The sequence below is a fragment of the Podarcis tiliguerta genome (assembly GCF_965153285.1).
Source record: "Podarcis tiliguerta genome assembly, chromosome: 2".
In the NCBI taxonomy this organism is placed as follows: domain Eukaryota; kingdom Metazoa; phylum Chordata; class Lepidosauria; order Squamata; family Lacertidae; genus Podarcis; species Podarcis tiliguerta.
Genome location: NC_139535.1, coordinates 10,557,342 through 10,838,132, shown reverse-complemented (window position 1 = coordinate 10,838,132; position 280,791 = coordinate 10,557,342). Strand labels below are relative to the sequence as shown.

The 280,791-nt window shown below is 46.8% G+C and overlaps 13 protein-coding genes, 2 long non-coding RNA genes and 1 pseudogene across 39 annotated transcripts; 10 read left to right on the top strand and 6 right to left on the bottom strand.

Annotated features, from left to right (window-relative positions):
- Window positions 1-53,459: 53,459 nt before the first annotated feature.
- Window positions 53,460-63,407, bottom strand: LOC310670321 (uncharacterized protein). The gene is made up of 4 exons (XM_083425491.1): window positions 63,091-63,407; window positions 59,677-60,689; window positions 58,761-58,869; window positions 53,460-57,759 (listed from the first exon to the last, which is right to left on the bottom strand). The coding sequence occupies exons 2-4, from the start codon at window positions 60,478-60,480 to the stop codon at window positions 56,741-56,743; spliced, it is 1,932 nt and encodes a 643-aa protein (XP_083281617.1). The 5' UTR covers window positions 60,481-60,689; window positions 63,091-63,407; the 3' UTR covers window positions 53,460-56,740.
- Window positions 63,408-63,668: 261 nt separating this feature from the next.
- LOC310670287 (uncharacterized protein) lies at window positions 63,669-71,507 on the top strand. Its single transcript, XM_083425381.1, has 5 exons — window positions 63,669-63,844; window positions 64,547-65,053; window positions 66,828-67,585; window positions 67,903-67,987; window positions 69,454-71,507. Exons 2-5 carry the CDS (start codon window positions 64,558-64,560, stop codon window positions 70,143-70,145), a joined length of 2,031 nt encoding a protein of 676 aa, XP_083281507.1. The 5' UTR covers window positions 63,669-63,844; window positions 64,547-64,557; the 3' UTR covers window positions 70,146-71,507.
- Window positions 71,508-72,021: 514 nt separating this feature from the next.
- On the bottom strand, window positions 72,022-79,659 carry LOC310670901 (zinc finger protein RFP-like). Of its 3 annotated transcripts, XR_014507642.1 has the most exons (5): window positions 78,634-79,473; window positions 77,269-77,291; window positions 75,794-75,912; window positions 72,491-72,667; window positions 72,022-72,178 (listed from the first exon to the last, which is right to left on the bottom strand). XR_014507642.1 is itself a non-coding variant. In XM_083426750.1 (4 exons), the coding sequence occupies exons 1-4, from the start codon at window positions 79,039-79,041 to the stop codon at window positions 72,558-72,560; spliced, it is 660 nt and encodes a 219-aa protein (XP_083282876.1). In that variant the 5' UTR covers window positions 79,042-79,659; the 3' UTR covers window positions 72,022-72,557. The 3 variants fall into 3 exon arrangements, 2 of the variants coding, with proteins under 2 accessions (XP_083282876.1, XP_083282877.1); XM_083426750.1 differs by having other exon boundaries at window positions 72,022-72,667; window positions 78,634-79,659; XM_083426751.1 differs by lacking the exons at window positions 72,022-72,178; window positions 72,491-72,667 and adding an exon at window positions 75,086-75,248 and having other exon boundaries at window positions 75,662-75,912; window positions 78,634-79,477.
- A 706-nt stretch (window positions 79,660-80,365) lies between these two features.
- On the bottom strand, window positions 80,366-100,435 carry LOC310670604 (tripartite motif-containing protein 10-like). Its single transcript, XM_083426183.1, has 7 exons — window positions 100,017-100,435; window positions 98,937-99,032; window positions 98,546-98,776; window positions 95,320-95,342; window positions 94,639-94,757; window positions 93,444-93,476; window positions 80,366-82,346 (listed from the first exon to the last, which is right to left on the bottom strand). The coding sequence occupies exons 1-7, from the start codon at window positions 100,416-100,418 to the stop codon at window positions 81,829-81,831; spliced, it is 1,422 nt and encodes a 473-aa protein (XP_083282309.1). The 5' UTR covers window positions 100,419-100,435; the 3' UTR covers window positions 80,366-81,828.
- A 4,830-nt stretch (window positions 100,436-105,265) lies between these two features.
- On the top strand, window positions 105,266-125,439 carry LOC310670165 (uncharacterized protein). Of its 4 annotated transcripts, none has more exons than XM_083424963.1 (9): window positions 105,266-105,764; window positions 106,267-106,352; window positions 106,454-106,583; window positions 107,715-107,828; window positions 111,258-111,944; window positions 114,834-115,445; window positions 119,053-119,277; window positions 121,417-121,596; window positions 122,293-125,439. In XM_083424963.1, exons 1-9 carry the CDS (start codon window positions 105,281-105,283, stop codon window positions 122,304-122,306), a joined length of 2,532 nt encoding a protein of 843 aa, XP_083281089.1. In that variant the 5' UTR covers window positions 105,266-105,280; the 3' UTR covers window positions 122,307-125,439. The 4 variants fall into 4 exon arrangements, with proteins under 4 accessions (XP_083281089.1, XP_083281088.1, XP_083281091.1 ...); XM_083424965.1 differs by having other exon boundaries at window positions 105,390-105,838; XM_083424962.1 differs by lacking the exon at window positions 122,293-125,439 and having other exon boundaries at window positions 121,417-122,281.
- A 3,629-nt stretch (window positions 125,440-129,068) lies between these two features.
- On the bottom strand, window positions 129,069-139,055 carry LOC310670390 (uncharacterized protein). The gene is made up of 4 exons (XM_083425655.1): window positions 138,919-139,055; window positions 135,515-136,694; window positions 133,872-134,127; window positions 129,069-131,397 (listed from the first exon to the last, which is right to left on the bottom strand). The coding sequence occupies exons 2-4, from the start codon at window positions 136,310-136,312 to the stop codon at window positions 130,715-130,717; spliced, it is 1,737 nt and encodes a 578-aa protein (XP_083281781.1). The 5' UTR covers window positions 136,313-136,694; window positions 138,919-139,055; the 3' UTR covers window positions 129,069-130,714.
- A 7,567-nt stretch (window positions 139,056-146,622) lies between these two features.
- LOC310670569 (tripartite motif-containing protein 10-like) lies at window positions 146,623-159,079 on the top strand. Of its 5 annotated transcripts, XM_083426121.1 has the most exons (10): window positions 146,623-147,770; window positions 147,912-148,198; window positions 148,898-149,119; window positions 150,112-150,601; window positions 151,073-151,168; window positions 151,484-151,714; window positions 152,614-152,636; window positions 153,396-153,514; window positions 153,623-153,682; window positions 157,943-159,079. In XM_083426121.1, the coding sequence occupies exons 4-10, from the start codon at window positions 150,188-150,190 to the stop codon at window positions 158,461-158,463; spliced, it is 1,464 nt and encodes a 487-aa protein (XP_083282247.1). In that variant the 5' UTR covers window positions 146,623-147,770; window positions 147,912-148,198; window positions 148,898-149,119; window positions 150,112-150,187; the 3' UTR covers window positions 158,464-159,079. The 5 variants fall into 5 exon arrangements, with proteins under 5 accessions (XP_083282247.1, XP_083282249.1, XP_083282246.1 ...); XM_083426123.1 differs by lacking the exon at window positions 147,912-148,198 and having other exon boundaries at window positions 153,623-153,652; XM_083426120.1 differs by lacking the exon at window positions 147,912-148,198.
- On the top strand, window positions 156,596-157,572 carry LOC310671177. Its single transcript, XR_014507865.1, has 3 exons — window positions 156,596-156,807; window positions 156,961-157,245; window positions 157,491-157,572. It is a non-coding gene; the product is annotated as an uncharacterized lncRNA (long non-coding RNA).
- A 1,695-nt stretch (window positions 159,080-160,774) lies between the features above and the next one.
- LOC310671074 lies at window positions 160,775-162,166 on the bottom strand. The gene is made up of 2 exons (XR_014507749.1): window positions 161,733-162,166; window positions 160,775-161,700 (listed from the first exon to the last, which is right to left on the bottom strand). It is a non-coding gene; the product is annotated as an uncharacterized lncRNA (long non-coding RNA).
- A 9-nt stretch (window positions 162,167-162,175) lies between these two features.
- Window positions 162,176-185,573, top strand: LOC310670515 (tripartite motif-containing protein 10-like). Of its 3 annotated transcripts, none has more exons than XM_083425983.1 (8): window positions 162,176-163,783; window positions 177,841-178,331; window positions 178,832-178,927; window positions 179,464-179,694; window positions 181,444-181,466; window positions 182,158-182,276; window positions 182,393-182,422; window positions 182,855-185,573. In XM_083425983.1, exons 2-8 carry the CDS (start codon window positions 177,930-177,932, stop codon window positions 183,373-183,375), a joined length of 1,422 nt encoding a protein of 473 aa, XP_083282109.1. In that variant the 5' UTR covers window positions 162,176-163,783; window positions 177,841-177,929; the 3' UTR covers window positions 183,376-185,573. The 3 variants fall into 3 exon arrangements, with proteins under 3 accessions (XP_083282109.1, XP_083282108.1, XP_083282107.1); XM_083425982.1 differs by lacking the exon at window positions 162,176-163,783 and adding an exon at window positions 175,936-176,446; XM_083425981.1 differs by lacking the exon at window positions 162,176-163,783 and having other exon boundaries at window positions 177,461-178,331.
- LOC310670542 (E3 ubiquitin-protein ligase TRIM11-like) lies at window positions 164,515-174,523 on the top strand (annotated as a pseudogene). The gene is made up of 7 exons (XR_014515469.1): window positions 164,515-164,951; window positions 165,410-165,505; window positions 165,971-166,201; window positions 167,370-167,392; window positions 170,293-170,411; window positions 170,551-170,580; window positions 172,645-174,523. The product of XR_014515469.1 is annotated as an E3 ubiquitin-protein ligase TRIM11-like (transcript).
- A 3,507-nt stretch (window positions 185,574-189,080) lies between the features above and the next one.
- LOC310670496 (E3 ubiquitin-protein ligase TRIM11-like) lies at window positions 189,081-203,852 on the top strand. Of its 3 annotated transcripts, XR_014507585.1 has the most exons (9): window positions 190,953-191,534; window positions 191,955-192,050; window positions 192,632-192,882; window positions 194,203-194,321; window positions 196,500-196,532; window positions 197,314-197,445; window positions 198,828-200,236; window positions 200,459-200,986; window positions 203,741-203,852. XR_014507585.1 is itself a non-coding variant. In XM_083425943.1 (8 exons), exons 1-8 carry the CDS (start codon window positions 189,174-189,176, stop codon window positions 199,343-199,345), a joined length of 1,554 nt encoding a protein of 517 aa, XP_083282069.1. In that variant the 5' UTR covers window positions 189,081-189,173; the 3' UTR covers window positions 199,346-199,999. The 3 variants fall into 3 exon arrangements, 2 of the variants coding, with proteins under 2 accessions (XP_083282069.1, XP_083282068.1); XM_083425943.1 differs by lacking the exons at window positions 190,953-191,534; window positions 200,459-200,986; window positions 203,741-203,852 and adding exons at window positions 189,081-189,575; window positions 193,372-193,394 and having other exon boundaries at window positions 192,632-192,862; window positions 198,828-199,999; XM_083425942.1 differs by lacking the exons at window positions 200,459-200,986; window positions 203,741-203,852 and adding an exon at window positions 193,372-193,394 and having other exon boundaries at window positions 190,958-191,534; window positions 192,632-192,862; window positions 198,828-199,999.
- A 923-nt stretch (window positions 203,853-204,775) lies between these two features.
- Window positions 204,776-213,388, bottom strand: LOC310670415 (zinc finger and SCAN domain-containing protein 21-like). Of its 6 annotated transcripts, none has more exons than XM_083425744.1 (5): window positions 213,147-213,388; window positions 208,814-208,896; window positions 206,611-207,353; window positions 206,269-206,371; window positions 204,776-205,647 (listed from the first exon to the last, which is right to left on the bottom strand). In XM_083425744.1, exons 1-5 carry the CDS (start codon window positions 213,221-213,223, stop codon window positions 204,950-204,952), a joined length of 1,704 nt encoding a protein of 567 aa, XP_083281870.1. In that variant the 5' UTR covers window positions 213,224-213,388; the 3' UTR covers window positions 204,776-204,949. The 6 variants fall into 6 exon arrangements, with proteins under 6 accessions (XP_083281870.1, XP_083281871.1, XP_083281872.1 ...); XM_083425745.1 differs by having other exon boundaries at window positions 206,611-207,350; window positions 213,147-213,387; XM_083425746.1 differs by lacking the exon at window positions 213,147-213,388 and adding an exon at window positions 209,317-209,663 and having other exon boundaries at window positions 208,814-208,893.
- On the top strand, window positions 210,567-224,881 carry LOC310670269 (uncharacterized protein). The gene is made up of 6 exons (XM_083425338.1): window positions 210,567-210,682; window positions 211,009-211,090; window positions 216,201-217,279; window positions 218,339-218,480; window positions 220,154-221,326; window positions 223,577-224,881. The coding sequence occupies exons 3-5, from the start codon at window positions 216,503-216,505 to the stop codon at window positions 221,323-221,325; spliced, it is 2,091 nt and encodes a 696-aa protein (XP_083281464.1). The 5' UTR covers window positions 210,567-210,682; window positions 211,009-211,090; window positions 216,201-216,502; the 3' UTR covers window position 221,326; window positions 223,577-224,881.
- Window positions 224,882-226,283: 1,402 nt separating this feature from the next.
- Window positions 226,284-271,977, top strand: LOC310670137 (uncharacterized protein). Of its 6 annotated transcripts, none has more exons than XM_083424872.1 (4): window positions 226,284-226,723; window positions 260,429-260,809; window positions 264,323-264,473; window positions 266,988-271,977. In XM_083424872.1, the coding sequence occupies exons 1-4, from the start codon at window positions 226,562-226,564 to the stop codon at window positions 269,156-269,158; spliced, it is 2,865 nt and encodes a 954-aa protein (XP_083280998.1). In that variant the 5' UTR covers window positions 226,284-226,561; the 3' UTR covers window positions 269,159-271,977. The 6 variants fall into 6 exon arrangements, with proteins under 6 accessions (XP_083280998.1, XP_083280997.1, XP_083281002.1 ...); XM_083424871.1 differs by having other exon boundaries at window positions 226,285-226,723; window positions 264,287-264,473; XM_083424874.1 differs by lacking the exons at window positions 260,429-260,809; window positions 264,323-264,473; window positions 266,988-271,977 and adding exons at window positions 228,504-228,881; window positions 232,139-232,325; window positions 234,219-235,752 and having other exon boundaries at window positions 226,292-226,723.
- Window positions 249,228-252,895, top strand: LOC310672836 (uncharacterized protein; the record flags this gene model as incomplete). Its single annotated transcript, XM_083430492.1, has 3 exons — window positions 249,228-249,705; window positions 250,058-250,704; window positions 252,878-252,895. Exons 2-3 carry the CDS (start codon window positions 250,114-250,116, stop codon window positions 252,893-252,895), a joined length of 609 nt encoding a protein of 202 aa, XP_083286618.1. The 5' UTR covers window positions 249,228-249,705; window positions 250,058-250,113.
- Window positions 271,978-280,791: the final 8,814 nt, after the last annotated feature.

Sequence of the window (280,791 nt, the reverse complement as noted above, 5' to 3'; positions counted from 1 at the left end):
AGTCGTCACACAGCAGAGTATAGCAGAGTATATAAACAACTCGGAGAGCAGCTCTGTATAATATCTTCTTTATTCTATCTACAACTATTATACAACTATATACAGAGCTAAATGAGGTCTAAGCATAAATGAATGCTGAATCGCACTGAGTGTCTGCAGCTGCTCTTAGCAGCACACAATCTTATCTAAACACACAATCTCTAACACTCAGTCTCTCTCTCCCTGACTGACCGACTCACTGACTGACTCTTTGATGTGGTGCTGGAGCAGAATAAGTAGAGAGCAGAACACGCCTCCTCCTCTCTGCAGAATCAGCAGACTCCTCAGGAGATTCTTGTGTATGGGAGGGGTGAAATCTCCTCATCCAGTTCTGGGCACCTCAATTTAAGAAGGGTGTTGACAAGCTGGAACGTGTGCAGAGGAGGGCAACCAAGATGGTCAAGGGTCTGGAAACAAAGTCTTACGACTTTGCCTGGAGAAGAGGAGGCTGAGAGGAGATATGATAAGCATCTTCAAATATCTCAAGGGCTGTCACATTGAAGATGGCGCAAGCTCATTTTCTCCTGCTCTGGAGGGTAGGACTCAAACCAATGACTTCATGTTACAAGAAAGGAGATTCCGACTAAACATCAGGAGGACTTTTCTCATGCTAAGAGCTGTTTGACAGAGGAACAGACTCCCTTGGAAGCTGGTGGACTCTCCTTCCTTGGAGGTTTTTAAATGGCGGCTGGATGGCCATCTGTCACGTTTAGCTCTGGATTCCTGCATTGTAGGGAGTTGGACTACCCTTGGGATACCTCCCAACTATGACTTTATGATTCCATGAAATGCTTCATGTAAGGAAACAATTCTCGGTTTCTGCTGCAATGGAACCCATGAGTTCTGGTGTCCAGTTCCCCATGGCTCCCCTCTAACCCATACAGACCCCGGATGTCCTTCCAGAGAAGCTCGTTGCTGCTCTAATGTTTCATTCTCCCCTTCCAAGATCATCCCCCTTTCTCTCTCTCTCTCTCTCCCGCTTCCCCTTCTTCGTTTTCATCCTCTCCCTTTCGTCGTGGACGAGGCTCCAGCTGGACCCCAGACAACTGGGCCCGAGTCGCTTTCTCCTGCTCCAGATCCCAGGAATATACAACGGGAGCTGAGCTCATGGATAAAAATACGTCCAGGAGTCTCTGGAGAAAAGAAAGAGCAAGAAAACAAGAGTGTGAGAAAGGGAAAGTTCAAGCTCAGGCTGGGACTCAAAGGAGGGTCAGGGATTAAGAGAGGTTGGAGAATGGGGGGTTTGATCAGATGTGGGGGGTGGTTAGACAACACGGGGGGGGGGGGGGCTGTGCTTAGCTTCCAGGTGCCAGTGTGAGAATATATGGTAGTAGTATCCCTTGTCCCTGTGAACTCTTGTCTACTAACCTCCGGTGTGTGAAGCCTCACTGTTGTTCTACAGGAAAAGCACTTTGAGCATGCCCAGAGGCATACTTTTCTCTGTTTTTTCCTTACACATTCACCCCCCCTTTTTTTATATATATGAAGAATCTTGGCTCAAGCCTGGGACAGCAGATGGAAAACCAGCAAGGTGACATTTTCCTCACTGACACCATCCAAAGTGTCACCTCTGTGTTTTCTGTTTGTTCAAGGAACTGTTCCTTAATAGCCAGGGGAGGTTGTTGTGGTTCAAATGTTGTACCGGGAAAACCCGGCTTCAAAACCCTCTCTTCAGCTGTGTACACATGGCCTCCAGCCAAAGAATTATGGGAGCTGCAGTTTACCCTTCAGAGAGCTACAATTCCCTGCCCTCTCAACAAACTACAGTTCCCAGGATTCTCTGGGGGAAGTCATGGGTTTTAAGTAAGCTGTGTGCACATGGAGATCATCAAGTGATATTGGGGGCCAGTCACCACCTCTCAGCGTAACCTACCTCACAGGGCTCCTGTGAGGATGAAATGGTGGGAAAGTGGACTACCAATCTAATAAGTAAACAGTTGAAAGAGATGGCCGTCCTAACTCCAGCCAGGATGCCAAGAAGCACAGGGCAGCAGACCTGCTCTGTCTATAAAGCAATGACGGAGGACCGTCGTCAGAGCAAGCTACTTCTGCATGTGTGTGGGGGACCCCGCGATCGAAATGTCACCAGACAAGGCCTGCACGTTTCCAAGCCCATTTCCATGGCAACCCAAAGGCCACGAGCCAGTGTGGAAGGAAGGCCGTCTTCTGTTTGTCCAGACGGCTGTTGCCGGGTGACCTTTTTCTCCCTCCCTCCCTCCCTCCCTCTTTCTCTCTCTCTCATCGTCAGCTTGTTGGAAGCCCAGGCATGTCCCTGTGGGAGTCTTGTCTTTGGATTCCTTGACCCAGAAAGCAGTGGAGAGGCTCATGTTTTACTGGTTTCGGCCTGGCCCGGGTGCGCAATCTGGGGTTTCTCTCTCGCGCGTCCATTCTCTCCCCTTTGAGGGGGACACCCGCACAGCAAGAGAACGGTGCTGGAGCCAGCCTTCCTGGCTTCTTGTCCTGGGAGCTGTCAAAGGATGAGCCTAACCAGGGGTAGTCAATAATCGGAGGAGCCAGGAACATCATAAACCCATGACTGCAGACCAGGGTAGTCGCCATCCTTGCTCTGGCCTCGTCCCAAGGGACCAGAGGGCGGGGAGGGGGAGATCCGTGTATCTGCATCCATGCACCGTGAACGGAGAGCCGTTCAAATGTGGGAGGGGCTCCCTCTGTAGGTCAGACTTGCAAGCCGACAGCCCAAAGTTGCTCTTTCACAAGCCGAAGTTTCAAGGCAGTGGGTTGCAAAACGTTTTTGTGGCGGTGATGGTTTTGTAGATTGATTAGTCCCTCTTATATCTCACACACACCCGAGCAAAGAATCCTGGGAACTGTAGTTCAGGGTGCTGAGAGTTGTTAGGGAGACCCCCCCCCTCACAGAGCTACATTTCCATTGGTTATTAAACTATGGTACTTTGGGAATTGTAGCTCTGTGAGGGGGCATGGCAGGGTCTCCTAACAACTCTTGAGACCCTTGACGAACTACAGTTCCCAGGATTCTTTGGGAGAAGCCATGGTTGTTGAAGTGCTATAATAGTGTTTTAAATGTATTGCATAAAATTTCCATGGGAATGTAGCATTTCTTCTACAGGCTTATGGGCTTCCTCAGAAGTTTCTCAGGGGGTCCTTTAGTGAGAAGCTTGGTAGGAACATAGGATGCAGCCTTCGATACACACTTACATCCATCCAAAAATTACCTCTGGGAATTTTTGCTCTGTGGTGGGTGTAGGGGTCTCCTAGCAACCCTTGACAACCCTTAATCAACTACAGTTCCCAGAATTCTTTGGGAAAAGTTGTGACTGTTTACAGTGCAACGGTACTGTTTTAAATGTATTGTGTGGATGGACCCGTTAAGGTTAAAGGGCCTGGTTTACTTACATCCGTTCATTTCAATGGGTGACCCTCATTGTTGCCATTGCAATAATGTCTGTGCCACAGAATTGTCTCCAGAAAGGATCCCCCAAGTAATGCTTGGTGAGCATACACAGTATATACATATGGGTTCATGGGGGCAGGTGTACAGATATGTGAGGAGATCTGGTTGATGCCAGCCCGCCCACCCAAGGAAGATGCAGTACAGTGGTACCTCGCAAGACGAATGCCTCGGAAGACAAAAAACTCGCAAGACGAAAGAGTTTTTCGTTTTCTGAGTTGCTTCGCAAGACGGATTTCCCTATGGGCTTGCTTTGCAAGACGAAACGTCTTGCGCCTTTTTTTTTAAAAACCGGCAATGCATTCCTATGGGAAACCGTCAATACACAGCAGTGCTTCGCAAGACGAAAAAACTCGCAGAACGAAAAAACTTGCAGAACGAATTAATTTCATCTTGCGAGGCACCACTGTATTCTGGCCAGTGTTTGGACTGTACCACACTAAGCCTCCCATAGTTGGCAGGTCCAGTGAGGAACAAAACATAACCCACAAACCTGAAGTCTGACCACCTCTGAGCCAGAGGGAGTGCAAAGGTGGGATCCAACCATCTTTTTACCCTCTTCTTCAGCGAAAAAAGCCAAAAAAGCTCCCAGAGCAGCTTACACAAGATTGATGTGTTATAGAAGGCTTAACACACAAAGAAAGAGGGGTGAGGAGGGAGGAGGAAAACAAGCAAACCAAGGCACGGATTGCATGTTAATTCCAGGATCAGTTAGCATGGAAATGGGTGAGAGAGAGCTAAAACCACCAGCAGCTGATCTCTCAGCAGAGTGGATGGAGTGGCCCTGCTTCTCCCAATTCTCCCTCACTACATCCTAGTGGAACAGCTTCTGCCCGAGGAGCCCAGTGGACATGGTCTCTTGGAAGAGCCAATTTTGCCTTGGAAAAGAAGAAAAAGACAGCAAAGCCCTTGAGAACGTGCCAAGTCTTCCCCCTTTGGCAATGAATAATAACCACAGCCCACTTCAAAACTTTCTGGATGATTTGTTTGCATGGTTTTTAATTGCTGCTACTGTTCAGGCTTATTCACGATTTAAACTATTTTAGTGTGGGATTCCCTCCCACCCCAGTGTTCATGTGCTTCTTATGTTGTAAGTCACCTTGTGTTGTAAGTACGAGTTTTCTTCAGAAAGGTGACTAATATGCTTAACAATCTACTTTATTAGGTGCCAGGTGATGACAATTTTATCCTTCGGGCTTTCAGTGGATAATATTTGTTCTTTTATTGCTGCTGATTGTTTTATGGCTGGTCTTATCTCTCTTTCATTGAACTTTCATTTGCTTGCTTAAAAACAAACAAACTTGTTGTCTAGCTCTTACCTGCTTGTTCTTTAACTGTTGTCGATTCTTTGGAAATTTCTCTCTGTGTTTTTGAAGACACACACACATATATATATAAACACATACACACAGTCGTACCTTGGAGGTCGAACAGAATCCATTTCGGAAGTCTATTTGACTTCCGAAATGTTCAGAAACCAAAGTGCGGCTTCTGGTTGGCTGCAGGAACCTCCTGCAGCCAATCGGGAGCCACAGAAGCTTCATCGGACATCCAGCTTCCAAAAGAACGTTTGAAAGCTGGAAAATCACTTCCGATTTTCAATCGTTCAGGAGCTGGAACGTTAGACTCCCAAGGCGTTTGGGAGCCGAGGTACGACTGTATGTAAAACGCCTCTCTTTCCGCTTTTTTATCAAGAACAGAAGCAAAGTTGCTCCCAACCAGAAAAATAAAACAATAAAAAGGCAAAGCAATTCAACAGCACTCAAACAAAATCCATTTGAACAACTCCAGCAACTAAAACAAATATCCTAGCCAACAGCTTCCAGGAAAATAAAATACAGTTAGCCTGCAATCCTATACAGTGGTACCTCGGGTTAAGTACTTAATTCGTTCCGGAGGTCCGTTCTTAACCTGAAACTGTTCTTAAGCTGAAGCACCACTTTAGCAAATGGGGCCTCCTGCTGCTGCAGCGCCGCCGGAGCACGATTTCTGTTCTCATCCTGAAGCAAAGTTCTTAACCTGAAGCACTATTTCTGGGTTAGCAGAGTCTATAACCTGAAGAGCATGTAACCCAAGGGAAGGGGTATAGGGAAGGGTTTTTTTTTAATGTATAGGGAAGGGGTTTTTTTTTATAAAAAATGGACAGTCAATTAACAGGGAAACATATGAGCACTTCACAGGCAAATCAGAATGAACACCCTCGTGCAAATTGGGTAGTTTCACCTCCAAGCCCGAAATGCATCCGATCTCTTCCCTGACCCTTGGATTGGCTGAACGTTCTAACAGACGCTTGAAGAGTCGGCAGTTCTGGGTTTTCGAGAGAAGAAAGTGTTTGGAAACATGGCAGCTGAAAACAATGCAGAACGGGCTCATTGAAAAAACAGCTCAGCCTCCCGTTTGCTAGAAGCTGCCTGCTTTTTTCATCAGGGCTCAAATTGGGGAGAAATCCATGACTTTCATTACTGAAATCGAGGCCACTGTGGAAGAAGCCAAGGTTGAAAACTGTAGAACTGTGCAGCTTGGGGGGGGGGGGAGGAGAACCCAAACACATTAATAGCAATAGTAATAATGCGTCCTTCTAGGGGTGCAGGAATAAAACCGCTAGCGCATTTGCAAAATTAAGCAGGAGCTGGAATAGGTTTCAAATTAGATGGGGGACCACGTGTTGAGATTCCTGCATTGCCGGGGGTTGGACTAGATGGCCCTCAGGGTCCCTTCCAACTCTAAAATTCGGTGATTTTATGATCCCACATTATTATACCAAAGAAGGATCCTTCTCTTTCTCCTCCAGGCCTGGCTTCATTCCCTTCCCCAAGTAATCATACATATTGTTTTCTTCTTCTTCTTATTATTATTAAAGATTTTCTTGATTTACAAAAGTGTGTGCAATGTCTCTCTCTCTTGTATATTCCCCCCCCCCCCATGTAACATTTTTACAAGTCAGTTTCATTTGTTGAGACATTGGGAAGAAAAGGGGGAATGAGGTGGAGGGGGGGGAGATGAGTGGGGATGGGGTCGGGTGGCGATGTTTCTATTTTACTTACTATATGTAGGGTTTGGTGTCAGCGTTGCTTGTGCAGGTTCTCTGCTGTTCACTTGTGTTCCTTTGGTGGTGAGACAGGTTGGGGTTGGCCTAGGGCATAGCTAATAATAATAATAATAATAATAATAATAATAATAATAATAATAATAATTTTTTATACCCCGCCCATCTGGCTGAGTTTCCCCAGCCACTCTGGGCGGCTTCCAATCAAGTGTTAAAAACAATACAGCATTAAATATTAAAAACTTCCCTAAACAGGGCTGCCTTCAGATGTCTTTTAAAAAGAAGATAGCTGCTTATTTCCTTCACATTTGAAGGGAGGGCGTTCCACAGGGCGGGCGCCACTACCGAGAAGGCCCTCTGCCTGGTTCCCTGTAACCTCACTTCTTGCAACAAGCATGCTCCCTCTTCCTGTGACAAGCATGCTCCCTCTTCCTGTGACAGTCCTTGAGATATTTGAAGTTGGCTATCCTATCTCCCCTTGGTCTCCTCTTTTCCAGGCTAAACATACCCAGCTCCTTCAACCATTCCTCATCAGGCTTGGTTTCCAGACCCTGGGTCATCTTGGCCACCATCCTCTGCACACCTTCCACAACCAACTCTTCTTCCAGGCCTCGAAAGAGCAATGGTGGGGGAAGGGGGTGTATTTTAACCACAACACTCATTAATTCCAGATTATTTTATTGCTAGAACTTACTGGCTTTTCTCTGAAAGGTTTCCCCTGTTTCATTTTCTAACATGTCTGATCCCTGTACCAAGGAATCCCAAAGATTGACCTCAGCAAATAGAAGGGATGGAGGCATGTTTTTGTTTTGTTTTTTTAAGAAAAAGTCTTGAGCTGAGGAATTCAGTCTCACAACAATGTTTGGCCTTTTGCAAACTTCACAAACATTTGGCCACACCCACAAGTTTGCCACCATAAATTGCGTGAGGCATGTGAAACTAACCCCTCCCCCCCGCAATGTTGATCTGCATAATTTATTCTGACTGCAACATTTTTTGCAAGTATCGCCAAAAAGTAGGGAAAGGGCAGTGATGGAGGAGAGGAATTGATTCTGGAGGGAGGAGAAGGGGTTTGATTTGTAGACTGAAGAGGCTATTTGTGCTTTCTGCTCTGTGCCTGTTTGCGCTGCTCCAGCCTTGCCTACATAGTGCCTGTCCCCTTAAACATACCCATATATCTTGAGATATCAAGATTGGATAGGCAGCCTGCCTTATATTCTGAAGAGAGGAGAGGCACAGAGGTTTTTTCTGTGAATGATTGCGGCAATGGCTGGTGTGGGTGCCTTTCTGCCCATTGATAGAGGAGACAATGGGTGGGGTGGGGTTGGACCTGCATAATTCTGCAGTCCTGTCCCATGGCATCTGCAGGAAGAAGGCTAATTTCTCTCACCCAAAAACTGAGAATAGTGTCTGTAGATTTCCCCTTTCACATATCAGGTTATACCAAGGTTATACAGTCGTACCTCAGAAGAAGAAGAAGAAGAAGAAGAAGAAGAAGAAGAAGAAGAAGAAGAAGAGTTTGGATTTGATATCCCGCCTTTCACTCCCTTTAAGGAGTCTCAAAGCGGCTCACAATCTCCTTTCCCTTCCTCCCCCACAACAAACACTCTGTGAGGTGAGCGGGGCTGAGAGACTTCAGAGAAGTGTGACTGGCCCAAGGTCACCCAGCAGCTGCATGTGGAGGAGCGGAGACGCGAACCCGGTTCACCAGATTACGAGTCTACCACTCTTAACCACTACACCACACTGGCTCTTCCATTCTGGAAGTCTGTTCGACTTCCCAAAAGTTCGGAAACCAAGGTGGAAGCTCCTGCAGACAATCGGAAGCTGCAGAAGCCATACCAGACTTTCAGGTTCAAAAGAACTTTCACAAACTGGAACACTCACTTTGCGGTGTTCGGGAGCCAAAACGTTCGACTCGCAAGGCGTTCGACTTCTGAGGTACGACTGTAAACTAAATTCAATCTTTTTTTTAAAAAAAGATACCTGGGAATCTGGGGGTTGCCGTTTATCCAGCTGCCCCCCCCCCGATGAATGCTATCATCATCCAATTTGTGCGATGTCATGCCCCCTGATGGCAGCCATTTTGTGACCGGCACCCACGACTCATCCTCAAAATACAAAATGTGTCCCCTGGCCTGAAAATATCAACCCCTACTTTCCAGCATCTGCCATTTCAAAGGTGGTTTCTGCATTAGAGGGAACTTGCGTGCGCTTCTGAGGTAAATATTTCAAATCTCCTCGGGATCTGAGGTGGGGGCGGCTTTCTGCTGCTGTTCAACTGCTTTGGAACCCACTTGCCTGAGCTGTTCATTCGTTTAAGAGGACATGTAGTCATGCTATGATCCGTCACCCGGACACCGTCAGGGGTTCCCACTCACCATCCCACTCGCAATCAAACTTTTTTTCTAAACTTCGCTGTTCTGCCCCCCCCCCCCGAAAGCTTTACGTAATAAAAGTTACATAACAACAAACATGTAAGGTGATTGCCAACTTAGTTTTGCTTTGCTTCCCCACTGAAATCATCAGACCTAAGAATCAGAGAATCAGGGAATTATAGAATGGAAGGGACCCTGAGGGAGGAATACAGTGGTACCTCGGGTTAAGAACTTAATTCGTTCTGGAGGTCTGTTCTTAACCTGAAACTGTTCTTAACCTGAAGCACCACTTTAGCTAATGGGGCCTCCTGCTGCTGCCACGCCGCCGGAGCACGATTTCTGTTCTCATCCTGAAGCAAAGATCTTAACCTGAAGCACTATTTCTGGGTTAGCGGAGTTTGTAACCTGAAGCGTATGTAACCTGAGGTATCACTGTATCAACTAAAGCACCCAAGACAGATGCAACCTTTGCTCCTGAGGAAGGAGTGTCCGCCACCTCCCGAGGGAGCCCTTTTCTTCATGATGTTTAGTTGGAGTCTCCTTCCTTGTAACTTGAAGCCCTTGGTTCAAGTCCTACCCTCCAGAGCAGGAGAAAACAAGCTTGCTCCCTCCTCCATGTGGCAGCCCTTGAGATATTTGAAGACAGCTATCGTATCTCCTCTCAGTCTTCTCTTTTCCAGGCTAAACACCCCCAGCTCCTTCAAACGCTCCTCATAACGCTTGGTTCCCTGGCGCTTGCTCATCTTGGTTGCCCTCCTCTGCACACATTTCAGCTTGACAATGCCAAAGTTAGTTCACAGCTATGAATTTCAGTGGGTTTACTTTGAGTATAGCTGATACAGGATGCAAACCACAACATATAATACAGCCATCATCTTTAAAATCAAAACAATATATTATTATGCTCCTTCAGGTCCACACTCATCAATTAATAATAATAATAATAATAATAATAATAATAATACCCCGTCCATCTGGCTGGATTTCCCCAGCCACTCTGGGCAGCTTCCAGCACATATATCAAATCTATAATAAAACATTTTAAGCGGGTCAGTATTACAATTAATCAAATATATTCATGAATTTAGTATCAACAGGTCATATGAATCATTTATTCTCTCAGAGACGAAAAGACCTTGGATAATTCCAAATTAAACTTCAGCTTCATACAACCCTGTCTTTCCCATTTGCTCTTTTTTCCGGTCTCTCATCTCTTAATTTCACTAATTTCGTAAGTTTTGCCGTTGTACCACACCCTTGCTGAACCATGGGGATTTGAGCAGGCCGCCATTTCACGGTGAGCAACGTTTTGGCTGCTCTTAATACATTTGCCAACTAAAGGGAGACAATTTCGTGGAACCTCATTTCTCAGACATCGATCAATACTTGTCTGGGATTTCATGGCTCTTCAACTTTCAGGAGGATACACTTGTCAACACATAAAGCTGCAGACTGAATCAGACCCATGGCCCATTTCATCCAGTGCTGTAGTATAAAAATAGTAAGCCAATAGAGACTATTGGGGCCGGCTCTATCATTAGGTAGAATCAGGCAGCTTCCTTAGGCAGTGGATGTTGAAGATAAGGCAGGGCATACAATATATTGGGGGATTGAGCTATATGTGCCACACTAGCCTGCTGACTACATTTTGGGGAGGGGGGAGGCGTGCGCACTGGATGTTGTCACATCACCACTGTTGGAATAATGTTCCATTTTTATCCATTTATTCACTACTACCACCCATGCAACCAAGTTTACATAATAAAACACAAACCATACTTCATAATACCAAAAAATAAATGAAAACCAAGAGAAAGCAAATAGCATCTGTCAGTCTGGTTTGCTTCTGTATGTGGAAAGGAAGGAACACCATCTTGTCTTTTGTCTCAGGCAGCAAAATGTGTTGGACCAGACAAGCACAGCACGTCATAAGCAGAAAGCAGACTTGGGGCCCAACTCAACATGTTAGTTGCGCAGACACAATTAACCTGCACTCCTTTGGTTGCACAAATAGCAGCCAATGGGAAGCTTGAACAGCCTTGGGACCCTGGGGTGTGTTTGTGGGCGTAAGGGCAATGTAGGTTGGTGCAGTGCAAATGCAACAGCAGGGATACTGGAATGGCTCTGCCAGTGCATCTGCACCATGCCAACTGTGGAAAATCTGCAATCAAAATGACAGCTATGTTTACTAAATATAAAGGGGTTAAGACTCCTGTATTCTTAGAGAAGACAAATCTCTGCAACATAATATTCTCTATTTCCTGCAGCAGGAAATAGGACAAAGGATCTTAATCTTTTCTCCTTCCTCCTTGCCTCAATCTCTCACTTCTTTCAACCCAGCGATGTGAGTAGACATACATGCCTGGGCTCTGCTCAGAGCCCAGACTCCATTTTCAAAACTAATTTTGTATTTTGTAACCAAAAAGCATTTTAACCTGAATACTACATAGAAGAATTTTCTGCCTGCATTGAAATGTAAGTAAACCTTTAAATTTTTGCTAAAACATGTGGTCTTTGCTAAAACCCAGCCTGAGGGACCGAGTGTTGTTGTTGTTGTCACAGATAAAAGGTGTAATTACCTAATTCCAAGTTTCTAGTAAGCTGCCAACGCGCATGTGTTTTTACTCTGCTAAAAGGGCTTCACTGTCTGTTTACTCTCATATTTCTCCCAACACACACGGCATAGGAGGATTAAATTTTAATTTACAGATTTAATCTTCAATCCAGCCTCCCTGCCATCGCATCCCTCCCTCCTGGTAAGCAGTAGAAAATCACCTGCTGAGAGGTCAGATCCGTGCCTCTGCCCCGCCATATCATCTGCTCCAACAACTGGTCAAGCAAGGGGCATTATCACAATCCAAGGACAGAGTCCAGCCAGGCAAAAGCAGTTAGGAAGGGCACAGAGGGGTGTGGCCTGAGAATAAGGGTTGTGGCTTGGGGAGGAGGAGTTTCCTGGGAAGGGATCTGAGAGCCAGAGAGAGAGGCCTGCAGGGCCACATCCAGTCCTTGGACCCAAGGTTCTTCACCACTCCATCTCATGGAAGCAGACTAGGCACGTGGATTAGGCACATGTGGCTGCCTGAGCCCATTTGACAAAGCAGCTGAAGGCCACCCAGGAGACAGAAGCTTCAGCTCTCAGAGTTTCCTGGCCATGGGCTGGCGAACGACTAAGCCTCTTCTGGAAGAGAAGTTTCTCTTGCCACCTCCGCCCTGGGGATCTCTGATGAAAACAACACAGAATTAGATCACAGGGGAAATATCCCTGGCTGGCCAGTGGTAGAAACTTCGCAGCCTGGCAGAGGAAGGTGCTGATGGCAAGGTAAAGAAAGCTCTGCACCCTGCGCATGGAAAGAACAGAGCCCGGAGGTTGGCATTTTCCTCACGGGTTGGGAACATCCAGAGCATCTGAAGGGACAAAAGCACAAGCCACGCCACTGATCTGTCAAGCCCAGAATTTATGGGACGGCCATAGCTCAGTGGCCAGGGCCTCCAGTTTGCATGCAAAGGGTCCCAGAGTCAACCTCTTATGCCGAGTGATGCCATTGGTCCATCTAGTTCAGTACTGTCCACACCGATTGGAGGGCCACTGCCAATCGGTGTGGACAGTACTGAACTAGATGGACCAATGGCATCACTTGGAATAAGGCAGCCTGCTAACTTCCATAAGTCGCAACAGGGCGTATCTTTTGCGAGCTGAAGGTGTGCATAACCCACAAAGGAGAATGCCCATTGGTGGTGTATTTATGCCAGTGTGGTGTATTTATTTATTTATTACATAAATATACCACCTTTGCCTTCCAAGGAGCTCAAAGTGGTATGTGTGGTTCTCGTCCTCCCCAGTTCATCCTCACAACAACTCTGTGAGGTGGTTGTTGTTGTTGTTTAGTCGTTTAGTCGTGTCCAACTCTTCGTGACCCCATGGACCTGAGCACGCCAGGCACGTGTTTGGTCAAACTCATGCTGGTAGCTTCAAGAACACTGTCCAACCATCTTGTCCGCTGTCGTCCCCTTCTCCTTGTGCCCTCAATCTTTCCCATCAGGGTCTTTTCCAGGGAGTCTTCTCCTCTCATGAGGTGGCCAAAGTACTGGAGCCTCAGCTTCACGATCCGTCCTTCCAGTGATCACTCAGGGCTGATTTCCTTAAGAATGGATAGGTTTGGTCTTCTTGCAGTCCATGGGACTCTCAAGAGTCTCCTCCAGCACCACAATTCAAAAGCATCAATTCTTCGGCGATCAGCCTTCTTTATGGTCCAGCTTTCACTTCCATACATCACTACTGGGAAAACCATAGCTTTAACTATACGGACCTTTGTTGGCAAGGTGATGTCTCTGCTTTTTAAGATGCTATCTAGGTTTGTCTATGAGGTAGAATAGGCTAAGAGATTATGACTTGCCCAAAGTCACCTATTGAGCATCATGGCCATGTGGGGATTCGAACCCTGGTCTTCCAGGTCATAGTCCAACACTAAGTATTATGGCACACTGGCTCTCTGCTTAGAGTATTTGACTAGGACCTGGGAAACCAGAGTTTGAATCCCCACTCAGCCCTGAGGCTCACTGAGTGACCCTGGGCCAGTCACTTCCTCTCAGCCCAACCGCCTTTGAAATTTGCACTTCTCTGAATTTTGTGACCCAGTTCTCCAGCCAAGTTATGTGTAGAAAAATGCACATGCTAGAGTTATAAGTTTGCATAAATGTGAAAGTGTTAGTGAAAATAATGTACCAAAACACATATTTGGGGAAACTGCTTTGCAAAAACGTGTGTTATTAGGGGGTGGGAATGCACTAAAATTCTGATTAATTTTCCTGAGGGCTTTTTCCCCCTTCCAAAAATATTTGCATGTTGATTTTGAAATGCGGAGGACCGAATTTATGACTGGAAAAATGAAAACATGGGAGAAACCGAAATTGGCAGGTTCACCCATCTCTCTCTACCTACGAGGAACGATAGAAGAAGCTGGCTACGTTTAGCCTTTAGGAGAGACAGTTGGGCAGAGGCATGATAATGGTCTCCAAGTATCTGAAGGAACGTCATGAAGAAGCCCTCTTCTCTGTTGCTCCAGAGGGCAGGGCGAGAACCAACAAGTGGGAGCAGGAGGGAAGTCGATTTCAGCTAAAGCAGGGATCAGGAGAGGACCGAATCCAGGCAACAGGCCAAATCCTTATCTCTACACAGTTCCACAGGCCATGTTTTGCAGGTGAGCAACTGCGCCCATCTGTCAATCACCTGGTGCTATATAATAGTATCAGGTGACCTGCTTTAGCCTGGGAGGCGAATCTGAATTCAGCTTCACTCTCCTTGCAGCCGCTCAGAACATACATAAAACAGAATGTCCTGTGTTTGTGTGTTTGTGCATGAAGGGTGTGTTTGCTTGTGAAGTATGTGCTGGCATTCTAGGACTGGGGCATTCTTGGAAAAGTCATCCCTCTACCCCAGAAAGACGAAAGCAGGAAGGCCTCGTTTTTATCCCATCATGAAATTGGACTGAAACTTCTTGTGTCTTGAGCCAGCACTGCTCCAAAATGCTTCAGGTGTCCTTTCTATGGCGCATTTGCGATTATTTGTACTCAATATGATATTAGGGCAGTGACACATTATTCCGCTTTCACTGCCAAAGTTTTGGGGCGGACATACTGCTTCGTCTCCGATCAGTGAGTATCCAAAAACTTCCCATGGAAATCCTGCAACTTTTTATACCGAGGGAACAGTCTTCCTCTGGAGGTTGTGGCCTCTCCTTCCTTGCAGGTTCTTAAGCAGAGATTGGGTGGCCATTTGTCATGAACTCTTTAGCTGGGATCCCTGCATTGCTGAACTATTTTTAGCACCTGCTTAAACATTCTTAGTGAGGCAAGCCTATACAGACATGAAGAATGTCTGGCATGTGATTTTAATGATCTTTTGAATGTTTTTGCATACCTGTTTTTAACTGTCATTCATATATATATAGAGAGAGAGAGAGAGAGAGAGAGAAAGCTGCTAAGAGGCGTTATTATAGTCAAGTGGGTACCGTATTTTTCGCCCTATAGGACACACTTTCCCCCCTCCAAAAATGAAGGGGAAATGTGTGTGCGTCCTATGGGGCGAATGCAGGCTTTCACTGAAGCCTGGAGAGCGAGAGGGGTCGGTGCGCACCGACCCCTATCGCTCTCCAGGCTTCAGGAAGCTATCCGCAAGCCGTGGGAGAGCTGCGCAACTTCGCGCAACTCTCCCACGGCTTGCAGAGAGCTGCCTGCACCCAGAAGCCTGGGGCACACTGAGCTCAGCACGCCCCAGGCTTCGGGCTTCGCGCAGCTCTCCGCAAGCCTTGGGAGAACTGCGTGAAGTCGCGCAGCTCTCCCATGGCTTGCAGATAGCAGCCTGTTCTGGGGGCTGGGGTCGGGGGAAGCTCGGGCTTCCCCCGCCCCAGCCCCATGCCTGGGGGGGATTTTTTTCTTTATTTCTCCCCAAAAAACTAGGTGCGCCCTATGGGCCGGTGCGACTTTTGGGGCGAAAAATACAGTATATGGGTTGTATTCAACTAGCTGTTACTCGGAGTAGACCCATTGAAATTAATGGCTCTAAGTTATGTTTATCTATCTTGATGGGTTTACTAGGAGTAGGATTTCCACTGCATACAACCCTATACATTTTGTTAAATAGCCTCGGCCCAGTATACCTGAAGGAGCATCTCCATCCTCATTGTTCAGCCCACACACTGAGGTCCAGCGCCGAGAGCCTTCTGGCGGTTCCCTCCCTGCGAGTAGTGAGGTTACAGGCAACCAGGCAGAGGGCTTTCGCGGTAGTGGCACCTGTCCTGTGGAACGCCCTCCCATCAGATGTCAAGGAAATAAACAACTATTTGACTTTTAGAAGACCCTGATCATCTGAGGGCAGTGGAACTACCCAGGGTGCTTCCTCTGTCAATCTTAACACCTGAAAAGTTGTGCAGGGAAAGAGGTGGTCTTTCAGGTAGAAGCATGGGATCAAAAAAGTGGTTATATGAATTCTAAAGGAATGAATTCTGGCTGCTATATTTTGGACCAACTGAAGTTTCTGAGTCGTCTTCAAGGGCAGCCCCAGGTAAAAGCATGTTGCAGTAATCCAGTTGGGAAGTTACCAGAGCATGGAGTACAGCGGCCAAGTCACTTCTTTCCACAAAGGGCTGTAGGTGATGAGCATGAGGGAGTTAGGACAGTGCACCCCGTGGCCACCTGAACCTCCAGAGACTGTGTTAGATCCAGGAGCACCCCTCAAACGGGAGGCCTGTTCCTTCAAGAGGAGGCCTGAGAACTCGAGTCGGGACATAGAACACCTCTGTCTTTTAGGATTCAGCTTCAGCGCTGACAAGGGAAAGAGACGGAAAAGACCCACCAGTCTATGTTGTTGTTGTTTAGTCGTTTAGTCGCGTCCGACTCTTCATGGCCCCCTGGACCAGAGCACGCCAGGCACTCCTGTCTTCCACTGCCTCCTGCAGTTTGGTCAGACTCATGCTGGTAGCTTCGAGAACACTGCCCAACCATCTCGTCCTCTGTCATCCCCTTCTCCTTGTGCCCTCCATCTTTCCCAACATCAGGGTCTTTTCCAGGGAGTCTTCTCTTCTCATGAGGTGGCCAAAGTATTGGAGTCTCAGCTTCACGATCTGTCCTTCCAATGAGCACTCAGGACTGATTTCCTTCAGAATGGATCGGTTTGATCTTCTTGCAGCCCATGGGACTCTCAAGAGTCTCCTCCAGCACCATAATTCAAAAGCATCAATTCTTTGGCAATCAGTCTTCTTTATGGTCCAGCTCTCACTTCCATACATCACTACTGGGAAAACTATAGCTTTTACTATACGGACCTATGGGGGACCCAGAAGTGAGGAGGACAAAACGTTTCTGCATTGCAGGGAATTGGAGGAGATGACCGTTTGGTTCTCTTCCAACTCTGCAGTTCTATGAAAACTTGCATAAATGAAGCATAGCCTGGTAGCTGGTTGTACACACTGTGACAAAGGGTGTGGAGAACTCAGAAGCCATGCATTACAAAGTCTCCTTTTTTAAAACACGCACACCCCACCCTCTCAATTTGATTCCCGTTCCATAAAGCCAGGAGTCTTGGCTTCCTCCTATCTGACACCCGTCTCCGTCCGCCCCGCTACTTCTGCAACTCTGGACGCCGTTGCCATTTCTTTCAATGCCAAGAGCTTTGCCGGGAAACAAGGACTTTGAGTTTGTTTTGCTGCAAAAGGGAAGGAAAGATGATAGGAAGGAAGGAAAAGCTCTCTCCCCCCCCCAGCCACACCGCTTGCATTTGTTTACCAACCAGCCCGTCGGTTGCCGGGGCAACCAAACATCTGCATCGAGACGCCAGATGCTGCCGCATCCAGATGCCATAGCGATGGGATGAGGCAATGCGCAGAAAGGCTCTCTAAGTTAATGGTGATTTAATGAGCAGCGCATGAAAAGGAAAGGGAGGAGAGGAGAAGGGGGAAGAAGATGAAGGGGAAGCAGAGGCGCTGAACATCCACAGATCATGCCTCCATCACCCTTTCTCACTCAGGTATCAGGTTTTCCCCCTTCCTCCGGATTCCTCTGGTGTGTGTGATGTTCCCAACATCCATGAGTTTTTCTTCTAGGTTTAGGATGTAAGCACAAGTGATGCTAACTGAACATCTTGTTACAAAATTCATTATCAATCTCGGCATGTTGTACACTGAAAGAAAATTATATGGAAATGATGTACCTGTGGCATTTGACTCCCAGTAAGTTAGCAAAAATGTATAAGACAAGTACAAATATCTGCTGGCAATGTAAAGAAAAAGAAGGCAACTTCTACCATAGAATCATAGAATCATAGAGTTGGAAGAGACCACAAGGGCCATCGAGTCCAACCCCCTGCCAAGCAGGAAACACCATCAGAGCACTCCTGACATATGGTTATCAAGCCTCTGCTTAAAGACCTCCAAAGAAGGAGACTCCACCACACTCCTTGGCAGCAAATTCCTAATGTTTAGGTGGAATCTTCTTTCTTGTAGTTTGGATCCATTGCTCCATGTCTGCTTCTCTGGAGCAGCAGAAAACAACCTTTCTCCCTCCTCTATGTGACATCCTTTTATATATTGGAACATGGCTATCATATCACCCCTTAACCTCCTCTTCTCCAGGCTAAACATGCCCAGCTCCCTTAGCCGTTCCTCATAAGGCATCGTTTCCAGGCCTTTGACCATTTTGGTTGCCCTCCTCTGGACATGTTCCAGTTTGTCAGTGTCCTTCTTGGACATGCAAGGTAATACAGTCATACCTCTTGTTACGTTCAGTTCAGGTTACGTCTTTTCAGGTTGCGTCCCGCGGTGACCCAGAAATACCGAAAAGGGTTACTTGCATTGTGTGTTGGGTGGGGGGGTTGTGGCCATCACCTCCCCCTCCCCTTGAAGGGTATTCCATGAAAGGAATCCAGCAGTCGTGGTTCCTGTCCAATGCCTTGGTGGTGGCTAGGGCCGTGGCTCGACCCCCAGTGACTCTAGGGGAAAGCTTCCAGTTGATTTGCATCAACAACACCCCCTACAGGTGGTTAACCCCTGCGTGGCTCCCGGCAGAGCGGGCAGGAGTCAAGTATAGTCTGTTCGATCCAATGCCTAAGCCAGGGGTCAGCAAACCTTTTCAGCCGTGGCCTTCCACTGTCCCTCAGACCTCGGTTCTTCAAAAAGTCCCTAAATCTTTCAGCACCCATCAATGGGTTTGTTGGGGGGGGGCAATTAAAATAGCATGAATTCATTGGTGGTGGTGGTGATTGCCAACAACTCAGAGCTATTTATTTTATTTTTCATTCATTTATTTTAATCCATTTGTATCTTCTCTTTTCATCATTCAGTAACGGAGATAAGCATTCCCTCCCTCTCTGAGGATTTAGATTCAGGGGTCAGCAAACTTTTTCAGCAGAGGGCTGGTCCACTGTCCCTCAGACCTTGTGGGGGGCCGGACTATATTTTGAAAAAAATGAATGAATTCCTGTGCCCCACAAATAACCCAGAGATGCATTTTAAATAAAAGCACACATTCTACTCATTTAAAAACACGCTGATTCCCGAACTGTCCACGAGCCGGATTGAGAAGGCGATTGAGCCGGATCCGGTCCCCAGGCCTTAGTTTGCCTACCCATGTCCTAAGCCAATCCCACTCACATTCTGCAACCAATAAAGTTGTGGCCTTTTTTAGCCCATTAACCTAAATACTTGTGTCCATGTGTCTTATTTTATCTCCAAGCAGGGGTGGGGCCTCGACTCACAACTGGCATTCAGAGGCATATAGTGCCTCTGAGATTGGAGGAGCGTAGAATTTGTGGTTAGTTCCACCACCCACAGAAATGCACGGAATGGCAGCATGGAAGAGAGATTTTTTTCTGCTGTAGCCCCTAAATTGCGAGACTCCCTCCTCACAGAGGTGTGTCACTGCCATCATTATTCAGCATCTGCCGAATGCTGGATCCACACCTCTTAACCCCGGCCTTTGACATGTTAAGGAATTTTTGTGGGTCCCACCTCTTCTGTTTTGTTTAACCTAATACCGTGCTGCTGTAAACTGTTTTGACTTTTTAACTTCTTTTTAATTGCATGATTATATTATTGTAACTTGCCCAGGGACCTCCCAAGTAAACAGACAAAGTGATTAATTAGAAAGTCACGAAGAAGAGAGCAGGCTTTTGAATTCCCCAGATCTTCTTCAAAACAGTAAGAATAAGAAAGGGGAAGGGGGGATAAAGTGGGGAAGCAGAACACAATGGGGAAGCCTTTGTCTGCAGAGCTGGGCGGTGTTCAGGAAAAATGGGTCTGCTTTTGAATTTATTTATTTTTACTAGAATCATAGAGTTGGAAGGGTCCCAAGGTGCATCTAGTCCAACCCCCTTCAAAGACTCTGTGATTCTATTCTATAAAGCTTTGAGGTCACCAACCAGAGCCAGATGCAACATGATCCCACCAGTAGGCTTCTCTGCACTTAGGCGTCACACACATAAACATTGCATCCTATATTCCTTTTATTTACTTTTTGTTTTAAAGAATTTAAATACTGCTTAACTGCAATAACCATTAGGCTATTTACAAAGATACAATGCAAAAAAACTAATTATCAGTTAAAAGTGTATGATGCCTGCTGGAATAATATTAATAATAATAATAATAATATTAATATTTAGTGTTGGCTCAGGGGGGAAATATAGAAAGGAGAATTCCTGGATGCCAAGATCCAAGTTTGGTGCAATTACTCTTTCACGAGAGAACTCCAGCAGAGATTTAAAATCACAAAATGTGCTACAAAGTAGAGCATGAAAATATAGGCTGTTAGACCTTTAAAATATGACCTTCCAAGTTCCTTTCCAAGTTTCCCTCTTCTTCTAGCACAGAAAAAGAGCACACATTTGTGGAGTTATTTTTTTTTACTTACAAACTCTCCAATGGTCAGATTCATGTGCCTTTCCATACATCTGTCAGAAAAGTTGCGCAAGCAGTAAAACTTAGTTTAGTTACAAAGTGGTGAAAGTTCCTAAGTTATTGGTATAGGAACATGGGCGTAGCCAAGGAGGGGCAGGGGGCCAGCTGCCCCCCAAATCAAGTAAATCAGTACATACTTAACTAACTGAGGTTCTCCCCCCCCCAAAAAAAAAAACCCCAAAAGCCATAAAGCCTGGGTACGCCCATGTATAGGAACTCAAGAGCGGCTTGTGAGAACCATGTGGTTCAAACGTTGAGCTTCCCAGGTAGACTGGAGAACAAAGCCTTGATTACCTTGTTTCTCCCAAGGTGAGGGAAGGTGGACTTAGCTAAGCCTGGCAGGACAAATTACTCTATGGTATTAACCAATTCATGCATTGGTTAATGCATGTTGGTTATATGAAGTTGGTTATATCGTATTTACTAGATGCCAGAAATTCAGTAGGGAGAGGGCCTATCTGGAGGGAGTTCCATAAAATTGGCCCCACAGTACAGTGGTACCTCGGGTTAAGTACTTAATTCGTTCCGGAGGTCCGTTCATAACCTGAAGCACCACTTTAGCTAATGGACCTTCTGCTGCTGCCGTGCCACCGCTGCGTGATTTCTGTTCTCATCCTGAAGCAAAGTTCTTAACCTGAGGTATTATTTTTGGGTTAGCGGAGTCTGTAACCTGAAGCGTATATAACCTGAAGCGTCTGTAACCCGAGGTACCACTGTACTAAATGCACAGCTCCTGGTGGGTACAACCATGCACCCAATTCATTGGGGACCATTGACTTCCCCTAGGGGTAGAGCTCCTTTCAACAATCCCGCTCCCTAAAAAACTGAGTTGATGGGCATTTCCATTCAAATGGTACACATGCATCATGTTTTGTGATTATGTGGGGTGGGGCTTACCTGCCTCCCCCCATATTTTGCCTGAAGACCCCAGTGATCAGGCATGGCTATAAGGGATTCAACAGTCATTTTGCCAAGGCAATTTCCCTTAATAAAAAGCATCATTTTGTATGTTATTTTCACTAACATATGCATTTTAGGCACACTGCCCTTGTATATGCATTTTTGTACATAGTAATTCGCTGGAGGGCTGCACTGTAAATTTGGAGAAGTGTAAAAGGATGGCTTTGGTTTGCATATCACCCCCAAATATGCTGTATTTTTGTTTGAAGGAGGTAATGAATTATACTAGGAAATGATCCCAGATATTCTGTTTCCATTGTCATGAACACACACTTGAAAACATTACCCTTTTTTAGAAACAGTTGGAATGTGTGCCAATCTCATTGCCTTTCTGGGATATCTCAGTTGATAGAGCATGAAATTCTTAATCTCAAGGTTGTGGGTTCAAGCCCCACATTGGGCAAAAAGATTCCTGCATTGCAAGGGGTTGGACTAGATGACCCCCTATAATTAAATAATTCTATGATCATTTCAGAGGGATGTGGGTGATGCTGTGGGTTAAACCACAGAGCCTAAGACTTGCCAATCAGAAGGTCGGCAGTTCGAATCCCCACAATGGGGTGAGCTCCCGTTGCTCGGTCCCTGCTCCTGCCAACCTAGCAGTTCAAAAGCACGCCAGCGCAAGTAGATAAATAGGTACCGCTCCAGCGGGAAGGCAAACGGCGTTTCCGCGCGCTGCTCTGGTTCGCCAGAAGCGGCTTAGTCATGCTGGCCACATGACCCGGAAGCTGTACGCCGGCTCCCTCGGCCAATAAAGCGAGATGAACGCCACAACCCGAGAGTCGGCCATGACTGGACCTAATGGTCAGGGGTCCCTTTACCTTTACCTTTATGATCATTTCAGAAAGTGCAAATTAGGCAAGCTCACTTTTAAATGCAAACTGAACCCCCACCCTTCCTATAATCAGTCCAGCCATTTGTTTTTAGATCCAGAACTGATCTCACAGACTTTCCACCCAGAAATCCACTCCTGGTTTCCCCCCAAACTTTCTTTGTTTCAGCCACCTAATTTAGAAAGGGCAATGGCAATGGAGGCCTTTTCCTTCTTGCTACTGTTAATCTTTTTGTCCTACAAGTACTTCAACTCACCCTGGTGCTCAGCCAGCAGATCCTGATCTGCCTTCTGCCCACTCCTTGTCATCCTCAGATCCTAATGGTCTGATGATGGAGTGCAAGAAGCATCATGCGGACAGACTTAATTTGAGCAACTTGAGCAGCTTGGTGCAAATCAGGTGTCAGGACACACTGTGAGACTGGACTACTGGGATGGAAGAAACAGCAACGGCTGTTCCTCAACTTTTTTTGTATGTTGAAAATATAAACACTTGCACTTGCTCGGATGTGCTTCCAGCACTTAGCTGTGGAACACAACGGTCCCTTGGGAGACAGAGATCACAGAGGAAGAGAAACATAGTCGTAGTACCATCCCACTTTAAAACAGACGGCTTCCCCCAAAGAATCCTGGGAAGTATATAGCCATACCTTGGTTCTCGAATGGAAACTGTTCCGGAAGTCCGTTCGACTTCCAAAAACGTTCAGAAACCAAGGCACAGCTTGCGATTGGCTGCAGAAGCTTCCTACACTACAGTGGTACCTCAGGTTAAGAACTTAATTCGTTCTGGAGGTCCATTCTTAACCTGAAACTGTTCTTAACCTGAGGTACCATTTTAGCTAATGGGGCCTTCCACTGCTGCCGCACGATTTCTGTTCTCATCCTGAAGCAAAGTTCTTAACCCGAGGTACTATTTTTGGATTAGCGGAGTCTGAAACCTGAAGCGTCTGTAACCTGAAGCATCTGTAACCTGAGGTACCACTGTAATTGGAAGTTGCAGAAGCCACATCAGACGTTTGGCTTCCAAAAAACGTTCACAAACTGGAACACTCACTTCCAGGTTTGCGGTGTTTGGGAGCCAAAACATTCGAGTCCCAAGGCATTTGAGAACCAAGGTATGACTGTATAGTTCCCAGGATTCTTTGGGGGAAGCCATCTGTTTTAAAGTGGGATGGGTTTGTTATGGGTGCTGAGAGTTGTTAGGAGACCCCCCTATTCCCCCTCACAGGGCTACAATTCTCGTTGTTTAACAGTCAGTCCCTATCCCAGGAAACTCTGGGAATTGCAGCATTGTGAGGGAAGCAGGGATCTCCTAACAAATTCTTGGCACACTTAACAAACAACAGGTCCCAGAATTATAGGCCACAACTATTTAAAGTGGTATGATACTGCCTTAAATGGATAGTTCATGTGGGACCTAAGTTAGACTGCATCCTAGGTAAAGAGCCTACAGAAATCAACTTGTGTAGCGTTCTGCTGAAATCTCTGCTCCAATTTCCACCCATGGAAGAAGCTGCTGTTTTTCGGCCTCATTTGCACGGCACTTTCAAATCCCTTTATGATTCCAGCGGGTGCACATTAAGGGTAGGCGAGAAAGCTGCTTGGTTCAGTTCACTTTTGAAAGCGAATCCATTTCATTTCCTATTTCGGAAACAATACACAAACCAAAACATAGCCATCCCACAAATATTCAGACTCCTCTGAATTTCACAGCACAGCTCTCCAGCAATAGGCTTTCCCCAACATGAAGCAACACAGGTTTTCAGCAAAGCCATTAAACAAGCGATTAGCTCCAAATCCTTGCTGGCAACAAAACCCTTTATTTAAAACCCAAGTGAAAAAAAGGAAAAAAGTAACATCTCAAGTCAGTTCACTGATCACGTCAAGACCTTGTTTCCTCCAGAGTTTTTTCATCACTGCCCAAGGCCAAGATCAGGTCACAGTAGCCAACCAGATGCCTGTGGGAAGGAAGACTGGAAGCAGGATCTGAGACACAAGCCCTCTCCCCTCCTGCGGTTTCTAGCAGCTGGTATTCTGAAATATTACTGCCTCTGGCCATGGAGTCCACAAGGTGATGCAGCAGCAAAAAAAGCTAATGCTATTCTAGGCCGCATCAACAGAACTGTAGTATTCTGATCAAGGGAAGTAATGCTACCACTCTATTCCACCTCGGACAGACCACATTTGGAATACTGCGTCCAATTCTGGGCACCACAATTTAAGGATGTCGACAAAGCTGAAAGGTGTGCAGAGGAGGGCGACCAAGATGGTCAAGGGTCTGGAAACCAAATCTTTTTATACCCTACCCATCTAACTGGGTTGCCCCAGCCATTCTGGGCTGCTTCCAACGTGTATAAAAACACAACAAAACATTAGAAAACTTCCCCATACAGGACTGCCTTCAGATGTCTTCTAAAGTCTGTATAGTTATTTCTCCCCTTAGATCAGGGCTCTCATAACTCCATACCCTCCAACATTCCTCCGATGAAAATAGGGGCATCCTAGGGACACGGGTGGTGCTGTGGTCTAAACCACTGAGCCTAGCGCTTGCTGATCGGAAGGTTGGCAGTTCGAATCCCCGCAACGGGGTGAGCTCCTGTTGCTTGACCCCAGCTCCTGCCAACCTAGCAGTTCGAAAGCGCGTCAAAGTGCAAGTAGATAAATAGGTACCGCTCCGACGGGAAGGTAAACGGTGTTTCCGTGCGCTGCTCTGGTTTCGCCAGACGCGGCTTAGTTATGCTGGCCACATGACCCGGAAAAACTGTCTGCGGACAAACGTCGGCTCCCTCGGACAGTAAAGCCAGATGAGCGCTGCAACCCCAGAGTCGTTCGTGACTGGACTTAACTGTCAGGGGTCCTTTACCTTTTTTTAAAAAAAGGAAAAGTAGGACATTCCAGGATCAAATCAGAACCATAGCTGTCAACGTTTCCCCTTTTTAAAGGGAAATTCCCTTATTCCGAATAGGATTCCTCACAAGAAAAGGGAAAAGTTGACAGCTATGAATTCAGAACCCAAGGTCGCTTCTGTAAATCTGGGACTGTCCCTGGAAAATAGGAGCACATGTAGGGCCTGGGAAGGTGGGCATGGTGGTGGTGGGGCGCATGGGACCAAAGTTTATGTAGATCCAAAATGACATAAGAAGAGCCTGCTGGATTGGGCAAGGGCCCACCTAGTCCCGCCTCCTGTTCTCACAGTAGCCAACCCGATGTCTGTGGGAAACGAACCATCATGATCTGAGCACAAGAGCTCTCTGCCCTCCTGTGGCTTCAGGAATTCAGATGCATTACACCTCGACCATGGAGGCAGAGCGCAGCCATCATGGCTAGTATCCCTCTCCTCCACGAATTTGTCCAATACTCTTTTAAAGTCATCACTGCCTCCTGAGGAAGTGAATTCCACAGTGTAGCTTTGTCTAGTCTTTGCTTTCACTTGTCCTGAACTGAGCTTCCTTGGGCGTCCACTACTTCTAGTGTCATGAGAGAGGGAGAACAACTTTTTCCTTCTGTCCCCTTTCTCGGTAAAGGTAAAGGGGCCCCTGACCATTAGGTCCAGTCGTGACCGACTCTGGGGTTGCGACACTCATCTCGCTTTATTGGCCAAGGGAGCCGGAGTACAGCTTCCGGGTCATGTGGCCAGCATGACTGAGCCACTTCTGGCGAACCAGAGCAGCGCACGGAAACGCCGTTTACCTTCCCACCGGAGCGGTACCTATTTATCTACTTGCACTTTGACGTGCTTTCGAACTGCTAGGTTGGCAGGAGCTGGGACCAAGCAACAGGAGCTCACTCCATCGCCGGGATTCGAACTGCCGACCTTCTGATCAGCAAGTCCTAGATTCTGTGGTTTAAGCCACAGCGCCACCCGCATCCCTTTCTCGGTACCATGTCTAATTTTGTGAAGCAAGGACTCAGGTAGTTCATGGTTCAGCTTCTTCTCAGCCAGTGTGGTGTAGTGGTTAAGAGCGGTGGACTCGTAATCTGGGGAACCGGGTTCGCGTCTCCGCTCCTCCACATGCAGCTGCTGGGTGACCTTGGGCCAGTCACACTTCTTTGAAGTCTCTCAGCCCCACTCACCTCACAGAGTGTTTGTTGTGGGGAAGAAAGGGAAAGGAGAATGTTAGCCGCTTTGAGACCCCTTTGGGTAGTGATAAAGCGGGATATCAAATCCAAACTCCTCCTCCTCCTCCTCTTCTTCTTCTTCGGTAACCCCTGTGGGACAGCAGCTCTCTCTGAGGACGCATTTCTCCGCACCCCCACCCCTGGATGTCAATTCCGTTCTCTCCCTCTCCGTTCCCGATCCAGGTGAATCTGGGTCAGGGCTTGTGACTCAGAACAGAGAACAGGGAATGGGAAACAAAAACATTGCAATAAAAACCCGGGCCTCGCCCAGAGTTGCAGTGTGTGGCCGTGAGGGTTGGACGACTCTCTGGCAGAAGGTGCCTACCCCCATGGCAAACTCAAAGAGAGAGGGAGAGGGAGAGAGGGGTGTCTGGGGGATGGAGGGAAGAGGCTGAGCATTTCATTTCGGGTTTTTTTCCATTGTCTTGTCCAGGGTGTTTGTATTTTCGGGGAAAGAAGGATGTCTGGAGGAGGAGGTGAGGAGAAGACAGTGTCGTGCGAAAGGTCTCTGGGGACATGTTACTCACTCACTGCAGGAAAAGGAGGCAAGGCCAGCGCAAGGAATGTGGGGTGGCGGCACTTTGGGGGAGTCCTGCAGAATGGACGGACTCCCCCACCTCCCTGCCAGCGAGGAAGGCGACTTTTCAGAAGTCAAGAGATCAAAATAAACATTCTCGGTCGCCTCGCTGGCTGAAACCGGAGCAAGGAGGCCATGCTCCAGCTGTTTGCCTTGCCAGCGTCAGCTCGCCAGATGCCTCCGGGAAGGAATCTCACAAGTGTGGCACGCAAAGGGGGCCTCTCCTCTCGTTGTTTATTCCCTCAACACATATCAGTTAGGGAGGTATGTTTCTGAGAGGCAAGGCTGTAGGGGGAGAGGCATCAAAGAGAAAGGGGAGAAGAGAGGAGATAGGAAGGTGAGCTGTATTCAAACTTAGTCCTGCTTGCCACAGACAAGTCACGTTTATTCCAACGGGGTGCGACTGATTTTGGATCCGACCCAGCTTAAAAGCTTTTAGAGCTAGCCATTACTGGCCTCGGAAAATGAGAGAGAGAGATTTATGTGTGTGATGCATTCAGGAGCTAAAAATATATGATGTTAAGTCTGCTTTATGCATAGGTACCCTCCCTCATTACAGCTCATTGGGTCTCAATGAGTAAAAAAAAAGTGTGGCTGTAGGAACAGGCAGGGGGAGGAATCCCCTCACAAAGCCACACTCTCACACACCGCCCTGAGTTTCATCCTGCGCATGGCTTTTCCTCAGAACTAGTGAGTCGTTTTCCTCTGCACATTTCCTCCTCTCATGCTTTTATGATATAACAAGCATCGGGGGGATCTGCACACTTTGTGGTTTTGGGTTTTTGTTTGAGGACTATGCTGTGGGAAAGTGAGTTTTTCTTATTTTGATGCATATTGTTTTCAAATAACAACTGCCACCTGTACTTCTGGAGACCCCGGAGCTGTATCAGCGCAAAGGCCTATCTGTTCTCACAGTGGCCAACCGGGTACATTGAAGCGAAGCCCCCAAGCATTGCACAAAAGCCATAGATTTCTCCTATTCATGTTCCCCGCTGAGTGGTCACTCAGAGAGGCACCTTGCCAAAATGGAAGACATGAGAGAGATATATCAATAGATATCGGGGGAAATATAAAAATCATTGTATGGGGGGTCGGAAAAATTGGGGGAAGGCCCCCTGAACAGCCCCGTGAGGATGGAGCATACTCAGTGGCCGTGGAATGCTGAATACTGCAGGGAGGGAAGGAAATGGAACGCTCTTTGGGAGGGGTAATGGAATGGTGTTTTGCGGAGGTGGGCATGGCTGGCTGACAGGAGCACTCCAGGCTACAATGTTTTGTCACGTTGTTTCCTTCTGAAGGAAAGGTGTGTCGCTCTCAGCTGCAGAATTTGAGGGATTCCTCTATCTCTGCCAAGGTTTGGGAGGTTGTGTTGTTGTTGTTGTTGTTGTTGTTGCTATTGCAGCTTGTGCAACAGTCAAGAGTTCCTAACACATCATACCCTCCAACACCTTGAAGGCAAAAACCCGGGCACCATCTTCCTGGGCACCATCTTCCCTTTCTTTTCTTGTGGGAGAGCGGCGGCCATTTTGGGTGCTGTGACCTTACGAGACTTCACACCGCAACCCATCCCCCCTCCCAAAGCTTTCCTAGGCTTTTTTGAGGGGGCGGGGAATCGCGACACAAAATTGCATGCCCCAAATGGCTGCTGTTCTCTTGCGAGAAAAAGCAGGATGTCCCTTTTTCCCCCCAGGGCACTTGTAGGTATAATAATAATAATAATAATAATAATAATAATAATAATTTATTTTTTATACCCCGCCCATCTTGCTGGGCTTCCCCAGCCACTCTGGGCGGCTTCCAACAAAATATTAAAATGCCGTAATGCATCAAACATTAAAGGCTTCCCTAAACAGGGCTGCCTTCAGATGTCTTCTAAAAGTCTGGTAGTAGTTGTTCTCTTTGACATCTGGGGGGAGGGCATTCCACAGGGCAGGTGCCACTACCGAGAAGGCCCTCTGGCTGGTTCCCTGTAACTTGACTTTTCGCAGTGAGGGAACCACCAGAAGGCCCTCGGTGCTGGACCTCAGTGTCCAGGTAGAACAATGGGGGTGGAGATGCTCCTTCAGATATACTGGACCGAGGCCGTTTAGGGCTTTAAAGGTCAGCACCAACATTTTGAATTGTGCTTGGAAACGTACTGGGAGCCAATGTAGGTCTTTCAAGTCCGGTGTTATGTGGTCTCGGCGGCCGCTCCCAAGTAATGACATGTAGGTTATAGAATCAAGGCCAAACAATTTGGGATGCCACCATTTGGGGGGGAAGTTGGGGAAGGGATGTAACTCAATGGTGGAGCATCTGTTTTTCATGTAGGAAGCTCCAGGTTCCATCTCCAGCATCTTGGCCTAGAAGAAAGGCCTGTGCTTGAAACCCTGTAGAGCTGCTGGCCGTACACGCAGACAGTAATAGGCTAGGTGCACCAATTGTCTGACCCAATATAAGGCAGTTTCCTATATCCCTCAAACGGGGGAGTCATATTTCAGATGCATCTCGACTCATAATTTGGCTCCCAATGATGTTTTCACAGAGATGGGTCCAGCCACCAGCTACTGGCCAGGCAATTATTAACCAAGCTGGTCCGTGCTGAATCCCTGAGCGCTTCCAGACCTAATTGTTTTGCTATTTGGCAGGGATCAAGCCAGCTGGAGGAAGGGGGTTCCTACGGACAGACTGTGACTTTGCACTGTGAGTATTCTGAACTGTGCGGTGGGGTGTGCAAGGTCCTGTAAACATCAGACTCTTCCAACTTTGAAGCTCAGATGAGCACTTCATTCCACTTGTTGTCTGGTGTCAGGGTTTCGGCCCCCCACCTTTTGGGGTGTTGCTGCTACGGAGCACACCAGGCTTCCTCAGTCACGTTGACTCATTGGATTTTGTCCGGAGCGAAAACGTGACCAGTTCCAAACATAGGAAGCTGCCTTGTGATGAATCAGGCCATTGGCTCATCTAGCTCCAATTGGCAGCTGCTCTCAGGGGTTTCAGACAGGAGTTTCCCCAAGCCCCACCTTGGGAGGTGGTGGACTCTCCTTCCTTGGAGGTTTTCAAGCAGGGGTTGGGTGGCCATCTGTCATGGATGCTTTAGGTGAGATTCCCACATTGCAGGGGGTTGGACTAGATGACCCTCAGGGACCCTATGGAGCTCCTCATAGGTTCGTTGCTGGTGAATTAGGGGTGGCTCCAGCCTTGATGCTGCCCATCCACAGCAGCTGGTCAACAGACTCAGCAAGCACACAGTTCACCTGGTGTCCTCCTTACTGTGTTTCATATTTTTATTCACATTACAGTACTTATTTGTGTGTTTGTGTGTGTGTTGTACATAAATTATACCTATAGATCTGTACGATAGCTCAGTTGGTAGAGCATAAGACTATCTCAGGGTCATGGGTTCATATATAAAAACATAATAAAACATTAAATATAAAAAAAGAAACTTCCCCATACAGGGCAGCCTTCAGGTGTCTTCTAAATTTGTATACAGTGGTACCTCGGGTCACATAAGCTTCAGGTTACAGACACTTCAGGTTACAAACTCCGCTAACCCAGAAATAGTACCTTGGGTTAAGAACTTTGCTTCAGGCTGAGAACAGAAATCGTGCTCCAGCGGCACGGCGGCAGTGGGAGGCCCCATCAGCTAAAGTGGTGCTTCAGGTTAAGAACAGTTTCAGGTTAAGAATGGACCTCCGGAACGAATTAAGTACTTAACCCAAGGTACCACTATAGTTACATATCTCCTTGGTTTGGGGGAGGTCACACAACTCCACACCCTCCAACATTTGTCTGATGAAAAGAGGGATATCCTAAGGAAAAATGGAACATTTCGGGATCAAATCAGAAACCAGGACTGTCCCTGGAAAATAGGTAGACTTGGAGGGTCTGCCACATTTAGGGCCTGGTCTTGAGGCTCCTTATTCCTGGTCGGCCAGGCCCTCAGCCACCCAAAGTCCTAAGTACGTATCTCAGGCTGGTCCTCCAATGCTCTTCCTTCAGCTTCTGTTTGGGCCCCATCTTCCCCCAGAGGAGATGTTAGCGTTGCCTCCCTGTAGTGGGGGAGAGATGGCCTTGGAAGAACGGGCTGTACTGTCTGAGTCTTTCTACTGTGACTCTCGGCAGAGATCATCCGTCAGGCGAGAGAGGCCTGGTGGTGAGGAGGAGTGGTGGGGCCTTCGTTGTGAGTCAATCTTTGGCTCGGTGCCTCGTGCTCATTCCTCCCTTGTTTGTTGTTTCTCTAACAACGCAGACAAATTCCGTGTGCTCCAAAATTGCGTCGCAACAAAAATTAAGGAAGAATTCAAAAGAGGATTCCCGAGTTCTTTGGTAATTGGAAAACGGACAGGGTGGGGCGGGAGATGAGGAACAAGAGCTCACCGGAAAGCAATCTGGATTGGGGGCCTGTGTTGCTGTTGCAACCTTTTTATAAAATAAAAAATAAACTTTGTTTCTGACAAGGAACTCTTGCCTTCTGCAGATGCAAGCCACAGCCAGAAATTCAACAGGTGTAGTGTTGCCCACCCGCCTTGTTCTGATGAAAGCGTTCCCTGTTGACTTTCTGCCGACAGAATACATGCAATTGCCCTGCCGCTGGGGCTGGAGCAGAAAGGTTACAGCAGGAACAGCCGGCCCTCTGACCCGAAACGAGATTTATGGTTGCAACACAGCTTTGCGAAAACAAAGCGACACGAACCGCCAGTTAATAAATTTTATTTGCAGATCAGAGAATGTTCTCCAGCCATCCGAGGAATCAGAATTTGGCACAGATGTGCTCCAGTACAGCTGCACCAGCAGCAGCGGACCTAATTATCTCTCTATATAAAAGTTGATTGCTAACATCCAGTCCCACGCTCCCGACATTCCGTCACACTTCGGTGTGACCAATAAACAGCACCCAGAATGGGCCTCTGTGCAGGTTGCGGCAGGTTTGAGTCTTATGGACCAGGGGCACCAACATGAGGGGGAAAGGTTTCGCCGCTACACCCTAGTGATATCCCTGAATGCACTGAATTATTTTCTACCGTATAAAGACTACCATTCATTCCTTTGGGGGTAATAGGGTCCCTGTTATGAGTTGCCCCATGGACCATATAGTAGCTCAAGCAGATGGAGAGGGGGGTTCAATTCAGGTTGGAAATATACCATGAGGAGAAAGAAACATAGCGTGGAAGATTGTGCCAAGACCACAATCCTAATCGGAGGCTCCACAGCTGCATTTGCCCTTAAAAAATCCCCCACGGGTGATCTGACAATCACGTCTGAATTGGCTCTTGGTCACCCTAAAGTGTGACGGAATGTTGGGAGACGGAACGGAATGTTAGCAGCTAACCCTTGCCTGGAGAAATGATGAGGCCCATTGCCGCCACAGCTGTACCGAAGCATCCCTATGCCAAAGTCTTGGTTTCTTGGATAACAAGAGAACGTTGTCCAATCAATGTATGCTCACGCTGAAAATTTAGCCTATGAAACAGCCCACGGACCTTACTCACACCTGATTAGCTGGTGATTCGGAAGTCTTTTTTTAAAAAAATTGCCTTCGCTTGTGTGAACATGCCTCATGCTGGCCCATTGGCTTAGAGAGCACCTGGATGCAGGTTTTTTAAAATGAAACATCATGGATGAATTTCTGGCCTTGCCGCACAGTTCATCCCCAGGTCAAGCTGCCCAGGGAGGCTACTAAATCTCCTTCCTGGGGCCCCTGCTGTCAAGGCAAGAGTGAAAAGCCCCTGTCAGCGGGATGCTTTAGGCACAGAATATCCTGACTCTGAACAGAACCCGTCGATACTTCCGCTATTAATGTCAATGCCCTCTTGGAATCGTAGGGTTGTGTTCAACTAAGTCCTGCTCAGGCGAGATGCGTTGAAGTTAATGAACCTAAGTCGTTTCCACTCACATCTGTGGGTCTGATTTGAGTAGGACTAGCGTTAGATGCAACACATAAAAGTTGGAGGGGCCTTGAAGGTCATTTGTTTTATTTATTAAGGGCCTATCAGCAGGAGCCCTAGGCAAGAACTTTCCAACAAGAACATATGAAGACCCTGTTGGAGCAGGCCAAAGGTCCATCTCCTCCAGCGTCCTTTTCTCATAGCGGCCAACCAGATGCCCTCCTGAAGTTCATATCAACTGGTTTTCCAATTATTGCTGCCTCCAACTGAGAAGTCAGTCTAGGGCCTTCGGAGACCAGGATTCTAGTCACCATTTAAGCCATGAAGCTCCCTGGGAGACCTTGGGCTGGTCACTCACTCTCAGCCTAACCTACCTCACTGGGTTGTTGAGAGGATAGAAGAAGAAGTTTGGATTTGGATTTGATATCCCGCTTTATCATTACCGGGAGGAGTTTCAAAGTGGCTAACATTCTCCTTTCCCTTCCTCCCCCACAACAAACACTCTGTGAGGTGAGTGGGGCTGAGAGACTTCAGAGAAGTGTGACAGGCCTAAGGTCACCCAGCAGCTGCATGTGGAGGAGCAGGGAAGCGAACCCGGTTCACCAGATTACAAGACTACCGCTCTTAACCACTACACCACACTGGCTTCTAAAAGCTTTTGAAGCTCCCGAACGATCGACCAGGAGGGAGAGAACATACCAGTTGGGCATGTGTCTCTACCAGAGTCCTTCACGAGTGTGCACTATGTACACCATTTTGAGCTCTTGGGAGGAAAGGCGGGATATAAATCCAATAAAAATAAATGTGTCATATATACATTTATATGTATGCTTTGCCACAGTATGCAGTTTTAAGTGCATTACTCGGCTGGCGAACTGCATTGTGAAATTCAAGGGAGCACGGATTTTGCAAGATGGCTGCATTTTGCTTCACGTACTGTTTCAGAAAGTGTGGATTTGGAAAGTTCACTTTTAAATGCAAACAGAAGCAAATCCCCACCCCTCCTTCTCTGGAGATGCCACTGGGGGCTGCTCTCCCATAGTTTCCATTAGAAATTATTCTGAGAATCAGCATTCAGTGCTCGGTAATAAAGAACGAGGGCGAAAAAGAATGCTCTAATGGCTCAGTTGAACACCATCCATGTTTCAAAAGCTCTTCAAGTAACGACTTTCCCATCTTGCGTTGGCCTCTCTATCTTGCGTCCTTTCCCAAATTTCTCTCCAGATTCCTTTAATATCATAACCAGTCAGTGGCTGCTGTCCTAAGCGCACTTACTAAGGAGTAAGCTTCGTGGATTTCAGTGGGACTTCCTTCGAAGGATTGCGCTTCTCTCCGGTTGCCTCCAGCTGCATCCATTTCCGTTTGCAGAAGGCTCCTCCAACCTGAGGCAGCTTCTGCAGGTGGAATGGGGAGGAAGGCGCTTTGTGCTGGTTCCCTGGGACCACAAATCCACCATCTGCTTCAGGCAAACGGTATAGCCCTTCAGAGCAGTGTAGGTGGTGGTGAGGGAAGCGGCGGAAGTGGGAAATTCAATCCAGGTCTCGTCCAAAGGCAAACTCACCTCACTTGCACAGGAACTGAATCACCGCCAACTTTTGAAAGCCATGCTTCTCTGAATTGTGTAGCGCAGCTCTCCGGCCAAGCAATGTATGTGAACATGCATATACAGCGGTATCTCAGGTTAAGAACTTAATTCGTTCTGGAGGTCCGTTCTTAACCTGAAACTGTTCTTAACCTGAGGTACCACTTTAGCTAATGGGGCCTCCCGCTGCCACCATGCGATTTCTGTTCTCATCCTGAAGCAAAGTTCTTAACCCGAGGTACTATTTCTGGGGTAGCGGAGTCTGTAACCTGAAGCGTCTGTAACCTGAGGTGCCACTGTACAAGCGTGAAGTGTGCAGAAATAGGTACACATGGCTGAGAGCAATGTTAAAGAGAGTCCTATATGGGGAAACTGCTTTGCAAAAAATGCATACGTTACGGGGAAAGAGCGTGCAAAAACATGTAGGGGGAATTCACACCAAAATGCTGATGAATGAGGGAATTTTTTTATTTTAAAAAATGCAAACTGATGTGGAAATGTGGTTAACTGAAGACTGAAAAAAAAATGAGAAATGGGGAGAATCAAGACTCACATATTCACCCTTCCCTGGTAGTGATGGGGGAGCTGTATGAGGAGGAGACAATTTGCAATTACCACTTCCGATAGGAAAATAAGAAAGGCCCAATTGGATGAGGCCAAAGGCCCACCTGGTCCAGCATCTTGTTCTCACAGTGGCCAACCAAATGCTTGTGGGATGCAAGCAGGATCCGAGCGCACGAGCTCTCTCCCCTCTTGTGCTTTCCAGCAAATGGCATTCAGAAGCATTGCGGCCTCCGACCGTGGAGGCAGAACATCGCCATTATGGCTAGTAGCCATTGATAGCCCTCTCCTCCATGTAATTGTCCAGTCCTCTTTTAAAGCCATCCAAGTTGGTGGCCTCCTGTGGGAGGGAGTTCCTCAGTCTAACTCTGCTCTGTGTGAAGAAGAACTGTCCCGAATCTTTCAACATTCAGCTTCTGAATGCCAAATAGCTTTAGTGTTATGGGAAAGGGAGGGAAACATAGAATTGTAGAGGTGGTAGGGACCACGAGGGTCATTTAGACCAACCCCCCGCAATGCAGGAATCTTTGGCCCAACATGGGGCTCGAACCCACAACCCTGAGATTAAGAGTCTCCTGCTCTACCGACTGAGCTGTCCCAGCTGCCATATCTCTGTCCACTCTCTCCATGACATACATTATTTTATAAACTTCTATCATGATACTTCTTCCTCACCTTTTCCCGAAACTAAAAGTCCCAAGCAACTTCTAGCTCAGTATCCAGGAATCGGCAGGCGAAGCTTTTCACAGCATTGTGACAGACATGAACTGCGTATCTAGCTGTTGCTAAAGCTAGCGTGACAGATTTGGAGACCTTTTACTGCCGCAAGGAGGGCAAGGGCAGGGTGTGTGCCTCTGTGTTCCGGAATCTTCTGTTTCGCGGACCTATTGGCAGCTGCAAAGATAGTCTGCACCAGACACTGGAAGCTAAATACAACCCCAGATTGGAGAGAATGTCTGGGGTGAAGTATGGAACATCGCAGAAAGGGAAGCCCTGACATTTATTAGATATACTAGGGTTATAGAATTTATTGGGTTTACAGAAAATTGGTCCAAGTTTGTTGATTGCTGGAATAGTTCTTATGGTCTGATTCTCAACATGTGGTAAATCTGAGGTGGGGGGGGGGGTTTGGCAGTTCTCGTTATAGGGGATAAGATGCATGTGCCCCCCTGCTTCAGATCCATTTTTGTCCTGAGATTCCGGAACTGGGGGAGATTGTGAAGGGAATGATTCAAATTATCTGTTGCTGTTGATTCACCCTTCATCCTAGCATCCCAGGACGGGTTACAATACAGTGGTACCTTGGGTTAAGAACTTAATTTGTTCTGGAGGTCTGTTCTTAACCTGAAACTGTTCTTAACCTGAAGCACCACTTTAGCTAATGGGGCCTCCTGCTTGCCGCCGCACCGCCGGAGCACGATTTCTGTTCTCACCCTGAAGCGAAGTTCTTCACCTGAGGTACTATTTCTGGATTAGTGGAGTCTGTAACCTGAAGCGTCAGTAACCCGAGGTACCAGTGTATTAAACCACAATATTAAAAAAAACTGTTTAAAGCAACTTACAATCGCAAAAATAAGGTGCATCTCAAAAATATACACCTCAGGTGTCAAAAGCAAAGGTAAAAAGGTGTGTCTTCAGCATCTCCCAGAAGTTGTATAATGAAGGTGCCAGATTCACCTCTGTGGGGAAGGAGTTCCACAACTTAGGGGCTGCCACAGAGAAGGCCCTGCCCAAGGTCGCCACCCCCTGAGTATCTGAGGGAAGAGAAATGTCCAATCTTGGCACCCGAAAGGGTCTGCAGGGAAGTAGCTGGTCTTTCCGCTACGTATGTGTATATGTTTAATTTTAATTCAACTCTATTGGTCCCCCCCTTTATTTCTTTGTGCTCCCCTCCAACTCTGCAATTCTATGATTCTAAGAAGAATTATAATTTAAAGGGGAGGTTCCCCTTTAGATGCAAATGGAACCACATTCCTCCTCCTTTCCCAGGACAATGTCTATCTTCCTTCCTTCACCCCTTTAGACAAAATCCACTGGTTCCTCCTCACTTCAGCCAACATCCATAAAGTGTTGTTTGCAGGGCACACCCAGGTTTCAGCACTGAAAGATTCCCCAAAGCGTGTCTGGGTTGCATGTGAGAACTGTTGACTTGCAAACTGCACACTTCAGGGCAAGCATTAAATCAGCATTTCTAGTAGCATGGCTTGATAACATAAGGAGAAACTTCCAGACTATATATATATATATATGGATTGGTTTTTGTTATTTACTGAAGTTCTCACCCTGGGCCAGCAGGGGGATACTGTAGATAATTTTCACTCAGGTCCACATATGCAAATAATGGATTGAAAGTGACATTCAGTGATTGGATAGTTACAGAAAGTTGTTAGAGTTGCGTTGTAGTGGAGCTCTATATAAGCAGGCTGGCTGAACCCTTCAGTTCAGTTCTGTTCTGGCCTGTGAATAAACAAGAGCTGTTTGAAGAATTGCTGTGTCGTCTGATATGTTCACCCACAACCTAACATTTTCATAGATGTATAATAAAAGGTTCCAGCATTTGACAGTTATGAACAATGTCATGAATCCCAGTTACATAAGATCCTGTTTAGAAACATGGCTGCCTTTTAATATAATATCTTGACTAAAGCAAAGCAATACTGACATTCCGGGCCTGGAAGGTTTGGTATATTATGCCAACTATATAATAATATTTATTATGAAGTTGGCATAATATGTCTGCTTTTGTCTCTCCCTGGCTATGACATTCTTGGCATCTGGCTTTGATGAGCTGTGCTCCCTAAATTGGACTTCTTATTGTACAAGACAGCTTCTGTCCCTTTTCCTGTGTGCTCAGTGCCTTCAAATTGGGTAACTATTTCTTCAGAGGCATCAAAATAACTGCAGTTTGGAATGTTTCGGTCTATCATCTTGATTCAAAATGGCATCCGACGTCATCCAAACACAGTCCGAAACATGAACCTCGCTCTTGGGAACTGACACACCCAACGATATCTTCAGAGGCATCCAAATCAATGCACTTTGGAACGTTTCGGTCGGCCATCTGTATTCAAAATGGTGTTCGATGGCATTGAAACAGAGATAAAAACTGGGTCCTCCATCTTGGGGACAGTAACACCTAACTGGACAGATGGATAATCCAATTGGCACAATATATAATAGTGTTCTGCCTGGACACTGAGGTCCAGTGCAGAGGACCTTTTGGCGGTTCCCTCACTATGAGAAGCCAAGTTACAGGAAACCAGGCAGAGGGCCTTTTCGGTAGTGGCACCCACCCTGTGGAACGCCCTCCCGCCAGATGTCAAAGAGAAAAATAACTACCAAACTTTTAGAAGACATCTGAAGGCAGCCCTGTTTAGGGAAGCTTTTAAGATTCAGTAGGTTATTGTATTTTAGTGTTCTGTTGGAAGCCGCCCAGAGTGGATGGGGAAACCCAGCCAGATGGCGGGGTATAAATATATTATTATTATTATTATTATTATTATTATTAATATTAAAGAAAAAGATGGGTTAAATCCCACCTCCAGCACAGCAGTCCCGAGCTGATTGGTCTCCCTCATCCTCCCACCTTCCCAGTGGCTTCTATTAACTTTTTTTAAAGATTTTTTTTTTTTTGTAGGACATTTACATCTTGCCAGAGGCCCTTTGCCCTTTATCAGGGAGATTGATGAAAGCACCCGATAACCCTCAACAAACTTGACTAATGCATCTCTCTTCTTTTTTTCAAGAGCCATCCGAGCTAGTAACGTCACCACATCTTGTCAGAGTTAATTCCACCCGTTAATTACGCATCGCATGAAAAAGAATTTCCTCTTGTCCATCCTAAACAATCTGTTGCCAAAGAATTTTCGCTGGCCGGCGGCATCACGTTCTGGTCTTACTAGAGAAGGAGCAAGTTTTTTGTTGCTGCTTTTTTAAAAACGCTCTCTCTCTTCACTCTCTCCACACTGTTCCTAATTCAGTAAACATTGTTCATGTTCATTATCTCATTAGTCATCTCTCTCCCCCCCCCATCCCTCTTTTTTGCTGAGCTAAAAAAGTTGCAGCTTCCTTGCTCATCCAGAAGATGGTCAGCGTCGGGATAAAGACTGGGGCAGATTTTGCCACTCGGCAAAATGGGTGGGAGGGCACCCCCAAAAGCAGTGGGGCTGGCTTACCAAAATGTGAACAGAGTAATACTGCACAGGGCCATCGAGAGGGGAATCGGTCTAAAATTACCTAACTGCACCAATAAAGGTACTCCCATCGCCTCGATCACGTTGCTGTAGCTGCTCCAACGTAATGATATCATTTTGGACCTGGGGAGACCAGAACTGCACAGACTGTTCTCAGTGCGGCCACATGATAGCTTTACGTAACAACAGCCTGATGAGGTCTGCTGTGCGATTTGTTTAAGTCCCTTTCGCTAAGAATTGCCCTTTTTCCACAGATCACAGCACGCTGAGCTGAATTTTCCACTGTGACATTCACAGACACACACCCCAAGATTGCAGCCAGTTTGGATTAACACCTGTGAAGTTGAGATGTTCTTTTTTTATTATTTTTTATGCTTTTGTCCCAATGGGAATCCCTCCTCACTTGTTTACAACTGAACCTCTTCTGTTATTCTGCTGGTGGTTAGTCCAATTTGGAGAGATCTCTGAGGGAGCTTTTTTTTTTGCAGTCTGCTTTGGGGATTTCAGGATCCAGAATACTTACTTGCGTGTTGTTCTTAAAATCTGGCTACCTTTTTGCTCATCCTGGAGTCAAAATACTTTGTGACCAAGTTAAATAGCACCAGGCCATTTCAAAATCCCAGGCTGATGCTACAATCTACTTCTCCGTATTTAAAGTTTTTAAACCTAAAAAGCCAATGTGTTGCAGTGGTCAGAGTCTCAGTACCAGCACTGGGTAGATCTGGGTTCAAATACCCACTTGGCTGAGCCAGCCTTTCTCTCAAACTAACCTACCTCACAGGGTTGTGGTGAGGATAAAAAGAAAGTGAGGAAGGAAAACCACATATGCTGCCTTTGGTTGCTTGAAGGAAAGGCAAGATAGCAATGTCTTTAATAATAACAAAAACAGATGCCTTACTGGACATCTGTGATCAGAATTCCTGACTTTTACTCCCCAAAAAAGCAGCCACAGGAAATCAAATTTTGACAAAGGCAGTGGGAGAATGAGGAACATAGTTTGTTCAACATAAGGTGTAGCAAGGTACCTTATACTGTGTCTGATCAATGGGCCATCTATGTACTGTCAACACTGACTGACAGCAACAACTTGCCAAGGTTTCAGACAGTGTGTGATTTCAACTGCAGCTTTGCAATTTCGTTTTCTAAAAATGCTAATCACAGCAGCTGAGAGCTGACAATTATCAAGGCTGCGGCCAGCTTTACCTTCCCTGATTCCCTGAAATCTTTCTTCTCCAGGTGCTGTGTGCATCAGGAATAAATTCCTCATTGCCACCTTTGCACAATGCCATCCTCAGCCTTGCTCTGTATCAGCCTTTCTTAACCTTGGGTCCCCAGATATTGTTGGACTACAACTCCAATCATCCCTAGCTAGCAGGACCAGTGCTCAAGGATTATGGGAGTTTGGAGTCCAACAGCATCTGGAGGGCCACATGTTCCCTGCTCTGAATCTGCCAAGTGGCAGGGCCGGCCCTGTACCCAGCCTAGCTCTGATACTGGAAGCCAGCCAGGCTGGGCAAAACACTTTAAAGGATCAGAGTGCAGTGAGATGAGATGAGGGAGGAGTGATTTCAGTGTTACCCCCAACATACTTTGTGTTTAGTTTAAATGTTAACCCCACCTACACTTCATAGCCAAACCCACAGCCGGCACCTGACGTGGACCTCAAAATGGCACCCCCACCAGCAAAAGGCGGGGGTCAGTGAAGATCTACAACAGGAACAAGCTGAGAAGATAGATTGACAACAGAATGTGCTGCCTTGGTGGGCCCTGCTGCCTGAGGGTCACCTTGCCTCATGGATAGGCCGGCCCTGACCAGACCACTGGCACTTGCTTAGCAAGCACACATGAGCCTTCAGGTTGCTTCGAGAGGGCCTGTTTATTGAACATTCAACCCAATTTGTTTACACAAAGTTTGTGGGTCAGTTAGGTGACGTTGCATCAAGCGAGTGTTATCCTAGACTTTCCAGGGCACTTTATCATCACTTTCCTTATCACAAAAGAGTCTGAATTGGGTTTTGTGGGTAGGGTTGTTCCACAAGAGTGTCAAATCAAACTGAATGAAACTGAATGTTGGAAGATTCCAGAAAAATAAGAGAAAGTACACAGTCCAAACTGACAGGAGGCAGTGAGGGCCACCAACTTGGATGGCTTTCAAAGAGGTTAGGACAAATTCAGGGAGAAGTTTGTCAATGGCTACTAACCATGACAGCTATGATCTGCCTCCACAATCAGAGACAGAGATGCTGAAAACCTCAACAGGCGAGAGGCCTCTTGTGCTCAAATCTTCCTTGTGGGCTTCCCACAGCCATCTTGTTGGCCACCGTGAGATGCTGGACTAAATGAGCCACTGGCCTCATCCAGCGGGCTCTTCTTACGTTCTTAACTGAGCAACTTGGATTTGCTGGCATGTGATCAAATCCCACCTGTAAATCATAGAGTTGTAGAAATAGAAGGGGCCACAAGAGTCATCTAGTCCAACCCCCTATAATATAGGAGGAGTCTTTTGTCCAATGTGAGGCCTGAACCTATGACCCTCAGATTAATAGTCTCATGCTTTACCGACTGAGCTATCAGAGATGATGTGCCTCATTTTTCTGTGATCAATTTTTTAAAATAATAAATCTTGGTTTTTGACACCCACAAAGGAAATGATGGTTGTTTTCCTCCTGTGCCCCCAGATGACCCCCCAAAGGACTGCAATAGGAGTGGGGGCTTGCAAAGACACCCTGTTTTGTGTGTGTGTTCTGGAAAACAATACAAAGGAAGACACAGGTGCTGAACCATTCAGTCTGATGTGATGAAGCTGAGGTCATTGCAAACTTTGCCCACCCACCCCCCTTTCAGATCCTGGGAGATTTCTACTTCTTCCCCCCAACTCCCCACTTTATTTACACACTCCTTTCCAGCACAGAATTCTTTGTTTTCATTTAAAAAGCCATAAATTCAAGAGAGTGCTGACTGGAACGGGGAGGCTGGAGTGCCTGGGTGGAGGACTGACGCCAATCACATCGGGGAATAAACAAGACAAACTCCCACAATCCTCTTCGCCCTCCCGGCCTCACTCCCGTTTACACTTTGCCCATTCAAAGGATTAATCAATCCACTTAACATCACCTCATGGAGACCAGCTGCATCTTCTAAGCGAACCGGCCTGGACAGGAAGCCTTGTAGGATGCGGAATGAAATTATTTAATGAACTCACTTGCTGTTATTCATCACTAAACAATCCCCTCTCACACACTGCAAAATTCGGAGAACTGTGACTTCCCTTCCAATGTTTCTCTCTAAGAGGAATTCCGGTTTCTTGCTACCCCTCCCCAAATTTACCACTTCCACCTCCTCCCTCAAGTCCTTTCCCCTACATCTAACATAAGTACAGTGGTACCTCTGGTTAAGAACTTAATTCGTTCTGGAGGTCCGTTCTTAACCTGAAAGTGTTCTTAACCTGAGGTACCACTTTAGCTAATGGGGCCTCCCGCTGCTGCAATGCGATTTCTGTCCTCATCCTGAAGCAAAGTTCTTAACCCGAGGTACTATTTCTGGGTTGGAGGAATCTGTAACCTGAAGCATCTGTAACCTGAAGCATCTGTAACCCGAGGTACCACTGTATCTAATTATCTTTATCCATCAGAGGCAAGTCACGGTCCCTCTTGTCTCCATTTTGGCCTTGGGGAGAATGCCTTATTCAAATGTTGTTATTGTGAGTTGGAATCATAGAGCTGGAATCGCAGAGTTGGAAGGGACTTTGCTCAGTGCTGGCTCAGCAATGCAGGATGCAGCTTATTGGCTTTATGTTATATTATCTACTTCTTGATTTTGTGTTGTGTTATCTGCTTCAAATACTTTTATGTACTAATAAAAGCAAGATAGGCACGGTGTTTTCGTGTGTGTGACGATACTCACTGCTACGGAGTACCAACACCTCTTTTTCGCTACCGATGGCTACCATTTTGTGCTGGCATCCACATCACTTTTGTCCTGGGTAGCATGGTGCTGATAACACCAAGGTTGCAGGTTCAAGCCCCATATGGGACAGCTCCATATTCCTGCATTGAAAAGGATCGGACTAGATGATCCTCGACAATTCTATGATCAAAATATGAGTACCAATTTGTTGGTATCCATCTGTCTTGGGAGACAATGGAGGAGTTCACCTTTTGGGGTGAAGCCCAACAGTTGGAAGGCTACAACTCCTGCTGTGGCTGTAGAAACCGATACGGGAGAGACATGTTTTGTTGCAGCTGGAGTAGAGGAAGGCCTATGGTTGTGCTGCGTCTTTCTGCTCTCTGTGCTCCTGTGCGGTCATTTCACCTCTGGTCCCTGCTATGGACACACAACTTGACTGTCTACAGGTGCTTCAGTTGTCTGTAATGGATTCCCACATGACAGGGTTGGCTTTGCCAGCATTCATGTAGCATTTGCAGACCTTTTTGTAATGGAGAGTTGATCTGCCAACTGGCTGTGGGCCTGAAGCCAGCTCTCCTTTTTTTAAAAAATAAATAAATTATTAGCCGACCAATCAAATCAATCAAATCACACCACATAAATTCCGAATTACAAAGCCGAATTTTAAATTTTTGTTGAGGGGACCCATATTTCAAGTTCCGAGGGGGGATTCCGATCATCTTCTTGCTACTGCGTTAATATCCAAATCATTCCAAATAATGTTCATAATTCTATCCAGTCTTATCTTGCTATTTCCACATCTCATCTTGTTCGTATATATTTTTTCTTTTTTTCTTTATGATCTCCTTAAGCAGATAAACACCAATTATAATCCTGTGCGAATTTTTACGTTCATCCAATCCTCATAACAAGATGGTTTCCATATATCATCGCTTTCATAAATAATATCGCTCTTTCCATCATTGATTTCGCAGATCTGTCGCTCTTAAGTCCCTCTGAGGAGTCTCACCCATAATATAAAAACAGCTCTGTTCCTCCTCCCAGACTTTAAGTCCTCCGAAGGCAGCTCTCCTTGGGGACCCTGCCATCTTCCATTCTGTGGACATGGTCAAGCCAGCGTAGATGTTGCTGAGACAGGAGTGCGAAAATGCTGGCACCAGCACTCAATTTTTAAAACAACAACAGAAAAACCAAAAGAAGACACTGGCAATATGTATATCGGGGGAAAATATAAAGTTGACCAAACTGTCTCTGAAGTGTCTCTGTCTTGTTTGTGTGTATATAGATGCCCTTCCACAGAGAGGGAACTCTTAAGAGTTTTCTGGCACCTTAAAGTCCCACCTTGGGATTGGTTGAGAGAAAAGCAATGACAAACCTAGACAGCATCTTAAAAAGCAGAGACATCACCTTGCCGACGACTGGTTTTCCCAGTCGTGATGTATGGAAGTGAGAGCTGGACCATAAAGAAGGCTCATCACCAAAGAATTGATGCTTTTGAATTATGGTGCTGGAGGAGACTCTTGAGAGTCCCATGAACTGCAAGATCAAACCTCTCCATTCTGAACGAAATCATCCCTGAATGCTCACTGGAAGGACAGATCCTGAAGCTGAGGCTCCAGTACTTTGGCCACCTCATGAGACGAGAAGACTCACTAGAAGAGACCCTGATGTTGGGAAAGATGGAGGGCACAAGGAGAAGGGGACGACAGAGGACGAGATGGTTGGACAGTGTTCTCGAAGCTACCAGCATGAGTTTGACCAAACTGCAGGAGGCAGTGGGAGACAGGAGTGCCTGGCGTGCTCTGGTCCATGGAGTCACGAAGAGTCGGACACGACTGAAACAACAACATTGGGACTGGTAGGTCAGAAGGCAAGGAGACTGACAGTAGGTGGCACCATAGCCAATGAGAGGCAGAACCAACTAATTCTAGTTTTGTCCTCTTCCTCAGGTATTCCATAAGACTTTAGCCAAACCTCTGCCATTATCGTTTTCCTGCAGCTTTCCTCTGTTTCCTCCATCCCTGCTTTGCTCTGACTTCTGCCATTGTTTTAAGCCACCACTATCCCCCTCGGAGTCTCTCCCGACCACTGCTGAATTAATGGAAATCCAGGGTTGTGATTCAGCACTACAAATCCTCCAGTGGGGGCTACATGGTGAGATTCTTAATTTTTTTTAAAAAAAATTCTTTATAGAGAGAAAAATAATAAAAAATGCAAGCTAAAGGGGTTGTATTCGATTAGGCCCTTACTCAAAAGTAGACTCGTTAAAATGGATGTGCCTAAGTTACTCATTTCTATTAACTTCAATGGGTCTACTCTGAGTAAGACTAGCATTGGAGACAACATAGCATACCCAGCTCTTTCAACTCTTTCTCATAAAACTTGGTTTTCATCCTCTTGATCACCTACTTTTGGACAACCTCCAGTTTCTCCATTCATGCATCTTCAGGCGCCTATGCATATTTGCATCTTTGGATGTCATATTTGATGGTGTTCAACTAAATTTTACTCATTGTAGACCCCTTGAACCTAAAGAACACAACAAAGTTATATCAATCAAATCAAAAGTTAAGAATGGAGCGGAAGTATTTAGAAGATTATATGTCATATTGTTCTAAATATTGTTCTAAATATTGTTCTAAAAATGACATGTTAATAGGCTTAGAATAAAAAATGTAGGCAATAACAAAACAAACAAAGAAAGAAAGATCAGAATTTAACAAAAATAATTTATTATACAATGCAAGGGAGGAAAGGTAGAAAGAAATATACAGAAGTCGAATTGCTGTGGAGGGAAGTAGAGTAGAGAAGTAGTGTAGGGAAGTAGAGGGTGGGTGATGGGTTTTATAATTAAGTGTATCATTATGCAACTGCTGTAATTTAGATATTATATTTTATGTGAGGGAATCATTGGGAATTTTAGTTATTATGTATATGTGTTAAGTTTCAATAAAGATCTTTGAAATTTTTTTTTAAAAAAAGTTAGGGCCATTAATTCAAATGGGTCTACTCTGAAGTAAACCTTAGTTTAACACCAACTGCTGTTTTCACCATCCTCGGTTTCAGTCAGGAGACATTCCTGGTTCTCCCTGGACCTGGGACCTCCTTCAGTTCTTCTCAAATCATTCCTCCAACATCTCCTTAAGAGGGCGGGGGGGGGAGTTCTCTCGTTTGTCTGCTTTCTTTGGACAGCATGGTCTTTCTTGCAAAGCATCACTCTAGGAGTCAAGGGGTGAGAGGGAGAGAGGGGGAGAGAGAGAAAGAGAGAGAGAGTGTGTCCCCGGCATGCAGCCCTCAGTTCGTCTGTCTCCTTCTCCGGCCATCTCCATCCCCTGTCCGTCCTGGGCCTCACATCTGGATCCCATCGTCTCCTGCACAGCTGCAGAGATTCACGGCCCACATCTGCTTCCAATCCCAGCACAGAGCATGACTTCACCAGTGGCGGTGCTGGAGGTGGCTCCTCAGGCTTGCTGAGTCACTGCCGACAACCATCCCACCTGAATCCCCGTCGCTGCGCAGCCCTCACACCAAGTGTGTCTAGATGCGGGTTTGAGACTAAGAGGAATCGGCGCCATCTGCTTTCAACTACCCAGGCTGCAGACACCTGAAGCCCATTTAAAAACACTTAAAGCAATGCCCCACAGAGAATCCTGGGAACTGCAGTTTGTTAAGGGTGCTGGGAATATCCAGTTTGTCTTTTTGTTTTTGCAATGTACATAATATATCTTGTTGTTATTCTGTTTTGTTTTCTATTTATTGTTTCTTCTTCTTATCTTACTATGTGCACTTGTTAGTTTGTACTTTTTATTTATTTATTTTAAAAGGTTCTGGTAATTGTAATTGTAGCTCTGCAGGGAGTAAACTATAGTTTCCAGGATTTCAAGTCCATCCAAAGGCGACTATGGGGTTGTGGCGCTCATCTCGCTTTCAGGCTGAGGGAGCCGGTGTTTGTCTGCAGACAGCTTTCTGGGTCATGTGGCCAGCAGGACTAAACCGCTTCTGGCACAACAAAACACTGTGACGGAAACCAGAGCGCATGGAAACGCGTTTACTTTTCTGCTGCAGAATGCTACCTATTTATCTACTTGCCCTGGTGTGCTTTCAAACTGCTGGGTTGGCAGAAGCTGTGGGAACATGTGAGGCAAGTCAGTGCCTTCTTAAACATGTTTAGCTTTTTTGAGAAACCATTTCCTAGCCCTGTTGATTTATTTCTGCCCTTTAGCTAAAAAGATTATCAGAGTCACTTATTGCTAACCCATGGCTAGGGCCCGCAAAGCCATAAAGTGAACCCTCCTCTAAGAAATGTCCTATTTCTTGGAAGCTGCTCAAAATGGCAAAATCATGCCGAAACCTTGCTGTAAGGGGAGCAGAGCCTTCTCTGTGGTGATGTGCCAAAAGACTTCATGGATTCCCTCCCACAGATGGATAAAGGCCCATCTAGACCAAAATCCATACCCTCTAACATTTCTTCAATGAAAATAGGGACGTCCTAAGGAAAAGCAGGACGTTCCAGAAACCGGGATGACTTCTGTAAATCCAGGACTGTCCCTGGAAAATCCTGTTTACACAGTGATGTCCTGCAAGCAGGACCTGAACTCAGCAGTGAGGTTGACTTCTAGGGTGCAGCCAGGGCTGAGGGTGGCCTTTCCTGGATCCAGGCCTGGTGTGACTTATACCCACCAGAGGGGTAAAGAAGAACCGGGAGCTTAGGAAGTAGCACAAGCAAAAACCCTTGGCTCCTCTGAGCAATCAAGGTGCCCAGGAATTTATAGCAGCCTCGGCCAATCCAGAGGCCTCCAGCTGCCTGCCAATCAAAGGAACTGAGTCTCAGCCAATCCGAAGTGAAGGTCTTCAGCTGCCTGCTTATCTGAGGAGCTGAGTCTCAGCCAATCCAGAGGCCTGAAAGAGCCTGAACGTTCAAAGAAGTTGATGTTCACGTCCAAGTTTCATCCTTTGCCAAGTTCTGAGGTCTGACCACAGATCGCTTCACTGGCCTTTGCAGTTCTGACGTGCCAAGTCCCTGGTTCTAGACTAGCTTTGCATCTCCTGATGAATATATTTGGTCTGTGCCAATGGTAGCAGCTGCCTGATTTAGTCAGGAACTCTATTCTTGTAACTTGAAGCCACTGGTTCGAGTCCTACCCTCTAGAGCAGAAGAAAGCAAGCTTGCTCCATCTTCCATGCAACGCTCTGTCTCGGGAGACAATGGAGGAGTGTGCCTTTGGGAGTGAGGTCAAGCTGTTGGAAGTTGCAGCACCTGTTGTGGCCGTAGAGTCCAATGCAGGAGAGACATGTTTTGTTGCAGCTGGGGCAGGTGAAGGCGTCCAGCTGTGCTGCTGCAGATGCACCAGGGTGTTTCTTCTCTCTGCACCAGTGGCATAGCGTGGGTTGTCAGCACCCGGGGCAAGGCAAGTAATTTGCGCCCCCTAACCTGGGGCAAGGCAAGTAATTTGCGCCCCTCCCCCCCCCGCTGCACTGTCCCTCCCCCAGATAGTCCCTCGCTCTCTCTCCGCACCGCACCGCACGCCTGGCACCCTCCCCTCCACAGTGGGCGGCGACCCGGCGGCTCGGATCGGATTTGCACAGCCAGCACTGCAGTGAGAGAGAGTGAGTGAGCCAGGTAGGGGCAGAGAGCTGCGAGTGCGAGCGCGCCCCCCCCCCCAGATGTTGCGCCCGGTGCGGCCGGCCCCCCTGCACCCCCCATGCTACGCCACTGCTCTGCGCTCCTCCCAACGATCATTCCTCCTCCGGTCACTGCTATGGATGTACAACCTGACTGCCTGTCTCCTGGCACTGCGATTGTCTGCAAGGGATTCCTACACAGCAAGGTTGATGTTGCCAGCCTTCATGGTAAAGACCATATTTCCTGTCAGTCTCCTCTTTTCCAAGCTAACATACCCAGTTCCCTCAACCATTCCATGTAAGGCTGCCCTCCTCTGCACATGTTCCAGCTTAGCTTTTTGAAAATGGGGGGTACTCAAGGGTAGGCAGTACTGGCACCTTGTTTGTTTTGTTTTTGTTAAAAAGTGTAACACTTACTGTAACAACTTCATGGTGAGTTAAGAGCAGTGGACTTGTAATCTGGTGAACTGGGTTCGCTTCCCTGCTCCTCCACATGCAGCTGCTGGGTGACCTTGGGCCAGTCACACTTCTCTGAAGTTTCTCAGCTCCACTCACCTCACAGAGCGTTTTTGTGGGGGAGGACTGGAAAGGAGATTGTTAGCCACTTTGAGACTCCTTAGGGATAAAGCGGAATATCAAATCCAAACTCTTCTTCTTCTATTTTTCTATAGAGAAAAAAGCACTGTCAATATCCTTCTTAAATTGTGGTGCCCGGAACAGAACACAGTATTGCAGGTGTGGTCTGACCAAGGCAGAACAGATTGGGACTATGACTTCCTTTGATCTGGACACTAGACTTCTGTTGATGCAACCTAGAATAGTATTAGCTTTCTTTGCTGCTGCATCACACTTTAGAACAGACATTGCCAACATGATGTCCTCTAGATGCTTTGAACTACAGTTTTTATGGCTGTTTCCCCACGTCAGGAAGGCTGGAGAGTTGGTGAGAGTTGTTAAGAACATAAAAAAATCCCCATTGTAGTTCTCAAATCCTGTTCTCACAGTGGCCAACCAGTTGCCTCTTCTTCGAAGTCCACAACGAGGTACCCCACCTGCAATTCCCATCTACTGGTATTCAGAGTGAGGGAGAACATAGCCAGCAAGGCAAGTAGCGCCTGATGGGCTTAACAAGCCCTATATGTAATATCCCTTGTGTTTCTGTCTTTGTGTCTGCGGGTGTCATTTGGGCAAAACGTCTTGCAGCCGAAATCTCAAAGGGCGGAGACGAGATCCCCTTAGCAGACGAATCCAGAACAGCTCTCTGTTTTCCGTAAACAAGCTTGTTATCTCCCTTTCCACATAATTGATGTGGGCTGCACAAGCTAAAATCTGACACTAATGAATACAAACTGACCTGACTGTTTTTGGAAGGCGTATTGAATTCTGGAACCAAGAAGGCACGCAAACGAAGCTGGAACGAATCGGCGCTTTACCTCTTCAAAGACCTCAAGGGCAGCGAGACTCTTGCATGGGCTGCACCATCGTAGTTTTATAGCTCTGAGAGTTTAGGGCTGGACAAATAGTGGTGCTTGATGATGATGATGATGATGATGATGATGATGTTAAAAGTGGGTTTCTAGTCCGTATGAGTGGACACGTGAAATCTCTCCATTCAGAGTGGAGGTCAGTTTTGCCTTATGACTGCAGTTCTGTGCTGAGGGGAAATGCTTCAAGTGCAGGATTTCTGTCTACACAAACTGGCAAGTTTTCCGGGATCCCTGGCCGAAAGGTCTTTCACAGCTCTGATAATGGAGTTTCCCAGCCCCCACCCCCTGGGAGCATGCTGTTGAACTAAAGTCCTTCATGCTGGCTTCCAAGAGAAATCTGTCTAGCCGCTGTGGAAATTAGATATCTAAACCAGATAAGAACAGAAGACTCTCCAATGAGGAAAATTTGCAGCATTTGGGACTTTGGGGCTTAGAGGGGAAAAGCAAGTAAGAACCAAAAAGGTAGACGTTTATAAATAATAATAATACAGTGGTACCTCTGGATGCGAGTGGGATCCGTTCCGGAGCCCCATTCGCATCCTGAAGCGAACATAATCCGCATCTGCGCATGCGCAGGTCGCAATTCACCGCTTCCGCGCATGCTCGTGACATCATTTTGAGCGTCTGCGCATGTGCAAGCGGCGAAACCCAGAAGTAACACGTTCCATTACTTCCGGGTCGCCGTGGAGCACAACCTGAAAATGCTCAACCCAAAGCATATTAACCCAAGGTATGACTGTATAGTAGGGACGCGGGTGGCACTGTGGGTTAAACCACAGAACCTAGGGCTTGCCGATCAGAAGGTCGGTGGTTCAAATCCCTGCAACGGAGTGAGCTCCCGTTGCTCGGTCCCTGCTCCTGCCAACCTAGTAGTTCGAAAGCACGTCAAAGCGCAAGTAGATAAATAGGTACTGCTCCGGCGGGAAGGTAAACGGAGTTTCCGTGTGTTGCTCTTGCTTAGTCATGCTGGCCACATGACCCGGAAGCTGTACACTGGCTCCCTCGGCCAATAAAGCGAGATGAGCGCCACAACCCCAGAGTCAGCCACGACTGGACCTAATGGTCAGGGGTACCTTTACCTTTACCTTTATGACTGTATAATAATTATTTATTATTTAGTTTCCCCAGTTACTCTTGGCGGCTCCCAATCGAGTGTTAAAAACAATACAGCATTCTGCACGGCATGAAGAAAGTGGATAGAGAAATATTTTTTTCTCCTTCTCTCTTAATGCCAGAAGTTGTGGATGTCCGGAGAAGCTACTTGCTGGGAGATTTAGGACAGATCAAAGGAAGTGCTTCTTTACGCAGTGCCTGACTAAACTTTTGAATTTGTTCCCACGAGAGGGAGTGATGGTCACCAGACTAGACTGCTTTTTAAAAGGATTAGACAGATTCGTGGAGGAGGGGGCTATCAATGGCTACCAACCGTGATGGCTCAGCCTCCATAGCAATGCTTCGGAAGTACAGTTCCTGGAAGCTGCCAGAAGGGGGAGTGATATTGTGCTCAGGTCCGGTTTGCCATCTTCCCATAGGCCTCTGGTTGGCCACGGCGAGAAGAGGATGCTGGGACTAGATAGGCCTTTGGTCTGACCTAGCAAGGCTGTTTTTAGGTCTTTTATGGTGATGATTGTAGTTGAGTGATATATTGACTCTCAGTATGTTTCCGAGCACAGTTCAAAGTGTTGGTGCTGACCTTTAAAGCCCTAAACGGCCTCGGCTCAGTATACCTGAAGGAGCGTCTCCACCCCCCATCGTTCTACCTGGACATTGAGGTCTAGCTCTGAGGGCCTTCTGGTGGTTCCCTCAAAGCAAAGCTACAGGGAACCAGGCAAAGGGCCTTCTCGGTAGTGGCACCGGCCCTGTGGAACGCCCTCCCATCAGATGTCAAAGAAATAAACAACTATCTGACATTTAGAAGACATCTGAAGGCAGCCCTATTCAGGGAAGTTTTTAATGTGTGACATTTTAATGTATTTTTAATCTTCGTTGAAAGCTGTCCAGAGTGGCTGGGGAAACCCAGCCAGATGGGCGGGGTACAAGTAAATTATTATTGTTTTTGTTGTTGTTAATAAATAAATAAAATAAAATAAAATAAAATAAATAAAATAAATAAAATAAAATAATAAAATAAAATAAAATAAAACTAGGGGGCCATGCTTGCTAACCATGCCTACCCCTCACAGCTCACCCAAACCTTGCTAACCACCCCCCTCACAGCTCACCCAAACCTCCCCACCCTCTCCCTTCAGAGTTTGTCCTACAGCCTCCCATCACAGCTCGCTTCAAGCCTCACCCCCTTTTGAAGGAAGGGGGAGGCAAATCATTCCCTGAAGGGCCTTCCCCCCACCTCCACTGAACCTCACTGCAGTTGCATTTAACAGAGTAGGAAGGCGCTTCAGAGCAAGGTTCACCTATTGGTGGCCATGCAAATTGCAGCATGACAACAGCCTTGCTTTTGTATGCATATAGGAAGATATGAAATAAATTTATCCCCCCCCCCATTTTCATTAGCCTGCAAGGCTGTGCCAGACCAGTCACAGCTTCAACACGCCTGGGATTTAGTCTTCAACTCTGGTCAGGAACTGGCTAAGAATTTCCGCCACAGTTATGATTTCATATGAATCAGAGCAGAATCATATCCTTTGAGTGGGTTTCATTCAAGACCGCCACTCATTCAAGACTGTCATTCATTGTCGGTAAATCAGGCTAAGGAAGCAGCTTCCTGCTGCCATCTTCTGATCAAGCTCAGTATTGCACCCAGTAAGGACTCCTCACTGAACGTAAGATCATAATAATAAAATAATAATAATAAATTTTTATTTATACCCCACCCTTCCCAGTTCAGGAAACCGGGCTCAGGGCAGCTAACAACAAATTTAAAACACTGCTGGATCAGGCAAGGAATTGTCTAAAAGAGAATCCTGTTCTCACAGTGATGAACCACGGGAACAAAGGAAATCCAACAGCTGGCATAATTTATATGTATATATAGTAACACTGATTCTAGTCTTTGGGCAATCAAAATGATGGATATGATGAAGCTAGTAGCCATTGATGGCTTAAGGGAAGCCCTTCGGAGGAGGAGCAAATCTCAGGGAAACTCTCAATCTGTGTTCTGCATGTGTTTTGCGACTGCCAAAGTGTGCAGTTAAGTGTGAAATTCACTTAAATAGGAATCGCGACTTTTGATTTTTTTTAAGCTGGTTTCTAACCCTCATGTGCTCAAAGAACATCAGCTACACTAGCCAAAGTTGTGTAAGTCAGAGCTGGAGGGGGGCGGATAGTTGTGGGAGGAGGACTGAGAAAGATATCAAATACTTGGCAGAAACCGTGCTTTAAAAAACAAGCAAATGTGCGCAGGCCTGCAGAATTTGGGAAAAAATAAAAGGTTGATATGACAACAGCTCAAGTACAGGATGCCTCGATTTTTATTTTATTTTCAAAACACACACAAAAAGTATACACAATCCCGGACTTCAGCCAGGGGTGCTCTCTACGGAGTCCAGCGTTGCGGGAGAATACAAAACTCCCTTCTCACCTTGGGGAAGCAATCTTTCAAGGTCAACTTCTTAGAGGCAAACTAAGGCCCAGGGCCTGGATCTGGCCCAATCGCCTTCTAAATCCGGCCCGCGGATGGTCCGGGAATCAGTTTGTTTTTACATGAGTAGAATGTGTCCTTTTATTTAAAATGGTTATTTGTAGGGCATAGGAATTCATTCATTTCCCCCCCTTCAAAATATAGTCTGGCCTCCCACCCAGAAGGTCTGAGGGACAGTGGACCGGCCCCCTGCTGAAAAAGTTTGCTGACCCCTGTCTTAGAGCAAATCCGCACCACGAGCTTAAAGCACACCCAACGCACATTTAAAGCACCTGATGTCCCCCTGCCAAAGAATCTCAGGAAGCGTAGTTTGTTAAGGGTCCTGGCAATTGCAGCTCCATGAAAGAGAAACAGCCAACTCAGTCCTCCTGCCTTCTTCAAGCTCATTCCAGCTGTGGCCACCCTCTGACAGCTTGTGAGAAATGAAACCCACCACAAGCACCCTGTGACCATGTGGCATTTTCACCTCTGACGGTGTCTCACTGAGTCCATGGTCCCAAATATGAGCTGGTCTGCTGGTTTCCCAAGGTAGGCTATTGCACCCCTCCAACAATCCATCGGGATGCCAAACAGGAAAGTGGGCTCAGGTGCTGCCTGCAAAGTCCTTTGTCACAAAGGTCTGTGCAGCAGGGTCAGGGATAGCTCAGTCGTTAGAGCCAGAGACTCTTAATCTCAGGGTTGTGGGTTCAAGCCCCACGTTGGGCAAAAGATTCCAGCATTGCTGGGGGTTGGACTAGATGATCCTAGTGGTCCCTTCCAGCTCCACAATTCTGTGACACCTGGTGCCTCATCACAGATCCATCTTTGGAAGCAAAACCAGCTCACGGCTGGAGTGATCTTGCCAGCCTGGGAAGACACAGGTTCTGAAAAGCCAAGAGGGCTCTCTCCACCACCTCGACTGAGTGTGGCAGCCGTGAATGGGAAACTAAACCTCCCAGGATGCTTTGGGGGGAAGTCATGTGCTTTGAATGTAGACTGAACATGCCCAAAATGTGCAGAGGGGACCTGCTCTTCAAACCAGGATTTCCACTCGCTTTCCACATGTGTGGCAATGCTTAGGCCATATATCCCTCGTAACAGCAGTAACGTTACAGCGGCAGCATGTGGAAAGTTGAGTGGGCCTCCGCAATGCCACGTAGGGGGTTCCCAAGCACCTCTAACCATTTCCCCTCCCCTCCTTCTCAGGTTTGAGGTACGCACACACAGACACCTCCACGGTTGGCTATTTACGAGTGCAATTTCTGGAATGTTGTGGGCGGTATCAATACAGAGCAGGGGCAGGCAGCTTCTTTTAGCTCAAGGGCCACATCGCCTTGTGGGGCACCTGCCAGGGGCCAGGGGCGGGTGAGGCCAGAGGTGAAAGTGAGCAAAGCAACTGCTCTGATTCATACAATAGGCTACGGGCAATGGGTCAATGGACACACCACAGCGCCCCCTGCAGGCCGCTCCCTGCTGCCAGTGGAAGGGAGGGCAAATTTAGCTCTAAGCACAGCAATGTTCTCAAGGATGGATTTTGTCCCAAAGGGACAGATGGCAGTGAAATACTTACAAAGGAGGAAGGTGGGGTCAGTTCTACGGTGTGGCCTGAACCTGCCCAATTCCCCCTGCGCCCCCAGCCATGGAGAATCAACCTTAACTTTCTCAATCCCATCCTAAGGAAGCCCTGTTGGATCAGAACAAAAACCCATCAAGCCCGAAAATTTTCTCTGCAATGAAGCCAACCAGCTGCCTCTGGGTGGCCCCCATGGGTGGGATGTGAAGCAAAGGCTGCCCCCTGATGGCTCCTCCCACCCACCAGGAAACCGGTCCTACACTACGCCTGAACCCAGAAGCTTCATAAAGCTATGAAGACAAATTGCCACTAATGGACCTACCCTTTGTGAACTCGTCTGGCCGCCGCTTAATAACAAAAATGAGTGCTTTTTGTTTCTTGGTCAGGCAGGGGGAACCACGGGGAGCCCTCGGACTCTCTATAAATTGCACCCCGTCTTCCCAGGCCACAACGCTCCTGGCCCTGCCTCTCTCCCCTGCCTAGAGTGTTTTCATGGTCCTCAACCTCCACTATAACGCCTGTTTCCTCGATGGAGGACACAGAAGGATGGAGCACTTTAGAATGTTCAAAGTGGCCTGCATTCCGAGAATCCTTACAAACAACCCTCTAAGGTGGACTGCTGTATCTTAGGGTAGTTTAATCTGGGCTGTGGATTGTTTATGATTCTTTTGCTGCCAGGAAAGAGGTATTTCCCCCCCCCCCCCATATCTTTTATTACTTATTGATTTAACTTTTTAACATATTGTCTTGTTTGTAAGCCACCCAGAGTAGCTGGGTTGAGTAGCTGCGTTTTTGTTTTTATTTTAAAGACGATTTGTGGGTTAAGCAACACTCTCCTCTCAAAATATCTGAACCACTTTGCTGCCCATCTTAATCCAGGATTCCACTTGCCAAATAAGACCACCTAGATCAGCCTTTCCCAACTTAGGGCTCTCCAGCTGTTTTGGACTACAACTCCCATCAGCCCCTGCCAGCATTGGGAGGATGGGAGTTGTCAAAACAGCTGGAGAGCATCAAGCTTCGGGGGTCGTGGACTGATCTAGCTACTTACCATTAACCTAACGAACATGGTAGGAATCAAACAGTTTTATCCTGTTGCCTTGTGCCAGGCAGATGGTTCGAAGATATACTGCCCCTGCAGCTGGAGTTTCTATCTAGCTATTGCATTGCTAAACCGCAGCTAGGGGCACGTTTCGCTAAAAGGAGGCCCATCTGTGTTCATGGGGAAGCAGCCTATGACAAGCTTCTTTGCTCCTCTGTTCTGCACTAGCCATCACACCGCTTCTAAAACTAACCACCGATATAAGCCTGAAATCTCGCTTCCGTTCCCCCTTACTATCCTATTCTCAGCCTACTTCTATTTTCCCAAAAACCACCAGTACTAATCCTAGACCCTCCTCTATCCTCGCTTCCCGCCTGCATTGCGCAGGCCCTCCCGATTCCAAACACCTTAGGGACCAGCACCCTTTCTACGAGTGCTGAGATGGACCTGTGTGACCAGCAAAGGCTAAATCATAAAGGGACAGGGCAAGAGGCACCAGTCACAGAAGTGATACCCGGCCAGAGAGGTTGCTGGGCCCCTGCTCAGCAGCCTCCCAAGAATTCCCCACGCTGTAGCTCTCAGCAGAGTGGATTCTCTGATGTGTGGTGAGGGAGGAATGAGTGCTGAAGCTCCTCCCACACTCGTTGCAGATGTAAGGGGTGTATATCGAGTGCGTTCTCATGTGTCTCGTGAGCTTTGAGCTGGAAATGAACCTTTTCCCGCACTCGGTGCATCCGTACGGCCTCTCGCCAGTGTGGACTCTCTGGTGCGTGTTCCGGGTCGACAAGTGGCTGAAGCTTTTCCCACAGACGTTGCACAGGTAGGGCTTCTCGCCCGTGTGGATCCTCTGGTGTTTGCTGAGGTTCGAGCTGTAGCTGAAGCTCTTCCCGCACTCGGGGCAGCTGTAGGGCTTCTCGCCCGTGTGGACCCTCAAGTGTTTGGTGAGGTCCGAGTTCTGCTGGAAGCACTTCCCGCAGTCCGGGCAGCCGTAGCCATATGGCATCTCTTCCATGTGGATCCTCTGGTGGGTGACCAGGCCTCGGTGCTGGCTGAAGCAGGCCCCGCACTCAGAGCACACGTAGGGCATCTCACCGGTGTGGGTTCTCTGGTGGATGAGAAGGTTTGAGCGCTGAGCAAAGCACTTCCCGCACTCAGGGCACTGGTGCGGCTTCTCGCCCGAGTGGATTCTCTGGTGCTTGAGAAGGTTCGAGCTCTGGCGGAAGCACTTCCCGCACTGGGGGCAAGGGTACGGCTTCTCGCCTGTGTGGATTCTCCGGTGGATGGTGAGGCTGGAGCGCTGAGTGAAGTGCTTCCCGCAATCCGGGCACTGGTGGGGACTCTCTGCCGCGTGGACTCGCTGGTGTTTAATGAGGGCTGGGTTTTGGTGGAAACCTTTCCTGCCCTCGGGACTCTGGAAGTGCCTTTCCCCCGGGCGGGCTCTGCTAGGAGTCTTCAGTCCATTTTCTGTGCTCCGGTTTCCTCTCCTCTCCACGTAGTCACTGCTGGAGCTACCTTTGTCTAAAAGAAAGGGGGGGGGGGGAGAAGAGACCTCACGTTTCCTAATGAACTTGTGTCTCCCAATATGGGGGCAGAGATCCCGAAAAAGCTGGCTAATTTGTTTATGTACGCGACAACATCAGCTAGAACTTCGTATGAGGAAGGATTACCAACTAAGGAGGAAAGGCTTATGAAACTGATGGGCTATGCTGAAATGGCGAAATTCACTGCCAAACGAAGAGGGAATAATGACGAAGTGTTTAAGGAGGATTGGAGACCACTGATAGATCTCCTATCAAAATATCACCAATATATGAAGTCGTGGTCAGGGTTTGAAATATAAAAGCTTCAACGATAGCAGGGTTTGGATAATTAAAATATCTGTGTTATAAAACAGCTAATAAAAAGGAATAAACAACAAACACCAGGAAAGTAAAGAAGAAACTTTGTATGTTTTTTAGAAAATGTATATATGATAAATGCTTTGAAATATTGTTCGAGACTTAATAAAAATGATATATACTTGTGTCTCCCAAGATGCTGAAGAGAAAGAAACCCTTTTCACATGAGCTGATAGTTTCTCAGAGGGCAGAATGAACAGGCCCAGCAATCATGTTCCAACCCCAAATCCCAACTAGACTGCTTTACTATAGTCTAGTTTTCAAAGAAGTAGACCTCTGTCTGAGCTGTATCATTTCGATTGCACAGGAAGCCTCGTCTCATATACCAGAGATGAGGAACCTAGAGCCTTCCAGTTGTTCTATTGCTCCCATAATCCTGACTGTTGGCCATGCTTGCTAGGGCTGATGGGAGTTGTAGTTCCGCAATGGGGTGGAGCCTTGGCCTTCCTGGGCCCAGCCAAAATCCGTGGCTGTTTCTTGTCAGTCCTCTCATGGAAAGAAAGGGCTTGGGTGGGCGAGCATCATAGCTACCGCGAACCGCTCACACTCCCAAGACGGAAGTAGCCAGGCCCTAAGAAACACACAATAAACTCTGACGCCTAGAAGGCAGCAAATCCTTACCCAGTGCTCTGGCTTCCTCTTGCTTCACCTCTCTGCACAGCCGCTTCAGTCCGGGGCCCATGGGAGATGGCTTTGCCTCCGGACGATTCACAGCTGGGGCTTCCAGTGCCTGCAACAGCAGTTAGTACGAAACAGGGGAAGAAATTAGTTTGGCTTGCTTCTCAATGCAAACCTACATCATTTGCACTTCCTAACTTAATACACAAACCAGAACACAGATCTCATTAAGAAGATGGTGATTCAGGCCAATGGCCCATTTAGTCCAGCATCCTGTTCCCGCAGGTGATGGGAAGCCTATAAACAGGACCAGAGGACCAAAGCATTCTCCCTAACTACCAACCCCAGCAGGTGGCATTCAGAGGCATATTGCCCCTGGCAGTGGAGGGAGAACACAGCCGTCGTGGCAAAGTAGCCAATGATAGCCCTCCCCTCAATGAATTTTTCTAATCCTCTTTTAAAGCCGTCCAGATTGCTGGTCATCACTGCTTCCGGTGGGAACAAATTCCATATTTCAACTATGTGATAATAATAATAATAATAATAATAATAATAATAATAATAATAATAATAATAATTTTATTTATATCCCGGCCTCCCCAGCCGAAGCTGGGCTCAGAGCAGCTAGCAACAATAAAAGTAACACAGTTTACATAAAATCACAATCAGTTAATTGAAATGCATTCTAAAATCAGTTCAAGAAACATGAAATCCCTGGTATTTGCAGATACTCATGTGGCTTTAAATTACATTTGTCCGCACGCAAATAAGTGGTGCAGGTAGGAAACCACACACAAAGCTCAAGGAATTTGGTTTCTGAGAGCCATCTCTGTGCAGCGCTTTTGTAAAATGTTGAGCTCCGAGGAGACCACGGAAGCTCCTGCCGCAAGCTACTTGGAACAAGATTAAGAGAAGTCACCTGTTTTTCCTTCCTCTCGGCCTCTCGCCGCCTCAGCAGGAATGCCTCGGCCAGCGGCACTGCTTGGGCACAGGTCTCCGGGTCGTGCTCCCTCACCCAGCTCTGGATTTCCTGGGGCAGGAGGGTGAGGAACTGCTCGAGAACCAGGAGGTCCAAGATCTGCTCCTTGGTGTGCTTCTCCGGCTTCAGCCAACTGCGGCACAGCTCCCGGAGCTGGCCGCACACCTCCCGGGGACCCTTGGCCTCGTGGTAGCGGAACTGCCGGAAGCGCTGGCGCTGCGTCTCCATGCGGATGGCGTCCACCTTCAAAATGGCCGCCTTGACTTTGCCGTACTCTCCTCGGTCCTGCAGGCTGAGGTTGCTGTAGGCCTCTTTGGCCTCCCGGCTCAGGACGGGCAGCAGGCGGGCCAGCCACTCCCGTCGAGGCAAGTGGCAGGTCCCAGCTAGCCGCTCGAAGGAGGCGAAGAAGGCCTTGTTGTCCCCCCATGGCGCAGCTTCCTCTGTCACCGGTGGGTTGCCCCATCCCAAGTGAGAGGACTGCATGGCTCGGAGGAACTCTTGCCACTGGGCTTCCCAGCATTCGGGCAAACCCTCATCGGGCTCCTGTTTCACTTGCAGCGGGGCGGCCCAGTCAAGGAACTCTCTGATGGTCCCAACCTGAAGGACACGAGGAGATTTCCCCGCTTTTTCTGCTCCCTCGGCTGGTTTGGGGCCTGCTGGGTCACGTTCCTCCATTTTGACACTGGAAGGCGCTGGCGTGGCCTGGCACCTGCCAGCCGGTGCAGACCCTTTCTTGGTTGCCATTTCCTCTCAGAGAAAAGAGTGGAGCTCAGGACTTGCAGACACCCTCTCCCCGAGAACTTGTTGGAATCTTCCGGATTCCTCTTTGCTGCTCTCACAGCCCTGCTCTGCGATTTGGTCAAAAGAAGAGGTCGTTTTCCATAGAAGTGGGGATTTTGTGTTTTTAAACAAGTGGTACGTCACACAACATACTTATGCAGTGAAACTTCTCTCTGAGAGGGGAAAAAACAAGCACAGACTGTGAGAAACATAACTTACTACCTATTAATGGCCAAATTGAATTCAATGGGATTTACTCCCTGTAAGCAGGCGCACGATTGGAACCTAAACTGAAGCTGGCTGTAAGTAAGTAAGTAAGTAAGTAACTAGACTTTATTTGCATAGCCGACAGGCCATAGCATCAAAGGACAAACACCAACAGGAATACATTACAGATATAGTTAAAATCTTGTGACCTATTAAAACCCTAGGTAAATTAATAATCTCAGTACTTAAAACTTGGCAGAAGTAATAAAATAATAATAATAAAACATAATGATAATAATCATAAAAACCTAGGCGAGGAATCCGGGTGACGACACTGATATCATCCAGATACCAGCTCTCAGTCTCATTGCTCTCTCGATAAATTTGGCAACCTTCTCTGTTGTCGAGCTGTTCTGGTCGGCTAGAAGTGAGAACAATTTGGCTTCGCAAGAGCGGCCCGGGATGGCAGATAGGAGCGGCGTAATGGTCTCGTCCCTGAGATCTTTATATAGGGAGCAAGACAAGAGAACGTGTGACACCGTCTCTACATAGCCAGCTCCACAGGGGCAGAGCCGGTTCTCAAATGGAATTTTTTGATATCTACCTTCAAGAACAGCTGACGGTAACATATTTAGTCTGGCCAGTGTAAAGGCCCGCCTAAGTTTTGGAATGGTTAAGGTAGACAAATAAGGTGCCCGAAAATCAAAATGGGAGGGGGGCAGATAAGCGTACCAAGCACTAAATTTCTTAATATAGGCTAGATTATTCTGCTGCTCAATATCCTTCATGCGCTGATCAATAATGGTTTTTGCCTTGGGGAGACCCATTTTCAGAAGATGCTGTGCTTGTAGGCCACATGTAAGTAGTTTTTGATGCACTACTTTGGACCACTGACTTCTATGAGCATCTCGTGCTACTAGAGGTAATAGTCCGGATGGGTTGAAGCTGGCTGTTACTGTTTTACTGCTGGTTTTAACTGTATTTTGCTAATGTTATTTATTTATTCATTCATTCATTTATTAACTGCCCTTTACCCTAAGGTCTTGTGGCAGGTTTCGGTATCAGAACACAATATCAGTTTTTAACATTAACATTAACTTAACATCATAAAAATAAATTGTAAATGAAGTTAGAGCTTTGGGGTGATGACAGTTTGGATGCAGAGTTGAAGGAGCGTCTCCACCCCCATCATTCAGCCCTTCTGGCGGTTCCCTCACTGCCAAAAGTGAAGTTACAGGGAACCAGGCAGAGGGCCTTCTCAGTAGTGGTGCCTGCCCTGTGGAACACTCTCCCATCAGATGTCAAGGAAATAAACAACTTTCTGACTTTTAGAAGACATCTGATGGCAGCCCTGTTTACGGAAGTTTTAATGACTGATGTTTTAATGTATTTTTAATATTTTGTTGGAAGCCACCCAGAGTGGGAAACCCAGCCAAATGGGCAGGGCATAAATAAATTATTATTATTATTAATATTAATATTATTATTATGTGGGAAGCAACAACGAATTGCTGCCATGTAGCAGCAAACACAGGATCTGTTAATAAATGGCCTGGGTAAATATAGACATTTTTAGCTGGCACCAAAAACCCACAAAGATTTCTCGCTGCTCAAGTCTCTGCATTGAGAACGCCATTTCTCGTGTCACCACATATTTAGTTTTATCATTGGGGGTGGCATCCCCAGCATTTCTTAGCAAGCGGGTAAGTTAGTCAGGGAGAAGGCACTTTGGGGTATGGGTGGCCTGTGGCAATCCCAGATGCCGGTGGACTACAAATCCCATCATTCTTGGCACTGGCCATATTGACAGGAGTCTGAATCCAACAACAGGCTCACCCTCTCCGATCTGGGTCCCACGCTGCTGCTCCGAGCTTTGTAGGTTAATATGCAAGTGCCTTGGACCTGGGCTTGTGTGCATGCCCACTTGTCTGATCTGCAGGCTACAAAAGGAGGGGGAAAGCAAACAAGCAACGTATACACACAGAGAGAAAGGGCCCGTTTATTCAGCAGCGCCGGGCCTTGCCCTGCTGCACCCCTTTCGATCCGCAGCAAACCAGCAGGTGATCCGCGCCGATCTCCACGCCGGCTAAACAGCAGCTCCTGCGGGCTTAATTCCTGCAGGTCAGCGCCGCCATTTAAAGGCAAACGCCTATAGGGAAGGCGATGTGAAGATCTGACAGTTCTGGACTCATTGGTCGCTTTCTTCTCTGGAAATCAGCCCTTTTGCAAACCACTTGTTCCCGGGCTGAACTTGATGGTTGCAAAGAAATGAGATTTCAGATTGCATCCTCCCTCCAAGTCGTTGTTTCTGCTCTTTGAAAAGCAGCAACAAATCCACCCCACCCCCCTTTGAAATTATTTACTCACCTTTCCTCCAAATGCACCGACCTCCCCCAACAATACTACTCCTGGGAAATCCCAAAGCCAATTTTTTTCTTTTTCTTTCTCCCTAGGGTAGCTAGAACAGAACAGGAAGGTGCGTCCAGTATTTAAATCCCCCCAAAAAAACTCTCTCCAAGAGTCCTGGGCCTCTCTAGGCAATGGGGGAGTCGCTAGATTTAACCCTTGGAGCGCCTCGCCCGAGAGACAAGAGACGGAGGAGGAGGAGAAAAACCAAGGAGAGCAACTTCTTTTTCCAGGTTTGCGACAAGTAAAACAAAACAGCACAACGCAATTTTATCCTTCCTGCACAAAAGCAGGCCCTGAGGCTACAATCCTTATAGTATATAATATTATATTATATAATATTAACAATAACAAGAATAGTAACAAGAATATGCCATTTTTAAAAAAAAAAACAGAACAAGGATATTTTATTTAACAAGGATAAATAAAACAAGTTGAAAAGCATTAGGGTGAGGGCATTTGCCCCTTAGTGGCTCCTCGCTTTGTTAGGCGTGGGGTTAAAGCGGTTAAATGGACTGAGCTGAGATTCCTAGAGGGACCCCGATTTATTTATCGGCGCTCCCTTCCTTTTCCTGCCGCTGCTTCTCTATGGCTGGATAATAATAATTAATAATAATAATAAGGAGAAGCAGCCTTTTGCATGGTCTAAACTTGGGTGGATCTCTGGGATCTCCTGCAAGGGAGAAGCTGCAGCAGAGACAGAGGCTGGAAAGAGGTGAGTGGTTGCAGGGGGGTGAAAGAAAGGGAAGAGATCAGAGGAAAGAGGAAAGATCTGGTGCTTTGCAGGGCAGAAGGCAGACGTCCCCAAGCACGCGCTCTGGGTTAGGGGGTGGTGGGTGGGTGAAATCTGTGGCCCTTCAGATGTTGGGCTCCCAGCTCCCATCAGCCCCCAGTCAGCGCAGGCAACATAGCTAGGGAGGATGGGGGCTGTAGCCCAGCACCATCTAGAGATCCCAGCTTCCCCCATGTCTGCCCCTAACTCGAAGTTTGTCTGTCCAGCTGGCCCCCCAAGGCCTGCCCCTCTGCCTAGCCCCGGGAAGAGCTGTGGCTGGGTGGAAAGGGCATCTGCTTGGCATTCAGAAGGTCATAGGTTCAGTCCCCAAGGGCAACTCCAGACTGACCAATTCACTTGTACATAAAAGGGCAGTTGTTGCATTTAACTCTTATTGCAGAGAATTTAGACCATCAAAACGCAGAAAGAATCTTGTGTGTTGCGGGGTTTACTTTAGGTTTCCCGTGGTCGTCAAGAGGCTTTAAAGGGAGTCCAAAAACGGTTAGAATAAAAAAAAACAAAAAACTCAGGAGGTTAAAGATTGGGAAAAGGCTTACTTTAGCTTTGAGGGGTTTTTTTTCTTTTAAAAAATCATAAAGCGGTGTATAAATTTTATGAAATGTGTTTCTCATATATTTCCCATAGTTCATTAAATAATGCCAAGACAGAGCACGCTTCCTATTTCTGAGGTGACCCCTTTGCTTGTTGAAGAAAGGGAAGCAATAGTGCAGGAGAATGGAAAAATTTCTGGAAGAAACCACATGGTTTGGAGAAGACTTAGTGAGAAACTTGCAAAGAAGAAAATCAACATTTCTGCATACAATCTGTACCTAGCTGTCCTCAGGGGTCGCTATGAGGTCTACCAGACCTTGGGAATTTGTACGGAACCTGTTGCTTCTGACCGGGGAAATCATGAGCATTCATCAACTTTATCCTCTGATGAGTTCAGAGACCACAATATGGATGGAAGCACTGAGGAAAGCGAGGAGGAGGAGGAGGAGTACTTTTTGTGCAATCAAAAAATTGTTGATGAAACTCTGGACAGAAAGAAATCCACAGTCACATTTTCTACAGAGGAATGGGCTGAGATTTCACCAGAAGATTTGACATACAGGAGCAGGAGAGAGAACTCCATTCGAACCTACAATATAGGTATGGACTCACAAGCTAAATATTCATGTGTGGTCTCATTTGGAATTGCCGTGTAAGGTAAGATGTAGGGGAGGTAAGGTCTCTGTGTCAGACCGGGCACAACAATATTTGAAAGCGACAGGAGAATGCTCGTTTTGCAAGTCACAATTAATCGGATGCATTAAATCAATGCCTCCAGCAGAAGGCCCAGTAGTAATGCAACGTTCTTACAAGGGGCGCTTCAATGATAAGCATCAACCAAACCTGAAAAGAAAACTGTCTGGAGTTGCAAGATATATATATAAAATAATAATTGTCCAGTAGCACCCTAGAGACCAACTAAGTTTGTTCTGGGTATAAGCTTTTGTGTGCATGCACACAAAAACGTATACTTGGAACAAACTTAGTTGGTCTCTAAGGTGCTACTGGAAATTTTTTATATATATTTTTTTATATATATATTTCGACTTCATCAGACCAACACAGCTACCTACCTGAATCTGGAGTTGCAAGAGAGAGAGAGCTTTTTTAAAAAGGCAAATGAAAATATGTCAGCAACTGCTCTTTGTCACCAGTATTCAGATGCCAGTATGACATTTGGTGATCCTGAACCTAGTCATCTGCCTGCAGGTAATGTCTTGCAGGTAGCAAAGTGCAAAGCTCTGAAGGGAACTCACCTGCAAGATTATTTTTTTTGCGAGGTTTTTGCTGCAAAACTTTTACCAAAGTTTGGTGCCAGTTTGGAGTGAATCGGACAAGGCTGGGTTTTTGGCATAGCTGTCAACCGTCCCTTATTTGGCGGGAAAGTCCCTTATCCCAGCGCTGTGTCCCGCTGCTGTCCCTTATTGATGCTGTCCCTTAAATTCCCTGGGTTTCAAAGGAAGCAGCTCCTCTCCCTCCCTCGCTCCTGGCCAGGGAGGAGGGAGGCTCCAACTGCGTTGCTTGGCTGTGTTGCTCACCCAATAAGGAGCCTAAGAACGACTGGGGGGCGGAGCTTGCATGCCTTGTGCTGATGAAATCGGCTGCGTTGCCTGGGCACTTGCCTTTGCTCAGCGCTTCCCAGCGGAGAGGTGACGGTGGTTTTCCTTGCTGCATCCCCTTTGTTGGGTTGCTGCGCTGTGGGAACCACTGCTTGAGGCTTTGTTTGGCTGCTGGCTGGGCTTTCTGCCTTTGGCTTGGAGGGGCTCAGAAGTTGAACATACCCGTGCTTGGAAAATCCCTTATTTTGACAGCTGATCCCTTATTTTCGAGGCTGATCCCTTATTTTCGAGGCTGCTGGTCCCTTATTTTCAAATCCGTAAATTGACAGCTATGGTTTTTGGTGACTCCATGACCCCCAGGTTTGAGTGTCAATTGCTCCATTTGTGGGGCACTGCAAAATGTGGGGGGTTGCTGCAAAACATTTGCCAAGACAAACCCCATTTTGAAATATCAGTTACTCCATGGGGCGCTGCAAAATGCGGGGTTTTCACTGCAAAATGACATTGACACCAGTTTTGAGGGGATCCCAGATTTTGGTGTTTGTAGTTAATGCAGCTGAAAAGACTGACACTTGGAGGGGCTGTGGTGTGAAAGTGATTGGAGATGTTTTTTACCTGTAACTGTTTTTAGAATGCATCCCTGTGAATGTGTTTGCTGTCCTGGCTCCTTGTAGAGGAAGGGTGGGATATCAGTTCAAACAAAATAAATCGATAATAATTTGGGTTCCTTCAACGAAAGTGATGGGCAGTAGATTCAGGACAGGTCAGAAGCAAGGACTACTTCACACACTCCCTTTTTGTTTGCTTGCTTTCAGAACTTGAGAAGAAATTTTCAGAACCAAGCAAAATGGAAGAACTGGGCTTAGCGGGCCCTGAGGCCAAAGAAGAATTGGAGGCAGGAGGACAAGATCTTTGTGTTGTTCAGGTTGGGACCGTCCAGGAGCTTCTGACCAGGACAGCCCCACCACAAATTAAAAAGGAACCAGATGAGGCGCTTCAACAGCACTGGGAGACCCAGTGGCAGGAGTTCCTGAGGAGGATGCCGTCTCCTCAGTCGGAATGGGGGCAGCAAAGCCCACGTCTGTCTCAGCTCTGGTCAAAGGATGATGCTGAGGACTTCCAGGCCTCTGTCAAGGCCATTATGGATACCATCTGGTGGCCTGGAGGGGAGCGCATGGCCCAACCCTTGCCAGGCCTACTCAGAGAGTCCAATGAGGCCAGTCAAAGGCTGGATCCTTCTGTGAAAGTGAAGGAAGAGGTTCTGGATGAGGAAGACACCGCCAGTTTGGAGTTGCGTTGCTGGCGCTTCCGGCGGTTTGGCTACAAGGAGGCTGGGGGCCCCCGAGAGGGCTTGAGCCGACTCCGTGAACTTTGCCACCGGTGGCTGGCACCAGATGCACACACCAAAGAGCAGATTCTGGATCTGGTGATCTTGGAGCAGTTCCTGGCCATCCTGCCTCCGGAAATGCAGAGCTGGGTGAGAGAACGGGGCCCCGAGACCTGCGCCCGAGCGGTGGCTCTGGCAGAGGATTTCTTGCTGAGGCTGCGTGAGGTCAAGGTGCCGGGACGAAAGGTGAGGGTACTCAGTGTGGCTAAATTGCCAGGAGTTCTGTTCCTCCATCTCAATAGACCCCTTTATATCTTGGTCTTCTAGAGAGGTAAAGCCAGAGAGGAGAGGCAGACTGGAGCTGTCCCCAGGTTGTTGGCCTTCACTGGTAGCCAGGGAAGCTGGTGTCCCTGCCGCACCTTTTCCCCTTCAATTCAGGCTCTGTCGTCTCTCCCCTTAAGAAAAAGTGCAAGCAAAAGGGGGAGAGGAGCTTGCCCTCAAAGGAAATGGCTCCCCAGGTTTCCAAGTAGTGGCATCACAAAACCATTCATTTCTTGTTCCAGGTACAGGGGCCTTTGGACGAGGCGGCTGTGGAGTCCAATGCCAAGGAGTCGCCTTTGCCTATGGAGGTCAAGCCAGAGGAGGATGGTGAGGCCAGCTTGCTGGGTAAAGGTTTATTACCGTATTGGCCTGAATATAAGCCACACCCGAATATAAGCTGTACCTTTAAAATTCAAGGGAGGGAGAGGAAAAAAGACAACACCCGAGTATAAGCCGCTCTCTTAAAATTCTGCAGGCACTCACACCTATTCCGTTTTACAGTATGTCTGTTTCAGCAGCAATATCGTAAAAGCCCATTTTTGTAAGGTTGCGAATTTAAGCCGGTCACGGCTTTCACGGTCAGAATTTGGAAAAAAAGTGAGGCTTATATTCAGGCCAATACGGTAATTGTCAATGTAATTATTTTAAGCATTTGTACCTTGGGATGCACTGGGAATTGGTTTCCAGAACAGCTTACAGATCGTCACTGCCCTCATAGTCTAAAATACATGCTATGTTTTATTTATATATTTGTAGGAATATTTCTAAACCAGCAACCAAAAAAAAAAAAAAAATGACTACTATTATGATGATGTGTAATATAAATGTTAAAGCATCATAAAATTATAAAACCAGACAATTATTCATACACTGATTTGGGGCCAAAGATTCCCAAGTCATGAATGTTACATTAATACACAAGTAAGATACAGTAAAAGTATAATAAATCAGTCAAAACAATATAACATAACAAAAATACTTGAGATGAAAGGGAAAAGGGGCAGAAGCACAGGGCTAGGTTTTTGTTCTTACAGCTATGTTTCTTATAGCTACCAGGTTGGATAAAAACAGTTCAGGATTCCTAATGGAATGACTGCAGTTAGGTAGCAATTAAGAACGGGAAAACATTTTTTTTTCTATTTCCGCTGTATTTGTCGTATGCGGTGCCCTTTCTGTTCTGCTACAGTTTGCCTCCTGCCAAAAACTACATTATTTGTCTCACTTCCCTCTGTGCTGAAATTACATATATTACATAAATTAGGTTGCCATTAATGTTATAAATTAGGTTGCCATTAATGTTATAGGGACACGGGTGGCGCTGTGGGTAAAAGCCTCAGTGCCTAGGGCTTGCCAATTGAAAGGTTGGCGGTTCGAATCCCTGCAGCGGGGTGCGCTCCCGTTGCTCGGTCCCAGCGTCTGCCAACCTAGCAGTTCGAAAGCACTCCTGGGTGCAAGTAGATAAATAGGGACCGCTTACTAGCGGGAAGGTAAATGGCGTTTCCGTGTGCGGCTCTGGCTCGCCAGAGCAGCGATGTCACGCTGGCCACGTGACCCGGAAGTGTCTCCGGACAGCGCTGGCCCCCGGCCTCTTGAGTGAGATGGGTGCACAACCCTAGAGTCTGTCAAGACTGGCCCGTACGGGCAGGGGTACCTTTACCTTTTAATGTTATTCCACCCTGTTCGTTTCAGTGCAAAGGAAACACAATACATATGGGCAAAACCACATCATTGATTATTTAGAATTATAGAACTGTAGAGGGTATATGACTCGTGTCCTTAATTCTCTGTTCCAGAAGCTGATGGGCACATTTGGATGGACTTTGGCTTGGAAAGACCCAAGAAAGTTGATGGGATGCCATTGACAGGAGCCCAAGGGGATCTGGAGGAGCTAGAAGAGGCACCAGGGAGACAGATGTGCCCCTCAGAACAGCCAGAGGAGACAGAAGGCCGAGCTTTCCCGTATAACAAAGGTTTCAATTGCTGTCCCTCCCCAAAGGGCCTTTTGAAAGTTGTGGGAGAGAAAACAGGCAGCAGGAGCGAGAAAAGCTGCCCTCCGAGAGCGGACCTTCCCAAGAAAGCCCAGAAGATGTATGAATGCGCCTACTGCGGCAAAATCTGCAACAACAGCGCTCACCTGGTGATTCACGAGAGAATCCACACAGGCGAGAAGCCGCATAAATGCTCCGAGTGCGGGAAAAGCTTCACCCAGAAAGGAAACCTTACCACACACAAGAGAATCCACATGGGGGAGAAGCCCCACGAGTGCCGGGACTGCGGGAAAAGCTTCAGCCGGAGGCAGCAGCTCGTGAGGCATGAGAGGATCCACTCGGGAGAGAAGCCCTACAGATGCGCCGTCTGCGGGAAAAGCTTCTGCCGGAAGGACTCTCTCATCACCCACAACGGGACCCATGTGCGGGAGAAGTCCTTTGAGTGCTCTGACTTTGGGGAAGGCTTCCCTTCTAATGCTGGACTTCAAAAAACATAATATATTCATGCACACCAGGTCATAGACATGTTCATAATGGGGGATTTGACTGGACATCCATGACTGGAGTGTCAGGCTGGGACTGGGGTGACACTCTGCCTGGTCTACCTCGTAGGGTTGGTGTGAGGCTCAAATGGGCAGTGGTGGAACACTGTGTGCTGCCCTAAGCTCCTTAGAGCAACCTCCCCAAACCTGCTGCCCTACGGATATTTTTTGGGACTGCAACTCCCCAGGTCAGGAAGGGGGGGTGCTTTAATGAGATGGGGGAAAACCCTGCTAGATTGGGCCAAAGACATCCCTGTTCTCACAGGGGCGAAACTTAGGGAAAGCGTTCCTTTTAGGCGGTGGGGGGCTGGGAGCCCTCAAGCTCCCGGGTGCAAGAGTGCTGTCTCCCCACTTGTGATTCCCAGTAATTGCGTATACAGCAGCATACTGCCTCCAAAATACTTCAGTTGTTGCTAATAGCCATGAATAGGCCGCTAATGGAATTGCCTAACCTTCTTCTTTAAACAAATTGTTTTTATTAAATATTTTTGGGTTACATAAGTACATACATCGCCTCTGAAGAAGAGAAGAAGAAGAGTTTGGATTTGATATCCCGCTTTATCACTACCCGAAGGAGTCTCAAAGCGGCTAACATTCTCCTTTCCCTTCCTCCCCCACAACAAACACTCTGTGAGGTGAGTGGGGCTGAGAGACTTCAAAGAAGTGTGACTGGCCCAAGGTCACCCAGCAGCTGCATGTGGTGGAGAGGAGACGCAAACTCGATTCCCCAGATTACGAGACTACCACTCTTAACCACTACACCACACTGGCTCTCTGCGTTCAGATCATAAAGTCCTTTCTACAGATCAGTTATATTTGATGTGAGACGTTAAATGTTAAAGCCATCCTGGTTGGTGGCCATCACTGCCTTTTGTGGGATTGGGAATGTGTGTAGCAACTGCCCAGCTGTACAAAGGTAAAATTCACATCTGTTGCTCTGTCCACTTTTTCCTCTGGCCCTGACCCAGAACAGAACGCTGCCCTCAGTCAGCAAAGAGTCCCCCATCCCTGCTCCAGCTATATTATAATTTTATTATTATTATTATTACTTTTCAGACACACACACACTTCAGATATATACATTTAACTGATTTTACAATCATTTTGAAATTTCAAAACTTGACTTCCTTCCCCCACTTTCTGCGGCTCCTTAAATGTATTTTTAATATCTTCTGCATATCCAAATTAACTTCAATTTGTTCACTTATTCATCTTCTTTAAATGTATACTCTTATGAAGCTGCAGGTTATTACAATAATCCTGCCAATGTTTTTATCTGTAAATATTCAATAAACCATTTCCATTCTTTTGTAAAAAGATTGTTATCTTGATTTCTTATTCTTCGGGTAAGTTTCACCATTTCAGCATATTCCATAAGTTTTTGTATCCATTCTTCCTTTGCTGGAACTTCTTCTTTTAATTTTTGGACAAGTAACATTTTTGCCACTGTAGTCACATACATGACAAGTTTTAGGTAGTTCTGTCCCTATAATACCCAAGAGAAAAGCTTTGGGGGGAGGTATTTAAAAAACTCTGCTTCGGCTCTTTGTAAACATGTTTTTATGGGAGCTCCCAAAGCGGTCAATATTCACAACCCCACCCACCACCCCGTCCGGGTTGACAGGACTGTGCAGGGAATAAATAAAAACCTAGGTGTTAAAAGTGGGTTGAAAAAGGCTGAGGGGTGGGAAAGGATGTGACGAGGAAAATTTTACTTAGGAACTTTGAGCCTCAGAAATAAAAGGCCTGAGCATGTACAGAGGGCACCTCCCTTTTCAACAAGGAACCTCTATGTTTCATAAGATTATTCCACAACACAACAGTAGTCCCCTTTTTATTCACTTTTTTTTTTGTATGTTATGATTCTTGGTGGCTAGTGATGAATAAATATGTTGGTTATATACTGATATTTCTCGGCTCCAGCTCCCAACCAGGCCCGTGAGGCAGATTTGTTTTTCTCAGGAGATCCTAAGGTGGGTTTCATTTCTCTGAAGAAAAAAGAAAGGGAAGAGTGTCTGTCCAGAGAAGGAGGCTCCTGAGAACGTGTAGAGATGGGCTCCTGTGTCAGCCTCGAAAAAAGATACCTCCCTCCCTTCATAGTTCAGAGCCACTCGGATCTTCCTGGGCTCCCCACTCAGGGGCAGAAGAGAGTAGTCAGGGGGGTTGCAGGCCCTGTACTCTCCTTCCCATCTCCCCACAGCCCAGATCCCTCCCTCAGGACTTAAGGGGAAGTAGTTCTTCCTCCTCACAGACTTCCTAGCAACCCCCACAGCCCATCCTTCCTCACTTGCCCCAACAACCTCCCAGAAATGTCTGCCTGCTGTGAATCCTTCACATCCCATCACAGAAGGACGGTGGCCGAATCTCTCAGGATTGCTGGGCAAGTCTTGCAGTTTGGCTCCATATCTCACACTTTGAAGATCCTCTGACAAGATGAGAATGAGATGGGCTGTGTCTGGATCCAGAGTGACTGTTTGCTGTTGGGGAGAAGGTGAGGAAATGAGAAGAGAGTCAGAATCGGGCGAGAGTCAGAGGCAGAGGTCTTGATCCAAGGAAACACCTCAGGGTCTTTGGGTTGATCCACACTTGTCTTTTGCCCTACACTTTCTAGGCACAATCCTGCATTTTAAAGCTGTGGATCTAAACACTCATCCACCACTACTTTCCCCAGGAAAACCTGCTGTTTAAGGATGAGTCAGAACAAATGGCAATTTGGGAAGATTGCCATTTGCTCCAATTCAGCGGTGAAAAGTGAGTTTTTGCAGGGAAAGCACCTGGGCAAAAAGAAAGAAAGTGCTCAGACCTATGCCTATAAACAAAGCACAAAAGGAAGTCTGGATGAGCCCATTCATGCATTGATGTCAGGATTGGGACACTCCCCTCCTTCTCAAGACGTAATATCTTCTTTGTTCAGTGTTTTGAAGCAGGTTTATTTTTTATGCCCCCCTGTCAATCCAGGCACCCTTCACAAAAAGCAAAACCACCCAGAAAAATGTTGATGAAGCTTTTGTATATAGTGAAGCAGAGTGGGAATGGATGGGGGCAAGAGAGGAGATTTCCCAGGCAGCTCATACAGAAATACTGAGGAAGAGGTAGTGACAGGGGTGGAATTAAATACAGTTAAGATTTAAAGGTGCCTTTATTTGTCACAATCACCATTTCTTCCTAAAGCCAACACCGCCATCAGTGCCTTAGTCTGACCGTGCATATGGGGCATTAGTATTTGGATAGGGGTAGCTTGACTGAGAAGAGGGCTAGTAAACAGAGCTGCAGGTGCAGTGACTGGTGAGAGATTGCTAGAAGAAACAGAACAAAGAGAGCATGCATCTTTTGAATTAACATAGGTTGCTTGTTTGGAGGCCTGCTTGCATTTTCATGCCGTGCATGTGTTATGTAGGATTCAGAATGCAGCAGTCTGATTGGTCGTAGAACAATAGAATCCAGAATGCAGCAGTCTGATTGGTCCTAGAAAAATAGGATCCAAAGTGCAGCAGTCTGATTGGTCCGCAGGAGCCACCCAATCCAACTCCGGGTGGAAGTGAATCTGCAACCTGATTGGCCTACAGGAGAACCCCAGAATTAGCCCATCACGTGGGGCCCATTGTGTAAATCATGTATATAAAGCAGACATTTCGGGGAAACTTCCATTCCTCACTACTCTGAGCTGAATAAAGAGCATGAAATCCACACTCGACTCCGAGTATATTTCAGCATGATCTCAGGTGGATGGGCTGCTGCTGAAAGGAAGAGAGGCCGGAGGAGGAAGCAAGCAACTGACTCTGTTAGGAGTGGAGTTAACAGGCCTCAGGTCTACATGGCTGTCCTCAGTCTCTGGGACCTCGCAACCAGCAGCTTGTGAACAGGGCTAACAAACAAGGGCATTTGCAAGGGACCCAGAGGGCTGTGTCACAGTTTATGTAGATGCAAAAGATATGAATGGTGAGGGAGCTGCTACTGCAAAACCTGAGGCATTTTTGTTTTCCTGCCTGAGCATGTAGGAAGCTACACCTGCAACAAGGGGAAGTTGTTGGTTGATGATTAAAATTTCTACATTGCCCTTCGTCTGAGGACCACAGGGTGGTTTACAATACAGTCATACCTCCGGTAACAGACGCTTCAGGTTGCATGTTTTTGGGTTACAGACGCACCAAAACCTAGAAGTACTGGAATGGGTTATTTCTGGGTTTCGGCACTCGCACATGCGCAGATGTGCCAAATCGCAACCCGAGCGTGCGCAGACACGTGTGCAGGTTGCGGACGCTGCGGGTTGCGAACGTGCCTCCCGCACGGATCACGTTCGCAACCCGCAGCATCCACACAAAACTACATAACAAGGTAACAAACAAAAGCAATAGCCTGCCCACCCCCTCTTAGTTCAAGAGACCGTCAAAGGCCTGGGAGGAGAGGAATGTTTTTAACTGGTGCCTAAAGATATGTAGGGATGTGGGTGGTGCTGTGGGTTAAACCACAGAGCCTAGGGCTTGCTGATCAGAAGGTCGGCGGTTCGAATCCCCACGACGGGGTGAGCTTCCCTGCTCCTGCCAACCTAGCAGTTCAAAAGCATGTCAGAGTGCAAGTAGATAAATAGGTACCACTCCGGCGGGAAGGTAAACGGCGTTTCCGTGTGCTGCTCTGGTTTGCCAGAAGCAGCTTAGTCATGCTGGCCACATAACCCAGAAGCTGTACGCCAGCTCCCTTGGCCAATAAAGTGAGATGAGCGCCGCAACCCCAGAGTCGGTCACGACTGGACCTAATGGTCAGGGACCCCTTTAAAGATATGCAAGGAAGGTGCCAAGCGAGCCTCTCTGGGGAGAGCATGGTTGCCTGGCTGGAAGAGAAGGTGCAACAGCTTTGTCCACCTTTCTTTACAAGAAAGGAGATTCTGACTAAACATCAGGAAGAACTTTCTGAGGGTAAGAGCTGTTTGACAGTGGAAAGGCCTCCCTTGGGAGGTGGTAGACTCTCCTTCCTTGGAGGTTTATAAGCAGAGGTTGGATGGCCATCTGCCATGCATGTTTTAGTTGAGATTCCTACATTGCGGGGGCTTGAACTAGATGACTCTCAGGGCCCCTTCCAACTCTACAATTCTATGATTCTATCTGTTATGTACTGAGTTGAATAGGATCCAAACTGCAGCAGTCTGATTGGTCCTAGAACAATAGGATCCAAAAGGCAGCAGTCTGATTGGTCCTAGAACAATAGGATTCAGAATGCAGCAGTCTGATTGGTCCTAGAACAATGCAGCAGTATGATTGGTTGGCAGGAACCACCCAATCATGCTCCAGATAGAAGTGAATCCACAGCCTGATTGGCTTACAGTAGAATTCCGGAATTAGCCAATCATGTGCAGCCCATTGTGTAAATAATGTATATAAAGCAGATACTTTGAGGGGACTGGCATTCATTCCTCCTCACCACTATGAGCTGAATAAAGAGCATGAAATCACTTTGCGACTCTGAGTATATTTCACTATCCATATTTCAAAGGTAATTCTGCTGGTGCTACCGCTGTCTGTGGCAAGAACCAATTGAAGTCAATAAGACTTCATGGTTTCGACTTATACAATGTCCACCATAAAACCCTTGCGGCCATACTTCATTACCTTTGAACTGATCCATGTTAACATCTAGAACGGGATATACAACATAGTATTCCAAGGCCCTGCTCCTTGGCTCTGGTGGGAGAGCCAGTGGATTCTCAGATGTCTCCATTTTCTCACCGCTGTTTGGAAAAACCAAAGGTAACCCACTCAAATCCAAAGTACAACAAAATAAAGGAATTGATAGGAGGAAGGAAACTTTAGAAAGCCGAGAGGGAGGGGGAGGCAAGCACAGAGGGATGGAGGCACAGAGGGGAGGAGATTCCTCCTTACGATGGACTCCAACACCAGACATCTGAAGGCCAAATCAGCAACCCCAGGTCTCTGAGCCTCTTCACTTACATCTCCTCAAATGTAGAAATAGAATCAGTCATGCCAAGAGTTCCATTGCAGGGAACAATGGAGAAGAAACTAATGGGCATCCCCTAGGACCCCACACCCACAGAGACTCTGGCATGTCCCCCAAATAGGAGTCCTGTTCTCTCTCCCGCACAATAGCCTTTAGTGAAAGAGGTACAGCAGGTTCTCAGTGCAGGGACAGAGGCAGCAAGGTGTGTCCTGAGAGCAGAGGAAGTGGGGTGGCTACTTCTCTGCCTGCTCTTCAGTCAGGGGCCTTTCCCAATACGCCTGTGACACATTAGGAGAAGGTGACCTGGTGAGACGGACAGGCGGTCCAGCCAACAATAAGTCAGCCTTGCCACTGCTGAGGGGCTGGTCAGGAAGATGGGAACTAGCACTTCCTGCCCAAGGACACAGCTATGCTCTGGCTGTCTCCGCCCTCTTCCATTTGGATGCCAAAATCCATCTTTGCCTTGATTATACCTTAGGTATATCCAGTGCTTTTTTCTGGGGGATGCAGAGGGATGCATACCAGCCTAAACATTTTGTGAATCTAAGTTTGACCTCATTGAGGGGCAGTATTTCAATATGAGTAGGAAAAGGAGACTGGGAATATCTATTTGTACAGATGTTTGGAACTATCCTAGATTAAAAGAATACAGTGGTACCTCAGGTTACATATGCTTCAGGTTACAAACGCTTCAGGTTAAGAACTTTGCTTCAGGATGAGAACATAAATCGTGCTCCGGCGGCGCAGCAGCAATGGGAGGCCCCATTAGCTAAAGTGGTGCTTCAGGTTAAAAACAGTTTCAGGTTAAGAAAGGACCTCCGGAACGAATTAAGTACTTAACCTGAGGTACCACAGTATGATGTACAAGAGGCAGAGAAGATTATCCAGCCATGCACACGGGGGGGGGGGGGTGTAGGGAGTGATCTGGCCCCAGTCTTTGCATAGAGAATTGGGTTGCTGCAAGATGAAAAGAGGGGGCCTTATGTTTACCTGTGAAATGCTGTTGGGTGTGGATGTCTGCTGTCTCTCCCCCAGGAGCCACCGGAGGACCAGGCTACATGTACTGGGGTCCTGGACCATTCCTGGCCTTGTGGAGCGATGCTAATACAAATGAACAGGATCCACTTACCTCTGCAAGGTGCCTCTCACATCCTAGAGGAGGGAAAGAGAGAAAGAAGGGAATTCACTGCGTACCACAGGCTCCAGTATGAAGACCGCTCAGACCCTGGAATGGATGCATTCTTGACAGTCACCCTAGCCCACACCAGGGTCCGGGATAGGGATGGGTGAACCAGTCAGTTTTAATTTCTGTCAGTTTCCTTCAGTTCCCCACATTTCCATATCAGTTTAATTTTAACAGAGAACTAAAAAAAAACAACAAACCAAAACGCAATTGGCATTATGTTTATGTAAAATATGCAGGGATTTACGTTATGCAAAATGCACCATGGAAAGAGAAGGGAAGCTAGCCCTGTTTAGGGAAGATTTTAATGTTTGACCTTTTATTGTGTTTTTAATATCCTGTTGGAAGCCAGAGTGGCTGGGGAAACCCAGCCAGATGGGTGGGGTACAAATGAAATGAAATGAATATTTTAAGGTTATTTAAATAAATATTCTAAAATGTAAAACAGAAAATTTAATTAAAAGTATAAGAAAAAATAAAATAAAATAAATTAGCATTATTACATGAATTTCTCATACATGTTTGTATGCCATTCTGCATAACATTCACATCCAATTCTGTGTGCAAAAAACTTAACTTCAGCACACTTTTCATTGTGCAGTTCACACATAACTAGACCTGCAGGTTAGTCCTTCTAGGGCACTGTCCCAAATAGCCACCCCCAAATTTCAGCCCATTACCCCTTACCATTTCAGAGAAAGTTTGCTATGGCACCATGGAAGAGAAAGAATTCAACTCACCCACCTGCCACTCAACAGCCCCCAGGCATCTCCTCAGCTGCTAATTGCTTCATTAAACAACATGTAAGCGGTACCCATAAAGGTAAAGGTAAAGGTACCCCTATCCGTACGGGCCAGTCTTGACAGACTCTAGGGTTGTGCGCCCATCTCACTCAAGAGGCCGGGGGGCAGCGCTGTCCGGAGACACTTCCGGGTCACGTGGCCAGCATGACAAGCTGCATCTGGCGAGCCAGAGCCACACACGGAAACGCCGTTTACCTTCCCGCTAGTAAGCGGTCCCTATTTATCTACTTGCACCCGGGAGTGCTTTCGAACTGCTAGGTTGGCAGGCTCTGGGACCGAACAACGGGAGCGCACCCCGCCGCGGGGATTCGAACCGCCGACCTTCCGATCGGCAAGCCCTAGGTGCTGAGGCTTTTACCCACAGCGCCACCTGCGTCCCCAAGCGGTACCCATACAATTAGCCTAATTTGCACTGGATAATGACTCGCTGGGTGAAACTGCAGAAAATGTCCCAAGAAAAATCCACAGCTATTCATTGCCCTTTTAAGATTTCAGAGTGATTTCCTACCTTAAACTGCCTGGAAGCCTCCTCCAGAGGGACCACTTTGTGGTTTTCATGCTCCCTGGACCTGTCGCACACCACACAGATGGGGGTTTGGTCCTCCTTGCAGAAGAGCTTCAGGGGCTCCTGGTGCTTCTCACACACTCCCCTCCTCCCCTCTTGAAGGCTGAGCTTCTTGGTTATTTCTACAAAGTTAGCCAGTTTCCGATTGGGGGCGAGACTCCTTGGCTGAACTGCATTTCTGCGCTGAGGGCAGGAAGGCTGTGAGCCCACGACCCCAGAGTACCGGCTCAAGCAGCCTTGGCAGAAATCGTGCCCACACGCAGTGGTCACTGGATCCTTGAAGAAATCCAGGCAGATGGGACAGGTGGCTTCAGCACAGAGATCCCGGACGGGACCCCCAGAACCAGCCATGGCTCTGCCTCACAGTGAAGGCACAGCTGACTTTCGCCTTCTCAGTTTTCAGCTTCTGGGAGTTTCCCTGCCTGCAAATGACTCAGCATCTCAGAACTGACCCGATTGGCTGTTGCTGTTTATATCCTGGCAGGCCTGCACAGCTGCTTAGCATTGTCTCAAGCAGCCTTGATTGTTTTGCATTGCTTTTAATGCCTGTGTACACTTTCAGTGTGCTGCCTTGAGGGGGTGATGTGTAAATCATTTTATGAATGAATATGAGAACGGAAATCATTGACATTGTAGGGGAGCAGCTTCTGCTTCAAGAAAGAAGAGCTTAACGGTGACTGCCTTCTTCTCCTGGCATAGACATCTTATGTCCCCTGCTCTGCTCTGGGATCTGATCTGGCTGGGAGCTGGCTTCAGACACCAGGCCCACTGGCAGACTTCCTCTGTGTTACAAAGATACAGCGGTACCTCGGGTTATGTACTTAATTCGTTCCGGAAGTCCGTTCTTAACCTGAAACTGTTCTTAACCTGAAGCACCACTTTAGCAAATGGGGCCTCCCGCTGCCGCCACTGCACCGCCGGAGCAAGATTTCTGTTTTCATCCTGAAGCAAGGTTCTTAACCCGAGGTACTATTTCTGGGTTAGCAGAGTCTGGGTTAGGAGAGCCAGTGTGGTGTAGTGGTTAAGAGTGATAGACTCGTAATCTGGTGAACCGGGTTCGCTTCCCCGCTCCTCCACATGCAGCTGCTGGTTGACCTTGGGCCAGTCACACTTCTTTGAAGTCTCTCAGCCCCACTCACCTCACAGAGTGTTTGTTGTGGGGGAGGAAGGGAAAGGAGAATGTTAGCTGCTTTGAGACTCCTTCGGGTAGTGATAAAGCGGGTACTATTTCTGGGTTAGTGGAGTCTGTAACCTGAAGCGTATGTAACCCGAGGTACCACTGTATCTGCAAACATGACATGAAGGCTGGCAACATTAACCCCTGGAGGGACGCCAACCGAGTCCCCAGAAGGAGCACGCTCCGGAGAGGCCGCTGGCGCAAAGGGAGAGCGTGAGCGGGATTCTCCTGTTGCGATTCCCCCCTTCTCCTTTCCTGTATTGGTCTCCACAGGTACAGCAGGCACTGTAACCTTCTGAGTTTGACTTAAGCCCCAAAGGCTCACTCATCCATTGTCTCCCTAGACAGATTGGGGCCAGCTTCGAATATACTAAAATAGTAGGTAGAATGGGTTTTTCTTTTTCTTTTTTGACTATGATCCTCAGCCCACATTCACCCAGAGTCAGAGCTCTCAGCAATCATCCCACTCCAACACAAAGTGCAAACACTCCCAGGATATATACATATTCCTTTTATTGTGTAATTGCGATGATCTCTCTCTGGGAACTCATGCAATCCCAGTTTCAAGACCATTTCTGCCTACAAATATTTGCAGTGGTCATAACTTCTTAATTTCTTATCAGTCCATGTCCTGTTGCTTCCTTCAAAAATCCCATAAATGTTCATGCTAGAAATGCTCTGTTGTGATTTTCTATTTGATCCCCTTTTGTTTCATTGCAGCCCAGGAGTGCCCTTCCAAATGGCAACAGGGAAACATTCTGGAAATATTGCAGAATAGCTACTGAAGCACAGTGGATGTGTGGATAATCCAGCATCAATCCATGACTAAGGCACTATGATTGCATCAATGACACATTGCAGCACACACCCACAAAAAGTTGAGAGGCTCCTCAACATCCTGCAATGGAGGTTTAGGAGCTTTTCTTTAATACTGCTTCTTTTTTCCAACTTGCATATACCTCTCAAAAAACCAAAATTTGAAATCCATAAAATATAAAAAATATGATGGAAAATAATACAAAAGCTGTTCCCTCAAAAAACAAAAACTAATGTAAAACCTTAATGACAGCATAATATCATGAACAATTAAAAGAGCATCAAAAACCAGCAACAGAGAAAACAATATATTTTTAAAAATTAAAGTATATTAAACTAGTTACTAAAAGCCAGGGGGTGGGGGAGATCCTGCCGATTTTGAAATAAATGTCATTGGGGGTACATCCCATAACCAAGTTGGGGACCACAACAAAGTCTCCATGTGCCTTACATAGGGCACTCATAGCCAAGTTGCTGGACTACAACTCCCATCATCTCTGACTCCTGACCATGCTGGTAGGGGCTGATGGGAGTTGTAGTCCAACATCATCCAGGACACACCATGTTGGCTACCCCTGATGCAGAGAATCCAATTGTTAATACAAAAGATTAATGAAGCAATCCCAAAAACAATGAGCCAGAGGCCTCACAGAATTCAGAGATACTTATGTCTGAGGAAGTATAGAGGTGGTGAGGATAAAATTTGCAGGGGGGAGGGGTTAAGTTGGTGCTTTAGTTGGAAGGAAATGCAAACAATATGTGTGATGTAACAACTTAAAATGAGCTTTAGTAGCAAAAGTGGGAAGGGACTGCTTTCTAGGAATACGTGTGTATTTGAACAGTTGGTGTAGGCAAGCAATGAAAGGCAGGTTAAAATTGGTAGAGGCTGAACCTTTTTGATGAACAGATTGTTAATTGACACGGTTAAAGTGTTATGGTCTGTTAAGGACTCAGCTGCAGAGGAAATTATGGGAATTAGAAGGAAAGAGAAAATCCCAAGTTTTGTTTCTTTTCTTATTTCTGCTGATTGTGACTCCTCTCAAAAGTTCTTTGCAAAGAGATCAAAACTGGCAAATGTTTTCATCTCAGTCATTCTGGTGTGGAGAGAAACTCCCAACTGGGCCTGAGAGGCAGATTTCGTCTCCTCAGGAGATCCTGAGGTGGGTTTGATATCCCCCCAGATAAAAGAAGGGGAGGAGGGTCTCTCCGGAGAACGAGGCTCCTGAGAATGTGTGGAGTTCGGCTCCTGAGTCAGCATCAGAAAAAGACACAGTTCCCCCTTCATAGTCCAGAGTTACCCGGATCCTCTTGGGCTCCTCACTCAGGGGCAGAGGAGAGGAATCAAGGGAAGTGTAAACTGTGTACTCAGCAATATCCATCCCCACAGCCCAGATCCCTCTCTCAGGGCTTAAGGGGAAGAAGTCCTTTCTCTCCACAGACTTCCTGGCAACCCCCAGAGCCCACCATTTCCCACTTTCCACATTGACTTCCCAGAAATGGCTGCCTGCTGTGAATCCCTCACGTCCCAACACACAAGGCCGACAACTGAATCTCTCAGGATTATCAGGCAGGGCTTGAGGTTTGTCTCCCCATCTCACGCTTTTCCGATTCCTGGACAGGATGAGCTTGGGATAGGCTGTGTCTAGATCCAGAATGACATTTGCTGTTGAGGAATAAATGAGGAAAAGAGGAGAAAGGCAGAATCAGCTGAGAGACAGAGACTGACATCCTGACCTAAGAAACACCCAGAAGAACCAGATTTCCTCTCTGATAAATGGGTCTTCCTCACATTTCATTCAGCATTGGGACACTCCCCTCTTTCTCCCAGATGCACCTCAAAATATATACCTTCCCCGTGGGTTTTTAAATAATGTTTTTTGTTCCTTTTCCCTCAACGTATTATTTCCCTGCCCACCCCCACCCCTGCATTCCAGTCACCCTTCAAGAAGCCTGAAAATATTCCCTCAGCTCTTCTATGAAGTAAAGGAGAGAAGGTATAGATGGGGGCAAGAGGAGAAAAAGGGTGCTCCTTTGAATCTCTCTGTGTGAATTGCCCAGAGGCTTACACTCAAATCAGAGAGAAGAAATCAATGTAGGCAACCTAACAAATGTCCTTCCCTTACAAACCTCCAGCATTGTTTTCTTACAACAATGATACCACTACACAAACATTTGTTGGCCTAAAGGAGGCTAAAGGCTATCTAACTAAGAGTTAAAAGATTTAGACTTTGGCAACAATGATCCTAAAACTCCTTTAATATCCTGAAAACACACCTGTATTTTTATATTTAAGCATCTTGAAATAAGCTATGCAGAAACTGAACTTGGCAGTTTTACCACCTCAAGGACAAGTTGACTGTAGTGAGAGCCTACTGGCTAGTGCCTATGCCATCCCTCACATACAGGATGTTTATATTACTGTGTTCCGATATGTAGGGTTGTTATCCTTCTGTTCTTTCTCTTTGCTGTGTGATGCTGAAGAGGGAGGGAGCTGAAATGGGACGCTCCGAGTGTTTATATGTAAATAAAGTAGTTTAGCCAAAATGTTGTGCTGCTGTGTCTGTCACGCTGAACTGGTGCTGCCCAACTCTGCTGAGAGCTAAGAAGTGTGCTGACACCCTAAAGGGGTTAGCCGCTGAGATGTTTGGGCTGGAGAAGAAGTACAAATCTCCCAAACGATCTGCCAGGAGGGAGAGAACACACCAGCCAGGTGTGCATCTCTGCTGGTCTTCTACTCTTGAGTAGGCCTCCTGAACATCAGTTCCAGGTCCAGGGATTGGTGCCACAGGGCACCACAGGCACAGTGCCAGCAGAAGAACCGGGTAGTGTTTTTTTGTCCCGGTAAAAGGCTCCGGTAAAGGCTGGCAGAATGAAGCCATCTCCGGAAGGAAGAAACACAGAGAAACTGTGAGTAAAATAGCCTCTGTCTAAAAGCAAATATAATTGATTTATTAATCCTTTAAATCGTTCTCCAAATCCTAATCTTCTATAATCATTTTTAATACTGGCCATTCTACACAGTCAAATGTCTTAAAGATATCCAGTACTAGTATACCAGTTTTCGATTTATTTCTTCTTATTATACCTATTTTATTCAACACTCTAATAATAATAATAATAATAATAATAATAATAATATCTTTATTGTCATTGCCCCCTTCGGGGACAACGAAATTACTTGACTGCTCCATAAAAACACTAATTAAACAGTACAGTATAATACAGCAAGGGAGATTAGATGACTTTCAAAGTCCGGGCTTCCCATTCAGGGCCGAGATCGCTCTGGAGAAGAAGCTGTTCTTAAGATGGCTCGTTCTTGTCTTCATCGTCCTGTATCTCCGTCCCGACGGCAAGAGCTCGAAGAGACAGTGACCAGGATGCGATGGATCTTTTACTATGTCCAGTGCCTTCCTATGGCACCTTGTGGCATAAATCTGCTCTAAGGTGGAGAGTGGGCAGCCAACAATGCTCTCTGCTGCCTTAACAACCCTGCACAACCCCATCCTATCCTGGATAGTACAGCTTCCATACCACACACATAAGCCATAAGTGAGCACGCTCTCAATGGCACAGTGATAGAAGGCAAGCAGCAGTTTCTGCAGCAGTTTCTTTCTCTACCTATTAAACTAGACATCTGTCTTCCTGCTAGTAAGCCACATTGGTTTTATTTAAATATTTATACATAAAATTGTTCGTCCTTTTGGCCATTATTGCAGTCTACATTATATTATATTATATTATATTATATTATATTATATTATATTATATTATATTATATTATATTATATTATATTATATTATATTATATTATATTTTATATTAATTTATATTTTATTTGATCCACGTTGAGGGTGGAGGGGGTGGGTCACCAAGAGATGATGAGGTTCCACATCACCAAGTTAGCCACCTATCCCCTAGTCCTGGGAATGACGTGGTTCATGAAACATGACCCAGTAGTAGCGTGGGGGCAACGTTCCTTAACGTTTTCTTCGGCCTACTGCTAAGCAAACTGTTTAGGGCTGGAAGCACCTAGAGAGGTGGGAGCCAAGGGGGCGGTGATAGGAGGGAAACACATGGGAGAAGAAAGTTCCATATCCCTGCAGTATAGGGCCTATAGGGACCTGTTCTGTGAGAAAGAGGCAGATAGGTTACCCCCCCCGACCCTATGACTGCAAAATAGACCTGGTGCCAGGGGGCCGAGATACCCACCTGCCGTCTACTCCATGTCAGAAGCGGAATTAGCTGAACTGAGGGAGTTTTTGCAGAAGAATTTGGAGCGGGGGTTTATCCGGCCGACTAAGGCCGCAGTCAATACCCTTTGCTGCAGACTGGAGATTTGCTGGAGAGGTTGAGGTCAGCGAAAATTGTCACCAAGTTGCACTTGAGGGGAGCCTACAATTTGATACGTGTGAGGCAAGGCAATGAGTGGAAGACGGCCTTCAGTACCAGACCTTTGCATACCTAGTGATGCTGTTTGGATTACAATTGGCCACTGCCACCTTCCAGGCCTTCATCAATCACGTACTGGCAGACCTTTTAGACAAATCGGTTTTGTCTTATCTTCATGATCTCTTGATCTACTCAGAGAGCCCTGAAGAGCACATACAACACATGACGGAGGTGTTGCAATGACTGAGGGCGCACAGACTATATGCAAGGTTGGAGAAATGCCAGTTCCACGTGAGAGAAGTGGAGTTTGGGGATATTGCGTGTCGCCGGACATGGATCGGGCAAAGGTAGCAGCGGTGTTAGAGTGGCAGAAGTCTAAGACCAAGAAGGACTTACAAAGGTTCTTTGTCAACCATGAGTTCAAGCTGCATGGGTTGCCGTTGTGGGTGATTTCAGACAGAGGAACACAGTTTACCTCACAGTTTTTGTGGAAGCTGATGCAGCTTATAGAGGTAGAAGTGTGCCTGACCTCAGTGAGATACCCACAAACCAAAGGGGAGTCAGAGAGACCAATGCTACTTTGCAGCAATACCTTTGTTGCTATGTGACCTGCCTGCAAGAAAACTAGGTGGACAAATTGGGACTAGCAGAGTTTGCGTATAATAATGCAGTGCATACGTCCACCCAACAAACACCATTTCTGGCCAACTATGCAAGACATCCGAGAGCGTTTCCGGAGCCGTGGAGCCCTCTATTGGTGCCATCAGTGGAACAGCTCGTGGGAGAGATGTAGGCATTACAACAATTACTGAGAGCCTTGAAGCAGCTAAAATAGCGTACAAGAGAAGTGCAGATGAGCATAAGCGGCAGGGGGAGGAGATCAAGGTGGGAGATAAGGTGTGGTTGTCCGCAAAGGACTTACCAACGAAGGGGAGGTGTAAGAAGTTAGAGGCAAGGTGGTTGGGGCCTGTGATGGCCTGGGATTCCGATTCGGAGGATGAAACAGAGGAATCCCGGCCTGCACAGGAGTCCCCGCCTCCAGGGCCGGCTGAACTGGGGCCAGGCCTAGATGCTGAAGAGCCTGCACCTGTGGCAGTGCATCAGGAGCTGGCCCCAGGTGAAGCCCTTCTGGCCCCAGAGAGGCTTGACGACGCAGTGGCCACAGGTGAGCCTCCTCCAGGGCCCAGTAACCCTTCGGCCTCTCCTGATCTGCAGAGGTTTAGAGCAGAGAGGCGAAGGGAACTGGTTGCCCCCAGGAGGAGTGCTCGCCTTAAGGCCAGAGGAGGCGGGGCTCCTGGGGGCCGGGACCGCCCCTGGCCTTAGAAGAGGATAAAAGCCCAGTCAGCCCGGCCCCAGGTTGCGGGAGCAACGTCGTTGTTGGCTTCGGACCTTCCTGCGTTCTTGATCCCTGCTCGGCCTCCTGTTCCTGACTATCCGGTACTCCTGTTCCCTGCTCGGCCTCCTGTTCCCGACCATCCGGTGTTCCTGTTCCCTGCACAGCCTCCTGTTCCAGCGTTCCTGTTCACCGCCCGGCACTCTGCCTCGGACCTTGCCCCTCTTCGTGCGGACTTTGCTACACCCAAGGTACCTTACCCCCGGGACCAGCACAGTTTGCTCCCGCCACCTCCCGCACTCCCCCTTCGTCGGGGTGCGTTCGGGAAGAGCCAGAGGCCATGGCTGAACAGGCGGCTGCACTGGTGGCTTTGGCCCAGGAGAACCAGGCCTTGTCTCACACCGTGCAGCAGCTCAGTGACGCGGTTGAGGCACTTCAGCAACGCTTGGAAGCCCTACCGGCTTCTGGGGCCGACGCCCCGGCTCCGGGCAAGTACCCAGTGGCTTTGCCTGAGAAATTTGATGGAGCCCCGGCCAGCTTTCCCATGTTCCTGGCCCAGGCCAAACTGTATATTCAGGGGCGAGCCCGGAACTTTCCTGACGACCGTACCAAGGTGCACTTTTTGATTAGCTTGTTAAAGGACCAGGCGGCCAAGTGGGCGTTGCCGCTACTCAGGCAAGACTCCCCCTTGCTGGCAGACTATACGGGGTTTTGCAATCGTTTGGAGGCCGCGTTCGGCAACCCCCAGAAAGAGAGTCAAGCCAACCGGGCGATTCGGCATTTGAAACAGGGCAAGTCCACGGTGGCCACATATACCACGGAGTTCCGGCTGTTGGCACAGGACTTGACCTGGAATGACTCGGCACTGCGGGACCAGTATCTCGAAGGGCTTTCGGACGAGGTACTGGACCAGTTGGCCACAATGGAACGCCCCACCACGCTGGACACTCTCATTCAACGGAGTCTACAAATAGGCGACCGGTTGGAGGATCGTCGTCAGGCCCGGGGTCGCCGACACTTCCAGTTCACGGCACCAGCTTTTTCCGGCAGCCCCACGGTCACAACTGATTTAACGGAGGAGCCTATGCAGCTCGGGGCAGTGCGGCCACGCCTTTCCCCCGCAGAGAAGGCGCGGCGTCGGGATGGAAATCTCTGTCTTTACTGTGGCGGAAGTGGACACTTCGCTCGGTCCTGCCCTGAGAAACGCCAGCCGCAGGGAAACCGCCAACCCCAGTAGCTGATGGCCCTAGCTACCGGGGGTCCCAAACCGTACAGAATGGGCCCGCACCAATGGACTTGCAACATCTTATGGTTTCGGTACGTTTATACCCTCCAGGTGGGCCCTGGATCCTCACCCATGCTTTGGTAGATTCAGGGGCAACCCGCTCCTATATGGACGCTGCTTTTGCCGCCCATCATCAGGTGCCACTTCGGAACAAGCCAGTACCGGTCCAGGTGGAAGCGATTGACGGACGACTTCTGCGTTCAGGTGCCGTTACTCAGGAGACCCAGCCTCTGGTCCTGTGTCTCCAGCAGCACCGGGAGTTGCGAACTTTGGACATTGCCTCTATGCCCCGCTTCCCCCTGGTGCTCGGGATGGACTGGCTGGAGGCCCACAACGTTCAGATTGACTGGGTCAAACGGACCGTGCACTTCCCAGACCCATGTTCCCATGCTCAATCCGGAACGCTGGCGGCCGCGCCCTCAGAGGAGGCAGCACCCACGCTCCCAGCCGTGTACCAGGACTACCAGGACGTGTTCGAGGAACGGGGGGCAGACCAGCTGCCGCCGCATCGGCCTTTTGACTGCGGCATAGACCTCCAACCCGGAGCGCCTTTACCAGTGAGTCGCTTATATTCCCTAACAGAGCCAGAGCGTGAGGCTTTGCAGGACTTCTTGCGCAAGAACCTGGAGCGTGGGTTCATTAGGCCTTCCACCTCGCCCACCGCGGCGCCGGTGCTTTTTGTTAAGAAGAAATGTGGGGAACTCCGCCCTTGCCATGATTACCGAGCCCTGAACAAAATTACCGTCCCAGACCGGTACCCCTTGCCCCTTATCTCGGAGCTGCTGGAGCGGGTGCAAGGGGCACAGGTGTTCACCAAGCTGGACCTCCGGGGGGCCTACAACTTGATTCGGATCCGAGCCGGGGATGAGTGGAAGACAGCGTTTGGGACCCGGTACGGGCAGTTCGAATATTTGGTTATGCCTTTCGGTTTGTGCAACGCGCCTGCTGTGTTTCAACGCTACATCAACCACGTGTTTCAGGACCTGTTAGACAAGTACGTGGTGGTGTATTTGGATGACATACTGATTTACTCCCGTGACCCGGCTCGCCATGAGGGACATGTCCGGACCGTGCTGCAGCGCTTGCGTGAGCACCGTTTGTACGCAAAGCTCAGCAAGTGCGAGTTCCATCAGCGGACTGTGGACTTCCTTGGTCACCGGCTCTCTCCAGATGGGGTGCAAATGGACCCGGGGAAGGTGACAGCGGTTCAAGAATGGGCGGCACCCCGGAACCGCAAGGACCTACAGCGTTTCCTGGGGTTCGCCAATTACTACCGGACCTTCATCGCTGATTATGCTCATCGCACCACCCCGTTGACCCGGCTACTGCGCCCAAAGACGCCGTTTTCCTGGGACAAGGAGGCAGAGGAGGCGTTTCAGGGGTTGAAGGCCTGTTTCCAGAGGGCACCAATCTTACAACATCCTGACCCCTCTCGACCCTTTGTGGTGGAGACCGACGCTTCCAGTACGGCTCTCGGTGCCGTCTTGTCTCAACAGATTGGTCCTGAAGCGCCACTCTTACCCTGTGCCTTCTATTCCCGCCAGCTCCTACCAGCGGAGCGTAACTATACTGTGTGGGAGCGGGAACTACTGGCCATCAAGGTAGCCTTTGAGGTCTGGCGCCACCATCTTGAGGGGGCACGACATCCGGTGGAGGTGAGAACCGACCACCGGAACCTGGAGTACCTCCAGACCACCCGCAAGCTGAACCAAAGACAGATCCGGTGGGCGTTGTTCTTTTCCCGGTTCCAGTTCCGGATCCGCTACATCCCTAGCTCTCAGAATCAGAAGGCGGATGCCCTGTCCCGGAAACCTGACGACAACGCAGACACGGTACAGCAAGCAGAACCCACCACGATCCTACCTCCGGCTGCATTCCTGGCCACCCAGGAGGCGCAGCCACTGCAGGTTCGGGTGCGGGAACAGCAGCGGGTCGACGCTTGGGCCCAGGAACGACTCCGGGAGCTGGCTGAAGGGTCCAGCCCACAGTATCCGGGGCTGGTCCTGCATCAGGGCCTTCTGCTGCACCACGGTCGTTTGTACATCCCGCCAGGGCCACTACGGCTGGAGGTTCTCCGGATGGCCCATGATGCCCCAGCAGCGGGGCACTTTGGACGGTATCGGACCACCCATCTGGTCAGTCGAGAGTTTTGGTGGCCCCGCCTGAAGGCTGACGTGGCTCGCTACGTTGCTGGTTGTGATGTCTGCCGGCGCGCCAAGGGACCTACCGGGCGACCCCCCGGCCTACTTCAGCCATTGCCAGTTCCACCGCACCCTTGGCACACGGTTTCGTTGGACTTTGTAGTGGACTTACCCTCGTCTCGTGGCTGTACCTGCCTTCTGGTTTTCTCCGACCATTTCACCAAGATGGTGCACTGCGCTCCCTGTCCATCTGTACCCACAGCCAAGGAAACTGCTCAGCTGTACCTTCAGCATGTCTTCCGCCTGCATGGCCTACCTGAGCGCGTGGTGTCCGACCGGGGCGTTCAGTTCACATCCCGGTTCTGGCAAGCACTACACCGGACCCTCGGGACGGAGGTCTGCCTCTCGTCAGCCTACCACCCACAGACCGATGGCCAGACGGAACGGGCGAACGCGGTGCTGGAGCAGTACCTCCGGTGTTACTGCAGCTACCAGCAGGATGACTGGGTCGACCACCTGGCATTGGCGGAGTTCGCCTACAATAACGCGGTGAATGCGTCCACCCAGCAGACCCCGTTCCAGGCCAGTTATGGTTATCATCCACGGCTGTTTCCAGAGGTGCTGCCGACATCCGCAGTCCCGGCGGTGACGGAGTGGCTTCAAGAGCTCCAGTCCCAGCAACAGCTTTTGGTGGAGCAACTGCACCAGGCCAAGGAAGCGTACAAGGCCCAGGCCGACCGCCACCGCCAGGTGGGGCCGGAACTTCGCGTCGGTGACCTGGTTTGGCTCTCCACTCGCCACCTCCACCCCTCTCGACCTTCGCGGAAGTTGGACGCCCGCTTCACCGGCCCGTTCCCTATCGTAGACCAAGTCTCTCCTGTGGCATTTCGTCTCCGGTTACCCGCAACCCTGAAGGTTCACCCGGTCTTCCACAGGTCCCTTTTGAGTCCGGTGGCCCCACCCGACGAGTTCCACCCGAACCGTCCCCGTCCGCAGCCAGTGTTGGTTCGGGGAGAGCCTGAGTACGAGGTGGAACGCATCCTGGACTCCCGATACCGCAGGGGGAAGCTGCAGTATCTCATTGACTGGAAGGGGTACGGACCGGAGGACCGTTCCTGGGAACCAGCGGCCAACGTCCACGCACCTGCCTGCCTCCGAGAGTTCCATGCGACGTACCCCGGCAAGCCGGGTCCGGACCCTCGGTTGAGGGGGGGGCCTGGGAGGGGGGATGGTGTGATGGCCTGGGATTCCGATTCGGAGGATGAAACAGAGGAATCCCGGCCTGCACAGGAGTCCCCGCCTCCAGGGCCGGCTGAACTGGGGCCAGGCCTAGATGCTGAAGAGCCTGCACCTGTGGCAGTGCATCAGGAGCTGGCCCCAGGTGAAGCCCTTCTGGCCCCAGAGAGGCTTGACGACGCAGTGGCCACAGGTGAGCCTCCTCCAGGGCCCAGTAACCCTTCGGCCTCTCCTGATCTGCAGAGGTTTAGAGCAGAGAGGCGAAGGGAACTGGTTGCCCCCAGGAGGAGTGCTCGCCTTAAGGCCAGAGGAGGCGGGGCTCCTGGGGGCCGGGACCGCCCCTGGCCTTAGAAGAGGATAAAAGCCCAGTCAGCCCGGCCCCAGGTTGCGGGAGCAACGTCGTTGTTGGCTTCGGACCTTCCTGCGTTCTTGATCCCTGCTCGGCCTCCTGTTCCTGACTATCCGGTACTCCTGTTCCCTGCTCGGCCTCCTGTTCCCGACCATCCGGTGTTCCTGTTCCCTGCACAGCCTCCTGTTCCAGCGTTCCTGTTCACCGCCCGGCACTCTGCCTCGGACCTTGCCCCTCTTCGTGCGGACTTTGCTACACCCAAGGTACCTTACCCCCGGGACCAGCACAGGGCCATTTGAAGTGATCCGAGCAGGTAAATCCTGTATTGTTCATACTTAAACTGCCAACCACAATAAAGTTATATCCTGTGTTTCATAGGGCTCTCCTGTCACCATACGTGCCTGCACACCACTACCAGGAACCAAAGCAGCCCCCCCCCTCTTCCAGTTATGGTGGAAGATCAGGAGGAGTTTGAGGTCCAAGAGATTTTGGATTCAAGGTTGTGTAGAAGAGAGTTGCAGTATTTAGTGTCCTGGAAAGGCTGTGGCCCAGAGGAAAACTCCTGGGTAAGAAGCCCAGATTTGCATGCCCTAGACTTGCAGAGGCAGTTTCACCATAGGTACCCCCACAAACCCAAGCCCAGAGGGTGGAGGGAAGGGGCTGAGATCAGCAAAGAAGCAGCTGAGGAGAGTGAGGTATGCTGGGAACCTGAACCGAGAGAGCCCTCCATGGCAGGCTGTGAGGCAGAGGAGGAGGAGGAAGGGGGGCTTAGAGGAGGAGGTGGTGTCAGCTCCGTGCTGCCCGTGACTCCACTGCCAGAGACTGAGAACGCATGGAGGCAGGGAGACAAGATTAGGCTGGAATGCGAGACGGGGAAGGAGCAGCCAAGCTGCAGTAAAAACCTGGCCTCTGAGAACAAAGAGTAGGAAGGGGGGGAGCCCAAGGGGGGAAACACAGACTGTCAGTTTCAGCTCTGACTCAGAGACAGGGACACCGGAAATAGCTGATCCAAAAAATCATAGGTTCGAGAGAGTCCGTGAGAGGCGGGAAAGAGAAAAAGAGAAAGTGGGGGTTTTGTTGTTGGAAAAGGAAGGGGTGGAGCTCAGACTTGGCAACAGCAAACTTGGGGGAACACGCCAAGGACTGAGCTTCACAATGCTTTATGTGTTTGAGCAATAAATCTGAGTTAATTACTACCAGAGTGTCTCACATCTGTGGGAGAGAACCCCAAGACATTACAGTTGAGTTATTTGCTCCGAAATTTCAAATATCTTACTGTTCTGGAAATTAGTCCCTCCCCCCCCCCCCCTTCTGCTATTTAAATGCAAGAGGTCAGATCATTTCTAATTGTCCATTTTTGTCTTCACAAGCCTTTTGCTTAGAATTCTTTTCCGGCTGATAAGCTTGGTGTCCAGCCCAAAATTAAGGAGTTGTGTTTATTTTTTCACTATTCCAGATTACATTCATACTTGAAAAGTTTCTGTATTCTTCACTTCATAATACTTGTTTTTCAGAGTGAGAAATCCATATTTTAAAATATTTTCTCTCCGTTTCTGCTGCTTAATCCATGACCAGCAGCCCCCGCCCCCCGTGGTTTTTTTTTTACTTCCTGGGTGGGGAATTATTTTGAAAAAAACAAGTGGAAGCTAGCAGCTCTCTGTGCACATGCCCTGCTGGTACTAAATCAGCATGATTAGAATCAGCCAATTAGAAGATAGCCACAAATGCAGCAGGGAACACCTACTGGTATGAATGGGAAAGACTGAAGTTGCTCTCTTCATAGATATATTCAGTTATTTGTGGGTGAGGACTATGCATCTAATTAGAACAGAGCCAATTAACAGTCAAATCATGCTCAGATGTGGGCAAAACCAAAGGATCCAGCAAAAGCAAAAGGAGAACGATAAGACTGATTTCAAGTACTCCTCCCTCTCTTAGAATAACACCAAGGAAAGGACAGAGCATTTAATCCCAATGAAATACCAGCTCCCAAGTCGTGCTTGAATTTGGTCCATCACAAAAGTTACCTTTCTGAGGATTTCTTCTAAATGACAGAACATCTGAGGAAGCAAAGAGAGATAAAGACTGAGAGCTAGACTTTTATACCTCAAATAATTTTGTGACAACCTTTTCACTAAATGACATAATATCAATTGTTTCTTTATTTCAAGTAAAATGTTAAGATATAGAACCAACAATTGCACATAAGAAAACTGTATGAAAAGATAAAAATAAAAAAATGTTAAACTGAGAAATGACAGAAACACTGCAATATCAACGTATTAAAAGGATCCAAGGGAGAGCTGTCTACAACCTTAACAGCTGCCCCAGGTAAACGGATGAAAAATCAATTATTGAAGTCAGAATTGTTAACCATAATGACAAATTAAACTTGCAGAGGAAGAATTTGCCTGACCAAACAATTAAAATTCTTTCAGATTCTTAACAAACATTTTGGTAGAAGCAAAAATGGGGCAGAAATTAAATTTATTTTGCATTCACGCTTTCTGAAACAATATGGGAACTGAAGCACAGCAATCCTTCAACACACACTTATCTCAATTTTCCTATGCAGTTCTCCAACCGACTGATATATTAGGGGAATCTCTGCATAAAGCTGAATATGTTAGTGAGTCACCCACAAAACAGAATTCTCTTACTGAAAACTGCTTGAATAATTGTGTACATTAGCCAAATATCTGTTTCTTAGGAGAAATTTGCTGATGAAATACGCTGATGATTTTAGTGAGCATTAAACCACCACCGCCCCAGAAACTGCTGTAGAAATATAAATGTCAAGAGAGGCTGGTGAATTTTCAAGAAGATTTAAAAAAACAAAACACCACAAGAACACCCAGGAGATCATGATGGTTGCAGCACTAGGTATGTCAGCTGCTGGTGGGAGTCTGAGGAAGAAGAGAGAACTTAGGAGATAACTCCACAGGTGGGAAACAAGCTCGAGCTGGGAGTGGAATAACTCTGTGTTTGTTAAGAGCCTTTCTAATGCCCTTCGGGATGGGAAAACACAAGAGGAGTATAAAGATAAAAAATGAAAAAGAGGTTCAGTACAACTGTGAACTGAACACTGGAACAAAAATAAATCCTGACTTTGCTCGTATTGCAGTTTGTGGCAAGAGTAAATAAAATACAGTAAGAGCCTGGCATGTTCAACTTTCGGACTAATATATTGTCCAGTGTAAAATCCTTGCAGCTGCTCATTACCTTTGATTTCCTCCATCTCAACATACAGAATGGGATTTTTAATGCAGAAATTTGAGATCTGGCTCTTCAACTTTGATAGGAAACCCATTGGATTTTTAAATGTCTCCCTTAGCTGACACCTGATGGGGAAAATAAACATTGACCCAATCAATTGCAGAATTTCTGAGTGCAGCAAAAGAAAGCAATTGAGAGAAGGAAAGCTGAGAGAGACACACAGAGGAATGGAGGCACAGAGGGGAGATGATTCCTCCTTACTAGGGACTCCAGAGCCAGACATCTGAGGGCCAAAGGAGCAGCCCCAGATCTCTGAATCTCCTCAGTTAAATCTACTCAAATGGAAAAATAAAATCAAGTGATACCATCCTGCTTCAGAGCTTTTTTTTTGGCTGCATTACCTACAACATGCAAGAAAAATGTGGAGGAGAAAAAGATGATTGCTACTGTTGACAAAAGTGAAATGTTCCTTCTAGCCTCTTACCATGAACCTGTGTGACACCTTGAAGTTACGTATTGCAGCTGGGATATGTTCAGGAGCACAACACACACCTCAGCTCCTGCTCCCTTGTTGGAACCTTTCGCCACATCCTAAGAGCCTGTAGGAGCAGGTTTTATTTCCTGTCCTCCTGGACCTTTCCCAGTTTCACAGAGTGATATTAATGGAAATGAGCAGGATTCACTTACCTCTGCAAGGTGCTTCTCACATCCTAGAAAGGAAAAGAGGAAAAGAAGAATGGGATTCACTGCCTACCACAGGCTGTATAATGAATACCCATCAGACCCTGTAAGGGATGCCCTCTGATCCTCTTAACTGAGTTAAGATTAAAAAAGGATGTGTACAAAAAATGGAAAAGGGGGGAAACCACCAAAGAGGAATTCAAACAAATAGCCAGCACGTGTAGACACAAAGTCAGAAAAGCTAAAGCACAGAATGAACTCAGGCTTGCTAGAGAGGTTAAAAGCAACAAAAAAGGCTTCTATGGGTATGTTCGTAGCAAAAGGAAGAACAAAGAAACAGTGGGGTCACTCAGAGGAGAAGATGGTGAAATGCAAACAGGGGACACAGAAAGGGCTGAACTCCTCAATGCCTTCTTTACCTCAGTCTTCTCCGATAAAGAAAACAATGCCCGACCTGAAGAATTTGGAGCAAATGATTCAGTAGAGAAAACACAGCCCAGAATAACTAAGGAGATAGTACAAGAATACTTGGCTAGTTTAGATGTATTCAAGTCTCCAGGGCCAGATGAACTGCATCCAAGAGTATTAAAAGAACTGGCAGATGTGATCTCAGAACCACTGGCAGTCATCTTTGAGAATTCCTGGAGAACAGGCGAAGTCCCGGCAGACTGGAGGAGGGCAAATGTTGTCCCTATTTTCAAAAAGGGGAAAAGAGAGGACCCAAATAATTACCGCCCAGTCAGTCTAACATCAATACCAGGGAAGATTCTGGAGCAGATCATTAAGCAAACAATCTGTGAGCACCTAGAAAGGAATGCTGTGATCACCAATAGTCAGCATGGATTTCTGAAAAATAAGTCATGTCAGACTAACCTGATCTCATTTTTTGACAGAATTACAAGCCTGGTAGATGAAGGGAACGCAGTGGATGTAGTCTACCTTGATTTCAGCAAGGCATTTGACAAGGTGCCCCATGATATTCTTGTAAAGAAGCTGGTAAAATGCGGTCTTGACTATGCTACCACTCAGTGGATTTGTAACTGGCTGACTGACCGGACCCAAAGGGTGCTCATCAATGGTTCCTCTTCATCCTGGAGAAGAGTGACTAGTGGGGTGCCACAGGGTTCTGTCTTGGGCCCGGTCTTATTCAACATCTTTATCAACGACTTGGATGATGGACTCAAGGGCATCCTGATCAAATTTGCAGATGACACCAAACTGGGAGGGGTGGCTAACACCCCAGAAGACAGGATCACACTTCAAAACGACCTTGACAGATTAGAGAACTGGGCCAAAACAAACAAGATGAATTTTAACAGGGAGAAATGTCAAGTATTGCACTTGGGCAAAAAAAATGAGAGGCACAAATGCAAGATGGGTGACACCTGGCTTGAGAGCAGTACATGTGAAAAGGATCTAGGAGTCTTGGTTGACCACAAACTTAACATGAGCCAACAGTGTGACGCGGCAGCTAAAAAAGCCAATGCAATTCTGGGCTGCATCAATAGGAGTATAGCATCTAGATCAAGGGAAGTTATAGTGCCACTGTATTCTGCTCTGGTCAGACCTCACCTGGAGTACTGTGTCCAGTTCTGGGCACCACAGTTCAAGAAGGACACTGACAAACTAGAACGTGTACAGAGGAGGGCAACCAAAATGGTCAAAGGCCTGGAAACAATGCCTTATGAGGATCGGCTAAGGGAGCTGGGCATGTTTAGCCTGGAGAAGAGGAGGTTAAGGGGTGATATGATAGCCATGTTCAAATATATAAAAGGATGTCACATAGAGGAGGGAGAAAGGTTGTTTTCTGCTGCTCCAGAGAAGCGGACACGGAGCAATGGATACAAACTACAAGAAAGAAGATTCCACCTAAACATTAGGAAGAACTTCCTGACAGTAAGAGCTGTTCGACAGTGGAATTTGCTGCCAAGGAGTGTGGTGGAGTCTCCTTCTTTGGAGGTCTTTAAGCAGAGGCTTGATAACCATATGTCAGGAGTGCTCTGATGGTGTTTCCTGCTTGGCAGGGGGTTGGACTCGATGACCCTTGTGGTCTCTTCCAACTCTATGATTCTATGATTCTATGATTCTATGATTCTCTTGAGTGAGTCTGCCTAACAAACTCCAAAGTTTTGGATAGGGATGGATGAATCTAAACATTTCAATTTATCTCAGTTTATATCTTTCTGATCTTGTTCAGTTCACCAGATTAGTTTCTGATTATTTTTTAAAACCTGATGAAAATTCATGGGATCTTCTCTGTTTTTCCAAGGTATCCATAGTATATTGGCCACAGGAGAATTTATGAATAATTGTTCCAACTGAAAGAGTTTCATTTCCAATTTCTGAGATCTCTTTAAATTTAACCACGTGAGCTGGGCAGATTCATACTATTTAGCTAAATTAGGTACTGCCAGTCCTCCTTTCTGCATAGGAATCTGCATTGGAACTCTCTCAGGTGTTTCCTTTGCCAAATAAAATTGCCAAATAAAGTGCTGGTTTTGACCTATAGAGCCTTGAATGGCTCAGGGCCACAATACCTCAAGGACCGCTTCTTTCCATATGAACCCACCCAGAACCTGAGATCATCTTCAGAGGCCCTTATTCATGTGTCCCCTCCATAGGAGGTCCAGAGAGTGGCCACATGAGAATGGGCCTTTTCTGCAGTGGCTCCCTATTTGTGGAATGCTCTCCTCATTATGCACCTTTAGGCGCCAGGCAAAAACATTCTTCTTTGCTGATTGTCATCCAATGACCTTTGAAAATGCGTTTTTTGAGGGGTTATTGAGTTGTCTCTGTTTTTATTTGGGTTATGTATTCTGTGCTTTTATATTTTTTATTTATATTTTTATTTTAAACAATATTTATATTTTTGTGTTTTTATATTTTTATATATTGTAATTTTATCCTGTGAACCACCCTGAGACCTCCAGGTATAGGGAGGTATATAAATTTAATAAATAAACAAATAGTTGCCCAAGCATCTTTTTTCCCCCTCTGGAGCTTTCCCTGCAAAAATCTGCTCTTTAAAGCTGATTCAAAGCAAATGGCAATCCACAGAAGAACTGAATTGCCATTTGTTGCACTCAGCTTTAAAGAGTGAGTTTTTGTGGGGAATTTCTGTGGGGGGGGGGGGAGAAAAGAGCACTTTGGCACAGCCTGGAAAGAGCGAGACAAAAGGTCAGTGTATTTAAACTCAGAGAGGCACTTTGGGCTATTCCTGCCGCCGTCTCACCTGCAGGAGTTCACTCGCTGGCTGCTGACTCTTCTCCTCCATCTCCCGGATGCTCCTTTCAAGGGAGGAGAGTTCCTCTGAGAGTCTAGCCAGGTGCTCCTCCCTTCTTCTTGTGATTTCCTTCTCCATCTCTTCTATCTCATTCAGGAGAAGCTTTTCTCGTTCTTCCAGAAATTGGTGCAGTTGTCTGAACCTCTCCAGTGTATTCCTCTTCTCAGTTTCTATTAATTTCTGCAAGAACCAGGAAGAAAGAGGAAAAGAGGAAGCAATAGTGTTTTGAAAGACCTTCATTAACAATTTTATGTTAAATTGTTAAATTGTCAGCAATGGGGCTACATCATGACTTGGTCCTTCAAGTACTTCTCCCCTTTGGAGTAACAGTGACACTTACAAGCAGTTTGTTGCTTTCCTTTCCCATGTTTGCTTCGTAAGCCAGAATTTTCTCTCTCTCTTTCCTTAGATGCCCCAGGCGCCAACAGATGATTGTCTAAAGAGGAAACAAAATCTAAGATTTGATTAGAGCTGTAGGCCCTAATTAATATTATGCTTACTTCTAGTTGTTGTTGTTTAGTCATTTAGTCGTGTCCGACTCTTCGTGACCCCATGGACCAGAGCACGCCAGGCACTCCTGTCTTCCACTGTCTCCCGCAGTTTGGTCAAACTCATGCTGGTAGCTTCGAGAACACTGTCCAACCATCTCATCCTCTGTTGTCCCCTTCTCCTTGTGCCCTCCATCTTTCCCAACATCACGGTCTTTTCTAGGGAGTCTTCTCTTCTCATGAGGTGGCCAAAGTATTGGAGCCTCAGCTTCAGGATCTGTCCTTCCAGGGAGCACTCAGGGCTGATTTCCTTCAGAATGGAGAGGTTTGATCTTCTTGCAGTCCATGGGACTTTCAAGAGTCTCCTCTAGCACCATAATTCAAAAGCATCAATTCTTCTAGTACCTGGGCCCTACTGTTCAATTTTTGATTAATAATTGCTCTGGGAGTTTCTAGGGTTTTTTTTATGTACACTAAAAAAAATCTTCGAAGCTACCAGCATGAGTTTGACCAAACTGCAGGAGGCAATGGAAGACAGAAGTGCCTGGCATGCTCTGGTCCATGGGGTCACGAAGAGTCGGACACGACTAAATGACTAAACAACAACAAAAATCTAAAGCATGAGAACTTCCATTTCTTTATTTTTACTACAGTTCATCATTATGATTACATTACACAGGAACCCTTTGACATAAATGCAGAAAAACAGTGCTTTTAAAAACAAAAACACATTTTAAAAAGTTGCTTTGTAAGCAGAACAAAGTTTTTGTTCTGTTTCGGATAGCACAGAAATGAGGCCCAATTTTTGATTCTCATGACTGTACAGATTAGCAATTTATGATATTTGCTTTACAGCAACATTGAGAGCATATTATATACACCGAGAGAGAGATGAAAGGATTGTGTTAGCAAGTGTCAAAATGACTTCCTACCTTGTATTCCTGGACAGCCTCTTCCTTGAGAACCACAGTGTGCGATTTATGTTCTGCAGATTGCTGACAAACCAAACACACCAATTCTTCATCTACTTTGCAGAACAGGTCAAGTCTTTTTTTGTGCTTCTCACATAGTTCCTTTCCCTCGAGTTTGATTAATTCTGCTAAATCTGCCAGCTGACAATTGCGATGAAAACTCCTTTTTCGGATCTTGTACGTGCAGACGGGACACTTGCAGTCCCCCATGCAGATTTCATCCCGTACCTCACAGTGCTTCGTGATGCAGCCCAGGCAGAAGTTGTGGCCGCAATCCAAAGTCACGGGGTCTGTCAGGAAGTCCTTGCAGATGGGGCACAAGACTGCCGCTCCTACATCCATGGTTGGTGGGGCTGAGGCCATGGCGGATCAAGAGTGTGTGCCTTTGTTGAGATGAGAGGTGACTGTATGTGCCCACTTCACCAATTTGATCCACGGAATTGGCACTTTTACAGGTACCACGTAATACCTGCCCTGCAATTGCAAGAACTGAACCATTTAGTATGGCATCTTGTGAGAACAGGACGCTAGATTTGGCAGGCCTCTCTCTGACACAGCAGGCCTCTTTTATGTTCTTATGTAAAGAGAGTTTTAAACACAGAAATAAAGTTTTGAAAAGTTATTCACCTAGCACTAGAAAGGCACTAATGTACACACCAGAGTACATTTTTCTGAGAGCCTCTCAGAAAAAACGGTCAGGGCGATGCCTGCCTCTGTGGAGGAAGTGGTTTTCCTCCCTGTTGGACGGAGAGAGAAAGGACAGGCCCCACTTAAAAAGGCACAGGCTCCTGGCAGCAGGAGACAAATTACCGTATTTTTCGCCCTATAGGACGCACTTTTCCCCCTCCAAAAATGAAGGGGAAATCTGGGTGCGTCCTATGGGGCGAATGCAGGCTTTCGCTGAAGCTTGGAGAGCGAGAGGGGTCGGTGCGCACAGACCCCTCTCGCTCTCCAGGCTTCAGGAAGACATCCTCAGCCTAGGCAGCCCTGTGGGAGAATGGCTGTCTGAAAACACAGATTGGTGGCTGGTTGCAAAAATGTCCCCAGCCCCAACTGGCCTCTTCTTAGGGACAGGGGGCTGGACTGGTCAACATGGTGGGGCTTCCTCCTAGTCACTTCTGCCTGCTCTGTCTTCCTCACACTTCGTGACAAAATATGGCTTTCTATGTTACAGATGTAGCCACAAGCAGAGGTTTGGTGTGTGTCCCCCCCCCCCCCCGCCAACTGCTGCTGGGTGAGCTGCATTTCTGTCCACCCACTTCCTTTCCCCAGGCTTGCAAAAACACCACCCATTTCCTCTCCCTCTTAGCTTCCCCTCCCTGAAGACTGGACATCTGCTCTTAAAAACTGGGGGGGGGGGGGCGGCAAACAAGCACTCTTCAAGTTTACCTGGCCAAGCTTTTTTTTTTGAAATCACATTTAAGTTTTGCAAAAACCCAGCCCTCTTTTCCTAGCTGAAAGCTCCCCTTTTGCAAAGAGAAATAGGAAACCCCCGTTAATCCTTGGTCCGTCTGAGTTTCTGCTTCGCTCCTTTTCTGCAGGGGGAAAAGGGCAGGGGGCTTTTGCTGGGGCTGCCAAGGGCGAGGCTGATCCGGTTCAGTTCAGTTCACGAGTGGACTTACCTACCAGGCAGGCAGTGGCGTAGTGTGGGTTGTCAGCACCCGGGGCAAGGCAAGTACCGGTAATTTGCGCCCCCTAACCCGTGGATTTGCGCCCCCTAACCCTAACCCCCAGATGTTGTGCCCAGTGTGGCCGGGCCCCCTGCACCCCCCACGCTACGCCACTGCAGGCAGGAGCCTCCACCGCCAGCTCGTCGCGAAGGAGAGGAAGTGAGCCAAGTCGCTTTCGATTTCGGGAGTTGTTTATCTTCTCCCCCGTTTCTTTGCTCCCTCCCAGTCCGGAAATCGAGGGAAAGCAACACATTTCCCTGCCAAGAAAAGCTGCGAGTTTCTCTCCATACCAAGTTGTTGACTGTGGGAAGATGGAGCCGGGCAAGGTGGGCCTTTGCTTTGACCCACCTGCAGTGGCGTAGCTAAGGCTTTTACTGCCCAGGGCAGTCAATGAGTTCGCCGCCCCTCTTGCTATGTGGGAGCCCTATCAATCTGACACGGTCCTCCCCTCCCCTCCAATTGTTCTTCCCTTCTCTCCCCCCCCCCCCCACCACTTCCCAAGGGTTGGGAAGGAGCTCAATTCCAGTCACCTCACATTCCACCTCTTCTTTGCTTTACTTGATGCCTCATCATGTTTTTTTGTTTCTCTTGCTTCAACCACAGACAGAGCTCAAGCACCTATTCCTGCCTGGAAAAAGCACCCAAGAATAGTGCAAAGCAGGAGCAATGAGGGAGGATGTAACCTCTCATACCTGCATGCTGCTTCTGTGAACATAAGTACATAAGTACAGTGCTCAAGTACAGTGGATTTAGGTGGTGTCATAGGTGCCTGCCCTGTGTCTGCAACAAGCCCCGTTGGGTCTTTTCGCAGTCCTCTGCAGGTGTAGTAATAACAACAACAACAACAATTTATTATTTATACCCCGCCCATCTGGCTAGGTTTCCCCAGCCACTCTGGGCGGCTTCCAACAGAATATTAAAATACAATAGTCTTTTAAACATTAAAAGCTTCCCTAAACAGGGCTGCCTTCAGATGTCTTCTAAAAGTCTGGTACAGTGGTACCTTGGGTTACAGACGCTTCAGGTTACAGACTCCGCTAACCCAGAAATTGTACCTCAGGGTGAGAACAGAAATTGCGCAGTGGTGGCAGTGGGAGGCCCCATTAGCTAAAGTGGTGCTTCAGGTTAAGAACGGACCTCCGGAACAAATTAAGTTCTTAACCCGAGGTACCACTATAGTTGTTTTTCTCTTTGACATCTGGTGGGAGGGCCCTTCCACAGGGCAGGTGCCACTACCGAGAAGGCTGGTTCCCTGTAACTTGGCTTCTCGCAGTGAGGGAACCGCCAGAAGGCCCTCGGCACTGGACCTCAGTGTCTGGACAGAACGATGGGGGTGGAGATGCTCCTTCAGGTATACTGGACCGAGGGCATTTAGGGCTTTAAAGGTCAGCACCAACACTTTGAATTGTGCTTGGAAACGTACTGGGAGCCAATGCAGGTCTTTCAAGACCGGTGCTATGTGGTCTCGGTGGCCGCTCCCAGTAATTGAAACATGGGGTTCGTAGTTGACACCCTGAAATCCAGCAGCCTGTGAACAAACTCTTGGATATCAAACCAAGAAACACCAGGACTGGTTTGATGAGAATGACATTGAGATTGAGCACATGATTGACAAGAAAAGGAAGGCCTTTCAGATCTGCAAAGAGATAAAAACTGTGCCACTAAGAAAAAAACCTATGCCCAATGCTAAGGCTGAGGTTCAAAGAACCAGAGAACTAAATAAACACCTGGTGGATAAATAAACTCAAGAGATCCAGCACTTAGCTGACACTCATGATGCACAGTTTCTTTAAAGCCACAAAGACTTGCACCAACAAGTACAAAATAGCCCCTCTGCAGCACCACAAATCCAACTCAATGGTGTAACGTTGGGAAATGCCAGTCACTTCTCCTACCTGGGCAGTTATCTTTCCACAAGGGCCAACATTGATGCCAAAATCCAGCATCGCCGGAGCTCTGCAAGTACAGCTTTCTCCCAATTGAAGTGCAGAGTGTTTGAGGACCGGGACATTCATAGGGAAACCAAAATGCTTGTTTACAAAGCTATTGTCCTACCAACCTTACTGTATGCTTGTGAAACATGGATCACTTATAAACGCCATTTCCAGCTCCTTGAAAGATTCCATCAATGGTGTCTCCGAATTTTTTTTACACATCACTTGGAAAGACAGGCGAACTAATACAGTGTAATGGAAGAAGCAAAGGTAACCAGTGCTGAAGCAATGATTCTTCAACATCAACTTTGTTGGACTGGTCATGTTGTGCGGATGCCTGATGATCGTCTTCCAAAGCAACTCCTCTATTCCGAACTTAAAAATGGAAAGTGTAATGCTGGTGGTCAACAAAAGAGGTTTAAAGACTATCTCAAGGCAAATTTTTAAAAATGTAGTATAAACACTGACAATTGGGAAACACTTGCCTGCGAGAGCTCCAATTGGAGAACAGCCTTTACCAAAGGTGTCATGGGCTTTGAAAACACTCGAAATCAGGAAGCAAAGGAGAAACGTGCTAAAAGGAAGGCACGCTTGGCAAATCCACACAGTGATCAACTCCCGCCCAGAAACCAATGTCCCCACTGTGGAAGGACGTGAGGGTCCAGAATTGGCCTCCACAGTCACTAACGGTCTCACTGTTAAAACTGTGTTTATGGAAGACAATCTTACTCAGCTACAAGTGATCGCCAAAGAAGAAGTAGTATATGGTCTCAGAGGCCACTCCCAGTAATTGAAACACGGGGTTCGTAGTTAACACCCCAAAATCCAACAGTGTCCAGGTCACTTCAAACCAGCAATGAATGGTTTTGCAATGAAAACCCAGCATTTTACATCACCCACAAACTGACGAGTAACAATATATATTCCTTTTTAAAAAAGAAAAAGGTGTAGGCTGGGGAGGGCAAGCAGTCACAGAATGGTGACTATTGTGGAATGTGGGGGTTACAGAAACCCAGTGGGGCAGGAATGAATGCAGTGGTCTAGTGAATGGGGATCATTTCACGCTGCAACATTTTGTTGCAGGTGCCCATGATAACAGGAACATTAACAGAAAGCAGATTGACTGTGCGGGGTGGGCAGGAAACAGAAAACTGGGGAGAGGGGGTGTGCAATGGAGTATCTTGAGAAAAGGGTATGGCTGGCTGGGGCATCTTGGGAAAGGGTATAGCTGGCTGGCACCCATAACAGGAGCATGCTCAGAAAGTTTGGGGCCCCTTCCAAATCTGTGCCAAAGGTTTACAGTGAAAACCTCGAGTTTTGCAGCGCCCCACAAACTGAGTACTGTAATTGAAACACGGGGCTTTTTAAAAAAATGGTTTGGGGCAGGGAGGACAAGTAGTCACAGAAAGGTGACGATTGTGGAGGGAGGACAGAAACCTAGTGGGCCGGGAATGAAATGCAGTGGCCTGGTGAACGGGGATCGTTTCACGCTGCAACATTTTGTTGCAGGTGCCCATAATAACAGGAGGATTATCAGAAAGCAGATTGACTGTGCGGAGTAGGACGGAAAACAGAAACTGGGGGGAAAGGGGTATGCAATGGAGTATCTTGAGAAAAGGGCATGGCCGGTTGCAACCCTGAGCAGCGGCACCCTCCCTGCACTGCAACACTTTGCTGCCGCTCCGCTGCTCCCGCTTGCTCTCCCAGGCGCAGGCAGCCGTGCGATCCGAGGTCTCTCCGGCGCCTTCCCGTGCGCGCGTCCCACCGCCAGGCGGCTCTGCTCCGGCGCCTCGCCGAGGCTCCGCTCTTCCCTCTTCCCGTCTCCGCCGGGCGCCTCGGCGGCGGTGGGCAGAGCTTCCTGGAGCAGCCGCGGCGAGATCCGGTCAGCGGCGTCTATGGAGATGGAGAGCTGGGGCTCCCGGGCGCCGGGGCTGCAGCCCGCCTAGGCGGAGGGAGGCCGGCCGAGTCCCCGGGAGGAGCGCGCTCCAGAGAGGCCGCTTGCGCAAGGGGGAGCGGGCTGCGCTGGCGGGATTCTCCCGTTGCGATTCTTCCCTTCTCTTTTCCCTTCCTCCCCTCTCCTTGCAAAAGGCGGCGGAGCCCCGCAGGTACTGGCCCCAAGCCTAGTTTAATGCGTCTGCAGCAGGAGAGCGAGCCAGCCTGCAAAAGGCGACCGTCCCGGGTATGTGGGGCTGGAGAAACGAATTTGGAGGATGGGGGGAAGAGCAGGCGGGCGGAGGAAAAGTTTGCGCGCCTGTCATGTAGGGCGCGATTCATGTGAAGGGTTCTTTCCCCCTTGTGGCCTTCCAGAAAGTGATGTTTGGCGCAGTGAAATAAGGTGGGTGGGGAAAGGAAATGTAAAAGATGCTGAGTTTAGAATATTTGGAGAGGGCTGAGTATGCGGGATGGGGCCGAAAGCAAAGCCCTGCTAGTGTTTCTTTTTTAAAACAAAAAATGGTTGCAGTAGTAAAGAGAGGGGGGAATTATAGCCTTGCAAGGGTCTTCTGGTCCAACCCCCTGCAAGGCATGAATGACAACTAAAGGAATCCCTGGCGGGTGGCTGTCCGAACCAAGCCACCCCTTCTGACATCCCCCTTTTCTCCCTGACAGATTTTGGCAAAATGATGTGTGTGTTTGTCTTTGGGACATTTCCTCCTCCTGGGGGAAGAGAGATGGTTGCCACGGAGCCAGTACAGGTAGAGAATGGAATTGGGGTGTGTGTGTGTGGTGGGACACAACAGCACTTTTGTAGTTTAAAAATATAAAAAAGAAAGATCCAACACACCTTTTCTTACAGGCACCGCCATTCTCCTTCGAAGAAGTGGCCGTGTATTTCACAGAAGAGGAATGGGCTCTCCTGGATGCAGAGCAAAGGGACCTTTACTGGGATGTCATGCAAGAGAATTATGAGAATGTGGCGTCTTTGGGTAAGGAACTGCAGGGGGTGTCCAGTTGCACCAGGAAGAGGTCCTTATTGGGCTATTTTTGGGGGGGGAATCGCTTCTCGGCCTTTTGGCTAAGATCAAGTGTAGTATTTTTGGGGGGGAAGACTTCCCCCTTAGTTTTTTATTGTACTTCAGCAGACCTTGGGTTTCCCCCAGTGTGTAATAACCTCTTCCCCCTCTTAGTTCTTCATAGCCCCATTTTGGTTCTAATCCATAGCTGTCAATGTTTCCCTTTTTTAAAGGGAAATCCCCTTATTCCGGATAGGATTCCTTGCAAGAAAAGGGAAAAGTTGACAGCTATGTTCTAATCTTACATTGCTCCAGCATAGTGTAAGAGAGCTCTTCCTCTGTTCTTAGCCGAGTCCTCCCATTAGCTCAGTGTACACTTTGCACATGGAAGGTTTCCACTTCATTTCTGCTTGCGTCTAGGACACCTCCGTCTTGAGACCTTGCAATGTCACACCCTTGGCAAGAACTTGGGTGACATCTAATTCAGTCCTAAATCTTCAATGCTCACAGCCATGGTTCATCAGAAAGGTTCTCTTCCCGCCCTGCCAACTCCCCATGCAATGCTGATTACGGTTTACAATCTTGCTTTTTCAAAATGCAAACGTTTTGAAATATTCATAAATGCCAGAAGAAGCGTGCTTTTGAAAAGGCACTTCCAGTTCTTGCAACACACCAGATGTGTTGGGTCTGTAATCCTGTGTCAGGCTGCAGCTTAAATGCTCCTCCATGCAGTTAAAAACAAATAACTAGTACATTAAAGAGAAGGGTCTGAGTCTCTGATTCTCGCCAGTATTTTTGTTGTTGGTCTGGTGCAACCAAACCACGTTTCCAGCAGGCATTCGGGAACTTTTGTTTGTTTGCTTGTAAAAAAGAGTGCCTTGGCACAGCTAGCCAGAGTTGGCATTGCAACCAGCTGAGACCCTTTGCCCGGTATCCAGCCCTGCTCTTCTGCTCCATGTTCTTATTAGTGTTTTCCTGCAGTAAAAACTGAGCAAAACTTGTCGCACGAAACGTTCTGAAATGTGCCAATGTTCCTAGTAGTTGCAACCTGATATCCATTTAATGGGAGCTTTTGATTTCCCCTCTTTTTTTGGGACGATGGAGCCATTCCAATTCCTAAACCCGAGTTGATCTCCCGGCTGGAACGAGGGCAAGAGCCATGGATCTCCAACCCCCAGGCTGCGGAGGACAAGAAGGTCTCCATCGGCTCCTGCCAAGGTGAGAGAGGAGGTTCCCAGTGGCATTGCAAATGGGTGCCCTTTCCATGAGGAAGACCTTGTCTTTGGGTGCTTCCAGCTGAACTATGACAATGCGGGCGGCAAATAGTATTTCCTTCATGGAATACTGGGAGCATAACACCTCTCTGCCTGTCTCAGTCCTGGTATTGTTACCAAAATGATGGGGAATCAGATTCAGGTAGGCAGTGATATCGGGAATAAGTATGTCAAGGTAAAGAAACTGTTTAGAGATAGGGCATGAGTGGATGAAGAATCAGGTAAAAGGCTTATGTCCTTCCCATCAAGTTCCACCCTGCCAAATCCCACACCAGAGGGAACAGATTGTTGGAAGCACATGGGAGCATGTAGTTCTGCCCTCATTGTGCTGGAACTGCTGTGAGTAGTAGCAGTAGCAATAGTAGCATATTACTACTACCAGTAGTATAAAATTTAGGCACCTGCCTTGAAGAGTACTGACCTCATGCTGGAACCACCACTACTAATATTACAGTGGTACCTTGGTTTTTGAACGTAATCCGTTCTGGAAGACCATTCGTCTTCTGAAACGTTTGACAACCGAGGCTCAATGGACAGTCTGCAGCATCCATTGAGAAAATGGAGAAATGCGCCTCAGAAGCTCTTTCGACTTCTGAGGCACGTTCGAAAACAGAAGCAATTACTTCCGAGTTTTCGGTGTTCGAAAGCCGAAACATTCTGCTTCCAAGATGCTCAAAAACCAAGTTTCCACTTTAGCATTACTATTATTATTATTATTACTAGTAGTAATATAAAAAGTAGGCTCCTACCCTAAAAGAGTAGTTCTGCTTTCATTGTGCTGGAACTTCTACTATGTGTATTATTAGTAGTAACAATAGTAGTATAAAATGTAGGCCCCTCCGTTGAGTAGTTTTGCTCTCATTATGTTGGAACCACAGTTACTACAAATATTAGTAGTAGTAGTAATGACAATAGTAATATATTGCCAGTAGTAGTTTAAAATGTATAGTTATGGCCTCTTTATGCTAGAAGTACTAATTCCAGTAGTAGCAGTAGTAGTACTAAGCTAGTACTTGTAGGAGGATAAAACAGGTCCCTGCCTGGGGTTGGTTACAACCTTCAAAAAAGGGGTCCCGACAGGGTCAGCCAAACACATTTTGCTGCCTGAGGCAAAAATAGCAATTTTCTCACCAGCCACCCTTGGACAAGGTGTGTGGCTGGTCATGCCATATATTGGCAACTAAAGCAGAAAACCCCGCAAGTGCCCCTCCTTCTGCTTTACAATATTACAATATTAACTTCGTCAGGAAAACCCCAAATCAGCTGCCTGGGGTGACTGCCTCACTCTCCCTAATGGTTGGGCCGTTTGGGGAATAGAAGTGTATGTGCATGCCTTGGGTTATTGTTTTTTTATGGCCCCACTTCCCAAAACAGCAGGCTTGTTGGTAGTTTCGCCTTACAGTTTCCTAAGAGGGGAAAAAGCCACCTTCACAAAAAGGGGTGGAAAAACACAACTGGGCCTTTGAGGCTTCCAGTTGATGCCACCCAAAGCGTGCCTAGAATGGTTATTTCAGGGTGCCCAGAGCAACTTGGAGGAAACTATACAAAAGGCTTCTCTATGAATACCAGTGTGATTTATAATGGATGCAATTGGAAAAGCGGTCCTGGCATCAATTTTCATGCAAATGACAATAGGGCAGTAGGTGAAAAGCAGACCCCATTGAAATGCATGAGCTGCCCCAGCAGACTCCTCAGTTGGGGATTATGTAAATCGGGAAGAGGTGGAGCTGCATTGATTTGCATGCCAGGCACAATTCCTCCATGTTTCCTTAAGAAGGACTGAGGGTAGGTTTTATGCATTGCCTGAGATTTAGAATTTTGCATATATATCTAATGCATGGAGAGGCAGTGTGGTGTAGGGGATAGAGCAGGATTTCTCAAACTTCTGCTAGCAATGGGACATCACTCCCCCCCCCCCCCACAAACTAAACTGGAGGCACGTTTCATTCCTGCAACTGAAAAAGCGGTATTTCTACAGCTTAAAATAAAAAACATCAGAGCAAGGACTCGTTCAGAGATACAACACCTTCCTCTGTACTGGGAGTGACACACACATTCTCTCTCCAAGTGCAACCTGAATGTAGAGATGCAAAAGAATTCCATTTACACTAATTTAGGAGACCCTTCAGAAATTTATTGCTCATTCAGAGATGCAACAGCCAACCTCCTTTTAAGGTGCTGTGTCTCTGCACCGGCACAGCAAAATGCTCTCTTCATCCCTGATGCTGAGAAAGCAAGGTGCACACTTAAAAGAGGCCAAATAAGAAGGAAGCGGGTGGCGCTGTGGGTAAAAGCCTCAGCGCCTAGGGCTTGCCGATCGAAAGGTCGGTGGTTCGAATCCCCGTGGCGGGGTGCGCTCCCGTTGTTCGGTCCCAGCGCCTGCCAACCTAGCAGTTCGAAAGCACTCTTGGGTGCAAGTAGATAAATAGGGACCGCTTACTAGCGGGAAGGTAAACGGTGTTTCCGTGTGCGGCTCTGGCTCGCCAGAGCAGCGATGTCACGCTGGCCACGTGACCCGGAAGTGTCTCCGGACAGCGCTGGCCCCCGACCTCTTGAGTGAGATGGGCGCACAACCCTAGAGTCTGTCAAGACTGGCCCGTATGGGCAGGGGTACCTTTACCTTTACCTTTAAGTGCCGAGAAAGGGCTCATTTAGAGATGCAACAGGTGACCCCTTTTAGAGCGGGTAATCGTGCTGTTTTTGTATATCAGGAGTGCTTGAAACGTCTGATGAATGAATATAGCAGAACTGCTCACAGCACTGAGGGTAGTTAGGAAGTGGGCAAGTCCAGAGAGGGATAGCTCAGTCGGTAGAGCATGAGAATCTTAAGCTCAGGGTTGTGGGTTCGAGCCCCACATTAATAATAATAATAATAATAATAATAATAATAATAATATTTTACTATTTATACCCCGCCCATCTGGCTGGGTCTCCCCAGCCACCCTGGGCGGCTTCCAACAAAGTATTAAAATACAGTGGTCTGTTAAACATTAAAAGCTTCCCTAAACAAGGCTGCCTTCAGATGTCTTCTAAAAGTCTGGTAGTTGTTTTTCTCTTTGACATCTGCTGGGAGGGTGTTCCACAGGGCGGGTGCCACTACCAAGAAGGCCCTGTGCCTGCTTCCCTGTAACTTGGCTTCTTGCAGTTAGGGAACTGCCAGAAGGCCCTTGGAGCTGGACCTCAGTGTCTTGGCAGAACTATGGGGGTGGAGACGCTCCTTCAGGTACATTGGGCAAAAGATTCCTGCATTGCAGGGGCTGGGATGAGATGATCCTTGCGGTCCTTCTATGATTATGTCAGTCAGGCACAGACACACTCTTCCAGCCTTTGCCTTGCATTCTCCCTTCAGACCACTTTCTTCTCTCCCTCTCAGCGAACGATGTTTATTTGAATTCTCCCGCCATCCCGGCGAGCGAGGTGATCGTGCGGGAGATCAAAGAAGAGGTTCCCGAACGAGAAATCTTGGACCGAGCGGAGCCCCAGTGGACTTTGTTGGGCTCTCCTCCGGGGCTCGACCCCCTGAACTCGGAGAGCCGCTGCGGGCTGCAGAGGCCGTGGGAGATGCCTCCGGGGACAGTGTGGCGGGAGCCGTCGCGGCACCTGCGGGCGGCGAGTTCGAAGCGCAGCATGTTCCACGTGGGGCGCAAGAAGCTGATGTGCCCCGAGTGCGACCGGTGGTTCCACTGCAAGTCCGAGTTCCTGCTGCACTGGAGGACCCACACGGGCGAGAAGCCCTACGAATGCCTGGCGTGTGGCAAGCGCTTTATCCAGAGCTCCCACCTCAGTGCCCACCGGCGCATCCACACGGGGGAGAAGCCCTACGAGTGCCCCAAGTGCGGGCGCAGCTTCAACCGCCGCTCCACCCTCACTGAGCACCTGCGCATCCACACCGGAGAGAAGCCTTACAAGTGCCTGCAGTGCGGAGAGAGCTTCCGATGGAGGCCGTACCTCACCAAGCACCAGAGGGTTCACGTGGGCGGTGCTGTCTACAAAGGCCTGAGCGATGGGGAAGCCATGTTTGAGAGCCCGCCCCCTGAGGAGCAGCAGGGAGGCCTCCCAGGTGAGCGCCGTCTTCGTCACACAAATATTGCAAATTAGACTGCAGCGTTGTCTAGCCCATGCATTGACGGAACAGCGGCAGATTTGTTTTCCTTCGTTTTGCTGGTAAAATCCGGATTCTACAGCTGAGATTCCTACATTGCAGGGGGTTTGGGCTAGATCATGGGTAGGCAAACTAAGGCCCGGGGGCCGGATGCGGCCCAATTGCCTTCTCAATCCGGCCCACGGACGGTCCAGGAATCAGTGTGTTTTTACATGAGTAGTAAAGGTAAAGGTTAAGGTACCCCTGAGCATTAGGTCCAGTCGCGGGTGACTCTGGGGTTGTGGCACTCATCTTGCTCTATAGGCTGAGGGAGCTGGCGCTTGTCTGCAGACAGCTTCCAGGTCATGTGGCCAGCATGACTAAGCTGCTTCTGGCGAACCAGAGCAGCGCACGGAAACACCGTTTACCTTCCGGCCGGAGCAGTACCTATTTATCTACTTGCAATTTGACGTGCTTACGAACTGCTAGGTGGGCAGGAGCTGGGACCGAACAACAGGAGCTGGGACCGAACAACAGGGGATTCAAACTGCCAACCTTCTGATTGGCAAGCCCTAGGCTCTGTGGTTTAGACCGCAGTGCCACCCGCATCCCACATGAGTAGAATGTGTGCTTTTATTTAAAATACATCTCTGGGTTATTTGTGGGGCATAGGAATTTGTTCATTCCCCCCCCCCCCCCAAATATAGTCCAGCCCTCCACAAGGTCTGAGGGACCGTGGACCGGCCCCCTGCTGAAAACGTTTGCTGACCCCTGGGCTAGGTGATCCTTGGAGCCGCTTCTAACACTACGGTTCTGCGATTCTGTGAGTGTGAGCGATTAAACAGCCAGCAGCAGCAGAGTGCGCCCAGCAATGTGTTGTGGCATTTGCCAATTTGGGATCTTAAAAAATATGGGAGGGTGTGTGTGTGTTATGTGCAGAACGGATTTGGGTAGTGGAAGGTTGTAACTGATTGGCTATGGAGCAGCTATGACAGCATATACATTGATTGAAATTGCAATGAGAAAAAGAGGATCGACCCGAAATACATACTTCCTTTCCTGGAAGGAGGAGTGTATGTGTGCTTGCCTAGGTAAACCTCTGACTTTGCATGGCTGGGAGGGCACCTGTAGTACAATTCAAAGGTAAGAGTTGCAGTCAAATGCTCTGTTGCTCAGCATGCTGGAAGGTTTGTTTTTGGTTGCTCTTTCCAGCGTCGTGCCGGGAATGTAATTCCTGAAAAAATAGGCAGTCCCAGTGGCCATTTCTGCGTGCTCCCTGCCCACTCTTGCGCAGAATTGATGTATGCAAATTAAAACATTTGTGCAAATGTCATGCATTGATGGGTTCTGATAAATGTGCTGGATTAGATTCATCTTGGACTCCAGCTCTCTTTTGAATAAGCAGAAACGGTCCTGAGTTCATTCACTGAGATTGTGCTGCCCATCCAAATTGCTGAACCCTGCAGTGTTAAGAAAGAAACAATAGAGAAAGACGGTGTAGACTCCGAACTTTTTATTGCTTAGAATATTTATAAACTTGGTCTTCTCTCCGAAGGGCTTTCAGGCAGATTATATTCTCTGAATCAGTTCATAACAATAGGGCATCATTCCAATGTCCTGGTTGTGGGTGCTATTAACTTTGTAACCCAAACGGCGTAAGAACACGATAAGATGACCCACAGGCTAGAGGTTCTCCACCTCTGCTCTAGGTAGACCAATATGTAGGGTTTGCAGAAATTCGTTCTTCTAACCTGCCCACGTCCATGCTTTTTAAGACTATAAATAGGCAGGCTAGGGGTGGGTCTACACAGGGGGTGGGGAAACCCTGCTATAAATAAGTCAGAAATTAAATTGAAAAAAGAGAAAAAATGCTATGGAAAATCACAAAGAAATTTATTTTGCATTTTAGTGCCATCTGATGTTGCATATTTATAACACATTAAAATAGCTTTTTCTTTACTAATGTAGCTGAGTCCTAGGACAATGTGGGGGCGGGGAGAGTCTTTTCAGGACTTTATTATTATTATTATTATTAGTAGTAGTAGTAGTAGTAGTAGTACTATTACTACCACTACTACTATTTTATTTTATTTATATGCCACCCATCTGCCTGGGTTGCCCCAGACACAATGAGCAGCTTCCAGCAAAATATAAAAACACAATAAAACATCAAACATCAAGAACTTCCATATACAGGGCTGCCTACAGATGACTCTGAAAGTCAGAATTGTTTATTTCCTTGACATCTGATGGGAGGGTGTTCCACAGGGCGGGCGCCACTACCAAGAAGGCCCTCTGCCTGGTTCCCTGTAATCTCACTTCTTGCAGTGAGGAAAACAGCAGAAGACCCTCGGAGCTGGACCTCAGTGTCCAGGCTGAACAATGGGGGTGAACCAATATGCTCCTTTAAGTATACAGGGGGGACACGGGTGGCACTGTGGGTTAAACCACAGAGCCTAGGACTTGCCGATCAGAAGCTTGGCGGTTTGAATCCCCGTGACGGGGTGAGCTCCCGTTGCTCGGTCCCTGCTCCTGCCAACCTAGCAGTTCGAAAGCACCTCAAAGTGCAAGTAGATAAATAGGTACTGCTCCGGCGGGAAGGTAAACAGCGTTCCGTGTGCGGCATTGGTTGGCCAGAAGTGGCTCAGTCATGCTGGCCACATGACCTGGAAGCTGTACGCCGGCTCCCTTGGCCAATAAAGCGAGATGAGCACCGCAACCCCAGAGTCGGCCATGACTGGACTGGACTAGTCAGGCATTACCTGCTGAGGCCGTTTAAGGCTTTAAAGGTCAACAAAAATACTTTGAAAATATGGAAACATACTTGGGATTCTCTTTCTCTGACTTGCCTTTTCCTCTGCCCTCCAGAAGATGATGCTGTGGGGAGTGCGAACGTGGAGGCCTTTCCCCAGCACCCTGCCTCTGAGGAGGGGGCAGAACAGCATGGCGGGGCCGGCCTTAACCCGGAAACGGAAGGCCAGCCGCCCGAGAGGCCTATAAAGACTGAAGTGGAAGGGAACGAGGTCATGGACGTCAGCCAGATCAAGATCGTTCAGGTGGAGAAGAAGCACGTTTGCCACGAGTGCGGCAAGGCCTTCCAGTACAAGTTCGAGCTGGTGAAGCACCACCGGACGCACACGGGGGAGAAGCCCTTCGAATGCCTGGCGTGCGGCAAGAGGTTCTTCCAGAGCACCCACCTCAACGCCCACCTGCGCATCCACACGGGGGAAAAGCCCTACGAGTGCCCCAAATGCGGGCGCAGCTTCAACCGCCGCTCCACCCTCACTGAGCACCTGCGCATCCACACCGGGGAGAAGCCTTACAAGTGCCTCCAGTGCGGAGAGAGCTTCCGATGGAGGCCGTACCTCACCAAGCACCAGAGGGTCCACTCGGGGGACAACGCCTACAAGTATTTTGACGGCGGGGAGAGCCTCTACGACAGCTCGGCCTTCTCCGAGCACCAGGAGGAGATCCACCCAGGTGCGGAATCCGGTGCCGTGAAGAGGAGAGGCCTCTGCCGGATCAGGCCCAAGTCCCGCCCCGGCTCTGTGCTCCCTCCTCGCACCAGCCAATCGAGCTCATCTTCTTTTATTTAAATGTTCAGGAGTGTGCCTCTTCATCAGATGTGTAACACAGCAGCAGGCAACATTCTATGGCAGTAATAATGCCAACCAGAAGATTGATAGCTCAGTTGGTAGAGCATGAGACTCTTAATCTCAAGGTCGTGGGTTCAAGCCCCACATTGGACAAAAGGTTCCTGTATTGCAGGGTGGGGGACTAGATCAGTGTTTCTCAACCAGGGGCCATTTGACCCCCTGGGGGCCCCCAGGATATTCCAAGAGTAGTAGAGTAGTTTGGACTTGATAGCCCGCTTTATCACTACCGTTAGGAGTCTCAAAGCGGCTAACAATCTCCTTTCCCTTCCTCCCCCACAACAAACACTCTGTGAGGTGAGTGGGGCTGAGAGACTTCAGAGAAGTGTGACTCGCCCAAGGTCACCCAGCAGCTCCATGTGGAGGAGCAGGGAAGCGAACTCGGTTCACCAGATTACGCTGCTCTTAACCACTACACCACACTGGCTCACCAAGGGGGCCACAGGTGAAAAATGCATAAATGGGGGGGAACAGCAAAAGGTTAGGGAGCCACAGAGGGAAGTGAGAAGTGAAGGGCTGTGTGTGTGTGTATTTATATTGATTGGCTGGCTATCCACTTGACCAATCCCAAAGAGGGTGCCCACCAGGGCCTGGTGCTCCTTTTTGCCATGTGTGTTTTCTGAGTAGACCTTGGTTTTTTTCCTGCGGGAGAGGGTGATCACTGAGGCTCCCGTTTTGATCTAGACCCCCCTGGTAAGGTAAGTGCAGTGATGGGGTGGCAATTGGTAGGGCTGGGCCAGCCAGAACTGCTTGTTGCTGCCGCTGGTGCAATCCAAAGTGGCAGCCTGGGCCTGACTCTGCAATCCAAGGTGGCAGCCTGGGCCTGACGCTGCACGGTGCTATCCAGGGCCTACTGCAGCCTTTCTCAACCTGTGGGTCCCCAGATGTTGTTGAACTACAACTCCCATCACCCCTAGCTAGCAAGGCCAGAGCTCAGGGATGATGGGAGTTGTAGTCCAACAACATCTAGGAACCTACCGGTTAAGAACCGCTGGCGTAGTGGATCAGGGCCTTTGGGTGTTGCCAAGGGGCGCAGGGCCTGTCAGCAGCATCAGCCTGGCTCTGCAAGGCGCAAGGTGAAATCCACCCTAGCCAAGTGGCGTCGTCTGGTGCTGCTGACTTGCATCTCGTAAATAACTGTCTGTTCAGAAGAAAGCCGCACTGCATTCAGAGGGCCTTACTGCTAGGTAAGGGTGTGGGGGCCTATAGTGTTTTATTTAGAACAGCCAGGGTTCCTCCAGAGGAAAACGGCTTTTTGCAGTCAGTTAGGACCACTTTGGGAAGCGGGTGGCGCTGTGGGTTAAAGCCTCAGTGCCTAGGACTTGCCGATCGAAAGGTCGGCGGTTCGAATCCCCGCGGCGGGGTGTGCTCCCATCGTTCGGTCCCAGCGCCTGCCAACCTAGCAGTTCGAAAGCACCCCTGGGTGCAAGTAGATAAATAGGGACCGCTTACTAGCGGGAAGGTAAACGGCGTTCTGTGTGCTGCGCTGGCTCGCCAGATGCAGCTTGTCACGCTGGCCACGTGACCCGGAAGTGTCTTCGGACAGCGCTGGCTCCCAGCCTATAGAGTGAGATGAGCGCACAACCCTAGAGTCTGGCAAGACTGGCCCGTACGGGCAGGGGTACCTTTACCTTTACCTTTAGGACCACTTGCTTTTTAAAATTCTCCCATGTATACAGAACTCCCTGTGCGCCTTTTGTAAGTTTCCCCTCTGTGCCAAATAACGGGGGTCAAATAAGTGGTGTTACTTTTTATAACACAGTACATGGAAGATGGATCTCCCTCAGGATGTTTTGGACTCTCTTTCCTTGGAAGTTTCTAAGCAGAAACTGGATGGCCATCTGTCATGGATGCTTTAGCTGAGATTCCTACAGTTGCACTAGTGACTAGAAAGATGACTCTTGGCGTCTCTTCCAGCTCTATGATGATACGTTTTTCTGCTTCAACAATATTTCATTATGTTCCCATTATTGTATGCAATTGTATTTTGTATAAATTAAAATATATATAATTAAACATGTTATATTTACAAACCATTTAAATAGCTACCTTTTTACTAGTAGGAGAGGGGCCATGGACATAGCCAGGATTTTTGTTAGGCAGAACCACATATTTGTATTGATTTCTACTTATTGGGGGGGGGGGCAGCTGCCCCCTCCCCACCCAGGCTATGCCCAAGGGAGGATCCCAGGAAGGAACCAAGAAAAGAGGGAGGCCACGTTCGGAAAAAGGTTGAGAAACACTGACCTGGGTGACCCTCGTGGTCCTTTCCAGCTGTATGATTCTGTGATTCTATGCTCAACTTTTTAGTAAAAAGGGGAAATTGTCAATATTTATTTATGTATTTATTAACTGACACAAGATTTTTTTTTAATAAAAACTAAGTAAAAACTAAGTAAAGCCTATATATATATATCACTATATATATATATCACTGTATATATATATATATACAGTGGTGCCCCGCAAGACGAATGCCTCGCAAGACGGAAAATCCACTAGATGAAAGGGTTTTCCGTTTTTCGATGTGCTTTGCAGGACGAATTTCCCTATGGGCTTGCTTCGCAAGACGAAAATGTCTTGCGAGTCTTGAGATTTTTTTTCGCTCCCCACCCCCTTTTTCTAATCCGCTAAACCGCTAATAGCCTTTTAGCAGCTAATCCGCTAATCCCTTAAGCCTTTAATAGCCGCTAATAGCCGCTAAACCGCTAATAGCGCTAATCCGCTAAGCTGCTAATAGGGTTGCTTCGCAAGACGAAAAAACCGCTAGACGAAGAGACTCGCAGAACGAATTAATTTCGTCTTGTGAGGCACCACTGTGTGTGTGTGTGTGTGTGTGTGTGTGTGTATACACACATATATACATATATATATAAACTTCTGGTGTCTAGGGGAAGCCCACAAACAGGGCCGTACATGGTTTCAGCTGTCGATAATTGTAGTGAAAAATGCTGGATCAAACCAGCAGCCCATCCTGGTTCGTCATTCTGTTCTCACAGGGATGAATCAGATACTTATGGGAAGCCTGAGAGCGATTCCTAGGAACTGCCTTCAACATGGGGTATAGAACGTCCCTGTTGATAGCCTCCTTCTCCACGAATTTGCCCAGTCCTCTTTTAAAGCTGGTAGCTATCACTACCTCTTGTGGGAGTGAATTCATACTAATAACAACAACAACAACAACAACAACAACAATATGGTGATGGTGATGCTACCCATCTGACTGGGATTTAACAATGCGCTGTTGCGTGGAAGAAGTACCGTACTTTAGTTTGTCTTTCCCAAATCAAACACTTCTCTCTCTTGACCTGCTTCCGGAGGGTTCCTCATTCCCTGTTTCCGGTCTCATTCCAACTGCGCTACAACTGAAGCTGCAGCAGCCTAACTCCTTCATGTTCTCATGTAACTCTCTCGTTTCTTCTTCTCCCAACTAGAATATTTGGTTTCTCCGCCCGACTCCATCTCCCGCATGGCACCTCGAGGAGAGCCGTGGGTGCAAGGCCCCCAGCGCTCTGAGGGGAGGCAGAGTCACAGAAGTGGCTCCGAAGGCGAAGGGGCAGCGGAGCCATTGCGAGGGCAGTCCGAGGGGGAAGGCGAAGGCGTGGACTCTCCGAGGAGCCTCGCTGCCCCTCACGACAGGGCAGGAGCCAGCGACTCGTGTAGGTTTGCTCTCTGCTCCCTCAGATTTCCCTAGTTCACTTTGCCTACTGTCTTTTCTGATACCCTTCTAAATGCGTTGCGTTTTAGGGGGGATTATTGGTTTGTTTTGTTCTTATTTTTATTATGTATTTTGTGGGAGGGGGGCTACATTGTATTTTATGTTGTGGACTGCCCTGAGATCTACGGATGAAAGGCAGTGAAAGAAAGAAAGAAAGAAAGAAAGAAAGAAAGAAAGAAAGAAAGAAAGAAAGAAAGAAAGAAAGAAAGTCATACCTCGGGTTACAGATGCTTCAGGTTGTGTTTTTTCGGGTTACAGACCTGCCGAAACCCAGAAGTACCGGAACGGGTTATTTTCGGGTTTTGGCGGTCACACATGCACAGAAGCACTAAATCGTGCTTTGCACAGAAGCGCCAAATCGCAACTCGTGCGTGCGCAGACGTGCCGCTGCGGGTTGCAAATGTGCATCCCGCACGGATTACGTTCACAACCTGAGCATCCACTGTATTATTATTATTATTATTATTATTATTATTATTATTAATCGTGGCACTTCAAATGTAGGGTGTAAATGTAGCCTAAAGTAACTACTACTACTACTACTTTAGGCCACATTCACACCCTACATTTGAAGTGCCACGATGCCACTTTAAACAGCCATGGCTTCCCTCAGAGAATTCTGGGAGCTGTAGTTTGTTATGGATACTGGGCCCGACAGTTCCCAGATTTCCCTGTGAAGAGAGGTGGATTGTTGGGGGGGTTTTTTGAAATCGTTTTTATTTGATTTTACAAGTGTGAAGTTATAACAATACCAAATACATATCCGTATAAAGAGATTTATCTGAATCTCAAGACTTCCCACCATACCCTCCCTGAGTCCTATAATCAACATTTTCAACTGCATATAATCTATATTTTGTATCTGTCCATATTATCCATAGTGTTTGTTACATTACAAGTGTTATTAGATTCCTGCTAAAGTTTTCATCTGCTTACAGTGGTCTAAGAGAGATGGGTTGTTAAACCCCTCTGGGAATTGTAGCCCGGTGAGGGGTGAATGGTGGGGTGGGTGTGTCTCCTAACAACTCTCAGCACCTTTAGCAAGCTACACCTCCCATAATTCTTTGGGGGAAGCCATGACAGTTCAACATGGTCTCGTGGCGCTTCAAAGGTGTGGTGTGAAAGTCGCCTCAGACTGGAGCCTGGGGTTTAACATGAGTGAGAGCTGCCTCACATGATACCTCAGGTAGAAGAGCTGCACACAGCTGCCATCCAATAAAACAAGGGTGGGACACCTAATCCATCCTGAGGGCCGCATTTCCTTCTGGGCAGCCTCCTGAGGGCCGCATGCTAAAAGTAGGTCGGGCCAGAGGCAAAAGTGGGTGGAGCAACAAATGTAGATTTTGCCTCTGTACATTAAGTTAGCGCTGTACAATTTTACCTTTGCACACCCCTCGGGATGCTCTCCTCAGGCAAACAAAGAGGCATTAAGAGGCTTCAGGGATACAATCCAGCCAGGCAAAAAATACTCTGTGTGTGTAGGGGGGGTGAGTGAGGGGTGTAGCCTGGAGAGAGGAGTGTGGCATGGGCCACATAGTGAGGTTTAGTGGGCCAGAGTTGGCCCCACACCTGAGGTCCCCCATCCCCTGCTATAAAATTACAGCAGGAGTGAGGAACCTCCAGCCCATGGGTTTAATTCGGCCCCACAGGCAGTGCTATTTTTCTAGTGGGGGGGTGGAGAGCCGATAACTCACCCTCCTTCTCTCAGAATGGGCGAGTTCCGGCAAGTTCCGGCTGAAAAGAAGCCCTGCCCTCAGGACTTTCCATTTGGCCCACCAGGCCGCTTTGGCCAAGCCACACCCAACCTCCCCTATACAGTGGTACCTCAGGTTACATATGCTTCAGGTTACATACACTTCCGGTTACAGACTCCGCTAACCCAGAAATAGTACCTCGGGTTAAGAACTTTGCTTCAGGATGAGAACAGAAATCGTGCCGTGGCGGCAGCGGGAGGCCCCATTAACTAAAGTGGTGCTTCAGGTTAAGAACAGATTCAGGTTAAGTACGAACCTCCGGAATGAATTAAGTTCTTAACCCGAGGTACCACTGTAATATTAATAACTGTCGTTATTTTTGCAAGGCGATAGTATGACAACTGAACACCCAGAGGAGGAAACCCAGCAAAGAGGCCTTGAGCTAGAAGTCAACGATGTGTCGCCAGACAGATCCGAAGGAAACGTTTCCCTGAAGTCTCGAGCCGTCTCTGATAGTAGTGGGCATGGGTCGTTGGAACAGCTAACAGCAGAGTGGGATGAATCTGGTCAGTATGGAGGAGGCATCCTGAGCAATTTGGCCTTGTCAAGTTCCTAGCCCTTAAGCTTACAAAAAAGAGGGAGAGGTTTGTAGGTCCACCGTGTTGTAGCTTCTTTGGGCGTGCTGGCTGGGGAGGGATTTGGGGTACGTTTGGCCTCAAGAAGACTGAGAGGTGAGGTGATCGCCATCTTCAGATGTATGAATCGGCTGTCACATTGGAGACAGAGCAAGCTTTTCCCCCTGCTACTCTAGACTGGTGGAACCCAAACCAATGTATTAAAATTACAAGAAAGTAGATTGCGACTAAACATTAGGAAGAGCTTTCTGATGGCCATGTTATCAAGGATCCTTTAGGGGGTTGGACTAGATGATCCTTGGGATCCTTGGGATCCCTTCCAGCTAAATGATTCTTTGATTCTAAGCAGGAATATCTCCCAACCCTCTCTGAAGGTGCTGGAGATTGAACTTGGATGCTCTACCACATTCTTGGTGGGAGATGAATTCTAATAGTATCCATAGGGCCACAGGCTCCTCTTATCCCTTCTCTAGATCAACAGTCCAAAAGCAGATTGCAGGTTTCCAGGTTCCACAGAACTCCCATTGAGGCAGCACTGAAAGATAGTATAAGTCCAGGGAAAGATAACCTGCCCTTTCTTATCCCGTCATAGTTCTGCTTTTCTTTCTTTCTTTGTTTTCTCCACAGATAGTTTAAAATAAAATCCTTCCAACCCCGGCCTCATCCTTGAATGATGAAACTGTTGGAATGCGGAATGAGCCTGCGTTTGTCTACTGGTGGGATCTCCAAGTAAACTGTTCTGTCCAGCAGCAAAAAGAGACACCCAGAGTTTAGTGCGTCTTGCAAACAATTTCTTTTGGAAAGACTTGAAGACACAGAAGCATTCTTAGCTCTCCCCCGCTCCCCTCCTCCAGTGTTAACCAGACACTTGCATAGCTAACATGTACGGATTGCGGGGAAGGGTGGGGTTCTTTAACTGAAATATTAACATTTGTCTTTTATTTTATTTTGTATGGGTTAATTCATGCGCATGTTTTGTGTTGTCACCCAGGAATACGCTAATGTTATGATCTGCCATCTGGGGAAGGTCATCGTTATGAGGTCAGTGATTTAGATTTCACAAGTGTGAACATTTTTAAGGCTGAGATTATATGCATTTCACAATTGCACTTGCACAAGGACACAAGCTGGTGCCAGGACACTGCGTTCCGGCATTCCTGAGAAACGGGGGCTTTTCTAGTCCTTAAGCCTGTAAGGATGGAGTTTTTGAATCTGAAAATCTAGAGCACTGAATAGAGTTGCGAGCGGTTAGGAGGCAGGGTTTCGGTGTCCTGTGAAACTAACAGTGTAAGCAGAAACAATTATGCAAAAGAGGCAAATATGTATATATAAATATGCAAATGACTTTTCATTTGCATGCCATGTCCAGGTCAAAGCTACTTTTGCTGCAGAACATTGATTTAATTAAGGGCAAAAAATATACATCCTGACTATGGGAAGCCAGTCAAGGTCATAAAGTCTTGTTCCAAGTCTGTGACACATTTGTCACATCATCCTTTCCCCCTCCTTTTTTGCAGACAAAACCCTGATTCTCACAGGCTCACAGTCACGTTTCACGGTAAACTCATGTGTCATGTGACTTTTCTCTTTTTGAGTGTGGAATTGTCAACATTTCTTTTGTGTGGATGTGCTCCCCCATGTGGCCGGAACTGAGAATCCCTACTCGCTGGAGGACCATTGCTTTTCACTAATTTCTCTGCAGAGTGGACATTCTCTGATGCCACCTCACGGCACATTCTAGAAGAAATGTTTGCCAACTAGAATTGATCACTTTGTGGTGAATTTACCCTCTCAAAAGTGAATGAGCAGGTGTGAGTATCGGGCCCAGGGTACTTTGCAGCAGCAGACGAAGTGTAATTATTATTATTTTTTATTGGGGGGGGGAACCCTAACACTGAATAATATAACTCAGCGACAGTTATGAGGGGCTAACATTTTATTGATTTTTGTGTTTTTATTGTTAGCTGTGTGTGTGCTTTAGACCTGGTTTATAAATAAGTCAGGACTGTATTCAACTAAGTCCTGCCCGGAGAAGACCCACTGAAATTAATTCATCTAAGTTAGTCATGTCTGTTGGCTTCAGTGGGTCCTGCTCAGATTAGCATTGAGGCCACCCTTAATGTGTGACTTCCTTCATTTCTAAGCTGGCCCACAAAAAATGCTGTCTTTTCAGAGTCTGTGGTCTGGATCCTGCATTAACTTGGAATTGATGACAGACTTTTTGCAGCAGGATTGTCAGTTGGTACAGTTCTGCAGTTCTGGATCCCAGCCTTTGCACTGTAAAGAGTTACGTATATTCTTTTATTACTGTTGCTGTTAATTCCTTCTTAACGATGCCCGCTTCGTTTTGGAAGACTGACTTCCCCCGCCTGCCCAGTTCTGGCAGTTTTTGGTGTTCAAAACAGCACAGGGAGGTGACCAGTTGCTTAATTTTAATTTTAAACTGTAGGGCAATTTTCCATACAGAGTGGTGCATTTTTTAAAATTTAAAAAACAGTAATAGAATAGAAGGGTAAAATGCAGGATAGAATGATGAGAGGCATGGTGTTAGAAGCAGCTTGAGAGATACCTCTTTGATTCTCAGGGAGCTGCTCCGTAGCAATTCATCTCTTCCCAGGGAACTGTGTCTGTGTGAGGAGTCTCCTTAACAACTCTCAGCACCCTTAACAAACTACAGTTCCCGGTATTCTTTGTGGGGTGGAAACCACGACTGCTTAAAGTGGTGTGGTGCTGTCTTAAATTTATAAATGGGGCATTATTTAATTGGCAGCCGTGCAGACCACCAGCCATGGGGCTCAATACCCTCCTTGTTTGAGTTCAGAAGCAGGCCGCAGTAGTAGTAGTAGTAGTAGTAGTAGTAGTAGTAATTTTTATTATTATTTATACCCCACCCATGTGACTGGGTTGCCTTGGCCACTCTGTGCAGCTTCCAACAGAATATAAAAGCACAAGTGATGTCATTGGTCTGGTTAGCTCAGTATTGTCTATTCTGATTGGCTGCAGCTCTCCAATGTTTCTAATTGGGGGAGGGGATGTTCTTCAGAATTGCATTCTAATACTATTTTTAACTTTTCGACGTACCAGGGAGTGAAACTGGGACCTTCTGCACGCAAAGGAAGCTCTCTACCACTGAGGGTGCTAGCAGTCGCGTGCAGCCTTGATGCACATGTGTGAATCCATTTTGTTTCCAGTGGGGACCTAAATGCACTAATCTTTTTTCTTCTTCTCTGGATCGTATACACAAAGCTGCTGCTTTTCACTTTTCTTTTTAAGCTTACAAAGATTCCCCAGTACATTAAGAGGATTTTATTTTAAAAATTGGGAAAGGGGTTGGCATGTACGGGAAAAACCGTACCGGAAAAACTCATCGTTTGAAAAACACAGCTGACCTGCAAAATGTAGCAATAAGGCATGCAGCCTAGGAACACTGGGCCCAGTTCATACATCGTCTCGCTTTAGTCCCATCGAGATCACCTTGACTTCCAAGTTAGATACGAATAACTTCAGCCCCGTTGATTTCAATAGAAGTTAACTATACACATCTACTCAGAAGTATGGCCCATAGTTTTCAAAGTGTCTTTAACCACAGCACTCACCTGTGTTTTCAAGCTGACAGGAGATGCATTCATTTGACAATGTGATAATCAGATTTTCTTTTTCTTTGCATAACTCCGTTTACTTCTGCTTTAATAATAATAATAATAAAGTTTCCACTTTCCTTTCCCTGCGTTACTTACTTTTAAGGAATGACATGCATAAAAATTGAGAACGGTGTCTTTGACTTCTCCTTTCTTAAGTATGAGGAGGAAGAATAGGCCTTACTGTTCTGAGCCAGGTATGCTGGTACCCTTGCAAGCAATTCCTGTGAAAATGCTCCCGCCTGTCAAGTGTTTTTAGCCAATGAGTGAAGAGTGATTTAGACAGCAGGTGGCAGGAATCCCCGGGGTTCCTCAACGACTCCTGATTTCACACACACACCCTTCAATGCACTTTTCCTGCTTTTTTATTTCCTAGGCGGAAATTACCGTATTTTTTGCTCTATAAGACTCACTTTTTCCCTGCTAAAAAGTAAGGGGAAATGTGTGTGCGTCTTATGGAGCGAATGCAGGCTGTGCAGCTATCCCAGAAGCCAGAACAGCAAGAGGGATTGCTGCTTTCACTGCGCAGCAATCCCTCTTGCTGTTTTGGCTTCTGAGATTCAGAATAATTTTTTTCTTGTTTTCCTCCTCCAAAAACTAGGTGCGTCTTATGGTCTGGTGCGTCTTATAGAGCGAAAAATACGGTAAGCACGTCCTTTTTTCACACTGAAAGGCAATTATGAGGAGAAAAAGGGATGTGTTTGTGTGTGAGTGAGAGAGCTAGAGCGAGTAGGGGAAGGCCAGAGAAAGGGCTGGCAGTGAGAGGGTGGCCTTTTGGTTCTGGCTGCACCCAGCATTAGCTTGCATGCCCCAACTGATCACCCATGGAAGAATGCATCCCTCACACCCAGAGAAAGGCTTCCCATCTCTGACCCAATTGACTAGCGAGGGAGTGCCTGGGGATGAGGTTCTGCTTTGAATCGATGTGATTTTGAAAGTGCCACCATCAAGGGGGCTTTTTTGGTGGTGAGAGAAGAGGGCTGAACAAGACAAAGCAAGGCCACACAGAAAAATTACAAACTTTATTGAATAGTTTCAAAACTTGTGACGCGGGGGAGAAGGTGGAATTCATCTGAGAAACCCCAATGCAATTCTGGGCTGCATCAATAGGAGTATAGCATCTAGATCAAGGGAAGTAATAGTGCCACTGTATTCTGCTCTGGTCAGACCTCACCTGGAGTACTGTGTCCAGTTCTGGGCACCACAGTTCAAGAAGGACACTGACAAACTGGAACGTGTCCAGAGGAGGGCAACCAAAATGGTCAAAGGCCTGGAAACGATGCCTTATGAGGAATGGCTAAGGGAGCTGGGCATGTTTAGCCTGGAGAAGAGGAGGTTAAGGGCTGATATGATAGCCATGTTCAAATATATAAAAGGATGTCACATAGAGGAGGGAGAAAGGTGGTTTTCTGCTGCTCCAGAGAAGCGGACACGGAGCAATGGATCCAAACTACAAGAAAGAAGATTCCACCTAAACATTAGGAAGAACTTCCTGACAGTAAGAGCTGTTCGACAGTGGAATTTGCTGCCAAGGCGTGTGGTGGAGTCTCCTTCTTTGGAGGTCTTTAAGCAGAGGCTTGACAACCATATGTCAGGAGTGCTCTGATGGTGTTTCCTGCTTGGCAGGGGGTTGGACCCGATGGCCCTTGTGGTCTCTTCCAACTCTATGATTCTATGAATTGGAAAGCCTGCCAAAATGACCCTGGGCATCTTTGGAGACTAACAATGCTGCGTTAATGACGCTTTTGTTTTTCAAAGAGGGGAGTGGATGGGGGGGGGGGGGGACGGAGAAGTCAAATAGCCCAGAAGTAACTCTGTTGCTTTGGATCAATCCTAATATAGATATGGAGCCCCTTTGGAAGTTGATTTCTCCTGAATCGGGGATGGGGAACCTGTGGTACTCCAGACCTTATTGGTCTGTGATCTCTGCCCATTGGCCATGCTGGCTGGGGCTTATGGGAACTGGAGCCCAGCAACAGGAAGAGGGCCAGAGATTCCCCACCCCTGCTCTGAACGAGCAAAACAAATTGCCCGTCACTGAGAGGACAGCTAAGGAGACCCTGACAGGGAACCACTGCAGGGGATTATGGGAAATGCTCTAGGCATTAGCAATTGGCAGATTTGCACACAGCAAGGCATGGCCTATGCTGGTGGGCCTCACCAGCTGCTCTTTTTGAGGGGAAAGGCTGGGTTCTTGCTGAGGAGGGAAAGCCTGTGTCTGGGCTACGCATCTTCAGCAGGATCAGGGAACCTGTGGACCTTCTCCAGATGTCATCAGCCCCAGCCAGCCCCAACCCATCGGTGGGAATTGGGCCCATAGCAACTTCAGGCCACCATTTCCTCTATCTCCACCATACATTTTCAGTAATAGTTAGCTGGCAATCGATACTTTTTAAATTTCTGTGTGTGGGGGTTTTGTTTATTGCATATAGATAATTGTTGTAGTTTTTTTTTTTTTTTTTTACGGAACTACAGTATGCAAATATTGTTATAAATAAATCTTCCCTAGCCTGGAGATCTGGGCATCATCAGGAGAGGATCAGGTTAAAGGAGGATGGCAAACATGAAAAACTAGCATCTTTTTGGGTGGGGATCTAGGCTGGAGGCCTTTCCTTCTCACCAGCTACTTTTCAACGTGCAGGGACTGTGTGTGTGTGTGTGTGTGTGTGTGTGTGTGCGTGTGCGTGCATATTGTTACACAAGCAGTCTGAAGTGGAACAGCTCTTGAAGTCTTTAAGGGGAGCAAAGACCAGCTGCAACATCTCTGCTCCAAATGATAGTCTGCTCCTGGGTTCAGCGTGGCTGGGAATGATCTGGCTGATAACTGGTTTCTCATCCTACCTTGTCTGGCGTTACTTCCTGCTAAGCTTCAAAGGTAGACAGAGAGTGTCATTAGGATGCATGACAGGGCTGGAGTCCAGGTGCTTTGGACTCCAACTCCCATCAGCCCCCGGCAGCGTGCCAATTGCTCAGGAATGATGGGAGTTGGAGTCCAACATTTATAATTTTTGTTTTCACCCAACAGCATGTGGGTGTTCTGACATGGAGAGAACTCATGCCTGTGGACTGTTTTCACTGTCTGATTTCCCCATCTGCATTTTGAAGCTGAAAAGATTTGTGGCTTTTAGCGCAAATGGAAAACAGCTTTGGAGATGGGGATCCCTCTGCCCTCCAGGTGTTGCTGGACTCTAGTTCCCGTCAGCCTCTGGCAGCACAACCTATGCTCGAAGATGATGGGAGCTGGAGTCCAGCAACATCGAGAGGCCTTCAGGTTTCCTAAAGGTAAACGGGCCAGTCTTGACAGACTCTAGGGTTGTGCGCCCATCTCACTCAAAGAGGCCAAGGGCCAGCGCTGTCCGAAGACACTTCCGGGTCACGTGGCCAGCGTGAGATTGCTGCTCTGGCGAGCCAGAGCCGCACACGGAAACGCCGTTTACCTTCCCGCTAGTAAGCGGTCCCTATTTATCTACTTGCACCCAGGGGTGCTTTCGAACTGCTAGGTTGGCCCGCGCTGGGACCGAACAGCGGGAGCGCACCCCGCCACAGGGATTTGAACCGCCGACCTTTCGATCGGCAAGCCCTAGGCACTGAGGCTTTAACCCACAGCGACACCCGTGTCCCAAGTTTCCTACTCCTACTCCGCGTAGGAATACTTCCTATTCTTACTCCGCGTCAGGTTTCCTACTCCTGCTCTTAATCTTTTGCCAAACCCAAGCCAACCCAAGCCAACCCCGGCAATCCCACCCTCAAAGCTTGCCCTGACCCTCCGCCACACCATTCCTTTATTCCTTCCCACTTGAAAAGCTCAGAATACATTTACAAATAAATACACGTTTTGCAAGCTGGATAGGTTAACAGAGTTCATTTAAAAACAGTACTTATTTTAAAAAATCCATCAAAACTGAACGGCGTGGTCCAGGAGGGCTCCCAAATGACATGTCTCAAGTGCCAGTCTTGGCGGGGAGGGGGGGACCTCCCGGGTTCTTAAAAGGCAGATTGTCTCAAAAAAGCTGTTGCTGCTTCTGGAGAAGGAAAGGCTGGTTTTGACATCTTCGGTACATTTCAGTAAGGAAGCCAGCCTGGCTTGGGGAAAACCGAGCTGCGCTTGAATCTAGAATTGCAAAAAAAAAAGGAGGGGAAACTGGCCTGGGTGCTGGGAGCTGTTGTTGATTGGCATCCGTCTGTCTCAGAAGACAATGGAGGAGCACTAGTCTAGCAACATGGGGGGGGGTCCCCAAAAGTCCCCCCAGCCATGAGCTAATGGCTGCATCTCAAGCAGGAGGGTCAGTTAAAAGTTAGGTGGAGAGGTCAGTGTGGTGCAAAAGCATCGGCAGAAGCCCCCAATGGGCTCCACTGGTGCATTTGCAGCACATCAACTTCTTTGCCTTCTTTCTCTCCACCTCCTCCCAGTAAGCAGCAGCAACCCACCTTGCAGGGAAGCTGGTGTAGCAGCTCCACCCAGCGTGTCGCTTTTTACGACGTCAATTAAAGTATTAGAGCTTGGAACAAACAAAAAATACCTCACTACTTATGCTCAGCCTCGGTTTTTCCCATCTGTAAAATGGGTATAATGCTGACTTTCCTCATGGGATAGCACCGATGACAAGCCCAGTAGAGATTGTACAATGTTCTTCTCTGCTGCATTGCTCTCTTTTTAAAATCTTTTGTTGGCTTCTGGTTTAAAATACTCTCTTTTTGAATTACGGGTACATCATTTCATAATAAATACTGTTGTAACTTTGTGGCTTGATTAGCCACTACGGACAGCTAGTATAGGGGTATTAAAAACATTTTATAATAAATATCATATAATAAATAAAACGCTGATAAGAAATTGACGTATCGACTGGGCCACTTTGAAGGTTTTGGCACAAGACTCTGCTTCAGTGGAACAGCTCTTGCCCTTGGCCTTCCTTTAAATTATTATTTTAATATTTAATAGCATTTCTCCACCTCTTAAAATTTTATAAAAATCTAAGCAATAGAGATTGACTTGCTAAGTACAACCAAGTCAACGTTGCATGTGTTTATGGGGCTCTTGCATTTGCAAAGCACCCCTCCGCAACCACTTTTGCGAGGTAGACTGGTTATTCCCATTTTACAGAAAGGCAGATTCGACTTGCCTCAACGGGTCCACTGGTCCACTCACCCAGGTCTCCTGGATCAAAACTCACCTCTTTATCTGTTGGAACGGCACAGGCTCTGAACCCTACAGCTCTCACTGGCTACCAGTATGCAACCTGACCATGCAGCTTTTTGCCTTTTTTTTTTTTTTTGCATAGATAGACGGGCTGTCCTGTTAAAACCAGGGTAAGTGGGAGGTGGATGGGAAAAGAGCAGGGTTCTGGCAGCCCTGCCCATTGAGAAAACCCCATCAAAATCCAAATGAAAACTACAAGAGGGCAGTTTTGTCATTCCCACATCTTCCTTTTCGTCCCTCTGCTCGGCCGCGTGTCTAGCGTACGCGACGCGGTGTCAGAAGTGGATGGCGTGGGCGAGTCTGGAGCGGCATCCTCCCGTGGTCCGTCCGTAGGAGGGGGTTCTGGGATGGGGTTGCAAATGCCCCCTGGGGTGGCCAGAGGAGGCACCGGGCACGGAACGGCTGGGCCTGCCACGGGCTCTGAAGGCATGCCGGGCACGTGACCGGGCGGTAGAGGGGTCCCAGCTTCCGGCGGGCCCCAAGGTGGGTTGCTATTCCCCTGGTACGAGCTGTACCCAAGGGACGCTCCTTGCGATGGAGACCTCTGGCCGGCGAACACTGCCGCGATGGCCGCCATGGTGGCCGTTTGCCTCCCCAGGAACTCGCCCAGGTCGTTGTGGGAGCGCTCAATGGCGTTGACCATCAGCTGGGCCGTGGCCCTGTCCTGGCGCCTCTCCTGCTTCCTGTGCTGCCTCTCCTCTTGCCTGGCCCTGTCAAAGGCCTTCAGGTCCTGGCGGTGCAAGCCGCGCATGGCGTCCAAAAGCATGGAAGGGGCCCTCGAAGCCGACTCCACCAGCTGCATGCTGGTCTCAAGGCGTTGCTTCCGGTTCCGCATCCGCCGGTTCCGCATCCGCTCCGCGTTCGTGAGGGGCCTCCGGAACTCTTGAATGGGGCCTGCATAGGTTGGGGGACACACAAAAACACAAAGTAGATTCCCTGTTTGGGACACGTGTTTAATAATAATAATAGTAGTAATAGTAAAAAAAAATTAAAAACACGAGAAAAGATCAAACATTAAAAACTTCCCTAAACAGGGCTGCCTTCAAATGTCTTCTAAAAGTCAGATAGTTGTTTATTTCCTTGACATCTGATGGGAGGGTGTTCTAAAGGACGGGAGCCACTACTGAGAAGGCATGTCCAAAGTCCGTTTTGGGGGCCTAATCTAGCCCACTGGTCGGTTTAATCCGGCCCCTGTGGCAGTTTATTTCCTGGAGTAAAAACCGGGGGGGGGAGGAACCTCAACAATTTGTCAACAACTTTGGTCAGCCCCTTGGTTGGCCCTCACGCATGTTCACTTCATCAAATCTGGCCCTCTTTGAAAAAAGTTTGGACACCCCTGTGTAGCTTCACTTCTCGCAGTGAGGGAACTGGCAGAAGGCCCTCGGAGCTGGACCTCAGTGTCCGGGCTGAGCGATGAGGGTGGAGATGCTCCTTCAGGTGTACAACACCTAAGCCACTATGCCTCTGGCTCTCCACCCCACGAAGGCACCGTTCTCTTGACAACAATGCAAAATAGGCCCAGACCGTTGAGAAAAAGAAGTGTAGGCCTCAGAAGCTCCATACCTGCCTTTCTTTGCAGGAATCTCTGGATTGGTTCCTAATCTGGCCTTCTAACTGGGAGCTGCAATATAAAAGCTCTCTGTATCCCAGGTCCTCATCCATTCAGAGATTTTGACGGCAAATTCAGGAGGAGTTCCTCTGCCAGAGCCTGCTTCTCTTGGCTTTACCTCCCTTGTAGTGTGGGACACTTCTCTGGATACCGACTGCGGCTGTTAACTTGAGCAACATGGAATTTTTGTTTTGCCCACCTGAACTGACACAAAAGCGGGATTCCACCAGTCCCCCCCCCCTCCCAGCCCCAAAACTCGAGGCCACACATTATTAGCACTACTGTTGTTGTATTAGTCCCTTCACTCTAAGGTCCCAGGGCAAATAAGACACAATACTCAAACAGTTTAAAACAACTGAAAGAAATAAGGTGGGTACAAAAAATAGACATATCAAGCTTCAAAAGCTTGAATTGGAATTACAGCAAATAACATATAGACCAGGCATAGGTAACCTTTGGCCCTCCCGATGTTTTGGACTACAGTTCCCATCATCCCTGACCACTGGTCCTGCTAGCTAGGGATCATGGGAGTTGTAGGCCAAAACATATGGCGGGCCGAAGGTGGCCTATGCCCGATATAGACAGTTGTATAGTTATGCCAAGTGAGAGAGGAGCTCCAGGTTTATGCTGTCTATGACTAAAGTTTGCAGCGTCTGGGACCTTTTAGTTTAGAGAAAAGACAAGAGGTGACAGGACACAAGTTTGTTGAAAAAGTCGATTTGGGGGATTCAAGTACTTCACATAGTGCATAGTAGAACTAGGGATCTTGGTCCTCCAGGAGGCAGTGAAGGCCCCCAACATGTCAGGAGTGCTCTGATGGTGTTTCCTGCTTGGCAGGGTGTTGGACTCGATGGCCCTTGTGGTCTCTTCCAACTCTATGATTCTATGATTCTATGAAATGTCTTTAAAGAAGGATTATACATGTGGCGTTTGCCCTCCTAGGTGTGTGACATCATACTGGGTTCATAAGGAAAGGGTTAACTAATTGTAAAATGACTAACCAATGGGAACCCAAGGGGAGGAGTTGGAGTTAGAGTTAGGGTGGTTGAGAAGACAGTCTGGAGTTAGAAGAGACAGGATAAGTCTGTGGCTTGGGCTAGTCTGATGTGTGTGAGAAAGAATTTGTTAAGAGGAGTCAAGTCAAACAGATGAGATACTCAGTCAGAAGTTATTAGGAAGGTATAGGCCGGTAAAGAAACTAAAGTTAAGATACTGACAGGAATTTTATCTGACAAACCATCAACTTGTTAATGTTTATAAAATGAACTTGTTTATTTGGTTCGATTTTAACAACTGTCTGGACTCAGTGTTTTACCTGAGAGTAACGGGTTGGTGGCAGCGGGGAAGTGAGCACAGTGGCGGCACAGGGATCAATAGACCGTTAAACGTCCTGTGTGAACGCCGCAATACCCAATCAAGGAGGGAAAAGCTATCAAAGGCTACTAGCGCTCACAATCGGAAGCAGCATGCTTCTGAATGCTGGAAACCCCAGGAAGCAGAGTGCTGTTGTGTTCAGGTCCCACCTGGAAGGTTTCCTGCAGGCATCTGGTTGGCCACTGTGAGAAGAGGAGGCTGGACTTGATCCAGCAGAGATCTTCTTATGCTCAAAACAGATCCAACAACCTGTAGACTCCCCCCTTCTCCAGAGACAGAGGTCTGATTCATGCCATAGACCTTGATGGACCAGAGACGCCTTAGACTGGGCTCCCACAAAGTGTTCAAAATAAACTCCGGTGTAGCTGCCTCGGACAATCCTTACCATACGGCCTGAGACTCCTGCCTCCTTCAGGCACAGGTTCCCGGCAGATCAGCGTTCTCCCGGCATTGGGCGGTGCTCTGTCCGGCACAATAGGATTTGGAGCCTGCGGTCCGATGGCAGGAAACGCCACCGGCTGGGCCAGGGGCGGGTACTGCATTGGCAGCGCCACTGTGGGGTAGTGTACCTGTTGCGCCACAGAGGGGTACTGCTGCGGCATGGGGGTGTTCACCACCACCTCATCAAAGGTCCATAGAGCCTGGAAAGAGCAAAGAGGAAAGATCAGGCCAGGGAGGGACTGGCAATACTGCTTGGAAGAAACTCTGTGCCGCAAAACGACTCTCCATTCAAACCAGACCAGACCAACATTACATACATGTTTATAGTTTTCATTCTACCAATGTCAAATTGTATTTTAGCGATGCGTTTTTCTCTTTTTATATACAGTCGTACCTTGGTTCTCAAACTTAATCCGTTCCTGAAACCGTTCGAAAACCAAGGTGCGGCTTCTGATTGGCTGCAGGAGCTTCCTGCGGTGAAGTGGAAGCCACGTTGGACGTTCGGCTTCCGAAAAACATTTGCAAACCGGAACACTTACTTCCTGGTTTGCAGTGTTCGGGAGCCAAAACGTACGAGTACCAAGGCGTTCGAGAACCAAGGTACGGCTGTGTATAATTTTTATTAAATATTTCTGTTTTACATTTTAGAATATTCATTTAAACAACCTTAAAATATCAACGACTTTCCTTCTTCTCTTTCCATGGTTCATTTTGCATACTGCAAATCCCTGCATATTTTACATGAACTAAACCATTCAGTATTCCAATATCACATCCGTCAAAACTTATTTACACTGTTGAATTTATCTCAATGCTGCCAATGTTTTCAAATGTACACAATTTCTCCCTATATATTCAATAAACATTTTCCGATCTTCTTTAAACATAATGTTCTTCTTGTTCTCTTATTCTATATGTTAAATCTGCAAGTTGCCATTCTTTTTTAGTTGGGACCTCACCTGTTTACCTGTTTTTGTTTTTATCTGTTAGCTGCCTTGAACCCCCTTCAGGGGATAAGGCAGGGTATAAATAGATAGATAGATAGATAGACAGACAATAACTTTGATAAGACATTCCGCCCTGTTGAATTGGACAAAAGGTATTTCTAGTTTGGATTCCTGTTCCCCAAAGGAGCAAACAAACTTTTGGAAACCTCTGCTGAAAGAACCCACCACTGTTTTCCATCCCCCAGCAACTAGCATTCAAAGGTACACTTCGTCTGAGCATGGAGGCTCCACAGCTGTCATCAGCAGTATACACACACACACTTCATGGTTTTCCTAAATGCTTTCATTAAAGGTGGTCCTGTTTCTTACATGATTTCACAACCGTACAAACACACACAAAGTTTGCAGTCTGTTAGGGCTATTTACACATTACGTTCAGTGAGTGTACAACCAGTGTACAGAAACTGAACATACACTATTCCTATGTAATCTTCAACGAGTGTACAGTCTGTGCATCATTCCTCCAGGATTTCCTTCTGGTCTAGCGTTTTGTTTTCACAGGATGGGGTTTGGAAAATAAGTTGTCTCTTCTTTCCCAGCCCCCATTTTATTAGAGACACTTAAAAACAATAATAATTACCTGCTGTTCTTTTCTCTGGGCTTCTCGCTGCCTCATCAGGAAGTCTTCCGACAAGGCGACGGCTTGGGCGCAGGTTTCTGGGCTGTGCTCCCGGACCCAGTTCTGGATTTCCTGGGGCAGGACTGTCAGGAACTGCTCCACGACCACGGCCTCCAGGATCTGCTCCTTGCTGTGCCTCTCGGGCCTCAGCCACTGGTGGCAGAGCTCCTGCAGCTGCCGGCAGACTTCCCGGGGCCCCTCGGCCTCCTGGTAGCGGTGGCGCCGGAAGCGCTGGCGCCGCACCTCCATGCTGACCGTGTCATCACCGGGCGTCTCCTCCTTCACGCTCCCGTAGCCCCTTCTCTCTCGGTGCCCGGAGCCGCCGTAGACTGGCTGGGCTTCCCGGCTGAGGCCCGGCAGGCTCTGGGCTACCCACCCTCCGGGGGGCCACTGGCTCGGGTTGGCAGCTGCCTCATAGGAGGTCTGGAATGAATTGGTGTCCCACTGCAAGGGCTTGTGCAATGGTGGGTTCCGCCACCCTGGCTGGGGATAGGGCACTGCCTTGGGGAACTCCTGCCTCTGGGCCTCCCAGTGCTGCTGCAAACTCTCGTCCGGCTCCTGCTTCACCTGCTGAGGAGCTTCGCCGGCCAAAAACTCCCGCATGGAGCCAACCGGAAGGAAGCGGGAAGCTGCCCCTCCCCCTAGTTCGTGACCAGATGGGTCTTGCGCCTCCATTTTCATCGCTGGCTGCATTCCTGGTTCTGGAGCACCCTGGAACTGCAGGTGGAGGGCAGCCGTTTCCCCTCTTCCCGTAGCCATATTGTGTCAACCCGCAGGGGAAATTCCTGTCTCGCGTCGGAGGCCCGTGGGCCAAATCTGGCCACCCGAGGGATACCCTATTGCCTCTCCCCAAAGGCAAAAGCAGAGGTAAAGGAGGGGAGCGGACAGACTTCCAGGGAGAAGAAAGGGGGCTTGTCCTGTTGGGGGTGGGTGGGGGTGCCTGCCCACCCCCAATTCCTCAGAGCAGGTTTTCTGGTAAAACTAGCCGCCAAATGGAAGCTTAAGTCCGCAGCAGAGATGGGGAAATCATCTGGCAGGAGGAGGATGCTGTTCTGTTAGTGTCGCAAGGCGAATGACCCAATCCAAGCAGGGTCTTCAGGGCAAGATACAGGAGTTGGAAATGCCTTCTTGTGCTCTGCACCTGCAGGAGGAAGGGGAATAAAGATGCTTTTGAATTATGGTGCTGGAGGAGACTCTTGAGAGTCCCATGGACTGCAAGAAGATCAAACCTATCCATTCTGAAGGAAATCGGCCCTGAGTGCTCACTGGAAGGACAGATCGTGAAGCTGAGGCTCCAATACTTTGGCCACCTCATGAGAAGAGAAGAATCCCTGGAAAAGACCCTGATGTTGGGAAAGATGTAGGGCACAAGGAGAAGGGGACGACAGAGGACGAGATGGTTGGACAGTGTTTTCGAAGCTACCAGCATGAGTTTGACCAAACTGCGGGAGACAGTGGAAGACAGGAGTGCCTGGCGTGCTCTGGTCCATGGGGTCATGAAGAGTCGGACATGACTAAACAACTAAACTCCTCACAGAAGGCCTGACTGCAAGCCCAGAGAAGTGACTTAACTAGAAACACAGCAGGCAGACTCACAGATGATGCCATTCCGCTACGTAGGGACTAAATGAGTAACTCTGTAATTTGAAAGAGATGCTTGTTCCCGGGTTCTGTACAACTGTGTCTCTGATGCTGGGTGAACCTCCACTGTGCTCAAGTTAATAGGAATGGTCAGGGGGCAGGATCCCATCCTCCAGGAATCCTCGCCTTAGCTGTTTAGGGCTCTAAGAAGTCGCACCCAACACTTCGATCAGGGATTGGAGACAGACCTGAAGGCCAGTCTAGCTACAATAGCAATAGAGTTATTTGCTCCAAAGTTCATGAGTGTTGCACCAAGGGGGGGAATTAAAGGCGGGGATGGGGGTTAGACCAGGCAGCATGGGCCCTGCAAACCACCCAAGGATTCCAGTTGCCAGCACCCAGCTCTGCCAAGTCCAGAGACGTGTTCCACATTTTTTTGGGGGGGGGGGAACTGTCTTCACCTTCACAGCCCATGAAACACACTTTCTGCACAGCTGGGAGTCCTAAATCAGGACAGACACAGAGGCTGTCCGCAAGGAAGTGGAACGAGAGGCGACAGGAAAAAGGTGTGCTCAAAGATTGTGTGAATGAACACAAGAGGACTGTGGCAGGAAGCAGATGGATGGTATGCATGGAGGGCAAGGGCCAACACGCTGGATTATGTGGGAACGCAGAAAGTTGCCTTACACAGAAGCAGGTCTCCAGGGTTTCAGGCAGGGACCTCCCCCCCCCCCCCCGAGATGGTTTTGCTCCAGTCAGAGGCAATAATGCATCTGAATACCAGTTGCTGGAAGGTGTGTGTGTAGGGGGGGGGGTGCTCCTGTGTTCAGGTCCTGATCAATGCAGGTTTCCCCACAGGCCAGCCACGGTGAGACTAGGGTGCTGGACTAGATGGGCCACTGGCCTGATCCAGCAGAGCCCTCCTTATGTTTGTATATTCTTAGATCCCAGGGACTGAACCCATGGCCTTCTGGAGGCAGAACAGATGTCCCACCACTCAGCTGTGCTCCTTGGATAACATATGGGGACTGAAGGAAGTGTCAAGGGGTGTGAGCGGAGAGACAGAAGCCTGAGGTGAGAGGGAGCGAAATCTGCAGACCAACTTTCTGCAAAAAAAACCTAGCAAAGAGCTGCCAGGTGTCAGTGAATCTTCCTGCTTATTCTCTGGCTGAGGGCCCCAACCTCCTTTCAATATTTTGATACTTGCACGCAGGGGTTGGGGTAGGGGGCTGTGGCGGTTTGACAGGAGTGCTGGACAGCTCCTTTAGAGCCACACAAACCCTGCCTGCAGCTGCACAGCTCTTAGCCCCCATCCGCTGCACATAATCTCATACAGTAGTTATGTGGCATCTCTAACGATTTCTATGCAACTGACAGGCGATGCAAAGAAAGGAAAGAGGGACGAGGAGGGCAAAGAAAACGCAAGCTAAAACCTAATTTAAAAATTGGGCAGCGGCGGTGCCCTTCCTTTGTTCCCAGGATTATGTCATTCTCTCTCTGTTTCCCCCGCCCCCCCGTCCTTGCAGAGTCTTCACTCCCCCCACATCCATCCCCTCTCGGCTCGGCTCTTGAATTGGGTGGAGAAGCAGCACAGAGCCCCTCCTGCCCCACTTGATCTGGGTGAAAGGGTTTGTTGGGGGGGTGGGGAGCTGTCTCTTTGGGGGGGGCTATATTCTTGCCCCCTCCTCCTGTCTCCTCCATCCCTCGCTCTCCCCCCCTCCCCTGCTCATCTCCTCCCTCTTTCCACCCTCCCCCACCCCGCCCCGCAGATCATCTCGACCCACCTCTCGCCGGCTGCAGACTCCGGATCCTTCCGCAGCCCCCCAGGCGCCCGAGTTTTAGATGCAGCCCGAGAGGCTGCTGCTGCCGCTGCTTCCCACCCAAGCCAAGAGGAAAGCACAGGAAGAGGAAACTCGCCCGACCTCGCACTTCCGGGTTTGTCTAGGCGCAGGGGGCGCCGCTCGTTTTAACCCTTCAGACGGGAAGCGAAGGAAAAAAGGAGGGAGCAGCGTCTTTCGCTGCGACCTGTGAGTGAGTGGATTTCTCAAGGGCCAAAGGCTTTGTTCTGCATAGTCAGGGCCTTATTTATTTATATAAATAAGCTTGTTCCCCTTCAAAGTTGGGACTTTATTGTCCCAACAGGCTTTTGCGAACTGTTTTTAAGGAAAGGGTTGGTGCTGTGATGTTTTTGATGGTACTTATCTGTATGTTTTAACAGATTATTTGCAATGTTTAATTGATTTTTAGGGTTGTTCCCCCCCCCCCCCACGTTTTTAGCTGTTTCTGTTTTATCTATGAGCCACCTTGAGTCTCATCAGGGAAAAAGTCAGGGAATAATAATGATGATGATTATACTGTAATGATATTTAGAACCTACCCCAATCCTGTGGTTGTAATTCTCCCCCTGCCCATTTCTAATTTTTTTTTTTTAAAAAAAGATTGTGACCTGCCCAGAGACCTTAAGGTGAAAAGTGTGCAATAAATCAAAACAACAAGGATTGCTTTATTTCATTTTGACATGGTGGAACCCTGAAATTGCATGAGATCCTGTTCTGCATGTCCACTGCAGTGCACCTCTGTAAGAAATAAGCCTCATTGCTCAGAGGCTTCGGAAACACTGTTGTCATGAATAGAAATCTAGTTATTGATTATAAAATGCAAATAAGGGCAGTGGATCTGCTGTTTGGGATGCTTTCAATCAAGGAAACACGTGTTGTGACAGAGCACCCTGCATTGGTTAAATGCATAGAATCTCCTGCCTGGAGGATGAAGGGAGGAAGTAATTTTAGAATTTAAGACAGTAAAAGGTAAAGGTACCCCTGCCCATACAGGCCAGTCTTGACAGACTCTAGGGTTGTGCGCCCATCTCACTCAAAGAGGCCGGGGGCCAGCGCTTTCCGGAGACACTTCCGGGTCACGTGGCCAGCATGACATCGCTGCTCTGGCGAGCCAGAGCCGCACACGGAAACGCCGTTTACCTTCCCGCTAGTAAGCGGTCCTTATTTATCTACTTGCACCCAAGAGTGCTTTCGAACTGCTAGGTTGGCAGGAGCTGGGACCGAACAACGGGAGCACACCCCGCCGCGGGGATTCGAACCGCCAACCTTACGGCAAGCCCTAGGCACTGAGGCTTTTACCCACAGCGCCACCCGCGTCCCTGGTTTAAGACAGTAAGACTGCCTTTATTTCCTGCCCACCCGCACTTATTGGTGGGAAAGCCCATCTATTGGATAATGCACTTGGAGACTGCTGCAAAGTACTGTCTAAAAATTATGTTATTCATAACAGGTCTCTAATGCCCACTTTCCATCTCAGGCAATTAGCCATTAATTCTTTTGTCATTTATTAGTTTTATGTAAAAAACAAAACATAACCATAGGGGAAAAATAATTTGATAAGAAAATAAGTTATAGTGAGAGTTGTTGTTGTTTAGTCATGTCCGACTCTTTGTGACCCCATGGACCAGAGCATGCCAGGCACTCCTGTCTTCCACTGCCTCCCGCAGTTTGGTCAGACTCATGCTGGTAGCTTCGAGAACACTGTCCAACCATCTCGTCCTCTGTCGTCCCCTTCTCCTTGTGCCCTCCATCTTTCCCAACATCAGGGGCTTTTCCAGGGAGTCTTCCCTTATCATGAGGTGGCCAAAGTATTGGAGCCTCAGCTTCACGATCTGTCCTTCCAGTGAGCACTCAGGGCTGATTTTCTTCAGAATGGAGAGGTTTGATCTTCTTGCAGTCCATGGGACTCTCAAGAGTCTCCTCCAGCACCATAATTCAAAAGCATCAATTCTTTGGTGATCAGCCTTCTGTATGGTCCAGCTCTCACTTCCATACATCACAACTGGGAAAACCATAGCTTTAACTACATGGACCTTTGTCGGCAAGGTGATGTCTCTGCTTTTTAAGATGCTGTCTTGGTTTGTCATTGCTTTTCTCCCCAGAAGCAGGCATCTTTTAATTTTGTGACTGCTGTCACCATCTGCAGTGTTCATGAAGTCCAAGAAAGTAAAATCTCTCACTGCCTCCATTTCTTCCCCTTCTATTTGCCAGGAGGTGATGGGACCAGTGGCCATGATCTTAGTTTTTTTGAGGTTGAACTTCAGACCATATTTTGCGCTCTCCTCTTTCACCATCATTAAAAGGTTCTTTAATTCCTCCTCGCTTTCTGCCATCAAGGTTGTGTCATCTGCATATCTGAGATTGTTGATATTTCTTCCGGCAATCTTAATTCCGGCTTGGGATTCATCCAGCCCAGCCTTTCGCATGATGAATTCTGCATATAAGTTAAATAAGCAGGGAGACAATACAGCCTTCTCGTACCTCTTTCCCAATTTTGAACCAGTCAGTTGTTCCATATCCAGTTCTAACTGTAGCTTCTTGTCCCGCATAGAGACAGTTGAGAAATCTCTATGCGGGACAAGAAGCTACAGTTAGAACTGTATATGGAACAACTGATTGGTTCACCCATATTAGTGTACCTATTGATTTTAATATGTTTGCTCTTAGTAGGACAAACATTGGATATAACTGTTCAGTTTACACACTGTGTATATCTGTCCCCGGTTCTTAAAAGTTTTGAAACGAGGAGCAGCTACTTCTGAGCAAATCAGTTGTTTACGTCCTGCCCCACACAATGTGCTTTCTGAACAGGCTCCAGTTATGGGCACCTGTAACAAAACGTTGCAGCATGAAATGATCCCTGTTCACCAGGCTACTGCATTTCATTCCTGCCCCACTGATTTTCTGTCCTCCTCCCACCCTCCACAATCATCACCATTCTCCTCCTAAGTGAGGAGCCCATGAGGATCCTGGTGACTCTGGACTATGAAGGAGGATGTTTGTCTTTCTCTGATGCTTACTCAGGAGCCGAACTCTACACGTTCTCAGAAGACTCATTCTCTGGAGAGACCCTCCTCCCTCTCATTTGGCTGCAGGGAGAAAAAGCCCCCCTCAGGATCTCCTGGGGAGACTAAATCTGCCTCACAAGCCCAGCTGAAGTTTCTCTCCACACCAGAATGACTGAGATGAAAACATTTGCCAGTTTTGACCTTTTTGCAGAGACCTTTCGAGAGGAGTCACAATCAGCAGAAATAAGAAAGGGAACAAAACCCGGGATTTTCTCTTTCCTTCCCTTTCCCAGAATTTCCCCTGCATCTGAGTCCTTAACAGACCATAATACTTTAACCGTGTCAATTAACAATTTGTTCATCAAAAGGGTTCAGCCTCCACTAACTTTGACCAGCTTTTCATTACTCACCAACTTGTTAAAATACACATGTATTCCTAGAAAACAATCCCTTCCCACTTTTGCAACTAACGCTCATTGCCTTGTGGACCTCAGGTGGGAAGGAAATGCAAAGAATATCTGTGATGCACCAGCTTAACCCCACCCATGCAAATTTATCCTCACCACCTCTACACTTCCCCCGACATAAGTATCTCTGAATTCAGCAAAGCCTCTGGCTCATTGTTTTTGAGATTGCTTCATAAATCTTTTGTATTAACAATTGGATTCTCTGTATCGGGGTAGCCGACATGGTGTCCTGGATGATGTTGGACTACAGTTGGAGGATGGATGGCGGCTAATGGATTGAAGTTGAATCCTGAGAAGACAGAAGTACTGTTTTGGGGGGACAGGGGGCGGGCTGGTGTGGGGGACTCCCTGGTCCTGAATGGGGTAACTGTGCCCCTGAAGGACCAGGTGCGCAGCCTGGGAGTCATTTTGGACTCACAGCTGTCCATGGAGGCGCAGGTCAATTCTGTATCCAGGGCAGCTGTCTACCAACTCCATCTGGTACGCAGGCTGAGACCCTACCTGCCCGCGGACTGTCTCGCCAGAGTGGTGCATGCTCTAGTTATCTCCCGCTTGGACTACTGAAATGCGCTCTACGTGGGGCTACCTTTGAAGGTGACTCGGAAACTACAACTAATCCAGAATGCGGCAGCTAGACTGGTGACTGGGGGAGACCACATAACACTGGTATTGAAAGACCTACATTGGCTCCCAGTAAGTTTCCGAGCACAATTCAAAGTGCTGGTGTTGACCTTTAAAGCCCTAAACGGCCTCGGCCCAGTATACCTGAAGGAGCGTCTCCACTCCCATCGTTCTGTCCGGATGCTGAGGCTCTCCTTGCAAAACTTTGGCACAGATTTGGAGGGGATCCCAAATTTGGGGGTTCGTAGTTAATTTTCAGGAAGCCCGCTCCAACGAAGAGCAGCTCCGCCTGAGCAAACAAGTTGAACAAAAACATTGTAGCTAGCTGTGGTGGCAATATGGTTCGGGGGGTAATCTCCCACATTAAAATCCTCAGCAATTATTATTGGGGGGGGGTGTTCATATTTTTACTATTTTAAATATGGCAATCCTAGCCGGTAGGCACCCACTACTGCCAGCTTGTCTTTGATGTGCTAAAACTGCCAAGTTCAGTTTCTGCACAGCTTGTTTCAAGATGCTTAAATATAAAAATGCAGTTGTGTTTTCAGGTCATTAAAGGAGCTTTAAGATCACCACTGCCAGAGTCAAAATCTTATAAATCTTAGTCAAATAACCTTTTGCCTGCTTTAGGACAGCAAATGTGTGTGTAGTGGTATCATGGTTGTAAGAAAACAATGCAAGGGAAGGACATTTATTAGGTCGCCTACATTGATTTCTTCCGTCTGATATCAACGTAATCCTCTGAAAACCCCAAAAGGCAATTAACACAGAGAGATTCAAAGGAGGACCATTTTTCTCCTCTTGCCCCCTCCATCCTTCTTCCCCTTCACTGCATAGAAGAGCTGAGGGAATATTTTCTGGATTGTTTTGCTTCTTGACTGGATTGAAAGGAGGGACACAATAAAATACACTGAGTAAAAAGGAACAAAAAAAATTTTTTTAAGCCCACAGGGAAGGTAATTTTTTCTGAGTCTGGGAGAAAGAGGGGAGGGTCCCAATCCTGAATGAAACATGAGGAAGCCCCATCTGTCTGTGAGGAAATTTGGTTCTTCTGGGTGTTATTTTGGAACAGGGTGACCGTTTCTTTCTCTCAGCTGATTCTGCCTCTCTTCTCTTTCCCTCATCTTCTCCCCAACAGCAAATGTCACTCTGGATCCAGACTCATCCTGTCCGAGGATCAGAAAAGCGTGAGAAAGAGAGACAAACCTCAAGCCCTGTGTGACAATCCTGAGAGATTCAATGACCAGCCTTGTGTATTGGGATGTGAGGGATTCACAGCAGGCAGAGATTTCTGGGAAGTCAGTGTGGGAAATGAGGGAGAATGGTGGACTGTAGGGATTGCCAGGAAGTCTGTGAAGAGAAAGGGCTGCTTCTCTTTAAGCCCTGAGGGAGGGGTCTGGGTTGTGGGGAAGTGGAGAGGTGAGTACAAGGCCTTCAACTCCCGTCATTCCTCTCTATCACTGAGTGAGGAGCCCAAGAGGATCCGAGTGACTCTGGACTATGAAGGGGGATGTGTGTCTTTTTCTGACGCTGACTCAGGAGCCAAACTCTACACGTTCTCAGGAGCCTCGTTCTCTGGGGAGACCCTCCTCCCTTACTTTTTTCTGTGGGGATCTGAAACCCACCTCAGGATCTCTAGTTAAGAGCAAAATTGACATCTTTGCAGGTGCCCTGTGAGAGGAGTCATTCCAGTCACACTCGGAGGAAACAATGAAACAAAATCTGGAATTTTCTTTTCCCTCCGCTTTCCCAGAATTCCCTATGCAGTGGTGTCCTTCCAGAGAGGGAAACACTTTAACCGTCCCAGTAAACAACCTATTCCTCAAAAGGATTCACCCACCACCCCCTGCAATCCTGGTTCTGTTGTTTACCTTCCTCTCATGACAAGACCTCCAACAGTTGTTAAAATGCCCACATAATTGTATTAATAGATTACTGGAGAACAATCCCTCCACCCATGTTTGCAACTAAAGCTCATAGCCTTGTGGATCTCAGGCAGGAAGGAAATAAGAAAACTGACTGTGAAGCCCCAACTTCCAACCCTTTGCAAATGCAGCCTTCCCACCTCCACACTTCCTCAGAGAGAAATCTCACTGAATCCAGAGATGATGGTTATGTCTGCCCTATATAATTTATATGACATCATTCCTGTGGTCCCCACAGTAAATGTGGGATGCTCCTTCATAGAGGCAATGGCAATGGGGAAGTGGGTGGGTAGGGTGTGCCAGGGCAGGGCGCACTGCACAAAGCCTCTCCGCCACCTCCCCCTCAGCAGTAGGGCGGCTGAGGGAGAGGCAGTGGGCAGATGCAAGCCCCACACTGCCATTTTAGGCAGTGCAGAGCCTGCAGGCACCCAAGCCACCACGTCACTCACAGGAGAGACATGTGGCTTGGGCACGCTGCAGGCCCCGCAGTAAGTGCCGGCCCCCGTGATGTGGTGCTCAGTGCCAGCCATGTTTCATTGCGTTTGTTGTGAGCTGAAAAAAGTTTCATGGGCCCATTTTTATTTTGTTTTATTTTTGCCATTTTGTCACCCCCCTCACCCACCACACACCCCCTTCCTACACCACTGCACAGAGAGTCTTTTCAGTATCGCCTGCATCTTCTCTCCCTCCCCCCGCCCTGGCTTTTAATAAGTATGGTTTAATATACTTGAATTCTTATAACTATTTTGTTTTCCTTCTTGTTGGTTTTTAGGGCTGTATTGATTGTGTTGATTTTTATGGTTTAACATTATTGTGGCGTTGATGTTGGTGCAGCTTTTCTATTGTAGATTTTTAACCAGTTATATTTGAATTTGTTAACAGCCCAGAGGTATTTGGGAGGTATATGAAAGCCAAAAAAATGAAATTGTATTAAAGAAAAGCTCCCACATCTCCCTTGCAGGCTGTTGAGGGGCCCCTTCAGACTGGAGGACTTTTGCCAGTGTGCTCACTGGAAGGACAGATCCTGAAACAGATACTTTGGCCACCTCAACAGAAGAGAAGACTCCCTGGAAAAGACCCTGATGTTGGGAAAGATGGAGGGCACAAGGAGAAGGGGACGACAGAGGACAAAATGGTTGGACAGTGTTCTCGAAGCTACCAGCATGAGTTTGACCAAACTGCGGGAGGCAGGAGTGCCTGGCGTGCTCTGGTCCATGGGGTCACGAAGAGTCGGACATGACTAAATGACTAAACAACAAAACATTGCAAGATGCCATTGATGCAATAATAGTGCATTAGTCATGGATTGATGCTGGACCATCTATGCAGCTACTTTAGTAGCTATTCTGTGATAGAGTTAATATGAAGACTGCAAACCTTTGTGGCCACAATTGGTATCGAAACTGGGATTGTATAGACAGTAGCATCATGCACAGAAATCACAAATACACAATAAAGGGAATATGTATAAATCCTGGGAGTGTTTGCATTCTGTGCTGGAGAGAGATGATTGCAGAGAGCTCCAACTGGGTGAATGTGGGCTGAGGCTGTAGAGCATCATAGTAAAAAAATAAAAAGAAAAACCCCCATTCTACCCATATATATTTAAGAAATATATATATTAAAGAAATTGGACATTTTTGAACTACTTCTGAAGGAAATCAGCAAAAACGACTTTGCCAACATGGGCTGCCATACATCTGGATTTTTTCAGATATCTCAACAATTTTCGCCTTGACACTGCTCCTGGCCGCAATATTCCAGATATGCCTGGAAATTCCGGACGTATGGCAGTCCTACCTAAGGGTTACATTTGTCCTTTTTTGGGGAGGGGGGTGTCCCTCTCTGGGTGGTGATGTGTATTACTTCACTTATTTTAAAATCTGGCAAATGTTTCTGGGCCCTCTTGCTCCTTCTGCCAAGTGGGGCCATGGACTGAGGGCTCATCCACCCTCCTGCTTGTTCCATGCATAGAAAAATAGGAGAAAACAGGTCCCATGCCTAGAAAGCACAGGTCTGAAAGGTTTTCAGTTTCTCCTGTGCTTTCTAGGCATGGGTCAAAGCAGTTTTTTGTTTGCCCCACTGCTTTCCCCAGGAAAACCCACTGAATTAGGAACAAATGTCAATCCTCAGAAAAACCAATTGATCTTTTCCCTGATTCAGCTACAAACAGCAAGCAGAAGTGTGGGTGACCCCCAAGTGGGTCCCTGGGGTCGGGTCTGCCCCAAAGTGCTTCCCTGATGGCACAACGGATAGGAGGAGTCGTCAAGGATCCAAAGTGGAAAGTAAATAGAATTCTTTATCTGCATCCTGAATAAAATGGGTGTGGCGGAACACTCAGACAAAGTTCAAAGCTATCACTTATTAACCAATCCATGGCAAATTTATGATAGCTAATAAAATGACCTGTTCAGAAGAAACATGGATTTGTTTTATACAGTTATAAATATATGCCAAATGCCTGGTTTTTTCTTTTCATTATTGAAAAAGAGCAGTTTATGTTTGGAGTGAGATGAGGTGATGAGCAAATGGTTGTTCTGTTAGGAGGAGAGAAGATGGAGGGGGAGAAGGAAGCTGAGCTCTCCCCGCAGAAGAAAAGAACAGTTACAAGTTGTCGTCACAGCTGTACAAAGTGCACAGCCTTTGCCCCTCCACAAGGAAAGGGCAAGGAGACAGGAGCAGGGACAGCTGGGAAGAAGAAGGAAAGGTAACCCCAGAAGATCTTCTTCTTGATCAAGTACACCACCTCCCTGCCCACAGGAGAAGCTAGTCTAGGGGTGAGTATCTGACAACCAAACCCCACTGTATGTTCCCAGGCTGCCCTTCGCCAAAGCAATTCTATTTTCATTCTATTCCAAGTAATGTGCATAGAGGAGCCTTTTAACCGTTCCTCTTCCTTGCCTTCCCCTACCATTCAGATGAAGGTCAATCACCTATGAGAATGCTGTTAGCTCTGGGAGAGGAGCTGCCATGGGTGTCAATGGAGGTGTTGGCTGGGCACCCAAAGGTGGGCTTGGAGCCCTGCAATGGCTTCTGTCCTTGTCTGTCACCTTGGTGCCATTCCTGGGCCACTTGATGAAGCGCCAGGAGAGTGGACCTGCACATGAACATGAGATTGTGTCCCACTGAATGCTTATTTCATGGAGCTACATTATTCTTTCTGCTGGATAGTGAATACATGAAGCAGGCAAACATTTCTGAAAAGGTGACCTGTTTTGCTTTAAATGGGCAATTTTAAGGATGAAGATTTGTGGTGATAAGTTAAATTCTTCAGTGGAGCTCTTTTTTATTTGACAGCCTTCTTTTAATTTTAATTTTAACAGCTCAATATATTTCATCATTTTTTATATATTTTCCTTTGTAATGGCTTTGGCTACAGATTTTTTATTTTTTTCATAAAATACTGTCTAATTGTGGAAGAACCCAAAGCAGTTTACAAAAAAGATAAAAACAATTCAATTATCACTTTAAAAAATGTAAAACTATAATTTAAAACATACAAACCATTTAAACTGCAGTAGAACAGACTAAAACAAATGAAAACTCATTGAAACTTCCTAATCATCTGGGTTGTCTTGTCTAAATAAGAATGTTGTGCTGAAATGAAGACTGTGAAGGTGCCTGCTTGATATCAACAGGAAGGGAGATCCAAAGGGTTGCTGCCACCATGCTAAATGATTGAGTTCTGACAGATGCAGTGCAGGTATTATGTGGCACCTGTAAAAGTGCCAATTCCTCTGACTGAAGCAGTCAAGTGGGCACATACGGGGTAAAGTGATCTTGTAGGTAAATGATGAATGAGTGTGCAAACTGATTTTTTGTTTGGGTTTTATAGTTGAGTTTCAGAGTGGGGCTGTTATACGAAAATTTGGGGTTGACTTTTACAGCCCATCTCTCCATCAAGGGACCAAGGGTCCCTTAAGTCCATTATCAGTCAGAGAAGAATGAGGAGAGGGAAGAACCAGTTGAGGAAAGCAAAGAAAATATTTGTTTTCTGCTGCAGCAGAGTTCCCCCCCGCAACCGCCTTGCAAGGAAGTGAGGGGACCCAGAACTAAGGTGTAAGAACTTTCGAACACTTTAGAAATTGTCTAGACCTTACAAGGGCCACCCAAAGTCATCATACAGGTACCAAGCATTTTGTGTGTGTTTGATTGGCATGTGAACGTGCACACACTGTTTTTGGCCCAGAATGGGGACGGACTTGCATGCACTCTGCCAACATTGGGGGGGGGGGTGACGTGGACTGGGAGTTCCCTGTGCAAACAACACAGAAAATGGTTTTACTTGTGAAATATACTCGGAGTTGAGAGTGGATTTCATGCTCTTTATTCAGCTCATAGTGATGAGAAGGAATGGAAGTTCCCCCAGAATGTCTGCTTTATATACATTCTTTACACAATGGGCCCCACGTGATTGGCTAATTCCGGGATTCTCCTGTAGGCCAATCAGGTCGCAGATTCACTTCCACCTGGAGCTGGACTGGGTGGCTCCTGTGGACCAATCAGACTGCTGCATTCTGGAGCCTATTGTTCTAGGACCAATCAGACTGCTGCATTTTGAATCCTTTTCAACTCAGTACATAACAACTTGTAAATCAGACCATACTCAGAATATTATGTTTGTCCAACATGTTTATAAATCTGCCACTCAGATGCTAAATGTTTTTCCGGGGCTTGCCAGAGCATCCTTTGGAAATGGTGAAGACATTGGTGCCACAGTTTAATGACACAGACTGGCCCCTTTTCAATTACAGTGATTTGCAAGTATAAAGCTTTGCCAGGCTGTGGAAGAATGATTTTACCAAGAAGTTCACTCTACCTACATGGAGGGGTCCCACACTTCAACTGGAATCTAAAGACAGCCTCACTCTTGCTCTGTGAACTGTCTAAATTTTTTACACTCAAATAGAATTTCTAGTTTTTCTGGGAATATTTATTCTTTGAAGGCCGAAGGATTGGTTTTCTGTGGTGAGTGTGTGCCTATTATCTGCACATACCTTAAAATTTGTATAACAGGGCCAATTGTGGAGGATACGTTTCATAAGAAAGTGAAATGCAGAGTTAGTTTTACTGGAAGGATGTGAAAACGATTAATACTGAATAGTTTTTACCTTACAGGCATTTTCCCCACTCTCAAGTTCATTCACATCCTGCTACCTCTCATCTCAACAAAGCCACAGACTCTTCCTCTATCATGGCCTCATCCTCATCCACAGATGTGGGAGAAGAAGCCACATGCCCCATCTGCATGGAGTATCTGACAGACCCTGTGACCTTGGACTGTGGTCACAACTTCTGCCGGGACTGCTTGGTAAAGTATTTTGACACATGGGAACCAATGCAGGTGGGGGACTTGGAGTGTCCCGTCTGCAAAGCCCGGATGCAGAGAGGGAGTTTCCGCCCCAATTGGCAGCTGGCCAATATAGTGGAAAAAATTAAACTCCTGCCACCAAATAAAGAGGAAAAGGATCTGTGTAAGAAACACGAGGAAAAACTCCACTTGTTCTGCAAAGAAGATGAAGAATTGGTGTGTTGGGTTTGTGAGCGATCCCCAGAACATAAATCGCACACTATGGTTCTCAAGAAAGAGGTTGCCCGGGAATACAAGGTAGGAAGTCATTTTGACACTTGCTAACACAACGCTTTCACATCTTTCTGTGTCTATGTGTACAGAATATGCTGTCAATGTGGCTATAAAGCAAACATAATAAATTACTAATCTGTGCCTTAATGTGGATAAAAAATTGGGCCTAGTCTCTGTGCTTTTCAAAAAGAAACACTTTGTTCTGCTTCAAAGGCAACTTTTTAAAATGTGATTTTGTTTTTTAAAGGACATTTTTTTTTGCACTTGTGCCAAAGGGTTCCTGTGTAATGTAATAATAATAATGCTGGTTAATAAGAGTAATAGAATGAAAGTTCTCAAGCGATCCTTGAATTTTAAACGTACAGCAAAAAAACCCTAGAAGCTCCCAGAGCAATTATCAGATAGAAATCTAATAGTGAGGGGCCACAAAAATTAAATATATGTAAAATACCACTCCCAGTCCTTATCCAAGCTGATATTTTGTTTTCTCTTTAGACACTCATCTGTGATCGCCTGGAGCATTTGAAGAGAGAGAGAGAGAAAATTCTGGCTTATGAAGCAAAAATAGGAGAAGAAAGCAACAGCCTGCTTGTAAGTGTCACAATTACTACTAAGAGATCCAAGTATACTTGAAGGACCAAGGCTGGATCTATACTGATATGGAAAACACTATAAAAAACGCTATTAAAAAAAATAGTTCTCAGTGCAATTTCTCATTGGAACAGATCACAACTCTATAGGGGCCCCCTGGTGTCACATGTTTGTAAGGCATATATTAGTGCAGTGTAGTTGAGTCCCAAGTCATGATGTAGCCCTATCCCTTAGGGATTTGCCATAACATTGTTAAGGAAGGTCTTTCTGAAGACTCTGGCCTCTTCTTTTCCTCTTTCTTCCTGCCTCTTGAAGAAATTAACAGAAACTGAGAGGCAGAATACACTGGAGAGGTTCAAACAACTGCACCAGTTTCTGGAAGAACAAGAAAAGTGTCTGCTGAATGAAATAGAAGAGATGGAGAAGGAGATCACAAGAAGAAGGGAGGAGCACCTGGCTAGACTCTCAGAGGAACTCTCCTCTCTTGAAAGGAGCATCCGGGAGATGGAGGAGAAGAGTCAGCAGCCAGCGAGTGAACTCCTGCAGGTGAGACTGTGGCAGGAACAGCCCAAAGTTCCCCTCTAATGGTTTAACCACACTTACCTTTTGCTGCACTTTTTCCTGGCACAGGTCAGTGCTTTCCCAGTCCCTACCCAAGGTTTCTCCCCCTCCCCACTGCCCCCACAAAATTCCTCTTTAAAGCTGAAGCACAACCAATGGCAAATTGGGCTTTCTGTGCATTGCTGTTTGGCCCGGTTCAGCTTTAAGGAGCAGGTTCTGACAGGGAAAGCTCCGTAGGAGGAACAGAGGGAATTCTCAGACATGGAGCTTTACAGGGTGGACCATGTTGGACCAAAGGGGGGGGGGGACAGAGAAGGAGGTCAGGTAGAAGGGACTGCTGTCAAATGGGGCACAGAATTGGGGCTTGCATTTCTTAGCAGGAGTGTAGCGTTAGGAGGGCCAGAGGGACCTTAGCCCCAGGCACATGATTTTGAGCCAGGCATCCCACACAGGGATCTCACCCTGCCTGTTGGCAGGGGTCTTGTCACTATGCCCCTGGCCCCCTCACGGAATGGCAGTGTTGGGGGGAAGCGCTAGCCAAGGGCTGCATCAGAAACCTGATATGGAAAGGTGGGGTAAGTTAAGATCATCTTGGTTAGATGTTCTTTGAGAGCCAGTGTGGTGTAGTGGTTAAGAGCGGTAGTCTCATAATCCAGTGAGCCGGGTTCACGTCTCTGCTCCTCCACCTGCAGCTGCTGGGTGACCTTGGGCCAGTCACACTTCTCTGAAGTCTCTCAGCCCCACTCACCTCACAGAGTGTTTGTTGTGGGGGAGGAAGGGAAAGGAGAATGTTAGCCGCTTTGAGACTCCTTAGGGTAGTGATAAAGCAGGATATCAAATCCAAATAGTGAATTCTATTCTGAGTTTCCTCTTTCCCCTTCTAGGATATTAGAAGAACTTTGCAGAGGTAAGGGGATCCTGCTCATCTCCATTAATATCACTCCCTGAAACTTCACAGGTAAACGGGGAAAGAATATAATATAAAGTGGAATAGAAATGAAATGAATAATATGATAATACTTCACAGTATCTATATTTGCCACACCAACAGCAAACTCTGAGATGGCTGCCCCACTCAGTCCCACACAGACACCTGTCCCATTGACCATCTATGATACTATTCCACAGAGTTACCTGTCACCTGTGGGGCTAAAAACGGGGAGCAGGAGTTGGGGTGTCTACCATGTTCCTGAACATATCCCAGCTGCAATATGTAACTTCAAGGTGTCACTAGGGTTCATGATAAGAGGATGATGTTGTTTAGTCGTGTCTGACTCTTCGTGACCCCATGGACCAGAGCAGGCCAGGATAGAAGGAACACTTCACTTTTGTCAACATCATCAACCATCTTTATCTCCTGCAAATATTTCTTGCAAGTTGTAGGCAATGGAAAAACTCTGAGCGGGGTGATATCACTTGATTTCATTTTATTTCTCCATTTCAGTAGATGTAAGTGAAGAGATTCAGACAAAGGACTGCTCCTTTGGCCCTCAGTTGTCTGGCTTTGGAGTCCCTAGTAAGGAGGAATCTTCCCCCCTCTGTGACTCCATTCCTCTGTCTCTCCCTCTTGGCTTTCTACAGTTTCTTTCCTCCTCTCAATTCCTTTCTTTTGCTGCACTCAGAAATTCTGGATTTGAAATGGGTTAACATGTATTTTTCCCATCAGGTGTGAGCAAAGGGGGACATCTGAAAATCCACTGACTTTCTCAATAGAATTGGAGAGGAAGATCTCAAAATTCAGGGCTGCAAATCCCATTTTATATGTTGGAATGGAGAAAATAAAAGGTAATGAATGTCTGCAGGGATTTTATTAGTCCAAAATATGTTACAAAATGAACTTCTTTGAGTTATAAAAGTCTATTTCTCAAACTTTATATCTCTTTGCTTCTTCAGATGCTCTGTTATCCGGACTGCTTCAGAAAGGTAAATTTGGGGTGAAGGACCAAATTCAAGGTGGGGCAGGGGACTGGTATTTCAATGGGATTGTGATCTGTCCTGCCCTTTGTGTTATTCTAAGAGAGGGAGAAGTTGTACCTGCATATAATATTTTGGATTGAGGCGGGAAAACTTTGTGCTCCAAGAGGGTTAGTGTGTTTGCAGCCTAATTCTTCTCCTTCCCCCTTTGCTTTTACTGGATTCTTTGATCTTCTCCACATTAAACAAGATTGAACTGTTAATTGGCACTTTTGCTTTATTCTAATTAAACGAGTAGTCCACACACCCAAAACACTATATTTCTTTGAATGTAATGTGCACCGTTATGGTGAAAATACATTGCAAAAATTAGGGTGCCCATCACATTTGATTGCACATTTACATTCACCCGCAAATACTTTTTTTGGTTTCAAGGTATTGAAAATTGAGGTGCGCATTAGATTTGATAGCGCAGTACATTCACGTAAATATGGTACCTGAATTTATCTATGAGGAGCAACTTCAGTCTTCTCCATTCATCCAGGAGGTTTTCCCTGTTGCATTTCCCCCCCGTCTAATTTGTTGGTTTTAATCGTGCTGATTATTTACCAACAGGGTAATTGCACACAGAGCTGCCCGCTTCTATGTTTTAATTTGGCCCTAATCCCCTGTTCAGCAGGGACCATCAATATCTCCTTAGATTCTGGAACTCACTAGGCACGGATTCCTGTCAGCTTTTTAAATATATATTTTTAGAAATCAGTCTTCCAAACCTACTCCAGGCCACACACCCCACCGGCAGCCTATTGGCCCGCCAGGTGGGGTTGGGCCGAGCACACAGTTACCTGGTGGGTGGTGCTGATAAAGCTCATCCTCCTCCGGCTGAGTCCTCCGGAATCGCCTCTGATGTGATTGACTTCCTGAGCCTCTGATAAGGCTCCAGGCACATCCCCTATTTAGCAGAGAATCACAGCAGCATGCGGAGGTGATGAGATTTATGGCTACATGACTATGCTTTGTTTTCTAAGCTACGCAGACAGGAAAAAAATACATCCTCTCTCTGTGAGAGCAGAGAGCAACTGAATAACAAAGGAAATCAGTAACGTTACAGGAAACCAGTAACGTCGCATCCGTCTCCCGTCTCCCTTGAGACTTCCAACAGCCTGGAATGTGTGGAATGTAAATAGAGTCTTGTGACTCCAAATCACTGCACAGTGGCAACACACAGAAACCAACAGGTGGCATCCGGCCAGGTGGCTCTGCACAGGGCTGCAAACTCCGCCCACCTGTTGGGAAGGTGTGAGCAGGAATTCTTTCCAATTGTTCTACTGCGATACATTGTAAATAAGCATCAAGAAATGTAATATACAAATAAGCTATTAACAAACAATGAATTAACAGAAGTCACCCCGCAGGGGTGCGCAGCGGTGCAAGGAACCATCACGCCACCGCAGCCGCCTTTGGAGGATCCTCTGTTCGTGGCTGCAGCTGTGAGCAGAGGATCCCAGCACTGGCAGCAAACTGCTATGTACAGCGCATGTGCGGTGTCGCACGCATGTGCAGAACGTAGCGACGCTGCACATACGCTGTACAGCAGTTTGCCGCTGGCGCCACTCCAGCTCCGTATGGACAGTGCTGGAATCCCTCTGACACCGCTACAGTCTGTTCATAGCTGCAGCAGCGATCGAGGGATCACAGCACTGTCTGTAGGGCACTGGAGTGGTGCCAGCGGTAAACCATATACAGCCCATGTGCGGCTTTGCTACATACCGTGCATGCGTCGTACGTAGCAACGCTGCACATGCGCCCTACGTCGTGACACCCGCCCCAGGTGTCCCAACATCTTTCTTCACCCCTGCTCCCCCCGAAGATTTCCTTAGTAAACCTCAACCACTTAGCGGGGGGGAACCCACAACTTTGTGGGTAAAGGTAAACAATATTTTGTCGATAGTTACTATTTTAAATATGGCAGTCCTAGCTAGTATGCTCCCACTACAGCCAGCTTGGCCTTGATGTGCTAAAACGGCCAAGTTAAGTTTCTGCAAGCTTGCTTCAAAATGCTTAAATATGAAAATGCTAGTATGTTCTCAGGACAATCAAGGAGCTTTAAGATCACTGCTGCCAGAGACAAAATTTTATAAATCTTAGTCAAATAGCCTTTAGCCTGCTTTAGGACAACAACTGTGTGTGTGTAGTGATATTGTGATTATAAAAAAAATAATGCTGGAGAGTCACAAGGGAATTAAATCTGTTTGTTGTTGTTTAGTTGTTTAGTGGTGTCCGACTCTTCGTGACCCCATGGTCCAGAGCACGCCAGGCACTCCTGTCTTCCACTGTCTCCCGCAGTTTGGTCAAATCTGTTAAATCCGTTAGGTTGTCTCATTTGATATCCTCCCCAGATTTCAATGTAAGACTCAGTCCTGAATGCAATGCATAAAGCCCCATTTATCTAAGAGGGAATCTGGTTCCTGGGGGTGTTTCTTGGATCCAGATGCCCCATTCCATCTCTTGACTGATTCTGCCTCTATTTCCTTCATTTCCCTCCCAACAGCAAATGTCACTCTGTTACTTGACTGTTACTTGACTGTTATTCTACTGGAATGCAACATATATAAGGAAGAAGAAATATAAAATACAAATAAGCTCTTAATAAAAAGAATTAACAGAATTTAAATCATGTTTACATTACCATGATTAAAATCAAGCATTAACAGGATCTCAAATTACTGTACATAGGGAACACTCTCCAAAATAAAATAAGAATGTCTTCAGTTCCTCTTTGTGATTTCCTTGCAGTCACACCTTTGGGTTCTCTGCCTGTGCAGAGCTTAGGGTTGCTATAGAAAGGTCCATTTTTGGTGGGGACTCCACTCCATCTTGCAGGCAAATATACAGCAAAATTATATATTTGTTTTTCTATATTATTATTATTATTATTATTATTATTATTATTATTAATTTATGTCTCGCCTTTTTCCATGACTTATGGATAAAAATAAGAACTGCTATAAACATAGGGTGGAAAGCAATAACGTAAAAAAATCTTATTTTCATTGTTTACCAATTAAAACAATTATGTTTAAAATTTGTCCTTGATGTGCTATAAAGTGCTGGATTCAATCTGCACAGCTAATTTCAAAACGCTTAGATATAAAAATGCAGGTGTATTTTCAGGACAATAAAGAAACTTTAGGATCACTGTTGCCAAGCTCAAAATCTTTTAGTCAGATAGACTTTAGCCCCCTTTAAGACAATAAATGCATGTGGTATCATGGTTGTAATAGTGGTATCATGGTTTTAAAAAAACAATGCTGGAGGTTCACAAGGGAAGGAAATTTGTTAGGTTGTCTAATTTGATTTATTTCCCCTGATTTGAATGTAAGCCTCTGAAAGCCCCAAATGGGCAATTCACACAGAGAGATTCAAAGAGGTACCATTTTTCTCCTCTTGCCCCCATCCCTCCCTCCTCCCCTTCACTGCATAGAAGAAATGAAGGAATATTTTCTGGGCTGCTTTTCTTGAAGGGTGACTGAATTGACAGGAGGGACACAATAAAATATGTTGAGTAAAATGGAACAAAAATAAGTACAGTGGTACCTCGGGTTACATACGCTTCAGGTTACATATGCTTCAGGTTACAGACTCCGCTAACCCAGAAATATTACCTCGGGTTAAGAACTTTGCTTCAGGATGACAAAAGAAATCATGCAGCGGCGGTGCGGCAGCAGCAGGAGGCCCCATTAGCTAAAGTGGTGCTTCAGGTTAAGAACAGTTTCTGGTTAAGTACAGACCTCCGAAACGAATTAAGTTCTTAACCTGAGGTACCACTGTAGATAAAAACTGACAGGGAAGGTATTTATTCTGATGTTAGTCTGGGAGAAAGAGGGGAGGGTCCCAATCCTGAATGGAACGTGAGGAAGTCCCATTTAAGGAAGACCATTTTTCTCCTCTTGCCCCCATCCCTCCCTCCTCCCCTTCACTGCATAGAAGAGCTGAGGGAATATTTTCTGGGCTGTTTTGCTTCTTGAAGGGTGACTGAATTGACAGGAGGGACACAATAAAATATGTCGAGTAAAATGGAACCAAAAAAAGCATTTAAAAACCCACAGGGAAGGCATTTATTCTGAGGTTAGTCCGGGAGAAAGAGGGGAGTGTCCCAATCCTGAATGGAACCTGAGGAATCCCCATTTATCTGAGAGGGAATCTGCTTCTTCTTGGTGTTGTTTTGGATCAGGATGTCCGTCTCAGACTCTGGGCTGATTCTGTCTCTCTTCTCTTTTCCTCATCTTCTCTCAACAGCAAATGTCACTCTGGATCCAGACACAGCCCATCCCAGTCTCATCCTGTCCGAGGATCGGAAAAGCGTGAGATGGGGAGACAAGCCTCAAGCCCTGCCCAACAACCCTGAGAGATTCAGTGACTGGCCTTGTGTGTTGGGACGTGAGGGATTCACAACAGGCAGACATTTCTGGGAAGTCACTGTGGAAAGTGGGGAATATTGGGCTCTGGGGGTTGCCAGGAAGTCTGTGAGGAGAAAGGGCAGGTTCTTCTTAAGCCCTGAGGGAGGGATCTGGGCTGTGGGGAAGTGGGGGGGGAAGTACTGGGCCTGGACATCCCATTTTCCTTCTCTTCTGTCCCTGAGTGAGGAGCCCAGGAGGATCCGGGTGACTCTGGACTATGAAGGGGGACATGTGTCTTTTTCTGACGCTGACTCAGGAGCCGAACTCTACACGTTCTCAGGAGCCTCGTTCTCTGGGGAGACCCTCCTTCCCTTCTTTAAGCTGCGGAGATCTGAAAGCCACCTCAGGATCTCTATCTAAGAGCAGAAGTGACATCTTTGCAGATGCCCTGTGAGAGGAGTTGTTCCAGTCACACTCAGAGGAAACAACAAAACAAAATCTGGAATTTTCTTTTCCCTTCCCTTTCCCAGAATTCCCTCTGCAGTGGAGTCCTTAATGATAGGGAAACACTTTAACTGTACCAATAAACAACATATTCCTCAAAATGATTCACCCGCCATCTCCTGCAATCCTGGTTCTGTGGTTCACCTTTCTCTCATGACAAGACCTCCGCCAGCTGTTAAAATGTCCACATGATGGCATTGATAGATTACTGGAGAACAATCCCTCCAGGAACCTTTTGCAACTACAGCTTGTGCATCTCAGGCAGGAAGGAAATAAGAAGACTGTCTGTGAGGCCCCAACTTCCAACCCTTTGTAAATGCAGCCTCCCCATCTCCACACTTCCTCAGAGAGAAATCTCACTGAATTCAGAGATGGGAGATGGGAGTTGTAGTCCAGCAACTTGGCTATATCTGCCCTTTATAATTCACATGGTGTCTTCCCTGTGGTCCTAAATGTAGGATGCTCCCCCAAAGACGGTATTTTCAGCATCAGCTGCATTTTCTATCCATCCCCCCGCCCATGCTCTTAATAATTATGGGTGGCGCTGTGGGTTAAAGCCTCAGCACCTAGGACTTGCCAATCGAAAGGTCGGCGGTTCGAATCCCCGTGGCGGGGTGTGCTCCCGTCGTTCGGTCCCAGCGCCTGCCAACCTAGCAGTTCGAAAGCACCCCCGGGTGCAAGTAGATAAATAGGGACCGCTTACCAGCGGGAAGGTAAACGGCGTTCCGTGTGCTGCGCTGGCTTGCCAGATGCAGCTTGTCACGCTGGCCACGTGACCCGGAAGTGTCTGCGGACAGCGCTGGCTCCCGGCCTTTAGAGTGAGATGAGCGCACAACCCTAGAGTCTGGCAAGACTGGCCCGTACAGGCAGGGGTACCTTTACCTTTACCTTTATACTTGAATTCAAAAGGGACGCGGGTAGCGCTGTGGGTTAAACCACACAGCCTAGGGCTTGCTGATTAGAAGGTCAGTGGTTCGAATCCCCGTGACGAGGTGAGCTTCTGTTGCTGGGTCCCTGCTCCTGCCAACCTAGCAGTTCGAAATCATGTCAAAGTGCAAGTAGATAAATAGGTACCACTCCCGTGGGAAGGTAAACGACATTTCTGTGCACTGCTCTGGTTCGCCAGAAGTGGCTTAGTCATGCTGGCCACATGACTCGGAAGCGGTACACCGCCTTCCTCAGCCAGTAAGGCGAGATGAATGCCGCAACCCCAGAGTCGTCCGCAACTGGACCTAATGGTCAGGGGTCCTTTACCTTTATACTTGAATTCATATAACTATTTTGTGAAATATATGAAAGCCAAAAAAAAAAGAAAGAAAAAAGAAACTGTATTAAAGAAAAGCTCCAAACCTCCCTGGCAGGCTGTTGAGGAACCCCTTCGGACTGGAAGACTTTTGCGGGTGTCTATTGCAAGATGTCATTGATGCACTAATAGTGCATGAATCGTGGATTGATGCTGGACCATTGATGCAACTTTACTTTCGTAGCTATTCCGCGATACTTCCAGAATGTTACCCTATTATTGTCATTTGGAGGGGCACTTTGGGGCTGTAATAGAATAAAAGGGGAGCAAAAGAAAAACCCACAACAGAACATTTCTGGTATGAAAAGTTACAGGATTTCAGCAGGAAGTGACAGGACATGGACTGATGAGAAATGAAGCAGTTAATTTGAAGACTGCAAACCTTTGTGGAACACAAATAGTATTGAAACTGGGATTGCATATGACTTCCCAGATAGCATCAAGTGCAGAAATAATCACAAATAACAAAATAAATGTAACATGTAGAAATCCTGGGAGTGCTTGCATTCTGTTTTGCAGTGCGATGATTGCTGAGAGCTCCAACTCTGGGTGAATGTGGGTTGAGGCTGTAGAGCATCATAGCAGAAAAAGAACAAGAAAAACCCATTCTACCCAATTTTTAGCCAATTAAACTTTTTTATTGCATTAGACACAGGCCATGGCATCATTCAGAAGGAGAACAAAACAACAACAAAAAACCATAAAAATCATCGGGCACAGACATACAATACAACCACGGTCACTGCTACTAAAATTATTTGTTGCATTAAATGAAATAGAATAGAATAGCAGAAGATTCCCAGGTAAGATGTGCCAAATTGAATATCCGAATCCCCTTTGCAGTTGACCGCTGTTTTCTCTAGTTCCTTCATCCTGATCTTCTTAGCTGCCAGTGCATAGAGTGCTACTTTATAAGTAACAAAGTCATTGGTGTTGCTCAGCAGCCATTTCACCCTTTCCACCCTATTCAAATGTGTTCCATTCGTAAACAGGAGTTTTATAAATTGGTCTCTTGGGTCTATGTATAACGGGCACTGCAATAAATAATGGCACAGGTCCTCGATGCAGGGTTCTCCACACAGACAGAGTCTCTCTTCGTAATGTACTTTGCTGTACCGTCCATCCAACACCACCGAGGGCATCGATTGGAATCGTAGTTCTGTAAAAGCGATTCTTAGTACGGCAAGTGGGAGGTTTGTCAGGTATCTGGCTCGGGCACGCTCCATTTTGATAAGGGGGAACCATGGTGAGCTCTTGGAAAAAGCAATCATGGTTAGATCCCTTTCTGCATCGGACCTAAAGAGACAGTATCTTAAGTGCCTCTTATCCACCTTCGTGGTCACCTGAAGATCTTGTAATTGATATTGGGACAAGAGGCGTTGGATGCCAGCCTTCTAGCATTTGGTCTGCTCCCATTCTGTGTAAGACATAGCGGGGAATCTCTCCTCCAAAAGAGATTGAAGTCGTTTCACACAATTTAGGCACAGGGAATCAATTCTAGCCTGTATTGCTGTCACGTCAGCTTCAGCACGAAGAAGAGCAGCTGGGGTCCCGTTGGGGAGTGAGAGCACTTTCCTGAGGAATTTGTTCTGCACTATTTCTAAGGCTTTGTTAGCCTTTAGCTCCATGCCCCATATCGCTACTCCATGGAGCATCTGGGAAACCACTTTGCTGGCAAAGATTTTCAGCACAGGGTTCTAGTAACTGGCCACCCACCGTAAAATAGAATTCCATTAATGCCCCACAAGCTTTCTGCACTTTGCGTTTCATAGCCTCAATGTGCCCCTTCCATGATAGCGTTTCAGTGAAGACAACTCCAGATATCTGAAGGAGTGTGTTTGCTCCAGATTCTGCTGGTCCATTTTCCATTTGAATCTGGTACTATGCTTCCCAAAGACCATAATTTTGGTCTTGGGGTAATTCACGACGAGGTCTTCTCTTTTGCAATACATGCTAAACGCTGTAAGCAGATTTTAAAGACCTAATTGGGAGAGTGATAGGAGACCACATCATTGGCATATAGCAGACAATATATTTTCCTATTGCTAATTGATAGGGTGGTAGATTGCGCCAGTGCTAGATGTGGCACCATATCATTTAGTAAAAGTTGAAGAGTGTGGGAGCCAATATGCAGCCTTGTTTCACGCCATTCTACCCACTGTTTTAATATATTCTAAGCTGGCATCCATCTTTCTTGGGAGGCAATGGAGGAGTGCATCTCTGGGTGTGGTCAAGCTTGTGGGAAGATTGCAGCGCCTGTTGTGGCTGTAGAGACCAATGGAGGAGAGACATGTTTTGTGTCAGCTAGGGCAGATGAAGGCGGCAGATGAACCAGGGCATTTCATCTCTATGTGCTCCTCCTCGCAGTCATTCCTCCTCTGGCCGCTGCTGTGAATACGTGACCTGTCTGTCTCTAGGCACTGCAATCACCTGCAAAGCATTCCAAAATGCTGGATTGATATTGTCAGCCTTTGTGTCATGTTTGCAGACATCTTTGAAATGCAGAGTTGGTCAGCCAGTGGGCCTGGTGCCTGAAGTCAACTCCCCGCCAGATGCGATCCCAGAGCAGAGCAGGGGATTCATATTTCCAGGCCAGGAAGAGAGAGCGGTCTCTGCTAAGCACTTCTTTCTTGGAGCAGAGGCTGCTCCCTCACAATGACAGTAATTTGCGTTTTCTTATTAATTCATAAAAGAATTTACACATCACCCGCTAAGGACAACATGCTACCACAGTATACACGCATGGAAAGAATGCAAATCAATTGAGGCTTCTCAAGACAGCTAAGCAGCTGTGCAGGCCTGCAGGATAAAAACAGCAACAGCCAAGCACATCAGCCCTGAGATGGCGAGTCATTTGCACACAGGGAAACGCCCACAGACTGAGAACTGAGAAAGTGAAAGTCAGCTGTGCCTTCACTGTGAGGCAGCAGCCATGGCTGGTTCTGGGGGTCCCGTCCAGGATCCCTTTGCTGAAGCCACTTGTCCCATCTTCCTGGATTACTTTAAGGATCAAGTGACCACTGTGTGTGGGCACAATTTCTCCTGAGGCTGCTTGAGCTAGTATTTGGGGGGTGGGGGGGGCCCCATAGGCTTCCTGCCCTCAATGCAGAGAAACAGTCCACCCTTCCAATCGGGATTCAGACCCCATCATGGGACTGAAACAGCACTGTCCGATGATTTGCAGCAGGCTAGGGAGAGAAGTTTCTCCCATGCTTTCCAAGTATGGGTCAAAGCAGTTTCTTGTTTGCCCCTCTGCTTTCCCTGGGAAAACCCACTGAATTAGGAACAAATGTCAATCCTCAGAAAAATGAAGAGACCCTTTTCCCAATTCAGCTGCAAACAGGAAGCAGAGGTGGGTGTGACCCCCAAGTGGGTCCCTGGGATCGGATCTGCCCTAAAGTGCTGGTGGCACTATGGATAGGAGGAGGGGAAGAGTCAGGGGTCCAAAGCAGGAAGTAAAAAAAGAATTCTATTCTGCATCCTGAACAAAATGGGTGTGGTGGAGCATTCAGGCAAAGTTCAAAGCTATCACTTATTAACCAAGCAATGCCACATTTATGATAGCTGATAAAAAGACCTGTTCGGGGGCGGGGGGACATGGCTTTGTCTTATACAATTATGAATATATGCCAAAGTCCTGTTTTTTTCTTATTCTTCATGTTTGGGGTGAGATGAGGTGGTGAGCAAATGGGTGTTCTGTTAGGAGGAGAGAAGATGGAGGGGGAGAAGGAAGCTGAGCTCTCCCAGCAGAAGAAAAGAACAGTTGCTGGTTGTCGTCACAGCTGTACAAAGTGCACAGCCTTTGCCCCTCCCTAAAGAAAGGGCAAGGAGAGAGGGGAAAGAAGAGCTGAGAAGAAGAAGGAAAGGTAACACCAGAACTTCTCCTTGATCGACCACACCATCTTCCTGCCCACAAGAGAAGCTATTCTGGGGGTGAGTATCTGACAACCAAACCCCACTGCATGTTCCCAGGCTGCCCCTGGCCAAAGCAGGTCTATTTTCATTCAGTTCCCAACGAATACAGAAGAGCCTTTTAACCGTTCCTTTTCCTTGCCTTCCCCCACCATTCAGCTGAAAGTCAAGCACCTATGGGAATGCTGTTAGCTCTTGGAGAGGAGCTCCCATGGGTGTTAGTGGAGGTCTTGGCTGGGCACCCAAAGGAGGGCTTGGAGCCCTGCAATGGCTTCTGTCCTTGTCTGTCACCTTGGTGCCATTCATGGGCCACTCTTGATGCAGCGCCAGGAAAGTGGACCTGCACATGAACGTGAGATTATGTCCCACTCAATGACTGAGGGACCTCTCCATATTTCATGGAGCTCCATTATTCTTTCTGCTGAATAGTGAATACATGAAGCAGGGAAACATTTCTGAAAAGGTGACCTGTTTTGCTTTAATTTGGCAATTTTAAGGAGGAAGGTTTGTGCGGATGATGTTCAATTCTTCAGTGGAGCACATTTTCATTTGACAGACTGCCTTGTTTTAATAGTTATTTTAACTGCTTAACGTGTTTCATCATTTTTTATATATTTTACTTTGTAATGGCTTTGGCTACAGATTTTTTATTTAATTAAATACGTTTCATAAGAAAGTGAAATGCAGAGTTAGTTTTACTGGAAGGATGTGGAAACACTTAATACTGAATAGTTTCTACCTTACAGGCATTTCTCTGCCTCTCATCTCAACAAACATGGGCTCATCCTCATCCACGGATACCAGAGAAGAAGCCACATGCCCCATCTGCAGGGAGTATCTGACAGACCCTGTGACCGTGGACTGTGGTCACAACTTCTGCCGGGACTGCATTGTAAAGTATTGTGACGCATGGGAACCAATGCAGGTGGGGGACTTGGAGTGTCCCGTCTGCAAAGCCCGGATGCAGAGAGGGAATTTCCGCCCCAATTGGCAGCTGGCCAATATAGTGGAAAAAATTAAATTCATGGCACCAAATAAAGGGGGAAATGATCTGTGTAAGAGACACAAGGAAAAACTCCACTTGTTCTGCAAAGAAGATGAAGAATTGGTGTGTTTCGTTTGTGAGCGATCCCCAGAACATAAATTGCACACTGTGGTTCTCAAGGAAGAGGTTGCCCAGGAATACAAGGTAGGAAGTCATTTTGACACTTGCTAACACAACCCTTTCATATCTTTCTGTGTGTCTAAGTACAGAACATGCTGTCAATGTGGCTATAAAGCAAACATAATAAATTGCTAATCTGCACCTTAATGTGAATCAAAAACAAACAAACACTTTGTTCTGCTTCAAATGCAACTTTTTAAAATGTGATTTTGTTTTTTAAAGCACCATTTTTTCTGCACTTGTGCCAAAGGGTTCCTGTGTAATGTAGTAATAATAATGTTATGTAATAGGAGTAATAGAATGAAAGTTCTCAAGCAACCCTTGAATTTTAAACATACAGCAAAAAAAAATCCTAGGAGCTCCCAGAACAATTATCAGATAAAAATCTAATAGTGGAGGACCACACAATAGAAATATATGTAAAATACTGAAGCTCCCTACTCCCGGTCCTAATCCAATCTGAAATTTTGTTTTCTCTTTAGACACTCATCTGTGATCGCCTGGGGCATCTGAAGAGAGAGAGAGAGAAAATTCTGGCTTATGAAGCAAAAATAGGAGAAGAAAGCAACAGCCTGCTTGTAAGTGTGACAATTACTACTAAGAGATCCAAGTATACTTGAAGGACCAAGGCTGGATCTATACCAATATGGAAAACCTATAAAAAACGCTGTTTAAAAAATTAGCTCTCAGTGTAATTTCTCATTGGGACAGATCACAACTCTGCAGGGGCCCCCTGGTGTCAATGTTTATAAGGCATATATAATGTTCTTATTAGTCCAGTGTAGTTAATAATAATAATAAATAATAAAATTTTATTTATATCCCACCCTCCCCAGCTGAAGCCGGGCTCAGAGCAGCTAACAACATGTTACACCCCCTGTGTAACATGTTTGAAATGCATATATAACATTCTTATTAGTCCAGTGTAGTTGAGTTCCAAGTCATGATGTAGCCCTATTCCTGAGTGATTTACCATAACATTGTTAATGAAGGTCTTTCTAAAGACTCTGGCCTCTTCTTTTCTTTCTTCCTGCCTCTTGAAGAAATTAACAGAAACTGAGAGGCAGAAGACCATGGAGAAGTTCAGACAACTGCACCAGTTTCTGGAACAACAAGAAAAGCGTCTGCTGAATGAAATAGAAGAGATGGAGAAGGAGATCACAAGAAGAAGGGAGGAGCAGCTGGCTAGACTCTCCCAGGAATTCTTCTGTCTTGAAGGGAGCATCCGGGAGATGGAGAAAAAGAGTCAGCAGCCAGCAAGTGAACTCCTGCAGGTGAGACTGTGGCAGGAACAGCCCAAAGTTCCTCTCTAATGGTTTAACCACACTTACCTTTTGCTGCACTCTTTCCAGGCATAGGTCAGTGCTTTCCCAGTCCCTAACCAAACTCTCCCTCCCCCCCAGTTGTGCCCCCCCCCCCAATTCCTCTTTAAAGCTGAAGCACAACTAATGACAAATAGGGTTTTCTGTGCATTGCTGTTTGGCCCAATTCAGCTTGAAAGAGCAGGTTTTGACAGGGAAAGCTCCGTAGGAGGAAAAGGGAGAATTCTCGGACACGGAGCTTTACAGGGTGGACCATGTTGGACCAAAGGGGGAGGGGCAGAGAAGGAGGTCAGGTGGAAGGGACTGCTGTCAAATGGGGTCTGTGCATCTCTGAGCAGGAGTTCAGCGAAGGGAGGCAAGGGGGGGGCCTTAGTCCCAGGCACATGATTTTGAGGGGGTGCAAGCCAGGAGCTCCCTTGCAGGAATCCTACCCTGCCTGGTGCCAGGGGTCTTGCCACCACACCCCTGGCCCCCTCACGGAATGGCAGTGTTGGGGGGAAGCACTAGCCAAGGGCTGCATCTGTTAAAATCATCTTGGTTAGATGATCCTTGGGATCCCTTCCAACACTACAATTCTATAATTCTGTGAAAAGCAAAGATCAGTGCAATAAGCATGACAATACTGCCAAGGTTTTTGGTTTTGTTTCTTACTCTTCCTCTCTTGGTTGACATGAGGGAATTGAAAAGCTGACAGAACAGTATGGATAATTTTATTTGGCAGAGTAAGTGTCCCAGAGTGGATAATGTTAATATGCAAGCTGTCCCACAGAAGAGAGGATTGGCAGTACCTGATTTAGCTAAGTAGTGTGAAGTTGCTTAGCTAACTTTGTTAAAGTTAAGGATATCTCAGAAAAAGGAACTCTTTCCGTTGGAACAGTTATCCACAAATTCCTCACTGGCCAAGATACTAGGGATACCTAGGAACATTTAAAATAAAAAAGATTGGAAAATAATGGAGAGAAACCAGAATTGTTAGATGCATCCATTCCTATCCAAAACTTTGGCATATGCTAGGCAGATTCACCCCAGAGGGCATCCATTGCAGGGGTTGATGGGTCTTCATTACAGGGCCTGTGGTAGGCAGTGAATTCCATTCTGACTTTCCTCTTTTCCCTTCTAGGATATTAGAAGAACTTTGCAGAGGTAAGGAGATCCTGTTCATCTCCCTTAATATCACTTCCTGAAACGTCACAGGTAAACTGAGGACCCCTGCTGGAGCTTCTGGCACTCCACTTACTCCTCCACAGATCAGGGCCAAAGAACTGAAAGAGGGACCAAACAAGATATATTCTAAACCCAAAAATTGTATAGAAAAGTCATTAATTAAGTTTGTTTGTTTGCAAATGTATTCCCAAAGCCAAGCCTGTTGCAAATGTAATTGCTAATTGCCTCTTGGAGATGATATATAAATGGTGCTTTAACACGGGGCCTACTCTGTATTTAAAGTGCTTTTTAGAAAAAAAGTTGCACTTAATTTTGTTTGCTGGACTTTATTCTTCAGTCTAACAAACTCTGGGGCTTTTTCTACAATCAAGCATTATATATATTTTATGAAGTAAATAAGAAAGTAAATCAATCAATGAATCAATCCCTGTAACTCAGAAATGTTTAGCTCCCCCAAAGGCACAGCAAAGGCAAAGAAGGTTTTTGTACTAGGCAATGGGACAAAGAGGGCAGGCTGGCTCTACCATTAGGCAGAGGGGGTTGGTTGCCTCAGGCCCTGCCACCGTCCCAGCCCTTCAGCCGCTCCCATCTTCCTGAGTCAGCACACCTCAACAGTGGAAATGCTCACTGTTGCCAGCCTGGGTTCTCTGTCTGCCTTCCCTAAGGAAGGAATGAAGCATAGAAGTCATCCCCAGGGCCTGCAGCTTCTTTCCCTTGCATACAGCCCCTTGGAATTCCTTCTCACAAACTTTTCTAGATAAGATTTCAGGATATCCCATTGCGTGTTGAGGTCCCCAATCCACCCCTAAATAAATTCACACTTCACACCATAATTTTTGTTTAAGGTTTTTGGCATAATTTTGGCCACAACTTTATTAAAACACAAACAATGTGAGTGGTTGCTTAGGCATTGGTTACGACTATCTGTCCCCGCCCAGGGACAGAACTGACATCCGCAAGCCTGCGAAGTCAGTAAGGGCAAACATTTTATGGGGAGTAGATGGAGCTGGGTACCAGACCCTCACCTCTCCCCGGGGCTCTTGCGTGGCCCTATCCCCCTTTCCAGGGGTGCGGACAAAGCATGGCGAGCCCCTGGATTCCTTTAACAGAATACCCTTGCAGCAACAGCATTGGAGGGGCAGGCACAGCCAATCCATGCCCCTCCACCAACCAGTTTTTTCTAAAACCAATGCCTAACCTCAACCTTACAAGTTGTGATGATTTGCTACACAGTAGGCAAAAACCAAATGGCATCAGTCAATCAGCCAAATGGACAAAATTCCTACCAGATCCCTGCCCCAAAAGCAGACGACCCCATGACAGGCATAGCAATGTCAAACGCCCCAAAATTAGGGAAGGTGGGCAAGTGATCCGATGTGCGCAGCAAAAAGAAAAAGCTTGACGCTGAGCACAGAGAATATATTCAACCCAGGCTGTCAATCAAATTTGGCAACATCAAACTCTCCCCAGCAACCCGAGGACTCCAATCACACTTTGGGCCAACCAAACCAACTTGCCCAGCAACAAGGGGTGTCTGGTTAACCCCACTGCAACCCGTGCTCTCCATGAAGGAGAACTCGCTTTGCCAGATCTTGAGTTACCAGTTGGGAAATAATCTACAGTGGTACCTTGGTTTACAAACTTAATCCTTTCCGGAAGTCCATTCTTAAAACAAAGCATTCTTAAACCAAGGTGTGCTTTCCCATTGCAGCGGGGGACTCAATTTACAAATGGAACACACTCAATAGGAAGCGGAACATGTTCTGCTTCCAAGGCAAAGTTTACAAACCAAAACATTTACTTCCGGGTTTGCAGTGTTCTTCATCCAAGTTGTTCATAACCTATGCTGTTCTTAAACCAAGGTACCACTATAGTAATTTTAGGGGTGTTAATTATATTGACATCCCAGGTGAAATTAAGGATACTTTATGGCAGTACTGCGCCTTTTACCACAGATTGCCAAACTAATTAGTGTTATTTTCCCTGTCATGTTTTGTTTTACTTAGATAATGTTTGTAATGTTGTTCTTTAATGGCCTGGATTGGCTTTTGACCAAAGAAAACATAAAAATATGTTTCTTCTGTATATTCATGAAAGATCTGGCTTAACCTATGAGGACTCTGGCTCCACAGCCGAGGATATGTAAGTTGTCAGCAAGATCCCACCAACCTCAAGACAAAAATATTTTGAGTTTAGAAAGCTATATTTTGGGTGGTTTTTTTTAGCGTGTAGTAAAACCCTTTTTAAAAATTTTTATGAAGAATATAAAGTGGAATAGAAATGAAATGAATGATAATGATAATACTTCACATCTAGATTTGTCACTTTATTAACTCCAACAGCAAACTCTGTGATGGCTGCCCCACTCAGTCCTATGCAGACACTTGTCTCATGGGCCATCTGTGGGACTATTCCACCTCTCACCTCTGGGGCTACCAAAAAGAGAGCAGGAGTTGGGCTGTTTACCATGTTCCTGAACATATCCCAGCTGCAATATGTAACTTCAAGGTGTCACTTGGATTCATGATAAGAGGATAGAAGGAACATTTCACTTTTGTCAACATCAGCAACCATCTTTTTCTCCTCCACATCTTTCTTGCTTGTTGTTGCAGCCAAAATTGAAAAGCTCTGAGCAGGATGGTATCACTTGATTCTACTTCTCCATTTGAGTAGATGTAAGTGAGCAGACTCAGAGACCTGAGGCTGCTCCTTTGGCTGCTCAGGTGTCTGGCTTTGGAGTCCCTAGTAAGGAGGAATCTTCTCTCCTCTGTGCTCTCCTTCCTGGCTTTCTGCAGTTTCCTTCCTCCTCTCAATTCCTTTCTTTTGCTGCACTCAGAAATTCTGGATTTGAATGGGTTAACCTTTATTTCCCCCATCAGGTATGAGCAAAAGGGGACATCTGAAAATCCACTGACTTTTCCAACAGAATTGAAGAGGAAGATCTCAAAATTTTGGATTGCAAATCCCATTCTATATGTTAAGATGGAGGAAATAAAAGGTAATGAAGAATGGCTGCAAGGATTTTACACTGGACATTATATTACTCCAAAATATGTTATGAAGTAAAAATTTTGTTGTGGAATTATTTGAGGTATAAAAGTCTAGCTCTCAAACTTTATATCTCTTTCCTTCCTCAGATGCTCTGTTATTCGGACTGCACCAGAAAGGTAAATTTTGGGTGAAGGACCAAATTTTGAATTGATTTTAGAATGAATTGATTTTAGAATGCATTTCAATTAATTGATTGTAATTTTATGTAAACTGTGTTACTTTTATTGTTGTTAGCTGCTCTGAGCCTGGCTTCGGCTGGGGAGGGCGGTATATAAACAAACAAACAAACAAACAAACAACAACAACAGCAACAACAACAACAACAACAACAACAACAACAACAACAACAACAACCAGCAGGGCATGTGCACACAGAGCTGACGGCGTCCACTTGTTTTCCCAGCCCAGATAGTGTGTCAAGAAACACAGACAGGCAACTGTCCATTCTCAGCACACACTTTTTAATGTGGTTTCCATGTGAAGCATTCTGGTTTGGGTCCCAACCAGGGAAAAATGGATAATCAAGATAATGGACTCTGCTGAAATGGGAAGACTGACCGGGAGAATCAGAAACCAAGAAGATGAGAAATTCAATAAAGAATGCTGAAAGTTTATAGACTATCTCACAGAGCACTGCAAACATTTAAAAACATTGACAGGACTGATATAACACTTGTAATGTATGAATTTGATGGTTAAAATGGAATATAAACAAAATTTAGATAAATATAATAACATACAGTAGGAAAAGAATTTCAAGGGAAATCATGATGGTGTGGGTGGACGTCCAGGGATTCAGGGAATCCTATAAGTATATAAGATTGATGATATTTGCAGGGAAATGATATATGAAAAAAACCCTTTCAAAAAGAAGTATTCTGGTTTAGGGCAAAGTAGAGGGAAGAAAAGAGAATCAGGTATATATATGTCTACGCTCCTCCATTTTGGAGCATGCATACAAATACAGCCCAAAAGGAAATGAAAGCATTGGGGGAGATGTGGGAATGGAAAGAGGAGCAGCCGAACTTGACAATTAATCCCCTTACCCCAAACAGTAAAATAAATCAACAGCAGCATTGAGTGTGCAGTGGTCTGGAGCTCAGTTATCCCCACATTATTGCATTCTCTTCATATCGGGTGAATCCAAACCTACTGTGGGGAAACACTGAGACTGGATTATACAAATTAATTACGAATGCAAACTGCTGCAAATATAAATACTGTACTTTTGTTCCTACACCCAAGGGGGTCCTGCAGCTTCAGAGCAGTTGAAGATTCCAGGCAGGAACAGGCAGCCTGCAGTGTTTGGAGGGTGTTTATGGAGGCTGGGAAAAACACATGAAAAAGGACTCTCTAGTTCAATCTCTCTTTTTTTATATAATTAATGTTTATTCAATTTCCAATATGCATTCCATCCATGTTTAACATCCACTTCTAACATATACATCTTTTAGACTTCCCTCAGCCTGTCTGACAATTTTCCATATTATCACAATTGTTCACATTTCTTAAATTTATATTGCGCTTTAACAATCTTAATCTTATCATATCTTTTAAGCAACATTTCTATCAATCGTTTTCACAGAGCTTCTTGAAAGCCAACAAGTGTTAATTGCTCCTTACATACATTTTTGATATACTCTGTAAATTTATTCCAGTCCTCGGTGAATCTCTGATCGCGTTGGTTCCGAATTTTCCCCGTTAATTTGTCCATTTCTGCATATTCCATCAGTTTCATTCTCCATTCTTCCCTCGTCAGCATTTCTTCCTGTTTCCATTTCTGGGCCATCAAAATTCTAGCTGCTGTCTCTAGTTCAATCTCCATCACTCGGAGCAAGGGAAAGTTTTTCTCCTCTTGCCCCATCCATCCCTCCTCCCCTTCACTGGATAGAAGAGCTGAGGGAATATTTTCTGGGTTGTTTTGCTTCTTGACTGGATTGACAAGAGGGACACAATAAAGGGAGCAATATATATATATATTTAAAAAGCCACAGGGAAGGTATTTATTCTGAGGTTACTCTGGGAGAAAGAGGGGAGGGTCCCAATCCAGAATGAAAAGTGAGGAAGCCCCATTTATCTGAGCGGAAATTTGGTTCTTCTGGGTGTTTCTTGGATCAGGATGTCTGTCTCTGTCTCTCAGCTGATTCTGTCTCCCTTCACTTTTCCCATCTTCCCAACAGGAAATGTCACTCTGGATCCAGACACAGCCCACCCGATTCTCAGCCTGTCTGAGGATCAGAAAAGTGTGAGATTGGAAGACAAGCCTCAAGCCCTGCCCAACAACCCTGAGAGGTTCAGCAACGGGCCTTGTGTGTTGGGATGTGAGGGATTCACAGCAGGCAGCCATTTCTGGGAAGTCACTGTGGGAAGTGAGCAATATTGGGTTTTGGAGTCGCCAGAAGGTCTGTGAGGAGAAGGAGCTTACATTCTATGAGAGGCCACTTAGATCCCTTTCATATCTCATCAGCTTTGAAATTAAAATATTACATAAGCCCTGAGGGAGGGATCTGGGCTGTGGGGAAGTGGGAATGCAAGTACTGGGCCTGCACCTCCCCGGATTACCTTCTTCTGCCCCTGAGTGAGGATCCCAAGAGGATTCAAGTGTCTCTGGACTATGAGGGGGGACATGTGTCTTTTTCTGATGCTGACTCAGGAGTTGAACTCTACACATTCTCAGGAACCTCGTTCTCTGGGGAGACCCTCCTCCCTTACTTTTTTCTGTGGGGATCTGAAACCCACCTCAGGATCTCTAGTTAAGAGCAAAATTGACATCTTTGCAGGTGTCCTGTGAGAGGAGTCATTCCAGTCACACTTGGAGGAAACAAAGAAACAAAATCTGGGATTTTCTTTTCCCTTCCCTTTCCCAGAATTTCCTCTGCAGTGGAGTCCTTAAAGATAGGGAAACACTTTAACCATCCCTATAAACAACCTATTCCTCAAAAGGATTCACCCGCCACCCCCTGCAATCCTGGTTCTGTTGTTCACCTTCCTCTCATGACCAGACCTCCAACAGTTGTTAAAATGCCCACATAATTGCATTAATAGATTACTGGAAAACAATTCCCCCAGCCACCTTTGAAACTACAGCTCCTAGTCTTGTGAATCTCAGGCAGGAAGCAAATAAGAAGACTGTCTGTGAAGCCCCAACTTCCAACCCCTTGCAAATGCAGCCTCCCCATCTCCACACTTCCTCAGAGAGAAATCTCACTGAATCCAGAGATTATGGGAGTTGTAGTTCAGCAACTTGGCTATATCTGCCCTATATAATTCACATGGCGTCATTCCTGTGGCTCCCAACCTAAATGTGGGATACTCCCCCAAAGAGGGTCTTTTCAGTATTACCTGCATCTTATTTACCTCCCCCTGCCCTCGCTTTTAATAATTATGGTTTAATATATTTGAATTCTTATAACTATTTTGTTTTCTCTGTTGTTGATTTTCAGTGTTGTTCATGACCTTATGTTGATTTTTATGTTTTTACATTATTGTGGTGTTGGTACAGCTTTTCTGTTGTTGATTTTTAATCAGCTATATTTGAATTTGTGAACAGCCCAGAGTGCATGGTTATATGGGAGGTATATGAAAGCCCCCAAAATGAAATCGTCTAAAAGAAAAGTTCCAAAACCTCCCTAGCAGGCTATTGAGGGGCCCCTTCAGACTGGAGGGCTTTTGCCGGTGTTTGTTGCAAGATGTCATTGATGCAATAATAGTGCACTAGCCATGGATTCATTCTGGACCATCTATGCAGCTGCTTTAGTAGCTATTCCACTATACTTCCAGAATGTTACCCTGTTATTTCCATTTGGAGGGGCACTCTTGGGCTGTAAGGGAATAAAAGAGGACCAAAAGAAAAACCTACAACAGAACATTACTGGTATGAAAATTTATAGGATTTCAGCAGGAAGTGACAGGACATGGACTGATCAGAAAAGAAACAGTTATGAAGACTGCAAAGCTTTGTGGGCACAAATAGTATTAAAACTGGGATTGCATAGACTTCCCAGATAGCATCATGCGCAGAAATCATCACAAATACACAATAAAAGGAATATGCATAAATCCTGGGAGTGTTTGCATTCTGTCCTGGAGAGGGATGATTGCTGACAGCAACTCTGGGTGGATGTGGGCTGAGGCTGTAGAGCATCTTAGTAAAAAAAAAGAAAGAAAACCCATTCTACCTACTGTTTTAATATATTCAAAGCTGGCATCCATCTTAAGCCAAATCAAAAGTTTGCAGTACCTGCTGTTGCTGTAGAGACCGACGCAGGAAAGACATGTTTTGTGTCAGCTGGGGCAGATGAAGGCGTCTAGTTGTGCTGCTGCAGATGCACCAGGGTGTTTCTTCTGTCGATACTCCTCCTAGTGGTCATTCCTCCTCTGGCTGCTGCTGTGAATACATGACCTGTCTGTCTGTTTCTAGGCACTGCAATTACCTTCAAGGGAAACAAAATGGCAGGTTGATGTTGCCAGCTTTCATGTTATGTTTGCAGATATCTTTGTAACGCAGAATTGGTCTGTCGTTGGGCCTGGTGCCTGAAGTCAGCTCCCAGCCAGATCAGATCGCAGAACAGAGCAGGGGATTGCTATGTTCAGGCCAGGAAGAAAGAGCAGTCTCCGCTAAGCACTTCTTTCTCAAAGCAGAGTCTGCTTCCCCACAATGCGAGTGATTTGCGTTCTCTTTTTCATTCAAAAGGAATTGACATATCACCCCTAAGGACAACATACTCCTACAGTATACAGGCCTCAGAAGCAATGCAAAGCAACCGAGGCTGCTCAAGACACTGCTAAGCAGCTGTGCAGGCCTGCCAGGATAAAAACAGCAGCAGCCAAGCACATCAGCCCTGAGATGGCGAGTCATTTGCAGACAGGGAAACTCCCACAGGCTGACAACTGAAAAAGTGAAAGTCAGCTGTTCCTTCGCTGTGAGGCAGCAACCATGGCTGGTTCTGGGGTCCCAACCAGGATCTCTGTGCTGAAGCCACTTGTCTCTTCTGCCTGGATAACCTGGATCCTGTGAACACTGGGGGGGGGGGCACGATTTCATCCGAGGCTGCCTGAGCTAGTACTGCGGGGTGGTGGGCCCACAACCTTCCTGCCCTCAAAGCAGAGAAACAGCCCAGCCCAAGGAATCTCACCCCAAATTGGAAACTGGAAATGCGGATGATTTGAACTCCTTCCAATTGCAATTCCCATCACGGGACTGAAACAGCACTGGTTGCACTGGACAATGATTTGCAGCAGGCCAGGGACAGAAGTTTCTCCTGTGCTTTCTAGGCATGGGTCAAATCAGTTTTTTGTTTGCCCCCTGCTTTCCCTGGGAAAACCCACTGAATTAGGAACAAATGTCAATCCTCAGAAAAACAATTGATCTTTTCCCCGATTGCAAACAGCAAGCAGAGGTGGGTGTGACCCCCAAGTGGGTCCCTGGGGTCGGGTCTGCCCTAAAGTGCTTCCCTGATGGGGAAGAGTCAGGGGTCCAAAGCAGGAAGTAAAAAAAGAATTCTATTCTGCATCCTGAACAAAATGGGTGTGGAGGAACAAAGTTCAGACAAAGTTCAAAGCTATCACTTATTAACCAAGCAATATCAAATTTATGATAGCTGATAAAAAGACCTGTTCAGAAAAAAGCATGGCTTTGTTTTATACAATTATAAATATATGCCAAATGCCTGTTTGGTTTGGTTTTTTGAAAAAGAGCAGTTCATGTTTGGGGTGAGATGAGGTGGTGAGCAAATGGTTGTTCTGTTAGGAGGAGAGAAGATGGAGGGGGAGAAGGAAGCTGAGCTCTCCCAGCAGAAGAAAAGAACAGTTGCTGGTTGTCATCACAGGTGTACAAAGTGCACAGCCTTTGCCCCTCCACAAGGAAAGGGCAAGGAGACAGGAGCAGGGACAGCTGGGAAGAAGAAGGAAAGGTAACCCCAGAAGATCTTCTTCTTGATCAAGTACTCCATCTCCCTGCCCACAGGAGAAACTAGTCTGGGGGTGAGTATCTGACAACCAAACCCCACTTCATGTTCCCAGGCTGCCCTCGGCCAAAGCAGGACTATTTTCAATCCATTCCAAGTAATGTGCATAGAGGAGCCTTTTAACCGTTCCTCTTCCTTGCCTTCCCCTATCATTCAGATGAAGGTCAATCACCTATGAGAATGCTGTTAGCTCTGGGAGAGGAGCTGCCATGGGTGTCAATGGAGGTGTTGGCTGGGCACCCAAAGGTGGGCTTGGAGCCCTGCAATGGCTTCTGTCCTTGTCTGTCACCTTGGTGCCATTCATGGGCCACTCTTGATGCAGCGCCAGGAAAGTGGACCTGCACATGAACATGAGATTGTGTAGAATAGATAAAAACAAATGGAAACTCATAGAAACTTTCTAATCATTTGGGTTGTCTTGTCTAGATAAGAATGTTGTCAGCAGGTGCTGAAATGAAGACTGTGAAGGTGCCTGCTTGATATCAATAGGAAGGGAGATCCAAAGTGTTGCTGACACCATGCTAAATGATTGAGTGCAGTGCAGGTATTATGTGGCACCTGTAAAAGTGCCAATTCCTCCGATTGAAGCAGTCAAGTGGGCACATATGGGGTAAGGTGACCTTGTAGGTAAAGAATGAATTAGTGTGCAAACTGAGTTGTTGAGTTTCAGGCAGTGGGACTGTTATACAAAAATTTGGGGTTGACTTTTACAGCCCATCTCTCCATCAAGGGACCCAATATCCCTTAAGTCCATAATCAGTCAGAGAAGAATGAGGGGAGGGAGGAACCAGTTGAGGAAAGCAAAGAAAATATTTGTTTTCTGCTGCAATAGAGTCCCCCCGCCGCCACCGCCATCACCACCTTGCAAGGAAGTGAGGGGACCCAGAGTAAAAATGTGCAACAATTTTTAAAGACTTCAGAAATGGCCCAGCCCTTATCCAAGGACCACCCAAAGTTATCATACAAGTATCAAGCATTTTGCATCTGTTTGATTGGCATGCAAAGGTGCCATACACTGTTTTTGGTCCAGAATGGGGGGGAAATTGTATGCACTCTGCCAACATGTAGGATGCCGTGGATGGGGAGTTGCCTGTACAGAGGACACAGAACATGGTTGCACTTGTAAATCAGACCATGCTCAGAATATTCTTTTTGTCCAACATGTTTACAAATCTGTCACTCAGAGATCTGAACAATACATGTTAATTGTTTTTCTGGGGCTTGCCAGAGCATCCTTTTCAAATGGTGAAGACCTTGGTGTCAGAGTTTATTGACACAGACCTGTGTCAATACAGTGATTTGTATAATAAGACCAGTTGTGGGGCTCCATTGCATAAAAAGTGAAATGCATTGTTAGTTTTTCTGGAGGGATATGGAAAAGCTTAATGCTGAATAGTATTCCCCTTTCAGGCATTTTTTCCGTCCCCAGTCCCTTTACGTCCTGCTGCCATCCTTCAGTCGCCGCTCAGCTTAACAAAGCCACACACTCTGGATCCGTCATGGCCTCTGCCCCACCATCCACGGATGTAGGAGAGGAAGTCTTGTGCCCCATCTGCCAGGACTTCCTGACAGACCCCGTGACCTTGGATTGCGGCCACAACTTCTGTCAGGGATGCATCACCAAGCACTGTGAAATACAGGATGAAATTGAGATGGGGGACTGCAAGTGCCCCGTCTGCATGGTCAAGATCCAGAGCAGAAATTTCCGCCGCAATTGGCAACTGGCAAATGTAGCAGAAAGACTCAAACTCCAGGGAAAGCAACTATGCGAGAAGCACAAAGAAAAACTCCACCTGTTCTGCAAAGAAGATGAAGAATTGGTGTGTTTCGTTTGTGAGCGATCCCCAGAACATAAATCACATACTGTGGTTTTCAAGGAAGAGGCTGCCCAGGAATACAAGGTAGGAAGTCATTTTGACACTTGCTAACACAACCCTTTCATATAGGTGTTTATGTGTGAGTGTGTATGTGCAAAATATGCTGTCAATGTGGCTGTAAAGCAAACATAATAAATTGCTAATCTGCACCTTAATGTGAATCAAAACCTGGGCCTGGTGTCTGTGCTATGCAAAACAAAAGAAAAACTTTGTTCTGCTTCAAAAGCAACTTTTTAAAATGTAATTTTGTTTTTAAAAGCACATTTTTTTTGGACTTGTGCCCAAGGGCTCCTGTGTAATGTAGTAGTAATAATAATAATGCTGGTTAATAAGAGTAAGAGAATTAAAGTTCTCAAAGGAGCCTTGAATTTTAAATCTACAGCAAAAAAACCCAAACCCCTAGAAGAGAGCAATTATCAGATAAAAATCTAATAGTGGAGGACCACACAATAGAAATATATGTAAAATACTGAAGCTCTCCACCCCGCATCCTAATCCAATCTGATATTTTGTTTTCTCTTTAGACACTCATCTGTGATCGCCTGGAGCATCTGAAGAAAGAGAGAGAGAAAATTCTGGCTTATGAAGCAAAAATAGGAGAAGAAAGCAACAGCCTGCTTGTAAGTGTCACAATCCCTACAAAGAGAACGTGTATGGACCAAGGCTGGATCTATACAGTGGTACCTCGGGTTAAGTACTTAATTCGTTCCGAAGGTCCGTCCTTACCCTGAAACTGTTCTTAACCTGAAGCACCACTTTAGCTAATGGGGCCTCCCGCTGCTGCCACACCGCTGGAGCACGATTTCTGTTCTCATCCTGAAACAAAGTTCTTAACCTGAAGCACTATTTCTGGGTTAGCGGAGTCTGGAACTTGAAGCGCATGTAACCTGAGGTACCACTGTACTGATTTGGAAAACACTATAAAAAACGCTATTAAAAAAATTAGCTCTCGGTGTAATTTCTCATTGGGACAGATAGCAGCTCTACTAGTATAACATGTTTATAACAGATATATAACATTCTAATTAGTCCAGTGTAGTTGAGTCCCAAGTCATGATGTAGCCCCATTCCTGAGTGATTTGACATAACATTGTTAAGGAAGGTCTCTCTAAAGATTCTGGCATCCTCTTTTCCTCTTTCTTCCTGCCTCTTGAAGAGAATAACAGAAACTGAGAGGCAGAATATAGAGGAGCAGTTCAGACAACTGCACCAGTTTCTGGAAGAACAAGAAAAGCGTCTGCTGAATGAAATAGAAGAGATGGAGAAGGAGATCACAAGAAGAAGGGAGAAGCACCTGGCTGGACTCTCAGAGGAACTCTCCTCTCTTGAAAGGAGCATCCGGGAGATGGAGGAGAAGAGTCAGCAGCCTGCGAGTGAACTCCTGCAGGTGAGACTGTGGCAGGAACAGCCCAAAGTTCCTCTCTAATGGTTTAACCACACTTACCTTTTGCTGCACTCTTTCCACGCATAGGTCAGTGCTTTCCCAGTCCCTACCCAAACTCTCCCCCCCACCAGTTCTTGTCCCCGCCGCAATTCCTCTTTAAAGCTGAAGCACAACTAATGACAAATTGGGTTTTCTGTGCATTGCTGTTTGGCCCGATTCAGCTTGAAGGAGCAGGTTTTGACAGGGAAAGCTCCGTAGGAGGAAAAGGGAGAATTCTCGGACACAGAGCTTTACAGTGTGGACCATGTTGGACCAAAGGGGAAGGGACAGAGGAGGTCAGCTAGAATGGGCTGCTGTCAAATGGGGCACAGAGTTGGGGCTTGCATCTCTGAGCAGGAGTGTAGAGAAGGGAGGGCAAGGGGGGCCTTAGCCCGGGCACATGATTTTGAGGGGGGTTGAGCCAGGTGCCCCCTTGCAGGAATCCCACCCTGCCTGGTGCCAGGGGTCTTGCCACCATGCCCCTGGCCCCCTCACAGAATAGCAGTGTTGGGGGGAAGCACTAGCCAATGGCTGCATCAGAAACCTGATATGGAAAGGTGGAGTAAGTTAAAAACATCTTGGTTAGATGGAATCCCTTCCAACACTACAATTCTATGATTCTACAAAAAGCAAAGATCAGTGCAAAAAGCATGGCAATACTGCCAAGGTTTTTGGTTTTGTTTCTTACTTTTCTCACTCTTGGTTGACATGAGGGAATTGAAAAGCTGACAGAACAGTATAGATAATTTTATTTGGCAAAGTTAGTGTCCCAGAGTGGATAATGTTAATATGCAAACTGTCCCACAGAAGAGAGGATTGGCAGTACCTGATTTAGCTAAGTAGTGTGAAGCTGCTTAGCTAACTTTGTTAAAGTTCAGGATATCTCAGGAAAAGGAACTCTTTCAGTTGAACAGTTATCCATAAATTCCCCACTGGCCGAGATACTAGGGATACCTAAGAAAGACAGAGGAGAACTCATGAATTTTCATCAGGACATTTTAAAAAAAAGGACCTGAACTTAAGATTGGAAAATAATGGAGAGAAACCAGAATTGTCAGATGCATCCATCACTGCTGTTCGTTTAGTCGTGTCCGACTCCTTGTGACCCCATGGACCAGAGCATGCCGGGCACTCCTGTCTTCCACTGCCTCCCACAGTTTGGTCAAATTCATGTTAGTAGCTTTGAGAAAACTATCCAACCATCTTGTCCTCTGCCGCCCCCTTCTCCTTGTGCCCTCCATCTTTCCCAACATCAGGGTCTTTTCCAGGGACTCTTCTCTTCTCATGAGGTGGCCAAAGTATTGGAGCCTCAGCTTCAGGATCTGTCCTTCCAGTGAGCACTCAGGGCTGATTTCCTTCAGAATGGAGAGGTTTGATCTTCTTGCAGTCCATGGGACTCTCAAGAGTCTCCTCCAGCACCATAATTCAAAAGCATCAATTCTTCGGCAATCAGCCTTCTTTATGGTCCAGCTCTCACTTCCATACATGTTGGCAAAGTGATGTCTCTGCTTTTTAAGATGCTGTCTAGGTTTGTGATTGCTTTTCTCCCAATCTAACCAGAATTGTTAGATGCATCCATACCTATCGAGAACTTTGGCATATGCTAGGCAGATTCACCCCAGGGGGCATCCATTGCAGGGGCTGATGGGTCTTCATTACAGGGCCTGTGGTAGGCAGTGAATTCCATTCTGACTTTCCTCTTTTCCCTTCTAGGATGTTAGAAGAACTTTGCAGAGGTAAGGGGATCCTGCTCAACTCCATTAATATCACTCCCTGAAACCTCACAGGTAAACTGGGAAAGAATATAATATGAAGATTATAAAGTGGAATAGAAATGAAATGAATAATAATGTGGGACTATTCCACAGAGTCCCACACAGTTACCTGTCACCTGTGGGGCTTAAAATGAGGAGATGGAGTTGGGGTGTTTACCATGTTCCTGAACATATCCCAGCTGCAATATGTAACTTCAAGGTGTCACTTGGGTTCATGATAAGAGGATGTCGTTGTTTAGTCGTGTCTGACTCTTCATGACCCCATGGACCAGAGCACCCCAGGATAGAAGGAACACTTCACTTTTGTCAACAACAGCAACTATCTTTATCTCCTCCACATCTTTCTTGCATGTCGTAGGCAGTGCAGCTGAAATGGAAAAACTCTGAGCAGAGTGGTATCACTTGGCTTTATTTTATTTCTCCATTTGAGTAGATGTAAGTGAAGAGATTCAGACAAAGGGCTGCTCCTTTGGCCCTCAGTTGTCTGGCTTTGGAGTCCCTAGTAAGGAGGAATCTTCCCCCCTCTGTGACTCCATTCCTCTGTCTCTCCCTCTTGGCTTTCTACAGTTTCTTTCCTCCTCTCAATTCCTTTCTTTTGCTGCACTCAGAAATTCTGGATTTGAAATGGGTTAACATGTATTTTTCCCATCAGGTGTGAGCAAAGGGGGACATCTGAAAATCCACTGACTTTCTCACTAGAATTGAAGAGGAAGATCTCAAAATTCAGGGCTGCAAATCCCATTCTATATGTTGGGATGGAGAAAATAAAAGGTAATGAAGAATGGCTGCAGGGATTTTATTAGTCCAAAATATCTTATGAAGTGAAAATTTTGTTGCAAAATTGCAGAAGTCTATTTCTCAAACTTTATCTCTCTTTGCTTCTTCAGATGCTCTGTTATCCGGATTGCTTCAGAAAGGTAAATTTAGTGTGAAGGACCAAATTGAAAGCCCCAAATGGGCAATTCACACAGAGAGATTCAAATGAGGACCATTTTTCTCCTCTTGCCCCCATCCCTCCCTCCTCCTCTTCACTGCATAGAAGAGCTGAGGGAATATTTTCTGGGCTGTTTTGCTTCTCAAAGGGTGACTGAATTGACAGGAGGGACACAATAAAATATGTTGAGTAAAAAGGAACAAACAGAAGTATTTAAAAAGCCACAGGGAAGGTATTTATTCTGAGGTTAGTCTGGGAGAAAGAGGAGGGTCCCAATCCTGAATGGAACGTGAGGAATCCCCATTTATCTGAGAGGGAATCTACTTCTTCTTGGTGTTATTTTGGATCAGGATGTCCGTCTCTGATTCTTGGCTGATTCTGTCTCTCTTCTCTTTTCCTCATCTTCTCTCAACAGCAAATGTCACTCTGGATCCAGACACAGCCCATCCCAGTCTCATCCTGTCTGAGGATCGGAAAAGCGTGAGAAAGGGAAGCAAACATCAAGTCCTGTCCAATTATCCTGAGAGATTCAGTGACATGCCTTGCGTGTTGGGATGTGAGGGATTCACAGCAGGCAGACATTTCTGGGAAGTCAATATGGGAAGTGAGGAATGGTGGGCTGTGGGGGTCGCCAGGAAGTCTGTGGAGAGAAAGGACTTCTTCCCCTTAAGGTTTGAGGGAGGCATCTGGGCTTTGGAGAAGTGGCTTGGCAAGTACAGGGCCTTCACATCCCCTGATTACTTTCCTCTGTCCCTGAGTGAGGAGCCCAAGAGGATCCGAGTGACTCTAGACTATGAAGAGGGATATGTGTCTCTTTCTGACGCAGACTCAGGGGCTGAACTCCACACGTTCTCAGGAGCCTCGTTCTTTGGGGAGACCCTCCTCCCTTTCTTTTGTCTGTGGGGAAATGAAACCCACCTCAGGATCTCCTGTTAAGAGCAGAATTGACACCTTTGCAGATGCCCTGTGAGAGGAGTCATTCCAGTCACACTTGGAGGAAACGACAAAACTAAATCTGGGATTTTCTTTTCCCTCCACTTTCCCAGAATTCCCTCTGCAGCGGAGTCCTTAAAGAGAGGGAAACACTTTAACCGTCCCAATAAACAATCTGTTCCTCCAAAGAATTCACTCGCCACCCCCTGCGATCCTGGTTCTGGTGTTTACCTTCCTCTCATGACAGGACCTCCACCAGCTGTTAAAATGCCCACATTGATTAATAGATTACTGGAGAACAATCCTTCCAGGCACCTTTTGCAACTAAAGCTTGTGCATCTCAGGCAGGAAGGTGAAATAAATAAATTAAGGTCTTAGGTATATAATAAAGGTTCATAAATGTACCAAGCAAACAGAGCAAGAGATCTCTCCGAGCCCCACATGTGCAGCCCCCGTCCGCCAATAAGGGGGAGAGTTAAGTGTTCAGGGTAGTGGAGATGTCTCCAAGCCTCTTAAGTCTTTCTCCCTAGCAAAGGGAGGAGACAGTTGCCAGGAGTAGCAGGAGGGCTCTCTCAGCCCCTCGAGGGCAGCAGCTAGCATTCTTGTTCTCTCTTTGATGGCTATTGAGGTGCTTCAGAGAAGGGAGAAGACACCCCTTCACCTTCCTCCCTGCCCCCTCTCTCCAGATCCACATAAGTCCAACAACCAGGGCGGGAGGGAGTTCAGCACACCAAAGGCCCAGTCTCCCCAGTGCTAATGCCCTTTTACTGTGTCAGGAACATACACCAGCCTGGAGGGACCCTTTACACAGCAAGGGAAGGAAATCTGCACCTCGGCTCTTTTCCTAATTAGGGACTGTGGGGTTTCATTGCTCCAATGAAGACCACGCTGGGTGCAGTTCTCCAGTGGACCACTTGATGTCAGCGTTCCACCATGAGCAAGGCTCTTGTTATAGTATCCACCAGAGCTTTCCAAACTTTTAACGTTGCTGACGCGCTTTTTAGACATGCGTCCTTTTGCAACACAGTAATTCAGTTTTACTAGCAAAAGAGAGGTTAAACCAGGGGTCCTCAAACTACGGGCCATGGGCCACATCCGGCCCACCAGTGTCCTGAACCCGGCCCACCCCCAGGCCACACTGCCTCTAAGCGAAATCCTCTGTGGGCTGGGCGTGCACCTCTCTGCCTTGCCCACCTCACAGGGCTGTTGTGGGATGCAAAGGTGGGCAAGTTCCACAGGAGCAGGGTGGGAGGGGATCCCGGATGGCCGTGCCAGCTGCTCCTTTCCTCCAGCCCCGTCCCCTCTGCTAGCCCCGTCCTTCCCCGCACAGGTACTTCTGCTGGCCGCAATACTCCATGTGGAGGCTGCTTGGGCTTGCTGTGGGAGAGCAGATGGGAGCCGAGCAGTGCAGCGCCGGCTTGCCCAGTGAGCCAGCCGCCTGCTGCTGCCGCTGCTTCCGTCTGCCATGGCTGGCCGGGCCCAGGGTCGTCACGCCGGCACTGGGTATGCAGAGCTGCTCATCTTGCTCCTCCTTTTAGCGCTGGCGGCTTCCTATGGGTGCCTGCTTTGGCATAACCTCTGCAGCATTCAGTGGTGCCTACTCCTGTGCAAAGGGCTCCAAGCACACTGGCATTCGTGCAGTTAAGTTAGTGAGCTTTGTGAGCTTAGTCAGGTTTCCCACGCCAAAGGCTGTTATTCCCTGTGTGCTTACCTGGGAGTAAGCCTTATTGAATTCAGTGCGACTTACCTCTGAGCAGGCAGGCATATGAATGTATGGATATATTAGGGAAGAAGGCCTCAGAAGTAACTGCACTGCTTTCAGTGGGTTTACTCCCTGGTAGGGATGGCTGAATCTGTCCATTTTGGTGCCTTGTTTTTGCAATCTTACTTTCAGTTCTCCACATTTCCACATTAGTGTTCTTTTAATATATTTTTCAAGAAAAGGTACTCTTGAAAATTTGTCACCATTTTAGTCTGTGTTTCTCCTAAAATGCACATTTTTTGTATGTTGTTTTGCCTAATACATCTTTGCAAAGCAATTATTTGCAATAGTATGCATAAGGTACTTTCACCAATATGCAAGTTTCAGAGTCACCTTCAAAGGTAGAGAAGCAGGTCTGTTTATTTCCACTGTTGGGAATATATGTATTGTATTGTTTTTCCTGTTTTTTGTGCACTACAAATAAAATATGTGCCGTGTGCATAGGAATTTGTTCATATCCGTTCATTGTCCGGCCCCCAACAGTGCCTGAGGGACAGTGAACTGGCCTCCTGTTTAAAAAGTTTGAGGACCCCTGGGTCAAACTAACACCTTTCCAGGAGCGCAGGGGTGTTCATGTGACACGCCTACACACTGCAGCTGACACACTCAGTCACAACACTCTGGTATATGTGCTAATTGGATCAGATTGCAGCAGCAGCAGCTGCCGCTGTCCTTCAGACAAAACAACTTCACAACTTCGGGGTAAATGTTGGTGGTGCTCTTCTGTCTTCACGCACCTACTTCTCACGTAAGTCTTCAATCCATGGGTCGGATATACACACACACACAAATTGGTTCAAGGCATGGCCTGGTCCCACAGTCTGGGGTGAGGGCAAGTGGACTTTTCCTGGCTTAGGAGGGGCTCACCATACCGGCCCAGTTCCTACAGACTGGAGGAGTCACTGCCAGGCCTGGGTCTCTGCTCCTCCCCATAGGAAGGAGGGGCTGGGAGTCCCGCTCCAGGAGGGGCTGTGGTGCTGGGGAGTGACTGAGGATTGGGACCAGAAGGGTTCGCTTTCCAGTAAGGATGGCCGTCCTATTGCACCCATAAGGAGGATTGGGAATGATAGGAAGCAAGGGGACCCTTGAACTTGATGGGTGAACATGCCTACAATAGTGCCTGTGCCAGATTATTTTGCACCCTAGGCAAGGCTTGTACCCCTTGTTGCTGAAACAGCAGCAGCCCCAAACTGCTTTGCAAGGCTGGGATCATTCCAGCGCTGTCTTGAGAATAAACAAACTTTGGTTTGGCCTGATCTCGGTGTCAGACTCCTTCTTCTCACAGAGCAATTGACCCTCTGGGGAAGATCCCTGGGGCAAATTTGTTCAACATGCTATGAGGGCAGTGGTGGTGGCCATGTAGAGACAATAGGATCCTCCCTTGCAGCCATCACTACTATCACCACTGCTCAGAACAAGTGCCGGCTAATCCTCCTGCCAAGCTTATCAGCTGCTGCACCGGTGAGAAAAATAGGGACATCCCAGGATCAAATCAAAAGCCAGAATGGCTTTCATAATTCCAGGACTGTGCCTGGAAAATAGGGACACTTGGAGGTTATGTAATTATGACTTTATATACTTTATAAATTTTGTTTTCTCTCTACCTGGTTTTTAGTGCTGTATGAATTGTTCGCGATCTTATGCTTTTTATGGTTTTATGGTCTATTTTGTTGGAGTAGCTGTTAGTACAACTTTTCTATTGATGGTTTTAAATCAGTTACATTCCATTTTATTGATATTAATATATGGACAACCCAGAGTACATAGTTATTTGGGCGGTATATGAAAGCCAAAATGATGAAAGGTATTAAAGAAAAACTCCCAAAGCTCCCTTGCAGGCTGTTGAGGGGCCCCTCTATACTGGAGGGCTTTTGTGGGTGTGTACTGCAGCGTATCATTGATGCAGTTATAGTGCATCAGTCATGGATTGACGCTAAATCACCCACACATCCACACTGCTTAAGAATTATTTTGCAATAATTCCAGAATTTTACCCCATTATTGCCATTTGGAGGAGCACTCTTGGAATGTCATGGAACTAAAGGGGACAAAACCCCTCCCCCCATCAAACAACAACATGAAAAATTTTAGGATTTCAGCAGGACGTATCAGAACATGGGCTGATCAGAAATGAAGCAGTTATGAAGACTGCAAACCTTTGTAGGCATAGTATTGAAACTGGGATTCCATATGAGTTCCTAGATAGCATCAGGTGCAGAAATAATTACTACATAATAAAAATAATGCATATATAAACCCTGGGAGTGTTTGCATTTTGTGTTGGAGTGGGATGATAGCTGAGAGCTTCAACTCTGGATGAATGTGGGCTGAAGGAGCGTCTCCACCCCCATCGTTCTGCCCGGACACTGAGGTCCAGTGCCGAGGGCCTTCTGGCAGTTCCCTCGCTGTGAGAAGCCAAGTTACAGGGAACCAGGCAGAGAGCCTTCTCAGTAGTGGCACCCGCCCCGTGGAACGCCCTCCCACCAAATGTCAAAGAGAAAAACAACTACCAGACTTTTAGAAGACACCTGAAGGCAGCCCTGTTTTGGGAAGCTTTTAATGTTTAATAGGTAATTGTATTTTAATATTCTGTTGGTAGCCACCCAGAGTTTTATGAATCACCTTCTTAGGAAGAATCTGTATAGAATTTAGGAGACATATAAAAATTAGCTGGAAAGGAAAATACACATATGGCTATCTCCTATTGAGGCCATTACAATCAAGACAGTGAATAAGAATAGACAGTGGGTAACTTACAGGAAATTGTTGTCCTTTACAGGGGGGGAACCTAAACTGAAATCAGTGGAAGATGTAAGGAGCCATGTTACGGATTGGTTACTATAGGTAAAGGTAAAGGGACCCCTGACCATTAGGTCCAGTCATGGCCAACTCTGGGGTTGCGGCGCTCATCTCGCTTTATTGGCCGAGGGAGCCGGCGTACAGCTTCCGGGTCATGTGGCCAGCATGACTAAGCTGCTTCTGGTGAACCAGAGCAGCGCACAGAAATGCCGTTTACCTTCCCTATTTATCTACTTGCACTTTGACATGCTTTCGAACTGCTAGGTTGGCAGGAGCAGGGACCGAGCAACAGGAGCTCACCCCGTCGTGGGAATTCAAACCGCCGACCTTCTTATTGGCAGGTCCTAGTCTCTGTGGTTTAACGCACAGCGCCACCCGCGTCCCTATAACTGCTAGGTAGGCTTGTCTAAATAAGAATGTCATCAACTGGTGCTGAAACTAATACAGTGGTGCCTCGCAAGACGAAAAAATCCGTTCCGTGAGTCTCTTCGTCTAGCGGTTTTTTCGTCTTGCGAAGCAACCCCATTAGCGGATTAGCGCTATTAGCGGTTTAGCGGCTATTAGCGGCTATTAGCGGCTATTAAAGGCTTAAGGGATTAGCGGATTAGCTGCTAAAAGGCTATTAGCAGCTTAGTGCCTTAGAAAAAGGGGGTGGGGAACGGAAAAAAATCGCAGCAACTCGCAAGACATTTTCGTCTTGCGAAGCAAGCCCATAGGAAATTCGTTTTGCGAAGCACCTCCAAAACGGAAAACCCTTTCATCTAGCGGGTTTTCCGTCTTGCGAGGCATTCGTCTTGCGGGGCACCACTGTACTGTGAAGGTGCCTTCCCCCTATCAACATGCAGGAGGTTCCACAAGTATCTCTGCCATCACACTAAACATTTGAGTTCTTACATACACAGTGTGGGTATTATGTGGCACCTGTAAAAGTGTCAATTCCACTGATCAGAGTGTTCTAGTGGACCCATATGGGTAAGGTGAGATTTTAGGTGGAGGAGTGTGGAAAATGATTTTTGGTTTTGGTTTTATAGATGAGTTTCAGGCAGTGGGACCAATTGTGGAGGCTTCATTGCATAAGAAAGTGAAATGCAGAGTTAGTTTCTCTGGAAGGATGTGGAAATGCTTAATGCTGCATAGCTTTTACCTTACAGACATTTTTTCATTCCCCAGTCCCTTCACATTCTACTGCCATCCTGCAGCCGCCTCTCATCTCAACAAAGCCAGACACTCTTGATCCGTCATGGCCTCAGCACCACCATCCATGAACATAGAAGAGGAAGTCTTGTGCCCCATCTGCAAGGACCTCCTGACAGACCCCGTGACCTTGAACTGTGGCCACAACTTCTGCCTAGACTGCATCACCAAGCACTGTGACGTACGGGATGAAATTGACATGGGGGACTGCAAGTGTCCCATCTGCATGGACAAGATCCGGAACAGGAATTTCTGCCCCAATTGGCAGCTGGCAAATGTAGTAGAAAGAATCAAACTCCAGAGAAAGGAACTACGTGAGAAGCACAAAGAAAATCTCCACCTGTTCTGCAAAGAAGATGAAGAATTGGTGTGTTTGGTTTGTGAGCGATGCCGAGAACATAAATCACATACTGTGGTTATCAAGGAAGAGGCTGCCCAGGAATACAAGGTAGGAGTTTTTTTGACACTTGCTAACACAATCCTTTCATATCTGTATGTGTGCATGTGCAAAATATGCTTTCAACATAGCTGCAATGCGAACATAAATTGCGAATCTGACCTAAATGCCTAAATGAGAATAAAAAATTGGGCCCCATCTCTGTGCTATCCATAACAAAACATAAACTTTGTTCTGCTTCAAAAGGAACCTTTAAAAATGTGTTTTGTTTTTAAGAGCACTACTTATGTGGAAAGACTGGCTCAGGCTTTGAGAATAGTGGCTCTATGGCAGAAGATACTTATGTTCACAAAGCAAAATACCACCAAGCTCAGGTGCGCCTATTCAGGTGCCACTAGGATAAAACTTTTGTACTCCCACACAATAAGAGAAAGTGACTTTCTCTGGAGAAACTGATGCCTTGATTCCTATCTAGACTGGCCACTGTTGTCACTCTAGGAGCAAACTCACGATGTCTGCCCCACTCAGTCCCCTAAGGGACCAGAAGTTACTGACCATATCCTAGATGCAATATGCAACTTCAAGGTCTTCCTCAGCTTCATGACAGAGAATATCAGGAGCATTTGACTTTTACCAACAGCAACAACCACCCTCTTCTTTTTTATGATAATTTTTATTGAAATTTTCAGTTACATATCCACCATTATGATTGACTTCCCATGGACTTCCCTTCTTCTCCTTCCATGTTTCTTTTAATTTACCCATTATTACGACATATACCATTACAACCTTTCTATATTACCTCATTTTACTTTATACTGTTGAATTTACCTTAATCCAGCTATTATTATTATTATTATTATTATTATTATTATTATTATTTTATAATTTTGTACCCCACTCATCTGGCTGGGTTTCCCCATCCACTCTGGGCGGCTCTCAACAAAACACTCAAAACAAGATAAAACATCAAGCATTAAAAACTTCCCTAAACAGGGCTGCCTTAAGATTTCTTCTAAAAGTCAGATATTTCTTTACCTCCTTGACATCTGAAGGGAGGGTGTTCCACAGGGCGAGCGCTGCTCCCAAGAAGGCCTTCTGCCTGCTTCTCTGTAACCTCACTTCTCGCAGTGAGGGAACCGCCAGAAGGCATTTTTACTTGTTTACATTTTCAAATATGGATGGTTGCTAATTGAAAAAATTAAAAACTACGGCCATCCTCTTCTACACACCTCTTCCCTTGGGCACATGGATTTTCTTGAAGCAGCCTCTGTTGCTCCATGATGTCAATGACTTTGTTAATTTTATTAATTTCTTAGAGTATTCTCACATTGCCCTCTCATAAAACATCCTGGTAGTTGCCATATATCTAAGACCATAAAATTCCTATCACAGTAGTATGCAACAATATAAGAGCATTAAAAACAATATAATAATTGAAACAATACTCTGGAAACTTTTACGCAACTGCATAGGGTTGTAAGCTTGCTTGCATGCACACACAAGTCATGTGAGCACTGAGAATCTGAGCGATTTCCAGGAAGGAAACGCCCAGTGAGTGAAAACTGAGAAAGTGAAACTAAACTCCGTCTCTCCGCCATGGCTGCTGCTGAGAGCCCCGTGAAGGATCTCTGCGATGAAGCCACTTGCTCCATCTGCCTGGAGTATTTCAAGGATCCAGTGACCATCGCAGAGTGCGGGCACAATTTCTGCCGATCCTGCCTGATCCAGTGCTGGGGAGGGGGAGCCACACGAGCTTCCTGCCCTCACTGCAGACAAACAGTCCGGCCAAAGAATCTCATCCCCAATCGGCAGCTGGCTAACTTTGTGGAAATAACCAAGAAGCTCAGTCTTCGCGGGGAGAAGGAGAGAGTCTGCGAAAAACACAAGGAGCTTCTGAAGCTCTTCTGCAAAGACGACGAAACCCCCATTTGTGTGGTGTGTGACAGATCCAGGGAGCATGAAGGGCACAAAGTGATCCCCTTGGAGGAGGCTTCTGAAGAGTACAAGGTAGGAAATCAAGGTGGATCTGGATTGGGGCTGGGGGGGGGATAACTGTGATTCATTGAGGCTATAATGCTTCTGAACACCAGTTGCATGAATACTATTTACATGACTGATGTTTGTTATGTAAATTGCATGACAACTGCCTCCCCCACCTCCCAATTCAGATCCAAGATGGTAAAAGCCCAGAAAGGCCAGGGCAGATTTCAAAAACTAGAAGTTAGTTATCAGATATCAAAGATTAGAACGTCAGAGCAATTGCTACATAAAAAGGCTAATATCAGGACCACTGGCCACTAGAAATAGGCAGGATATTCAACTCCTGTGTGTCTCTGTGTGTGTGTGTGTGTGTGTGTGTGTCTGTGTGTGTGTGTGTGTGTGGCTTTGGCTGTCTCATTCAAACCTGAGTTTTTGTTTTCCCTTTAGGGCTTGATCTGTAGCCACCTGAAGAATCTGAGGAAAGAGAGAGAAGCTATTCTGGCATACCAAGCAGACGTGGAGGAGAAAAGCCAAGAGCTCCTTGTAAGTGTCTCTATTCATAGGATGGGAAGAAGTACTTGAAGATCCAAGTCATGGCTGAGGAGGGATTGGAAAATCTGTCCATTTAAGCGTCTCTCCATTTCTCATTTTTCCAAACTTCAGTTCAGTTCTACACAATTTCCACATCAGTTTGCATGTTGTTGTTGTTTTTTAAAAAACATCCTAAATAAAATTCACCAGTATTTTAGTGTGAATTTCCATGTGTGTTCTATACTTATTTTGGCAAAGCAATTTCCCCTAATATAATTCATTTTCTATATTATTTTCATGAAGAAATGCCTTATAAAGCAGGGAATCAGCAGCCCTGCGACTTTAAAATAAACATGTTAGTTAGCCTCTGCCATTTCTATGAAATGAAAGTTGCCAGTCTAAACTAAGAAAAGAGCGCTTTGTGTCCACGGGGACTGGCTGAACATTTTCTATCTCTGATTATGGTGGATGTTGATTTCATGCCTAGAAACAGTCAGACATGCCCTTCCTATGGAAATCTCATAACTCTCCTAATGTTGTAGAAGCTGACCAAGTTCTTATTTCTGCCTCCTCTTTCTATCTGCTTCTTGCAGAAATTAACAGCAACTGAGAGGCAGAAGGCAGTGGAGAAGTTCAGACAACTGCACCAGTTTCTGGAAGAGCAAGAAAAACAACTACTGAATCAGATTGAAGAGGCGGAGAAGGACATTGCAAGGAAAAGGGATGAGCACCTGGCCAGACTCTCCGGAAAACTCTCCTCTCTTGAAAATATCATCAAGGAGATGAAGGAGAAAAGTGAGAAGCCAGTGATTCAACTCCTGCAGGTAAGACTGTGGCAGAAACAGTAAATAGCTCCACATCAGGACAAGGTTCCCTGCAAACCTTTATCTTCCTCCTTCATCCGTAAAGGGGCTCAGTTTATAGTGTCTCTAATCAAGTCTCTTGTGTACAGGAGCATCCAAGAGAACTGGGATGGTTTGCTCACATTACTGCAGACTAGAGAACTAAAATAGGCCCAAATGCCAGTACAGAACTGAGAGGAAAGGATAAATCAGAAAATTTTGGGTGTGAATTTAGATCAGAGAGAGAGAGAGACTTCTCCTTAACTTTATTTTTCTTTAGCTCTAAGGTAGCCAGAGAGAGGGATAGAGAAGTTGGGCAGCATGGACTGTCGTCCGATGGGACACAGAGCAGGGCTTGAATTTCGGAACTTGGAAATTGGAAAAATAAAATTGATAGAATGGGCCAGAGGGCATCCATTCCAGGATATGAAGAGGGTCTTCGTACAGCGGCCTGTGGTAGACAGTGAATTCCATTCTCTTTTCCCTTCTAGGACGTGCGAAGGACTTTGCAGAGGTAAGTGGATCCTGCTCATTTTCATTAGCATCACTGTGTGGAAAGGAAGGTCCCAAGAGGAAAGTAGATGGAAACTGGTCTTTGAGGGGCTCCTGGGGGAGAGACTGTGGGATGCCACACCATACAGTGTTGAAATTGTGCCCCTCTAAGGGTGGGAAAGAAAAAGCATTGAGACATTTCATCCTTGTTGAGAGTTTGGGTGCAAGTTGTGCCTGGCAGGTTTTTAATGTAGGTATCTACTAGCTGGGGACACGGGTGGCGCTATGGGTTAAACCACAGAGCCTAGAACTTGCCAATTAGAAGGTTGGCAGTTCGAATCCCCGCAACGGGGTGAGCTCCCATTGCTCGGTCCCTGCTCCTGCCAACCTAGCAGTTCAAAACACGTCAAAGTGCAAGTAGATAAATAGGTACTGCTCCGGGAGGAAGGTAAACGGTGTTTCCGTGGGCTGCTCTGGTTCGCCAGAAGTGGCTTAGTCATGCTGGCCACATCACCTGGAAGCTGTACGCTGGCTCCCTTGGCCAATAAAGCAAGATGAGCGCCGCAACCCCAGAGTCGGTCACGAGTGGACCTAATGGTCAGGGGTCCCTTTACCTTTACCTATTTACTAGCTGATAGCATTTAAACATTGGGGAGATGTTTCAGCCATAGAGATTTAGGGAATCTGATGAAATCCTAGACGCTCTTGTGGATTTTAGGGCTGGCACGACTGGCACGGCTGACACTCTTGTCAAGGATCCCATCACACACTGGAATGGTGAGATGTGCAAAACCTCCTCTACTCTGTGCCCCGTTGTTTTTCTTTACCAGGTATGAGCAAAGAGAGAGATTGGAGAATTCAGCTGCTTTCCCTCAAGAGCTGAAGAGGGGGATCTTGGAATTTTGTGACATGAATCCTCTTCTGGAGGGTGTCGTGAAGCAATTCAAAGGTATAGAAGAATGGCTGTGATGATTTTACCCCGGGCATTATATTAGTCCATAGCTCTCATTGTATTCTGTTTTGGCCACAGACAGAGTAGCACAATCATCTCTTCCTTCTTAGTGGCATTGCTGCCACTAGCTTCCCCCAGAATGCCCCATATACATTGGCTGATTGACATCCAATGCCCTTTTGAAATGTGTTGGGGTTATTGGGTTGTTTTTGTTTTTGTCTTGTTTTTGTGTTTTTATACTGTGTTTTTATCTTCTGAACAGCTCTGAGACCTAAGGGTATACTGCGGTATACAAATTTAATAAATAATAATAGTAATTGTCACTCATGGGGCACAGGGGTGCTGGTGGGAGATATATAGTGGTGCCTCGGGAGTTGAATGGAATCCATTCAACTTCCAAAACATTTGGAAACCAAAGCGCAGGAAACTCCTGCAGTCAATCATAAGCCGCAGAAGCCCCATCAGACGTTCAGGTTCCAAAGAATGTTCACAAACACACTTACTTCTGGGTTTGCAGTGTTTGGGAGCCAAAACGTCCAAGTACCAGGGTGTTTGGGATCCAAGGTATGACTGTATAGTGATACCTCGGGATGCGAACGGGATCCATTCCGGAGCCCGGTTCGCATCCTGAAGAGAATGTAAGACACAACTGTGTGGGTCACATTTTGCCACTTCCGCGCATGCACGTGACGTCATTTTGACCGTCTGCGCAAGTGGCAAAACCCGGAAGTAACACTCTTTGTTACTTCCAGGTCACTGCGGAGCGCAACCCAAAAATACTTATTCTGAAGCACATTTATCCCGAGGTATGACTGTACTGTATCTTGGCCACCACAAATAAAGGCACCAGGGTCTATAGTAAAGCCAGGATTTTCTACTCTGCTGTTCATTGGTTTACAATTATACAGTAACTTCCTTTCATTTTTTTGCCCATCAACACAATCTGGAGAGGTCCTTTTGGAGGTTCTCAAACTCTGCTTGGGTTTTACCATCTGGAAGGGCATTGAAAAGGGCATCAACAATCACCCAGTTCCTCTACTGCTGACTTAGCCTTGTTGTCTCCCAGCAGTGGAGTAACATCCTGAGCCATCTCCTCCTTAGATTTCCACCTGCAGCTGCCAAATGTAGGGAGGCAACCATCTTCATACCTCAAGAGTTCAACTAAATAAGATTGGCGACTTAAGTTGACAGAATATGCACAACTTGCAGGCTTAACATATAGAATAAGAGAACAAGAAGAACGTACGTTTAGAGAAGATTGGGAAACGTTTATTGAATATATGGGAAATAAATGTGTACAGCTGAAAACTCTGTCAGCATTAAGATAAATTCAACAGTGTAAATAAGTTTTGATGGATGTAATAATGGAAAACTGATTGGTATAGTTTTTGTAAAATATGCAGGGATATATGTAAATTGAACCATGGAAGTAGAAGAAGGGAATTCCTTGATATCTTAAGTATGTAAAATGTTTATCTGAAATTGTAAAACAGAAAATTTAATAAAAATATTTTTAAAAAATAATACCTCAAGAGTTCCCAAAATCTTGCAAGATCGGAGGGTCAGGGCATGAATAATAACAGCCTCTGCCTAAATGTTTGTTAACAGCCTGAAATAATTTCAAAGGTTTGGTAAGGCATGACCTCTAGTTGCATGAGAGCTCTGCTAATTTTTCCTCCGCAGATTTGATATATCACTGTGTTTAACAATTCCCGTAAAACAGGGATAAACCCCAAGAATACAGATGTCTAACCATTCCAACTTCAGCTATTTTTTCACCAGTTTCATAGGAGCAGATGTTAATCTGCATCCAGTTGTCCTCTGTGCCCTTTTAAAAGATTGGCATTGTTCTGATGATCCTTCAGTCCTCCACAATAGTCAACTAATTCAGGAACAAACTTCAGTGATGGATGCTGAAGGATTTTAAATTGTTTTTTAATATAGTCCCTCACATGTTTTTTCCCCTCTAGACTTGCAGGTTCACCTTTTCTGATTTTGATAGCTTAATTTTTTATTCTATTTTTCATATGTTTTTCTTTTTTTAAATTGTTTGCTTTACTACTTAGTATTAAAGACAGAATAGATGCTATGGTTATGAAATGATATTTTAGTAACAAGGTTTATTTGAGGTACAACACTGTCGTGCTAAAGCTTCGTATCTTTTTGCTTCTTCAGATGCCCAGTTACTCAGACAGCAGCTTTGGAAAGGTAAAATACCAAATTCACAGGAGAGGCTGGGGACTGGTATTTCATGGGGCTTAAACAGCCTGTCCTGCAGACTTTAGATCCATCAATAGCTTTGTAGCACTATAGCAATGTTTAGATTATTCATATGTACAACTGTAGTTTTTACTTTTTGTATGTTTTAAATTACTGTTGAAATCTTTTTTAGCGATAATTTTATTTTATCTTTTTTGTAAACCAGTTTGAGGTATTTTAAAGTGGTACATAATTTTTTGTGAAATAAATTAATTAATTAAACAAAAAATGCACAGAATAAAAGGAGTGCCCTGACAGATATAGCATTAATCCTGTAATAAGATTCAAAGTGCAATAAGGTTCAAAACACCACTACATTTCTTACACAGAAAAGTCACCGTGTAGAAAGCTCAGTTGCAAATTATGAAGTCAAAATTCACTATTGTTTTCATAATTATTGATCCACATTGATACCCCTAATTCTGTCTCCAGTTGAGCCAGAAGTAACTGATGGGTCTAAACTGATACTGTCCCCTCCTCTAACCATAGTGAGGAAATAAAGATTTTATGGCTGTTCGCTGCTTACCTGCTTGCCCCCTCACAGAAATCCAAAATTTTATTGTGAGCAAAGTCAGGAAGCAAAAGATGGCTCCCCCAATCCTAAATGCAGTGCCATGAAATCCTGTTGATTTGAGAGGGAATGTGCTTCCTGGGGTGTTTCTTGGATCACGACAGCAGCTGATTCTTCCTCTCTTCTCTTTTTCTTCATCTCTCCCCTGCCCTTCAACAGCAAACATCACTATGGGTCAGAAAGCAGCAGCTCATCCCTCCGAGGATCGTAAACATGTGAAATGCGGACACAGAAGTCAAGACCTGTTGAACAATCCTGAGAGACTCAACCTTCTCCATTCTGCGCTGAAATGTAAGGGATTCACAGGAGCCACACATTTTGGGGAAGGATAGGCTGTGGGGATCATCAGGAAGTCTGTGAGGGGAAAGGACTCAAGTCCTGAGGGAGGGATCCGGGCTGTATGGAAGTCAGGAGGTGAGTACAGGACCTCCAACCTGCCTGGTGGTCCTCTGCTGTCCCTGAATGGGAAGCCCAACTGGATCTGAGTGACTCTGAATTATGGAGGGAAGGTGTTTTTATTTAATGCTGATCTGTGCATTTTCATTCTTTGGTGTGACAGCCCCCCCTCCCGGAGAAATAAAACCCACCTCATATTTGCTTAAGTCTTATAGATTTGAGAGGGAAACTGGTTCCTGGCATCTGTCTCGGATCAGACAGAGGTCCTTTGGCTGGGTCAGGACGATATGGGATTTGGGGGGCAACTCCCATCTCTTGCGGGGGCCCAATTAGTGCCAGCACCGTCCGTTAAGGGTTTGGGTGTAATCTTCGACACATCCCTTTCCATGGAGGTGCAGATTGCAGCTATAGCAAAGGCGGCATTTTTTCATCTCCACCAAGCTAAGCAGTAGACTCCTTACCTTTCTCGTCGTGACCTAGCCACTGTGACCCACGCGACGGTCACCTCCAGACTGGATTATTGTAACTCGCTCTACGTGGGGCTGCCCTTGAGACTGACCCAGAAACTCCAGCGTGTGCAGAATGCCGTGGCGAAACTCCTTACGGGGTCCTCGCTGTGGGATCACATTCACCCGGTGCTATACCAGCTGCACTGGCTCCCGGTGGAGTACAGGATCAGGTTTAAGGTGCTGGTTTTAACCTTTAAAGCCCTATACGGCCTAGGACCCTCGTACCTATGGTACCGCCTCTCCTGGCCCCATGGAGGACCTGACGGTCTTCAAATAAAAACATCTTGAAGGTCCCAGGCACAGAGAAGTTAGGCTGGCCTCAACTAGAGCCAGGGCTTTTTCGACCGTGGCTCCGATCTGGTGGTACGCTCTGTCACAAGAGACCAGGGCCCTGCGGGACTTGACATATTTCCGCAGGGCCTGCAAGACAGAGCTGTTCCACCAGGCCTTTGGCCAGGGCACAGCCTGACCCCCTCTTTCGGTAATCCTCATAGAACTGTAGCCATTAATTGATTCTGAATTGTTTTTAGAATGAATTGATTTTAGAATGTATTTCAATTAATTGATTGTGATTTAATGTAAACTGTTATTTTTACTGTTGTTAGCCGCTCCGAGCCCGGCTTTGGCTGGGGAGGGCGGGATATAAATAAATTATTATTATTATTATTATTATTATTATTATTATTATTATTATTATTATTAGGATGTCCATCTCTGTCTCAGCTCATTCTGCCTCTCTTCCCTTTTCCTCACCTTCCCTCAAAACAGCAAATGTCACTCTGGATCCAGACACGGCTAATCGTATTCTTGCCCTCTCCGAGGATCGCAAAAGCGTGAGGTTGGGAGCCCCGCGTCAAGACCTGCCCGACAATCCCGAGAGATTCGACACAGTGATTTCCGTGCTGGGAAGGGAGGGATTTGCAGCAGGCAGACATTTTTGGGAGGTCATTGTAGAGAGAGAGGGAGAATGGGCAGTGGGGGTCACCAGGAAGTCCTTGAGGAGAAAGGGCTCCTTTCACTTAAGTTCCGAGGAAGGGATCTGGGCTGTGGGGAGATGGGGAGGAGAGTACAAGGCCTTCGACCCCCCTGGTGTCCCTTTTCTCTTCCTGAGAGGGGAGCTCAAGAGGATCCATGTGTTTCTGAATTATGAAGCAGGGGAAGTGACTTTTCTCAATGCTGATTCAGGAGCCGAACTCTACACGTTCTCAGGAGCCTCGTTCTCTGGAGAGACCCTCCTCCCTTTCTTCTACCTGTGGGGAGAGAAAACCCACCTCAAAATTGCCTGAGGAGACAACTGCGTCACACACTCAGGCAGAGTTTCTTTCCAGACCGGAATGGTTGCTCTATAAAGCAAACACTTATTAGCAGTTGGGGGAGGGTTCACTCCAGTCACAATTGGTAGAAATAGCAAAAACGGGTTTTGCTTTTTCATTCCCTTCCCCAGAATTCCCCACTATCATTTAGTTCTTAAGGAGGCCATTTACACTTAACAGTCCCCTGGAATCTATTTTTTAAAGGGGTTCAGCTTCCATCACTGTCAGCCCTGGGTTCAATTTTTGCCTCTCCACCTGCCCACAAGACCCCCGCCAGCAATTTAGATGCGGACATTATTAGACTACAGGAGTTGATCACTACAAAATAATCCCTCCTCCGGCGTTAGCAGTGATTGCTCATTGCTTTGTAGACCTCAGACAGGAGGGAAATAGAGACAAGGCCCCGTCCTCAGCCCATTTGGTGAACACAGTTTCTCCTGTCCACACTTAACAGAGGTACATTTCCTTGAATTCAGCATAACTTCTTCCTAGCTAATTGCACATAGGATTGCTGCCTTAATGTTTGCCAGTAAACTAGGTTCTCTTTATCATGAGTAGTCAGTTTGTTATTACTTTTTGTTAAATTTATACATTGCTTGATTGTGCAAAATAAGAAGTTTACAAATGTCTGATGTCTCTGGCCTCCTGCTCTCATCAGCCCAAGGCCAGCTTGGCCAGGGGTCAGGCTGCAGCATGATGGGAACTGCAGTCAAGCAGTTTCTTGAAGGAACCACACTCCCTACAATTCACATTGAGACCTCTTTGGTAAACGCCTCCCTCCGAGTTATGGGGTGCTCCCCAAAGAAGAACGTTTTGCCCCCAGGTGAACTTCCTTGTTCTCCTAGACTTTTTAAACATACCACAGTGGTACCTCGGGTTACATATGCTTCAGGTTACAGACGCTTCAGGTTGCAGACTCCGCTCAACCAGAAATAGTACCTCAGGTTAAGAACTTTGCTTCAGGATGAGAACAGAAATCGAGCTCCGGCAGCACAGCGGGAGACCCCATTAGCTAAAGTGGTCCTTCAGGTTAAGAACAGTTTCAGGTTAGGAACGGACCTCCGGAACTTAAGTACTTAACCCGAGATACCACTGTACATCCTAATTCTTAGAATTATTTTGTGTTCCTTCTTGCTGGATTTTAGTGTGGATTTTCTTGTTGTTATTTCATCTTGTGTTGCTTCTTATGGAGCTTACTTTATGCTGGTTATTTTTAGTTGTTTGTTGATAGTATTTGCACTTCATTTTCCAGAGTACAGGCTAATTGGGAGCAATGGTAGAAAAGATTTCTGTGGACCTCATCATTCAAATGAATAAAAGCATATTTCTTGGGGGAGGGGATTCTTTCCAACTCTTAGGGGGCGGACTGCCCTGGGTGTCATCCCTGAGGGGGGTGACAAAAATGTTAGTTTTAAATTTTTTTTAAAAAAAATGGGCTCACGACTGAACTCACAGTTCAGTCAACAAACGTAATGTAACGCGGCTGGCACTGGGCGCCACATTGCGGGGGCTGGCGCTTACCACGGGGCCTGCAGCATGCCCAAGCCACGAGTCTCTCCTGGGAGTGACGTTGTGGCTAGAGTGCCTGCAGGCTCCGCACTGTCTGAAACGGCAGTGCGGGCCTTGCGTCTGCCTACCGCCTCTCCCTCACCTGCCCTTCAGCTGAGGGGGAGGTGGCAGAGAGGCTTCATGCAGCGCACCCCACTCCCATGGGCGGCTCACCCCGCCCCCGGCTGCAGGACGCGCACAATGCCCCCGAGCACCCGAGCAGCTAGCTATGCCGCTGGCCCTCCCCCTTTTTTTAACCTGTGTGGGGATAAAACTGCCATCAGAATTGCTTAAGACCAAATCTGCTTCACAGGCCCTGTTGGAGATTCTCTCCAAACCAGAATCATTGATCTACTGATCAGTTAATTGTATTTATATTTTATTGATTTTAATATGTGAACTGCCCAGTGTTTATTATTAATTGGGAGGTTCTTGCATGCAAAACGATAAACAGTAAGATCTCTGTACAAAATGCTGTGTGTGTGTTTATTGGGCAGGGCAGATACGATGGTCAAAAAAAATAAAATCAAGATTTATTCTGCTCATGATGACTATTTTAATAGATACAAAGCATGTTTTAGCTATCATCACGAAAATTAAAATTAGCTACAGTGACATCCTTTGCGTTTTCATGTGGCAGAATTCATGCTGAATGTCTGGAATGCTGGTCTTTCAGTATTTATACACTAAAGGGTCATTCTCATGACTAAGCAGGAAGTGAAATCAAGATTGGGGCAGAAAGTGTTTCCTTGTATGCAACCACTATCTTTAGCCCAGTTCTGAGGTCATCAGTCCTTGTTTGGTCCTCACGACACTTGTAGCTGAAACTCTTTTGTCATCACATTCAAATATGATGCTCCGTGAGCTTCACTTTTCTACCCAGTGCTGGAATGATGAGTCGGAAAGGTGGCAGAGCTTAATTAAATTCAGAGGAGCCACCCCGACTCCTCTCAGTTTTGCCCAGTCACCAACCCCATATCCATCTAGCCCCATATCCCTCCCTCTGCAATATATATACATCCTAAACATGTCATCTTCATTCCCAGTAATCCATGTAGATCTGCAAACCAGACTCTCCCTGTCAGCCAGACGCACAGAGATACTGTAAAAGTTAGGCAGGTGTGGAGATTAAAAGAGGAGGCCTTGAAGAGAAATAACATACTAATACAGTGGTACCTCGAGTTAAGTACTTAATTCATTCCGGAGGTCCTTACTTAACCTGAAACTGTTCTTAACCTGAAGCACCACTTTAGCTATTGGGGCCTGCTGCTGCCGCTGCGCCGCCGGAGCACAATTTCTGTTCTCATCCTGAAGCAATGTTCTTAACCTGAAGCACTGTTTCTGGGTTAGCGGAGTCTGTAACCTGAAGCGTATGTAACCTGAAGCGTATGTAACTCGAGGTACCACTGTACACTGAAATAAGCAACGCCCAAATCCCCTTTCTGTTATAAAAAGTGGGGGGGGGTGTAAAATTAGCTGAAATTTCTAAATATTTCATTATATTGTGCCTCCTTTGCTACCTCAGAGGCAAATTGACAACCTAGCCCATTCAGCATTGACCTATACCACGAAATCTTGGATGTGTTACAGCTGCAGATGGCCTGGGGTTTGGGGCAGCTTCAAACCTTGTGTTTCTGGACATACATCAGATTATGTGGTGCTTTCTAGATGCTGTTGAACTACAGTTGTCATCATCGCTGACCATTGGCCAAGCTTTCTGCAGTTAACAGGCATTGTAATCCAGATATACAGTAGGAACTTCAGAAGCTGCTGAGTCCATCTAGCTCAGTATTGTCTACACAGACCAGCAGCAGCTCTCATGATTTCAGACGGGGGACCTTGCCAGCCCTACCTAGAGATGCCAGGGATGGAATGGGGAACCTTAGGCGTGTGAAGTGTGTGCTTTGCCACCATGATGCAGGCTCCTTTGCTCCAGTGTGTGCGCACCCTGCTGCTTAAGAAGAGTGATTAGGGGAAAACAAGGAGCAGAGCAAAGAAGCAGCAGGGCTCCCTTTAGCTCACAGGAGATGCTTCCCATGTGATTGAATGGAACACACGAAGCTGCCTTCTTGTGAATCATACCTTTGGTCCATTTGGCTTAGTATTGCCCACACTGGCTGGCAGCAGCTTTCCAGGGTTTTGGACAGGAGCCTTTTCTCCAGCCCCCACCAGGAATTGAACCAGGTGCAGAGCAGATGCTCTCATCCACAGACTGCCAAAGAACCAACGGACAGTAAATCACACCGTTAAAAGTTGGAGTGAACTTTTTATTAGCAAAAACACGATATTCCCAGACATGGCTGGGTGCCAGGCCTAATGAGTTCAGCATCTCATCCCCAATGGATCTGGCCCCATGAATCAGTTGCCGAGACTGAAAGTCCCTGTCTCCCCACAACCATTTTAAGACCCCTCCTCTTCAAGCAATCAGAGACTACACCTGCATGCAGCCTGCCAATGCTCTGCCCCTTTCAGCCCTCTTCTGGTTCTGGGAATCAAGAGGGGAGGGGAGCTTGTTGCAGCAGGAGGGGGAGACCCCCTTGTTTCTTCCCTAGCCTGACTCATATCTGCCTCTTGGCCTCCCTTCTCTCACTCGCCTGCTTCAGATTCCGCCTCGGATTCTGGACTTGTTTCTGCCACCAACTCTCTCAGCTCACTAAGCTCTTCTCCTTCTGAGCACCACTCCCTGGGCCCTGGGCCTTCTTCCCTTGGGGTTTCCCCAGCTGTTTCCTCCCACTCTTCCTCCGTGTCTAACCAGCCCCCAACACTGAGCTATATCTCTTTCCATTTGTGACACTCAAGAGGGGACAAAAATCTATTCAGAATAGAGAGGATATGAAACAATGCAGCTTAAATATTTGTGACTTCATTTGTTCACAACCATCCCTTGTTCATCTGCTCCCCCACAGTAAAAAAAAAAAAAAAGTAAACTCCTAGGAGTAGGGAACTTTTTTATAAAATAAAAATGCTTGCATTTCCTTGACTAAGGTAAAGGTAAAGGGACCCCTGACCATTAGGTCCAGTCGTGGCCAACTCTGGGGTTGTGGCACTCATCTCGCTTTACTGGTCGAGGGAGCCGGCGTACAGCTTCCGGGTCATGTGGCCAGTATGACTAACCAGAGCAGCACACGGAAACGCTGTTTACCTTCCCGCCGGAGCGGTACCTATTTATCTACTTGCACTTTGACGTGCTTTTGAACTGCTAGGTTGGCAGGAGCAGGGACAGAGCAACGGGAGCTCATCCCGTCACGGGGATTCGAACCGCCGACCTTCTGATCGGCAAGTCCTAGCTCTGTGGTTTAAACCACAGCACCACCCGTGTCCCCTTTCCTTGACAAAAGCCTCATGTAAATAAGAAGAGTAAAATGTTTAAGGTGTGGAGGAACTTGTACAGAGGAGAACAAACGGAGGAGAGAAATCATTTGAGCGCTCTGAATATGACGGAAGGTGCACACTAGTCTTTGTGAACATCAGAAAGTCCACACAGGAAAGAATAACGATGTTCAGATTTCAATACATTCTGTGGTTTGACTTGCCCATGTGAACTAGTATTATTCATCTGTTCAGTTCTTAGTCTGCCCACCCAGAAAGGCCATACATTGTTCTCTCTCCACCCCCCACCCCCCATTTTATCCTCCCAAGAACCTTGTGAGGGAGGCTAGACTAAGAAAGAACAATGTCAGCTAGTGTGCATTGCGGCTAGGCCTGCACATACACTGCACATTTGAAGCACATCACCCCTTGGAAAATGTAGTTATTTCCATATTTATAAATGTAATATATACAGGAAATTTATATCATATTTCACAATATTACTGTACTAATACTTGCCAGAAGTTGCAAAGGAAAACAAAGCCCTTGGTGGAAATTGTGTTTATCAGTGAGAGGGGAAATAGTGGCACCCAGTGGATGCTCTAGGTATTGCAAGAGATATTTCAGGGGTAGCCAACTTGGTGTCCTATATGTAAGAGAGAGAGAGAGAGAGAAAGAGGAAGGGAAAGAGTGACATCTCTCCCCTAACACTCCAAGCTTCTATACATGTTTCTCTCCTGCATGGGTTCTCTCGTGAATCACAAGCAAGAGCCTCCGACTGAAGCTCTGGCCGCAGCATTTGCAGTGATAGGGTTTCTCTCCCGTGTGGACCCTCTCGTGCCGCAAAAGGTTACACCGGATGCTGAAGCTCTTCCCGCACGCCGAGCACTCGTACGGCTTCTCCCCCGTGTGGGTCCTCTTGTGCCGCACGAGGGTCGACTTCCGGCTGAAGCTCTTGCCGCAGGTTAAGCAGCCGTAGGGCTTCTCGCCGGTGTGGATTCTCTCGTGAGCGACAATGTTTGCTCGAATGTTGGACGTGGCCCCGCAGTAGGAGCATTTGAACTTCCTCAGCCGTTTCTTCTGGTTCTTGAGGAGGTCCAAGCTCTGGCGGAGGCTCTTCTCGTAGTCGGTGCTGGCGACGCTGTTCCGTGAGCACGTCCTGTCACGGACGACGTTTTCGTGGAAAGTCTGGCAACTTCCTTCGCAGAGGAAGGCCTGCTGTGCTATCTTCCACAGAAAGCTTTCCTGGTGCCTTTCTGGTCCCCCCTTGTTTCCAGGGATCTTTTCCAACTTGGGAGCCTGGAAGACGTTATCTTTGGCTCTTTCTAAGGATATTCCGCTGGATCCCACATCTCCAGGCTCGGGACTTTTCACATGAAAGGGCTCCTCTTCGTTCTCCAGCACTGGGTCTTGGACTCCTAGGAATAAGCAGAGAATCATTATCTGTGGGCATGAGACAGAGCTTCTGCAAAGACCTGAAGGAGCGTCTCCACCCCTATCGTTCAGCCCAGACATTGAGGTCCAGCTCCGAGGGCCTTCTGGTAGTTCCCTCAGTGTGAGAAGTGAAGTTACAGGGAACCAAGCAGAGGGCCTTCTTGGCAGCGAGACCCTCCCTGTGGAATGCCCTCACATCAGATGTCAAGGAGATAAAGAACTGCACAACTTTTAGAAGACATCTGAAGGCAGCCTTGTATTAGGAAGTTTTTACTGTGCTGGAAGCAGCCCGGACTGGCTGGGGAAACCCAGCCAGATGGGCAGGGTATAAATTAATCATTATCATCATTTGGGAAGGGGCCATTGTTCAGTGGCAGAGCATCTGTCTTGCTTGAAGAAAGTGCTAGATTTCATCTCAGCATCTCTGGGAAAGGCTGGGGAAACACTCCTGTCTGCAATCCTGCAGAGCTGCTGCCAGTCAGTGTGGGTAATACTGAGCCAAACTGGCCAGTGGGTCTGGTTCAGGTTAAGACAGCTTCCTACGTTCTTCTACCAGTGGAAAAGGGGCTCTAGCAACTGACCGTTTTGCGCACACCAATCCTTACCCAGCGGTGTGACTTCCATGGACAGTTGCATCTTTGCAGAGTCTGGTAAATCTTGCTCTGACTTGGAGGCATTAATAATGGTCTCTTCCAAGAGCCCTGGAACCTGGAGTGGAGGAAAGGGAGAAGAAGTCAACAACATGCATACATTTCTAGAACTTTAGGCAAGCAGTGTAGGCTTCCCATCTAGTTGGATGCTGGACTCGATTCCCCATTGGACAGATCCAGGGATCTGGGATCTGGCTGAGGACAGACCAAGCTTGGTGAGGCCCAGTTGCCCAAATAAACCAGCCACCACTCCAATTGGCACCTCAAAGTGACCAAAACACCTCATACGCCTCATACCTTTACTTCCCGTCTCTCCGACTCATGGAGTATCAAGAGGAAATCCTCGGCCAGGACTGCCGCCTCAGCACATGTCTCTGGGCCTCTTTCCCTCACCCAGTTCTGCATCTCCCGAGGCATAATGGTCAAGAACTGCTCCAGGATCAGCAGATCTAAGATCTGCTCCTTGGTGTGTTTCTTGGGAGTCAGCCACTGGCAGCAAAGCTCCCGGAGCTTCCTGCAGATCTCCCGGGGGCCCTTGGCCTCATGATAGGACAGCTGCCTGAAGTGTTGTCGCCGCATCTCCATCCTGGCTGCGTCCCCCTCCAGAGCCTCCTCAACCTTCATCGTCCGAGGGGAGTCTAGGCTCCGACACGCCTGCTGGGCCTCTCCAAGGAGGTCAGGCAGGGTCTGAGTCAGCCACGCCCCTATAGGCCGCAGGATGGCATTGGATGTCCCCTTCAAGGGAGCCTGAGAAGACTTTGAGTTCTCCTCCGAGGTGGGACTGGGCAGCTGCAGGTGCCGCCACTCTGAGTGAGGGGACTTGGCTGTCTTCAAGAACTCCTGCCACTGGGCCTCCCAGCGCCATTCTCGGCCTTCTTCCGGCTCTTGTTTGATTTGTTGAGGGGCCACCCCAGTCAGGAGCTCATGGGTGGTCTCAGCTTGGACAACACAAGGATCTCTTCCTCTGCCTTCTTGTTTGTTCCCAGGCTCAGGTCCTGTTGAAGCTTCCTGCTTTTCCATTTTTGTCCCTAGCTTTGCTTCTTGGAGGAAGAGAAGAAAAGTCAGTCTTTTTGTCACGTGATTTGGAAAAAAGGGATTTTATTTATGTCAAAATTTTATAAACTGATTAAAGATTTAAAAACCCTCAAACAATATCAACAACATTAAAAAAATATTCAACAACATAAAACCAGTAATACTGGGTAGCTTGGTTGGTGAGAGCATGGTGCTGATGATAATACCAAGGTTGCATGTTTGATCCCTGTATGGGACAGCTGCATATTCCTGCATTGCAGGGGGTTGGACTAAATGATCCTCAGGGTCCCTTCCAACTCTACAATTCAATGATTCTATGTATCAACACAGGTTAAAACTCTGCTTCTAAAATGGAGGACTTTCCTTTGACCTGCTCTAAGTGGAACATCCTCCCACCCCATGATGTTGAAAATCCTGTTAATATTGCTTTGAGCGGTGCATTTTATTAACTGTACTTTTACTGTGCATTTTCTTTTATACTGATATGTACTAATCGTCTTCACGACTTTGGGCACCTTTAGGCTAAAAAGTGTTATATAAATAAACAATTCCATACCGAAACAAATAAAAACAGGAATGTGCAGATCCATACCATGCATTTAAAGTGCATAGCTTCTGCCAAAGAATCTTGGGAACTCCAGTTTACCCCTCACAGAGCTACAATTCCCAACACCTTCAACAAACTCCAGTTCCCATGAGGCTTTGGGGGAGTCTAGTGCTTCCAAGGTATGGTGTGGACATGTTTGATCTTATGGGTCAAGGAAAACTTTGGCAAAAGGATAGGTCTCTACAAGACATGTAAAGCAACCTTATAGAATTTCCCAGCATGATCTAAGTGATCTTACGGGCCTATGCAGAGGCAGGCAGTCTTTTCAGCTAAGTTCACCCTGAGTTGCTCAACACAGAGATAATCTGGAGGCAACCAAAGGAAAGGAGCTTGAAAGGTAAATGATTTGTATTCCTTCATTGATATCAACTGTAATTGCACAAGCTGAATTTGAGCTACATGATTGAATCCTACCTGAAAATGGCGACAGCCTGGATGCTGCCAGAGTGCAGCAAAGAAACCCTAAAATCAGACTTTTGCGATCAGGAAGGTGATGGTTGAAATGCATTGGAAAGTGTGGGATAACTGGTGTATACACCATGAATTCAGTCTCAGGAATTGTATAATTTACCCCTCACAGAGCTACAATCCCCAGCATCCTTAACAAACTACAGTTCCCGGGATTCTTTAGGGCAGGTGGGAGAAATGTGCTATAAATATATAGAGTGTATGCAGACATCTAAGCTTCCTGCAAAATAAAATGCAGTAATCAGAGGGGATGCTCAACAAATAGCCAGCATTATCTAACCTCTCTGCAGGCTCTGCAAGAACCCTCCTTTCCTTCTGACACACACAGATGCCTGCCCCTTCTGCTTTTATCCCTCCTTCCCCTGAATCCACATCCCTGCTTAAACTCACCTGCTCCTTGTAGCTTTTGCATTGCACCTTCTGAGAGTACTGTATTTACAATCCTCCAGTAGCACCAAGGATAGCATATGCTCCTAAAAGGGGAAGTTTATTATTATTATTTTAAATAATCAGGAAGGAAATAACAGCAGGACAGGAAGGGGGTTGGTTGCCTTTTTCTTTTTAGCTCTCTGTGCAGCTGTGCAGGAAAGTAGCTTCATCTTTTAAAAACTCTCATTCTCTCTCCTTTTCACACACATACATGCAATGCACACACATTCCCCGCTCCTCTCTAGGCAACAGAGCTCTGTGCAATTAACCCCATGAGCATCTCTGCAGAAGAAGTGAGCTGGATTTCAATGAAATGACTAGATGTAAAAATTAGGGCTGCTGCCCCTACCCCACCCCCCCAAATACCACACTCCTGGCCAGATGCTTAAATCAAATGATATAAAATGAGAAGAGGGTGGGGAGAATACATGTGTTGCTTACAACCCAAGTCAATGCATGTTTACTCACTAAGAGGTCCCAGTGTGTTTTCCCCCAAGCAAGTGAGCATATTCATTCATTCATTCCAGGGGTAGAGAACTTGTTTCACCCTGAGCGCCACATTCCCTTCTGGAGTGGGGGCACATGTCAGCAGGGGCCAGAGAAAAAAGTGGGGGGTGCAAGTCATTGAAATTTTGCCTTTGTGCAGAAAGCTACTTTCTACAACCAACACCCCTCCTCTAGCTAAGTAAAAACACTCAGGGTGAGTGCGAAGCAGGGCCAGAAAGGGGGCGTGAAGGGCCACTTTAACACACAAACACGGTTCCCCCATTGATTCTATTGCACTGTATACCTAGCCCTTTTCCAGGAAGGTCCTCTCCAGGCTGCTCACATAAATAATAATAAAAAAAATCATTAAAATATGTATCAAAATGAAAAGGGAAATAAAGAATAGCATCACAGCTTCAATGCTATTCAAAGTTTCTGGGGAATGAACACCACGGAAATCAGTGAAACATACTTCTTCTTTTTGTTAGAGCGTTTATTAATTTTCCAATAAAAAACATCCAATTAACATATCAAATCATAATCCAATAAAAAAATAAAATAAAATAAATGAAAAGGGAAGTAGAATCTGGGAAATGCAAGGTGAAAAACAGCAATGTTTAAATAAATCAGCATAAAGCAGGAATGCTGAACCCAGTGCTTTCCCCCCTAGAAAAACAGGTGCTGGTGCTCACTATGAGGTTGTTACAGTAAGTGCTACACATTTTAACAACCAGAGAGAAAGAGAGAGAGATGTGCTAGTACTGCGTACCCTTAAGTGCCCCCGGGGGGGGGAGCACTGGCTGATTCTATGGGCCTCAAGTTGTTGGGACTCCTGCTCCCATCCTCACTCATCACGGGAACAGTCACTACAAACCAGGGGTGCAATCCTAAGCATATTTATTTCATATTTTCACCACTTTATTTGGTAAGTTTTTATCCCCAGGTGAGCCTGCCAAGGGACGCCACCTAAATCATTAGAAACAACACTGTAAACAGGCAGAAAACAGGCCGGGATTATATTTGCTGCTAAAAAAGAAAAACTGGCGCAGCAATTGCAATTCCGCTACAAAGAACGAGGTCCGTGACAGCTGACAGCTGCCTTTCTACTGCTGCAACATCCCCCCTCCCCCTCTTCCAACCAAAGGGGAGGGGCCGGAAGAGGAATCCAGCGCCGTTCCATGACCTTTCAAGCCCATCTAGGAAATCAGTGCTCTCTCTCCACTTAACCCTTTCAGGGCCCCTTTTCAAACAAAGGATCTTCTCTTTCATCGAAGGAAAGGGGCGGAAAGGCCAGCGTGACCCACCCCGGCCCCCGGCCCCTTTCAGATTAATACAGGCTTGCAGGTAGGATGTCAGGTTCCCCAGCCCACCAGGCAGAGCACATGCCATTTTAATGCTGAACCTTCTCTTTAAAAAAATAGAAATAAAAATGCATAGTCCGTTAAAGCGTCCCGTGGTTCTCTAATGGTTAAATCAGCGCAGTTCAGATGGCTAGAGAGGAAGAGGGTTTGGGGAGGGAGGAGGAGAATCTTCCTTCCTGCCGAATGCAATCTTCCGGAGCTGGTGGTCGCCGCCTCCTCCTTCTTCTTTCTCCCCTTGCAAATTTGCAAACTGTTCTGTTGCTTTTTGTTAAAAAAAATTTAAAATGCATGCCTGATTGTGTTTGCTAGGAAGCTGCAGGTTCCCTGCCAAGAGCCCCTGTCATCGCAGCTTCCATTGGGAGGAGCTGGAAGGAGGCCTCGCCCGGGACCGGTAAGTTGGAAGGCGGGTTTGCCTGGTTCTTGGGGAGCAGAAGAGCTGCAGGCGGGGGAAGAGGGGGAGGGGAGGGGGCCTCGACATCCCATAATTTGCGCTCTCCTTCTGCACTTCCATTCAACAGCTGGATGTGCAATGTAATTAGCGCGGTGAAAATCCATGCTGCGGGGAGGAGGGAAAGAAAATCTCAGACCAAAAATTGCAATAAGAGCAGCAGAGCAGCCAGCCCTTTCACTAAAAAGCAGTCAGTTCCCCCAAAGTCTGTTGGGAGGATAAAGTCTTAACATGCTGGTGGAAGGACAAGGAGGGAGGCAGTCTAACCTCTCCAGGGAGGGAGTTCCATAGTCTGGGTGCCAACGCCAAGAAGGCCCTGCCCTGCGCCCTCAGCAAGCGTCCCTGGGAGAACAGGCTCCCACCAAGATCCCAGAGATCAGGCAGGTTCATACGAAGCAATGCAGTTTTTCAGATGCCAAGGACCCATCTTGTATAGGACTTTACAGGTCACAACCAGCACTTTGAATGGCCCTGTTGTAACAAGGGTGTCATATGCAACGTTTAACCATCCCCGGTCAGCAATCTCTCGGCAGCTCTTTGATCCCGTTGAAATTTCTGAGCATTTCGCAATGGCGGCCCCACCCAGAGTGTGTTACAATAATCCCAGCAGGATGTAACTCAGGCATTTGGAAGACATTAGAGCCAACAAGGTTTTGGTTTCATATCAAACTCCACTTAAACGCATACCGGAAGTTCTTACTTGCCCTTTACCCACTAATAAAGAGCGGTGATAATCTTATTTATTAAAGGTAAAGGTAAAGGTACCCCTGCCCGTACAGGCCAGTCTTGACAGACTCTAGGGTTGTGCGCCCATCTCACTCAAAGAGGCCAAGGGCCAGCGCTGTCCGAAGACACTTCCGGGTCACGTGGCCAGTGTGACATCGCTGCTCTGGCGAGCCAGAGCAGCACACGGAAACGCCGTTTACCTTCCCTACCTATTTATCTACTTGCACCCAGGGGTGCTTTCGAACTGCTAGGTTGGCAGGTGCTGGGACCGAACAGCGGGAGCGCACCCCGCCGCGGGGATTCGAACCGCCGACCTTTCGATCGGCAAGCCCTAGGCACTGAGGCTTTAACCCACAGCGCCACCCGCGTCCTTTGCTAGTAGTACTTTATCTGGCCTTCACAAGCAGGTCACTGGAATGGACTACAACAATATAAATACAATATTAAATTGAAATCGCTTAAAAGTGCTGCATCTCAAAGAATGGGCTCGTAAGCCACCAGTGGGCCTTGGGCCTCCTTTCAGGTGGGCTTCCATACCACAGCCTGGCTGGTGGGCTTTTCACATGCCTGCCATATCTCCTAGCAATGCTGTTGCCTCTAAATTGGGCCAGTGCTGTGGCGAAAGCTCAAGCCAGGACCAGTAGCTCCTCGTTTCCTGAGCAAAGAGGACAAGGAAGCCTTGTGGGTTTAGAGATGTAAGGCCTCCATCTTCTGAGAGGAGGCCAGAGGAGGTAAAGGTAAAGGGACCCCTGACCATTAGGTCCAATCACAGATGACTCGGGGGTTGTGGCGCTCATCTCGCTTTATTGGCCGAGGCAGCCGGCATACAGCTTCCGGTTCATGCGGCCAGCACGACTAAGCCTCTTCTTACGAACTAGAGCAGCGCACGGAAACGCCACTTACTTTCCCGCCGGAGCGGCACCTATTTATCTGCTTGCACTTTGATGTGCTTTTGAACTGCTAGGTTGGCAGGAGCAGGGACCAAGCAACAGGAGCTCACCCCGTCGCGGGGATTCGAACCGCCAACCTTCTGATCGGCAAGTCCTAGGCTCTGTGATTTAACCCACAGCACCAAGGGCTAGTATTATTTGAAGTACATTCTCCTACAAAGGAAAGTTGATATTCATTACCACAGTTTCTTAAAAAACTGGGACTATAATGGGATAAGAGAATAAAGGTGTTTTTGGAAGAGGGAATAAACGTAAAAACTCTAGGGGGAAGGAAAAAGAAAAAAGAAATTGCCAGCTTGAGGTCGGGTGGGAGAATAAGGTACCAGCTGAGTGTGGAAATGTTGCAGGAATCTCCAGTCAATGACGACAGACACTGGAACTTTCCAAGGAAGGTCAGCATTTATTGACCTGCGCAGGTGACCCCAGTGAGATATCTCTCAAAGACTGAGGCCCCGAATCGGTTTAAGGGCCCTTCTTATAGTGAGTTACAAACGAGCAGGCAAAAAAGAGGAACTTTACTCAAGCAGGCAGAAATAACAGATTAGCTTCTCCCCTCCCCACTCCTTGTTCGCCCAAACTGCAAAGTACAGTGGTACTTCGGGTTAAGAACTTAATTCGTTCCAGAGGTCCGTTCTTAACCTGAAACAGTTCTTAACCTGAGGTACCATTTTAGCTAATGGGGCCTCCCACTGCCGCCGCATGATTTCTGTTCTCATCCTGAGGTAAAGTTCTTAACCCGAGGTATTATTTCTGGGTTAGCGGAGTCTGTAACCTGAAGCATCTGTAACCCGAGGTACCACTGCAAGAACTTTCTAGTCTCTCCCCCACCCCACCCCGCTCCTGTCCTGTCTGCATCTGCCAGCCTGTGCTGGTTTCTTGCCCATACAGCTGACCTGTGCAAGTTTAGAAACAGACACCAGACGTCGCCATCTTGTGACTGACTTTCTTGAATAGCCAGCTTACGCAGCATTTTGTAGCAAACTCAAAAGTGGGGGTTGTTGGGCTTCTCTCATATCTGATCAGAGCCACTTTCTGTATAAAAACAACTTCCAGAGCACAAGAGCATGTGCAAAGCTCTATTACACAAGTTTCAACAAATAGGTAGATTAATTCCTGCATTTTCTGAGAAGGCATGCATACAGATGGCTAGACTGCTTACAGAGCAATTTCTGAGTGGGGGGCGGCTATTGAGGCATATAGATTCTATTTCCTCCATTCATCAGTAGGAGAACAGGAAAATATACTACTTTGAGAGGCATGTGGGTGTTAGAAGGGGGGGAAATAATGGATAAAGCCATTTCCATTTTGTTCAGCTGACTCCACAATATCCCTAGAGAAAATGTCTGTATTTATGGTAACTTGAGGGAAGCTGAGCTATGGTACTCCTTGCCACTGACTCCCCATGTGTTCCCACGCTCAGTTCAAAGTGCTGGTTTTAACCTTTAAAGCTCTTCACTTTACTATAAATATAAATATAAGAAAATAGCGTAATATCCAATAGCAAAGTTAACAAGGAAGCTTGACAGTTTCACCTTGGTCCTAGAAACACCTTTCCCATGATGTTATTTTTTTTTATTTATTCATTCATTTATTATAATTGTATACTGCCCTTCAAAGATCACAGGGCAATTCCCCCCCCCCCAAAAATTTACAAAATGTGAATACAAAAGACATAATAAAACAAAAACAAACCAATAGCGCCCCCCCCCCAAACACATTTAAAAGGCCATATAATGTTAATCAGCCGAAGGCCTGGTTATATCGAAATGTTTTTGCCTGCCACCTAAGGCACCAGGTGAACCTCAGTGGAGAGAGCATTCCACAAATGGGGAGCCACCACAAAAAAGGCCGTTTTCATGTTGCCGCCCTCCAGGCTTCTTGTGGAGGAGACGCACGAAGAAGCACCTCGGATGATGATCCCAGGGCTCAGTTGCTCAGAGTCCCTCTCCTCCTACAGCACCTTGCAAGTCTTCCAAGACAGGAGGTGGGGTAGCTGGAAACACCTCTCCCCTAATGTTGCTCTTCACGGCTTGGTGACAGAATGCTGCACATGTGCCTGCTCGTGTTTTCACCTGAGCAAGCTCAGTCTTGCCTGATCTTGGAAGCTAAGCAGGGTCAGTACTTGGTTAGTACAGTGGTACCTCGCGTTAAGAACTTAATTCGTTCTGGAGGTTCGTTCTTAACCTGAGGTACCACTTTAGCTAATGGGGCCTCTTGCTGCCGCCACACCACCGCCATGCGATTTCTGTTCTCATCCTGAAGCAAAGTTCTTAACCCGAGGTACTATTTCTGGGTTAGCAGAGTCTGTAACCTGAAGCATCTGTAGCCCGAGGTACCACTGTACTTGGATTCAAGACTTCCCGTGTGTTACCATAGAAACTGAATTTCTGGTGGTGACATCTTAATTATAAAATGCACTCAACTGATGTCTACTTTGGTGCCATTCTTGCATCAAGCTTTAAAAAAAATATCCTGGCTTGTTCTAGGGCAGGGGTAGGCAACCTAAGGCCCGGGGGCCGGATCCGGCCCAATCGCCTTCTCAATCTGGCCTGCAGACGGTCCAGGAATCAACATGTTTTTACATGAGTAGAATGTGTCCTTTTATTTAAAATGCATCTCTGGGTTATTTGTGGGGCCTGCCTGGTGTTTTTACATGAGGAGAATGTGTCCTTTTATTTAAAATGCATCTCTGGGTTATTTGTGGGGCATAGGAATTTGTTCATTTTTTCCCTCCAAAATATAGTCTGGCCCACCACAAGGTCTGAGGGACGGTGGACCAGCCCACAGCTGGAAAAGTTTTCTGTCCCCTGTTCTAGGGTAACTGAATGGGGATCACAACAGCCTTGAAACAGTGGGAAATGAATGCACTAAAATAAATCACTCCCTTGTAATAATGCGCTCACATGTTGAGCGCTGACAACTTTAAGCCACAATGGGGTTGCGTAGAAACAGAGGGAGGTATAGCCAGGATTGCAGGAATCCAAATAATAGAATCATAGGATTGGAAGCGACCCTGAGGATCAGCTAAGCCCAACCCTCTGCAGTGCAGGAATATGCAGCTGTCCCATACAGGGATTGAACCTGCAACCTTGGCATTACCAGCATCACACTCTAAACCAACTGAGCTATCCATGTTTGCTGATGTACAAGAATATACTGTCGGAGGGAGGGGGGAGTAGGTGGGATTGGAGAATGAAATGAAGTGTCCTGGCTAACTGGAAGCCTAAAAAGCAGCCTTTCTCTTTGGAGGTGAGGACACAATGCACCATTTTTGCTGCAGGTTCCACTTGTAAAAAAACAAAATACACTTCTTACTAGGGAGAAGAGCAATGTTCTCCTTGTTGCCTCACTTGTTGTTTGTGCTTTTTGTCCTTCAGGGCAGCCCCAGGCGAGCGAAGACGTCTGAGGAAGATTGGCATTGGCCTGAGCTCTTGGGGTCTGCTTATTATTATTATTTATTGAATTTATATACCCCCCTATACCCGGAGGTCTTAGGGCGGTTCCCAGAAACTCTTATCATGGCTGGAGTTCTGCTTCGACTTGCTGCCGCCTTGCTGTAATTGCAGTTACGAAGCAAAGAAGCTTTCCGCTACGTTGGCCTGAAAGGGGATGGAGGGACAGAGCTTAGCTAGGATCGTCGCTTATTAAAAAAAAGAGAGAGGGTGGTTGTGGGTGGGAAATGACGACAGAGAAGGCAGCAGAATTCTCGCCCCTGGACCTTCATGAGTTTGACCAGCACGTGAAGCCAGAAATAAAAATGGAGAGGCGAGAACGTGGATCCAGGAGAGGGCTGCAAAGAACCGGGGAGACCTCCCTGGCCTCCGAGGTGGAGACGGTTATTGTTGCAGCATCGCCGCAAGGCATTAAACAGGAAGTTGGCGAAGGACCGTCGTCCCGGCAGTGGCAGGACTACCCAGATGCCTCACAGTCCCCTCTGTCAGGGCAGGGAGACCTGGAACTGGAAGAGACAGCCTTGACGGACGATGTTAAGGATTCCCTTTCCCACTCCGAAGGAGCAGCGTCCACCAGCCGGTGGGCTAAAGGCAGGACAAGGCCCCGGCTCGGGATGGGATGCACCCGGACAGCCCAAGAGGCCCAAAGTGTGAAAAGTGACAGTGGGAGCAGCGACGAGCAGGCAAGCGAGGCCGAGGCCACAGAGTCCATCAGTCCCGAATGCCAGCGCCAGCGCTTCCGGCAGTTTGGCTATGAAGAAGCCGAGGGGCCGTGGGAGGCCTACTGTCAACTGCGGAAGTTTTGCCACCAGTGGCTCATGCCAGAGAGGCACACCAAAGAGGAGATCCTGGAGCTGGTGATTCTGGAGCAATTCTTGGCCATCCTGCCCCCAGAAATGCTGAGCTGGATCCGAGAACGCGATTCAGAGAGCTGCTTCCACGCTGTAGCCCTTGCTGAGCATTTTCTCCTGAGGCAGCGAGAAGCTCAGAGGCAGGACCAACAGGTATTTTCTTCTCAACTGTCCTGAGCAGGCCGTGCTATTGGTGGTAGGATGTATGTAAGCTGTGGTACTTAGCTGGCGGCAGTAGTGGGGAACCTGAGGTCCGTGGGCCTAATTGGGGCCACTTAAGCCTCCCAGGTTGTCTTGCCGGGCCATTTGAGCCCTGTGCCTTTGCAAGCACAGATGATCACAGCAGCAAGCCCTGAAAAATCAGTTGCCCGTCAGTACCTGCAAAGCCCTGCAGTTTGCAGTCGCCACACGTCGGGTGATGACGTGCAGTGCTGTGTTTGTTTGTTTCAAAGCACCCAGGCAAACAGAAACAGGTCACCTGACATTGTTGTGGCGTCAGGTGATTGGCAGGGGTGGGTCAGGATCCAGCCCGCTGGCTGGACCCGGTTCCCTTTCCCTGGCTTACGGGATGAGTCATTCTGGTAATAGTCGCTTTGTGTGACTGGGAGAGATGCAAACCAGGTCAAGCAAAAATGTCCCATGGAGCACTTTCTTTACAAGGAAAGGCTTTTTTGCTTCCGGGGGGGGGGGGGAGATGCAACAAAAGTGGGTAGGGACATGAGCGAGATTTACAGCATTCATGCATAAAGTAGAGGAAGAGACCGAAATGTTTGTGTTCTTTGCAGTGCTAGACTTTGCAGCAGGGTGATTGGGGTGGGAAATATCCTCCAGTGAGATTGATGATGAGTAGATTCAGGACATGGAGTGGGGTGGGCAGGAAACCACACTTCTTCAAGCAAAATGTGTGGCTGAGCTTGTGGAACTCGCTGCCACAAGATGAGGTGACAGCCACCTGCTCAGACAGCTTTAAAAGGGGATGAGGAATTTGTAGCGAGTGAGCTTACCAATGGCTCTTTAGCCACGATAGGTGAATGCAGTATATACATCTCCGTCTTGGGGAGGGCTGTTGACTTTTAGACCTGCTTGTGGGCTTCCCAGAGGCCTCTGACTGGCCATGGCAGGAAATAGGATGTTGGTCTGATTCAGCAAGACTTGTCTTATGTGCCCCACCCCTGAGCCATCTTGTACTGAAATTCTCTCCCGTTGTTTCAGGTGGGAATGAAAGAGGAGGCTGCTATGAATTTCTCTGCGGGAGAAGGTTCTTCGATGGATCTGACCCTCAGGCAGCTCTACAGGGAGGTCAAGGAGGAAGGGGAAGATGAGGAGGAGGAGGAAGAAGAAGCCAGTGTGCTAGGCAAGGATGAGCTGCACTGGAAGCAAGTTGTACACTTGCTTATCTTGCTCTTGTTTCCTTTTCAAAACTTCTGTTACATATGCCATTTTGCTCTGGGGACGGGTGGGTGTTCCCATAGCTGAGCACATGTTCCACCACCTAAGTTCACAGGTTCGATTCCTAGCATCTTCCAAATTAAAAAGGATTGAGTACCAGCTGACAAGGAAACCTTCTTTGAAAGGTTACAGAGAACATACAAAGCAGAACATGCTGGGCTCAATGCAGAAATAATTTGGCCTGCTATAAAACAGGTTCTACCCAGTGGATCTGTTAGATAAATGAGGCGCTGCCCCAACAACTAGGGCAGGGCGATATGTTGATATGTCACTCAAAACCAGTTTGAAGTCCATATCGTGATATGGGCTTAGTTATTGACCTGGCAATATATTGCAAATTATGTGTGTGTGTTGTGCAAAAATTGCAATGTGGGGAAAACCGCGAAGCCAGCCAGTGCCTTTACGTAGCTCCATCCTTATTTCAGACATTGGGATATATTGATATATCAAGATGTTTAGCTGGTGATATATCACAAAGTTGAAAATCAGCTCCACCCTTATTTCAGACATTGTCCTATATCATGGGTAGGCAAACTAAGGCTCGGGGGCCGGATCTGGCCCAATCGCCTTCTAAATCCGGCCTGCAGACAGTCCGGGAATCAGCATGTTTTTACATGAGTAGAATGTGTCCTTTTATTTAAAATGCATCTCTGGGTTATTTGTGGGGCATAGGAATTCGTTCATTTCCCCCCATATAGTCCGGCCCCCCACAAGGTCTGAGGGCCAGTGAACTGACCCCCTGCTGAAAAAGCTTGCTAACCCCTGTCCTATATCAATAGATCACAATGTTTAGCTGGCAATATATTGCCAATGTTGAAAATCAGATATAGCCCAGCTCTACCATCAAATTCAAGTTTTCCTTTGCCAGATGACTTTTTTTTTTAACCTTTTAAACTTACAGCCACCCCAGCTGTTGGCACTGCCTGTCAGCTTCTTCCTTGGGGTTGGCACTTGTGGAACTCAGCAGAGAGGGAGGGAGGAGGCTGGAGATACAGCTGGAATTTATTGTCCCCGCCTGTCATTGATTCTGTTGGTCTGCTTTCCGCCCTACCAGCTCCAATGGGCACCAGCCTCCACTGCTTCCATGTTCCTGCATAAATGCTTATTGTAATTATGGCATGCAGGACCTGCAACAACGTGTTACACCATGGATTGCCTCTTTTCAGGATTCCAGCCACTTCAGCCCATTCCCTCTCCTGGTTTGCTGTCCCACAGCTGCCCCTCCTCCCCTAAAATGTCAATCAGTATTCTATGGCCAGGGGGCAAGTTCATCTCTCCATCGACTGTTTTGTGGGTCCCTCCCCCTTTTAGGTTTTTCTTCACCAAATTATTTTTGTGCACTTCTGCAGATCTCGGGGTTCCACACACCCTCTTCTGTGTGAATGGAGTCATTCTGCCAGGGGCATAGCAAACAAATAAAGATATTTAACTAACTGACCAATCGCATTGCAGGTAGCTTAGTTCTTCCCTCACACCACCACAAATCCTGTGTTTTGGCTACATCAGCAACGCCACTCGCAACCTGAAAATCAGATATAGGAAGAATGATGGTTTTCATTATTCTTATATTAATATCAGGTGACGATGGTCAGGATGAAAATGACGGGATGCCACTAGAAGGAGAGAACTGCCAGGACTTTGAGGAGACAATTTCGAAACCAACGGAGCCAAAGGAATACGGAACAGAGGAGCATAGGAATGAATCCGTTGCGCCGGAGGGTGAAACGGCAGCCGAACAGGCAACCCCCAAATTAAAGAGGCCAAGTGATAGATTGTTCCACGGCCTCAACAGACATCAGAGGAACAACTCGGGGCAGGAACTCTATGACTGCTCCGATTGTGGCAAAGTGTTTATCTCCAGAGCTGGCTTCATCATGCATATAAGAGTCCATGGCCGGGAGAAGCCGTACGAGTGTGCAGACTGTGGCAAAAACTTCCGGCGGAGCTCACATCTCAATAACCACAGCAAAATCCATGCGGGAGTGAAGCCGTTCAAATGCTTGGACTGCGGGAAGGGGTTCAGTCGGAACTCAAACCTTATTTCACATCAGAGAATGCACACGGGTGAGAAGCCATACTCGTGCTCCTCCTGCAGCAAACAGTTTTGCGACAAGTCAAGTCTGGTGAGACACGAGAGGCTTCACACTGGAGACAGGCCGTACAAATGCACCGCATGTGGGAAAAGCTTCAGCCAGAGCCACCATCTCATAACACACCAGAGAAGCCACACGGGCGAGAAACCGTACAAATGCCTGCTCTGCAGCAAAAGCTTTTGCGATCGATCGACTTACATTAGGCACCAGAAAAATCACACGGGGGAGAAGACGTTCAAATGTTCTGAGTGCGGCGAAAGTTTCAGCCGGAACAAACACCTCATTAGACATCAGAGCATTCATACAGCCAGGGAGTTGTACACATGCTCAGATTGTGGCGAAAGCTTTTGCCGCCGGTCAGGCCTGAAGATGCACCAGAAAATCCACACGGGGGAGAAGCCGTTTGAATGCACAGATTGCGGGAAGAAGTTCAATCGCAGCACAAACCTTATCAGTCATCAGAGAATCCACACTGGAGAGAGACCCTACGGATGCCCTGACTGTGGGAAAAGGTTCAATCGCAGGACACACCTTGTTAGCCATCAGAAAATCCACGGACCGAGGAAAGAATCTCCAGAAACGATCAAAACCGAAGAAGAGCTTCCATCTGACGACGTCTTTTTGCACCCATCTTATATCATCACAAGAACCCTGTGAGGTAAGTAATTGAATTGAAGAACTGAATTGAATTGATTTGTAAAAGTCCGTACAAATACTCTTATTGGGAGAAATGACCTGACACCCAGGCAACATGTACTTCATGCAGATTGTTGGCCTGTGACCTTTTGCATATTTCATTTGTGTCCACCAGCTTTTTTATTCCCTCTTTCCTTTATTTAACCTTGTGACTCCCTCCCCTTTGCTCTCAAATGTTCTAGCAGACCCATAGCTGCCAACTTACATATTTGAAAATAAGGGACCAGCTGCCTCAAAAATAAGGGATCAGCAGCCAAAATAAAGGATCAACAATTACTTTGATAAAATGCATATTTTGTTGCGTGCAAATGGCTTTAGATACCTATTAGGTCCATAAATTACCATCTAGCATATATTCAACACACAAAAACAGCAACAATTTGTTGTTGACAAAGCACAGCTGGACATAGAAAGGGTCCCATTACCTTCAGTAGCTTATTTAAGGGACATCATCAATAAGGGACAGCAGCGGGACATGGCACTGGGATAAGGGACTGTCCCGCCAAATAAGGGACGCTTGACAGCTATGATCAGACCCCCAGAGAATTACTCAGGCACCTTCAACTCCCCAACCCTGCTCCCCAGTTTCAACTTAAAAACTTCCCTCTCTCCACTGAAATTACAGTGTTACCTCGGGTTAAGTACTTAATTCGTTCCGGAGGTCCGTACTTAACCTGAAACTGTTCTTAACCTGAAGCACCACTTTAGCTAATGGGGCCTCCTGCTGCTGCCGCACTGCCGGAGCACGATTTCTGTTCTTATCCTGAAGCAAAGTTCTTAACCCAAAGCACTATTTCTGGGTTAGCGGAGTCTGTAACCTGAAGCGTATGCAGCCTGAGGTACCACTGTATAAACCTGGCTGCAAACCCTTTGCAAAGTCTGCTGCACGAATAAACCTCATTCCTTGCATGCGACTTACTTGAATCCCACCCTCTCTCTGTGCCATACTAGTTTTCCATGTGCAGGCCTTTAAAACAAACACAGAGCATCGTTTTCATCCTATGCAGCCCTGACCCAGGTTTATCCCATAACTGAGAACTAACCCTAAATTTATCTATGGAACCATCAGCAAATCAATCGCCTAGCCATCTATCACTAGATCCTGATCTTCTGCCCATCCTTACCACTCAGTGGTAGAGCTCCGATTTCGCCGTCAGGTTCAGTCCCTGCCATTCCCTGTATTAAAAGGACTAGGCAGCTAGCACTGAAAACTAGGTTGCCAGTGATAAAGTCTGCCCTGAGATCTGCTGCCAGACAAGAGTGGATAACACTGACCCAGGGAGACAAATTACCTGACTTGGTAGAAGAAAGGCCTGATGTGTTTTGAGAAACAGAAAGGTCACCATCAACACCATATTTTTAAAGCACATTCCCCACCCCAGGGAATCCTACAGGTGCTGGTTTCTTGAGGCAGTGGCGGATTTGGGTTCTATGGCTCCCTGTGCGAGGCCTAAATTTGCCCCCTGCCCCAATCCTCACACTGTCTTCCCAAAGCCTTTGTGAAGGAGGCACTGCAAAGCCCAGGTAAGGAGGTGCCCAACTTTGGGAAGAAGGTATGAAGGCTCTGACAGGGCCTTCTGAGAAGGTTACCAGATTTTTTTCAATAAATCCGGGGCACTTTTCAACTTCAATGGATTTTGTCAGGGGATTGATTTGTAAATCCGGGGACTTGTCCCTGGGAAATGGGGACGTCTGGTAACCTTACCCTAAAGCATGGGTAGGCAAACTAAGGCCCAGGGGCTGGATCTGGCCCAATCACCTTCTAAATCCGGCCCGTGGACGGTCCGGGAATCAGTGTGTCTATACATGAGTAGAATGTGTGCTTTTATTTAAAATGCACCTCTGGGTTATTTGTGGGGCATAGGAATTCATTTTATTTTATTTTTCCAAAATATAGTCCGGCCCCCCACAAGGTCTGAGGGTCAGTGGACCGGCCCCCTGCTGAAAAAGTTTGCTGACCCCTTCGCTAAAGCTTTCCCACCTTCTCAGAACTGAGAGAGCACTAGCTAGGCTTGGGGAAGGAGGTGGGAGGGAATTGTACCTCTTTGGGGCGGGAGGTGAGCTACAGTTCCTGGGATTGTTTTGTGCTTTTAAGTGCATGGTGTGGATGCGACCAAATACAAGTTTGGAAAGAGGGGGTTTGTGGGTTTGGGTAAAGACAAAAGCAACAAGGATGTATACATGCTTTTAAAAGAAATCCATTCTTATGCAGGGCTGGATCTGAAGAAAACTGAAGAGTAGAGACCTCTAAAGGATGCTGAATTGTCAAACTGAATTGGAACCTGATCATCTCTCTGCTTGTGGAGCAGAGTTTACGTCCAAGTGGAAATCGAATGACTTGCTGCTTGGCCGAATGAATTCTTTGCTCTCTGGTTCCTTTCCCCCTTGTGCTTATAGTTATCTCCCCTTCTTTGCTCCCCTGTGGATGTACTTCATCTTCCTCATGCCTTTTTGAAAAGTATGCATCTCTTTATGCCATTTGTGTGCTGTTTGGAAAAATAAATAAATAGAAGGAAGAGTTGGAGGCGGATGAGTTAGACATTTGTAGACCTATGTAGCTGTAATCCTGTGTGCACTTAGCTGAACACAGCGGGGAATTACTTTGGAGTAAACCTACATAGGATTAGGTTGTGTAAATGGGCTTTATAGCTGCTGGCAATGGGGGTGGTTACTTTTGTATGGGGTGGGGGGGGGGATTAGGTTCTTGCTCATTTTGGTGTTTTTGATGTTCCTTCAACCCAAAGGGATAGTTGGCAGTAGAGGTGGAATTATTTGTGAGCCAGATCAAAATAATTGGTGGTGGTGTTAAGGTAGGTTTTCATATATTCCTGGAGGATGGGCTATTTTTCAAGGCATACAAGACCTCTGGAATGTTCACATTCAGCACTGCAGCCAGCCAGCCAGCCCGCCCGTGATGCCCTCTCCTAGGATATTCCATTCCATTCCCCTCTTCCGAACAAACACATAGCACTTGGTTGCCACTGAGCATGCTCAGTCCTTATTGGGCTGTTCTGGGTTTTTTAATATTGCGGGGTTAGGGGGTCTTTTTTTGTATTTCTGCAAAACCTTGGTGTTCCCTCTGAGCATGCTAATACCTCCCTTCTTGTTTCTGGGTGACCTGTTTCTGAATAAATGCTGTGAGCATTCAGCACCTGAGCTCACCACAAGAGGTAACGATAACTATATGGAGCCCCCTGTTTATGAGCAGTTTACCTGCGAGAGTAGTTGCTGATAGTCAACAGCAGGGAGGGGTTGTTTCCTTTGTGCCCCCTAGGCTTTGCAGTGGGGCTATTCTGGCCCCCCTCCCAATGCAGAGTAGCTCAGGGGGGAAATCAAGTAAGAAAAAACTGGTTTGATTTTGGACAAAAGGTTTCCTCAGAGTTGCTGCTTTCTTAAGGATTACAGAACCTGCTCAGAAGGAATCTACTGCCTTTGCTTTGTTCTTCTTTGGTTACTTAAAATTTCCTGCTCTTTTCAAAAAAATTAAATAAAATGTTTTTTTTAATTATTAAAAAAAGTTAGTCAGGTTTTTTTGTGAGGGTGGGTGGGTGGATCTGATTCACTTTCTCCTGTGTGTCTTGCTTAAGACTGGGGCCCTGTCTGCACGGTACATTTAAGCCAGTATCATACCACTTTAAACAGGTACATCTTCTCCCTAAGAACCATGGGAAGTGTAGTTTCAAGGGTGCTGAAAGCCTTAGAAAAAAACCCCTCCAGATTGCCCACACAGAGCTACATAGTTCCCTGTGAAGAGGTATTGTCTGTTAAACTACTCTGGGAACTGTAGTTATGTGAGAGGAGTAGGGGCCGCCTCACAATTCTCAGCATCCTTAACAAACTACACTTCCCAGGGTTGTTTGGGGGTGTCTGTAGTAAAGGAGGGGATCTAAACCCACCATCTAAGCCAACATCACAATCCGATAATACGTGGAAGAGAAACAGGAATGGGGAATGTGGGGTGGGTGTGAAAGCCGTAAACTATACTAACTCGTTTATTAGGGATGTGGGTGGCGCTGTGGGTTAAACCACAGAGCCTAGGACTTGCCGATCAGAAGGTCGGCGGTTCGAATCCCCGCGACGGGGTGAGCTCCCGTTGCTCAGCCCCTCCTCCTGCCAACCTAGCAGTTCGAAAGCACGTCAAAGTGCAAGTAGATAAATAGGTCCCGCTCCGGCGGGAAGGTAAACGGCGTTTCCGTGCGCTGCTCTGGTTCGCCAGAGACGGCTTAGTCATGCTGGCCACATGACCTGGAAGCTGTACGCCGGCTCCCTTGGCCAATAAAGCGAGATGAGCGCCGCAACCCCAGAGTCGGCCACGACTGGACCTAATGGTCAGGGGTCCCTTTACCCTTTACCTTTACTTTAACTTGTTTATTACAACAGAAGAATCTGGGGTGGGTTGGACACGGCTCTCTCAGGTGACAAGGCCTCAACCACAGAAACCTGGGTGTATGGGAGCCGTTTTTCCACAGAAATAGCTCAGAAATAGCAATTTTGAGATTTTGCCCCAAAAGCTCATGAATTTTTCAGTTCAGATTTTCACTGTTTGGAATATGGCAACTCTAGCCAGGAGGGCAGGCATTTTGCAGCACCCCACTTCCCCCAGCCCTCCATAAGTCACCACTGCCTTAACCTATTAGCTTTTGCATTTGGAAAACCTCGGTTATGATCACCAGTGAACCCATATTTTAAAAATCAATACTGTTTTTGTAAAATAATACAAAAACATCTGAAGGCAGCCCTGTTTAGGGAAGTTTTTAATGTTTGATGATTTATTCTTTTTTTAAAAAATAATTCTGCTCGGAGCTGCCCAGAACGGCTAGGGAAACCCAGCCAGATGGGCACGGTATATTATTATTATTATTATTATTATTATTATTATTATTATTATTATTATTATTTTACCCCAACAGCTCAGCGATTTGTGTACACTGGGACACAGATGGCGGCGTGTGAACATCCCTAGAGAAGGGTGCAAAAAGCTTGTTCCCTGCTGCTCCAGAGCTAGGAATGGACCAGATCTCATAGGGCTAATCCATTTGCCCCGACAGCAAAGAGCGGAACCTCCAGGATCAGAAGCAGCGGGCTGCAAATTCGAGGGCAGGGGAAGCAGCAGGGCGGTCTCGCAGCCCTCGCCTTGCAAGGGGGCGCATCCAGCCTCGCAGCCTCCCAGGGCCCAACCCACAGCCAGCGAGCTCCGATGCTCAGAGAGGCAGGAAACGGGGCCAGCCAGGGGGACTCGAGAGCGGCTGCACTTTCCTGTCCCCCGCCGAGGAGGGCGGAGGAGCAGCGGCCCGTGGCCTGGCGAGTTTCCCCGGAGAGGAGCCGGATTCCGCTGCAGGGACTGAGCGAGGAGTCCGAGGTGCAGGAGGCGGGGGGGGGGGAGGAGGAGGAGCGCACGTGCGCCTGGCAGGATCAGGCCCCGAGCCCAGCCAGAGGCTGCAGGGCGCCCCCCAACCGGGCAGGAAGGGGAAGGGGCGCAGCTCAGGGCATCTGCAGGAGGGCACAGGGGCAAACATCTCTGGCTCAGGCTGGCACGGACCCTGCCGGAGACCCTGGGGAGCTGCTCCCTTCAGTCCTGAGCTCAAGGGGCAGAATGAGGGGTCCAAGGCAGCTGCTGCTTCGCGGTGGACGATGCATATAGTCGCTCACGGATCAGCGGCGTACCTGGGGCTTTTGCCACCCCTCTCCCTGTCCCTTATCAGGGAGCCCAGCCCATTTCGAAGGTCCTCCCCACGGCGGAGAGGGAAGGGGGGGGGAGGAAGAGCAGTGCAGCAGGGAGGTGCCCCTCTCACTCTGCAGCCCCCCTGACACCCTTTGCAATCCACTATTCCTGCCCCCCTTACTCTGACCGTGCCATTGATAAACCTATCGCCCTCCTTCATGAATTGGTCTGATCGCCTTTTAAAGCTCTCTTAGCCACCACCATCGCTGCATCTTGTGGCAATGATGTCCATCCGATTCATTTAGCAAGGAAATGGCTTCTTTTGCCTTCTCCACATCAAGGTACACTGTGCCTACACATGGAGGCTCTGTTGATCAGTCATGGCTAATAAAACAGCTAATAGAGCTATTCCCCGGAGAACGCATAGGAAAGCGTAGGATATTTTCCCAAGCTATCAAAGCTAGTGACCTCTTGTGTCTGGGTGTAAATAAGTGAGAGAGCCTTAAGCCTGTTTCGTTAAAGGTTTTATATTCCTCCTACAACTGAGTTTTCAGATTAAAGCTGAAAGTGGGTGCCAGTTTTGAGAATGCAGAGGAAAGGAGGATTCTTCAGAAGTGTGGCATATGGAAATGAACTAATGATAATAAAAACGTCGAAGACAGTATTGTAAAAGACTGAGGAAGGCGAGATTGAAATTAGCTATTCATGTTCAGATTATTACTCCTTCCATTTCTATACTGCTTCATATTTTTAAGGAAAAAAATATCAAAGCAATTAGAGAGAAATCTCATTGCAGTTTGTGTCCATAGGATGTTGAGAACATTAACTCTGAAGAATGTCTTCAGTCAAGAGAGTCTGTGACCATCAAATTTAAAATGTGTTGGAGTGAGTTCTTTGATTTTGTTGGTCAATATTCCTTTTGTCAGATTGTTTCTTAGGCTGTGCAGATACCATACATTTAAAGCACGTGGCTTCCCCCAGAGAACCACAGGACCTGTAGTTTATTGCTACAGCTCTCAACACCCCTAACAAACTGCAGCTGGCAGGATTTCTTGGGTGGAGCCATGTACTTTCAATGTTCGGTGGGTCTGTCGCAGCCTTAATCATATACAAAGACCTGTTGCTGCCTTTCCAACATGCTAGAAGTTGCAGCCAGGATCAGCATTCCCTGTCCACTGAACATGCTCAGTCCTCTCACTGGGTTGCTTTTGGATTTCCCTCCCTCTGCCTTGGTTCCCCCCCCCCTAAATATTATTTATACTTCCATAAACCTTGATGTTTCCCCCAGTCTTTGGATAACTTCCCCTTGTCCCTGGGTGGAGTCGTTTGGGTGACATAGTGATTGTCATTCACATCCTGAACATCAGAAATAGAAAGAGTAATAATATATTTCAAAAACTGGTTAATGGTTAAAAAATGTGCTTTTGTTTTTATTCTTGTGTTGTATTTTATTTTGTGTTTACTTCTTTTCCAGCAGGGTGGCGTAAAAATGGAAGAGCAGGGACCCAGGAGACCCATTCAGAGGGAGAGACTGGAGTGCAAAGGAAAGAAACCTCCTGCCGGCCAAGTTGGGACCACAAGGGATCTTCTTCCTCGGGCAGATTTCTGTCAAATCAAGCAGGAGCCAGAGGAGGGGCAGCCGCAGCAGCACTGGGAGGCCCAGAAGCAGGATTTCCTGAAGACGATGCAGCCCCCTCGTTCAGGGTGGGAAACCCCACAGGCTCCCAGTTCTCCCCACTCCGGGGATGGTGCCCTCTCCTTCAGGGGAGCTGCGGATGCCAGTCAGTGGCCCAGTGGGAGAGCAGGGGGGACAGACCAGACCCTGCTCCCAGACACTGAGGGGCTTCTGGGAAAGGTAAGTGCCCTCCTCTCACCTGGGTTTCCAGCACCTGGAGGTCACAGGTCCACTGCCTCTAGACATGGAGGTTCTGTTAGCTATGGTGGTGAATATTCCTCCTCCCTGCACTTTCTCTCTAATCCACTTTAAAAAGGCTTGCTGGACCAAACCTTACATGGGAGGTTTGTGATCATATCTCCTGCTATTCCCAGTTTACCTAAACAGCTGCAGGTGACTCTGAATTTTATCAGAGAAGAAGCTACGTCAGAAGAGGTGACCTTCCACCAACCCCCATTTTCCTCATCTAAATTGCCTCCATTTCCAAAACGCTCTTTGGTTTGGAGGTAAAAAAAAATTACTGAGGTAAAAATCTTGGCACGTCTTGCAGCCTCAGCAATCCCATGTGTAGTCGCATTAAATAAGACTGGCCTCCCTTGCAAGGTTATTCCAAGATTTATTAAGATAATGGCCAGGTTCAGATGACTGAATCACAGCCTGAAAAGCTGGGTTACAAATAGGCACAGTTTTTAATGCATTGCTGCAGCAAAGTTACACTGAAGCCTAAGTTGACCCAAGTTTAAAACCAAAAACTCTAGCCGCCACTGCAGTCTCCTGGCCCCCACAACCAGAATGCATCACTCCAGGAAGGACCCCCACCCAACCTTTAGTGAGAGAGGGCAAAAGAAAAGGACTCCGCATGGGTAGTTGCACAAATTTACCAGCTGTGGTCCTGCACTGACAGCAAGGCTAACAAACGGGAGTTGGGAATGTGCTGGGCCCGTATCTCCCTGCACCTTCCTCCTGACCTAATTTTTTTTTTAATGATATTTATTAAAGGTTTTATAATTACAAAAAAAGCAAAAGACAGTAAAAAAATTAGAAAACAATACATCAAAAATAAAAGAAAAAACAATACATCAACACAACAAGAAAAAACAAAAAGATTTTAAAAACACATCCATTTTCCATATCTTTATCTTTCATTGACTTATTTCCTCGACCTCCTCCCACCTCCCATTTTTGTATTCCAGTTAATAATTAAATCAGCAAATCCTTTCCATCTTTCACTGCTTTCTATCGTTTAGTTGTCTTCATTTATTTTAACCTTATCTTACCATCAGAATCTTAAAATTTATCTATACTTAAATCCTTATCATATTTCTACTAAAGTCATGTAATTTCATTCCACCATTTCCCAACATTCCTTAATTATGCTATATTACTCTGAATAAAATTTTAAAATTTTTCCCAATCTTCTTCCACCGTCTCTTCTCCCTGGTCTCGGATTTTGTCAGTCTTTTCTATCAGTTCCATATAGTCCATCAGCCTGGTGGCTCTTCTATCCGAGGCTCTTAACTCTTCTCCCTGTCCTGTCTGCAAATTTATTTTGATGCCCAAGATTAAGTCCCAAAGGGTTTCCATCTTAGCAGCTCCTTGATTCCGTCTCGGTAAGTTTGCCCATACTCCATATTCGAAGCTGTAATCCAAAAGATGTTCCAGGACATAATCCAAAGACCCTTTGAGGCTAAAGGGCTCCGCATCTCCAATCTCTCCCTCAGTGCCTCCCTCCATAGGGAAGTCTGCCCATCTTCCCTTCTTCGGTCCAAGCGAAGTACTATCTCTCCAAATCTGACACTCAAGCTCCATCACCTCTGAATTCAGCTTATGTCCATCAAATTGTTTCTGTGGGCCAAAACCTCCACTTGAGTTTCTTGAGATACAGAAGCAGTTTGTTCCATCCTCTTCTCCAGAGCTTGCCATTTCAAAATGAGTTCCTGAGTCACATCCTGAGTAGTTCCTGTAAAAATGTTCACTTTTTGTTCCAAATCAGTTATATTTTGTCCCAAATTGTCAATTTTCTTTACCGTCAAATCCGTCTTCTCATGTAGTTGTTCCAACAGAGCATTTATTTTGTAAAAAGCATTCACTAGAACTTCTTGTTTTGCCCTTATTATGCAAGGTCTTATCCAAGGCCGCTTATTTCACACAGTCCTTAGTTCTTAGTGGAAAGTTCCACTTCGCTATTGCAACAGTTTCAAAAGCTCCCTCTATAGGTAACAATTTCTATTTGTATCTGTCCTTATAATTCCAAGTCCAAATCCAATAACAAAGTTACCATTCAACTTTTCTCCTTTTTAAGTGCAAAGGAAACAATGCATAGGAGATATATCTCTTATTCAACTATCCATCAGGATGTATTCCATTCCCAGTTAATAATTTTCTCAAATCATCAATCTTATTGACAGCCCGATCCCAGGCTCGAAACAGTGGTAAATTATCTCGTCTCACTCACTCTCCTGCTCGTTTAAACAATCCACAAGTAATTCCCCCCTCTTCTCCTGCTTCCAAGGGGGTTTCAGTGTCTTAGATGATGAAAATTTAATATTTTATAAAATACTTTTCCCAGGCTTTAGCTTGCGACGTCTTTGCTTTGATCTGTTTACAAAATGGAAGGCGGACTTCCTGTTTAGACCTTCCCGTTTTAATACCAAAATACGATGTTTAAAAAATCCAGTTTTCTGTTTTACTTACAAGTAATTACTTAGAGTCCAAATGTCCACAGGAAAAGTCAGCGCTTTCTGACAACAGCATTGCGGCTTCACTCCCTGAAAGAAGCGGTTGATTCGATGTACCGCGCCGCTCACCCCACGTCGCTCCGGAGCCCCGAAACCGGGTCTCCCCGCGAGTAGGGGAGGCGCAAAAGGTACCGGCCGAATCCCAAGTCCACGGGCTTCTTCTGCCTGTGGTTTCTAATGGGTCTCCGCCTCGCCGTGGCGGTCAGACCCTAATTTTCAAGGAGCGGATTCCTCCCGATCGGAGGAAATCCGCCATTACCAGAAGCGCCAACCCGGAAGTCCCCTCCTGACCTAATTGTCCCAGCTTACCTCATGATTGGGCCGGCCCTGAGGGTAAACTGTGATGAAACCAGGCAGTCTCTTATAAGCCATAACCAACAAACTTTCCATTTTGCCCAAACCAGGAAACTACAGCTGCCAGCTTTAGAACAAGCTGGGATATTAAGCTAACTTCAAACTGTCCTTGGTCTATGGGATCTACTCTCAGGCCACTAATGTGCATACCATGCCAGCCTTAGGAAGGGAGGTGGGACAGGCAGGTGAAATGAATTGGCAACGTTGTTTGAAAATGGGTAGAGGCTCTTGGGGGAGGGGGTGCCCAATTGGGGCTTCTACAGGGGCAGCAGAATGTCTTGGGCAGGAGAATCCCTGCAGGGCCTCTCAGACTCCCTTGGCTTCTTCTTTTTCCCTCCCTCCCAGGAAGCTGCAACTTGCTCTGGATTCTGCACTCCTCAGGAAGCTGAACCTGCAAACCTAGCTGAGACTGAACCTGCAACCCTGGCCAGGATGGAAGGAGGAAGATGGACGGTTGACCTGGTCAGGCTGTCTCCCGCATCCCTCCCCACAACCTCTGAGCATTCCCTCCCAGGACCCTTGGAGAAATCTGGTGAGTTCCAGGGGAGAGGAGATGGGGACAGGGATAGATGGATGGTGGAGGGAGAAAGAGGAAAAGATGGAGAGGAGACAAATGGAAGGAAGTTCCTGACAGGAAGAAGGAAGGGGTGAGGCCTTCTCCAAAGCAGCTCTTTGTTTCTTGAATCCTTTTCCTAAAGTAGTGAGGGCAGATTTTCTTCCTCCAGGCTTTGAAATCTTAGGTGTTATTTCCACGGCAAGAATAATTGATGATAATGATGTTGCACACCAATCCTGAAAAACGGGTGAAGGGGAATGGAAATGCTTCCCATAACTATTTATAATTAATGCATTTAAATTGTTTCTGTTACTCTTATTTTTTATAGGCAGGGTCAGAATGATACATTCCACCAGCATCAAAACACAATAGATGCATACACCTCCCCAGTTTGGTGGGCTTAAGGGACAAAGGACCAGTTATCATGATACACGATTCCTGTGGCTGGAGGCTCTACACTTAGGATTGGACATATAAAGTCCAAGAGCGTCTGGTATTATAAGCACATTGTGTAAACTTGCCAATCTTACAAACTGGGGTTGTTTGTGAGGGAGGGAGTGAGTGAGTGGGATAATAATTTATAGCGCCCCTGTGTAATGGCTTTGTTCTCCCGCACAGACGCGAGACAACTCCAGTAGTAATTATCTCAGGTTTATTGCTCAAACTCATAAATCACTGTGGAGCTCAGTCTTCGGCCTGTTCATCCCAGCTTGCAGTTGCCGAGTCCTCCAGCAAAGAAGCCCCCACTTTCGCTTTCTTTTCCCCTCTTCTCGCAGATTCTCTCGAGCCTACGATTTTTTGGACAGGCTATTACTGGGGTCTCTGTGTCAGAGCTCAAACTGGAGCTAACAGTCTGTGCCCCCCCCGGCACCCCCTCTTCCTGCTCTTTGTTCTTTGCTCCTGCTGCAGCTTGGCTACTCCTCCCTGCTTCACATTACAACCGAATCACATCTCCTGCGTTCTCAGGCTCTGTCAGCGGAGCCACGAGAGGCTTGAGATTCACGCAGGTTACACCCTGTAATTTTGTCCGTCCCTAAGCTTCCGTGGAGATACTGTGGTACAGCCTTGGTGCAAATTTCAAAATAAGTACAGAAAGCCAACAAAGAGACTCAGAGGTTTATAGTGGCACCAGGTTTCCTGGTCAAGAGTCCACTTTGTCAGACTGCAGCCCACAAAAGCTTAGGGCATAATACATTTATTAGCTTTTAAGGGCTGCAAAAGATGAATCAACAGAAGCATAGTTCATCTATGGAATCCATCCTACAGGAGAAAGTGACAGCCAGCAACTTGGAGAGCTTGAAAAAAAGGATAAGACTGACGTCTCTGCTCTGCCCTCGTGGTCCAGGCAATAATGCTTCTTGATACTAGTTTCTGGAAAGCACACGAAGGCAGAGAAGACTCTTGTGCTCCAATCCTGCTTGCCGGTTTCCCACAGGCATCTGGTTGGCCTCTGTGAGAAGAGGGTGCTGGACTAGGTGGGCCTTTGCCTGATCCAGCAGGCTCTTCTTAGGTTCCAATATAGTGCAATATTTACATGTAGCACTTAAGTTTTATTTATTTCACAAGGGAAATACTGTTACTTGAGCCTGAGATAATTTCTTCACTTCAGAAACAAAAAATAGATGTGTCTAATAAGCCAGTTCCACCATAGATCTGTATTATAAAATGATGGTGCTTTATTAAGTGTGAATGGAGTGATCATGTGTTGCTCTTGCCATTATCTCATATTCATTCCTAAAAATTTGAAACCTAGAGAGGACAGTGGAGAATGAAGATGTTACAATGAGAGAGGTGCAGATTGGGATTGACATGTGTTCAGTTCCCTTTTTGTCTTTCTTTAAAGTCTAACAGGATTCTCTTTCCTCCCAGACTCCCAAACAGGTGAGGAAGATGACGGTCAGAATTCTATGGAGCCACATGTGAATTTATGGGGGAAAACAAAGAAGTTGAGGATACAACAACAAACTCAAAAAGGAGAGAAACTATTTGAATGTATGGAATGTGGAAAGGGCTTCAGTGATAGTGGATCACTTAGAATACACCAACGAACTCACACAGGGGAGAAACCATTTAAATGTATTGAATGTGGGAAAAGCTTCAGTAAAAGTGGGAAACTTAGAATACACCAACGAACTCACACAGGGGAGAAACCATTTAAATGTATTGAATGTGGAAAGAGCTTCAGTACAAGTGGAACCCTTAGAATACATCAACGAACTCACACAGGGGAGAAACCATTTAAATGTATTGAATGTGGGAAAAGCTTCAGTAACAATGGAGCACTTAGAATACATCAACGAACTCACACTGGGGAGAAACCATTTAAATGTATTGAATGTGGGAAAAGCTTCAGTAACAATGGAGTACTTAGAATACATCAACGAACTCACACTGGGGAGAAACCATTTAAATGTATTGAATGTGGGAAAAGCTTCACTCAATATGGAGTCCTTAGAATACATCAACGAACTCACACTGGGGAGAAACCATTTAAATGTATTGAATGTGGAAAAAGCTTCACTAAAAGTGGGAAACTTAGAATACATCAACGAACGCACACAGGGGAGAAACCATTTAAATGTATGGAATGTGAAAAGAGCTTCAGTACAAGTGAAAAACTTAGAATACATCAACGAACTCACACAGGGGAGAAACCATTTAAATGTATTGAATGTGGAAAGAGCTTCAGTACAAGTGGAGCACTTAGAATACATCAACGAACTCACACAGGGGAGAAACCATTTAAATGTATTGAATGTGGAAAAAGCTTCAGTACAAGTGGAACACTTAGAACACATCAACGAACTCACACAGGGGAGAAACCATTTAAATGTATTGAATGTGGAAAAAGCTTCAGTGAAAGTGAAAAACTTAGAATACATCAACGAACTCACACAGGGGAGAAACCATTTAAATGTATTGAATGTGGAAAGAGCTTCAGTACAAGTTGGAAACTTAGAAGACATCAACGAACTCACACAGGGGAGAAACCATTTAAATGTATTGAATGTGGAAAGAGCTTCAGTACAAGTGGAACCCTTAGAATACATCAACGAACTCACACAGGGGAGAAACCATTTAAATGTATTGAATGTGGAAAAAGCTTCAGTAAAAGTGGGAAACTTAGTATACATCAACGAACTCACACAGGGGAGAAACCATTTAAATGTATTGAATGTAGAAAGAGCTTCAGTACAAGTGGAACACTTAGAATACATCAACGAACTCACACAGGGGAGAAACCATTTAAATGTATTGAATGTGGAAATAGCTTCAGTACAAGTGGACACCTTAGAAGACATCAGCTAACTCACACACGATGAAAACTACAGGTGTATTGATTGTCAAAAGGGCTTCAGAGGGAGTGGAGACCTTAATATTCATTAGCAAATTCGCACTAGGCACCTGACCTTAAGTGGTTCATGTGTAATACGTTAAAAGGATCAGGATTGAAGGAGCAAGCATGTGTTTGAGTACAAAAGTGTTTTGTTCAAATCTGCCTAATTAGCAATGTTAATTTGTATCTGGGAGGGGGAAAAATGTGTATGAAGATTTTTCTAGAAGCTGCTTATTCATTTGTGTATTCACAGTGTGTATTTTGTTTAAACTACAGATTGAGGTTTGTGTTTTAACTCTTTCCCTAATGGTTGCAGTAACTGTTTAATGATGTGATAAAAGTATCTTAGATAAAGGGGAAAAGAGATACCTGCAAATGTGTTAACAAAAGTTGTAAGCAGAGGACATCTTTTGGAGTGTGTGCGTAAGTTACAGTTGTGTTTAGATTCTTGAATGGTCAGATGAAATGGGGGAGGATGAGGAGATTTCACCCCTCCCATATCCAAGAATCTCCTGATGTTCTCTGCTGATTCTTCAGAGAGGAGGGGCGGTTTTCCGCTCTCTACTTACTCCGCTCCAGCCTCACATCAAAGTGTCAGTCAGTGTGTCGGAGAGAGAGAGACTGAGTGTTAGAGATCGTGTGTATAGTTAAGGTTGCTGCTAAGAGCAGCTGCAGGCACTCAGTGCAGTTCAGCATTCATTTTCAGTTTAGCCCTCATTTAGCTCTGTAGATAGTTGTGTATTATAGTTGTAGATAGAATAAAGAAGATATTCTACAGAGCTGCGCTCTGAGTCATTTATGCTCTGCTATACTCTGCTGTGCGACGACTGTCTTGTGGAAGTGAATCCGGTGCTCACAACTCTAAGCTGTGAGTCCACAGCACTTTGACCTGTTCCTGTGCAGAAGGTGGTCTCTGGAAGTGCTACCCAGCTCGCCTAGCCCAGTCGGGGCTGAAGTGGATGAGTCCAGTTGGTAGCACTGGCTCAAGGGCGATGCTGACATTGTGATCGTATCTCTTGCTATTCTTACCTAAACAGCTGCAGGTGACTCTGAATTTTATCAGAGCAGAAGCTGTGTCAGAAGAGGTGACCTTCCACCAACCCCCGTTTTCCCCCTCTAAATTGCCTCCATTTCCAGAATGCTCTTTTCTCCCCACTGAGGTAAAAATCTTGGTACGTCCTGCAGCCTCAGCAATCCCAAGTGTAGTTGCATTAAATAAGACTGGCCTACCTTGCAAGGTTGTTGAAATATCTGTTTAGATAATGGCCAGGTTCAGATGACTGAATCACAGCCTGAAAAGCTGGGTTACAAATAAGCACAGTTTTTAATGCATTGCTGCAGCAAAGTTACGCTGAATCCTAAGTTGACCGAGTTTAAAACAAAAAACTCTAGCCACCACCACTGCAGTCTCCTGAACTCCACAACCAGAATGCATCACTCCATGAAGGACTCCCCCCCAGGGAGGCAAAAGAGAAGGACTCCGCATGGGTAGTTGCACAAATTTACCAGCTGTGGTTCTGCACTGGCAGCGAGGCTAACAAACAGGGGAGCTGGGAATGTGCTGATCCTGTATCTCCCTGCATCTGCCTCCTGACCTAATTGTCCCAGCTTACCTCATGATTGGGCCGGCCCTGAGGGTGAACTGTGATGAAACCAAGCAGTCGCTTATAAGCCATAACTAACAAACTTTCCATTTTGCCTAAACCAGGAAACTACAGCTGCCAGGTTTGGATCAAGCTGGGATATTAAGCTAACGTGACAAACTGTGCTTGGTCAAAAAGGAAACTCTGGTTGATCAGTGCCTCCATGCTTTGACTGTTCCCACTGATAGCAGCAAAAATAGGAAGCCCTGTTGCATTCGAAGGGGTTGTTTGGACAGAGTCTCTGATCAGCATGCCTAGCAGGACAGGCTTAAAAAGGTAAAGGGACCCCTGACCATTAGGTCCAGTCGTGACCGACTCTGGGGTTGCGGCACTCCTCTCGCTTTATTGTCTGAGGGAGCCGGCGTACACCTTCCGGGTTATGTGGCCAGCATGACTAAGCCGCTTTTTGCGAACCAGAGGAGTGCATGGGAACGCCGTTTACCTTCCCACCGGAGCGGGAAGACCTATTTATCTACTTGCACTTTGACGTTCTTTTGAACTGCTAGGTTGGCAGGAAGCAGGGACCGAGCAACGGAAGCTCACCCTGTCGTGGGGATTCGAACCACCGACCTTCTGATCGGCAAGTCCTAGGCTCTGTGGTTTAACCCACAGCGCCACCCGTGTCCCAGGACAGGCTTAGGAAGCAATTATTATTATTACTTGCAACATGCCTGTCTGACTGGGTTGCCTCTGCCCATCTGGGTAGCTTCCAACAAAATAAAAACCATCAAAAATTTCCTTGTAAAAGACTGCCATCGGAAGTTTTCCATTTTGTAGAAATGGCCTTCGGTTTTAAAGAATTGCCCTCTTTAAGGAATCACGTGGTGTAAACATGTAAGTTGTCCTCTAGGTCCAAACATACACAGACGCACACATAGTAGGAGCAAGCAGTGCTCTAAAGTGCTTATCTTGCAAACTTGCCATCTAAGTTGTTTACTCCTGACCAAAGTTCCTGTTTCCCTAAAGGACAGGAGGGGGAGCAGAGGAGAAAACGGATGGGATTGAAGGCTCTTTCTGCCTCTCTCCTCTGAGGACTCACACTGGGGAGAAACCATTTAAATGTATTGAATGTGGAAAGAGCTTCAGTGTTAGCGGGAAACTTAGAATACACCAACGAACTCACACGGGCGAGAAACAATTTAAATGTATTGAATGTGGAAAGAGCTTCAGTCGAAGTGGGACACTTAAAAGTCATCAGCGAAGTCATACAGGGGAGAAACCATTTAAATGTATGGAGTGCGGTAAGAGCTTCAGTCAAATTGGACACCTTAGAAGACATCAGCTAACACACACACAATGAAAACTACAGGTATATTGAATGTTGAAAGGGCTTCAGAGGGAGTGGAGACCTTAATATTCATCAGCAAATTCACACTAGGGAAACGATATAAATGTATGGAGTTTTCCACTCAGGGTTCACTACTTACATCAAGAAACTCATAAAGGGGGAAATCAGTTGTAAATGCATGGAATGACTTTTTAGTGTTTGTACTTAAATTTGTATACACATATAAATGTATTAAAGTAATGAAGGTTACATACAATAAACGTACAAAGTAAGTGGCAACTTGTTGCTAAATAAACAGGGAGAGAGTGTGAATCTGGAATGCTCAATGTGTGTATTGAATCTGTTGAGTTTTCAGGTCTGCCTTTCACTTCCAAAATGATGGCCTGCCTTTGTCTTGTTGATCAGCATTCCAGGTGCTCATTACTTGAACTTTGCATAATTTATTGAAGAGCTTTTTACTGATAGCATTTTCCAGCTGAATGAAAAGGTCTCTGTGTTAAATGTTCATTTGGTATTGCTTTTAAGACTCATCTCCTATTTTCTGTGCTCTTGTGTACCTGTTTTGAGCTGTTTTTATTAAATATTTTCTGCATTGGCTTTTGACCTGTGGAAGGTGACCAGTGAGGGTGTTTTTTTGTGTTCCTTAGTTCACAGAAACGTTTTAAAGAAATGTGAAATAATTAGGGCTAGGGGAGATTAGTGAAAGGGACTGAGGAGTGGGAGACTGATTTGTTGTGAATGTGGGAGGTGAAGAGGGAGAGAAGAGAAAGCTCCGTTATTTGGTCAGGGCTGTGGCTAAAGGCCTTGGTCCAGCTTTTCTGGGAATTGTAGTCTCAGGGTGTCCAATTGTAGTTGGCTGAGGAGGCTCAGAAACTTCTGAGAGGTTCCTCCCAGAACTACAGTTCCCAGAGTTCCTAGGAAGCGAAGATGGCTGTGAAGTCTCTGGACAGAGGTCAGCAACCTAAGGGCCATGGGCTGGTTCCGGCCTGAATGGGTTCTGGATCCGGCCCACGGAAGGTCCAGAAATCGCCTTATGGTTCTGATTCATATAGTTTGGGCTGCACCATTTTTCTCTCTCTTTTTCTCTTCCTGACGGCGGCGCCTCCTCCCTCCCTTCTGGCTTCTCCCCTGCCTTCCAGAGGAAAGGGGCTAGCCTTTGATTGGTGCCAGCAGCATTGTTTCCCTCTGATTGGTTGCAGATTTATTTCCTCCTCCTAGAGCCGAGAGGAAAGGGCCTGGGCTTTGTTTGTGTCAGTGTAGTTGCTCAATGGCCACCATTTAAGGCAGCCCCTCTCCGGCCGCAGTGAGTGGTTCCACTCTGAGATACCCTCCCAGGGTTCTGGAGTGTATGAAGCCTTCTTTCCCTGTTTTTGACTCTGCTACCGAAAGCATCTCCTCCAATACAGGACAGCGGAGAACATCCATCCTTCTCCATAAGGAACCGCTTGCTGCAGAAGGATGCATGTTGTCCGCGTTCCCATCTTGGAGGGGGAGACGCTTTTGGTAATGGAGTTAAAAACAGGGAAACAAGGCTTCGCACACCCCAGAACCCTGGGAGGGTCTTTCAGAACGGAACAGATATGCTGCGGCGCAGAACTGAGACCTTCGGAACTTTATTATTTTTTGGTTTAATCTTTGGATCATGTAGTAACGAGAGAATGTGCACGTGCGCTCCGTCCCTCGGCAAGGTTTGAGGACAGTGATCCGGCCCTCGACTTGAAAAGGTTGCTGACCCCTGTCTCTGGGTGTGCAAAAAAGAATTTGGAAGTGTTTGGAAGTGTTTGTTTTCATTCTTGGAGGCCATGCTATTTGGCAACCCTCTCTTTTTCAAGAGCTAACTTCAGGGCTATGAGAGCCTAAGGAGAAGCCTTTTGTTTGTTTTTAGTAAAAAAAAACCCTTCAAAATGTGACAAATGTTTGTGGGGGCTCCACCTGTTGTTGTTGCTGCTGCTGCTGAGGAGCAGTTCTCTGGATCTCAGCCCGAAATGTCTGCCTTGATGGTAGCAGGATGGGAGAAGTCAAGTGCCCAGAATCAAAAAGGAAAGTATTTCCTGCATCTTTCTTGAAGGAAATGGGTATTTCTGAAACCTCAGACAGAGTTCATGTTGACAGCATTGAAGCTGTTGCTCATTAACCAATTAATGTCATATTTATCACTTCTGATGAAAAGAGTCTACCCTTCAAAGACACAAGGCGGTATTTCCTACAATATAATGATGTCCTAAACAAACAATCAGACCCAGAAACTCCAGCAGGTGCAGAATGCCATGGCGAGGCTCCTTACGGGGTCCTTGCCATGGGATCACATGGATCAATACAATACAATAATCTTTATTGTCATTGTCCCATGTTGTTGTTGTTGTTTAGTCGTTCAGTCGTGTCCGACTCTTCGTGACCCCATGGACCAGAGCACGCCAGGCACTCCTGTCTTCCACTGCCACCCGCAGTTTGGTCAGATTCATGTTTGTAGCTTCGAGAACACTGTCTAACCATCTCGTCCTCTGTCGTCCCCTTCTCCTTGTACCCTCCATCTTTCCCAACATCAGGGTCTTTCCCAGTGAGTCTTCTCTTCTCATGAGGTGGCCAAAGTATTGGAGTCTCAGCTTCACGATCTGTCCTTCCAGTGAGCACTCAGGGCTGATTTCCTTAAGAATGGATGCATTTGATCTTCTTGCAGTCCATGGGACTTTCAAGAGTCTCCTCCAGCACCATAATTCAAAAGCGTCAATTCTTCAGCGATCAGCCTTCTTTATGGTCCAGCTCTCACTTCCATACATCACTACTGGGAAAACCATAGCTTTTACTATACGGACCTTTGTTGGCAAGGTGATGTCTCTACTTTTTAAAATGCTGTCTAGGTTTGTCATTGCTTTCCTCCCAAGAAGCAGGCGTCTCTTAATTTCGTGGCTGCTGTCACCATCTGCAGTGATCATGGAGCCCAAGAAAGTAAAATCTCTCACTGCCTCCATTTCCTCCCCTTCTATTTGCCAGGAGGTGATGGGACCAGTGGCCATGATCTTCGTTTTTTTGATGTTGAGCTTCAGACCATATTTTGCGCTCTCCTCTTTCACCCTCAATAAAAGGTTCTTTAATTCCTCCTCACTTTCTGCCATCAAGGTTGTGTCATCTGCATATCTGAGGTTGTTGATATTTCTTCCAGCAATCTTAATTCCGGCTAGGGATTCATCCAGCCCAGCCTTTCGCATGATGAATTCTGCATATAAGTTAAATAAGCAGGGAGACAGAATACAGCCTTGTCGTACTCCTTTCCCAATTTTGAACCAATCAGTTGTGCCATATCCAGTTCTAACTGTAGCTTCTTGTCCCACATAGAGATTTCTCAGGAGACAGATGAGGTGATCAGGCACTCCCATTTCTTTAAGAACTTGCCATAGTTTGCTGTGGTCGACACAGTCAAAGGCTTTTGCATAGTCAATGAAGCAGAAGTAGATGTCTTTCTGGAACTCTCTAGCTTTCTCCATAATCCAGCGCATGTTTGCAATTTGGTCTCTGGTTCCTCTGCCTCTTCTAAATCCAGCTTGCACTTCTGGGAGTTCTCGGTCCACATACTGCTTGAGCCTTCCTTGAAGAATTTTAAGCATAACCTTGCTAGCGTGTGAAATGAGTGCAATTGTGCGGTAGTTGGAGCATTCTTTAGCACTGCCCTTCTTTGGGATTGGGATGTAGACTGACCTTCTCCAATCCTCTGGCCACTGCTGAGTTTTCCAAACTTGCTGGCATATTGAGTGTAGCACCTTAACAGCATCATCTTTTAAAATTTTAAATAGTTCAGCTGGAATACCATCACTTCCACTGGCCTTGTTATTTGTAATGCTTTCTAAGGCCCATTTGACTTCACTCTCCAGGATGTCTGGTTCAAGGTCAGCAACCACACTACCTGGGGTGTACGAGGCATCCATATCTTTCTGGTATAATTCCTCTGTGTATTCTTGCCACCTCTTCTTGATGTCTTCTGCTTCTGTTAGGTCCTTACCACTTTTGTCCTTTATTATGGTAATCTTTGAACGAAATGTTCCTTTCATCTCTCCAGTTTTCTTGAACAGATCTCTGGTTCTTCCCATTCTGTTGTTTTCCTCTATTTCTTTGCATTGCTCATTTAAGAAGGCCTTCTTGTCTCTCCTTGCTATTTTTTGGAATTCTGCATTCAATTTCCTGTATCTTTCTCTATCATCCTCGCATTTTGCTTGCCTTCTCTCCCCCGCTATTTGTAAGGCCTCATTGGACAGCCACTTTGCTTTCTTGCATTTCCTTTTCATTGGGATGGTTTTCGTTGCTGCCTCCTGTATAATGTTTCGAGCCTCCATCCATAGTTCTTCAGGCACTCTGTCCAGCAAATCTAAATTCTTAAACCTGTTCCTCACTTCCACTGTGTATTCATAAGGGATTTGGTTTAGATTGTATCTTACCGGCCCAGTGGTTTTTCCTACTTTCTTCAGTTTAAGCTTGAATTTTGCTATAAGAAGCTGATGATCTGAGCCACAGTCAGCTCCAGGTCTTGTTTTTGCTGACTGTATAGAGCTTCTCCATCTTTGGCTGCAGAGAATATAATCAATCTGATTTCGATGCTGCCCATCTGGTGATGTCCATGTGTAGAGTCGTCTCTTGTGTTGTTGGAAAAGAGTGTTTGTGATGACCAGCTTGTTCTCTTGACAGAACTCTATTAGCCTTTGCCCTGCTTCGTTTTGAATTCCAAGACCAAATTTGCCAGTTGTTCCTTTTATCTCTTGATTCCCTACTTTAGCATTCCAATCTCCTATAATGAGAAGAACATCCTTCTTTGGTGTCACTTCTATAAGGTGCTGTAAGTCGTCATAGAATTGGTCAATTTCAGTTTCTTCAGCACCAGTAGTTGGTGCATAAACTTGGATTATTGTTATGTTAAAAGGTCTGCCTTGGATTCGTATCGAGATCATTCTATCATTTTTGAGATTGCATCCCAGTACAGCTTTCACCACTCTTTTGTTGACTATGAGGGCCACTCCATTTCTTTTGCGGGTTTCTTGCCTACAGTAGTAGATATGATGGTCATCCGAACTGAATTCGCCCATTCCCGTCCATTTTAGTTCACTGATGCCCAGAATGTCAATATTTATTCTTGCCATCTCATTTTTGACCACATCCAACTTACCCAGGTTCATGGTTCTTACATTCCAGGTTCCTATGCAATATTTTTCTTTACAGCATTGGACTTTCCTTTCACTTCCATGCATATCCACAACTGAGCGTCCTTTCGGCTTTGGCCCAGCCGCTTCATCAGCTCTGGATCTACTTGTACTTGTCCTCCGCTCTTCCCCAGTAGCATGTTGGACGCCTTCCGACCTGAGGGGCTCATCTTCCAGCGTCATAACTTTTATATGCCTGTTGTCTTTGTCCATGGAGTTTTCTTGGCAGGGATACTGGAGTGGCTTGCCGATTCCTGCTCCAGGTGGATCACGTTTGGTCAAAACTCTCCACTATGACCTGTTCATCTTGGGTGGCCCTGCACGGCATAGTTCATAGCTTCTCTGAGTTCTTCAAGCCCCTTCGCCATGGCAAGGCAGTGATCCATGAAGGGCCATTGTCCCATACAGAACAACAAAATTGAAAAAATCTGCATCAGACATTCAAAAACCAACAAATCTGCTATCCCAGCCTGGTTAACCCCCTAGAAACACTGATTCCCATAATTAAATACAATATACTCACCTAGAGACTACCTTAAAAGTAAAGTAAAGGTACCCCTGCCCGTACGGGCCAGTCTTGACAGACTCTAGGGTTGTGCGCCCATCTCACTCAAAGAGGCCGGGGGCCAGCGCTGTCCGAAGACACTTCTGGGTCACGTGGCCAGCATGACATCGCTACTCTGGTGAGCCAGAGCCGCACACGGAAACGCCGTTTACCTTCCCGCTAGTAAGCGGTCCCTATTTATCTACTTGCACCCGAGAGTGCTTTCGAACTGCTAGGTTGGCAGGCGCTGGGACCGAACAGCGGGAGCGCACCCCGCCGCGGGGATTCGAAACTACCTTACATTGCGTTTAAAACCAAAATCGCATTTGGATAGAAACTGTTTTTCAGTTTCATCCAGTGCTTTACCAACAGCACTGGCTCCTGGTGGAGTACAGGGTCAGTTTTTAAGGTGTTGGTTTTGACCTGTAAAGCCCTATGTGGCCTAGGACCCACGTAACTACAGGACCGCCTCTCCTGGTATGCCCCACGGAGGACTTTAAGGTCCACAAATGACAACACTTTGGAGGTCCCAAATACAGGTATTACTGGACAGAGCCAATCGTCTTCCACCCCCCATGCAATTATGGTGTTTTTAAAAATGTGGGGCTTTATTCCGTGAGTACTCAAACATCCACAACATTCCCCAACTGTTCAAAGTATGGCACTTACTGTAACAATTCCATGCTGAGTACCTGCACCTTTATTGCATTAAAAGCAAGCACTGAAAAAAAGGGGGGGCTTCTTAAATTTATTGCTTTATTTTTCACGACAGAAAACGAAGCAAAGCACTCCCCTTCTGTCCTTACAAATTAAAATTGCCCTCCACTTTTTGTCAGTACTTCCCACGAAGAATATTTATTTCACATCCGTAGTGTACATTCAGCACGTATTGAAAGTACATGGTTCCCCCCAAAAGATTCATGGGATGGGTTGCATGTGAGGAATTCTTTGGCACTTAGTCTGTCCGGCAGCTGCCGCTGCTGCAAGTCCCTGTTCAATGTTCCTGTGTCTCTGTGTCTGTGAGGAGAATACAGGACACTGCAAAAGACCCTGTGTGTAATGAATGTGCAATAAGCCAGAGAGAGAGGCTTCCCTCCCTATAATGTAAACAGGGAAACTTCTGTCCAGGAGATGGGGGGGGGGGTTGCCCCTTCAGCAGACATCATACACACACATACACACACCAACTAACAAAATCAACACAATCACTTCTGCAAATGTCCCCACAAAACACTTCATTAGTTTTTCCTACCTATTCAAAGGGCCTCTGCTGCACATAACAATTCACTGATAAATGTATCTATGTACTGGCTCACTGGGAAATCTTCAGAAATTCATATAGAATCACTTGAGTGTCGGATTTACACCATTCCAACGTTCTTCTGTTCAGGAAGGAAATGGCTGCCAAGGGAGGAGCTGGGGACATGAGTGAGGGCAGCCATAATCTCTAAAGTGTGATCCCATGTACTCAGCAGCCCCTCTGCCTGAGTGATATAATCTCTCGCATCCTGATACCTGAGTGTGGGACAGGTAGCCATTCCAGAAACAATAGCAAACCCAGATCAAGACAAAAGGGTGTGATTAACTGGGCTGGGAAACAGGGACATGTAAATACCTCTTTTGCATCGCTTGATGAGTGTATGGTGGAGGTCAATGGAAGGGTGGGGCAAGCCCTGATGCTCAGGTTTCTGTCACCAGACCCTCCCAATTTGTGATGTAATTTGTAATGTATCCATGATGTAATTTTAGGGGTGTTGTGGGTATCTCTGTAAAACTGATCAGAGTGGGAGCCATCCTTTGGTCTGGGCTTCCTTCCTGGTGGCGGGTGGAAGTCCTGTTGCAATAGTTTTTTAACAATAAAGATCAGGCCTCCTGGCTGCTGTTTTGCTCCTATATTCCTGGCTGGTGTTTTTGTTTGGTAATCCAGGTGAGCCCAAGGATTTTTCTATAACAAGACCCTTGAACTTGCTCCTTAAAATGCAATCTGAACAAAACTGGTGAAGCAGTGAGGACAATATATTCTTGCAAGAGCTGGGAGCCAAAGCAGGCACAGTCCAGCTGGGGCAAAGAATGAGCTTATATTCCCCATGCACACGTTCCCTCCCTCCCTCTTCCCATTGGTTGGGTGCTACAAGGTTTTCCTTCCCCCAATTATGAAATAACAGACAAGAGGCTGAGCGTGGGGAGAAACTTCTCCTTCCTCCTCTGAGTTGCTTCCACTTCCGGCTTCACCAGCAGAGATAAAATTGGGGCCTGCAAAGGAGGGAGGGAGGGGAGGAGGCGGGAAGCGGGGCTGCATGGTGCGGAGGAGGGGGCTTCTTCCTAATTAAGCCTCCTAATTAAGCGCCCTCACTCCCTGCCTCCCACACGGGGGCTCCCATTCACGCCCCCATTGCCTGGGATTTCGGGTGAGTGCAAAGGCAATGGCTTGGAAGAAGGGGCTTTGCGCGGGGGTCCAGGATGAGAAGCCCCGGGACGGGGAGAAGAGAAGGGCGGAAAGGGAGCTGTTTCCTTAAAGGGGGCCTTGAAGGGGGGGGGGAGAAGCTTCCTCCTGCAGGGATCTGGTGGAAAGGGAGTTGCAGGGAAGGAGGCGGGCAAGGGGAGAGGGGGGGGGATTGCTGGCCAGGATCGACTTAATAATAGTATTAATTTTAATTTCAATATTTATACCCCAGCCTCTGTGTCCTGCTTCCTTCCTTCCTTAGGCAACAGGCGAAAGCCTTTCTCTTCTCCCAGGGGTTTGGCTCATTAAACAATCTATGGACTTCACGACTGCATTGGGAGGGGGGAGGGTTGACGTTTTTATTTCTTACTCTGCTATGCATCTCTCTGTTTTTCTACTGTAAGCTGCCCTGTGATCTTTGGAGGAAGGGCAGTATAGGAATGGAAAGAATAGCAGTAAAAATAGGTTTTAAAGAAGTGCCCACTTTAAGATGCCACGTGGTGTGAACGTGTATGTTTTCCTCTAGGTCCAAACACATAGTAAGAGCAAGCAGTGCTCCAAAGTGCTTCTCTTGTGAACTTGCCATATAAGTTGTTTACTCCTGATCAAAGCTCCTGTTTCCCAAAAGGAATGGGGGGGGGGTCTCCTCACCACTTTTAACCCCCCCACTCCCACCACATGGAAGGCAGAGGACTTGTTCATTCACAATCCCAGTGTTTACCATGTGTGTATCTGAAGTGAACCAGGTGCTGCCGCTCCTTCCCCTCTCACTGGGCTGCAGAGGAGGAAAGGGATGGGATTGAAGGCTCTTCCTGCCTCTCTCCCCTGAGCAAGAAGAGCAAAGGGTGTTTGCAGGGGAGGAAGACAGAGGAGGAGGCGGCAGCGAGGGCAGAGGGAGCAGTGGGCGGATCCACCGCCTCTCCCAGGGGGTCCTGATGCAAGCAAGGGGCTTCCTTCTTCTCCATGCAAGGGCCACCCATGTATTCAGAGCAGTCCTTTGCAGATTAACTCTTAAGTTCCAAGGGACCTACTCTCAGGCCACTAATGTGCGTACCATCCCAGCCTTAGGAAGGGAGGTGGGACAGGCAGGTGAAAGAAATTGCCGAAGGTGTTTGAAAATGGGTGGGGGCTCTTGGGAAGGGGGTGCCCAATTGGGGCTTCTCCAGGGGCAGCAGAATGTCTTGGGCAGGAGAATCCCTGCAGGGGCTCTCAGACTCCCTTGGCTTCTTCTTCCCTCCCTGCCAGGAAGCTGCAACTTGCTCTGGATTCTGCGCTCTTCAGGAAGCTGAACCTGCAAACCTAGCTGAGACTGAACCTGCAACCCTGGCCAGGATGGAAGGAGGAAGATGGACAGGTGACTTGGTCAGGCTGTCTCCCGCATCCCTCCCCACAACCTCTGAGCATTCCCTCCCAGGACCCTTGGAGAAATCTGGTGAGTTCCAGGGGAGAGGAGATGGGGACAGGGATAGATGGATGGTGGAGGGACAAAGAGGAAAAGATGGAGAGGAGACAAATGGAAGGAAGTTCCTGAACGTAAGAAGGAAGGGGTGAGGCCTTCTCCAAAGCAGCTTTTCTTCCTCCAGGCTTTTAAATCTTAGATGTTATTTCCCCAGCAGGAATAATTGATGATAATGATGTGGCACACCAATCCTGAAAAACGGGTGAAGGGGAATGGAAATGCTTCCCATAATTATTTATAATTAATGTATTTAAATTGTTTCTATTACTCTTATTTTTTATAGACAGGGTCAGAGTGATACATTCCACCAGCATCAAAACACAATAAATGCATACACCTCCCCAGTTTGGTGGGCTTAAGGGACAAAGGACCCGTTATCATGATACACAATTCCTGTGGCTGGAGGCTCTACACTTAGGATTGGGCATATAAAGTCCAAGAGTGTCTGGTATTATAAGGAAATTGTGAAAATATTACTGACTGGGGTTGTTTCTGAGAGTGAGTGAGTGGGATAATAATTTTAGCTCCCTTGTGTAATGGCTTGGTTCTCCCGCACAGATGCGAGACAACTCCAGTAGTAATTGTCTCAGGTTTATTGGTCAAACTCATAAATCACTGTGGAGCTCAGTCTTCGGCCTGTTCATCCCAGCTTGCAGTTGCCGAGTCCTCCAGCAAAGAAGCCCCCACTTTCGCTTTCCTTTTCCCTCTTCTTGCAGATTCTCTCGAGCCTACGATTTTTTGGACAGGCTATTACTGGGGTCTCTGTGTCAGAGCTCAAACTGGAGCTAACAGTGCGTGGTCCCCCCCCCCCCCCGGCCTCTCCTCTTCCTAATCTCTGTTCTTTGTTCCTGCTGCAGCTTGGCTGCTCCTCCCTGCTTCACATTACAACCGAATCACATCTCCTGCGTTCTCAGGCTCTGTCAGCAGAGCCACGAGAGGCTTGAGATTCACAGAGCTGAAACCCTGTAATTTTGTCCGTCCCTAAGCTTCCGTGGAGATATTGTGCTACAACCTTGGTCCAAATTTCAAAATAAGTACACAAAGCTAACAAAGAGACTCAGAAGTTTATAGTGGCACCAGGTTTCCTGGTCAAGAGTCCACTTTGTCAGACTGCAGCCCACAAAAGCTTAGTCCATAATACATTTATCAGCTTTTAAGGGCTGCAAAAGATGAATAAACAGAAGCATAGTTCATCTATGGAATCCATCCTACAGGAGACAGTGACAGCCAGCAATATGGATAGCTTGAAAAAAAGGATAAGAGTGACGTCTCTGCTCTGCCCTCGTGGTCCTAGGCAATAATGCTTCTTGATACTAGTGTCTGGAAAGCACACGAAGGCAGAGAAGACTCTTGTGCTCCAGTCCTGCTTGCCGGTTTCCCACAGGCATCTGGTTGGCCTCTGTGCGAAGAGGATGCTGGACTAGGTGGGCCTTTGCCTGATCCAGCAGGCTCTTCTTAGGTTCCAATATAGTGCAATATTTTTACAGTTACATGTAGCACTTAAGTTTTATTTATTTCACAAGCGAGATACTGTTACTTGCGCCTGGGATCATTTCTTCACTTGAAAAGGAAAAATACAGAGATGTGTCTAATAAGCCAATTTCACCATAGATCTGTATTATAAAATGATGGTGCTTTCTTAAGTTTGAATGGAGTGATCATGTGTTGCTCTTGCCACTATCTCATCAGCTTTCGTAAAATTAGGAACCTAGAGTGGACAGTGGAGAATGAAGATGTTACCATGAGAGAAGGTGCAGATTGGGATTGACATGTGTTCAGTTCCCTTTTTGTCTTTCTTGAAAGTATAACAGGATTCTCTTTCCTCCCAGACTCCCAAACAGGTGAGGAAGATGAAGGTCAGAATTCTATGGAGCCACATGTGAATTTATGCGAAAGAACAAAGAAATTGAGGATACAACAAACTCAAAAAGGAGAGAAACTATTTGAATTTACGGCATGTGGAAATAGCTTCAGTGAAAGTGGAAAACTTCGACTACATCAACGAACTCATACGGGGGAGAAACGATTTGAATGTTTTGAATGTGGAAAGAGTTTCAGCAAAAGTGGAACACTTAGAGTACACCAACGAACTCACACAGGGGAGAAACCATTTAAATGTATTGAATGTGGAAAGAGCTACAGTGAAAGTGGAGCACTTAGAATACATCAACGAACTCATACGGGGGAGAAACTATTTGAATGTTTTGAATGTGGAAAGAGCTTCAATGAAAGTCGAACACTTAGAAGACACCAACGAACTCACACGGGGGAGAAACCATTTAAATGTATTGAATGTGAAAAGAGCTTCAGTCGGAGTGGAACACTTAGAAGACATCAACGAACTCACACAGGGGAGAAACCATTTGAATGTATGGTGTGCGGTAGGGGCTTCAGTCAAAGTGGTGCACTTAGAATACATCAACGAACTCACACAGGGGAGAAACCATTTAAATGTACTGTATGTAGAAAGAGCTTCATTGAAAGTGGAACACTTAGAATACACCAACGAACTCACACGGGAGAAAAACCATTTAAATGTATTGAATGTGGAAAAAGCTTCAGTCGTAGTGCAACACTTAGAATACATCAACGAACTCACACGGGAGAGAAACCTTTTGAATGTTTTGAGTGTGGAAAGAGTTTCAGCAAAAGTGGAACTCTTAGAATACACCAACGAACTCACATGGGAGAGAAACCATTTAAATGTATTGAATGTGGAAAGAGCTTCAGTGATAGTGGATCACTTAGAATACATCAACGAATTCACACGGGAGAGAAACCATTTGAATGTTTTGAGTGTGGAAAGAGTTTCAGCAAAAGTGGAACTCTTAGAATACACCAACGAACTCACACGGGGGAGAAACCATTTAAATGTATTGAATGTGGAAAGAGCTTCAGTCATTATGGAAACCTTAGAATACATCAACGAACTCACACAGGGGAGAAACCATTTAAATGTATTGATTGTGGAAAGAGCTTCTGTACAAGTGGGAAACTTAGAATACACCAACAAACTCACACAGGGGAGAAAATATTTAGATGCATTGAATGTGGAAAGAGTTTCAGCAAAATCGGAGCACTTAGAATACATCAACGAACTCACACGGGGGAGAAACCATTTAAATGTATGGAATGTGGAAAGAGCTTCAGTGAAAGTGGGAAACTTAGAAGACACCAACAAACTCACACAGGGGAAAAACCACTTTAATTAACTTTAATAAACCGCATAGGTGTTTTTTACCTTTCCTTCTATGCTTCCTTGCAATCCTGACAAAATCAAACCACGCCAATGCTTTCAGCCCCAGAAGAGGAGCTCCCCTTGGTGTCAAGGGAGGGGGAGTTCAAGGGAGCATCTAGAGCCTACCATCCGTTCTGTCGCTGGGCCCTTCCCCTCCTGTCTCTGCCATCCCTTGGCCACTCCTCACTCCACAGCAGGAGACTGGATCTGTCTGTGATGGTGAGATGTCCTGGCTGGTTGATGGACCACTTCCTGTTTCCTGGAGCTCCATCCTTCTTTCTCATGCAAGGTGGAGTCATGTGAATCAATTCATCAGATGTGTTCAAAATAGTAGGGAAAATTTATGGTTGACAGCACCTTGGGACAGTTTTGACAGGAATTCGGGGAACTGGGAATATTTTTAGCTCCATCAGGGTTGATGGATCAGCAAATAGCTAAAGATTAAGGGGCGGGAATCCGGCCTTCTTTCTCGTGTGACAGATAACAGACTCCACAGTTCTTAAAGCTGACCATTTGCTGCCTCCCAAAATGATGCTTAAGCCTCTCCCCCCCCCAAAAAAAAAGACCAACTCCTCAAACATGGCAGCTGTTCTTCTCAAACGGGCCAATATAAGGTTCATTTGGCAAGTTTGTTGTTGTTTAGTTATTTAGTCGTGTCCGACTCTTCGTGACCCCATGGACCAGAGCATGCCGGGCACTCCTGTCTTCCACTGCCTCCCGCAGCTTGGTCAAACTCATGCTGGTAGCTTTGAGAACACTGTCCAACCATCTAGTCCTCTGTCGTCTCCTTCTCCTTGTGCCCTCCATCTTTCCCAACATCAGGGTCTTTTCCAGGGAGTCTTCTCTTCTCATGAGGTGGCCAAAGTATTGGAGCCTCAGCTTCACAATCTGTCCTTCCACTGAGCACTCAGGCCTGATTTCCTTCAGAATGGAGAGGTTTGATCTTCTTGAAGTCCATGGGACTCTCAAGAGTCTCCTCCAGCACCATAATTCAAAAGCATCAATTCTTTGGCGATCAGCCTTCTTTATGGTCCAGCTCTCACTTCCATACATCACTACTGGGAAAACCATAGCTTTTACTATACGGACCTTTGTTGGCAAGGTGATGTCTCTGCTTTTTAAGATGCTGTCTAGGTTTGTCATTGCTTTTCTCCCAAGAAGCAGGCGCTTTTTAATTTTGTGACTGCTGTCACCATCAGCAGTGATCATTGAGTCCAAGAAAGTAAAATCTCTCATTGCCTCCATTTCTTCCCCTTCTATTTGCCAGGAGGTGATGGGCCCAGTGGCCATGATCTTTGTTTTTTTGATGTTGAGCTTCAGACCATATTTTGCGCTCTCCTTTTTCACCCTCATTAAGAGGTTCTTTAATTCCTCCTCACTTTCTGCCATCAAGGTTGTGGCATCTGCATAACTGAGGTTGTTGATATTTCTTCCAGCAATCTTAATTCTGGTTTGGGATTCAGTCAGTCCAGCCTTTCGCATGATGAATGCTGCATATAAGTTAAATAAGCGGGGAGATAATATACAGCCTTGTATACTCTTTCCCAATTTTGAACCAATCAGTTGTTTCATATCCAGTCCCACATAGCTTCTTGTCCCACATAGATATTTCTCATGTTATGGAAATTTGGGGGGAGGGAGCACATCTTTAAAGTTGTTAAATGTTACAAATATTATGCCTGAATGTATCCTTTCAACTTAACAGCTCAGGGAACTTACCTAGCTGTAAAAATAATATAAAATCAACTCCTTTGCCAGTTTCCTCCGTTCCAAACCTATTTTACCCTTGAAAAAGGACTCCAGGAAGTGTCCAGGGGTGACAATTGCTGAGCTGGGCCAAGGAAAGCCTAATCCCATCAGCAAACTTGCCAAGGGACCAGACATGCAAAGGAAGTTCTATTGTACTTTGGGTGATGGGACTTATACCTGAGTCTTGCCTGACATGTCTGCTTATGCTAATCTTGTACCAAAGACTTGTATGGACATGTTTGCCAAGATTAAACTAGTGTAACCCCTGTCTACCCCTCCCATTTTGTGACATGTCAGTGATGTAACAATGATATAGCAATGATGCTCTACAAACTGTATTCTGGGATATGGTGGGGAAGTTTTAAAAGTCTTTCTCACCCTATCCTCGGGGTTCAAAATTCCTCTTTGAACTTGTTGCACAATAAACTTTGGTCTACAGCTATTTGCTCCAGTTGGTGGCTGGACTCCTTTCTTTATTCCGCAAGGGACCCGCAACGAGCTTCCTTTATTCCGCAAGGGACCCGCGACGAGTCACCGACAAGCTGGATGACTGAGCAGCCTCACACCTAGATTTTTCCGTAACACACAGGAGACAGATGAGGTGATCAGGAACTCCCATTTCTTTAAGAACTTGCCATAGTTTGCTGTGCTCAACACAGTCAAATGCTTTTGCGTAGTCAATGAAGCAGAAGTAGATGTTTTTCATGAACTCTCAGCATGTTTGCAATTTGGTCTCTGGTTCCTCTGCCCCTTCGAAATCCAGCTTGCACTTCTGGGAGTTCTCAGTCCACATACTGCTTAAGCCTGTCTTGTAGAATTTTAAGCATAACCTTGCTAGCGTGTGAAATGAGAGCAATTGTGCGGTAGTTGGAACAGTCTTTGGCACTGCCTTTCTTTGGGATTGGGATGTAGACTGACCTTCGCCAATCCTCTGGCCACTGCTGAGTTTTCCAAATTTGCTGGCATATTGAGTGTAGCACCTTAACAGCATCATCTTTTAAAATTTTGGTTTTCAGGGAAGAAGCAGCCCTGGAAAATAAGGCAGGAATTCACCTTGAATCTTGCTAGCAAAATCATTCCATAGCTTTATGTGAGGGTGTGGCTGCTAATCTTAAAGCCAGGATGAGCACTAACAATTGGGCATCATTTCCACTGTTATTAAAAATAAAATAAAATACTATTCTGCTTCTAAAGAAACCCTTTGGAATGCATTCTTACTCTTTTTTCATATAAAAAATTCAAACAGGTGTGCAAAGGTGCTCCTGTGCAATGCAATGTCAGAATAACAAAATAATGAAACATCTCACAAGAGCCTTGTTTTTTAAATATACAGCTAAAAACCCTTAAAACTCGTACAACACTTACCAAATACAAATCTAATAGCAGAGCCCCCAGGCACTAGGAGGCAACCTGATGCTCAAGGCTTAACCTCCCCCCCCAACTCTGAGCTTTTGGTTTCTCTTTAGACACTCATCTGTGGTCGCCTGGAGCATTTGAGGGGAAAGAGAGATAACATTCTGGCATACGAAGCAAACATAGAAAAAGAAAGTTTAATGTACATATAATGCTGTGCTTGAATGCATTGTAATAAAAATACTATAAAGGGAAGTTTCTCTTAGACTTAGGCAAGAGGTTCCACTCTGACAAAAGCCTCAGAGGAGGCTGGATCTTTCCTCATAACTCATCGCTGGAGGCATATGTCACGGCTAAAATGGCCGCTATTTCTTTAATGCGAATAAAGCTGGGTCAGCATGACTCAGTGGCCTGAAGCAGGTTGTATATATAAAGTGAGAAATGTTAGTTTATGCTGAGGCTGGTGTTTGGGTTGGTTGTTTAGTGCTGGTGTGTATAGTTATTCAGTCGTGTTTTGCCCAAAGACTTTTAAGAATAAAACTCTGCAAGGATATTCTCGTGGACTCTTTTGTGCCGACAAGCGTCCGAGGACCAGGCTGAGGAGACAAAGGGAGGTCAGAACCCTTTCCTTCTTTTTTTTGCTTTTTACAAATACTGACAGCATAAGCTGCAGAGCTCTCACGGAAGGAAGCTTAAACTTGAGAAGCCAGTGTGTTCTTGCTGGAGATGGCTAGGAGAAGCAGCAGCAGCAGTTGCAAATAAGTCATGCAATGTTGAAGAAGCTTAGGATCTCCCTCTGGAACCAGAGAGAGGAAAGCTTACGGAATTACATAAAGGACTGATCATTGTTTGCAACGTGCTACTTTATCATGCTTATCTTATTGTTAGACTGTTTAAGACTGTTCTGCAGTAAAGCATCAAAACTTATGTTTGTGATGGAGAGAATTCATTTCCACACAAGATCCAGATCAGGAATTCCACGGAACAACTTTAACAGTACTTGAAGGGTACTTCAACAAGTACCTGAAGGGACGCGGGTGGTGCTGTGGGTTAAACCACAGAGCCTAGGGCTTGCCGGTCAGAAGGTCGGCGGTTCGAATCCCCGCGACGGGGTGAGCTCCTGTTGCTTGGTCCCTGCTCCTGCCAACCTAGCAGTTCAAAAGCTGTCAAAGTGCAAGTAGATAAATAGGTACCGCTCCGACGGGAAGGTAAACGGTGTTTCCGAGTGCTGCTCTGGTTCACCAGAAGTAGCTTAGTCATGCTGGCCACATGACCCGGAAGCTGTACGCCGGCTCCCTCGGCCAGAAAAGCGAGATGAGCGCCGCAACCCCAGAGTTGTCTACAACTGGGTCTAATGGTCAGGGGTCCCTTTACCTTTACCTTTACTTGAAGGCCCAAACCAAGAATTACAACGACCTCTTCCTCAAAATGGTTCAGCCTCCACCACCTTTACTGCAGTCAACTGAAGGCAACCAACTATGCCCTGGGCCCCCCGATCTTTCTCACTGCCAATGAAAACTAATAAATGAAAAGGAAGAGAACCTTCCCACATCACACTGACACAAACACCTTGCATATGAACTTTGCAAAATAATGAAAGTGTACTACCCCTCCCCCACCCCGCTTGCTCTCCCCACCTCTCAATTCCCCAGCCTTACACTGTATACAACATTAAAGTCTGTCTGTCTATGTGAATTTTTATGATATCCAAACAGAGTAGCTTATAGTTAGGAAGCCAATACCCTCCCTTCAGATGTGAAGGAAATAAGCAGCTATCCTATCCTAAAAGACATCTGAAGGCATCCCTGTTTAGGGAAGTTTTTGATATTTAATGCTGTACTGTTTTTAGCACTTGATTGGAAGCCGCCCAGAGTGGCTGGGGAAACTCAGCCAATGGGCGGGGTATAAGTAATAAATTATTATTATTATTATTATTATTATTATTATTATTATTATTATATAATGATCTTCCTCTGTTTCACTTCAGATAATTCAGTGGGGCCTCTTCTCAGTTCATTCTCTTCTGGATCAGTGCCTTAATCCTTTGAAGATTTTGTATATTACTGAATAGTCATTGAGGTGTCCCCAGATATTGTTGTCCAGTTCCCATCAGCTTCAGCCAGCAGGGCAGACAGTCAAGGATGATAGAATCTCTAATCTGGACCCCACCACCTTGGCTCTGCTGCCCTATATCCTTCCCATAGAAAGAAATGTGAAAATAAATTTTGGACGCTATAGATTTATCCTGGTCTGGTGCATGCAATGTCTTTTGTTTTGCAGCTGTGTGATTTGTCCGCATATTGTATTGTGGTGGCCATTGGCTATAAACAATAAAATTTATAGATACAGTAGATTGAACTGCAAAAATAAGTAATAAAATATATAAAACGATTTTATTTTTTTGGTCCTCACTCCCAAATGGTGTGTGTGTTTTCGGTTATATTGTGCTTTTGGTTATATTGGGGGGTGGGGGGGGTGGGGAAGTATGAAGACCAAAACTGCTCCCCTCCTCTGCTGAATGAATGCAGGAGACCAGAGGCAGCAAATGAAAAAGCAGGGAAAGACAAACCCTCCAAGTGCCACTATTTAGAATTAGAGAATGGAGTTATCCAACCCCTGGCCCTCTGAAGGCAATCCTGTATAGGAAAGTTTTTTAATGTTTAATGCTTTATTATGTTTTTTATATATGTTGGAAACTTCCCAGAGTGGCAGGGCAGCGTAATAAGATGTGCGGTGTATAAATAGTAAAATTATATTTATGGAATGGGATGTCCCTATTTTCATCAGAGAAATGTTGGAGGGTTTGGAAAGGTCGGTTGCTGGAGCTAAGTGATTGCATGATCCCAACCAGCAGAACTGGAAACTGGACTGCCTCCTCCAGCTACCCATTCGGGCTGCAGGCATAGCTGTCAACCTTCCCTTTTTTTGCCGGAAATTCCCTTATTCAAGCGCCGTTTCCCGCGGCTATCCCGGATTGTTAGATATCCTGTAGACTGTCCCCGGGACAGGAGAGGCTGCTGTTCCCTTATTTTCAAATCTGGCTGCAGGGAGGCATCGTCCCAGCTTTCTGAAAATATTTACTGATGAGGATTGCACATCAGATTGTGATTGATTGCACATCAGATCACAAGGAGACTTATTTGTGCAACATTCTGGATATCCTATAAGATGCCAGGTAGATTCCAATTATACAATAAATATTGAGGGACAGCGCAAGGGGGCGCATCCAGCCTTGCAGCCTCCCAGGGCCCAACCCACAGCCAGCGAGCTCCGATGCTCAGAGGCAGGAAACGGGGCCAGCCAGGGGGACTCGAGAGCGGCTGCACTTTCCTGTCCCCCGCCGAGGAGAGCGGAGGAGCAGCGGCCCGTGGCCTGGCGAGTTTCCCCGGAGAGGAGCCGGATTTCTGTGCGGGGACGGAGCGAGGAGTCCGAGGTGCAGGAGGCTGGAGGGGGAGGAGGAGAGCACGTGCGCCTGGCAGGATCAGGCCCCGAGTCCAGCCAGAGGCTGCAGGGCGCCCCCCCCAAACCGGGCAGGAAGGGGAAGGGGCGCAGCTCAGGGGCAGGGCATCTGCAGGAGGGCACAGGGGCAAACATCTCTGGCTCAGGCTGGCACGGACCCTGCCGGAGACCCTGGGGAGCTGCTCCCTTCAGTCCTGAGCTCAAGGGGCAGAATGAGGGGTCCAAGGCAGCTGCTGCTTCGCGATGGACGCTGCATATAGTCGTCCCATGATCAGCGGCGTCGTTGGGGCTTTTGCCGCCCCTCTCCCTGTCCCTCACCAGGGAGCCCAGCCCATTTCGACGGAGAGGGAAGGGGAGGCGGGGGGGGGGGGAAAGGAAGAGGAGTGCAGTAGGGAGGTGTCCCTCTCACCCTGCAGCCCCCTGACACCCTTTGCAGACCACTACTCCTGCCCCCCCTTCCTCTGCCAGTGCCATTGATAAATCTATCGCCCTCCTTCGTGAACTGATCGCCTTTTAAAGCTCTCTTAGCCACCACCATCGTCGCATCTTGTGGCAATGATGTCCATCCGATTCATTTCGCAAGGAAATGGCTTCTTTTGTCAGCCCCAAATCAAGGTACACTGTGCCTACACATGGAGGTTGTGTTGATCTGTCAAGGCTAATAAAACAGCTAATAGAGCTATTCCCCGGAGAATGCATAGGATCTTTTCCCAAGCTGTCAAAGCTAGTGACCTCTTGTGTCTGCCTGTAAATAAGTGAGAGAGCCTTAAGCCTGTTTCATTAATTGTCTTATTTCCACCTTCCTCAGTAAGGCAGCAGAGTTTTCAGATGAATGCTGAGGGTTGAAGTGAGTGCCAGTTTTGCAAATGCAGAGGAAAGGAAGATTCTTAAGAAGTGTGGCATATGGAAATGAATTAATGATAATAAATACATTGAAGACAGTATTGTAAAAGACTGAGGAAGGCGAAATTGAAATTAGCTATTCATGTTAAGATTATTACTCCTTTCATTTCTATACTGCTTCATATTTTTAAGAAAAAAATCTCAAAGTAATTAGAGAGAAATCTCAATTCAGTTTGTGTCCATAGGATGTTGAGAACATTAAATCTGTAGATCCAGGAGTTCTCTCCTCCTGATAGCCTCAGATTTGATTGTTCTTTCTGATAGAGCAGGAGGAACGGAACATTTATGGGCTTAAAGCTGCATTGATTCTGGAGGCCACATTCCAGTGAGCTTTGTGGCCAATGTATGCACATGCATGCGCACCCAGAAAAGAGATGCAGACCATAAAGTCACATGCACACATTCCAGAGGTGCTGCACACACTCACCAGACATGCCATCTAGCATACATACAAGTCTTGGAAACACAATCAGTATGTTTAGACCTTCCAACCCCAGTGCTGGGCTGGAGGAGAAATAAGAGCACAAGAAGACCCTGCTGAATTAGCAATGAGATATATGGAAAAAAGACCCTTCTGATCGTTCTTTAGAAATCCTCTTTGAAGAGCAGCCAGAGGGATCATTTATTTCCAGAGCAGGGCTTTTACGCCATTTCAGCACTGTACTGGTTTGTGCTGAAATTGGAGTTGAAAAGATCTCTCTAAGGGCCCTTTAGGCATATTTCTCTCCAGGACAGACAGAGATCTTCATCCGATGATCAGATCAGGAGATGGAAACGGCAGGGAGTAGCAGGACACACCCTGAGGCTTGGCAAACCATGTTCAGCCAATGGACTGCAAGTTAGAATGTCTTCAGTCAAGAGTTTGTGACCATCAAATTTAAAATATTTTGGAGTGGGTTGTTTGATTTTGTTGGTTAATATTCCTTTTGTCAGTTTGTTTCTTAGGCTGTGCAGATACCATACATTTAAAGCACGTGGCTTCCCCCAGAGAACCACAGGACCTGTAGTTTATTGCTACAGCTCTCAACACCCCTAACAAACTGCAGCTGGCAGGATTTCTTGGGTGGAGCCATGTACTTTCAATGTTCGGTGGGTCTGTCGCAGCCTTAATCATATACAAAGACCTGTTGCTGCCTTTCCAACATGCTAGAAGTTGCAGCCAGGATCAGCATTCCCTGTCCACTGAACATGCTCAGTCCTCTCACTGGGTTGCTTTTGGATTTCCCTCCCTCTGCCTTGGTCCCCCCCCCCCAAATATTATTTGTACTTCCATAAACCTTGATGTTTCCCCCAGTCTTTGGATAACTTCCCCTTGTCCCTGGGTGGAGTCGTTTGGGTGACATAATGATTGTTATTCACATCCTGAACATCAGAAATAGAAAGAGTAATAATATATTTCAAAAACTGGCTAATGGTTAAAAAATGTGCTTTTGTTTTTATTCTTGAGTTTTATTTTACTTTGTGTTTATTTCTTTTCCAGGAGGGTGACGTAAAAATGGAAGAGCAGAGACCCAGGAGACCCATTCAAAGGGAGAGACTGGAGTGCAAAGGAAAGAAGCCTCCTGCCGGCCAAGTTGGGACCATCAGGGATCTTCTGCCTCGGGCAGATTTATGTCAAATTAAGCAGGAGGCAGAAGAGGGGCAGCCGCAGCAGCACTGGGAGGCCCAGAAGCAGGATTTCCTGAAGACGATGCAGCCCCCTCATTCAGGGTGGGAAACCCCACAGGCTCCCAGTCCTCCCCACTCCGGGGATGGTGTCCTCTCCTTCAGGGGAGCTGTGGATGCCAGTCGGTGGCCCAGTGGGAGAGCAGGGGGGACAGACCAGACCCTGCTCCCAGACACTGAGGGGCTTCTGGGAAAGGTAAGTGCCCTCCTCTCACCTGGGTTTCCAGCACCTGGAGGTCACAGGTCCACTGCCTCTCGACATGGAGGTTCTATTTAGCTATGGTGGTGAATATTCCTCCTCCCTGCACTTTCTCTCTAATCCACTTTAAAAAGGCTTGCTGGACCAAACCTTACATGGGAGGTTTGCGATCATATCTCCTGATGTTGTTACTTTAATAAAGCAACCACAGGGGACTCTGAATTTTATCAGAGCACAAGCTACGTCAGAAGCAGAGTCCTTCCACCAACCCTCATTTTCCTCCTCTAAATTGCCTCCATTTCCAAAATGCTCTTTGGTCCCCACAGAGGTAAAAATCTTGGCACATCTTGCAGCCTCAGCAATCCCATGTGTAGTTGCATTAAATAAGACTGGCCTCCCTTGCAAGGTTGTTGCAAGATTTATTAAGATAATGGCCAGGTTCAGATGACTGAATCACAGCCTGAAAAGCCTGGTTAAAAATAGGAACAGTTTTTAATGCATTGCTGCAGCAAAGTTACAATAAAACCTAAGTTGACCCAAGTTTAAAACCAAAAACTCTAGCCGCCACTGCAGTCTCCTGGCCCCCACAACCAGAATGCATCACTCCAGGAAGGACCCCCACCCAACCTTTAGTGAGAGAGGGCAAAAGAAAAGGACTCCGCATGGGTAGTTGCACAAATTTACCAGCTGTGGTCCTGCACTGGCAGCAAGGCTAACAAACAGGGGAGCTGGGAATGTGCTGATCCCGTATCTCCCTGCACCTGCCTCCTGACCTAATTGTCCCAGCTTACCTCATGATTGGGCGGGCTCTGATGGTGAACTGTGATGAAACCAGGCAGTCTCTTATGAGCAGTAACTAGCAAACTTTTCATTTTGCCCAAACCAGGAAACTACAGCTGCCAGCTTTGGAATAAGCTGGGAGATTAAGCTAACTTCAAACTGTGCTTGGTCAAAACAGGAAACTCTGGTTGATCAGTGGCTTCATAGAATCATAGAATCATAGAATCATAGAATCATAGAGTTGGAAGAGACCACAAGGGTCATCGAGTCCAACCCCCTGCCAAGCAGGAAACACCATCAGAGCACTCCTGACATATGGTTGTCAAGCCTCTGCTTAAAGACCTCCAAAGAAGGAGACTCCACCACACTCCTTGGCAGCAAATTCCACTGTCGAACAGCTCTTACTGTCAGGAAGTTCTTCCTAATGTTTAGGTGGAATCTTCTTTCTTGTAGTTTGTATCCATTGCTCCGTGTCCGCTTCTCTGGAGCAGCAGAAAACAACCTTTCTCCCTCCTCTATGTGACATCCTTTTATATATTTGAACATGGCTATCATATCACCCCTTAACCTCCTCTTCTCCAGGCTAAACATGCCCAGCTCCCTTAGCCGATCCTCATAAGGCATTGTTTCCAGGCCTTTGACCATTTTGGTTGCCCTCCTCTGTACACGTTCTAGTTTGTCAGTGTCCTTCTTGAACTGTGGTGCCCAGAACTGAACACAGTACTCCAGGTGAGGTCTGACCAGAGCAGAATACAGTGGCACTATAACTTCCCTTGATCTAGATGCTATACTCCTATTGATGCAGCCCAGAATTGCATTGGCTTTTTTAGCTGCCGCGTCACACTGTTGGCTCATGTTAAGTTTGTGGTCAACCAAGACTCCTAGATCCTTTTCACATGTACTGCTCTCAAGCCAGGTGTCACCCATCTTGTATTTGTGCCTCTCATTTTTTTTGCCCAAGTGCAATACTTTACATTTCTCCCTGTTAAAATTCATCTTGTTTGTTTTGGCCCAGTTCTCTAATCTGTCAAGGTCGTTTTGAAGTGTGATCCTGTCTTCTGGGGTGTTAGCCACCCCTCCCAGTTTGGTGTCATCTGCAAATTTGATTAGGATGCCCTTGAGTCCATCATCCAAGTCGTTGATAAAGATGTTGAATAAGACCGGGCCCAAGACAGAACCCTGTGGCACCCCACTAGTCACTCTTCTCCAGGATGAAGAGGAACCATTGATGAGCACCCTTTGGGTCCGGTCAGTCAGCCAGTTACAAATCCACTGAGTGGTAGCATAGTCAAGACCGCATTTTACCAGCTTCTTTACAAGAATATCATGGGGCACCTTGTCAAATGCCTTGCTGAAATCAAGGTAGACTACATCCACTGCGTTCCCAACTGCTTCGTGGTTTGACTGATCCCACTGATAGCAGTAAAAATAGGAAGCCCTGTTGCGTTCGAAGGGGTTGTTTGGACAGAGTCTCTGATCAGCATGCCTAGCAGGACAGGCTTAAAAAGGTAAAGGGACCCCTGACCATTAGGTCCAGTCGTGACCGACTCTGGGGTTGTGGCGCTCATCTCGCTTTATTGGCCGAGGGAGCCGGTGTACACCTTCCGGGTCATGTGGCCAGCATGACTAAGCAGCTTCTTGCGAACCAGAGCAGCGCACGGAAACACCGTTTACCTTCCCGCCAGAGCGGGACCTATTTATCTACTTGCACTTTGACATGCTTTCGAAATGCTAGGTTGGCAGGAGCAGGGACCGAGCAACGGGAGCTCACCCTATTGCAGGGATGCGAACCGCCGACCTTCTGATCGGCAAGTCCTAGGCTCTGTGGTTAACTCACAGTGCCACCCGTGTCCCAGGACAGGCTTAGGAAGCTATTCTTCTTCTTCTTCTTCTTCTTCTTCTTATTATTATTATTATTATTTGCATCCTGGGTTGCCTCTGCCCATCTGGGTAGCTTCCAACAAAATAAAAACCATCAAAAATTTCCTTGTAAAAGGCTGCCTTCGGAAGTCTTCCATTTTGTAGAAATGGCCTTCGGTTTTAAAGAATTGCCCTCTTTAAGGAATCACGTGGTGTAAACATTTAAGTTGTCCTCTAGGTCCAAGCACACACAGACACACACATAGGAGCAATCAGTGCTCTAAAGTGCTTATCTTGCAAACTTGCCATCTAAGTTGTTTACTCCTGACCAAAGCTCCTGTTTCCCTAAAGGACAGGAGGGGGAGCAGAGGAGGAAACGGATGGGTTTGAAGGCTCCTTCCACCAGCCGCCTCTCTCCCCTGAGCAAGAAGAGCAAAGGGTGTTTGCAGGGCAGGAGGACAGAGGAGGCAGCAGCGAGGGCAGAGGGAGCAGTGGGCGGATCCCTCCTCTCCCAGGGGGTCCTGATGCAAGCAAGGGGCTTCCTTCTTCTCCATGCAAGGGCCACCCATGTATTCAGAGCAGTTCTTTGCAAATTAACTCTTAAGTTCCAAGGGATCTACTCTCAGGCCACTAATGTGCATACCGTGCCAGCCTTAGGAAGGGAGGTGGGACAGGGAGGTGAAAGGAATTGCCAAAGGTGTTTGAAAATGGGTGGGGGCTCTTGGGAAGGGGGTGCCCAATTGGGGCTTCTCCAGGGGCAGCAGAATGTCTTGGGCAGGAGAATCCCTGCAGGGGCTCTCGGACTCCCTTGGCTGCTTCTTCTCTCCCTCCCAGAAAGCTGCAACTTGCTCTGGCTTCTGCGCTCTTCAGGAAGCTGAACCTGCAAACCTAGCTGAGACTGAACCTGCAACCCTGGCCAGGATGGAAGGAGGAAGATGGACGGTTGACCTGGTCAGGCTCTCTCCTGCATCCCTCCCCACAACCTCTGAGCATTCCCTCCCAGGACCCTTGGAGAAATCTGGTGAGTTCCAGGGGAGAGGAGATGGGGACAGGGATAGATGGATGGTGGCGGGAGAAAGAGGAAAAGATGGAGAGGAGACAAATGGAAGGAAGTTCCTGACAGGAAGAAGGAAGGGATGAGGCCTTCTCCAAAGCAGCTCTTTGTTTCTTGAATCCTTTTCATAAAGTAGTTGGGGCAGATTTTCTTCCTCCAGGCTTTGAAATCTTAGGTGTTATTTCCCCAGCAGGAATAATTGATGATAATGATGTGGCACACCAATCCTGAAAAACGGGTGAAGGGGAATGGAAATGCTTCCCATAATTATTTATAATTAATCTATTACCCTTATTTTTTATAGACAGGGTCAGAGTGATACATTCCACCAGCATCAAAATAAATGCATGCAGCTCCCCAGTTTGGCGGACTTAAGGGACAAAGGACCCGTTATCATGATACACAATTCCTGTGGCTGGAGGCTCTACACTTAGGATTGGACATATAAAGTCCAAGAGCGTCTGGTATTAGAAGCAAATTGTGTAAACTTGCCAATCTTACATACCGGGATTGTTTGTGAGAGTGAGTGAGTGGGATAATAATTTATAGCACCCCTGTAATTTTGTCCGTCCCTAAGCTTCTATGGGTGGGATGCGGGTGGCGGTGGGACGCAGGTGGCGCTGTTGGTAAAACCTCAGCGCCTAGGGCTTGCCGATCGCATGGTCGGCGGTTTGAATCCCCGCGGCGGGGTGAGCTCCCGTCTTTCGGTCCCAGCTCCTGCCCACCTAGCAGTTAGAAAGCACCCCTAAGTGCAAGTAGATAAATAGGTACCGCTTTATAGCGGGAAGGTAAACGGCCTTTTCGTGTGCTGCGCTGGTGCCGGCTCACCAGAGCAGCTTCGTCACGCTGGCCACCTGACCCGGAAGGGTCTCCGGACAGCGCTGGCCCCCGGCCTCTTAAGTGAGATGGGCGCACAACCCTAGAGTCGGACAGGACTGGCCCCTACGGGCAGAGGTACCTTTACCTTTTCCTTTAAGCTTCTATGGAGATATTGTGGTACAACCTTGGTACAAATTTCAAAATAAGTACACAAAGCCAACAAAGAGACTCAGAGGTTTATAGTGGCACCAGGTAAAGGGACCCTTGACCATTAGGTGCAGTCGTGACTGACTCTGGGGTTGTGGCGCTCATCTCGCTTTACTGGCTGAGGGGGCCGGCGTACAGCTTCCGGGTCATGTGGCCAGCATGACTAAGCCACTTCTGGAGAACCACAGCAGCACACAGAAACGCCATTTACCTTCCCTATTTATCTACTTGCACTTTGACATGCTTTCGAACTGCGAGGTTGGCAGGAGCAGGGACCGAGCAACGGGAGCTCACCCTGTCACGGGGATTCGAACCGCCGACCTTATGATCGGCAAGCCGTGGCTCTGTTGTTTAGACCACAGTGCCACCCGTGTCCCTTAAAGATCCCTTAGAGAGATCCTTTAATTCCAATCTCAGCAGGAATCAGCACAGTGCTGAGATGGGATAGGAGTCCTGATCTAGAGATAAATAATCCCACTGGCTGCTCTTTAAAGAGGGTTTCTAAAGAACAATCAGAAGGGTCTTTTTTCATGGATCTCATTGCTAATTCAGCAGGGTCTTCTTGTGCTCTTATTTTTCCCCACCCCAGCACTGGGGTTGGAAGGTCTAAACATGCTGGTTCATAGCTGTCAACTTTCAGATTTGAAAATAAGGGATCAGCAGCCTCACCTGTCCCCACATCCCCATGTCCCTGTGGCACCAGGTATCCTACTCAAAATTCCACTTTGCCAGACCGCAGGCCACAAAAGCTTAGGCCATAATACCTTTATCAGCTTTTAAGGGCTGCAAAAGATGAAAAAACAGAAGCACAGTTCATCTATGGAATCCATCCTACAGGAGACAGTGACAGCCAGCAACTTGGAGAGCTTGAAAAAAAGGATAAGACTGATGTCTCTGCTCTGCCCTCGTGGTCCAGGCAATAATGCTTCTTGATACTAGTTTCTGGAAAGCACACGAAGGCAGAGAAGACTCTTGTGCTCCAGTCCTGCTTGCCGGTTTCCCACAGGCATCTGGTTGGCCTCTGTGAGAAGAGGATGCTGGACTAGGTGGGCCTTTGCCTGATCCAGCAGGCTCTTCTTAGGTTCCAATATATTGCAATATTTTTACAGGTACATGTAGCACTTAAGTTTTACTGATTTCACTAAGGAGATATTGTTACTCGAGCATGAGATCATTTCCTCACTTGAAAAATAAAAATACAGAGATGTATCTAATAAGCTAATTCCACCATAGATTTGTATAATAAAATGATGGTGCATTATTAAGTGTGAATGAAGTGCTCAGGTTCTGCTGTTGCCATTATCTCATCTGCTTTGCAAAAAATTTGGAACCTAGAGAGGACAGTGGAGATTGGAGACGGTGTTAAAATGAGAGAAGATGCAGATTGGGATTGACATGTGTTCAGTTCCATTCTTGTATTTCTTGAAAGTCTAACAGGATTCTCTTTCCTCCCAGACTCCCAAACAGGTGAGGAAGATGAAGGTCAGAATTCTATGGAGCCACATGTGAATTTATTGGGAAGAAGAAAGAAACTGAGGATACAACAACAAACTCACAAAGCAGAGATACTATTTGAATGTATGAAGTGTGGAACGAGCTTTAGTCATAGTCAAGCACTTAAAATACATCAACGAACTCACACGGGTGAGAAACCATTTAAATGTATCGAGTGCGGTAAGAGGTTCAGTCAAAGTGGACATCTTAGAATACATCAACGAACTCATACAGGGGAGAAACCATTTAAATGTATGGAGTGCGGTAAGAGCTTCAGTGAAAGTCAGAAACTTAGAATACATCAGCAAACTCACACGGGGGAGAAAGCATTTAAATGTATGGAGTGCGGTAAGAGCTTCAGTGAAAGTGGGAATCTTAGAAAACACCAACGAACTCACACAGGGGAGAAACCATTTAATTGTATGGACTGCGGTAAGAGCTTCAGTACGAATGGAGCACTTACAATACATCAGCGAACTCACACTGGGGAGAAACCATTTAAATGTATTGAATGTAGAAAGATCTTCAGTACAAGTGGGAATCTTAGAATACATCAACGAACTCACATTGGGGAGAAACCATTTAAATGTATGGAGTGCGGTAAGAGCTTCAGTCAAAGTGGACATCTTAGAATACATCAACGAACTCACACGGGTGAGAAACCATTTAAATGTATGGAGTGTGAAAAGAGCTTCAGAACGAATGGAGCACTTACAAGTCATCAGCGAACTCACACTGGGGAGAAACCATTTAAATGTATTGAATGTGGAAAGGGCCTCAGTGATAGTGAATCACTTAGAATACACCAACGAACTCACATAGGGGGGAAACCATTTAAATGTATTGAATGTGGAAAAAGCTTCAGTACGAATGCAGCACTTACAATACATCAACGAACTCACACGGGGGAGAAACCATTTAAATGTATGGAGTGCGGTAAGAGCTTCAGTCAAAGTGGAAATCTTAGAATACATCAACGAACTCATACAGGGGAGAAACCATTTAAATGTATGGAGTGCGGTAAGAGCTTCAGTGAAAGTCAGAAACTTAGAATACACCAACGAACTCACACAGGGGAGAAACCATTTAATTGTATGGAGTGCGGTAAGAGCTTCAGTATGAATGGAGCACTTACAATACATCAGCGAACTCACACGGGGGAGAAACCATTTAAATGTATTGAATGTAGAAAGATCTTCAGTACAAGTGGAAAACTTAGAATACATCAACGAACTCACATGGGGGAGAAACCATTTAAATGTATGGAGTGCAGTAAGAGCTTCAGTCAAAGTGGATATCTTAGAATACATCAACGAACTCACATGGGGGAGAAACCATTTGAATGTAGGGAGTGCAATAAGAGTTTCAGTCGAAGTGGATATCTTAGAATACACCAGCGAACTCACACAGGGGAAAAACCATTTAATTGTATGGAGTGCGGTAAGAACTTCAGTATGAATGGAGCACTTACAATACATCAACGAACTCACACGGGAGAGAAACCATTTAAATGTATTGAATGTAGAAAGATCTTCAGTACAAGTGGGAGTCTTAGAATACATCAACGAACTCACACAGGGGAGAAACCATTTAAATGTATGGAGTGCGGTAAGAGCTTCAGTCAAATTGGACATCTTAGAATACATCAACGAACTCACACAGGTGAGAAACTATTTAAATGTATGGAGTGCGGTAAGAGCTTCAGTCAAAGTGGACATCTTAGAATACATCAGCAAACTCACACGGGGGAGAAAGCATTTAAATGTATGGAGTGCGGTAAGAGCTTCAGTGAAAGTGGGAATCTTAGAAAACACCAACGAACTCATACAGGGGAGAAACCATTTAAATGTATGGAGTGTGGTAAGAGCTTCAGTCAAAGTGGATATCTTAGAATACATCAACGAACTCATACAGGGGAGAAACCATTTAAATGTATGGAGTGCGGTAAGAGCTTCAGTGAAAGTGGAGCACTTAGAAGACATCAACGAACTCATACAGGGGAGAAACCATTTAAATGTATGGAGTGCGGTAAGAGCTTCAATGTAAGTGGGAACCTTAGAAAGCATCAGCTAACTCATACACACGATGAAAATTACAGGTGTATTCCTTCTTTGAGGCAAAGAAAGCCCTGAAAAATGCTTACAAAGCTGCCCTGACAGCCGGAAATTCTATCAGATATCAAGCCTAGCTTGCTGCCCGTGCCCTAAAAAAAGAGTATAAAGACCTAATACTCCACCAAAAGAATGCCAATACCAGAAAATGTTGGCTAGAATTAATTAGTGCGGCAAAAGCAAACGATCAGACACTATTCTGGAAACTGGTAGCTTCTGGCACCCATAAAGCTTTCCCCCCCTTAACCTCACAAATTTCCCCTAGCCTTTGGGTCTCATTCTTCCAATCTTTGTACGAGGATGCTGAACCTCCACCACGGAATTATAATATAGAACAACTGGCTAAATGGCCTCCAGTTTCAATAACTGAAGTGAAATCATATATAAACCAACTGAAAACGGTCAAAGCCCCAGGCTCAGACGGCATTACACCAGAAGTGATAAAAGCACAGGTGGATTGGTGGGCACCGTTCTTAGCCAACCTCTTCACTTACATAGATGACACTGGCCGCATCCCAAGGGAATGGGGAACAGCCATAATAGTCCCAATCTATAAAAAGGGCAACAGAGGTGACCCAGAAAATTATAGGCCGATTAGCTTATTAAGTGTGATTAGTAAACTCTACTCAATGCACCTCCTTAATAAGTTTACAGAATGGCTAGAGAATGAAGATATTCTGGCAATAGAACAAGCGGGCTTCAGACCCGGAAGGTCCATGATAGATCATTGTCTAACCTTACAACATCTCATCGACAAATACAAATCAGGAGGGCAGGCCTCACTATACGTGGCCTTCGTCGGCCTAAAAGCAGCATTTGATACAGTCTCCAGAACCAGGCTCTGGGACAGACTACAGGGTACCAATATAGATAGAAGGCTCCTGCTCCTAATTCAGGCACTGCATGCAAACATGGCTCTTAGAGTCAGGTGCTGCCGCCTAGGACACCTAACGGACCCAATAAAAACCTTTAAAGGAGTCAGGCAAGGGTGCCTATTGGCCCCTCTACTATTTAATTTCTATCTAAATAACTTAGTATCTGCACTCAATGACTCAGAACTCCACCCCCCGAAGCTTGCAAATCGGCATATTTCAGTCCTGCTATATGCCGATGATGCGGTAATTCTATCTAGAACCCCCATTGGACTCAAAAGAGCACTAAGAAAGCTTGTAGCATACTGCGAATCTGAACGTCTCAAAATCAACTATCAAAAGACCAAGATACTCACTTTTGGGGAAAAACCAAAGCTTAGAAGTTGGGAACTCCAAGGCCATAAATTAGAACAAGTCACAAACTACAAGTATCTAGGAATGGTGGTACAGGCGTCAGGAACCAACAAATTACACATAAACTTCACCGGGAGTTCAGCGGGGGAAAAACGCAAATTGTATCCTTAAATTCTTCAGAGCACAAGGGGGCTTCTTTGTCCCCGCAGCTCTAAAGTTATACAAGGCCAAAACTTTGGCACAACTCCTCTATTGTTCCTTTTTGGACCCGCCTTCCTCTGCTTTCTCCCCCCTTGAGAGAGTTCAATCCAGACTTCTTAGAGCTCTCCTCCAGGTCCCCAGATGTGTCTCAAACGCATGGGTTAGATTGGAAACGGGGATGATGAGAGTGGAGGCTAGCATCTGCCTAATATCAATCTACAAATGGCTGACATTGAACCTGCTCCCCCGAGGGACAGCCCCATTGATCCTCTGTGACCAATTCCAGTCGGGCTGGCAGACTGCAGTCCTGAACACCCTTTGGAAATTGGGTTTTGCCCCTCAAGCCCTTCTAAGTCTGGGTTTGGACCAGGCAAAAGCTACGGTTAGGCAAAGAATATTAGACACCGAGAGACAGCAGGAATGTGCAAGGTGCCCCAAGTATAGAATTGGAGAAATCAGATATATAGCCGCACCGGCAGCATATCTCTTCTTTCTCGTATCTAGGGATGCAAGAAGCTCGGCTCTTCCCTCGCCGGTCCTGGATGGAGCCTTTAGAAGGGTCCCGTATGCTCAGAGACTTTGCACCTGTCCATTGGGAGAGATAGGAAGCCCAGAACACTTGTTCTTTAGATGTCCCTCTTATAAAGAGGCACGTAGTAAGATCATGGATCCCCTACTGGTGAGGCTCGCCGACCTCCCGCAAAAGCAAAAATTTGACCTTTTGCTGTTGGACAAAGATCAGAAGATGACCTGGATGGTCGCCAGATTCTGTCTACAGATCTGTAGGCGCAGACCATCGCCCAACTCAAAATGGTCCGGCATGAAAAGCCCCAGACACGGTTCCATGGGTGACTCTGAGTCAACTCCCTGGGACAGTTTATTGTTGTACATTGTTTCTAAATTTAGTGTTGTATATTGTTTTAACTGTCTGTTTTAACCATATTTGCACAGCAGTTTTTAACGTTGTGAGTGTCCTCTATTTAAGAGGCTTCTACTCTGTAGCCTCTTATAGTTGTATTATCTGCGAGTCTTTGTTGGTTTTTAGCTCTCATCTGTTTTAATTATTAGTTTTTTATCCATCCATTATCTGCGTTTAATCTTGTATTTTATTTGGATGTTTTATGCCTGTTTCCTTGTCCTCATTTGCCCTAACAATTACACTGGGCAACAATTTTTTACTTTTGGAATGTTGTCTAGATTTCTACAACTGATTTAGGGTGTTTTTTCACTGCTGAATCAGGAAATGGCATCCGTTTCTCTCCATCAGGTCAGGTTTTTGTGCTATGTTGATTTGAAAAAAATCAGATCTTGTGACAAAATCAATTACACTTTTGTGGCATTATCAGCTGATTTTTGTCAACACATATCATCCTAAATATGTTTTTAAGAGATAAAAATGTTTTCCCAACAACATATATTGATTACCTGATAGAAACATCGATTACTGTAAACTGAATGGTGGGCATTGATAAAGGTAAAAAGGTAAAGGTACCCCTGCCCGTACGGGCCAGTCTTGACAGACTCTAGGGTTGCGTGCTCATCTCGCTTAAGAGGCCGGGAGCCAGCGCTGTCCGCAGACACTTCCGGGTCACGTGGCCAGCGTGACGAAGCTGCTCTGGTGAGCCAGAGCTGCACACGGAAACGCCGTTTACCTTCCCGCTAGTAAGCGGTCCCTATTTATCTACTTGCACCCAGGGGTGCTTTCGAACTGCTAGGTTGGCAGTACACGTAAATTGCATGTTGCTTCACCATTTTTCAAACTTTAGGGCTTGAACTTCCGTTTCTTGGAACTCCTGGGATGCTCAGCGGCAGGGAGGTCTCTCTTCAGAGTCCAACAGTAGTCAGCCATCATGACTGCGTCCCAGCGACCCTGATACCTCTTTCATGTCCTGATGGAATCTCTCCCCCTGCTCGTCACTCATTGAACCCAGGTTATCAGGAAACCGGTCCATATGTGAAAATAGGTAGTGCATCTTGACGCTCATGTTGCAGCCCAGGTTTCTGAAAGCAGTCAGCATGTTGTTGACAAGTTCTGCGTAGTTTTTGGCCTTATTGTTGCCAAAAAAGTTCTTTACTACCAGAATAAATGCCTTCCACGCTTCCACTTGAGCGTTCCAGGCACTCATTACTTGAACTTTGCATAATCTATTGAAGACCTTTTTACTGATAGCATTTTCCAGCTGAATGAAAGGTCCATGTGTTAAATGTTCATTTGGTATTGCTTTTAAAACTCATCTCCTTTTTTCTGTGCTCTTGTGTTCCTGTTTTGAGCTGTTTTTATTAAATATTTTCTGCATTGGCTTTTGATCTGTGGAAGGTGACCAGTGAGGGTGTTTTTTTGTGTTTCTTAGTTCACAGAAATGTTTTAAAGGAATGTGTGAAAGAATTACGGCTAGGGGAGATTAGTGAAAGGGACTGACGAGTGAAGTGAAGATGGCTGTGAAGTCTCTGAACAGAGGTCCACAGCCTAAGGCCCGCGGGCTAGTTCCGGCCCAAATGGGGTTCGGATCTGGCCCGCAGATGGTCCAGAAATCGCCTCATGGTTCTGATTCATATAGTTTGGGCTGGACCATTTTTTCCTCTCTTCCTGACAGCGGCACCCCTCCCTCCCTTCTTCTGGCTTCTCCCCCACCCTGCGGAGGAAGGGGGCTAGCCTTTGATTGGTGCCAGCAGCATTGTTTCCCTCTGATTGGTTGCAGAGTTCTTTCCTCCTCCCTCCCGCCTCCTAGAGCCTAGGGCCTGGGCTTTGTTTGTGCCAGCGAGTGGTTCCATTCTGAGACACCCTCCCAGGGTTCTGGGGTGTATGAAGCCTTGTTTCCCTGTTTTTAACTCTGCTACCGAAAGCCTCCCCCCCTCGCTGCAGAAGGATACGTGTTCTCCGCTTTCCCATCTTGGAGGGGGAGACGCTTTTGGTAATGGAGTTAAAAACAGGGAAACACGTAGGCTTCGCATACCCCAGAACCCTGGGAGGGTGTCTCAGAATGGAACAGATATGCTGCAGTGCAGAACTGGGACCTTCGGAACTTTATTATTGTTTTTTGGTGCAATCTTTGGATCATATAGTAATGACAGAGTGTGTATGCGTACGCACGCTCCGTCCTGCTGCAAGGTTTGAGGACAGTGATCCAGCCCTCAACTTGATAAGGTTGCTGACCCCTGTCTCTGGGTGCACAAAAAAGAATTTGGAAGTGTTTGTTTTCATTCTTGGAGGCCATGCTATTTGACAACCCTCCCTTTTTCAAGAGCTAACTTCAGGGCTATGAGAGGCTAAGGAAAAGCCTTTTGTTTGTTTTTAATAAATAAAAAACCCTTCAAAATGTGAGAAATGTTTGTGGGGCCTCCACCTGTTGCTGCTGCTGCTGAGGGGGCCCTGGATCTCAGCCCCAAATGTCTGCCATGATGGTAGCAGGATGGGAGAAGTCAAGTGCCCAGAATCAAAAAGGAAAAGTATTTTCTGCATCTTTCTTGAATGAAATTGGTATGTCTGAAACCTCAGCCAAAGCTCATGTTGACAGCATAGAAGCTGTTGTTCAGTAACCGATTAATGCCATGTTTATCACTGCTCATGAAAAGTCTACCCTTCAGAGAAACAAGGCGGTATTTCATACAATATAATGATGTCCTAAATAAACAATCAGATATATTTGCCTTCTGGAGGGTGGGGCAAGATGCTGAGGGAATCTGTATTATATCTGGAGGACGGAAGGCGGGGGGGGGGGGGAGCTCAGTGCACCCAGAAGACACCAGTTGTTGGTCATGGTTGCATCTATACAAAGTGCATAGCCTTTGACCCTCCATAAAGAAATGGGGAGGAGACAAGAGCTGGAATAGCTGACCAGAAGGAAATGTAACCTGGGAACTTCATGTTGCTCCCCAGCTCCCTGACCCCAAGAAAAGACTCATCCAGGGAGGCAGGTGAGCATCACAACTAAACCCCACATTATGCTCTACAGTAGCTATTCACTCAGACAGGGCTATTTTCATTCAGTTCTTTGTGTTTGTGTGTGGTTGGTGGTGGTTTTACCTTCCCTTCTTCCCTTGCAATCATGACAAAAATGAAAGCTCCACGGCAATGCTTTTAGCCCCAGAAGAGGAGCTCCCCTTGGTGTCAAGGAAGGGGTCCAAGGGAGCATCTAGAGCCTACCATCCTTTTGTCCCTGGCCCCTTCCCCTCCTCTCTCTGCCATCCCAGGGCCACTCTTGACTCGCCAGCAGGAGACTAGATCTGTCTGTGATGATGAGATGTCCTGGCCGGTTGAAGGACCACTTCCTGTTTCCTGCAGCTCCATCCTGCCTTCTCATGCAAGGTGGAGTCATGAAGCAGGTGAAGGCTGAGCACACCTAAGGGTGACCCGGGGGGGGGGGTTCTGCTTAACCTTTCCCCGTCTGCTCCTTCTCTGGATCAAAATCCCCGCACCAGAAGGAGCAGCGTGAGGGCGCAATCAATGTTATGCAGCTGAGTTGAAAGGCATTGCTTCATGACCCGAAGAGCCCCTTCTCAAAAAACAAGCATTCAGAGAATTTAAACTACAGAGAGAGAGAGAGAAAGAAACACACACACACACACACACGTTTAGAACAGATAATTACCCCCCCCCCCAAGAGGCAGTCTGGTGCCCCATTGTGTAGGGGTCACTGTAACACACTCTACATGGGGCTGCCTTTGAAAAGTGCTCAGAAAGTTCAACTGGCTCAGAGTTGCAGACACATTGCTGACCAGGGCTGGCTCTAGGCAGCATAGGACCCTCTTATTAGTGAGAACTGTGGTTCTCAAGGAAGAGGCAGCCCAGGAATACAAGGTAGGAATTCACCTTGACACTTGCCAACAAAATCCTTTCATAGCTTTTTGTGAGGTTGTGGCTGCTAATCCTTAACCTGGGATGAGCACTAAGAATTGGGCCTCATTTCCTCTGTTATTTAAAATAATATAAAATGCATGTTCTGCTTCTAAAGAAACCCTTTAGAATGCATTTTTAGTCTTTTCTCATATTAAAAAAATCACTATTTTTAACAGCTGTGCAAACGTGCTCCTGTACAATGCAATGTCAGAATAACAAAAGAATGAAACATCTCATGAGAGCCTGGCTTTTTAAATATACAGCTAAAAAAACCTAAAAGCTCCTACAACACTTACGAGATACAAATCTAAAAGCAGAGCCCCCAGGCACTACAAGGCAATCTGATATTCACGCCTCCCCCCCCCCCCCATCCCAGCTCTGAGCTTTTGGTTTCTCTTAGACACTCATTTGTGGTCACCTGGAGCATTTGAGAAAAAGAGAGAGAACATTGTGGCATATGAAGCAAACATAGAAGAAGAAAGAGTGGGACCTTTTAGGCAAGAGGTTCCACTCAGAGGTTCCACTCTGACAAAAGCATCAGAGGAGGCTGGTATCTTTCCTAAAAACTCATCGCTGGAAACAGAAGCTGCAGAGCTGTAACAGAAGGAAGCTTAAACTTGAGAAGTCAGCGGGTGTTTGTTGGAGATGGCTAGGAGAAGCAGCAGCAGTTGCAAATAAGTTCTGCAATGATGAAGAAGCTTAGGATCTCCCTCTGGGACCCGAGAGAGGACAGTTCACAGGATTACATAAAGAACTGAACATTGTTTGCAATCTGCTACTTTATCATGTACATCTTATTTTAAGACTGTTGTGCAGTAAAGGTTCAAATGAATTATTCTTGTGATGGAGAGAACTCATTTCCCACACAAGGTCCAGATCAGGAATTCCATGGAACAACTTGAACAACAAGTACCTGAAGAACCAAACCACGATGTAGCCGTGCTCTTTCCATCCCTTTCCGAGAATTGCAGCAATCTGTTCCTCCAGATGGTTCTCCCTTCACTGCAGTCATCTGAAGGCACCAGCTATGCCCTGTTGGCCCCGATCTTTCTCCGTATGAAGGCTCCCTCCTCTGCTGAATGGAGGCAGGAGACCAGAGACAGCAAAGGAAAAAGCAGGGAAGACAGACCCTCCAAGTGTCCCTATCTTCCAGGGATGTCCCTGATTTACAGAAGCTGTTGTCAGTTTCTGATTTGATGCCAGAGGGTATGGGGTTTTGTGACCCCCAAATTGTCTGAAGGTAATCCTGTATAGGGAATTTTTAAAATGTTTTCTTATGTTTTTATATATGTTGGTAGCTGCCTGGAGTGGCTGGGGCAACCTAATAAGATGTGTGGGGTATAAATGGTAAAATTATCATTATGGAACAGGACACCCTGGTTTCTCTAAAAACCTTCGAACTATTGTGTACACAATTTCAAGGCAACATTACACTTAATTTCCAATTTTTCTCACATGGGACTCGAACTCATAACCTTCAGATAAAGCACCTCACGCTCTACCGACTGAGTTAAGACAGCTCAGTGATTTGTGTACACGGGGACACAGATGGCGGCGTGTGAACATCCCTAGAGAAGGGTGCAAAAAGCTTGTTCCCTGCTGCTCCAGAGCTAGGAATGGACCAGATCTCATAGGGCTAATCCATTTGCCCCGACAGCAAAGAGCGGAACCTCCAGGATCAGAAGCAGCGGGCTGCAAATTCGAGGGCAGGGGAAGCAGCAGGGCGGTCTCGCAGCCCTCGCCTTGCAAGGGGGCGCATCCCCTCGCAGCCTCCCAGAGCCCAACCCACAGCCAGCGAGCTCGGATGCTCAGAGAGGCAGGAAACGGGGCCAGCCAGGGGGACTCGAGAGCGGCTGCACTTTCCTGTCCCCCGCCGAGGAGAGCGGAGGAGCAGCGGCCCGTGGCTTGGCGAGTTTCCCCGGAGAGGAGCCGGATTCCTGTGCGGGGACGGAGCAAGGAGTCCGAGGTGCAGGAGGCGGGAGGGGGATGGGGGGAGAGCACGTGCGCCTGGCAGGATCAGGCCCCGAGCCCAGCCAGAGGCTGCAGGGCGCCCCCCCCCAACCGGGCAGGAAGGGGAAGGGGCGCAGCTCAGGGGCAGGGCATCTGCAGGAGGGCACAGGGGCAAACATCTCTGGCTCAGGCTGGCACGGACCCTGCCGGAGACCCTGGGGAGCTGCTCCCTTCAGTCCTGAGCTCAAGGGGCAGAATGAGGGGTCCAAGGCAGCTGCTGCTTCGCGATGGACGATGCATATAGTCGTCCCATGATCAGCGGCGTCGTTTGGGCTTCTGCCTCCCGGGGCGGTCACGGAGTCTGCCGCCCCTCTCCCTGTCCCTCACCAGGGAGCCCCGTCCTCCCTCCGCCCCGACTGTCCTTCCCTCTCGCCTGCTTGTGCCTCCCTGCGGGGGCTGCAAGGGCGATGAGTGGGTTCCGGGGGCCGCAGCACAGGCACAAGCTCATGCTCTCCCACCGGCGGAGAGGGAAGGGGAGGCAGGTGGAATGGAAGAGCAGTGCAGCAGGGGGGGCCCTCTCACTCTGCAGCCCCCTGACACTCTTTGCAGGCCACTACTCCCGCCCCCTTCCTCTGCCAGTGCCATCGATAAATCTATCGCCCTCCTTCGTGAATTAGTCTTTTCGCCTTTTAAAGCTCTCTTAGCCACCACCACCACTGCATCTTGTGGCAATGATGTCCATCCAATTCATTTAGCAAGGAAATGGCTTCTTTTGTCAGCCCCAAATCAAGGTACACTGTGTCTACACATGGAGGTTCTGTTGATCTGTCAAGGCTAATAAAACAGCTAATAGAGCTATTCCCCGGAGAATGCATAGGATATTTTCCCAAGCTGTCAAAGCTAGTGACCTCTTGTGTCTGCCTGTAAATAAGTGAGACAGTCTTAAGCCTGTTTTGTTAAAGGTTTTATCTTCCTCCTCCTTCAGTAACACAGCTGAGTTTTCAGATGAAGGCTGAGGGTTGAAGTGAGTGCCAGTTTTGAGAATGCAGGGGAAAGGAGGATTCTTAAGAAGTGTGGCATATGGAAATGAATTAATGATAATAAATACATTGAAGACAGTATTGTAAAAGACTGAGGAGGGCGAGATTGAAATTAGCTATTCATGTTCAGATTATTACTCATTTCATTTCTATACTGCTTCATATTTTTAAGGGAAAGAATCTCAAAGCAATTAAAGTGTGATCTCAATTCAGTTTGTGTCCATAGGATGTTGAGAACTTTAAATTTGTAGATCCAGGAGTTCTCTCCTCCTGATAGTCTCAGATTTTATTGTTCTTTCTGATAAAGAGGAGGAACAAAACATTTATGGTCTTAAAGCTGCATTGATTCTGGAGGCCACATTCCAGTCAGGTTTGTGGCCAATGTATGCACATGCATGCGCACCCAGAAAAGAGATGCAGACCATAAAGTCACATGCACACACGCCAGAGGTGCTGCCCACACTCACCAGACATGCCATCTAGCATACATACAAGTCTTGGAAACACAATCAGCATGTTTAGAGCTTCCAACCTCAGTGCTGGGCTGGAGGAGAAATAAGAGCACAAAAAAGACTCTGCTGAATTAGCAATGAGATCTGTGGGAAAAAGACCCTTCTGATTGTTCTTTAGAAATCTTCTTTAAAGAGCAGCCAGAGGGATCATTTATATCGAGAGCAGGGCTTTTACCCAATTTCAACACTGTGCTGGTTTGTGCTGAAATTGGAGTTGATAAGATCTCTCTAAGGGCCCCTTAGGCATCTTTCTCTCCAGGACAGACAGAGATCTTCATCCTATGATCAGATCAGGAGATGGAAACGGCAGGGAGTAGCAGGACACAGCCTGAGGCTTGGCAAGCCATATGCAGCCAATGGACTGCAAGTTAGAATGTCTTCAGTCAAGAGAGTTTGTGACCATCAAAGTTAAAATATTTTGGAGTTCTTTGATTTGGTTGGTCAATATTCCTTTTGTCAGTTTCTTAGGCTGTGCAGATACCATACATTTAAAGCACGTGGCTTCCCCCAGAGAACCACAGGACCTGTAGTTTATTGCTACAGCTCTCAACACCCCTAACAAACTGCAGCTGGCAGGATTTCTTGGGTGAAGCCATGTACTTTCAATGTTCGGTGGGTCTGTCGCAGCCTTAATCATATACAAAGACCTGTTGCTGCCTTTCCAACATGCTAGAAGTTGCAGCCAGGATCAGCATCCCCTGTCCACTTAACATGCTAAGTCCTCTCACTGGGTTGTTTTTGGATTTCCCTCCCTCTGCCTTGGTTCCCCCCCCCCCAAATATTATTTGTACTTCCATAAACCTTGATGTTTCCTCCAGTCTTTGGATAACTTCCCCTCGTCCCTGGGTGGAGTCATTTGGGTGACATAATGATTGTCATTCACAGCCTGAGCATCAGAAATAAGAAGAGTAATGATATATTTCAAAAACTGGCTAATGGTTAAAAAATGTGCTTTTGTTTTTATTCTTGTGTTGTATTTTACTTTGTGTTTATTTCTTTTCCAGGAGGGTGACGTAAAAATTGAAGAGCAAAGGGAGAGACTGGAGTGGAAAGGAAGGAAACCTCCTGCCGGCCAAGTTGGGACCACAAGGGATCTTCTGCCTCGGGCAGATTTCTGTCAAATTAAGCAGGAGGCAGAGGAGGGGCAGCCGCAGCAGCACTGGGAGGCCCAGAAACAGGATTTCATGAAGACGATGCAGCCCCCTCGTTCAGGGTGGGAAACCCCTCTTCTCCTGCTTCTGAGGGGGGTTCGATGTCTTAGATGATGAAAATTTAATATTTTATAAAATACTTTCCCCAGGCTTTAGCTTGCGACGTCTTTGCTTTGATCTGTTTACAAAATGGAAGGCGGACTTCCTGTTTAGACCTTCCCATTTTAATACCAAATTATGATGTTTAAAAAATCCAATTTTCTGTTTTACTTACAAGTAATTACTTAGAGTCCAAATGTCCACAGGAAAAGCCAGCGCTTTCTGGCAACAGCAATGCGGCTTCACTCCTTGAAAGAAGCGGTTGATTTGATGTACCGCGCTGCTCACCCCACGTCGCTCCGGAGCCCCGAAACCGGGTCTCTCCGCGAGCGGAGGAGCAGCGGCCCGTGGCTTGGCGAGTTTCCCCGGAGAGGAGCCGGATTCCTGTGCGGGGACGGAGCGAGGAGTACGAGGTGCAGGAGGCTGGAGGAGGAGGAGGAGGAGGAGAGCACGTGCGCCTGGCAGGATCAGGCCCCGAGTGGAGTCAGAGGCTGCAGGAGATGGAAACGGCAGGGAGTAGCAGGACACACCCTGAGGCTTGGCAAGCCATATGCAGCCAATGGACTGCAAGTTAGAATGTCTTCAGTCAAGAGAGTTTGTGACCATCAAATTTAAAATATTTTGGAGTGGGTTGTTTG

Coding starts and splice junctions, on each gene's coding strand:
- LOC310670415 (XM_083425744.1), bottom strand. CDS start 213,223: ATGCTGACCTTCCTTGGAAAGTTCCAGTGTCTGTCGTCATTGACTGGA. Junction 208,897..213,146: donor AACATTTCCACACTCAGCTG/GTACCTTATTCT, acceptor TTCCCCTTTTAG/GAGCATATGCTATCCTTGGT. Junction 207,354..208,813: donor GCAAAAGCTACAAGGAGCAG/GTGAGTTTAAGC, acceptor TCTTCCTCCAAG/AAGCAAAGCTAGGGACAAAA.
- LOC310670287 (XM_083425381.1), top strand. CDS start 64,558: ATGCCAAGACAGAGCACGCTTCCTATTTCTGAGGTGACCCCTTTGCTT. Junction 67,586..67,902: donor TCAAGGTGCCGGGACGAAAG/GTGAGGGTACTC, acceptor TTCTTGTTCCAG/GTACAGGGGCCTTTGGACGA. Junction 67,988..69,453: donor GGTCAAGCCAGAGGAGGATG/GTGAGGCCAGCT, acceptor TCTCTGTTCCAG/AAGCTGATGGGCACATTTGG.
- LOC310670515 (XM_083425981.1), top strand. CDS start 177,816: ATGCTGAATAGTATTCCCCTTTCAGGCATTTTTTCCGTCCCCAGTCCC. Junction 181,467..182,157: donor GTTAGAAGAACTTTGCAGAG/GTAAGGGGATCC, acceptor TTTTCCCATCAG/GTGTGAGCAAAGGGGGACAT. Junction 182,423..182,854: donor ATCCGGATTGCTTCAGAAAG/GTAAATTTAGTG, acceptor TTCTCTCAACAG/CAAATGTCACTCTGGATCCA.
- LOC310670321 (XM_083425491.1), bottom strand. CDS start 60,480: ATGGCAACCAAGAAAGGGTCTGCACCGGCTGGCAGGTGCCAGGCCACG. Junction 58,870..59,676: donor CCGAGAGGAAGGAAAAACAG/GTGACTTCTCTT, acceptor CTGCTGTTGCAG/GCACTGGAAGCCCCAGCTGT. Junction 57,760..58,760: donor AGAGGAAGCCAGAGCACTGG/GTAAGGATTTGC, acceptor CCTTTCTTTTAG/ACAAAGGTAGCTCCAGCAGT.
- LOC310670569 (XM_083426122.1), top strand. CDS start 150,188: ATGGCCTCATCCTCATCCACAGATGTGGGAGAAGAAGCCACATGCCCC. Junction 150,602..151,072: donor AGGTTGCCCGGGAATACAAG/GTAGGAAGTCAT, acceptor TTTTCTCTTTAG/ACACTCATCTGTGATCGCCT. Junction 151,715..152,613: donor CAGCGAGTGAACTCCTGCAG/GTGAGACTGTGG, acceptor TTCCCCTTCTAG/GATATTAGAAGAACTTTGCA.
- LOC310670604 (XM_083426183.1), bottom strand. CDS start 100,418: ATGGCCTCAGCCCCACCAACCATGGATGTAGGAGCGGCAGTCTTGTGC. Junction 99,033..100,016: donor AGGCTGTCCAGGAATACAAG/GTAGGAAGTCAT, acceptor TTTCCTCTTTAG/ACAATCATCTGTTGGCGCCT. Junction 98,777..98,936: donor AGGAAAGCAACAAACTGCTT/GTAAGTGTCACT, acceptor TGGTTCTTGCAG/AAATTAATAGAAACTGAGAA.
- LOC310670901 (XM_083426750.1), bottom strand. CDS start 79,041: ATGGCTGGTTCTGGGGGTCCCGTCCGGGATCTCTGTGCTGAAGCCACC. Junction 77,292..78,633: donor AGGCTTCCAGGCAGTTTAAG/GTAGGAAATCAC, acceptor TCCCTCCTCTAG/GATGTGAGAGGCACCTTGCA. Junction 72,668..75,793: donor TAACATGGATCAGTTCAAAG/GTAATGAAGTAT, acceptor TCTCCCCAACAG/CAAACAGTCACTCTGGATCC.
- LOC310670496 (XM_083425942.1), top strand. CDS start 191,124: ATGGCTGCTGCTGAGAGCCCCGTGAAGGATCTCTGCGATGAAGCCACT. Junction 191,535..191,954: donor AGGCTTCTGAAGAGTACAAG/GTAGGAAATCAA, acceptor TTTTCCCTTTAG/GGCTTGATCTGTAGCCACCT. Junction 197,446..198,827: donor TCTCCATTCTGCGCTGAAAT/GTAAGGGATTCA, acceptor CCCTCAAAACAG/CAAATGTCACTCTGGATCCA.
- LOC310670165 (XM_083424962.1), top strand. CDS start 105,281: ATGGCCGGTTGCAACCCTGAGCAGCGGCACCCTCCCTGCACTGCAACA. Junction 106,584..107,714: donor TGAGAATGTGGCGTCTTTGG/GTAAGGAACTGC, acceptor GGGACGATGGAG/CCATTCCAATTCCTAAACCC. Junction 111,945..114,833: donor GCAGCAGGGAGGCCTCCCAG/GTGAGCGCCGTC, acceptor TCTGCCCTCCAG/AAGATGATGCTGTGGGGAGT.
- LOC310670137 (XM_083424871.1), top strand. CDS start 226,562: ATGCTCAGAGAGGCAGGAAACGGGGCCAGCCAGGGGGACTCGAGAGCG. Junction 226,724..260,428: donor GACTGAGCGAGGAGTCCGAG/GTGCAGGAGGCG, acceptor TTTCTTTTCCAG/GAGGGTGACGTAAAAATGGA. Junction 260,810..264,286: donor CTGAGGGGCTTCTGGGAAAG/GTAAGTGCCCTC, acceptor TCTCCCTCCCAG/AAAGCTGCAACTTGCTCTGG.
- LOC310670390 (XM_083425655.1), bottom strand. CDS start 136,312: ATGGCTACGGGAAGAGGGGAAACGGCTGCCCTCCACCTGCAGTTCCAG. Junction 134,128..135,514: donor CCCAGAGAAAAGAACAGCAG/GTAATTATTATT, acceptor TGCTCTTTCCAG/GCTCTATGGACCTTTGATGA. Junction 131,398..133,871: donor CAGGAGTCTCAGGCCGTATG/GTAAGGATTGTC, acceptor CAACCTATGCAG/GCCCCATTCAAGAGTTCCGG.
- LOC310670269 (XM_083425338.1), top strand. CDS start 216,503: ATGACGACAGAGAAGGCAGCAGAATTCTCGCCCCTGGACCTTCATGAG. Junction 217,280..218,338: donor CTCAGAGGCAGGACCAACAG/GTATTTTCTTCT, acceptor CCGTTGTTTCAG/GTGGGAATGAAAGAGGAGGC. Junction 218,481..220,153: donor AGAAGAAGCCAGTGTGCTAG/GCAAGGATGAGC, acceptor TATTAATATCAG/GTGACGATGGTCAGGATGAA.